Source organism: Pelodiscus sinensis, chromosome 1, assembly GCF_052426305.1.
Source record: "Pelodiscus sinensis isolate ZL-2025 chromosome 1, ASM5242630v1, whole genome shotgun sequence".
Lineage (NCBI taxonomy): Eukaryota > Metazoa > Chordata > Testudines > Trionychidae > Pelodiscus > Pelodiscus sinensis.
This window is the reverse complement of record NC_143052.1, coordinates 143,790,075-144,025,831: the sequence shown is the minus strand read 5'-3', so window position 1 is coordinate 144,025,831 and position 235,757 is coordinate 143,790,075. Positions and strand designations below refer to the sequence as shown.

The 235,757-nt window shown below is 44.7% G+C and overlaps 4 protein-coding genes and 1 non-coding gene across 18 annotated transcripts; 3 read left to right on the top strand and 2 right to left on the bottom strand.

Annotated features, from left to right (window-relative positions):
- Positions 1–10,842: 10,842 nt before the first annotated feature.
- On the bottom strand, positions 10,843–36,801 carry MIX23 (mitochondrial matrix import factor 23). Of its 4 annotated transcripts, XR_012897002.2 has the most exons (6): positions 28,204–28,379; positions 24,736–24,861; positions 21,279–21,425; positions 15,649–15,708; positions 12,196–12,357; positions 10,843–11,137 (listed from the first exon to the last, which is right to left on the bottom strand). XR_012897002.2 is itself a non-coding variant. In XM_075904387.2 (5 exons), exons 1-5 carry the CDS (start codon positions 28,255–28,257, stop codon positions 11,087–11,089), a joined length of 438 nt encoding a protein of 145 aa, XP_075760502.2. In that variant the 5' UTR covers positions 28,258–28,272; the 3' UTR covers positions 10,843–11,086. The 4 variants fall into 4 exon arrangements, 3 of the variants coding, with proteins under 3 accessions (XP_075760502.2, XP_089628163.1, XP_089628162.1); XM_075904387.2 differs by lacking the exon at positions 12,196–12,357 and having other exon boundaries at positions 28,204–28,272; XM_089772037.1 differs by lacking the exons at positions 10,843–11,137; positions 12,196–12,357; positions 28,204–28,379 and adding exons at positions 12,392–15,453; positions 36,645–36,801.
- Positions 36,802–53,705: 16,904 nt separating this feature from the next.
- On the top strand, positions 53,706–64,690 carry FAM162A (family with sequence similarity 162 member A). 2 transcript variants are annotated; one of them, XM_006124178.4, is made up of 5 exons: positions 53,706–53,864; positions 54,541–54,672; positions 57,074–57,182; positions 61,187–61,295; positions 64,444–64,690. In XM_006124178.4, exons 1-5 carry the CDS (start codon positions 53,849–53,851, stop codon positions 64,537–64,539), a joined length of 462 nt encoding a protein of 153 aa, XP_006124240.1. In that variant the 5' UTR covers positions 53,706–53,848; the 3' UTR covers positions 64,540–64,690. The 2 variants fall into 2 exon arrangements, with proteins under 2 accessions (XP_006124240.1, XP_025040997.1); XM_025185212.3 differs by lacking the exon at positions 64,444–64,690 and adding an exon at positions 63,337–63,527.
- Positions 64,691–64,841: 151 nt separating this feature from the next.
- Positions 64,842–177,235, bottom strand: KPNA1 (karyopherin subunit alpha 1). Of its 4 annotated transcripts, none has more exons than XR_012896999.2 (15): positions 176,975–177,102; positions 166,755–166,896; positions 156,385–156,492; positions 153,367–153,466; positions 149,571–149,665; positions 137,655–137,786; positions 128,319–128,407; positions 115,555–115,654; positions 112,496–112,659; positions 106,962–107,040; positions 105,670–105,795; positions 90,134–90,261; positions 88,934–89,112; positions 73,757–78,229; positions 64,842–70,656 (listed from the first exon to the last, which is right to left on the bottom strand). XR_012896999.2 is itself a non-coding variant. In XM_075904376.2 (14 exons), the coding sequence occupies exons 2-14, from the start codon at positions 166,881–166,883 to the stop codon at positions 78,042–78,044; spliced, it is 1,617 nt and encodes a 538-aa protein (XP_075760491.2). In that variant the 5' UTR covers positions 166,884–166,896; positions 176,761–176,957; the 3' UTR covers positions 73,286–78,041. The 4 variants fall into 4 exon arrangements, 2 of the variants coding, with proteins under 2 accessions (XP_075760491.2, XP_075760476.2); XR_012897000.2 differs by lacking the exons at positions 64,842–70,656; positions 73,757–78,229 and adding exons at positions 84,100–84,865; positions 86,675–86,859; XM_075904376.2 differs by lacking the exons at positions 64,842–70,656; positions 176,975–177,102 and adding an exon at positions 176,761–176,957 and having other exon boundaries at positions 73,286–78,229.
- On the top strand, positions 171,049–171,205 carry LOC112545981 (U1 spliceosomal RNA). The gene has a single exon (XR_003089577.1). It is a non-coding gene; the product is annotated as a U1 spliceosomal RNA (small nuclear RNA).
- A 17,773-nt stretch (positions 177,236–195,008) lies between the features above and the next one.
- FBXO40 (F-box protein 40) lies at positions 195,009–227,233 on the top strand. Of its 7 annotated transcripts, XM_075904304.2 has the most exons (6): positions 195,009–195,171; positions 208,245–208,326; positions 208,751–208,780; positions 209,272–209,484; positions 214,209–216,098; positions 220,315–227,233. In XM_075904304.2, the coding sequence occupies exons 4-6, from the start codon at positions 209,431–209,433 to the stop codon at positions 220,510–220,512; spliced, it is 2,142 nt and encodes a 713-aa protein (XP_075760419.2). In that variant the 5' UTR covers positions 195,009–195,171; positions 208,245–208,326; positions 208,751–208,780; positions 209,272–209,430; the 3' UTR covers positions 220,513–227,233. The 7 variants fall into 7 exon arrangements, with proteins under 7 accessions (XP_075760419.2, XP_075760428.2, XP_075760454.1 ...); XM_075904313.2 differs by lacking the exon at positions 208,245–208,326; XM_075904339.2 differs by lacking the exon at positions 209,272–209,484 and having other exon boundaries at positions 214,214–216,098; positions 220,315–221,665.
- Positions 227,234–235,757: the final 8,524 nt, after the last annotated feature.

Sequence of the window (235,757 nt, the reverse complement as noted above, 5' to 3'; positions counted from 1 at the left end):
CGTGGCCGCACACAGCCCCCAGCTACCCTCTCCCTCATCTTAAGTTACCCCCTGACCACACACACAGCCCCAAGCTGCCCCCTCTCATGTGGTAATCACAAACATTATTGAATGTTCTTTTCTACCACATGAAACTTCTGCTGTGCAGTGTGGATTTCTGTATCAAAGGACTGGAAAAGCTTGTTGGGCTTTGTGCAGACAGTGCCAGTACAAATACTTGTGGTGCTAACGGTGCTGGGAAAACAATGTCTGACGAAAACTGCAAGTCAGATTAGGGGAAGAGCTCTATGGTTTTGGTGCTCACATTGTTCATAATAGCTTGCCAACAGCAGCTGACTGTCTTCCACTGGATTTGGAGTCCTTTGCAGTGAAAGCTTATAAATACTGTCACAGTTACACTGTTCCCGTGGAAGAACTGAAAGACTTCTGCCAATGTATCAGCCTTGAGTATCTCACATTGCTAGAGAACGGCAGTACATGATCCCCTTCTCTGGGACCAGCACTAGAGAGAATGTGTTGAAGTCTTCAGTGACCATCACACAAAACAGAGGCTTGTTTTGCCTTGAAGGCAAACAACTACTTTTCCGAAAATGCAATCGAGGAAAACAACTTATCGGTGACAGAAGTTGCACTGCATATTCGTACCTTTCCAAATAATTTAGCATGAGACTCAGTGAAAGATTTGTCACATCACACACATACACCCTCCTGCAGTCTTTGAGGCAAGGGTGGGAAAATGAAGGAATAGGAATTTTACAATGCAATCGAGAATTTTTATTCAACATTCTTGAAGTAGTTGAAACACTGGAAACCTGCCTTTGAGTGCACGGAAATGTTGGAGTGGGCCCTGTTGAGAAGCATGCTGGTCTTTGCCTTTGCAACACAAGAAAAGCAGTCTTGCCTTTGCCACACTTTGCAGAGAGAAAAGGTAAAGGTTTATAAAATATTTATTAATAATGGGTGCCACAGTGGCACATCCAAACAAGCCACATGAACTCAGCACTGGTGCACAACACAATTCATTCTGCTCATGGGAGGAAAGTCTAAGGCTATGTCTACACTGGCGGCTTCTTGCGCAAGAACATCTTGTGCAAGGGTTCTTGTGCAAAAACACGTCCACACTGCCATGTGCGAGCTGTGCTTTTGTGCAAGAGCATCCATGGCAGTGTGGACACTTAGCCATAGGGGTTTTTTGTGCAAGAAATCCCTGCCAAGCATCCACACTGCCCTCTTGTGAAGGAGAGCTTACACCTGTTAGAAAAGAGCGTAGTTTTTGCACAAGATGCCCTCTCTTACCACACTGTACTGTAACTTTACTTGCGCAAGAGCAGGCAGGCAGTGTAGCTGCTCTGTGGGTTCTTGCACAAGAACGGCTGTACTTGCACAAGAAGCTGCGAGTGTAGACATAGCCTTACAGGGAACACTTCCCCCAGCCTCTCTGCCCCCGAGTTAATGTCACACACATTGGGTTAATGCACCTGCAGGATAGTTGCACGAGGGGGGTTTAGTGGGAGCCAAACTAATCCCTGTTGGTAGGAGGATGGTGGGAAAAGTCCTTCGAGAGGGGCAACATGACACTTTATTTCTGGTCATGTGTCCATCTTGCCCCAAGCGTGTTACCTCCAGAGGCCTGGTTGATGGGAGCTAGGGGGCATGGCTAATGGGACACCACCAAAAATTATACAAACCTACCGACCCTGCCTGTCGCTCACGGTGATTAGTGGCCTGTATCATTATCGAACCAGGTGGCGGATGGGAGAACAGATGCTCATGGCCCACCCGAGGGACAAAGTACCAGCTATCTTCCCTTTTGTCCATGGGTGGGATAGATGCTGGCATCTGCCAGAGGGCCTTCATGATTTTGCCCACTGTTTTATTTAGGGTCCGGGCCATGCGAGATGGCACCTCTGCATTGAGAATGTTGACTGTGAGGTCTGAGTCCTCGGAGGTTTGCTTTAGCTGGATCCCAAGGCTTTGGGGTCAGTCTCTGAAGGAGCTCTTGTTGAGCCTGGGAGTCCATGGCTGGTGCTGACAAAGAAGCCAATCCCAGGGCCTCGTCAGGGGAGGATGAAGAATACTCCTGAACTGTCGAGTCCTCCATCTCTTGCGGCTACTCTGATGCTTGAGAGACTGCTCCGATGGCCCAAGACCCCTGCCCTCTTCCAACTTCGGTTCAGGGGACTTCCCCTGTACTGCCAAGACCTGCGGTGCCGGAGCACTGGGCAGTGGAATGGCTGAAGACGGGGCCTGGATCCCCAAATGTGCAGATCCTGCTGTAGAGGGAATGCGCTCCTGGGCCTGGTGGTATGATCGCGTTCTGGCCCAAGACCAGCAGACCTCATGGTCGGTGCGGGTGCACCACGGTGCCCCGGGATTGGGGGGGCACCTCGGGCGCATGACGAGGCGGAGATCTGTCCCGCTCCACTCTCCTCTTCTTGCTTTGCATCGGCAACTGAGAGCAGTGCCACTCCGTAGGGCGCCTTGATGCCGACGAGGCCCCTGAGAACCCAGGCGTCTCCCGCACCGAAAGTGGTGCACTGAGGGATTCCATGCCGAGTCCAAAGAAGGTGCCTCCATCAGGAGTATCTTCAAGTGCAAGTCCCTCTCGTGCTGAGTCCTGGGCTTAAAGCTGCAGCAGATTCTGCAGTTTGCTGGGACGTGGGCCTCGCCCGAGCACTTCAAGCACAAATTGCGCAGGTGAGCACAGGGCATATGCCTGGAACAGTCAGTGCAGGGCTTAAAACTATGACGCCCTGGCATGCCCCGTGGGCCAGGCGGGAAGGGGACTCAACGGGCAAGCCCCAACCCGAACAACTTATCTGACTCTATCTAACAGTGAAAGTAACTTGGAAAGAACAAAAGGGTTTAAATAGGTGCTAGCTACTTAGAATGCTACAAATACTGCTGAGATTGCACTTGCAGGCAAGCGAGAAAGGAGCTCCAACCACCATCACAGGCAGTAAGAAGGAACTGATGGGATGGAGGGCCAGCGGGGTCTATATGCACCGATATAGCGGCGCCATTCCAGGGGGCTCCCCAGCTGGCCAGATGGGTAGCGCTAAGGGAAAGCTCTCCAGCAAACCATGCATGTGGTGCGCACACAGGTAAGTGGAATGGACATGAGCAAGCACTCGAAGAACAGAAAAACTATTTTAGAAATGTTTGCGACAATTAACACTTATATTGTCACTACTTTTCATGATCCTTCTTCTATTAAGTCATGATTTTTAATTTACTCTAATAAAGATTTTCAGAAATGGATGCCTAAAATCAGGTTGCTAAATCCATATGAAGGCACCTAAATTAGTGACTGAAATTCATGTCAAGGTGATCTTTCAAGTGCTTAGCAGTTTTGAAAAATCAGGCTACTTATTCAGGTATCTAATTTTAATTAGATTCAAAATATTAAATGATTGCCTAAATCTGGCTCATGAGTTCAACTGTTGCAACAAGGAGGAGAAAGTTTACAAGTTTTTCAGTTTTTTTAAAGATGGTTTCCACAGATAATTCTTGGTGGAGTGACTGATCTCTTAGCACTCAGTGCTACCTGAAGAGTTTGTAATTTTTTGTGTAAAAGACCATGTTACATAGTCCAGCTTGCCTACATGGCAAGATAGACTGGAAAGTAAAGGGACTGTCTGTGATTTATATCTTCAAGTCAGCGGCACAGCTATGGACACCTTCATGGCCCCACAATATGCTAACACCTTTATGGCTGACCTTGAACGACGTTTCCTCAGCTCTCGTCCCCTAACACTCTTACTCTACTTATATGCATTAATGACATTTTCATCATATGGACTCATGGAAAGGAGACCCTGGAAGAATTCCACAGGGATTTCAACAACTTCCACCCCATCATCAACCTCAGCCTGGATCAGTTCAGACAAGAGATCCACTTCCTTGATGCTACAAAGCAATTACACAACGGACACATTTCCACCACCTTATACCAGAAACCTACTGACCGCTACACTTACCTACATGCCTCTAGCTTCCATCCCAGACACATTTCTCAATCTACTGTTTATAGCCAAGCCCTAAGATACAACAGAATTTGCTCCAATCCCACAGTCAGAGAGAAACACCAACAGGATCTATAGCAATCATTCTTAAAACTAAAATACACACCTGGAGAAATGAAAAAAACAAATTGGCAGAGCCAGACAAGTACCCAGGCATCATCTCCTTCGAGACAGGCCCTACAAAGAAAACAACAGGACACCAATGGTCATCACCTAAAGCCCTCAACTTAAACCCCTCCAGCGCATTATCAGCAATCTACAGCCTATCCTGCAAGATGACCCCTCACTCTCACAGGCCTTGGGGGTCAGGCCAATCCTCGCCTATAGACAACCCCCTAACCTCAACCAAATTATTTCCAGTAACCAGGCAGCATACCTCCATCATACTCATTCAGGAACCCACTCCTGCTATCAGCCCTGGTGCCAACTCTGTCCACACATCTACACAGGCAATAACCTCACAGGAACTAACCATCTAAGCCACCACATCAGAGGCTCACACAGCTGCACATCCACCAATGTGATCTATGCTATCAAGTGCCAGCAATGTCCCTCCGCCATGGATACTGGCCAAACTGGACAGTCTCTATGACAAAAATCACAAATCAGATATTCAAAAAGACAATGTACAGAAACCTGTTGGGGAACATTTTAACTTGCCCAGGCACTCACTAATGGATCTCAAAGTTACTATATTATTACAAGCCAATTTCAAAAACCAGCTTGAAAGGGAAGCTGCAGACTTAATTTCATGTACAAGTTTGATACCTGTGATAGAAGTTTAACAAAGACCTTAACTGGATTACCCATTACATTCCACATTCTAATGACATAAAAACCCAAACATCAGGTATTTAAGGGTAGAACCCACTCTATCAGCCTCTGTTAGCATAGACACTTTGACTATTCTTTTCCAATTTTTTTCTCCTTCCCTTTTCCTCCCCATCCCCTCTCTTTCTCGGCTATTTATTTGGAACTTGGCGCCCTTAAACGCCATTCATCTGAAGAAGTGAGTTGTGCCCAAGAAAGCGCATGATCCCATCTACATGGTTTGTTAGTCTCTAAGGTCATCACCTACAGCCCTCAACTTAAACCCCTATTTGTTGTTTTTTAATATGCAGTTTACCAGAGCTAAAAACCAGTGTCTTCGGTCTTTGTAAATGTGGTGGCAGTGATGCTGGCTGGCCAGACACAAGTTTATGGCAAGGCTCCAGACTTCACTGAATACTTACAAGTGCATTGCTGGAAACCAGTCTTATTTACCAGTGTATTACCATTATCCAAATAAATAATAGATTTTGAGTTGATAAGAATGCATTTAACATTTTATAAAATGCTTGTAAAATACTGCATGTACTGTTCTCACTCAACTGTGCTCCATCTCATAAGGTAACATGGAACATTTGCATTATAAATACCTCTGTAGCTAAATAGCCTACTTAACAAGAAAGAAGCCTGGCAGAATGCAAATGACGGTCTTTTACAAGATGTTAAGTCCTGCTCATTAAACACAAATGAGCCATTGCACAAGATCAAGAATCTAAGACTTCATTCAGTGTTCCCTTCCTCTGCACCATCCCTGAAACAGGGACTTGTGTGGGAACAACTGCTTTAACCTTTGGTTCTGTAAGAAGGAGCTGTGAACATGGATTCAAGGAAGAATTCATCTCTGAACTGTTTAGATTCTAACAAGACAATTTAATTGAGAAGACGGAAATCCCTAAGGGTATGTCTACACTACCCTCCTAGTTCGCACTAGGAGGGTAATGTAGGCATACCGCACTTGCAAATGAAGCCCGGTACTTCGTGTACCGGTAGTTCGGAATAGGAATCCTAGTCCGAACTACCTAGTTCGAGCCCCGTGTAGCCGCGCTGCACGGGGTTCGAACCAGCGGGGTTTTAAAAATGGCAGCTCCCCGCTTATGCAAATGAAGCCCGGGAAATTCAAATCCTGGGCTTCATTTGCAAGTGCGGTATGCCTACATTACCCTCCTAGTGCGAACTAGGAGGGTAGTGTAGACATACCCAAAGTTATTCTGAGCAGCCTTTTTAAGAAATTGGTGGAGGACTTCATCTCTGCACCTTTTGAAATTATAGATTGTTACTCACCTGGATGTATATTTTACCTGCTTTAACCTCTCAGTAACTCATTCCTTTTTGTTAACTGATAAACCTTTAATTTACTATAGAATTGGCTACTAGCATTCTTTGATGTGAAATCCAGAATGCAAATGTGCCTCAGTGAGTGACTGATCTCTTGAGACTCAGTACCACCTGTATACTTTGTAATTTTTTGGTGTAAAAGACCATGTCACATAGTCCGGCTTACATAGGGGGCAAGATAGACTGGAGACTCTAAAGGGACTGTGACTCCATTATCAGATTACTGTAGTACTTTGAGAGTTCATATTGATTACTGGCTTAGTGAAATCCAATACTAGAGCATACCATCAATCTGAGGCAGATGGCTTGAGGTAGGCTCTCATGATTGTAAACAGTGAACTGGAGCCTATGGGAGCCACGAGGCTTCATGGCTATGGATCTTTTAGATAAACAAAGTGACAGGGGCCTGCGGAACACTTGGAGAAACACTGCTGTGTACTGGTAACATCAGATTTGTCCTCCATTTCCAAACCAAGTTGTTTTTTTAGTTCCTGACTATGGCTACGTCCACACTACCTCTTTTCTGCAGAAGAGGCAATGCAAATGAAGAGCCCATTAGCAACTTCTTACACTTCATTTGCATATTCTCTTCCGATGCTTTTTGCAGAAGACATTTTTGCACCAGAAGAAGCAGTGTAGATGCGTCCATTTTGCGCAAAACCCCATTTTGGGCAAGAACCCTTATTCCTCAAAAAATGAGGTTTACAGGTTCTTGGGCAAAAGCGTTTCTTCATGCAAAACAGACGCGTCTACACTGCTTTTTTGGCACAAAAACCTCTTCTGCAAAAAGCATCGGAAGAGAATATGCAAACGAAGCACAAGAAGTAACTAATGAGCGCTTTATTTGCATTGCCTCTTCTGCAAAAAAGAAGCAGTGTAGACGTAGCCTGAGTGTTATTAGGGCTTGCACACTCCAACAACAAACATTTAGCACTATTTTAGTTAAACCTCAATGTTGTCCTCGCTCAGAAATGCATGAATGGGCTCTGTTGCCAAAATACGAGCATGCAAATGCTTTTCTATTACTTTTAATACAATCTTTGCTCTTTCTGTTCTTTTTCCTGTTTGCGAAGTGCAGTTTATCACGTCTACTTCTTCAGATAATAGATATCCCTCTTTCTCTTGTGTGTCACCCTGCCCTTTGTCACATTTATGTTTTAGTGATAGTACTTTCCCTTAATGATCACCTCCTCCTCCACCTATTGCTTTGAATATTTTTTAAGCAGCATTCAGCATCTGTGAATCTTGTTAATAATTCTCCTCTCTGATTCATACATTTTAGCTTTGTACTTTTCATAGGAATGCTCCCGCCCACATTTAGAAACCTTGTTTTTCCTCTACATATATTTGTCATATGTGCAAATTCTAAACTCTCCAAGGGTGTGGAATACAAGTTAGATCAAAACAACTGATATTCTAGCTTTATTGTGCGACATAAAGCCCTTTGCTGCTGTGTTATTTGCAAATGATTTCTCCTCTCTACAAATTAATCACTTATTGAACAACACTGGTGTGGAAGCAGGCTCTTTGCTGGCCAGGCCTCTCGCGCATATTGCCATCCAAGCAAAAGGTCAACTTCCCCTTGATGAAAAATCCTTACACTATGTAACAAAGATCAGCAACGAACAGGAACCAAAACCAGACCCAAAAAGTTCATGTAAAGTTCATGCTGGTTGTGCTGACTGTGCCATGCCCAATAAGGCAGAAAAGGAAAAACAGGAAACCATCTCACCCCCTTACTCCTGTCAGGCTAGCAGACCCTGTCTGTTAAGTATCACAAAAAGCGTGCAAAAGCTCTCCCTATAAAACAGCTACCCCGCCTGTATCAAATTAAAGAATCCCGAATAAACATTGGATGGTGGAATATGAGCCAGGTCTGAGGACTGATCACCCGAGGGCCACCTCCCGCTCACCGAACCAAACGAGTTCCTGTAGAGCGTAACGTATACCAAACATAACGAATACCAAATAAGTTGTTATTGTTGTAGTTTGTGTGACTGTTAAATGCAAGTATTATCTGAAATTGTTTAGAGGTATTGTTAAGCAGTGGTGTTAAAAGTTTTAGATAACTGTTTAGTCTTACAAGACCGATGTAAATGTAACTGTTAATAATCCCTAGTCCCTTGTTAACAACTATTGGGATTTAGAGAAACCTCAGGGAATTTTCTTTACTGTATTGCATTTTGCTTATTGGTCATTCTAATAATTATTTGGTGCCTACGTATGTAAGAAACTGATAAAATCATAATTTATACGTAGAAGCCCTTTAATAAGTTTAAAAGATATTTAGTAATAGTTTGCCTGTTTCAGTGCCTCCCTGGGACTAGCCACATTTCCAAACCTTTTACTTTAAACCACAACTGGGTCCACATCTATAGATTTTTTTTTTATTTCATCTTCAGTCATTTCCAGAGGAACCCTAAATACCCTTCTTCCTCCCATCATACAATTGGGTGGCTGGCAATCTACTTTTATTTTTCTTAGAATTATAATGATCTGCAGTTTTTCAGACTTTACTTTATTGGCACACCACTACATCTCCATACTGTGATTCTCTGGATAGCCCCACTGTTTCTAATCAATACAAAGGTTTTCATAGGATTAACATCACCGGTGTTTCTTTCCTTCCTTTCTCAGCACTTTGGCAATGGCAATACTGTGGCTTTCCACCCTACTCTTTGTTCCTTTTGTGCCTGCTGCTTCTCCAGATGGATCTGGTTTCTTCTAATTTGCATCCATTCTTCATTCCACATCTCCCTCCTTTTCCCATCTCTAGGGCACAGTCACTCTCCGATCAGGCTAAGCCAATGCAAGATAGGTCTGCCTGGAAGAGCCTCAAGGCAGCAACCACTCAACTTCCGGTACTTCCTTTTGTCTTGAATCACCATTTAAGCCCAATCAGAGACTGAACATCTCCCATCAGGATAGTGACAGGGCCCACCTACTCCTGCCTGTGCTGAAGTCCATAAACAGCTCAGAGATCTTCATGCTGGTAAAACATCCAGGGCAGTTTGTTTGCAATATCGGTTCCCACCACCCTTGTACCCTACAGAGTCGTAGGGAGCCCTCAGGCCCTGAGACAAGCAAGGAAGAACAATTCCTCTCCCTCAGTCTGCTTCTCCCCTCCAATTCCTTCCTGTGCCTTTTTTGTAATCTCTGCTTATGGCTTAATTAGCCTTCCAGCTCCCTCCCCGCCCGTTAGGCACGGCTCTTCTTACCAGCCTGATTCTCCAGTCTTTAATTGAAGCAAATGACCAGTCTAGTGGCTCAGCTGGTTATGACAGTGATCTAGGCAAGGACTTTCCTGAGCACTTCCTCTCCTAGGGTCTGCCAGCCCACCCTCCCCGCTGGTCTCAGCGAGCTAGTGGGATGGGGCAGTCTGAGGCTTGCCTGGTGACCCACCTGTGGGCATGGCTTCAACACCCTTCAAGTTTCACCTCATTATGGTGCCCTCCAGGCATCAGTGGGCTGGGTTTTCCCCAGGCACATTCTTCAGGTGCATGGACCTTTCCTACAGGCACCCAGGGACACTCTTCAGCAGAGCCACATCTGCCCCCTCAGCCAGGCAGAACCACAGTGCACTGGGGCTAGTGGCCCTGGGATGCAGCCTCCTAAAGCCCCTTTCATAATCCGGCCCTGCCTGTAGGGCTCAATCTTGAAGGTGTATTCTGAGCACACCACCTAGCCCAGGCCCTGCCCTAAAGACAAGTGGGGGCATTCTGAGGGCTGGCTGGTCTGCATGTCCCAGATCCCCAGTAACTCAGTGGTGAGCATGCTCAGCCTGCATGTAATAGGCCCGACATAATCCTTACTTTGCCAGACTTGTACAGGGATTTGAACCCAAGTCTTTCATAACTCAGGGGAGTGAGAGCACCACTAGGCTATGAAGTCACTCTTTCACGCTCAACCAATATATACTTTTTATAGAGTGGAAAAGATGCCCATCCCAGAATGCCCAATAGCCTCATTTGTGGGAATTCCACCAGGTATGAGTCACTGGCTTTCATTAGGACATTCCCTAATGAAAGGATGTTCATCTTCCAAGCAAAGTTTTGGTACTATACACTATGGCCAATTTGACATTGACCACAAATAAGCACATTTAAAGTCCACAGATGCACTGGCTCCTACTGCACTGTGCTCTCAAACTAGTTTGACATTAATACTTTCATCAGTGATCTCTGTTAAAATGTCCTAGGTGAAAAAGGGTTGGATGTCTCATTCTTGTCCCCACAAGGCCATCGTGCAGTTGATTCCATTTAGCAGTGACTGCTCAAAAGGGGTGCCAGAACTGATCAGGAGCTATTAGAGAAACCGGCTGGGGCACACAGGGTGCTGCAAGGCAGGACTGAAGTGTACTGGTAGTGCTGTGTCTGCGTATAACCTTATGGCACCAGCGTCTATGGTAACTGGTTCCAGACAAAATCTTTAGCCTCCTACTTTCATATCCACTAACCTCACTCAAACTATCACGTGTATATTTTTTGACCACATCAGTTTCACACCCAAGGGCAGATTAGATTAATCCCCTATGGTCAAGATGAAAGCAGTAATACAGGAAGACTTCATGGTGCAAGGACCGACGGAGCAATTCTCTATTGCCACTTCCCTTCTAGGGCTGCTGCAGGAGGAGGAACGCAAGAAAGTGGCAGTGTCCCATTCCATCTGAAATTTTTAATAGCTATCAAATGTATTAGTTTTTCACATTTTGTACAAAATTGAAGTCGGTTTCTCTTAATTAGGAGAATCAGCTGAACATGAGATTTTAAGTAGGTGAGTCTGAAAACAAAAGGAGACTGGCTTCTCCCGCTTCTGGAAAGGTCCCCCGGAGCTCGTCCCATGTCTCTTCAGCTTTGCTCTCATGATTGCAGAACACTGTCAGCGGAAGCACCCCTGCATCACTGGCTCTTTGGAGGTTTGTAGTGAATTCGGCAGCGCTCATTAAAAACCTAAGAGACCAAAATACAAGGGAGTCACTCCTTGTCATAAGCATCCTCAACACAACACAAGCTGGCACCAGCCTGGCAAGTCTCCCATTCGACAGTGCAAGTTTTCAAACTAGGACTGATGGCTGGCCTTGCAGCCCTAATGCTCACTGGCACTCACGGAGCTCCTTGGCCTACTCACACTCCCGGCAGGCAGGTAACCAGCACTTGCAGCCTGGTGCCAAGTGACTGCCTATTACTAGATGGGCTCATTTTTAGATGAAACAAAATTAAGACCCTAGCAATTTGCGGTCACTCCCCTGTGGCACGTTTCACGGGGAGAAAAGCACTGGCCCCAGTGTCTGAGCGTACTACGTTCTATCAGTCTCCATTCACTTGAGTATTTTAGCTGGATACAAATTAGTCTTTACTTTCTGAGCTAATCTGTTGTCTTGCATCACTGCGCTGCTCAACAGATGCTCTGGTGCACACCTGAGGTGGAGCATTATAGTGGAGGATGAAATGCAAATGACATACCAGTCTGTTCAAGCTTTGGAGAGCTACTGTATACAGTTTCCAATCAATGCAATGGTTTGGGATAAAACAATTTCAATTACTTGACAGCAACCTATCCTTCAGGTGCTCATACTAGCACTCCAGGCACCTGCAGCAGCCACCTTCAGCAACATGTTTGGCTAAAATCAGGTAAATCCAACCACTAACCTCAGACGACCTTCCTGTCTCCTAATTGGAGGACTCATACTAAATACAACTGGCTTGTGGATAAATTAACAAATCACAACTCATGGGATTAAGCAACTATAGAAAACAATTTAAATGAACTCGAACTAGAACACTCAATCTGAAATCATTCTTCTGCACCAAAATAACAAAAGAATTTACACTGATTTAGTTATTTTGATTCTAGTTTGTGTTTGGACAAGTATGAATAATGGCAAGAGCATCTCTTAGAATCAAGTCAGAACATCGGCTCAGCAGCAATTCACACTCAATCCCTCTGCCTGCGATAATAAGGTTTATCATGGAGATTTCTCAAGTAATAACCAGACCTTAACACTTACCTTTTAAGCTCTGAAACGGCAAGAGCGGCAATGCAGGCTTCATACCGATTCATAACATCAATTACAAGGTCCGGGGTAGAGGTACTCTATAGAGGTACTTAAGGCTGTTTCAAAGTTTGCCCCTTTCCACAGTCCCATGCTCTTTGGATTGAGCTCCTAGCACTGGAAGGGGAAGGGGGAATCTTTAGAGTCTGTCCCCAACCTCAGTAAGCAATTGCCAGTTTGCAAGGTGCACAGTTCAGATTCTACTTTAAAAGATTTGTTCAAGCCCCCTTCTGCCTGAGAAGAGATTTGAACCTGGGTCTCCTGCCTCAAAGGTGAGTCTCTCCTCCCCTCCCATTTTGCATGAAGTTCAGAGTGCTCTGAGAACACCTACCAGACTGTGCCCTGCAGGCAAGACAGGCAGAGCACTGCCTAGTTTCACTTGGTTTGAGGATCCTGCTGGGGATTCAGCATGAGAGGCGCGCATGGGCACCAAGACTGAGGCAGCAGCGTGCATGCCCAGAGGAAGGAACTTCAAGTCCCTGATGGACCTAATGGCAGAAATGCAGGCTCTGAGTAATTTTTAGTTGACTGCAGGGTTAGGTGGCAGCTTAGCAAACGTTTTGAGTGGCACTTAAATTTAGGACCTAGGCACCTACGTCTCTTTGTGAATCTAGCCGACTGGCTAGATGGGTGATATAAACCAGATTCAGCTCTATTCATAGGCACTCCCCTAAAACAACCCCCTTTTCTGCTAAGTTACATCTACCTTCCAAGTTACCCATTGACACCGTGATGCTTACTGGGCAATGGTTAACCGTTCCCTCAGAACTGCCCCCGGCCTGCTGCACATGGAAGGCTACTCCATCCCATGGGACTGTTGGGTCATAACCAGCATGGACTGGGACCTGGCAGCCTGCCACAGGGCCAGAAGCAGCCAGGCGGGAGCAGCCCCTGCCCACGGTGTGTATGGGTGTGGGGGGGTGTCGGTCCAGCCTGCCTGCCCCTGTTCAATTAGTCAACCAGTCAAACATGATGTTTAACCAGTTAACTAATTAAACGGGATTTTACACCCTTAGCATCTACTAGGGAGGTGTAAGTAAGTGGCTAAGCTTCTCACTGATAAGCCAATGCTTATCGGTGTCCTTCACACTCAGCAAAGCCTCTTCCCCAGGAGCCAAGCAGGCAGGGGCAGGTGGTCTCACAACCAGGGAGGCTTCGCTGTGGGCCCTGCAGTATAAAGCTTAGGTTCACACGCAGAGCCCGCAGCACGGGGAACCGTGAGACCACTGAGAGTTTTGCAGCGGTTACCCTCACACATGATTTTTAACCTCCCTAGTGTCTACTACTGGATTCAGAGTTAACTTCCCATTGATACGAATGGGAACAATTCCTGCCTCCCTCAAAGATACTATTTCAGGCTGATAGACTCAACGTACTGGGTAGAATTGTTCGAAATACTCTGAATGAAGATGACAAATTCAATTTTTTTCTAAATAATAAAGCTGTTGTCAATAAAAAGATGGTATAAAAACGAGCCTGGTTACTTACTATTTACTAAGAGCCTGGTTTGTAGGAAACAAAAATCCAACGACCATTTTGGTCATGTTTTTTAGCCAAAGGCATGAAAATCTTCTGAAAAATATTCTGAAGTGACAACAATTTCACTTCAAACCCTCCACCCCCTTATTTTGCAACCATCTTGCAAAATACTTGTCAGCATTAGTTTGCATTTTTAAGTTTACGTTTCTGTCATAAGGGCTGCGTACTTTTCTACAAAATTTAAAATGACAGTTTCAGTTCTGGTGCACCACTGCTTACAAAATTGGGCAATTAAGCAGCAATTTGTAACACTGCACAACAGCATAATAGACTAACTGTCTCTAATTCAATCAATGGGTTCAAAGCTTTTTACTTTGATGTCCCAGAAAGATAAACATAGAAAGAAATTCTATTTACTCCGTCACACAGCCAGCCACCAGCAGCAGTGGGAATAAAATCCTAGAGTCCTAGTTTCTTATTCTCTACTCTCATCTGAACCAAATATAAGGAAATCCATATCCTTTGTATGTATTTTGTGCTGTGCAGCCCTTTTTTTAACCTCTTCAGAGCATCAGAATTTAAAAATGAGATATAGTTGTTTCTGGCCAGAGCTTACTTAGACAGGGTGTAAGGAACTTGGCTCCAGAGTACCAGAGCAAAGATCATAATTCAGCCTGGCCTGATGTCAGTATTCGCTGCCTTGAGAACATATCCCCTTTCCACAGGGGACACTGGAATGAGGGAGGAGGCTGGATAACTTGACAAAGAAAGCTTTCTGTGCTATTGGAAACTACAAGAGGATTTCAGGGCAAGATGACCAGGAGTTCTATTACTTGCCCATTTTCAAGAGTTCCAAGATTCTCTTTTGGGCTTTAAATTGATCTTTGTGCTAGATTAACAGCCCCGGAAACTGAAGAACGAACTGTTCCCAAACTGGCATAATATAAGCACCAGAACTTCTCTCCTACACAGTGCCTCGCTACACCAGAAAGCCTCCATCCTGATATGCAGAAGCTCCCTCCAGAGGTAGGAGATAGTTCAGTCTTCTTAGCCAACTCATTCGTAGGTGTCTCCAATGAAGATGGTCCACAAGAAGGCCAAATAATGACAAATGTGGTGCTGTTTGTTCCACAAGTGCTCCTCTGCAGTATACCAATTCACATCAGAGACCACCAAACACACAGAGCATTAACTTCTAGGGTGGGTCTACACTGAACCATTTTTGCGGAATAATGGTCATAATTCCAGAAAAACAATACTAGCATCCATACAGCAGTTGTGTTATTTTGAAAGAAAAATTGAAATAATGGAGGGCTTTTTCTGATGTTGGCAAACTTCATTCCATGAAGAACAACACTTCTTCCGAAAAAGCTCTTTCAGAAGAGGGCGTGTGTAGATGCTCCACTGCTGCTGTTTCAAAATAGCTCCTCCCCAGAGCCTCCTGGGGCTCTAAAATGAGGTAGCGCATCCACATTAGGGGAGCCTGCCTCAGACCAAATTTGAGGCTTCCCTGTAGCTTGGAAGCTCTATTTTGAAACAAGCTATCCCAGAAGATCTCTTCCAGAATAGCTTTTTCCGAAATAAGCTTGCAGTGTAGACGTACCTTCAGTCTTACAAATCTGAATGGGACTAGGAAACGTGCAGGTGATGTACTTTGAAGCCCTTCTCTCTCTCACATTCACCTTTAAGCCAGTTTTTATCTTTCCTTGGCAGTTTATTGGAAGGGTTCTTTATCTGTAAGCCAATAACTGCTGAGAGGGGAGGCGAAGGTGTGGGAGTCAAACCAGTTCCCTAGAACTGCCCATCTTATTTTTCCCCAGCATCGCCTATCCATCCCCTCCATTTGTTTCACATCTCTGCATTGTGATTACATGTCAGTTTCCACAGATAACATTATGGACTTTAAAAAACAATGATTTGCTTCTGTACCTTCCAGCTTCTGTCGTTTACTACTTCTTCCACATTCAGTTCAGACTGCATCAGCTTCAGCTGCAAGTAGGGTGAGAGAAGACAGAGACCGTTCAGAGTCAGATATTAACAACAGGCCTACCCAGGCTTGCCAATTCACATAATGTGACCCTAAAAAGGCCTCAATGCCAACTGGCAAAGAGATCACTGTTCTTTAACAGTCACTCCTGACAAACACTGCACCTAGCACACTGCTTTCAAAGTACCTACCTCTAAAACATGCATGTGATGTCTTCGGTATAAAAGCTGGGGTCATATTGGTCTTCAGTATTAGTGTGAGGTGTATGTATGAATACTGTGTATGTGTCTACACACCCCCAAACTACCTATAAACACACACAGAGACATTTTCAGTATGTTCCTAACAATGTCTGAGTCAAGGTCAGGTTGGCAAACAAGGCTGCATATTCAACTATGTGCTTCTCAGTTCATGGGTACAGTGAGCACTGTAAACTAGGGATGTTAGGAAGCGAGTAACTAATCGTGTAAGTCGATATCAATTCTGTCGACTATACAATTAGTCAATAAGGGAGGAAGCCTCAGTCCTGGCTTGCACTGGGTCCAGGAGCTACTCCCCTCCACTGCAGCTCTGCAGCTTAAATGTAAGAGCTGGGCGGGCAAGCGGGCAGCCTGGCTACTACTATATTTAAACTGCAGAGCCACAGCAGGGGGTAGGTCTCAGACCTGGCGCAAGCAACCCCAGGGACCCCCCCCACGGCACTGTGTTTGTGGCCAGTCCTGGCTGCTGCGGACAAGGGCTGCTGCCGCGGGATGTGGAGCAGCCTCTGCCTGCAGCAAGCCTGGGCCCTCTGTCGGCAGAGACTACTTCGTGGCAGCCTCCCCTGCTCCCCCGCAGGGTAGAAGTGCAAGTGGGGGCAGGTGGCAACATGGAGACTGTTCTGGGGGGAACTGGCTTTTAAGCCTAGGCTTTTTCGGTAGTCGACTGCTTGCTTACATCCCCACTGCAAACCAACACAACAGAAGTCCTGTTTTCAGACAGACAATGTGCACATGAGGCTGTAAGTCAATAAGAAATCAGCACACCTAGGAATAAAACCTGGGGGTGGGGGAGTCAACCTGACTCCGGGGACAAAGGATGAATTCTGGGGGATACAAAGAGAAGGCAAAAAGATTGTTCTTTTTCCTGCACCTGAGGAAGTAATTAGTGTGATTACATTCATGAAAATGAAATCCCAACCTGCCCTGATTGGAAGCACTGCAAATGACATTTAGGCAAGATAAGATGGCTTTTAGGCAGATGGTTATACCATTAAAGTTAAGTTTAATCACTAAGGCTAGGTCTACACTACACCTTTTTTTGATTTTTTTTTCAGAAGAGACTTTTCTGAAACTTGGCCCATCTACACTGGGCTAAATTTTGGAAAATCCCCCTCTTTTGGAAGATCCCTTCTTCCTCCTAGAACAGGGAAGACAAGGCTTCTGAAAGAATGTGTTTGCTCTTCCGCAAAAAGAGGAGCAAATGCATTCCCTGGACATGGTGGAGTTTTTCTGGGATACCTCTGATATCCCGAAAAAATCCTGAAGTCTAGACATACCCTAAAACATGTGCACGAATTCTTTTATATGTAACTTTCTCTTTCCATTAGTTCTTAATGCTTTGACAATAAACTTGATTGTTTTCATAATCAATTTCTCAGTACTGTGACCTTATGACTCAAAGAAGTTGGTGTGTACACTGGCCCTTGGGGACAGCAAAGCTGGTATTCCTGTAAGGAGCAAGAAGGGCATATGAATCTTTAGCACATCTGGTACATAAATATATTGTGATGTCAGCTAGCATAGTGCCACGTTGTCACGTGGCTGGATCTTGAGGGGAGCAGCCAGATCACTGATGCACCCATAGGTGGGGGTGTTGGCCCCAAAAATGGTATAGGAGGGGGCCATGTGAGGTATTGAATAGAAGCTGATTATCTGATAATCCTACGTATGCTGTTCTGGTGTTTGTATAATGTCTGTGTGTGCAATTATTAGCATGTACTTGTATGGACACTGAAGATTTCCCTGCATGTGGTTGAGCATTGGGCAGGGCCGAGCCTGTGGACATGCTAATTACCGAGGCCCTGTGGAACAATGGCTCTCAATGGGCTATGGACACACCTAAAGAATGGGGGCTGTCACCTGAGAGCAGCCAGCAGGAAACACAGAGATTGGCCTCTGTCCAGGTGACCTGCTACATACTAGAAAAGGCCAGGAAGGAGGTATAAAGAGGCCATGCGGTCGATGCCATTTTTGTTCTCAGCTCAGCACTTCATCCCAGAGGCAGCATTGCAGGGGTCGAAGAGCCTGGAAGACCTGTGAACCCATCCTGATGCTGGGATGTGCAACAAGAACTTTTAAACCAGCAGCTGTAACATCTCTGCTAGAGCCTGTATCGAGGACTGGGAGATTCGGTGCATGTAACATACTATTCTTTAACAACCTTACTCTCATGCTTTTCTTTCTTGTGATAATAAACCTTTAGATTTAGATTCTAAAGGATTGGCCCAGCGTGATTTGTGGGTAAATTGACCAGGGATCTGTGGCTGGTTTCTTGGAACCAGACAGAATTTGTACGGGGTAGGTGGGATTGGGTGTTAGGACCCCCCACCTGTGTATGAGGCCCGGGGCCATCTGGGGCACAGATATTGCTGGGGTGTCGGAGGGGTTTTGCTCGGGAGGCTTCAGGCAGGCTGCTGAAGCGCTCTGTGGGACTGGTTTGTGGCCGGTTTGGAAAGGTCACCAGTCTGGGGGCTGTAAGGAGCCCCGGATTTGAGCAATTCGCCCTGAGCGGACGCCCTCAGCTGTGCCCAGACACGGCCGGGTCCGTCACACACGTGAACACCTTTTCTCGCTTTAAGGTGATATCAAATAAGAAGTGAGCAGCTTCATCTCCCGTAAATGTAAACAAACTTGTCTGTCTCTACAATTGCCTGAACTAGAAGTAGGACCTAGTGGGCTTGTAGGCACTAAAGTTTTATTTTTGAAGGCAGGGATTTTCTGTACATAATTCTACATTTGTAAAGTTCAACTTTCATGATAAAGAGATTGCACAATGATATCTCTGTTAAGTGCTGAAAAATACAAATATTTGCACTGTAATAAAAAATGAGTAACAAAAATTAAGTGAACAAGGTACACTTTGTATTCTGTTACAACTAAAATCAATATATTTGAACACAGAAAACAGCCAACATATTTAAATAAATGGTATTCTATTATTAGCAGTGATTAAAACTGTGGCTAATCACACGATTAAAAAATTAATCTCAATTAATTGCACAATTAAAATAATTGCTTGGCAGCCCTATTTTAAATCCTTAACTAAACAAGATCACGGAGTTTTTAAGGGAACATTCAGGCTGTGCAGAATTTTTCAGAGGGAAATGAGTGACAAATTTGTTCTTTCATTTGCTTTCAAGCATAAGGCCATAAGTACAAATGTACAACCACAAAAGATGCAGGCTAGAAAATTGCGGGAATTTTCTGATGTATGAATTCATACAGGCAAATCATCTCAAGGAGCTACAGTTAAGACTAGGGATGTAAAGTGTTAACCTGTTACCTGGTAAGCATGCCCAATACCGGCTCTCTCCACCCAGCAGTGCAGTCCTGGAGCTGGGGAGAGTCGTATCTCTCTCCAGCCACTGCAGCCCTGCACATTCAAAATTCCCACACTTCTGCACCTCACTCCATACTTCCTATGCCCGCCAAGGCCACCATCTCTTCTTACATGTGTGTCCTCGCCAGGGTTCAAGCACCTAACTAGACAAGCCACAGCTGCATGGCTCTACTAATTAGGTGTGCAGTCCTTCATTCCCTCATGCCCAGCTGCTCAGGCACACACCCTAGAGGGAACTACAGTGAGGACATTATACAAGAGCTGGTCATACCAAATAATCCTGGATTGAGTGTTCACAAAACGGGTCAGTTTCACGAAAGTGGAAGGATAATCAAAATGAGGATGGCTATTAGGATTTTTTTTTTCCTAAAGAGCCATTAAAGGAATTAATTCAAAAAGTCAGAGGGACTGAAGTGCTCAAGGACCAGTATTCAGGACACTTGGAATTTCTTTTAAGTCAGAGGGGCAAAATAAGTTATTTCAAAATAGATTTGAAAAATTGCTTATCTTGTTTCAAGTTTAGGGTGCTTTGTAGACGCACCCTACGAGTCCTGGCTAAGATAAATCAGTTCTGGGCCAAACAAGGCTCAATGACCTCCTGCTGAGCAGCGCAAGGAACAACAGACCCAGCTTGCCTAAGGAACTCACACGTACACTCGGTGCATGCCACAAGCGCACTGTACAGAAAATGGAGTAGGGAACGGAGAGGGGCATGCTCTGTGCAGGTCACAGGCACATGGCACTGAGATGGGGCAAGTGGGGAAGAGAATGCCCATTGACATCAATAAGGCACTTCTCTCCTCTGCAAGCTTTGTATGCCATACATAGGTATGAAAACCCATTCCCCGACATGCTAGGCTCTGACACGGGGTAGGGACTCGGGAGGTCGCCTTCCCTTCTCCTAGGCTACCTTCAAGCTGGTATACGTGCTCCCTCACAGCTGATAAGTAAACTTTTCTCCACTCTATGGCCCCTCCAATGCTACTGATTGCAAGAGGGGATTGGAGGAAGGCACTGTTGGTACCAGAAGGGCAGTGATGTGTGACCCCAAAGCCCTCCCATCATACCCTGCCACCACCTACCTCTTCTAAAAACAAGGACTATTCATACAAGCTTGATAAAGGGGGAGTTAGAATTGCCTTGCAGTGCCTCAGACCCTGCAAACTGATGTGCGAGTACATTAGAAAATAAATTGCATAGTTAGAGTAATGTTATCCATACCACACAGCACCTCAACTGTGCCCCTAAGGGGATAGCAATAGGAATATAACATTACTTTACCTGGTCTAATAAAAACTGCCACTTTCTCAGTGTTTATACAAAGCCCGATATCAGTACTCCAGTTCAGACCTGTACTCTTGAGCACCATTGACACAGCAACCCAGACATAGGTTGGCCAACCTCACTGGAGACAACAGTTTAAGCTCTCATTCACAAGGGCAAGGGGTTGGTAGGGCCATCTCCCTGAAGCACTCCTTGTGTCAGACATCAGAGAAGGCAGACTTAAGATTCTAGGAAATGTTAACTAAACTGTGCATTGCCCTATATACTAGTGTTTGCATTTTGTTTATTTTCCAAGATGTTACTTTTCAGCAGGCACAAGCTTTGAAAAGGTATGAGGTCCTGCCAGGATACCTTTAACAAAGATTTGCTTCTCTTCTTTTTTTAAACAAGGAACATTCACTGTATGTAAATGGATGTTATTTGGTTAAGACCCTACTCTACGATTTGGTGAGTAAACTGTTTATTTTGTATGTTGTCGCAACAAATTATAGATTAAAAGTGTGGACAGTTTTCATCTCGTGGACTGAAGGCTGTCCTCTTGCCAACCAACTCAACAAGTAGCCAGACTTGAGTTGTATGAGCTAGAATTCAGGACGGGCTGACAGATCTTCACAATGAAAATAGTAAGTTAGCTGAGACACCAACCCTCTTTATCCCTGAATGAATTCCAGGAAGTGTCACCACTCACCTTTGTCTGCTCCTGCCTCAGATGCTTTAATAATACTATGTCATCCTGGGCCTTCTCCCTCTCTTCTCGGAGAGTTTTTACTACATTTGAAGTCTGAGCAATACAGCTTTTGATTATTTTCTCTCTGCTGGCATGAGCCTCCATCAACTAATTGGAGAAGAAGAGAGTCAGATTAACTCATTCAATTGCCTGTTGGAAGAAACAACCTATACATTACAAAAATGTTGTGTCTATATTGGTGTGATCTTGCGCAAAAGCAACCGCTTTTGCACCAAAACTTGCTGCCTGTCTACACTGGCCATGAGTTCTTGTGCAAGTACACTGACGTTCTAATGTATGAAATCAGGGCTTCTTGTGCCACAACTCTGACGCTCCCACTCAGGAATAAACTGATCTTGTGCAAGAGGCCAGTGTAGACAGTCAACATGAATTTCTTGAGCAAGAAAGCCCTATGATTAAAATGGCCATTAGAGCTTTCTTGCGCAAGAGCACGTCTACACTGGCACGAATGCTCTTGCGAAAAAGCACATCTCTTGCGCAAAGGCACATGCCAGTGTAGACACTCTTCTGGAAGAGTTTTTGCACAAGAACTCTTCCGCAAAAGTTCTTGCGCAAAATCATGCCAGTGTAGACATAGCCAAACAGGTTAAAAAACAGGCTGTGTTTAGTTTTGCAGTGCAGCTGCAATAGCAGCTCTCCTTGTTAGTCTAGCAATCTTGCCACAACTGCTCTTCTGTACTTCTGTTTATGGGACAGGTCACCATTTCCCTAGACCACAAGAAGAGAATAACCATTCCCTCTCTCAGAAGTGGAGTTCACTCTCCACAAACTGGCAGCTGCACAGAATTGGAAATAAAATATTGTAAGGAGGGTGGAGAAACTGAATTGCAATAATATAACTACAGGAAGAAACTGAAATCAAGTAAATTGAGGGCAAGACAAGATACAGGTGAGCTACTACACCATTACACTAAGGTGACAGGTCACACCTTTCCCAAAGCTGCTTCTCATCAACACTAGGGATGTTAAATTTGGTTTAATCAACTAATCGATTAGTCAGTAAGCAGGAGAACGGCAGCAGGGTTAGCTCCTGGCCCAGGAGCTAATCCCACTGTGGCTCTGCTTTTAAATGTATAAAGAGCTTGTCAGCTCTTAATACATTTAAAAGGCTAAACTGCAGTAGGAGGGATCCAGTGTGAGCTGGGACAGCTGAATCCCAGCTCATGCTGGGTCACTCCTGCTGCGCTTTAGCCTTTTAAAAGGCTGGTGTGCAGTGGGGAAACCCAGCACAAGCTGGGAATCAGCTGTTCCGGGTCGTGCTGGGTCCCCCCCGCTATGCTTTAAATGTATTAAGAGCTTTTAAATGTATTAAGAGCTGACAGGCTCTTTACGCATTTAAAAGGCAGAGCCGCAGTGGGGTTAGCTCCTGGGCCAGGAGCTAACCCCGCTGCAGCTCCTGCACTTAAAGACTCTTAATCCATTTAAAAGGCTAAAGCACAGTGGGGCAGACCCGGCACAAGCCAGGAATCAGCAGAGGCACAGCGTCTGGGACTGGGCACGAGCTGGGAATCAGCTGATTCCCTGCTCGCACATGGTCCCTGCTACCCCTCTACCTTCCATGGAGATGGTGCTGGGGGGAGAACCAGCTTTTAAACCGGCTCCCCCCAGCTCCAGCTCCCGCCCCTTGCTGCCTCTGATAGGGGCACACCCCACTGCTCTGTTGTTTCCTTAAGTCAGATCTATGCTATAAACTTACATTGGTTATGTCAATCAAGGTGTAAAAAAATCCATGCTTCTGAGCAACACAGTTATACCGACCTAACCCCCAGTACAGACAGCTCTGTATCTAAGGCAGAGCTTCTTTTATTGACCTAGCTACTTCCTCTCAGGGAGGTGGATTAACAACTCTGGCAGCAAAAGCTCTCCCATCAGCATAGTAAAATCTTCTCTGATGTGCTAGTGGTACTGCTTGTATATAGCACAAAGTAAGCACTTGTGTACAAGACTATATTCCCACCCACATCCTACCATTTTATAGGATCAACAGCTCCAGGGAAGAGTTTCTATGACATAAAAGTTTCATGTCTGGTGGCTCCTATTATCTTTAGAATCCACTGTCTATGCTCCCATTAGAATCAGTTTTGACTCTTTAATCTACATCCTGGTAAGCAGTGTTGCTCAGAATACCAAGTAAATTAATTTAGCAAGTAGTATCTGTACCTTAGCTTTATAGATTGTTTTGAAAGTACTGCAGAAATGTATTAGGCTTGGTATTTAGACAGGTCATGGATGAGAACCTGATAAGATCCACAGTATTTCCTGCAGGCATGCTACTGTGCAGCAAGAGGAATTCTGCATATGGCATTTGTTGTAAAATAGCTATACAGGCAGTCCCCGACTTACACGGATCCGACTTATGTCGGATCCGCACTTACGAACGGGGCTCTCTCGACCCGGAGCTCGCAGGCAGCGGTCCCGCCATCTCGACCTCCGGGGCGAGAAAAGCTGCTCCCGGTGCCCCTGGTCTGCTGGGGACCATGTCCAGCAGACCAGGGGCACTGGGAGCAAAGCCGCAGCAGCGGCGGGTTCCTGCGCTTCTGAGGCTTTGCGCTGGCAAAGCCTCAGAGGCGCGGGACCGCGCCATGGCTGCAGCTTTGCTCCCGGTACCCCTGGTATGCTGGGGGGGGGAGGGGGGCGCAGCTAGTGTGCCCCTCCCCCCCCCAAGCAGACCAGGCTTTTGTTGTGGACCCTGGGGCAGAGCAGCTGGGGCGCTGCCGGTTGGTCCCACAGCGCCGCTCTGGGCACTACTGGACCAATCCGGCAGCACCCCAGCTGCTCTGCCCTAGGCGTCCTGATTCAGCCGCTACTGGTCAGTTTCAGCAGCGGCTGAATCAGGACGCCTGGGGCAGAGCAGCTGGGGTGCTGCTGGGTTGGTCCAGTAGCACCGAGGAGCGACGCTACTGGAGCAACCCAGCAGCACCCCAGCTGCTCTGCCCCAGGTGTCCCCAAGTCAGCCGCTGCTGAAACTGACCAGCGCTGACTACAGGAAGCCCAAGGCAGAGTTGCTCTGCCCCGGGCTTCCTGGAATCAGCCGCTGATCAGTTTCAGCAGCAGCTGACTTGGGGTTCTTAAGTTGAATCTGTATGTAAGTCAGAACTGGCGGTCAGTTTCAGCAGCGGCTGAATCTGGACGCCAGTTCCAACTTACATACAGATTCAACTTAAGAACAAACCTACAGTCCCTATCTTGTACGTAACCCGGGGACTGCCTGTATATGCATGAGGAGTGGCTACATAAAGAAAATTAAGGGGGTCAGTTGTGGATGTATATTGGACTATTTACTGTGCCAGCAATTTGTAACCAGCCGAGGAATGGGTGAGATTGTTTTCTGGACACTATATTTAATGAAGCATCAGGTATTGGGAGAAAAAGACCATAAGAGAACAGATAAACTTACAGACTGGTAGAGCTCTTTACAGGTTTGGCTTGCATCAACTTTCCCTACAAAGGAAGCTGTTGGAAGCGTAGTGTTTAATTCATGAACTATTCTGTCATCAATTGTCCGCATCACCCTGAGCAATTCCTGAATATAAAAATAAAAACCCTTGTTTATACCTGAATGAGAGGGAATTTAGAGAAACCGTTCAATTAAGCATTTTTTGTTGTAATAGCTGTATTGTCTGGAGAATATAGAAAAAAACCAACCAACCAAAAACCCGAAATTTGCCATCCATGAAACAGTGTTTGCTGAATTTTTTTGTGGGTGAATATTGTTCCAAATCTGGGCCACAGCCTCTGAGTATTTCCACTTTGTTCTCTAAGCTACTGCGTTCCACTCCCCTGCTCTCCAGGTAGCTTGCATAAGACCCTCTTTCCCTCAGTGAGTACGCCAGGGAGGTGCTTTCAGCTGGTTTCAACAGAGCCTCATCTTTCCAGAATCAACTATTGTGCTATCCCTGGCTATGTCTAGACTGCATCTCTATGTCGGCAGAGGGATGCAGATTAGGCAGGTCGACATTGCAAATGAGGCAGGGATTTAAATATTCCATGCTTAATTTGCATAAAAATGGCCACCGCGTTTTGCAGACTCAGCACTTTGTCGGCAAAAAGCAGCAGTCTAGAGGGGGATCTGTCGAGAAAAAGCCTTTTTCAACAGATCCTCTAAACCTCCTTCCAGGAGGCATAAGGCATAACGTGGCGGCCACTTTTGCAAATTAGGCAAGGGATATTTAAATCCCTGCCTCATTTGCAATGTCAACCTGCCTAATCTGCATCCCTCTGCTGACAGAGGGATGCAGTCTAGACATACCCCCCGAGGCAACTCAAGGTGGCTGGTGTATTTCAGCAATATTAGGGTATGTCTACACTACAACGTTAATTCGAACTAACTTAGTTCGAATTAGTTAATTCGAACTAAGCTAATTTGAACTAACGGATCCAGACTAAAAAACTAGTTCAAATCAGCGTTTTGCTAATTCGAACTAGCATGTCCACATTAAGTGGTCCCTGAACCGGACTTAAGGATGGCTGGAAGCAGTGCCGGCACGGCATCAGAGGAGGACTTAGAGCGTGGAGATGCTGTCTCAGGCTACCCGAGGGCTGCGCTTAAAGGGTCCCGACCCCCACCCCGGACAGACAGTTCTCAGGGGTGCCCCGCTTGCAAAGCAGTCCTGGCTTGGATTGCCCGGACTACCCACACTGGGCACATCACACCACTCAGCCATCAGACCAGCTGCACTTGCCGCAGGCTGCCATCTGGGGAGAGGGGGCAATTGGGGGGCTGCAGGAGAGCTTCCACCCCCAGAAGCCCGCAGAGCCAGCCCAGTCCTCTCCATCGGGGGCTCGTGCCCCATTCTTCCCTCACCTCCTTCCACTTACCCTTCCCTAGCCCCTCTTCTTGATGTACAAAATAAAGATAACGTGTCTTCCAAAATGGAATCTGTCTTTATTGAACAAAACTGGGGGAGACTGGGAAAAGGAGGTGGGAGAGGGGAAGAGAGAGGCTGGGAGAGGGGAGGGCAACTAAAATGATCAGGGGTTGGGAACAGGTCCCATATGAAGAGAGGCTAAAGAGACTGGGACTTTTCAGCGTAGAAAAGAGGAGACGGAGGGGGGACAGGATAGAGGTCTCTAAAAGCAGGAGTGGGGTGGAGCGGGTGCATACAGAAAAGTTCTTCATTAGTTCCCATAAAGAAGACTAGAGGACACCAAAGGAAAGGAATGGGTAGCAGGCTTCAAACTAGTAACAGAAAGTTGTTCTTCACAAAGCAAAGAGTCAACCTGTGGAACTCCTTGCTGCCTGTGAAGGCTAGAACTGGAACAGAGTTTAAAGGGAAGTGAGATCAAGTCATGGAGGTTGGGTCCATGGAGTGGTATTAGCCAGGGGGTAGGAGTGGTGTCCCTGCCCAAGGTTTGTGGAAGGATGGAGAGGGATGGCACGAGACAAATGGCTTGGTCACTGTCTTCGGTCCATCCCCTCCAGGGTCCCTAGGGTTGGCCACTGTCAGCAGACAGGCTACTGGGCTAGATGGACCTTTGGTCTGACCCAGGACGGCCATTGTAAGCTCAGGGTCTCAGTGGACCCCCTTGATTTTCATTCACACCTGCTCCTGGGTGGCCAGGCTGGCAGCTCTCCTGCCCTAGCTGGCCACTTTCCTGTGCATAGTGCGGAGATCGTGGACGAGGTCCACGATGTCTGCACTAGCCCAGGCGGGTGCCCGCCTCTTGCGGTCCCAGGCAAGCTCCCGGGAGCCGCCAGCCTGGTCCCGGGAAGAGGGTGAGGACTGGGGGGCATCGGGTGGGTGGCTCGATCCGTGCCAGGTGCAGGGTCTGCTGGCTGGGTGCTGGCAGGCTTGCACCTGGCATGGGCACCGTAGCCAGCCCGTGCCCCTTTAAGGGGTCCGGGGCCGGGAGGGGGGCAGACGAGTTTCCCTGGTGTTGGCCAGAGTGGCCACCAGGGAAACCTGAGGAGGGCTAGTCTCCCACTAGTTCGAATTAAGGGTGTACACAGCCCTTAATTCGAACTAGCTAGTTCGAACTAGGCTTAATCCTCGTAAAATGAGGTTTTGCTAGTTCGAATTAAGTTCGAACTAGCGGAGCGCTAGTGTAGTGCCTATGAAAGTTAATTCGAACTAACGTCCGTTAGTTCGAATTAACTTTGTAGTGTAGACATACCCTTAGATACAAAGTTGACTTAATTCTTCCCTGTAATACTACTGCATTAGTGCACTTCTATGATACCTGCCATCACATGAAATCTAAAAATTGGGTTACATTTAACTTCTCAAATATCCATTTATATCCATTGACATGGAATGGGGGAATTCTGAATATTTTGCTAAAAACTATAAATAGCCTGCATACAAATTCTAGTTTCAGGCATGCGAACATGAATGCCAAACCACGCATGTTATTTAGCAAGGGATATAAAAACATAAAGCCAGATAAACAACTAACTATCTGTCAATGAACAGCAAGCATCAGAAAGGGAACAATTAATCTCGGCCTTTGGGTGCTATGTCAATTGAACAGGAGTTAAATGAAGCATCACATTAGAGAGACAAGATGGGTGAGTCAGCGACCAAGCAGCTTTGCGAACAAGGGTTGCAAACAGGGAGTTGGGAAGGGGGCGAGGGACACTCGCCATTCTTAAAAACCTTTACATTAAAGTATAATCAATACTTCCTGAGCTCAGGTGATCCTTCAGGAGTTGACTGCATCAGAGGCAAGGCTTTGAGCTGGGCCTAGCCTCAGCCTTATACAAAAGGCAGTCAGAGCGAACGCAGAGAGCAGCGAACAAGGCAGCAGCCAACAAGCAAGTCTGCCTGGGAAATGCCCCAGAGGAGCTCAGGAGGCATTTAAAAACATCTCAAGAATCTCTCAGAAGGAAGGCAGGTATGGATAGCGATAGATCTGCTGTTGTTACCTGCACAGCATGTGCCGTGTTTGTCTTCCTCCCAGAAGATAGAAGGGATTTCATCTGCACTAAGTGCAAGCTGGTCATCATTTTGGAAGAAAAAGTTAGAGGACTTGAGGCCCAAGTATCAACCCTACGTCCCATCAGAGAGGATGAAGACTTTCTTCACAGAAGGCAGCATTTAATCCTGCAGGCACAGCAGGCTGAAGAGCCAGTGAGGGCAGTACAAGACAAGGAAGAGAACTGGCAGCATGTGACCTCTAGGAGAAGGCAGCCAACTCGGGTTCCTGTAGAGGTAAGTAACCGCTTTCAGGCTTTCTCCATGGCACTGTGGTGGAGAATGCTTTGGCAGAGACCTCTCAGGAAGAAATCAGAAGGGAACACCATCCACTGGAAAGCATGGGATGCGTCCTAAGGATGGGGGTTCCACGACCACCACCCCCAAAAGACAAAGATGAGTGGTGGTCAGGGACTCCCTCCTAAGAAGGACTGAGTCATCCATCTGCCATCCAGACCTGGAATCTCGAGCAGTGTGCTGCTTACCGGGAGCTTGAATTCAGGATGTGACCAAGACTCTTCCAAAACTGATCAAACCTTTGGATTGCTACCCCTTCCTGCTTCTTCATGTGGGAACTAACAATACAGCCAAGAATGACCTTGAGCGGGTCACTGCGGATTACGTAGCGCTGGGAAGAAGGATCAAGAAATTTGAAGCGCAAGTGTTCTCATCCACCCTCCCTGTTGAAGGAAAAGGTCTGGGTAGGGGTCGATGAATTGAGGAAGTAAATGAGTGGTTGCGCAGGTGGTGTCGCAGAGAGGGCTTTGGTTTCTTTAACCATGGGACTCTGTTCCGAGCACAAGGCTTGTTAGGAAGAGATGGGATCTACCTAACGAAGAGAGGAAAGAGCATCTTCGTGGGCAGGCTTGCAAACCTAGCGAGGAGGACTTTAAACTAGGTTTGTTGGGGGACGGTGACCAAAGCCCTGATGTAGAGTGAGGAAGTCAGATACCAGGAAGAAACACAAGGAGGAGCGAGCAACGAAGGAGGACCCCTAACTCTAATGGAGAAGGCAGGGTGATCAACTGGTTATCTAAGGTGTTTGTATACCAATGCAAGAAGCCTGGGTAACAAACAAGAAGAATTAGAAGCCCTGGCCCAGTCAAAGAACAATGATTTGATTGGAATCACGGAGACTTGGTGAGATGACTCGCATGACTGGAGCACTGCCGCAGAAGGGAATAAACTGTTCAGCAAGAACAGGCGAGGGAAAAAAGGAGGAGGAGTTGCACTGTATGTAAGAGCGGCGAGGAGTCCTGTGGCACCTTATAGACTAACTGAAGTGTAGGAGCATAAGCATTCGTGGGCAAAGACCCACTTCGTCAGATGCATGTGTGGGATGTTTGTGTAGAGAGCCTCTACATCCATGGTGGCTAGGATGGTGTTTTCTGGAAGATCACCTATGCATTGTAGTTTTCTCAGGAAATCCGTAGTGTCACAGAGGTAACTGGGAGTGCTGGTGGCGTAGGGTCTCAGCAGAGAGTCCACATAGCCAGACAGTCCTTCAGTGAGAGTGCCAATGCCCGAGATGATGGGGCGTCTGGGATTTCCAGGTTTGTGGATCTTGGGTAATAGATAGAACAACCCTGGTCGGGGCTCTAAGGGTGTGTCAATTTGTTCCTGTGCTTGTGTAGGGAGTGTCCTGAGCAGATGGTACAGTTTCTTAGTGTATTCCTTAGTGGGATCTGAGGAAAGAGGACTGTAGAATTTGGTATTGGAGAGTTGTCTGGCAGCCTCCTTTAGGTAGTCAGGCCTGTTCACGATGACAACAGCACCTCCTTTGTCAGCCTCTTTGATAATGACATGCATCTGACGAAGTGGGTCTTTGCCCACGAAAGCTTATGCTCCTACACTTCAGTTAGTCTATAAGGTGCCACAGGACTCCTCACCGCTTTTGCAGATTCAGACTAACACGGCTACCCCTCTGTTACTTGACTGTATGTAAGAGAGCAGTACGACTGCTCGGAGCTCCAGTTTATAGAGGGAGAAAAGCCTGTTGAGAGTCTATGGGTTAAGTTTAGAGATGGAAGCAACAGGGGTGTTATAGAATCATAGGGTATGTCTAGATTGCATGGCTCCGTTGATGGAGCCATATAAAATAGTTTACTTGGCACAGTCAAAGAAGCAGGGATTTAATTAATCCCTGCTTTATTACAATAAAAATGGCTGCCACACTGTGCCGACGATCAGCTGATCCAGCATAGCGCAGCAGTCTAGATATGGCACGGTCGACAAGGGAAGCCTTTGTTGACCGCTCCGGTATGCCGAGGTTTACCGAAGCGGTCAACAAAGGCTTCCCTTGTCGACCACGCCGTACCTAGACTGCTGCGCTGTGCCGGATCAGCTGATCGTCGGCACAGCCCAGCAGCCATTTTTATTAAATGGAGATTATTTAAATCCCCGCTTCTTTGACTATGCTGAGTAAACTATTTTACATGGCTCCATCGACGGAGCCATGTAGTCTAAACGTATCCATAGAGCTGGCAGAGACCTCAGGAGGTCATCAAGTTCAGCCCCCTGCCCAAGGCAGGGCCAATCCCAACTAAATCAAACCAGCCAGGGCTTTGTCAAGCCAAGTCTTAAAAACCTCTAAGGATGGAGATTCCACCACTTCCCTAGTTGGTGTTGTGGTTTGTGTCTGCTATAGTCCATCGGATCAGGTGGATGAAGTAGACGAGGCTTTCTTCAGACAACTGAGAGAAACTTCCAGATCACAGGCCCTGGTTCTGATGGGGGACTTTAATCACCCTGACATCTGTTGGGAGACCAATACAGCAGGACACAGACAATCCAGGACATTTTTGGAGAATGCTGGGGATAACTTCTTGGTAAAAGTGCTGAAGAAACTGATTAGGGGACACAGGCAGCTTGACCTGCTGCTCACAAACAGGGAGGAACTAGTAGGGGAAATAGAGGTGGGTGACAACCTGAGAAGCAGTGATCATGAGATAGTAGATTTCAGGATCCTGATCACAGGAAGAAAGCAGATTAGCAAAATATACACCCTGGACTTCAGAAGAGCAGACTTTGACTCCCTCAGAGTACTGATGGGCAGGATTCCCTAGGATGCTAACATGAAGGGGAAAGAAGTCCAGGAGAGCTGGCAGTATTTTAAAGAAGCTTTATTGAAGGCATAGGAAGAAGCCATCCTGATGCGCAGTAAGAAAAACAAATATGGGAGGCAACCAGATTGGCTTACCGGGGAAATCCTTTGTGAGCTTAAACACAAAAAGGAAGCTTACAAGAAGTGGAAACTTGGACAGATGACTAGGGAAGAGTATAAATATATTGCTCAAGAATGCAGGAGAGTTATCAGGAAGGTGAAAGTGCAATTGGAATTGCAGCTAGCAAGGGATGTGAAGGGTAACAAGAAAGGCATGTTATCAATAAGAGGGTGATCAGAGAGGGTGTGGGGCCCTTACTGGATGAGGGAGGAAACCTAGTGACACATGATGTGGGAAAAGCTGAAGTACTCGACGCTTTCTTTGCCTCTATCTTCACGGACAAGGTCAGCTCCCAGACACATGCACTAGGCAACACAGTAGGGGAAGAAAGTAGGCAGCCCTTGGTGGGGAAAGAAAAAGTTAGGAACTATTTAAAAAAAGCTAAACGTACATAAATCCATGGGTCCAAATTAATGCATCCGAGGGTACTGAGGGAGTTGGCAAATGTCATTGCAGAGCATTTGGCCATTATCTTTGAAAACTCGTGGAGATCAGGAAAGATCCCAGATGATTGGAAAAGGCAAATGTAGTGCCCATCTTTAAGAAAGGGAAGGAGGATGATCCAGGAAACTACAGATGTGTCAGCCTTACCTCAGTCCCTGGAAAAATCATGGAGGGGGATCCTCAAGTGATCCATTCTGAAGCACTTTGAAGAGGGGAAAGTGATCAGGAATAGTTAACATGGATTCACCGAGCGCAAGCTGTGCCTGACCAATCTGATTAGCTTCTATGATGAGGTAACTGACTTTGTGGATATGAGGAAGTCAGTGGATGTGATATACCATAAAGGGGTATTAGCCAGGGGATAGACATGGTGTCCCTGGCCTCTGTTTGTCAGAGAATGGAGAAGGATGGCAGGAGACAAATCGCTTGATCATTGTCTTCGGTCCACCCTTTCTGGGGCACCTGGTATTGGCCACAGTCGGCAGATGGACCTTTGGTCTGACCCAGTACGGCCGTTCTTATGTTCTTATGTTAGCAAAGCTTTTGATACGGTCTACCACAATATTCTTGCCAGCAAGTGAAGGGACTATGGATTGGATAAATGGCCTGTAAGGTGGATAGAAAGCTGGCTAGAATGTCAGGCCCAGCGGGTAGTGATCAATACCGCAATGTCAGGTTGGCGGTCGGTTTCTAGCGGAGTGCCCCAAACATTGATTCTAGGGCCAGTTTTGTTCAATATCTTTATTAATGACCTGGATGAGGGGATGGATTGCACCCTCAGCAAGTTTGCAGAAGACACTAAGCTAGGGGGAGAGGTAGATACGCTGGAGGGCAGGGATAGGGTCCAGAGTGATCTAGACAGATTAGAGGATTGGGACAAAAGAAATCTGATGAGGTTCAACAAGGACAAGTGTAGAGTCCTGCACTTGGGATGGAAGAATCCCAAACATTGGTACAGGCTGGGGACCAAATGGCTAAGTAGCAGTTCTGCAGAAAAGGACCTGGGGGTTACAGTGGATGAGAAGCTGGATATGAGTCAACAATGTGCCCTTGTAGCCAAGAAGGCTAATGGCATATTAGGTTGCATTAGGAGGAGCATTGTCAGCAGATCTAGAGAAGTGATTCCCCTTTATTCAGGTCTGGTGAGGCCACATCTGGAGTATTGTGTCCAGTTTTGGGCCCCCCACTATAGAAAGGATGTGGAGGCATTGGAGAGGGTCCAGCTTAGGGCAACCAAAATGATTAGGGGGCTTGGAGCACATGACCTATGAGGAGAGACTGAGGGACTTGGGTCTGTTTAGTCTGCAGAAGTGAAGAGTGAGGGGGGATTTGAAAGCAGCCTTCAACTTCCTGAAGGAAGGTTCCAAAGAGGATGGAGAAAGGCTGCTCACAGTAGTGACTGATGGCAGAACAAGGAGCAATGGTCTCAAGTTACACTGGGGGTGGTCTAAGTTGGATATTAGGAAAAACTATTTCCCTAGGAGGGTGGTGAAGCACTGGAATGGGTTATCTAGGGAGGTGGAGGAATCTCCATCCCTAGAAGTTTTTAAATCTCAGCTTGACAAAGCCTTGGCTGGGTTGATTTAGTTGGGATTGGTCCTGCCTTGGGCAGAGGGCTGGACTTGATGACCTCCTGAGATCTCTTCCAGCTCTATGATTATGATTACAAAATATATTACTTCCAATATCTTCAGGTCCTAGAGCTGTGTGTGGCTCAAAAGCTTGTCTCTGTTACCAAACAAAAGTTGGACCAATAAAAGACTTCATCTCTCCAATACCTTGGAACCAACAGGGCTTCAACTACAGGGATACATGAAACAATATAGTGTCCATATCTTCTGAGGACTGCTCAACTTTGCTTAGATCCTGTCTACTTATAAGAGTCTACATTTAAGAGTTTTGCTGGATCGTAAAATTGATTAGCTGGCCAAGAGGGGTGAGGTTAGCAACATTTCCAGAGCAGCAAAACCGCTAACAGAGATGCTTTACACCAGAAAAAAATGTTTTAGCCAGCACTGCTTGTTTGCTTAGTGCACTGGCACAGCAGTTCCCAACCACTGGCTGCTGGAGATCAAGCCAGCTGTTCACAGCAGATCTGGGGGCCAGGCTCACCCCAGCCCCCTGAGCTATCACACAGCAGCTGGCTTCACCTTGGCAGCCATGGTGGCTGATTTTGCCTGGCAGCGGTGCTGGAGCTGAGGCGGCAGCAGGAAGAGGTAAAGCAGGAGGTGCCTTCCTCCCTAGTAAGATGGCAGCCCAGCCAGGGCTCTGCACTTCCGCCCCACGCAACTCTGCCCATGAGGGCACAAGACATGCTTGGGGAGGGAGGGGACACATAGGAGGAAGCGTCCGCACCACCAACATCCACTCCCCCTGACTGCACAGGTTGCTTCCCAGGCCACGTTCCCTAGAGGGGGCAGCCTCTCCTTGGGGACAGCGAGGGTGAGATGAGGTTAAAGGGGTGTTTGGTGAGGGCATGGTGGGGTCATGGGGCAAGAGGGTGCTGTAATGGACTGTAGGGGTCAGAGGTTAAAAGGTCAATAGGTACAGGGGTGGTGGGGGGTCAAAGGGTGTTAGGCACTGGGGAGGAAGGGGCTGGGTTGGGGCTAGAGGTTAAGAGGGTAGGGCTGGGGCTGAGGGAGGGCAGGGGTTAGAGGTCAAAGGGCAAGAGGGGGCGGGTTGCAATGGGCCAGTGGTTATGGAGCCAGGAGCGGCACAGTTCATGCTTCTGTCTCAGGAGGCAGCAGATCTGAGGGTGTCTGAGCAGGATCGGGGGCTTATAGAACGGGCAGGGTCAGTGGGGCTGGATCAGGGTTTTGCACAACAGACAGTTGTGGAGTAAGTGGCACTGGAGGTAGTTGGGCAGGATCCTGGAGCACAGGGAATGGATGGCAGGATCTGGGAGTGGTGGGGCAGGAGTCAGGGAAATGGTAGGTTGTCAATTTAAGTTAGGGGTCACCGGGATACAGCGCACCAAGGTTGGTAATGAGATTGGATGCAGGATGGGCTCCAGGTAAGATAGAGCTGGTTGGCAAAAGGAAGTTGGCAGCAGGGGGTGTGAACCGGGGTGACAGGCTTGACAAGACAGACTTGTGAGGTAATGGGGTTAGTGGGATATAGGGGATATCAGATGATGGGTTTGGAAGGTTTACTAATACAGACACGCGGAGTATAGTTGGACATCCCTGGTCCAGCACCCTCGGGACCAGGGCGGGCCTGGATGAGGGAATTTGCCAGACCATGGAAGGTCCCGTCATCTTCCACCTGCCACCCTTCCTCGCTGCCAGCGCCTTCAGCCCTTTTGCCAGCCAGGTGACAAGGCTGTTCCAGACCCTCTGCCAGAGCTGCTGTCTCAGCCCCACTGCCAGCACATGGCACCAGCACTGCTGCTGGGTGGCACATGGCCCTGACTGAGCTGCCCTGGTCCAAGCTGGGTTGCTGCTGGCCCTCCTGCCCCGGGGCTTTCTTGTTCAGGAACAGCTGTGGTTCTGCCGAACCATGGGTGTTGCCAGATGAGAGAGTCCCGGTTTTGGGAGGCGCAACCTGTACCAGTGCTGGCTTGCTGGCGTCAGAAGGTCCTGGGATTGGAGATAGAGGGATGCGCAGTGACAAGACGGGGTCAATGGGTGAGTGGGTTTGTGGACATGTAACAATATTTGCATATTCACTATTTGCATTATAAATATGCAAATAAAATATTATCAGTCCACCAAAAGTGTGTGAATGGGTTTGCTGGTCACAATATTAAGAAGTTGGGAACCACTAGACTCATATAAGCTACACTAGCAAAGCAACCTTTTTGCAGGCATAAATTGCAACTACACTAGGAGAAGTAAGCGCGGACAATGCCCCACGCATGACTTCAACTGAGACTCTGCTGCCTCATGCTCTTTCCTTAGCGCCTCCCACTCCCAGTGCAACTGTCACTACCCGGGAATCCCCTGACACACACACACACAGGAAGACTCCTAGACAGGGCCGGATTAAGGCATGGGCTAGCCGGGCAGCTGCCGAGGACACCAACCTATGGGGGGGGTGTCTGATGGCAGCTGTAAGGGTCACGCTGCAGCAACTGCCAGCAGCCACCCTGCAGTGGCCACCTGGGGCGGAGGCCGCGTTAACCCCCGCAGCACCAGCCAGCAGCGCCCTTCCCCCTGCGGCTGCGGGGCCATGCATGGCCAGGCTCAGCCTGCCCCAGGTGGCGCGCCAGCGGTGGTAGCTGGGCCGGGCACGTGCGTCCTGCCGCCGCCAGCTGCGCATGACCTCCCCATGCACCAGCGCAGGTGCGGGGCCGCGCATGTGCCCTCCCCCAACCCGGGGTGCAATTAAACTGCCCGGTGCGCCGGAATGGCTCCGTCTGGCCCTGCTCCTAGACCCCCCCGCCGCCCGGACACTCGTCTCCCCCGAGAAACGCGCCCTGCTCCTGTCTGGCTGTAGGCGGGGGCTGGGGGGCACCTTGGCGCCCACGCTCCGGGTTGGGGAGAGGGGCGCTCGCCTGCCTTGTCCCCCCCTGCGCGGGGGAGGGAACTCGCGCCCCGCTGTCAGTCAGGGCCCCCTGGGGCCCGCGCCGGGGCGAGGCCCTTTGACCCCGGCTCCGCGTGGGGCACAGCCGGCCGCTCCCGCCCGCTCCCGTGACCCCCCGGCTGGGGCAGGTTCGCTCCCGCCGCCCCCGGCCCTGCTGCCCGCGGGCGCAGCGCCCGGCGCCAGAGGGGCCCCGCCGGTACCTGGAACTCGGCAAAGTCCTCGCAAGTGCGGGCTGCGCTGGGCGCCGCCATATTGGAGAGGCCGCGGAGCCCGACGCCGGCCAATCCGCGGGCAGCGGGGGGAGGAGCCGCCGGCAGCGTCCGAGGGGATTGGCTGGAGCGCCCCGGGCCGGGCTTCGCTGGGCGCTCAGCGGGAGCGGCCCCCGCCTGGGCATTCAGCTCCGCGGCCGTAGCCGCGCCAGGGGCCGGGAGCAGCGCTTCGCTGGGGGCTGCGCGAGCCGCCGCACCCGTGGGAAACTTCAGCCAGTTAGTCCCAGGGGGCGCGCCTGGAAACTGCTCCGCTCCGACGAGAGCCCTGCCTGACAGCGGCTATTGCTGAGAGCAGCGGAGCCCTCGCGCCTCACCCGTGCGTGCGCTCCCCTGCTCAGTCTAAGGCCCCTGGCCCTGCCAACCCTGGCACCCAAGGTCCTGCCCTCACCCCGCCTTTTCCTGTCCCAGTCTGCTGCTTTTCCAAGGCTCTGTCCCCTCTCCAGGTTTCCAGATCCACCCTTGCTCTGCCTGCCTTCATCCCCAAGCACCTCCTCCCCAGCCAGCCCCGAACAGCTGCTCAGCTACAGCCTATGGCTGGTGGGTACTGAGCACCCATTGTAGTTTTTCCTATGGGTGCTTGAGCTTCTGAGCACCAAAGAACTGGCACGTATGCTTCACACAGCCTTTCAGTAGTACCTTGTTCCATGTGTCTGCCATTCCAACACAACACAAGAATTGAGTGCATTGGAGAAAAGGGTGGGAGGTTGGGGAGAATGCAAACTTCTACCCCACCCCTGAGGTCTTGACACAGCTCTTCATGCTTTTCTACAGACTGATATATATATAAGCTTAAACCTCTTTGATGCTTCAGTGGGTCCCGTCTACACTCCTGATCCTTCAAGTAGGTTGGTGCAGATGGTTACTCTTCTTGAAGCCTTTTGTCTTTGTAGGGGGCATGATATAAAATGCAGTGCAACTCAGCAGAGAAACCTTACACAGCACAAAGGGAATTTGCACAGACCAGGGCAAGCAGTGCTTGGAGAGGTAGGAAAGGGTGAGTTTTGGAAAAAATAAAATGTGTGAAAGAAAGTCTCTCCTGAGCTGGCAGGGGGTGGAGGGAGAATTGGTTTCTCTGTCAGTTTGGTGCCAGCAGCTGGACTGCAGCAGGTTTGTTTAGTGCAGTAGTTTTCAACCTTTTTTCATTTGTGAACCCCTGAAAATTGTAAAATCCTTTGGAAATCTTAGCCATGGTCTGTATATCCTGAGGGTCCTTGGACTACAAATGAAAAATTAGAGGTTTAGGCTATGTCTACACTACAGGTTATGTCAGTATATCTTACATTGCGCAGGGACATACGGTTGGGGGAGAAAGGTGACTGGGTTATAGCAGGGAGGGGAGGTGTTTGGCTCTGGGAAAGAGAAGGGAAGGACAGGGGAGGAGGCTTGCAGCCGGGTTTTCCCAGCTGGCCAGTCACCAGCAGCTGCGCGGGGCTTACCCTGCCTCCAGAGGTTCACCACTCGCGCACCATTCCCCGGTGACCCCCGCTGTCTGGATGCCTCACTCCCTCTCCTCTGCCCCCCGCTTGCAGCTGACGGCTGGGTTTCCCCAGCTCGCCAGTCACTGGCAGCTGCGCGGGGCTTCGTCTGCCTCCTTGCAAAGTGGTGGAGGTTCTCCGCTCACCACGCAGTTCCCTGGTGATCCCCTGTGGCCGGACACAAAGCATCCGGCCAGAGGGGGTCACCAGGGAACTGTGCAGCGAGCAGCAAACCTCTGCTGCTTTGTAAGGAGGCAGACAAAGACCTGCGCAGCTGCCCGGGGCTTCCTCTGCCTCCCCTCCTTACAAAGCGGCAGAGGTTTGGCCGCTTACCGCGCAGTTCCCTGGTGACCCCCCTCTGGCCGGACACAAGGCATCCCTTATGCCTCAAAAAAGGAGGTCTACAGGATCCTGTGCAAAAGGGGTTTTTTTGCACCAAATGGCCCCATCCACACTGCTTTTTTTTTGCGCAAAAACCTCTTCTGCAAAATGGATTGGAAGAGATTATGCAAATGAAAGTGTGAGAAATGCTAATTAGTGTTTCATTTGCATTGACTTTGCTGACAAATCATGGATGTAGCCTCACTGTGTTTTTTAATTTAGGGTATACATTTAAGTTGGGCCTCTATTATGGTGTCTTTGAAAAGTCACCATGCATCTTGCAGGGATTTTATTTTTGTCACTGTATCTTTTAATTTATGTTTAAGTAACCTCTTCATTTTTATGTAGTTCCCCTTTGTGAAATTAAATGCCACAATGTTGGGCTTCATACAATGTTCCCTTCTTTTAAAAGCAATGAACATTGTTATGAACACACTAACCCATTCTGACTGATTAACTTAAAATAATGCCTTTGTTAAATATGTAGTAGTTTGGAATGATAACTTCATGAAGATGTAAGAGTACATTTAAAATATAAAATAAACTTAGAAATACAGATTAAGAAAAAGTTAACAAAGATGAGCTGCATCATGTATCCTATAATATTTACTGTTATGGTCAGCAGGACATCTGACTTGCAAATAAATATCTCATATATCAACTTCAAGGTATATTAAAAAACCATGTGACTGACGTATTTTTATTCCCAAATTTAGTGCTTTTAATTGGGTACTGAACGTATCCAGTCTTCACAATCTGACATTCAGCCAAAACATACTCCATTGTCTTCAGAAACAAATTGTAGAAGAGGGTTTTTTTCAAATGTCATTTGCTACATTTGGATTCAGGCATTTGTCTGGAAAGGGGTGAGCAGAGATGAGGAGGGAAGAGAGGAGGGAGACTGTGTGGAGGGGGCGGGGCCTGGATATAGTGGGGATGGTGGATATAGAGTGGAATATGGGTGGGGCCAAAGGTTGGGAAGATTATCTCCTTAAACAGCAGTTTCACCCAATGCCCATGTTCAAAACACAACTCAGTGTTGACAGCCAGGCCCACCAATGGTGGGATGGGGCAAAGGAGCCAACTACTCTGAGGCCTGGTGATACAAAAGGGCATGCGGATCCTGTCCATGGCTGGAGCCCCGGGTCCTTTAAATCGCAGTAGAAGACCCATGTAGTGTGCTTTGGGTAGCACTGAAGGGCTGGCAGGGGAAAGCTAGCCCTAGCTCTACCCCCTCTACCTCAGGTCCTGCCCCTTCTGGGAATGCAGAGCCAGCCCCCTCACCAGCAGACATGTGCATGCTTTTGCATGATATCACAGGGCTGTCCTAAGCAGATATATTGATATTAGCAGGGCTCGACAAACTGCGATGAGATCTACTCGCCAGCCCTGCACCGCGCATGCGCCAGACTTGTTGCATAAATTGCTGGTTTCGTCCCCTTGGAGGCTAGTCTGATTTACCCCAAGAAGAGAGTCACACTTTCAGGCTGGGTCCAACTCAAGTTTATTGGTTGCAACCAAGGTACGGCTAAGGAACTCAATGTTCAAATCAGAGCCGACGACCAACATCTCATAGGCAGGGGTTTTTATAGGGTTCACATCTTTCCTGGTTTAGGTGCCTTAACATGATAGGTTACTTCATCTTTGACATTTAGCATTCCTATAGGTCAGGTTAATTTTCCAAATGAGGTTAAATACAGTGCCTACTTGCTGAACAATGGGCAAGCCATACTTCCCTTTTTCCTTTCCTGCTTGAGCCGGTCACAAGTTTAAAGGATGTGGAATCTATCCATATCTCTACTTAACAGAAGACTGGTTTCACTTCCCCTCGTCTCCTTATTATAAGTTATTACCTGTGACAGGCCTTGACCTTTGTCATGTCTTACTCCTATACAAATAGCAAATATATCTAAGCATTAGCAATGTATGTATATTGTACGTGCCCCTCATAGGGGAATCAATGGCTCCGGGGGATTTGACTTCCCTTTTACACATCAATTCCCCCCTCAAGAGGCTTTCTCTTTCTTATACCTCATCAGTTTCTTCTTTGGCTAATCTTTGGTAATGTACAAGCATTTCACGGTTGACAGTAGTCAATACAGTGCGACATATAGAGGCAATTATACAAGGTATAAAACAGGGCATTAAGCATAATATAAGCACAACAAAACAAAACTAAACAGGAATGTGTACCAACATAGCACAACAAGAGTTTTCCTCTTTTTCTTTGAAACAGTCGTAGTTCAGCATCATGCAGGGGAGAGGTTACTAGCACATCACCCTGTAATATTTCGATTCTTCTGGTGTCCAACAGGTGGGAAAGCAGGACCAGAAGAGAGAGGCTTATCAGCAGTCGGGGTAGGATCATTTTGCAATGGGAAACATTGGCTAACAGTCAGTTCTTGGCACTTCACAGCGCTGATGGACATAAGAGTCTTTATTCTCTGAGCCAAAAGCCAGCTAGCTCTTTTGGAACCAAGGTTATTTCCTAGGAATAAAGCAAACCATAAAAACAATCCCACGCGGTTGCTTGATACCGGCCTTATCAAAGTGAGGCCTTTTTGGCATGTGGTTGCCAGGGGAACCAGGGTCGCAGTTACTGCTGTAGCATACGCTTCTCAGGCTGACTTAATTATTTGAGTTTGTCAGTCCTTAGCAAGATACCATGGACTGCCTCAGTTTACTCCTATAGTTCTTTTCTCTTGACTTTGGGGTTCTTCTTAATCTACTAGGTTAAATACAACAATTTAAGGGATTTTAATTTACTCTGGAAGTGCTGGTACAGCACTATCATTATTATAAATGTTAACATTTAAACTCTCTACATAGTTTGGCAAACACTATTCAAATCCATCCCCAAGATATTTCGTCGCCTTACTGGCACTGCCCATGATTATAGGTTTGACCTCTACTGCCTGGTTGAGTGCTGCAGAGATAGGTGTTTGGCATGGTCCACGGTGTTTCCCTATCTGTGTGTACCTCAGACGGCTAGCCCCAATATATCTTTGGGCATTGGCCACCAACTTCTTGATCTTTGCCTGCAGGGCCAGTAAACCCTCCTCTTGGTACTTACTTCCGCCATGCCACTCAGCATCTCATGTGTAGTTATCTCCACTACCAAAGTGCGATATGTCCACATTCTATTGACGGTTAGGCCGCTTGATGAGGGACCGTTATGCACACAGACGGATATACAGAGGGGCAGGATGGAGTGATCTGTCTGGGTAGTCAAACACCAGTAGGTACCGTTCATTTGGACCAGCTCGATATTCATTTGTTTTTCTATGACAGCCACATCAAACCTAGGCAGATTCGTCATGATGTTAAATGGGCAGGTACATAAAATTTCCTTATCAAAGTGGGTGCAACAATCCCTGGGTATAGGGAGGCTCCCACACCTTCAGAATAAGCAATGCCTTCTATTCTATCTATATGCCCTTGCTTTGGTACAAGCAGGGAGGTTACCATTCTGATCTGATCTGAGTGAGGAATCCTCAGAGGGACCAAAAACAAATGGTTGTACTATGCCCTGTCCAGGTGGGCCTTTGGGTCCTCATGGATTCTCTCTTTCCCTACTCCCATGGGTAGGCACAGGGGAGATTGGGGACTCACCACCATAAGAACTAAGTGGTAGTGGCTAAAGCTTACCTTATTCTTCAATACTGGCCTTCTAATTTCTTTATTTTACTTCCAATCCAATTAGCTTCTGGTCCAAACATCAGGTTAGATCTACAGAGCTGGACAGATCCTTCAAACTATTTAGGATCAATTGATTAGCTTGGCTGGTGTGTAGGCCTTTACGGGCACTGGATATTACTGCATTTACAAGTCTGGATTCTCATACAATTTCTGGGCTATGACATAAGTGTTGCTGATAGGGTTACCTGGCTCAAACCAATCTGCGATGGTATCTGCTAAGCCTTGTCATTGCCTAATCAGGCATTTGCCAATTTGATTAACCAGTCTAGCACACAGCTGGTCTGTACCAGTGTGGAACATCATCAAGGTAAGGATCAGTGACAGTTGTCCTTGTTCTGGAACAGGGGCCTGTTCAGGGCATGATGCACAACTGGGAGGCTCCATTTTGTCCTTAAAGTCCTTGTTGATGATATCCAAATGAGGGCAAGTTAGCAATGGCCATTAAAACAAAACTAGTCTGGTGGGAAGGAGCTAGTACTGTCTCCCATCCTTCTGTTCACGTGATGTACTCCTTGCTTCCTTCCAGTTCTTTTTGTTCACCTGTGGAGACATTGTTAACATTCTCCTAGCCTAAACAATTTTCTATTCACAACATTTGCAATACGTATTACAATTAAGACACACAAGACAAACTTGGACAGAACACAAACACATGTCATGACAGAACCATGGCATTTTGTTGTTGTTTTTCTTCAACTGGCGCCAGCGCTTTCTGATGATCTGAAAGACAAGAAAACATTTCTCCCCCACCATCGGGGTGGCCTATTATAACTTAAAATACTGCCTAAGATCTGCTAGGGGAACAGGTTACAGCTAGTTCCTTACCATTTTCATGTGCGAGTGAGCTGCAACTTTCTGAGAACAAGAGCGCTTCATCGGTACTCGTGACCTTCCACTCCCTTGAATTACCTTAGAGTTGCTAGCCCTCCCCAACAGTGGCATGGTTCAGTTTCCCTCTCGTATTGCAGACCGGGCTCTTTTTTTTTCCTCTTATGATCTGTCTTGATCCTGCTAATTTACTTTTCTTAATTACACAGATTTGTCTAGCATTAATTTGGTAAGGAGAGTGGGCTTTCTAATTAGCCCCCACACTTCCTAATTCTTTTCAGTATATGATTTTCATAACATCCAGGCTGCAGCAGTTGTTATGCTGCTGGCTCTGGGGTGAATCACTTGCTCATGTTCTGTAAGGAGATTTATGTTGCAGAATGTGTCCCCTTGTTAGGGCAGATTTAGTTTTTAGTGATTACATCTTCACATTCAATTTCTACTGGTTGACATTTGGGTGGCTTTTAAGTTACCTTCCCCCACGCCCTCAAGCCAATTATAACGGCGTGTGAGGGAAAGGTTTTAACTGTTTGTTATGTTTTTTCCTCTGGATGGCCCCCACTCATATGTTGTGAAACATCTTTGGGTTGCCTGCGTTTCTAGCCGTAGAGGCTGTCATTTTCTATTTGCTAAGAAGGGCTTGAGAATTTCCTGAAGTTGCTTGGATTCGATCCTTGCTCAAAGCCCGCATTCCCTTTTCAATCTCATAGCTTAGGAAGGTGCATATTTGGGCCTTCTCTTGTGAAACTTTATATCCCTTCTTCCCTAAGGCATTCAACAGGGGCTCCGTTGCCCTTTTTCCCTTTTGCATATCAGGACTGGTAATCAACAAATCATCAATATACTGGAGGAGAGCTACCTCAGGGTGCTGCCCCCTCCAGTCTTCTAAGTCTTTTTGCAATGTCGTCCCAAAAATATGGGGGGATGACACAAAACCCTGGGGCAACACAGTCCACAACAGCTGGGTTTTGTGATGGGTGTCCGGGTCTTCCCATTCAAAAACAAATAATTTCCAACTATTTTTGTGTAAAGGTATAGAAAAGAAAGCATCTTTCAAGTCTAATACCATAAACACTGTTGTGTCTGCTGGAATTTGTGTTAAGATAGTGTGTGGGTTGGGGACCATAGGATGGTCTACAAGAACTTTCTTATTTATTGCCCGTAAGTCTTGCACGAGTCTATAAGAGACGCTATCCGGTTTTGGCATCCCTAAAATAGGGGTGTTGAAGGGAGAGGAACTTTCTACTACCTAGCCATATCTTTTGAATTGTTCGATTAATGGCTTTAAGCCTATCCAGGTGGCTCTTTTTTCTCTCTCAGGGGATATTGCTTTACACCCACAGAGCCTTCTCCTTCAATGAGAGGAATTCTTACTGGAGTCACAAACTTTGCTCGGGCAGGGGTCTCATCTGCCCATACACATGGATTGACTCCTTCTAAGACCTCAGTCCCTTTTGTCTCTAACAGCATCTCAGCTGCACAGAGAGCCATCTGGTAATTTGAGCCCTGTTTCACCGGCAGCTGCACTACATTCTGATCACTACGGAAGAAAATTTCAGCTTGCAGCTTAATTAGCATATCTTGCCCTAGCAGGGCAACTGGGCATGCAGATGAAACAACAAAGGCATGCTCTAACATAATTTTTTTCTAATCTTCGTGAGGAGGGGTCTACATACGGGTAGCCTGCTTCTCTTTCCCTCAATTCCTTCTATCGTCACATGCTTTCCACTTTCTTTAGCTGAAGGGGGTTTTATGGGGATCATAGAGAACGTAGCTCCAATATCCACCAGAGCCTCATAGTCCCTGCCACCCACCCTTATTTTTACCATGGGATCCTTTCGAGCTTTAGCTCGTAGGGTGGTGGCCTTAGATCCCGGTCCCTTTCAACTAGATTCTTCTCCGGAGGATTCTGCCCGCATCTGGCGGTTCTCCGGTTGTCTTTTCTTCCCCTTTGCCTTCTATTTTTGGGCAGTCTCTCTTCCAATGTCCTTTTTCCCGTCAGTGCACACATCCATCAACTGCTACCTGTCCCTTTCCTTTCTGAGGGGGCCCCTTATGGTCCGGCCTCTGGTTGCTGGAGAGTGCTGCAGCCAGCACTGCCATCTGCTTCTGCGCTCTCTTATCTTCCCTCCTCTATTACTTCTCTAAGGGGGTACTGATGGTATGATGATCCCGGATCTGATGGGCCTTTTCGCAAGAAGTATTTTTTTTGCCCGAATTGAGTAGTCCACCCTGTTGGCTCAGCCCCCCTCACTTCAGCCTTTGCAAGGGGGGGCTGAAGTGAATCCAGGACCAGCAGGAGTCTGATAAGGGGGGGTAACTTTTCAGATGTAAGTTCACTTATGATTTCAGAGTTACTGTTTCCTCCTGAAGTGGCAGGAGAGGAACAATTCTCATTCTCTCTAATAGGGCTAGACCCTCCTGAAGAAGAAGGGGGTTTCCTCTTCTTTCCATAGGACTCAAATTCCTCATCACTAGAGGGAGCCAGTATTTCAGGGCTTTTACCTCCCAAGGTCTTTGCCTTTGCAGCCATGACCTTACACACACCCATACTACATTTTAATATCCATTTTGGTCGATCTGGACGTGGAATAACCAACAATCAATATATGGGAAGTGATCCCACTGTCCGTCCCGCGTCACAACGCTATGTGTTAGGGATACCAGGTTTACATCAAAGGAGCCCGTATCTGGCCATCCGACACCAAAAGTAGGCCACTCAAGTTGACAAAATTTAATTAACTCATCTTTTGCCATTTTTACTCTATAGTCACTTTTAAAATTACTAAAATTCTGTAACATGCATCCCAATGGGGTTGCGGAGTTTTCTATCCGGGAACTTCCCGAACCCATAGCTATCTATTTATATATATTGCGCGCGCACACACACACACAGTCAACAAGCTTTTATCACGGCTCCGTGTGTCGATGGAATGACACCACACCAGCTTTTAGCGTCCGAACTCAGAGAGGGGTCCAGCGCTTGGCTGCCTCACTAGAGACACCGGTGTGCCCTTATGGAGCCGTGACACTTAAGATGGGCCTATCAAACAGTAACAAATATAGACAAACAGGGGGCTTAGAGACTCGCTGGGTCACGAGGTTCGGCTGACCCCCCTTGCAATCAAGAAATCCTGGTCATCGGGTTTCCCCTTGCAGGATTCTTGGGGCGGCTGGAGTCAGCTTAAGTCTCAGACCTGGTCAGCGACAGTCATGCTTACACACAAACCTGTGGTTTCACAATTTAGGTTTCCAACAAATCATTAAAACAAAGAACAAGAGTACTCCTACTAAAAACAAAAGCAATCCACTGGAGTTTTCCTAACTCCTCATAACTTCCCCACGCAACCCACGGGTTCATGGTGTTCCTTCTGGGGCTTACAGAGGTTTCTACCATTTGGGAGCGACCCAATTCCACAATATTGTGTTCTTTCCAATGTTCAGACCTATGTGCTGAACGCAATGCCCCCGGGGGACAAACAAATACTCAGACCTATATGCTGAGTGCAAACTTACAGATCAATATCTGCTAGAATACAGGAATAGGTATACTCACTCCGTCTATACCCCGGCGCCTTCCTCTTTTCTTCGGACCTGACAGCCTCGTGTGACTCATTCAATAGAGACTCCTTTAACTTTCCGGATGTCCCGACTCACGCTTTCGGTGCCGTGACGGACTCAAACAGTCCGGTGCGCACTTCACGGTCACCTACGGCGAATCTTGTCGTCCGACTCCGGAGTAGTCCAAGGGATGTCCCATCTGGGGTGCCAATTTGTTGCATAAATTGCTGGTTTCGTCCCCTTGGAGGCTAGTCTGATTTACCCCAAGAAGAGAGTCACACTTTCAGGCTGGGTCCAACTCAAGTTTATTGGTTGCAACCAAGGTACGGCTAAGGAACTCAATGTTCAAATCAGAGCCGACGACCAACATCTCATAGGCAGGGGTTTTTATAGGGTTCACATCTTTCCTGGTTTAGGTGCCTTAACATGATAGGTTACTTCATCTTTGACATTTAGCATTCCTATAGGTCAGGTTAATTTTCCAAATGAGGTTAAATACAGTGCCTACTTGCTGAACAATGGGCAAGCCATACTTCCCTTTTTCCTTTCCTGCTTGAGCCGGTCACAAGTTTAAAGGATGTGGAATCTATCCATATCTCTACTTAACAGAAGACTGGTTTCACTTCCCCTCGTCTCCTTATTATAAGTTATTACCTGTGACAGGCCTTGACCTTTGTCATGTCTTACTCCTATACAAATAGCAAATATATCTAAGCATTAGCAATGTATGTATATTGTACGTGCCCCTCATAGGGGAATCAATGGCTCCGGGGGATTTGACTTCCCTTTTACACATCAGACTGGGGTGAATGGAGCGATCAGCTGAAATCTACTCGCCATGGGCGAGTAGAAACAGCGATTTGTCGAGCCCTGGATATTAGGATTACCAGGTGGCTTCAAAAAAAATACCGGACACACTTGGTCTCAGATTGCAGAGGGAGGTGGCAGGCTGGCCAGGAGGAGGTGGGGAGAGGAACTGGCCGGCGGGAAGCAGGGCTGGCAGAGGGGACGGTCAGGAGCAGGAGAGCTGGCCAGGGAAGATTGGGAGGAGGAGCGGGGGGGAGAACCAGTCGGCGGAAAGGAGGGCTGGCTGGGAGGGGACTGGGGGGAGAGAATTGGCTCGCGGGAAGCGGGACTGACCCGGGCGCATGCAGATCCCAAGGCACTGCCAGTCCTGCGCACGGTCCTGATGAAGCACGAGCGAGTCCAGCCCCCGGGATTCCCTCCTCCCCCCTCCCCGGGTATAATTGCATATTGCCTGGCTGGTAGAGCGTGAGCGTGTCTACCCGCCAGGCAGTTCGCAACTAGGTACTGATACTCCAAATAATAATAAAACTAGGTATTAGAAAATACCAGACATTTCATATGTCTGGTATTTTCTCAATTTATTTCCCGGACAGAAACCTAAAATACCGGACTTTTCGGTTCAAAACCAGACACCTCAGAGCCCTAATTGATATTTTCCTCCCCTTAAGGCCTAACTGAGCTATCAATAAACAGGATATGACTGTCTGGCTTTGTCTAGACTGGCAAGTTTTTCCGCAAAAGCAAAAGAAAAACTTGCCAGCTGTCTACACTGGCTGCATGAATTTCCACAAGAACACTGACTTCCTACTGTCTGAAATCAGTGCTTCTTGCGGAAATGCTATGCTGCTCCCGTTCGGGCAAAAGTCCTTTTGCGCAAAAGGGCCAGTGTAGACAGCTCAGATTTGTTTTGTGCAAAAAAGCCCCGATAGCGAAAATGGCGATCGGGGCTTTTTTGCGCAAAAGCGCGTCTAGATTGGCACGGACGCTTTTCCGCAAAAACTGCTTTTGCGGAAAAGCGTCCGTGCCAATCTAGACGCTCTTTTCTGCAAATGCTTTTAACAGAAACCTTTTCCGTTAAAAACATTTGCAGAAAATCATGCCAGTCTGGACTTAGCCACCATGTGGCTTGTCTGCATTGAAAAGTTTCAGAAGTAAATACAGAACAAGTCTAAAGCAAAATGCAGGACAATGTAGCACTTTAAAGACTAACAAGATGGTTTATTAGATGATGAGCTTTCGTGGGCCAGACCCACTTCCTCAGATCAAAGATGATTTGATCTGAGGAAGTGGGTCTGGCCCACGAAAGCTCATCATCTAATAAACCATCTTGTTAGTCTTTAAAGTGCTACATTGTCCTGCATTTTGCTTCAGCTACCCCAGACTAACACGGCTACATTTCTATCACTATTCTAAGAACAAGTCTAGTATCTGTTACACCCTATTTCTGGATGTTTCTGGGTCAGGTGATTAGCTACACACTTTGCACATGTGCTCAGACTCACCATCTCAGTATTTTAAGTTAGCTGAAAATACTTTTGTTACAGTCTATTAGGCTGTGTCCTCACACCTTTCTGTATAATGCAATCATGGAGTTATGCATATTTCCATCATAATGTTGTAAGGTGTAAGAGACAATGCTGTGCTTCTAAATTAAATTTTCCTGCAAATACACAGTAAACTATCTGGTTTATGTCACATGTGGTCAACAAGCAGGTAGCAGTTGAGATTAGAGGAATCTTTACAGTTTAAAGCATCAAAATGGGGATCAGTTGGTTAATTCTAACAGGACAAGAGTGCCACTACTCTATGTACATTGTTCATAGGGAGAATCACTGTACAGGAAGCCAACACCTTGCATGGGTCCAGCAGGATCTACCAAAATACTTATCAGGCCTTCACTCTCTTAATCATGAAAAATGCCTTAACCAGTGCAGGCCTGAGAAAAGGAGTAAGATTACCTTAAATTTGTGACTGAAATAAACCAACCATCTGGGGTTTGCAGCTGACCAAAAGCAAAATGGAAAACCCCAATTTGAAAAGTCCTTACAGTGCTACCTGCTGCAGGTTAGTTACGAGATGAGAATGGACTTTATTAAAAATTGTGAAACTATTATAAATAAGATATACTGCCCTCAGAAATAAAATCATTAATAAGGAATGTAAATACTTTTATGCTAACTAATAGAAAATAAATATATTCCGCTCACAAGCAAAATGTGCTAATCAAATAATAAATGTGTTTTAAAAGGAGATGTTCTGTAACCAGAACCAGAATGTACTAGTAATGGATAAGTACAGTACATTGTATTTAGAATTCTTTACATTCATGCTGAAGCTATTCTAATTAAGTGCTGTACTTTTGCATGACTCTTGCTCTGCATACCTCAGGAGAGTACAGTGCTTGAGAAATACACACAACCTTTCAGTCTTTAAGTATGCTACTGTGTTTGGCTGCTCTAGACCTTTTATCTTGCAAATATGTGTGGAGTCAGATAAAGTCTATAAGCTTTAGAGTGTTAGCCAGAATAATATACAATATCACAAGTTTTTTGTATACCTCCTAATTTTATTAATGTTAAGCCCTTCTAATATGCTCTTTTTTTGCTTACATTAAACTGTGTAACCATGAGAATATGTGAAGAATTGTCCTCTAAGAGTTAGTTATAAAAACATTCCAAAGGACAATACAATGTTGCTGATGCTTAGCTACCATATCTGTACCAAGCTATCATCGATGAAGCATGTCTCGTGTTTTGCTAACTTCTGGAGTGTGATCAAAAACAGGATAATAATTTAGATACAAACTGTCCTGTCTACTGCGGGGGATGTGAAAACCTAGCAAAAAGTCTTCAAAATATGTCAAAAGTAATAGATAAGAAGGATAAGAAATAATGCAAAGGAAGGGTGAAAAACTCAGCACTAGTATACATGAACTAAGATTGAATCAGATGGCCAGCCACACAACTGTCTCCCAGATTAGTGGTAACATATTGTTCTTTCTTTCTCCATGCATTTTTAATCTTTCACTAATTATCTTTTATTGATAAAGTTGATTAGGCCTAGATATTTGACAACTCTTGTTATCAAATTAACTCAGTGCATTAACAAATTTTAACCTTATACCATGTATTGAAAAACTATTTCCGTAGGAGGGTGGTGAAGCACTGGAATGGGTTACCTAGGGAGGGGGTGGAATCTCCATCCCTAGAAGTGTTTAAGTCTTGGCTTGACAAAGCCCTGGTTGGGTCAGTTTAGTTGGGATTGGTCCTGCCTTGCGCAGGGGGCTGGACTTGATTACCTCCTGAGGTCTCTTCCAGCTCTATGATTCTATGAAATAATGAGTAGTCCTGTGGCACCTTAGACACTAACAAAAAAAATAGTATCATGAGCTTCAGATGAGATGATCTTGAGAGAAGATCTAGATGTTCTCATCTCTAGGAGTGATAGGACTACTCATTTTTAATGTTGTCATTTCAAAATTGATGCCTGGGAAATGTTGCAAAGGGTTTTTTGCTCAGGGCAACGTTCAGGAAAGTTGAGTACTCCACTTTCTTCCCTCTCTTTGGATCTAAATAAATCAAATGTAAGTTACTATTGGAAGGTACAAAAATGTTCAAAACAGGTCATAAGCTGTTTTGGGATAGGATTCCTGCATTCTTCTGTGATTGCCCTCACTGCCATTATTAAAAGGAAGCCATGTATTTCTGAATGAGAGCATCCATATGGGCTTTAGGAGTTGTAATTTATGTGCAATAGCTTCACACATATGCCTATCCAGGCAGCCCTTAGCAAAGAAAGGGAAAGGAATCAGGGAAACTGGGGGAGGAGGAAAACCTCTATTAGTAACTAAAACATTTTCCAGGTCACCCACACAAATGGGGGGCTGTAGAGCCTCAGATGCAAATAACTCTGATGGCAAGGGGGAGCAGTGTTACTACTGACACAATTAGTGATCATGAATAAATACGTTGCATTTAGCTTCTGTATCATTACAGTCTGTGTCCTCAACGCTGAGAGTATGTGTGGTGTTGTTACTATGGGGTAACTAAGGCCTAATCTACACTAGGGATATTAGAGTTTAACCAACTAATCATTTAACTGATAAACCATCTTGTTAGTCTTTAAAGTGCTACATAGTTCTGTATTTTGTTTTAACTGATAAGGTGAGGCTTACTGGTTAATGACATCAGTTAAACTCAGCCCACTCCTAGGGAGGTGGCTTTGCTGCACAGGGCAGCAAATTCTCCTCCCCGGAGCCCAGGCAGAGTAGGGGCTGATGGCCGCACTCCTGGGAAGACTTCACAGCAGGCTATGCAATATAAAGTTAGTTTTATACTGCAGAGCCCACAGCACATGTAACTGCTAAGACCTCCCTTGGTTATCTAAGATACATAACTTAAGCAACATGAGCTTCAGCGGGTAGCTGAGTTAGTCTGTTACAGAAAAAAAACAGCAAGCAGATGGTCTGGTAGCACTTTATAGACTAGCTCTAAAACTTGTAGATGGTATCATGAGGTTTCATGGGCACAGCCCACTTCTTCAGATGACCGGAGTTATGATTAGAGGATAATGAAACTCGAAATAAATAGGAGAAGGGGGGAGAAGGGAAAGATGTTCTATTGCCCACCCCCCTACCTCTATGCATAAAGTATCAGGAGAAAGGGTGCTAAACTTTAGTAGATAAAGATCAAAATCAGTGGATGGATAAGGCAGGAAGGTTACCATTCAGAAGGTAGTTAGCACCTTCATTGATAAAGGTTCCACCACCCCATATCTTGATTAAGTCCATAATTAATTGAATTTAATGTGCATATGTATTGTGATTCCAAACTTTCAGCGTAGCTGAAGTTGACATACTTACTGCAATGTCTTCTATGTGGTATGGTTTGTAGCTGATGGTCTTCCTTCAACTCCACCTTCTCTTCTGTCCAGGTGGATGGAGTACCAAGACAGGAGAGCCCTGCAGTGTGGATCCACCATATAGTGGAAACAAGCCCTAACAGGCATTACCTCTCCCACTGTAAAACCACAGTGGGGATAAAATCAGGTACTTTAGTTTACTTAAAAGGCAAAGGAGGTGAGGTCAGTACTATGTCTGCCCCCTCCCTGATCAATGCAAAGGACTAACAGAATAATTTGTTTAAAAAAAATCTGTGATTTTGCCCATGTAAAACAATAAGCTTGTCCAAATGTGAATAACATGGTTCATCATCATCATCATCAACAACCATGGGCTCAATGCCTGTTGGTGTCCGATGCCTCCCTCACGATTTCCTTCCATCTTTCCCTGTCCAGTGCGGAGTGACTTAGTTTCTGTAGACTAGCTCCGCACCAAACTACTATATCATCTACCCATTCGCTGGGGGGGGTCTGCCTCTCCTATTGGACCATCCATTATGCCAAATATCAGGGGCTTAACTTTTTGCTTGTCATTCATTCTGCAGATATGCCGGAATGGCTGTAACTTCTGTTGTATAACCTTCTGCAGTAGGTTCTCTTTCGCCTATATCTTACTATGTAATTCCTCATTGGTGACCTTCTGCATCCATCCTATTCTCAGGATCTTTCTATAACAACTCCTCTGGAACGCCAATATCCTTCTCTTCACATGGCTGAACTGTATTATATCAAAACAGGTATCATACAAAAAACCCTCTAAAAGTAAAATATGGAAAGAGGCGCTAAACTATTCAGTAGGAAAACCAACCAAACCCCCAGAAGTGGAGGAACAGGAAGGTAAACTGGGCTTCAGTCTTTGCAGGCAGCAGATTAGAGAAACGAGGCTTTTGAATACAACTGGCATTAAAAGGCGGCTCTGCCAAGCCCCGCCAGCCCATGGCAACGAGATGCTGGTTGCCAGCGGTGCCCGCAGAGCCCGTCTCTATTGCCAGCCCACGGAGAAGCGAAGCGGGGTGCGGGGGCTTTTGCCACCCAGCGCTGGGAAGCGGGCGCTAAGATGCACCCTCGGGACGGGGATCCCCTCTGCCGCCCGCAGCCCGGCGCAGCAACAGCGCCCGCCATGGCCACAGGGGCAGAAGCCGCGGCGCGCGGGCAGCGGTTCCCAACGGACACAGGGCTACAGTTGGGCTCAGCTGCTCTCAACCCACCGTTGTACCCGCTCCTCCCACCCCCCTGATTGGGCCCCACTCCAGCCCCTGCCTCCAATCAGTGGCCTGACTCCCCTGTCACTCGGCGCCCCCCATACCAGCCCCGACCCGCCCCGCGAGGCAGTGACGGGCGTGCTACTGCGCATGCTCGAGCTCGGTGGGCGCAGCTAGTCCTGGGACTCGGCGCAGATTGACCCTTTCCCCGACCCGTCGCGGCTGGCGGTGACATTGCCCCGGCTCCGCTCGAGACTCGGCCCCGCAGGGAGGCTGCTTGGACATGTGGGCCGCCGCCGGTGAGTTTGCGCGGGGGAGGGGCTGGTCTCAGGCCGGGCAGCAGGAGGGTACAGCTCTACCCCCCCTCCGGGCACGGGCCAGGAACCCGCCCGATCGGCCCCTGTGGCTTCTCCGCTGCTGCGCAGCCCGGCAGCCGGCTCCTTGCCCGGCTCCCCGCTCGCCCTGGCGCTGCGCGCAGCGGGAGGCGCAGGCCGGTGCGCGGGACCTGCTTCCCTGTGGCGTGAGCGCGCGGGCAGGCTCCGCTCCAACCGTGCCGTGATGTCACAATCGCTCCTCCGTCACTCTCTGCTGTCCCTCGAGTTCTCCCCCCGGCGGTGACGGGAACTCACGTGTCTGTCTCGCAGGCGCTGCCCTGCCAGCTCTTCCTACAGCTCCCTGCTGCCCTTCGCCGCTGCTCAGCCAGCTCCTGTCACCCCCGCTCCCACCTTACACACTAGAGTTTCATTTATTTAGTTTTCGAATTTCCTCATATAAATACGCACTTGCATGTGTGTTCATACATTTCAAAAAACCTCAGTGTGAGCATAACCAGGTCTGTTGTAATTAAAGTTTAGAACAATTTTCTGTTTAAGGCACAACTTTTCTAAGAGCGCTACATTCTGCACAGTCACTCAGATTGCTTTGAAATGTTTGGTGTTACTTTTGAATTCCGTTATCGCCCCTTCTGTTTTTTAGGCAGAGCTATTGGGATATTGGAAAGAAATGTCCCCTCATTTCTGAGGCCAACTAAACAAATAAATCTGAAGGCCCAGAGAAGTTTTTGCAGTAAATCACAGGAGGGGAGCAAACATAAACATGAAGGTGGAGGTAAGCTTTTTGCTCTGAGATTCAAAAGTATCAGTGTTACTGTTCGTGCAAGCACCAGAGTGAGGAATAGGTATGAAGAACTGCTAAACAATTGTAAAATCAAGAGCAGGAGCAGGGAGCCTTTTTGGATCAGGGGCTCTGGCCCACAGAAAAATCAGTGAAAAACAAAAGAGAGTGAGAGAGAGAAATCTGAACCCTCACTGATGTGACCCCTGACTTGAGAAGGTGAAAGACACATGCCTTTAGTGGCAAAGTATTTTAGTCTCTGGTGGGCCCCCATCTTCTGCACTCAAAATGCCAGAGTGGGGAACAGCTTTGATAGCTGGTAACCTTTAAAACATATTCATTTGTGACCAGATTTGCACTAGATTTGATGCTGCTTTTTGTTAGTCAGGAAGATGCATTAGATTTATACACATTTAAACAATTAGCTTAACATCTAGTTATTCAGTTATTCATTTTTACTTTTTTAGGTTGCATTTCTTAAAAATTAAGCATCTCCTACTAAATATCTGTGATTTTGTGTCAAGCTCTATTTGGATGGAAATTCAAATTCAGTTAAATGCACAAAACAGCATTTTACCCTCACCTTTCATTTAATAATTTTAAAAAATACTATCTTAAATATTATCTCTTCCCCCATTAGGTATCCAGCATACTGATATGGTATACTTTTTGTTTTAAATTAAATGTTTAATAAGTAGTTCAGTTTACTAACCAGAGATAAAATTAATTTTTTTTCTGGTTACTATGTCCTTTGAGATTTTAGAAGTAGTAGACAAGTATCAGAGTTCTTGCGCAAGAAGCTGCCAGTATAGACGTAGCTATACTGTTTTTTTTAGTAGCTATTGCAAAATATTTACAGTAAGTTTAAAACTTATATATAATTGATAAGTTGTTAATTTTAAATAGCTTTACTTTTTTTTTTTGTTTTTACAATTAACGCTTATTTAAATTATTAAAAATTCAATTTAAATAATCATTTAAAAAAACCCTGTTAATTCACCTTGGGTCGTTTGTAGCTGTGGGATTTTTCCATCCCTCTAATGTTCATGTTACCAGCAATTTCACTGCTAATTGTGAGATAATAATAGTTAGCAACTCATTGCGATAAATGTGGGCAGCTCTCATGTCTGAGATAATAGTCTGTGGCTGATTGAGGATGACAGAATGCATTAGTTATTCCTGGTTCATGTTTCCAAGGTTTTCTTCACAAATATGAGGCTAGAAACACAAGATTTGATTCTCTACTTTTTCACATTCTTTCATAGTAATTTCTAGCTGTGCAAAGTAGATGTAAAATGCTCCCAGGTTACAGTGTGTAACTCTTAGCTGGTATGTTACAGTAGTGCAGTATTTCTTAGACTCTTGAAAGCTGAGCCTGCCTTCAGGAAAATAAAACCAATCTCATCCTCTTCACTCCCACCATATGTTGCTAAAATTGAAAACATTGGTAGGTCATTAACAATATACTTTCTCTCCTTCCATGTTTGGAAAAAACTCTAAATAGTTAACCAACAGTTGGCATCTAAGTTGTCATTAGCATGTGAGCACCTGTTGAATTGACTAAAGCGGATTGCATATTATAGGGATGTAAGCGACTATCTGATAAACATATGCTTATTGGATAGTCCACTCGACCAGTTGCTTCCTTCCCCCCACTTGCTGCCTCTCTCAAAGAGAGGCATCAATGAGGGGAGTAGGAGCTGGTGCCATCTCCGTGAGAGGGGCTGGAGGTACAGCTGTTCTTGCTACATTTGAAAGGCGGAGGTGCCCTTACCGACTAATTGAATAGTCGATGCAGTTTGCATTGACTATTGGATTAGTTGATTAATCTAAATTTAACATCCTTAGCATATTGTGTTTTCTACAAACTCAGGTAGATGTTTCTGCAGTGGTTACATTTGAATTACATTTTAAAAGGTTTTCTTCTCAACCGTAGCAATTGGAGACTTATTTTAAATGAAAGCTGAATCTCTGTAGCCCTGTTGCCCTAGCTAGTCCTTTGTACCCAGCATAATGAGAAATGCTACCCTAGTGTAAAGGTAGCTAATGCTATGTACAGGTGTAAATTTTGATACAAAGTGCAAGGAAGTGGAGAACCAGCACCACAATATTTTTAAATGAATACTTTGATTCTGGAGAATGAAAGGTCTGGGTTCTGAGGCACATTCTCTGCCTTGAGAATTGCAGAATACATGGGGTCATAGCCCATGGGTAAAGTACTCTCACCTGAAGCTCAGTTCAGTTCCACATGCCCTTACTGCTGCTCAAAGACTGCTCCTCTGATATTTCTGCTCCCCTTTTGGTTACAACAGCAGATTTGTGTTGCTCACCCTGACAGTTTCATTAAGCTGTGATTATTCTCCATATTGTATCTTTTCTTCCATATTTACTATAGGGCAATCCATCTTCAGAGTGCCAGGACACAAGCCCACAGACTGGGAAAAGAAGGTTCTGATGTGGTCAGGCCGTTTCAAAAAAGTAGATGATATACCAGAGACGGTCTCGTAAGTATCAGTCCTGAATTTGGAAGTACACTACTGTACGCTTTCCAAGGAATAAATTAATGGTTGAAAGTATACAGGACTGAGTATCCGTTCTGCAGAAGGGTGATGTCAGATAATCTAGGCAACAGGATATGGAAATTACAGCAGTTAACTCCCTCATACTTCTCCCAAAGTAAAAGAGAGAAAGTAGCAGTCATTTCAATAAAGGAGACCTTGAACCAACTAGTTTTCATCCTAGCTTTTTTGAAGAAGTTTTGCAAACCGTAATATGGATAGAAATGTTTTCTTGGTTGTTTTTTTAATTTCCATGAAAAGTGTATTATTTATTTCATGAAAAGTACATTATTCAATGGAGGTTGAACCTTTTTAGTCTGGCACTCTCTGGTCCAGCAACATCCATGGTTCAGCATAATTTTACTTGGCCACGCCCATGATAAGTAGACATTTGGCTAAGTTTCCTGCAGTCCCATTAAATTTCTTTACAGCTGCCAGTCCTGGCTCTCAGTGTTCTGTGCTGTAGATTTACCCCCAGATGTCTTTGAAGAGTCTAGCAAGCAGTGAAAGTGTTGGTAATGCTGCTAAGTGTAAGCCTGTTTTTTTATTCTTTATCTACTTATTTCCTTGTGCCAATACTGTAAAAATTGTGTAACAGCATTAACCCTTTGATATGAAGAGAACTGATAAAGCTTTGTCTAGGCATAGGCTCCTATAGAATATATCAGTACAGTCACACTTTACTAAGCAGCATTGTTCTGTTTATTCACCTTGATGAAATAAAAGTAGACACCCCCTCTCACTACAATATTGACCTGTAGTTCAGCACTCATTAGATCCAGAGTGTGCCACACTAGAGAGGTTCAACCTGTAATTATTGAAATGACACTCAATATAAACCATGTGATAATAAATAATATTTAACATAGGCCTTGAGAAAGAGAGAAAGAGAACTCAATCTCCCTTGGGATTTAAACAAAGCAAATAGTAGACTAGGCCTCTAATGAAAATAGTGTGTCAAAATTTCGCTGCAGCAATCCGAGCCCCAGTGAGAATACTGTGCTAGTCTGTGAGAACCAAAAAAAAAATAATTAAAAAACTGACAATTTTACACTGTCCAAGCAAGATGAAATGTAAATCATACTTAAACAATTCTCTTTGAATAATTACACATGACATTAATAATGTAGATAAGGCCTTCTCTTTTTAAATGAATTATGTTGATAGTGTCTGTTTAAAAACTTTTTGTTAAAGTGACTCCTATATGAATTAAACTTTTCACCATTTCAGGAAGATAAACGCATCTGAGGGTTCCCTCTAAAACAGGGAATCTATCCTGTGTAAATACATGATGCAGAGTCAGAACACCCTCTAATTCTTACTGTTTTAAGGTGCAGATCTGCATGGTCTCTGTGTGGTAAATGGTTTTATTGGGCCTCACGTGTATGTCCAATAAAGAGCGGAACAGAAAAGCTTAGCTGATTGGAGGGCTTCACTACTCTCCTGTTTTAAGCCAGCTGAAGAACTGAACAGCCTTATGCCCAGGAATATGTAGCCAAGAAGTGGAATGCTTAACTGACACTCCGCCAGTTTCATTTTATATTTATTACCTGATGAGTGACTGAAGTCATAGTGGAAATTCTGCCACATGGAGGCTCTAGTATGGCATACCTGATGAGTTTCTGCAATCTCCAATCCAAAGGGTTTTACAAGAGCAGTTGGTAACATAAAATCATACTATAGATGGAATGTTAACTATTGTATATAATCTCTCTGGAACTAAGGCAGCATTAAGGCTACCAATATAAGATAGACTTTGCTACTTTTAAACCAATCAACCTGAAATTCTAAAGGCATGAACTTATACCAGGGATAGAATTTGTGAGGCAACATTAGTCAAATTGGAGAAAACAATTGACACTCAAAAATGTGGTGACTTCATTTTTCTAATTTTGTAAAGTTTTTGAAACACAACAATGTAGCACAAAATAGGTTGGCCCAGAACTTTGATATGAATTATTGTGTTGTTCTATGGCAGAATGGATCCATCAATAAATTCTGGACAGTAGGATGTAGGCATTATTATTTTGAGTAGCGTTCTTACAAATTATGAACATTACAATTTTCCTAACACACAGTGGCTTATAAGCAGTTTTCTATACATGTACCTCCTAAACAATGCACAAGTGTCATGTGCTGTCTAACAGACATAGAGGTGGTATGCTATTTATAATTAAGTACACTATATCAACCTGATCACCTTTGTGCAGGTACTTATTGACACCTTCAGAGAATTCTAATAGAGTTCCTCATATTTCTCAGTAGGGATGTAAGCAACTAATTGACTACCTCATAAGCAAATGCTTATGGGGTAGTGGAGTAAAAACTCGACTACTCGATTCCCCCGCCCACCCTTAATGCCTCTATTAGAGGCAGCAAGGCGGGTGGAGCAGGAGCTGGCTTAAAAGCTGGTTCTTCCTCCAGCACTGTCTCTGCAGGAGGTAGTGGGGAAACAGTGCGAGCAGGGATTGAAACAGTCCCACTCACACTGGTCCTACTGTTGCTCCTCTCCCTTTGGAATGTACAAGAGCCACCTGCAACTCTTGTACATTTCCAAGGAAATGGCACAGAGGAGAACCCGTGCAGGCAGGGACTGCTTTGGTCCCCACTGGCATGGGTTCCCGCTGCCTCTCTACCTTTGAAATGGGTGGCTTTTGTATATTTCAAAGAGAGAGGTGCAGTGGGATAGCAAGTGCCCCCCTTATCAACTAATCTAGTAGTTGATGGAAATTCCATTGACTACTCAATTAGCTGATTAATCAAAATTTAACATCCCTATTTCTCAGTGCAAAACAAATTCTCCACCTTCAGTTCCTGTTATTAGTTGAAGTATTTACAACCCAAATCATTTAATTCTTTACTCTGCCCTTCATGGAGGGCATTTGGAAGATCAAGATTACTGAAGCTGACCTTGTAGGGGACTTGTCTTCCCAGGAGTTAAATGCTGCAAATATCTAGAAGCAAGTGATATAGCTGCAAATGTTGGGAGTATTTAGATAATAAGAGGTACTAAAATTTGCAAGAGTCTCTCCAGGGCAAAACTTACATGGCATAGCCATAAACAGTCCTCCATCTTTAATTAAACTCTCGTGAGAACTGTTCCAGGAAAAAAATCAGAAGCTAAATTTTAAACTTCTACAAAGAGCTACAAAAATTTTCGTAGGGATATAAATTGCTAGAGCACATACTGGAAACAGCTGATATGAAGGCTGTACTGTAAAACTGTTTCTATTTGCAGCTAGCATTTCCAAATCCAGTGTTGGAGGAAGCCAGCTTGCTGAAAAGTTTAATTTATGGTGCATAGCATTATTACCCAATAGGAAAAAAACCATGAACCAGTTTTGATTTCCCCCCCCCCCCCAAAAAAAAAAACCCTCTATTCTTCCACAGATTAATCTTTCTTTATACCCTGCAAACTTTCAGGATGTGCCAAAACTAGAAAAAAATGTAGTCTTACCATGTGTTAACATGATAAAATCCTAACATGAAGAAGGCAGCTTGTTGTTTGTATGCAGTTTAACAAGTTGAGGTAAGCACTGGGGGGGGGCGGGAAACTAGTGGTAAGAAAACACTATGGTAAGAGCTCACTACTTTTCTGCCTATTCTCTCCTTACTGAAGACAAGACTGTAGGCAGAGCAAAAAGGGGTACACGGTTCCAGTGATCTGAAATGGAAGCACTGACTTGTGATTAGAGCAATGGGCTGAGTGTTAGGAGACCTGGGTTCTGTTCTCAGTTTTGCTAATGACTCATTCTGTGGTCTTGGGCAAGCTGCCTCCTCATCTGTAGAGTGGGGATAGTGCTTTTGGAGGCACTGTTGAAAGGCCGTTTACAGATGATAGTTTCTTGACAGTAGATTGTATGGATTCTTGTTTATCAGCACAACAAGACATATCAATAGATACAGCTATGGTCTCTGATAATGATTGTGGTTTCCCTTTGCTTCATGAGGTTTGAGATGATCGATGCTGCACGAAATAAATTGCGTGTGAAGATCAGCTATCTGATGATTGCCCTGACCATACTGGGCTGCATTGTGATGGTCATTGAAGGAAAGCGGGTGAGTACAATATTGGATAGTTGACTGGAGCTGGACCTTGACTCTCAATCTTCAAATCTCTCAAGATCAGGAACGAAGGAACAACAAATACTAACTAAGGCAATAAACAAAAATTGAAACGAAGACTCTGCCACTCCCTTAAAACTTACCCAACCCTAAAATGTACCTTTCTGGGCAAGAGAGAGCTGTACTTCTTAATACAGCGTGGGGTCTTCCTGGGAATGTGTACACTCCTTCATTCCTTCACTTGTGCTTGTACCGTGCTGAGGTAGTGCTCCTGGAAGTGCACACGTAGGAGGTGAGATGCTGTGCAACTTCTGTTATTTCAACATAGCTGGGATTGGGGAATGCCTGTTGCTTCCTGGTAGTGGATTCATAATAAGAGGCACTGCAGTGTGCTCTCAGGTACCTCCAAGAAGTCATCTTGAGAGAAGTTTTGGGATGAGAACCCTCCCAGTAAATAAGTGGGACTGGAGGCAGTGGTGTTTCCTCTCGCAGTCATTTAGATGCTGCAGTGATTAGGCAGGTTCTTTATAATGCATCTAAGAAGGGTGGGGTATCTCCGGCATGCCAGCGGCATGTGGGTCATCAGGGTTAGCTGCTGGCGAGCCATTAGATGCTTTGTTTACCTGAATGTCTTCAGGCACAGGGCCCCTCTAGGAATCATATATATATAGTAGCCCAATGTCTGTGACTCTAACGTTGAAATGCTGGCTGTTCCCTCTGGACGGCACTGTTGTCTCCTGCCGTGGCGCTCAGCTGACTTCTGTGCGGGAGGCAACAGCGCCGCCCAGAGGGAACAGCCAGGGAGCGTGGGGCTCAAATGGCTGCTTGCACTGCTTGCTCCCACGCAGCGGCCCGGCTGAGTGGCACAGAAGTCAGCTAAGCGCCACAGCGGGAGGCAAAGGGGGTGGGACTGTGACGTACATGCCCAAGAGGTGTGGCCTGGGCATGCATGCATATATATATATATATGAAGAGAGAGAGAGAGAGCACTAAACACTTCAGCAGCTAGCAGAATGTTGATGGAATGACAAACTTGAGCAAGCACAACTCAAAGAAGGACAAGGGGTGCACCACAGAGGGACTTAGGGACAGCCACTTGGGGCAATAAGTTGATTACCAAAGCAAACTAGTCAGTGATAAATGTATGTTCCAAGATACTTGTCTTATGCAAGCTGGACTGACAAAATGTGTTGAACAAAAGGACTAGAAAAATCCAGCTCCAGTTGCAAGAACTCAAAAGTTGGTGTCTTGGACCCTGATAGGATGGAGAGAGAGGAGTCTCATTTTAATTGGATATATTCAGTGCTTATTTTGTGACGGTACTGCCCGGTACACAGTACCAGCACCTCCAGTCAGAGCTCACCAACTTTCCCCTGGAGTACTGGCACCTTTTTTTTTTTTTTTTAACAAAAAAAAAAAAAAAGCTCTAGATATATTGAATCTTTGGAAGAAGTATTGATCACCATCTGACTGGTCCATGCCAGGACCTCCAAGAAGGTAAATTAAGTTGGGCTACCCAGTAGAAATAGGATAAAACTGTCTGTTTTCTTCAGTGTAACACTTTCTAAAAAGCCATAGTGACAAAGAAAGGAGAAGACTGAGGTCTTTGGCTGGCCAGCTGAGAGTCCTCCCAATGACATCAACCATTTCAGAGAGGCATCTTGAAATGTCTCTTTCCCAGAAATTTGGAATTTGGGCTACCTGCTAGGGCACCAGAAAACACTAGGGTTGTTGCCATACTTCACTCAGCTTGTGATTGCTCAGCCAAGAGCTTAGTTACTAATCTCAGCAGAGTTCTGATAATAAGTTAATTTACCACTGCTTGAACCTGGGTACCTAATTACTGAGGCGGTATATGTGTTTTTGTATGTGACTTAAAGATTGCCATAGTGTATATCCTTGTTTTGTAACAGGTTCCAATCAAGGTTGTTATAAAATAGATTTGATACTGAATAAGTTATTGTTAACTAAGATTGTAGTACACTATACACATGTCTATCGTATTTAATGGTTTCATACTACCTTTCACCTTTAGGTGCATACAGACATAAAACAGACCAGCGTACAAGCTTCTTAAACTGCACTAAATCTATACAGTCTTCACAAATTTAGTGTGTTATGTATTTAGGAGTGTTAGTCAGATCCTGGGACTAATCACTGGTAAGTAGGCTAAAAGGGCTGGCTACCAATAGATCTATTGGGAAGGAGACCTTGGAGAATTGGCATGGAAGTAAATAACCAAATTACCTTTCCCTTTAGCTTTAGATTGTATTTTCTCCATCCCCCCACCATGTTTGCAACAGTGGAGTTGACAACCTTTTGGCATACGTGAGGCCCTATTCTGAGGGGTTCTTTTTCAAAAATCTAACCAAAGTCACCTTCCCATGAGAGAACATAACACGTACACTCACTATTGTGGTTGTGTGATTTTAATTTTGGAATCCTAAATGGTTATTTTCACCAGTTTTCTAGCTTTATTAGCTAATTCATAGTTCAATATTTTTGTTATCTCTTATTCTATCCTATTGGTTGCTTTTGTTAACAATACTCAAGTAAAATTCTCAAATTAAAATTCAGCTCAAGCCAGCTTCTTCAGTTAAGTAACTGAAATTGAAGGACCCTTTAGATGGGTGGCACACATCTGCTTATGCCAACCAAATGGAGATTTAACCTTAAAGGCCAATGTTTTGTAGAGTTCTGAGTGGGTGGGGATGGGGATTAGAATGGAAGCAGTTCTTAATTATAGCAGCATTGGCTACTGGAGTATGGTACATCTGCCTACACTTTTCTTTTCAAATTCTCCTGGTTTTTGAGGAAGAGAAAAATATTATCACTGACTAGAAGGTGGGAGAGCATCTGTAGAAGCCGCCAGTATATTGGCTTAATTCAGCCCTAAGCAAAGAATGACCTGAAAGCATTCCAGGATTTTGTGCCTCTGGAATGTATTTTAACCTCTATGTCTTCCTAGCATTAAAGCAGGCATGTTACAAAAGTGCAACTAAGCATGGGAGCGGTTTCTCAGTAAGGGAACATTCTTGAGATGTATAGGTCAGACCCCCTGATGGTTTGTTCACTGCTACTTCAAACTTCATTTCTACAGTATGGTAAGGAACATGTTGGCTCTCTTATCATATAATTGCAGGCTGTCAGAAGGCATGAATCCCTTACAACCCAAAACTTGGAAAGAAAAGCTCGCTGGAGAGAGGAGATTGCTCAGAGTGCATCTGCCAAACCCTAGGAGAGGCGAGACCTGGGAAGGAGGATACAAAGCTGATGCTTTCTTTGTTGTTGAGTGTGGTAGATCTTTGTGTATTACACTTGTATGTTATGTTCCTCTGCTCTTACACTTTAGAAAAGAGAAATAAATTATTTTGTAGTAATACTGAAAATGTCTTGACTCCTCTGTATTGGGCTATCATCAAAATGCCTTTTTTGAAGAGTTTAGAAGAGCGAGGAGAGTGCAAGGGAAGGGCCTCTTACTGGATCAGTAACTGGTTAAAAGATAGGAAATAAAGTGTTAGGAATAAATGGTCAATTTTCAGAATGGAGAGAGGTGAATAGTAATGTCCCCCAAGAATCTGTACTGGGACCAATCCTATTCAACATTCATAAATAGTCTGGAAAAGGGGTAAACTGTGGCAATTTGCAAATGATAAACTACTTGAGCATTAAGTCCAAAGCAGACCGAGAAGAGTTATAAGGCGATCTTGCAAAAGTGGATGAGTAGGTAACAAAATGGCAGATGAAATACAGTGTTGATAAATGCAAAGTAATGCACCTTGGAAAACAATCCCAAATGTACATACAAAATGATGGGATCTAAATTAGCTGTTACCACTCAAGGGGGCAATCTTGGAATCACTATGTATAGTGACAGAGCTTACAGCTGGGCTTAGAGGCCACTAGATTTTGTTTTTTCTTCTGATTTTTCTATTCATCGCAAAAGGGGAAAGGACTGAGATGAGACCTGATTGTAGGATTAGGCCATGGAAATGATGAACCATATTCCGGAATGTGGATGGACAAGAGAGCAGTAGTGAGAGAAGTCCTGCACTGCTATGTTTGTGACATGGGGGGGGGGCTCAGTAGGATGCATGCCGTAACAGAGGCCTTTCAGAATAGGGCCTGGTCTGTACAATTACTGATGGCATGGTCTTTCTCCTATTCCCAGCTGCCTTGGAGTGTTGGGGGGCACAGCAGGGAAGCATCCTCCACCAAGACAGTCAGCAATTCCAATACCTTTAAACACAACATTTATCTAGCATACGAATTAAGAAGGAAAAAAGCAGTATTTAAAGAGTACATCTACACTGCACAGCTACATTGAGATACTGGAGGTATCCCAAAATAGCTACCCTGAGTCTACACAAGCCAATCGGTATTTCAAAGTATTTTTCAAAACAACAGGTGCACTATTTCAGCAACCCGGTAAACTTCATTGCATGAAGGATAAGGGATAGCTTGAAATAGCATGTTATTTTGAAATTTGGTGCTGTGTAGACGTGTCAAATTTCAAAATAAGCTATTTCAAAATAGATTTGAAATAAGATATGCACTTTGCGTAGTGCAAATTCGAGTTTAGGGTGCTGTGTAGACACACCCAAAGATGACATAACAGAGGATGTTGGGGGGAAAGGACACTGAAAGAGGAAAGGCTTTTGTGGCAGAACTCTCAGTGGTCCCTCTAAGATTTTCCATCTACGAGCAGAGGGAACCCTGCTCTCAAACCCTATGTCTGTCCCAGCCTATTTCTCCAGAGTTCTCCTTCATAACAGCCATGGTCAAACCAAAGGTCCATCCAGCCCAGTGTCCTGTCTGCCAACAGTGGCCAATGCCAGGTGCCCAGAGGGACTGAACAGAACTAGGAATCAAGTGATCCCTCCCCTGTCATCTGTTCCCAGCCTCAGATACTGCATGCATACATTCCACTGTAGGTATCCACATGCCTAATGCACTGGAGTTGGCAACTGTTGCCAGCAGTACCAGTAGGTGGCACATGAACCCTTGCTATGCTTGTGCTCTCAGGTGAGGGCGTAAAAAGAGTGTATCTGCTGCCTCCCTCTCTGGTCCCTTTCTCTACCATATAGCCTTCGCCTCATTCAACCCACTTTAGTTGTTGCAGTTCTGTGTCATGTTGTATAGTTACACAGATAGAGCTTTCTAGTAGCTGGAGGATTTATTATAAAATCCCTATGTTTTAAACAATGTGCCACCTGCACAGTCATTATCCCCCTTAAAGATGGACACAAGAATTGTCTCGTTAGTTTGTGTTGAGGGATAAATGCCCTGTTTGTGCATCCTTTCCCACGCAAAGTGAGGGCATTTTTTCAGTGAAGATACTACTATGCTGATGGGAAGACCTCTGCCATGGGTGTAGTTAATCTGCCTTGGTGAGAGGCAGTAATGATGCCGATAGGAGAAGCCTTCCCATGGCCATAGCACCATCTGCAGCAGGGATTAAGGCGTGTAGATTTTTCACATCCCATGGTTCTTGATGTCTGTGTAGAATCTGGTGTTGGTCATCTTCCTTTCCAAGTGCAAGCTAATGGTTCTTATCAGCTTCTTGTAACTATTTAGTCTTTAAGGTGCTACTGGACTGTTGTTTTTTAAGTCTTTCCTGTTACAGACTATCTACTTACTGTCTTTTTTTCTTCCTCCCCTCCATTTTTTTCCTTCTCCCTCTCTCTCCTCCCCTTACTTATTCTTGGATCTGGATTTCTAACTCTCTACTCATCTGAAGAAGTGGGGTGTGCCTATGAAAGCTCATACCACAGTCTACATATTTTGTTAGTCTTTAAGGTGCTACTAGACTATTGGTTCTTTTTTACATTTTTCCTGTTACAGACTAACTTGGCTACCCCTCTGAAGCTTTTGAATGATACTGATGTAAGTTCCTACTGTAGATCACACATCTCTCCACCTTAGTGCATGAATGATTGCTAGTTGAACACTCGTGAGAAAATATGTTCCCAAGAGGTCCAAGTCATCTCTGAGAGTGGCAGGAGTTCACAAATACCATGTCCAAATAAAAATGGAAGAGATTTTTCTCTTTGGGCATATACCCATAAATTAGTACTCTGTCACACTGAAGTTACACATGCATTGGACTATCTCCCTCTGAAGTTATCTGGGATCTCATAGTTCTTTGAGTTCACCTGGTTTCTATTTTAGTATTTAATTTGCCAAGCAATGGATTTTCCATTTTCTCTTATCTGCTTGTTTCTAGATTTTTGAAATGTCTGGTTAACAATCTCCTGTGTCTGCTTTGGTGCTAGTATAGAATTTAACTTTTGTTCTGTGTTGATTCATAGGTCTCCCTTTTGAGCCTATGTCAACAGCTTCACTGTCTAATCTATGAAGAGGGCATGTTAGTTACAAACACTTCCGTGAGGAAGGTTTCATAATTTCAAGCTGTTCTTGCTGATCCTCCTTTTGTGGCTTTCACAAGGACATGCTGTTCCTTAGGCCACATCCTTAGTTTATGCCTAAAATAGTGTCAGGCCTGCTTTTGAAACCAAACCTATAACTTTCTGACATTTTTCATGAAACCCCATTTGTTTAAGACTAAGGAAGCACTTCTAGAGATTTCATATTTTATTGAGACCACTCAAGTTTTAGAGCAGTGGTGAGCAACTTGCAGCCCACAGGGGTTCTATGTGTGGTCCACGAGACATTTTGTTTATGGTTGCCCATGCACAGGGCTGTCAGATTCTGCTGGTTTTCAGCTGTGTATTTCTCCCGCCCTCTTCCCATGGTATTAAAGTGACACACACAAAGCAAGAGCCCGTGAAGTGAGGTGCATGGTGATGGCACACAATATTGGCTGTAAGAGCCGTGTGCTCCCAATCACAGTGCTGCTACGGTTCAATCAGCACAGCCTGCACATTCTAGATGCGCAAGTGCAGTTAGCAAAACTACCCTATCCCAGGAAATCATCTTGGTTACAATGATCTTGTGGCCCACTGCGATGAAGGGCCAGTCATGCAGCCCACTCACTAGCCAATGCTACTCCTCACTGCTTTAGAGCGTTCCCAAGAGTCTTTGTAGCCTTTGCTCCAAGAGCTAAGTATCAACTTGTGCCATCTCTCACTGGAATCCTGCCTGTGTTGTTTAGATGATACAAAGTCCCTTTATCCCATCACTCTGGAATCTTCCACTAGTTCCCATTGGTAACTTCATCAAATCATCATTATAAATATGTCCCTTCATCCTTACATTCCTTTGCTGAACTTCATATGGCTCCCTGCACACACTGCTCCACAGGTGTTGCCTTGTGCTCCCTCTTGTTTTTCAGCATCTTGAACAATCTCCTCCATGGCGCTCTCTATACTGCTCAAACTCATACAGAGTCCACGAGGAGTGAGTTGGTGGGGGATATCTACTTTTTCACAAAGAAACAGCTTGAGGTTCCCATCCACATGGACTTTTTCTCTGTCCTGAGCCTCAGTTGAGATGCCTCTTGAAGAGGAGAAAGGAGAACAGATTCCTCAAATTCTCTCTCCCTTTCTCCCTATCCACAGCACCTGAAGAACGAAGGAAGCAGTACTAGACAGAAGGGATCCTGGTTGGGTGAGAGCAGACCAGGTATGCTTGCCGTCACAGTGAAGCAATGGAAAAGGCACCCCAAGACTGAATCACCAACACCCTCCACTAAAGGATGGAGCAGCGCCATCCACCTCTGCAGCTGGTCAAAATATCCCAGCCCCGGATCAATCCAACTGTCCCACAGGAAGGATTTGCTGGCAGAAAAATACTCAAGATTGCCACGAGCATGGATAGGAGGGAGGCCACTTGCCATCCATCCCCATCAGGCTAGAGCTTTTGACCCAGTTGACTTGAGAAGCCTCCACTCACACCAGGACTCCCAGGTCCTGAGTCACAAGGAGCAGATCGCTGGCAAATGCCAACAGGAGCACCTGCACATATGGTTCTCGAAGCACCAAGCGTCTCCTCTTCTGGGGGAGATGAAGGAAGGGCTCAGCGGCAGTGGCATACAGCTTGCCACACAGTGAGCAGCCCACACGCTCTTCTTAACTGAGGGCAACAAGTTTGGTCATGGCCCAGGTAAGCTCATGCAGAAACCTCAAAGGCTGCACTGAAGCTGAACACTTGCACACTGCCCAGGAGAGATGCCTGCGATCCATTCTGTCAAATGCTTCTCCTCATCTTGGGGCAGGATGGCAAATGACAGACCATCTTACCATGCTATCTGGAGAAGACCTGGGACTGATAAGCAGATTGTCCCATTATAGTCCATGCTTGAGGGATGATACTGGGTGCTAATCCCTTCGGCTGCAGCAGCCCCCCTTTTTGAGCAGTAACGTAAGCACAGCCAGCCTGCATAACAGGGGAAGCACTCTGTTCCCCCCAGACACAGCCTCAGTGATGGTGAGAGTAAGGCTAAGAAGATCCTAGAACGTGGCAGAATATCACACTCAGAGACTTCTTGGTGGCCTTCAGGAGCGCTTCTGAGAACTTGGCCAGAGTAAGATGATTCTTGTAGCTAGCCTTGGGTGCCCATGCTGAATATAGGGAACTCATCTCACAGAACCCCAGTGTCAGTCAGGTCCAGGGTTAAGTAGCTGGTGTAGAAAGCCTTGGCCCTTCCTTACTTCTCTGCTGGATTCCTAAGACGGGTGCTGGTCTTTGCCAGGAGGCATGGAACAAGTAGGAATTGCGATCTGTCTCTTAAAGGAACTGGATGTAGGAACAAACAAAAATGCCCAGAGCATGAACATTATTGATGCTCATCCCACTTCTCCTGCTAGTCTCTAAAGGATGACAGATCCCTGGAGTGAGTGGCCAAGTACCTCTCCCTCTCCCAAAACTCGTATTCCCATTGCTCCATAACTTCATTCATCTATTGAGTGTCCCGTGTGCAATCACAGCAGGAGAGTTGGACACATGATTTCCCCGCAACCCACCACCTCCGCCCCCAAGGGCATGTCTCTGCCCCCTACTGTGCCAGCCAGAAATCATAGAAGGATGCCATGAAGCCCACATCCAACAGGCTGTTACTGAAATGCCTCTCAAGTACCAATGAGACCATGGTCACCAGGTGGTCTGAGCATAGTGCAGGCCTGATGCTGAAGGAGTGGGCCTGTAAGATGTTAAACTTGGAAACATAAAAGCAGTTCAGCTGGGAATGGCACAACCAAGTGTACTCCACGTGGACAGAGGTAAAGGTAATAGAGTTGTCTGGATGCTGTTCCTGGCAGACGTCCACCAGAGAGTGACGGTCAATGGCCTGACACTTCTCTTTCCCAAGGCAGTCCCCATGTCTAGGGCAGGGCTAAAATTTTCCACCCAGGACAATACACTTGTGAGGATCCAAGATGCTGAGGAAGATGGAGATCTGCAGATAGAACCATAGAACAGTGGACCTGGTATCATGGCACAGATGTAAACAAAGATGAGGGTCAGCCTCTTCTCACAGAGTTGGAGGTTTCTAAATGAGGGACTCTGACAGCGTCTCTTCAACAGGGACTTTGATTGTTTGCTTTGCATAATTAGTTTAACATTTAAACTGATTTATAGCTTGTGTTCACTTCTTTTTGTTCATGTATCTTAAGTTTGTTAGTTTCATGGCAAATTTGTAACTAAGTCTCTATATAACATGCCAAACGTTCTTTAAAATGATTTAATGTTGGACAGTTTCAGAGTCATGTTAATACCTTTAACTCTTCGGGCTAACATTTCATGTATATTAATACATTTTGGTGTCCCTGGGGCGGGGGAGGGGGGGAAGCTTAAAGACTTAAAGTATACTCAACGGTCAGTTTACTGGGCAAACAGAATAGGTGGATGATATCAGATTTGGCTTGAAGAAATAAGAGTTAAAAATTATTAGGATTTCAGAGTGACATTATTTCCTGCCAGTATTACAGGAATGTACCGTATTTTCCGGCGTATAGGGCGACTGGGTGTATAAGACGACCCCCTATCTTTTTAATTAAAAGATAGGGTTTCATCTTATACCCCAGCGCCCCTCCACCTCCTTTGCTCCCGGTGTCCCTGGTCTGCTGGAGATGGTCCCCAGCAGACCAGAGGCACCGGGAGCAAAGCCGCCAGGAGCGCCTGGGCTGCCCCCCCCCCCCCCCGCCGGAGCCCCTCCGCAGCTTTGAAAGCCTCGGGGGAAGCCGGCGGCGGGGCATCCCAGGCGCGCATGGGCTGCCCCCCCTCCGGAGCCCCTCCGCGGTGGCGGGGCATCCGGCGTACAAGACGACCCCCGATTTTGGGGGGATGTTTTTTAACATCAGAGGTCGTCTTGTACGCCGGAATATACGGTACTTGGATTTTGTTTGATACTCTGAGATTTTCTTATTTAAATGGTTTGATTCCCTCTTCCCCTTTTTATTTATAATCTATGGATTTTTTTTCTATTTGTGTTTTGACTTTGTTGTTGTGCCCTGTTTGATTTCTTGAAATTTGTAATATTTGCAATCCAGTGTCTTTTCCAGAAAGACCTCTCAAAAGAGACAAGTTAATGCTGGAATTCTTCCTGTTGCTCAGAAGTCCAGGGAGATATGATTTCTTTACCATCAAGTGTAACTCCCTTTAAACAGTTTGAGGGGTCACCATGTTAGTCTGTAACTGAAAAAGACAATGAATAGTCCTGCCATACTTTAGAGACTAAAAAAAGTAAGATGATGATCTCATGAGCTTTTGTGGGTACAACCCACTTTTGTGTTTGCTCATGGAGTTTTAGTTCTGAGACGTTCACCTGAATTAGCTACTATATGGATGATGAAAAAATAGGGATTTCTTGGAGGAGTAGTTGGAAATGTTTGTCTTGGGTATATATGAGAGTGTATTCAAAGGTGCAGATTCAGTTAAAGTCTGGCTTGCAGATAAATAAGTTGGGTTTGTTTGGGCGTGATTTTGCACATTTTGAAAAGTACTGGTTGTGTAAAAAAGAAAGTTGATAGCTGTGCAAGGTTTGGCAGCTAATACCTGTTTATCAACCTGTTGCATAGAGGTCAGTTAGGGTATGTCTACACTACAAAGTTAGTTTGAACTAACAGACGTTAGTTCGAACTAACTTTCATAGGCGCTACACTAGCGCTCCGCTAGTTCGAATTTAATTCGAACTAATGGAGCGCTTAGTTCGAACTAGGTAATCCTCATTCCACGAGGATTAAGCCTAGTTCGAACTAGCTAGTTCGAATTAAGGGGTGTGTAGCCCCTTAATTTGAACTAGTGGGAGGCTAGCCCTCCCCAGGTTTCCCTGGTGGCCACTCTGGCCAACACCAGGGAAACTCGTCTACCCCCCTCCTGGCCCCAGACCCCTTAAAGGGGCACGGGCTGGCTATGGTGCCCGTGCCAGGTGCAAGCCTGCCAGCACCCAGCCAGCAGACCCTGCACCTGGCACGGCTCGAGCCACCCACCCAATGCCCCCCAGTCCTCCCCCTCTTCCCAGGACCAGGCTGGCGGCTCCCGGGAACTTGCCCGGGACCGCAAGAGGCGGGCACCCACCTGGGCTAGTGCAGACATCGTGGACCTCGTCCACGACCTCCGCACTAGGCACAGGAAAGTGGCCAGCTAGGGCAGGAGAGCTGCCAGCCTGGCCACCCAGGAGCAGGTGTGCATGAAAATCAAGGTGGTCCACTGAGACCCCAGCCCTGAGCTTACAATGGCCATACTGGGTCAGACCAAAGGTCCATCTAGCCCAGTAGCCTGTCTGCCAACAGCGGCCAACCCTAGGGACCCTGGAGGGGATGGACCGAAGACAGTGACCAAGCCATTTGTCTCGTGCCATCCCTCTCCATCCTTCCACAAACCTTGGGCAGGGACACCACTCCTACCCCCTGGATAATACCACTCCATGGACCCAACCTCCATGACTTGAACTCACTTCCCTTTAAACTCTGATCTAGTTCTAGCCTTCACAGCCTCCTGCAGCAAGGAGTTCCACAGGTTGACTCTTTGCTTTGTGAAGAACAACTTTCTCTTACTAGTTTGAAGCCTGCTACCCATTCCTTTCCTTTGGTGTCCTCTAGTCCTTCTTTATGGGAACTAATGAAGAACTTTTCTGTATGCACCGTCTCCACCCAACTCCTGCTTTTTAGGGGCTGGTTAATCACCTATGAAGCTGGGCTGCTGCAAAGCTCAGAGGGAACACTGCAATGCCTGCCCAGACCCCTACAGGCTGCAGCCATGTGCTCTGAAGCCCCTTGTGCTTTGTGTCTGCCTGTCATTGAAATAGGCAGCTCCCACTGGCTGGCTTCTGGCCAGAAACCGGCCAATGGGATTGTGCTGGGGATGGGAGCAGCTCCTAAAACTTTCTCTACTCCAGACTCAATTTTTAAACAAAAACTGCCCTGCAGGTGCATTTCTGAGCAGCGTGTGGGTGGGGCTCCCTGCACATCCACAAGTTGGATCCAGTGGCTTTGCAAGCTGGATTCGGCCTGCAGACCATATTTTGCCCAGGCCTGGGTTATGGAGTTCCCACTCACCGCTAGTGCGCTTTCTTGTGTCTTGGTCTGGGAGGTAGCTCTCATTGCATCAAATACCCCCTTGGTGCTCGTTGCTTGCTCTGTGAATAGTTGTTCTTCTGGCAAGGTCATTAGTTATTCCACCCTTGCTGGGGTTACAAAGTCAAATACAACAAATGTCCACGTGCTGTCTCCAGACCATGTTCTGTCCCAGTTAGGAAGTCTGTGCCCCAACACACCAGACTCCAAGCCCAGGGATCCCACAATCAGCAATCCAGGTCGGCTCAATTCCAGTCATGTTGCTGTTTCCCAGGACTTCTTCCTATTCAGCCTCTAGCCTCTCTCTCATCTTGTTTCTGATTCACCACTGGAGCTTACTCTGCTCCCTATGACTACTTCAATCTTTCTAGCTTCTTGCCAAACTCCTATGAAAGGGCAGGATCCCAAGGCTTACTTTCCCCCTGGACCTCCTATCCCTTCCTGGTGGTCTCCCTTTAGGGAGTGACTGTAGCCTCCTCCAACTTCAGCTGCAGCTGCTTTCAACCTCCTGACTTTACAGTACTGTCCCATCCCATTTCCAGCTGGGCTTCACTTTCAGTTAATTCAGCCCTCCCTCTTTCAGGTGACAGCAGGCAATGTCCCCTTGGCCTTGCGTGCTTTTGTTAACTCTGATTGTCAGCATTTCTTTTTATCGGCTGCAAACAGATTTGTCAAAGGCCTTTTCAATCAAAGTCCAGTTTTATTTGTGTTTCATTACAAAAACAACTGGCCTGAAGAAGAGTATTGTGCAGCTCAAAATCTCAGCTCATTCACCAGCAGAAGCTGGTCCACTGAAAGCTATTAGCTCATTCATCTTGTTTCCATTACGAAAAATGTAATTAAAATGTGTGTCATGTTTTGAAGGATGCCTCAATTTTAGGGCTTTAATATTCAATTGTTTTTAAATGTATCCCACAAGGTGGATTGGATTGGACCCATGCCAACATTCAACCAGGAAAACAAAGAGCAGTGGTGATTTGTCTTTTTACAAAATGGGTGGAGTGCTTTGCAGTCCCCTAATGAAACTATTGTCATCTCAGCATTTCTTTGGGAGAATAACATTTTTACCAAGTGGCGATTGCCCTTGACATAGGTGCCTACACTATGGGTGCTGTGCACCTACAGAAAAAAAATAAGGTGGGTGCTCAGCACCCCCCCAGTAGCCCACCTGATCAGCTCCTCCCCCAGTGCCTCCCACCCATCAGCAGTGCCTACATGCCAGTGATGAGCTGTTCACCAGCATTTAGGAAGTGCTGTGGGGGGGAGAATGAGGGTGGAGTGTGTCAGGGGGAGGAAAGGGGTGGGAAGGAAGAGGTGGGGTGGATTGGGAGTAGGAAGATGCAAGGCAGGGGTGCAGCCTTGGGGGAAGGAGTGGGGACTGGGGCAGAGCTAGGGGAAGCACCCCCAGCATATTAGAAAAGTTGGTGCCTCTGGCCCTTGGGAATGGAATCTGACAGTGGTTCCAGTTTCACCTCAGAGATGAACTTGCAGATGTACAAAATACTTGGAACTGAAAGGAAATTGCATATTTCTTATAATCTGAGTCCTCAGGAGTGGGTGAGTGAGAATAAAAGGATTATTGCCATGCTACATAAAAGTTTGCAAGATGATCCAAGAAAGATTAAATTACTCTGGATTTTATGAGCTATCCACTAAATACCTATCTGACCTAAGCACATCCCAATGAATGGATGGTACTAGCAACTCACTTTTTGCATCAGGATTTAGCACAAAATTATTCATTTCCAGCCTTACAAGTGGCTGAGTGCATAAAAAAATTAACATACCTGCAAAAGACTTTTTTCATTTGTACAAATTAAACAGCTAATAGCAGCCACAGGAGGAAATGTGCATGACTGAGCTACAGGCAGAAGCTGTGTTCCAGGATAAGCTTTGGGGAGGGTGACAGAGTTACCAGCTGTGACATCTGAAAGCCCCGTGTTCTTCCATCTGTGAAGTGGGGCTCCGCACAGACTGTTAGAAGGTAAGCTACAGTGGCGAGGCCAAAGAGTGAGGCCAAGCTGAAATAAGACCATACGCTAATGAAGGTACTCAGATGAGGATCTCAAACGCGAGTTATTACCTCCATTTCTAGATGGATAAAGAAACATGCAAACAGATCAAGTATTGCGAACAGAACCCAAGAGAACTGACTCAGTCCCAGCCTCCCTGCATGGGACTATACTGCCACCCAATTAAAAATAGATCCCTTTCTGCTCTGAATTCACATACCCACCTGCATAAGTAACACAAACACTAGCCAGGTTCTTTACACAGAAAGACAAGCCACTCTGTTTAAATTGACTTTTGTTTAATTCACTTATTTAAAGGAAACTGTCATTTCCTTAGGGAGGGTATACAACAATGCACCACATTGTTTTTACTAGCCTGGGGGAGAAAACACACACTGTGTGTGTGTATGTGTGTGTGTGTATATATACAGAATAATACATCTATATATACACAATATGTATACACACACACTTTTCCTAGATTTGTTTACAAAATATGTAGCATTTTCATACCATCCAAGAAAAGGTACATGATTTTAAACAAATTCTATAGAGATGACATGTTATTGTTAATTTACACTTAAAATCTAGCACATGAAGTCCAAATAACAAAAGATTTTGCTACTAATCAGTGCTTCTAGAAAGAGAAACAGTTCAAGTTACTCTTCAAGAAAGAGAAACAGTTATTATTTATCAGATGATGTAAAGGCAACATTGAGGGTTTTTGTTTTGTTTTTAAATTAATCACCTAATTTAATCTCTGAAGTTACAAAGAATTAAAGTCAATTTACAGGTCAAGTTCAGTAAACTAAATGTTCTTTGAGCACACAGCAGCACTAGAGAAAGTAACACAGAAGATGGAGGTTGAGTGGATTAGAAAGGGAGGCAAGAGGCAGCTTTCTTCCATGCCCACATAGGGTCAGTTCCATCCAAAAGCATAGGCTCAAATGAAGACTGTGTGTAAAGAAAGGGTCTCACAAAGCTGATGCTTAGGCCCTTTAGCAGTTTGATAAACACTTTTTTAAGCCTATGTCCTGTGACTAGTTGAAGCTCTTGCAGTGATTTGTCAGTGAATGAAGCTATAAGATCTTGTCGATAGTTCTGCCAATAGGAATTACCATAGATAGATGACACTGTAGTAGGGACAACTTTTGAAATATTTACTTTGGGGTAAATATGTATTCCAAAGGTCCGAGATGGCTTGAGAGCATGTAGCCCAACGCAGGAGGGAGCAGATAGCCCGAAGAATCCATTACATTCAGAAACTGAATTTGTGTCAGATGCATCGTGGTCCAAGCAGGTTGTGGAGCAGCTGTCTCACTCTCAGCAATGCTTTACAAACGTGGCCTGCAGGAACCATTTATTCCATGCTAATTCATCTGGGGTCATTAGACCAGTGAGGGGGAAATGGAAGGCTGGAATGGAATATCACAGTATATTTGTTAACCAGACCTTGATCAGGAGGGCTCTATTTTGCAAGGTGGGCCGACAGGAAGCTCTCTTTCATGTGGTTGAAAGTAGTCAGGAGAGCTAACACTACAGAGTCCTCCTCGTGCTCACAGTTTAGCACACTCAAGTTTTACATCAAAAAGTGATTTACAGAACAGAAACCAGTTCAAGTTAAGCTGCATAGAAAAATGTAAAAGTGTGTGTGTGTGTATGTGGGAGCAGGGATAGATCACCTGTGACTAAGCTAGTGAGGACCAGACTCAGGCGTATGAAGTCAGGAAGGGTTCGACTTCATTTCAATGAAGAGGCCACATTGTGAAAGGGATGGGGCAGCGTGGTAGTTTTTTTCATTCTAGAAGCCAGATACAAAAGTGGCTTTTGGAGAGGTGACCTGCTCAGGTCCTTTTTGGGTGGAGAGTTCAAATCTCTGAAGTGGTTTGTGGAGTCCAGTTTGGGAGCTCAGTTTTTTAATGGACAGGTTCAGTTGCATTCAGTGTACCTAGTAACTAGAAAGCTTGTCCTTTAGAAGCTGTAGATGCAGGGGACAGAGTTTACTCCAATATCTGTGATGTGTTCCATATGCCAATGGCCCAGGCTGGCGCATAAAGCAAAATAATCAGATATATTATGTGTTAGGACTGAACACAGCTCACAAAGGCATCCAAGGAGGCACCCAGGGAAGCATGTGGGAAGGGAAGGTAGACAGGATCAGTCGTGGCTATGGAAAACATTGAAATCACTCCACGGGTGACTGAAGGCTTTACATGAGGACTGTCTGGGTAGAGAAATAGGTAGCATGGGGCACCTCAGAGCTGGAAGCCTTCCATGGGAGCCTCACGCTGCTGGAAGATGTATTGTTGCTGGCTGAGATCCACTTGTGGGACAATACTGCTGTCTTCATCCTCTGACCCAAAGTAGTGCTCAATCAAATCAAAGGCCTTCTGATAGATATCCTGGTTCTCGTGACTCTGCAAGAATTCAATCTTATCCAGGCCTACAGAGGAAAGAAACAAACAAAAAGCACGGCTAAGTCCTGGGCAGGCAGACATGCTCTCCTCATGCCACCCACTACACAGAACAAGTTTCCCCACCCCGAGAATGACTTGGCTCCATTGAAAAAGTGCTTCTCTCTCCCACCACAACCAAAGTGATCATATTCTGTTACATAGGTTATTTGTCTCCCAATGCACCACCAGATCACAAGGTGACACTCTGAAGGCCTGAATAGCAAGGCTTTGAAACGTTCTGATTAGACTGTGTCCGAGTATGTTTGCTGTATAGATTGAATCTCTCTAGGTTGACACCCTCAGGACCTGATAGGTGCCAAACTAGAGAATTTGCTGGACCACAGGTCGTCAATAATGTGTATTTTTATTTTGCTGAGACAAAAAAAATGGAACAAGGCTTCTTAATAATGCATAACTGTACTAATACACCCTACATAAGCCTATGGCTAGATCATGGGTTCCCAAACTGGGGGGGCGTGAAGAAATTCCAGGGGGGGCATGAGGCATCTCAGCCACACACACACACACGCACACACACACACCCATCAATCCCACCCCAAGTTTTGCTGCTTTTTTTTGGGAGGGGAGGCATGAGGATTTCTCAAGAATCAAAAAGGGGGGCGTGATGCCACGATAAGGTGGGTGCATAATTGGCTGGATAACCGTAGTCAGAGAGTTGTTGTTAACGGTTCTAAATCCTGCTGGAAAGGGATAACAAGTGGAGTTCCTCAAGGGTCTGTTTTGGGACCCGTACTGTTCAATATCTTCATCAATGATGTAGATATTGGGATAGAGAGTACGCTTATTAAGTTTGCAGATGATACCAAACTGGGTGGAGTTGCAACTTCTTTGGAGGATAGGGACATAATTCAAAATGACCTTAGCAAGTTAGAGAAATGGTCAGAGGTAAACAGGATGAGGTTTAATAAAGAGAAATGCAAAGTGCTCCACTTAGGAAGGAACAATCAGTTCCATACATACAAGATGGGAAGCGACTGTCTAGGAAGGAGCATGGCGGAAAGGGATCTAGGGGTCATAGTGGACCACAAGTTGAATATGAGTCAACAGTGTGATGCTGTTGCAAAAAAAGCAAATATGATTCTAGGTTGTATCAACAGGTGTGTTGTAAGCAAAACTCGTGAAGTCATTCTGCCGCTCTACTCTGCACTAGTTAGGCCTCAGCTGGAGTACTGTGTCCAGTTCTGGGTGCCACATTTCAAGAAAGATGTGGAGAAATTGGAAAGGGTACAGAGAAGAGCGACAAGAATGATTAAAGGTTTAGAGAACATGACCTATGAAGCCAGGCTTCATGAACTGGGCTTGTTTAGTTTGGAAAAAAGAAGATTAAGGGGGGACATGATAGCGGTTTTCAAATATCTAAAAGGGTGTCACAAGGAAGAAGGCAAAAATTTGTTCCTCTTGGTTTCTGAGGACAGGACAAGGAGTAATGGGCTTAAAGTGCAGCAGGGGAGGTTTAGATTGGACATTAGGAAAAAATTCCTAACTGTCAGGGTGGTCAAATATTGGAATAAATTGCCAAGGGAGGTGGTGGAATCTCCCTCTCTGGAGATATTTAAGAACAGGTTAGATAGACATCTGTCAGGGATGGTGTAGGTGGAGCTTGGTCCTGCCTTGAGGGTGGGGGGCTGGACTCGATGACCTCTTGAGGTCCCTTCCAGTCCTATTATTCTATGATTCTAAGTCCCACTGACTCAGAGCTGCATGCGGGCGTGCCAGATTTGAAATGTACAAGAGTCTCCAGCAGGGGCTCTTGTGCATTTCAAAGCGGAAGCGCACTCATAGAGCCCGGGGTCGGTGGGGGATTCAGAGTCCCCCGCTGGTCCTGGACTCCATGTTGCACTGCCGATTTGAAATGCCACATGGAGCCCAGGGTCATTTGGGGACTCCCCAGCTGATCCCGGGCTCCAGGTGGTGCTGCCGCTTTGAAATGCTGCCTCCGCATTTCAAAGGGGCAATACCGCACAGCTGAGCCGGACTGAGGTGACATTCAACGTGGCAGTGCTGCACAGCTGAGCCAGGCTCAGCTGTAGGGTGCTGCCCTTTGAAGTGCCCTCTCTTCCCCCCACTTGCTGCTTCTATTGATAGAGCCAGCAATGGGGGTGGGGGAATAATCAACTAGTCAACTGACTATCCGATAAGCATTTGCTTATCAGATAGTTGACTAGTCTTTAATATCCTTAGCCTAGACAAAGCTTATCAGCTCTTTTCATAACAAAGAGTTAGTGTTGTTACCCAGTTTTACTGTACTGGCACAAGGAAGTAAGTAGATAAAGTATAAAAACCAGGCTTCCTTGGAGCGGCATTACCAACACATGCACTGCTTGCTGGGCTGTTACACATTTAAGGGTAAATTAGTGTTAAACAACAGCACAGAACACAGAGGAGGACAAACATAATGGGAAAGTGGAATACTTGGCCACAGCCATGATCAAATGACATCCAGTTAATAACTCATGCCAGATATTGGGTGTTGCCAAACCAGAATGTGCTGGACTAGAAAGGTTCAACCTGTAGTAGCTTTCATTATGCTTCTGTGTGCTGGACATGTACAATGCATCTGAACTACTATAAACAGTGTTTAAAACAAGTGATCTGAAAATGAGTGTGTGAGAGACTCTCATCTGCCTGTCTCCCAATTAATTCTGCTAACCAACCCCCAAAGCTATGCTGTTCTCACATCAATTCTGCTCCTCCATTCCCCCAATCCAACAATTCTACCTCCAACAGCCCCTGAAGTACTTAATTTCCCTCTCCCAGCCATGGGACAATGGCAGCCATGTGCCCTTCTCTCACTTTCAGAGCAGGACAAGAACAAAGGAAGTGTCCCATCATTCACAGGAGGGGAGAAGAGAGGAGGGAGCAGAGTTGCTGGGCTTTGTCTGGGCTCAGCCTCTCCTGTGAGAACAGCACTGGTTCCAGAGGAACATTCTGGCTGCTTTCTGTGGTAGATCAGATTAGCTGTTCTTCTCCAGGAATTGGGCAGATGGGGTAAAGCAGAAGCACAGCTCTCTGAGCAGAATTAAAAATGTGCATCCCTTAGCCACCCAGCTAATTTTTTCAAAATTTGTATTTCCTGGATCTGGGGCATTTTAAACAATGAAAACAGGCTTTGCACATGACAAGATCAGGTCTTGGGAGTCTGGAAGCCACTATAGCATTTTCAGAAGCGCTGTCTGCATCTTATCTGTAAAGTCAAGTGAGCAGAAGAGAATACTAAATATGAAAGTCTGGGACCAGTGCCGCATAGTTAGTGTAGGGGTTATCTTTGCACACTGAGAAGATTGCTTTCATGAAGGTGCATGCTAGTACATTCTGTGGATGTTTTTGAAGCACTCAAACTTTTCATTATTGGGTGAGGAGAAACTGATCTATTTTTGTTCTTGGTCAACTTGAGCTGGTTACTCTGCATTTCTGTGCAATATCACTCAGCACTTAAATGAGTTGATGAAAGGCAAGAATAAGACCATGGACACCACTATCAACATTCTGTCAAACTGCAGTTACTACATAAGGCAAAATCTGATGCTGCCTCTGAGCCAAAAGCAGTTCTGTGATGTACAGGGTAAGCTGGGTGAGAATTTTGATGTCAGATTCAGTGGTTTGAAGAATTACAACTAACTTTTGCTTCCAGTGGACAATGCATTTCTCACGGACTTGGGTGAAATGGAAGAAATCTCACAGCTCGGAGATGTGGCTCTGGTGATGGAGTTTGTGGAACTGAAGAGCTCTGGTGAACTGGCACATCAATTCCATCAAAATACAGATGTACCATTTTGTACTGACACATTTACCTCCACTACTGGCATTTTCCATTACAGCCGCTCCCCAAGTTTCGACCACCTCCAATCACTACCATTCGCACTTACGACCACAGCAGTCGTAAACGCAGATCCGAGTTACGAATGGTGATCCACGCTTACAAACAGCGCAGTCGCCATGTAACTCTGTGGGATCCGAGATACGAACACTTCGAGTTACGGATCAACTCTTGGTCCGTAACTTGTTTGTAACTCGGGGAGCGGCTGTACTACATTTTCAAATACATTGATTTGAATTACAACACAACAAAAAGTGTATAGTGCTTACTTCATATCTATATTTGATTACAAACACTTGCACTTTAAAACAAAAACAGTCTTTCAATTCACCTAATACCAGGAATGCAGTACACAGTCTCACCATGGAAGCTGAACTTACAAATGTAGAATTTGTACAAATAATAACCGTTCAAAAATAAAACAATGTAAAACTTTAAAGTATTATCTCCTATAAATTTAAATAAACTTGTTTATCTTAGTGATTGGCTGTGCGAGAAGGACTAAATGGACTTATAAACAAACCAGTGTAAAACTTTAGGGCCTATTAAGTACAGTTATGTATCAAAAACATTTGTAAGTTACATTTTCACAATCAAGAGTACTTGTATGAGGTGAACTGAAAAATGTTTTTTTTTTACAGTGCAAATATTTGTAATAAAATATAAAGTGAGCACATATACTCTAACTGAAATCAATGTATTTAAAAATGTAGGAAAATATACAAAATATGTAATACATTTCAGTTGGTATTCTATTAACAGTCCGATTAATTTTTTAAGTCATGATTCATTTGAATAAACTGTGTCAGTTAACTGCAATTGACAGCCCTAATACTATCATATTCCAGGGATCACAGTGCCCATCTCAATCTAAGCAAATCTATGGTTCTGTCCAGAATGGGTCCTATCATGCAGACCTGAGATGACAAGTAATGGATCCAGAACTTTTGCATGCAGAATTAGTCATTCCTGGAGGTATGTGATCAGCTTTCCCTAGATTTTCAGGGTCAGGAAACCCACACCAGTCCAGAAGCAGGTCACTACAGCCCTCTGGAAGCTGGCTATAGGCCTGAGGTTAACCAGTATGGAGTTGGCAAATCAACCATGAGGACTGTTCAGAGTCAATCAGAGGTGTATTTTACCCAAAGGCAGAGAACATAAGAAATGTTCTTGAAATAATTGCTGGTTTTCAGAGAATAGCATTTCCAAATTGCAGGGGCTACTGATGGGATTCACGTGCCTAGTTTGCAAACTGCAAAGAGCACTACTCCACAAAGGATATTTCACCACCATTATGCAGGTTGACCACAGAGGCAGATTCATGGCCGCTAATGGGATGCACCAATAGGGTGTATCATGCTAGGTGTTCCAGAGATTAGAACTTTACCTTAATGGAGAAACATTATTCCCACCAAATAACATGGTGGTAAACAAAATGACCATCCCCACTGTTACAGTAGGGAACCTTATTTGCCCTTGGTGTGATGGATTATAAAATCAGGCCCTGACTTCAGAGGACGTAGCAAAAGGTTTGATTACACACATTATTGCTGTAAAATGTGCATTTGACAGACAAATCCCACTGGCAATGCCTTCAAAATTGTTTGGGTACCAGTGTCATTAACATAATTCATGTCATTGTGGCTTGCTGTGCCCTACACTGTTGGAAGGTGGGATATTGGGCTAAATGGCACAGTGGCCTGACCCCAGTATGGCTGTTCTTATATTTGTGGGGAGAAGGGGGAATCTTTTTGCTTGGAGTGGACTCAGGATATTATTGGGTATCTGAACTATTACATACAGCCAGACAATGCACCTACCATGAACATTTGTGCACCCACATAATGCATGAGGGGGAATGAAATGGTATGTGAATTTGTCATCTGTGCAATATTTTTGTAAATATGTGTCTGTGCATCGTGAATTCTGTAAACACTTGCATGAAGTGTATGAAGGTATGTTATGTTTTTTAATCAAACTGACAATGTACTGCCATACACAGTTTATGAATTACTGTAATGACAATTTATACATTTTTATTATAAAACTTTGACACGGGGTCTAAGAATACATTCATTAATGTTTATGCTCCAGTTGTTACATTTAATAAAACTTGTCCTGGTCAGCTTGCATGCAAATCCAACATTTTATTTTACACAGGTATTCACATGTTGCAACAATCATTAATGTCAACCTGCTGTCATGGTGTGCAGCACAACAGTATAACCTAACTTTGACCCAAAAAACCCTATCAAAAGGTCCATGTTCTCCTTGGCCTTTCTGGCATGTTTTGGGTATGCAGGATGTTCCTGGACAGGAAAGGATGAGTGCATAGGATGCATCTGTCTCTTCCATGTGCCAGTGTTTGCTTTTGAACATGGTCCAGTCGCCCCTGAACTGTCCAAAGGATGGGTGCTTTGCAGGGCTCAATAGCGGTAAGGAGACTCATGTTGTGGGTCTGGAGCAGACTACACTGGTTGTACTGAAGCCTGATAGCCAACAGCTGCAGCAAGTACTTGAACAGCTCCTTCCGCTGAGCTCTATCTTCGTTCCACAACTGGCTAACGTGCTCCATGAGAATCTGTCTGCCATTCTCTCCTGGTATGGTGCAGCGCCTCTCTCATCCTACAAGCATCCTCCTCTTTTTGGTAGCTGAGCTGGATTTCCAGACCTGGATCTTTTGATTCTTTTTGTATTGGGCAGCTCTCTTATCAGCTCATCTTAGGCTCTTTTCCTCTGGAGTACATGGTCTGCAGACCCAGGCTCCTGGTTCCATGTGTTATTCCTGTGAAAGAGACAGAGAACATTTTCTGAACATGGTAAAAAAAATACATTTCACTGTTTATTAAAGGGATTATTACTTTCATTCATGGTCAAAAGATGCATGATTTTTAATCAATGGGCTGTATTCTATTTTATTCACACAAAACATCATCCATTCCAGACCATGCATTTCACTGAAACTGCAATGAAAACCAAAAGACATGTCATGAGAAACATTACTCAAAACTCAACTGCAAGAAGCATAAAACTCAATTTTAATAGATTCTGCATCCTCTTTTTCTTGGGTGGAGGTAGGAAGAGACATATGAGTGATCTAATTACAAGCAATGATTGCTCAACCCTGTCAGGCAGGGCAAGCTCTGGACAAAACTGACAACCATCTGTACTAAGAAGCTATTTCAGCATCTAGTGATGAATACTACATTTAACAAGAAACTGAATGTGAGTGGAGATGCAGTAGAACAGTGGTCACCAACCAGTAGTTTGGGATCTACTGGTGGATCTTGGAGCCTCTGACAGGTGATCCTGACTGGTTTGGCCAAGAGGCGATCAAGTGCCAGCACTTCAACTGCCCCTCTCCCTACTGCTACACATTTCTTGCCCTTTGCCTTGGAGCTGCCTCCCTCCACTTCTGGGAGCCTCCTGCTTGTTAGGCAGGGCAGGGCAGGGCAGGGAGAAGAGAAGCACTGATATCAAGGTGCCCCCTCTCCTACCCTGTATCCTATGTCCACAGAACAGAGAGGGGGCACAACAGGGCTTGGGATGAAGGGGGTTTGCTGGCTGCTTTTGAGAGTGGTGCAGGGGGGCCAGGGCAGGGGTGAGCCTGCCTTAGCCCCACTGCACCACCACCCAGGAACAGCCTGAGGTAAGCAGTGGCCAGCTGGAGCTCACATCCTGAAACCCTACCCCAGTCATGAACCCCCCCTGCACCCCAAGCCCCTGCTCTAGCTCTGAGCACCCCTGCATCCAAGCACCATCCCAGAGCCTGCACCTAGAACCCCCTCTGGCACTCCAACTGCCTGTCCCAGGCTCAGCTCAGAGCCCCTCTCGCACTCAAAATCCCTTAGCCCAACACCAGAACCTGCACCCCAACCCTCTGCCCCAACATGCTGAAAGAGAGGGAGGATGGAGGGAAGATGGAGTGAGCAGGGGCAAGGCCTCGGAAAAGGGGCACAAATGAGGCAGGACAAGGGTGTTTGGGTTGAGGTAGATCTTGGATTGCACTTAAATTAAAAAAGCAATCTTGTGCTTAAAAAGGTTGGAGACCACTGCAGTAGAGCTTCCCTGTTAGCACCTTTCATCCATGCAAACACACCTGACTCATTGCCACTCATTGGGAGTCACAAGACTGACTCATTTTGCTGCATTTTGGACTCTCATGTTAAAGCCAGCAATGGACCAAACACACACACTGCCTAAGATTTTGTTTGGACTCTCAGTAGCCAAGTTGTTTGGGAATTGACTCAAAGGCATTAGGGAACAGTTTGTGTACAGCTCATCTGTAAGATGCACTGTATTACATGTGAGGCTGTCAATTGTTGAGCACCATCCCAATACATATACCAGTCAGTGAGTAAAAATGTAATAACTGGTTAATAATTTTTCCTCATTTGACTGTGTCCATTTTGAATCCAATGTGGCAATGTGAATAAGGCAGGATGTGGGAGGAGGGCCCTGAGTAGAATGGTTTAGGTCTCTCCCTAAATGAAACACATAGAAATCTTGGGTTGCATTAATTTAATAGGCTCATAAGCTGGAAATCCTTTCCATCCATATGCAAATAAAAACAAACATGGCAGCAGAAACTTACCAGGCTTTGGTGCTTGTTCTGATGCCAGTTCTGCAGAAGACTGCTCCCACAGGGCTGTCCCTGAAGAAGTCCTCCGAGTACACAATGTGCTGTAGCTGCTGCACCATGGCCTCTTCAGTTATTGGCCTCACTGCCAGTGTGACTTCTTGCCCTTTATCTGGCAGCTGGCTCTCCTCCGCTGGTGCCTGTAACAGGAGTTATAAGGTCGCCATTGTCACTCAGCAGTGTCATGCACCACTGGGGCTCAGTGTAATTCCTAGTACATAGCCACAGTCCTTGTAAAGGAGACAGGAAGACAGGAGAGTTCCCAGAGGTGCAATTAGCATTCTTGACTTTCTGGTAGTTTGTCTCAGCCTCTTGATCCACCCTCTGCATTGATCTGCCATCCAGTTGATCTCCAAGGCTGCCAGTAGCTCATATATTGTTTTATACCCATGATTATTTCTTATGCTTTTACTGAAGTCAAATGTCTTGCTTGCCTCACGTCAGAGGTTAATTAGAATATGTCTGTGTTCCTCTGGCCGGCTAGTCATGCAGGACTTCATCTTGCTGCTGGCCACAGCAAATATACACGAGTTCTGACTGTGTGTTGTTTCCAGGTGAGCAGTTGAGATGGAAATGAAAGTTTAATCATCACACAGCTATTTTTAAACAAGGAGGTTGTTTCCAGTTCCTGGGAAGCAAGTTTGAAAGTGGCAGGCTGGGAAGCACAGCACCTGGGGATTCAGGGTTACTGTGGCAGACTTTCCAGACACAAGTCTGATGACCCAGACTTGAGCTATGTCCATACTGCAAAATATTTGGGCTCTGAATCATATCACAGAAGGATACAGGCTTTGACCAACCCCAGCTGCAAAGTCCGCTGGTCTGAGTAAGAGAGTTGGCTCAAGCCGAACTAACTTTTGCATAAGTGAAAGTGGGATTTGATGTCAAATCTAAATCTGAGACAAAGCTTAGCATGCTATGTAGACATACCGATAACAGACCGCACAGAATAAAAATACATTTGCATATACTAGCATGATAGACTATACCCATGTCCATACCCTATACAACACTGTATTAATATTTACATAAGATAGGTCTTGTAAGGTATCATTTGAAAATTGAAATTTGCTGACCAATATTGTCCTGATAAAATGTGTGGCAACAGTCTATGTGAAGTTTTTCCTGTACAATATTATCAACACATATGCCAAAGTAAGGCTGGCAAACAGGTCTGCCTCAAACAAAAGAACATGTGTTCTGCTTAATTTGTATTTAAGCAGTAAAGATTCATCAAGCAGGAAGGGAGTTCAAACACGTGGGAAAATTGGCAGGGAATATCTTTACACACAGTTTTCTGAATCTCAGCTGAAAATGGTTTTTCAAAAGGGGGGAATGACACTATAACAAGAAGGAATAAACACCCCAACAGCCCTCTCTTCCCTTTCTATCCATCAGTTCATCACATGAGAAGGGTCAAAGAAAGCAGCCATTAAACAGAAGACAAGGTCCTGCTCTATGAAGTTTGGCCTGTAAGACTGCCAAGAAAAACTTTGCTTTAAATTTAATAGCTAGGCACTACCTTTATTATGCTTGTGACTATTTCCAAATTTTGCCTCATTATTTATATTCCATTCAAATCTCTCTTGTAGTTAATAAAACTTATTTTACTGTTTTATATGATCCAGTGTGCTTAAACTGAAGTGTCAGATGAACTATTTGAAATAATAAATTGGCACATTATCTTAAAGTAGTAACAAATGTAACATACTTGTATTGCCTAGGTCATAGGAGAAGGCTGGGCAATGTAAGACAGATTTCTGGGAGAAAATCTAAGATTGGGAGCGAGTTGAGGTCACCCTACGCTATACCCAAATCTGGTAAGAGCTATCATGTGGCTTGCTGGATGCAGCTCACACACAAACAGAGCTGGAAGTGACTTACATGCTGGATACTGTGTACATCACTCCACATTGGAAGCTGCAGCAACAAAGCAATGTAAAGAGCACTCTGGGCAAGAAGGCCAGAGCTACTCATTAGTATAGATTGTACTACAGCTCCAGCTGCCGCCAAACTGTAAATGGGTAGAGTTAAACCAGGAGAGGGAGCACACTGATGGATGGACACTTGTCTAGGAACAGTTCTTTTTCACCTACTTATGATGGGTGACAATAAAAAAGTACTCAAGAGCACAGCTCCTGGGCTCCTGAATACCCAAAGACCTTCTGATCACTGCCGGCTAATACTTGTCCTCTACTGAGATTTTGCTCTTACCGTATGCTTCTTCAATAAGAGCACAGTAGGGGTTAATGCCAGTGCCACTGCGCTTGGCTTCCTGCTCTCCAAGCCTCAGGATGTTCTCCAGTCCATTCAATGCCACTTGTACAATCTTTGAGTCCATCACTGTAAGGAGGTCACACAGCGGTTTGATACATCCTAGGTCTACCAAATATCTGAAAAACACCACACACAAATATGGTCAAACATTTGGATTAAGAATGAGTAGTCCTGTGGCACCTTAGGGTACATCTACACAGCAATGTTATTTCAGAACAACATAGTCTGCGTCTACACTACAAGCAGTTATTTCAACAATGTCAAAATAATGTTGAGCTGGAGGACTTCTTACTCCGATTCCTGTAACCCTCATTTTACGAAGAGCAAGGGAAGTTGGAGGAAGAGTGCTCTTCCTTCAACGTCCTGGTGTGTAGACAGCACCAAATGCAGCTATTTTAACTTCAGCTATGCAACTAACATAGCTCAAGTTGTGTAGCTGATTTCAGCTTTTGCCTGCTGCTTAGACATGACCTTAGAAATTAACATATATATATATATATATATATATATATATATATATATATATATATATATATAAGGTTACCACTGGACTATTCATTTTTAAAATTATAGATTAACACAGCTACTCCTCTGAGACAAATTACACAGGTTACCTTATCCATACAAGTGCAGAGGATTGAACAAAAACAGCTAGGTAGGACACTAACTCGGGTATAGTCTATTCTATGTGTGCCTCCACCGACTCAGCTTTAAAAACAGACTGTATTTGAATGAGGTTTTAAGCCAGTAATGTACCAAGACTGTATACTGTACAATGTACTGGCTGACATGGAGGATTGGAAATGAGCCTTAAAACCATTCTCCCCCAGTTGGCCTCTGTGTAATGAGTTGGAAGGAGAAAGTGAAAACACCAGCCTCACATCTGGTTTGACGGTGGACACTCAGCCAAGGCCAAGGATTGAATGGATTATTCATAACTGAACTCAACTCTAAAAGTGGCCTCAAACCACTCCAGAGACGTGAGATGCAAGAAAAGAGACAGCATAGGGAAACTGGGCACTTCAGCTGCCTGCTCTCAAGAAAGTCGTGTTCCAGCCTCTAGGCTCAGTGTGTACCACCTTTCACATAAGCATTACATTCATTCAAACTCGTACAGCAGTTTTCATTGCTACTTACTTGATCTGTTCAGCAGACCCTCCAGATGTTGCATTTGTTATTGCCCAAGCAGCTTCTTTCCTTGTCCGAAATTCAGCTGTTTGCAAAATATTTATGAGGGCTGGGAAAATGTGGGCATCTATGACAGTCTGCAAAAGGAAATGTTCAGAGTATCAACTACAAATAGAAATACAGTTTCTTGCCATGATTTGTTTACTTCCAAACCTCAGTACAATGTAGTAAAGTAAGATGCCTCCTTAGGGTGTCCATCAGCAATCTTTAGCTTTATAGTCATAACCCGCTTTATTGTTCCAATAGATGTTCATTCTATCAGCTTTTCAAAACCAATGCAACTGAAAATAACTATATTAGCTTCTCTCAATGAATCAGGCCTTATTAGCGATGGGATTTTGTATTTTACATTATTTTTCAAGGTGGCAAGCCATTCAATTTTAACATCACTATACCAAAAACATACAGCAGAAAGATTAATCAATCTCTGAGTCACACAAAACTCAGCCTTAGCTGTGACTTTTCTGTCTGGAACCCTTCATATCAGAAAGGCTTTCCAGTGGAAATATTTCCCATCCCTACTGCAGCTGGAGGCAGACCAGATTTTTAGCTCTGACCATGGGCTTAGGAGTGTCCCTCAGGAAGAACTCTCTGGAAGGATCTCTTTCAAAGAAGAAAATAGTAACCACATACAAGTTATAAAATCCTGTTCAACTGAAGCCATTTGTTGTATGGCCTTGACAATATATTTAAGTATTTCCCTCTAGAAATACATATTTCCCTTTCAAAACTATTTAACAAGTGAGCAATAATCAGATAAACAGAAGACATAATGCAGTCCTGCAAGGGAGGCTGAGAAAAGATTCCAGAAAGAAAATTCACAAAGAAAGACTAATATTTTTCATTCTCCGTCCCTGTCACATCAGACAATCTTCATAGTAGATGTCAGAAACCAGTAACATCATACTTTTGGGATAAGCAGGAGAGATTTAACGTAACCATGCAGAAAAAGAAAAGGAACTTAAAGGCACCACATTCCACAACACCCTACTACCAATCCCTGCATCTGTAAAGGAGATTTTGAGCATTTTGGGGAAATGGGGATCTCCTTGTAAGATCTCTATGCCCATGGTCTTCTCATGGAAAGAGTGACAACATTATTGAAAATGTTTTGAATTAATATTGATGCAAAAATGGTTAGGAATAATAACATTTCATACATTATAAATTTGCCTTCACTGAATTTTATGATACTTTCAATTCACTTCAATCTTGTCGGAGACCACAGTATTGTATTCTCTGTGGCTATGCTTACTTTTAGTGCAGTAGCTCAATCAGGACTAGTGTGAGTATGTCTACTTGTGCTGAGAATTACAACAAATTTGAAGGGTAGACAAATCCAGACTAGGGATGTTAAATAGTGGTTAATTGAAAAGTCGAGTAACCTCATGAATTCTTATTGGTTAGTCGACTATTCTATAGTCCCCAGGGGCGGGGCTGGCAGCAGCATGAGGTGTCAAGCAGGAGCTAGTCCGCAAGGGGAGCCAGTTTAAAAACCAGCTCCCCTTGCAGACCAGTTGCTTGTCGCCCTTTGCTGCTGCCTCTGATAAAGAGGCCGCAATGCAGGGTGGCAGCAGTCCCTGTCTAGTGGAGGTCTGGGCTCCTGGATCTGGTGCCAACTGGAACTGAGCCAGGTTGCCTGCCCACCCGACTCCTAATACATTTTAAATGCAGAGCCACAGCGGGGGTAGGTCCCCAACCCAGTGAGAGCCAGAACTGTGACCTCCAAATGCAGTTCTACAACTTCAGTGTTGCTTCTAACATATATTATATTTTAAAAACCCATATATATAAATAATGGTAATTTGTACCTGGCACAGAATATTTGATAGAAGTCTTTAATTGCAAACTTTAAAGTTAATTACTACAAATAGTATGGTGTACATAAGAACAAGTGGGTAAAAAAAGATCTAAAAAGCAGGACACATATTCTCTACTTAAAGACTTTCAGGTTACCAGGTACACAATCTCTACTTCAAGAAAATACTCTAAAATATTTATGCTTTAGAGATCTGAATGTGAAAATTAGGCAAAGATTTTTTGTATTTTATTTTAAGGTATCCCAGAAGGGACTGGTGTGTTGGATACATTACTAAAGCCATAAAACAAATTCTAAGGGCCTCTATTGCCTCAAACTCTCCATCCCCTTCCTTCCTCTCTACAAAGAAAAAAAACTTAGTTTTGTTATAACAGCTCACTAACAAATACCCCTAGGAATCCTTATTAAAATTAACTTTTTATAAATAGTCAATAATTAAAAGAATAAAGACTTTAAGGAGAACAATTCTAGTTGGGAAATGTTTAACAGAAGTTATTACTTAACTCATGATTCCATTTAAAGGTGAAAACATCTCTTTATTCTCCAAATGTTTAACACAGAGTAAGCTTTTAAGTTATTTGCAAATATCCTGTATTTAGATGCAAGCATTTTATATGATAGTTCCCTAATATCACTGCTAAGTGAACAGTGAAATGTAAAAATATAGAATCAAATGACCTTGTTGTAACTACTTACTTATATAAAATACCATTTGAATATGACTCATATTAAATAGGAAATAAGTTATGGAGAATCCTTAAGTTAATTTCTTTCCAAAACTCAGAAACCACTACTCCCTCTTCAAGGAACATTTCTTCTTCAAGACTACTAACCATGTAAGTTTAAAGACTGTGGCTTTTCTATACTTAACTGCACTGTTACAGTTGAGCCACAATAGTGCTTCAAGGACCACGCTACCTAGAGTGACAAAAAAAACCCTTCCATCTGCGAAGGTTCTCCATCTCATTCTCCCACCAATCTAGTGCTGTTTATACAAGAGGTTAGGCTGGTTTTCCAAGTAGCTAACTCCCAGATTAAGGGACTGCCCTGAAACTCACCTCTTAAAAAAAGGTCTCTTCAGAACTTTGTGAAAACCACACACTAACAGGATGTAATTCTGTATAATGCCTATTTGGTACTGGGGGGAAAAAAATCTTTATTTAATGTTGTCAAAACAAAGGGAACTTATTACTTCAGAGATCTTGTCCAATTTGGAGATAGTGATGTAAAAGCTGCAATTTCTGCAGCATAGAAGTTGGTAGAATTGCATAGTGTTGCCAACTACATATCATTGATATTGTTGAAATCAGCACAATAAGCATGTTTCTATAGAGCATTCTATATGCTTTTAGAAAAAAAGGGAAAATGTGCACAAAGTCAAACCCATCACATATAAACACATCTGCCACAGTGCAAATCATCTGCCATCACTGAGAAATAGAGGTTCAAGACAGAAGCTTAGCTTTTCTTGGGCTGGGATAGGAAAAAAGAGTTCATATCTCAGTTTTTCTAATTGCTATTTATCTGTCATTTACAAACCTGCCACCCAGTGACCTGACATAGGATGGACCTCCCAGGTCCAGCACCCTTGGGGCCTGACTGGTCCCGAAAGAGGGAATTTGACAGAACTGGAGAGGTCAGCCCCTTTGCTGACAGGGGCCCCTCTGCTCAGGGCTCTCCCAGGATCCATCAGCAAATCGCCAGGCTCCCTAGCCCTGCTGGTGCCCCACTGCCCCAAGGCTGCCAGACTCTGCAGCACCAGGGCCACTGAGGCTCTGCTGCCCATTGGCCACCAGCACTCAGTTGCTCCAGGGCCACTAGAGCTCCATGGCCAGCTGCAGGGCCACCTGGGCTCTTCTTCCCTGGGCCACGGGAGCTTTGCGGCAAGCCCCAGGACCACCAGCATTCCACAGACCCAAGGCTGCCCAGGGGTGGGGCTCTCTGGTCCAGCAACATCCATGGTCCTGCCACACCATGGATGCTGCTGGACCAGAAAGGTTCAACCTGCAATTTTCATTAGAATGGGAGATAGATTCCAACAGAGTATCCCAGCCTTACAATACAGTTGGCAAAATGTGGGCGGTGTTTATTGGTTCACAGCTTCTACACAAACCATGCAGGACACAAAGATGCCCATATAACTTGGTCTCTGCTTCAGACTGCATCCTCACTGATACCTTGGCCTATTTCTTGCTGCTGATTTTCTTGGTAACCTGACCCTGCCTTATCTTCCTAACACAGAATGACTTGGGTTTGCCCTTTGGCCTGTCTCGGGCTCTGATCTCTTGGTAACCTGGCTCTTTTCCTCACAGGCCCCAGACACCTTTTCCATCAGTACTAGTAAAAGGCCATGAGAAATGCATGATTCACCAAATCCTGGACTCTAAACATAAATATGATAGGCTCTTGTACCTTGTTGACATGGAGGTACATGGTCCCGAGGAGCAAAACTTCAGAAATGACCTTATACTCATACAAATAGCCCATAGGAAGCACTCCAAAAAAACAGGCCCAGAGAGTGCCTCTTGAGGAAGGGATAATGTTAAGGACTGAAAGTCTTGAACCCTGGTCGATAGGACTCTTTGGAACTAGTAAGTTCCAAACTGCCACCCAGTAACCTGCTAACTGTTGTTCCCATTCCTGGAATCCAACAGGCGGAATACTGGAGGTCCTGATTGGTTCATAGCTACTATATAAACCCAATACAGAAACACAGTTGTTCACACAGCTGGGTTCTCCCTGCTTCAGACTGCATCCCTTATATTATTTGCTCCTAATGTCTGCTGCTGATCTTCTGGTAACCTGATCTTGCCTGCCTCTCTGACCTCCTGATATAGGACTCAGTCTGATCCAGCTCCGACGGCTAGGTCGGACCGCCCACATCCCTGTCATGACCCCTTATTATTTATTAAGCCTATAAATCCCATTTTAAGAGGTAAATTACTAGAGAACATATGCAAGATCACTACAAGTGGCCAGGAATAGAACCAGACTTGTAATCAGAACAAACAGCATCATTGCACTATACTTCTTTCAGACTGAATGAACCAGTTTTTAGTTATCACATGTCAAGCCACATGAAATCATACTCCTGTTCAGGAGCAAGGGATAGTATCCAGGATTCCTGATCATCAGTATCCCACCACTATTAGAAAAAAAGTTGTGTAACCCACTGAGAAGGTACATATCAAATGCTCCAATGACGGTCTACAAAGGGCAAGCTAGTTCAAGTAGTAAGTCTGTGCAATACAAGTTAGTTCAAGTAGTAAGTCTGTGCTAGGGAACTGAAATAAGTTACTCACCTTGTATAGTAACAATCGTTCGAGATGTGTGTTCCTGTAGATGCTCCACTTCAGGTGCGAGGACACACTGGCGATTTACTTCAGGTGCTGGTGTGTCCTCCCACCTGAAGTGGAGCACCGACAGGGACAGCGCTTGAAGTAGCAGTAAATGGATTCAGACCCTGAAACTCACTTTTATGGGGTTTTATGGTTCCATGTGATTCACACAGTGAGAAGGCCTCACACAGGTTTTGTACGCGGCTTTGCTGCTCACATGTGATTTCATATTAAGCATGACTGAGGGTTGGCAAGTGTTTGTGCATTGTACTGGGTGATGTGTGTTGTGTCTGGTGGTGGCAGTAGGGTTGTGTTGGGAAATTTATACTGAATTGCATGGGTGAATTGCATAAAGGATATGCCGCTCTGGGAGGCTAAATGTATTTGGAATTATTGTGTCTGCTTGTTGCATGGGTGGTTGTGCTGATTTGTTTCCATCGGGGCGGGGAGGAGTAAGGTTCTCTGATTCTTGTTTTGTTTTGTGTGGGCAACCATTGTAGGTGTGTCAGTTGGGTTATCTATCATCAGTGAAAACTTTTGGCATAGCACAGATTTATGCCTTACTGTAACTGCACACTTCGTAAGTGTAATCTGTCAAGTCAAAATGGTGGAAAACTTAAAATTAGAATGGTAATAAAGCACAAAACCCATTGACAATTCAACCTAGTGAGATCCTTAACAGAAAGAGCCCTCAAACATTTTTGTCCTTGTTTCCATGCTGAACACTGACTCGATAAGCATAACTGTGTTCAGTAAGACTCAGACTTACATTCCTGGAATCTTCCTGTACAGTATTATCTGTAAATTATGGTGAAAGAAACCCCTAAATACCCACTTTTTCAGTCATTCGTTACACATTTTGCTTGTGTAACCCACTGGTCAATGTATATGGTGTGTTGCTCATCCCCATGCCCAATTCAGAAAATGAGACTCCTGGATTGATAGTCTTGTTCTTTAGCACAACTGAAAACATCATCCTTTCACATTCTGGTAGTCCTTGGTCCAAGGCCCAAGACTGAACAAGGTGACACTTGACTCACTTACACATATCACATCACACACTGAAGGCTAACAGGCAAGCTTTCCTGGTGACAGGGATGGAGCACCTAGAAGAAGGGGGAACAGAGTAGGTAGACCTGCTGGCCGAATGCAGGTACTCTGCTGCTGCAGCCTCACCTAGCTATGTCCAGTTTGCATAAGTCCAGAGAGAAGCTATAGTGTGTTTCGGGTGTGTTTGATGACAGAGTGACAAATTATGTCATCACTGCTAAATATGGATGGTTGCTCTTGGTATACTTACTTTCAGTAATTTTTAAATGGGAAGAAAGGTTTATAGAAACAAGATTTATTCGCGACATGTTACAGCCTCTCATACCCTTCAGAAGGGTCGACAGTCAGGATTGGCTTCAGCAGCGCAGTTTCTCCTTCTGATTCCCAGGCAGGTCCTGCTCCCCTCCTCCCTGACTCTGGGGAGCTATCCACTGAGGTATACCTAAAGCTGCATAAAAATTAAGAAATTAACAAACAAAAACTATGTTTAATGACAGATAATGTTGCATCTGGACACACCGCATACGCTGAAAACTTAAAAGCATAGATATAAAAAGGGGAAAGATCCTTGCATTCTTTTCCATCTTCATACTGTCAAGAACACATCTGAACACTCCAAAAGGCATTTACTTCCCATCTCAACATAAGACTTAACTGTGACCTCATATGCTGTTATATCATTTATACAGATAGGTACACATGATTGTCAAGATTGGAAGTTTAACTCTGCTGAAGTCACTGTTAAGTTTTTTGACAAGAGTGTTAGTTGCATCAGTTTAGGATAGGTATTGGTTTTTAGTATTTTTTTCAAGTTGGGAAGTGAATCCTTTGGAGTGTTATTGACAGTATTGAAGGCAACATCAAAGTGGACATGAATGCATAAGTCCTTTCCTCTTCATATTTTCATGCTTTAAAGAGTTTTGGTTAATGGGCTGTGTCCTGATGTCATCTTAACTGTCAGTAAATTTTGGTTTTGTTTGTTAATTAATATGGTTGAGACAAAGCTGCTGGCTGATGGGTTTACTGATAGATTTAATTCTCTAACCCGGTGTGCAACAGCAAAAATATTGCTAAAATATCCTGTTTTGCACTGACAGGGTTTTACTCTGAGTGCGCTAGCAAAAGTTTAATTAAGGGGTGCCTAAATGTTTCTAAGGCCTTGTCCATACTTGAGCTATTAGCCATTAGTTAAATCACATATAAATGTGTGCCAGTGCAACTTAACCTGGCACACTGGAAACAAAGAATTCCAGCATGACAAACATGCATTGAGATACTCAACTTTATGAAAAATAAGAATGTTTAGCCTAAAAACTTCTATGTCTGGTTTCTGTCCAAGGATAAATTTTAGCAAAGTTTCCCCAACACTCAATTCCCATTCAGAGCAAAGAAAATGAACAGGAACACAGTTACAATCTTTTCTTTAAAAATCATGCCAGCAGTGTTTATCTGAAACCCCCCATCTGTCTCAGCAAATATTCTTGATGAAAAAGAGTTATAAGAGTTTTGTTAAATGGTGTAGATGGCTCAGGGTATAAACAGAGGTTGGAATAGCTGTAGGATGGACCCACTTCGTAGGCTGAGCAACTGTGTGAAAGGAAGCATTTGAATAGGAAAACTTGGAGGGCAATAAAGGAGGAGGTCTAGATAGGATTTTGTGTTTCACTGTGTTCTTTTCGTGAATAAAACCAAATCCCAGGAAAGGAATAGTTTTAACTCACCACAAGTTATAAGAGCTATTTAAATTAGGGATGTAAAATTCTGAATATCTGGCTAATCGAATAGTCGATGCAATTTGCATCTATTCAATTAGTTGATAAGGGTACTTTTGCCTTTGAAGTGTAGCAACAGCCCAGGGCTGTTGTTACACTTCAAAGGTGAAAGTGCTGTGGGGAGCACAGGGCCAGCAGGGGCCCCGGCCTGCATGCAGCGTTTCAAAGCAGCAGCGCTGCATGGAGCTCACAGTCTGGCCCCAGGCTCCATGCAGTGCTGCTACTTCAAAGCACACACACTTTTCCCCTCCCTTGCTGCCTCCTTCTAATAGTGGGGGTGGGGAGAAGTGACTAGTCAACTAGCCTGTCAACTAGTCATTCAAATCCCTAATTTAAATTAAGCTGGAAAAGGGACAATTCTGTCTTATCTTTGAATTTTTATTTTAGGACTCTGTCAGACACAGCCTTCACAATAGGATATTTCCTGGCTCCATGGCAACCCAGAGACAGCCCAGATCTTTGCCTGGAGCCTGGTCTATGGCTGCCCCTCAGTAAGACCTCTCCAGAACGACAGCCTCCAAAGCTAAAAAATATTTACTACAATAAAAATGATACTCAACTGAAACCATTTGCAGCAAAGCCTTGAGATGAAAATTAGGGATTTAGTAAGGGAAAAAAAACCCCACAACCACCACACTTGTCCTTTTCAAACTAACAAGTGAGCAATAGCCAAAAAAAACCCAAAACCAATCAACCAACCAAAAAACCCTTCTCACTCTGGACTTAATGCTGTTTCCCGAGGAAGGCTTAGACTGACAGAAGGTCTTAGAATGAGTCAAGAAAAACAGAATTTTTGCTCTCTCGGTCCCCTCCATATAAGACAGTCTTCACAGTGGGATATAAAAAGCAGCAAGTCTTTGTGGAAGGATTAAATGTACACCTATAGAACTGAAAAGCAATTTAAGGGTTATTGGGGTCTCTGTGCCCTAACATCCTTCTACCAAATAATGGGTGACGATGTAGAAGAGTGAGTTTGAATATGGAAGACCTGGAAGTAGCCCTCCTAATAAAATGTGTGCAAGCACTCCACACCACTCCTTCCCCCCAAACCTGCTGCTTTTTGCATAACACATAATACAGTAAAACCTGTGTTATCCAGCACGCTCAGGGATTAGGGCATTCCAGTTATCTAAAAATTCTGGTTATCTGAGGGTCCCATCAACCTCAGAAAAACCAATGGACAATAATAGTAAAACTCAAATTTTTAACATTGGTAGTTTTGTAGTGTGGGGCCATTTGTCTCCTTTTGAGTTAAAGATGATTAGTACTTCTTAAATAAAAAAGTGTTAAGCCAATCATGGTAAACCAAGCCAGGCTTGTGTGCCTGTAGATGTGACAGTATTGTGGCTGGGGGCAATGCCAGTTAAAGTTTTCTGGTTAACAGAGTGTTGGATAACAAAGGTTCCACGGTAATGTGAATGAGACTCTGAATACCTCTGCTATATACACCTTTATTCCTCTGCAGACTCTGTTCACATCTATGCATTTCTACTTCCTTCGGATGTTTGACTTCAAGCAGACGGGCAGCATCACACTTCCTATTATAGGAGGAAGACTATGGCAAAGGAGGCCTAGCTAGTTCAGAGAACTATCATGTTCAATAGAATACGTAGCTGAAGATTCAATGAGAGCATGTGGGACAAAGATGTCAACTAGGCACGATGCCTTCACTGAGAAGAGGAGATTTGCCAACTGTGAAGCTGAAAGGTGGATATTAGAAGATGTAGATCAAAATCATGTAAAAAATCTGCACATTGCCCAAGGACCAATGTGTGTGACAAAACTCATGATTCTGTTATGTGACAGTTATGAGTCTCATGGGTTTCTTACAATGCAGTATGCCTGCAGTCACTGACTTGTCTTTCCAAAACGTACTGAGCATCATGCTCAAACCATCCTGTAAAAATAACAGAATGTCCTTTTTCCTGATGTGCATTCCCTATAACATCGAAACTCAAGTGATACACGGACATTATTTGTGAATGTCCTCAAAGATGCTAGGAAAGTGTTTATCATCTTAAAGTAAGTGACCGTGGTTCCTTACTCTTAGCTTCCCTGATCGCGGATTGTACAACAGTGGATATTGGCTTAGGATATGCCCCTGTGGTTTTTGGTTATGTGTTGAGAGTTTGAGAAGGAGGTTCCAAGTTACACTTAGTTCAGATTGAGCACATCAATAGGTTTTCAGTCTGGTCTGGGAGTCACCTAAAGGATAGATGATCTACCATGCATTCCCTTATGTCTTGCTGAGCCAGGTGAACTTGTCCTTTCTTCTTGATGTAAAACCCTATCTAATCAATGATGAGCTTTCCGCCAAGACATGAACAAGGCAGTGCAGAAGGTTTTTGACTTTAACAGCAACATACACACCAGCATTCTGAAGAATCATCTGGAAATGGAGACATGAACTTGATGGTCCACATTATGAGACAAATTATACTCAAACTTGAGTACAGTAATTCCTCATTTAACACGGTAGATACGTTTCAGAAAATGATCGTGCTAAGTGAAAACGTGTTATGCGGAGTCAATTTTCCCACTGAAAATAATGGAAAAGGTGGGGGTTGCGTTTCAAGCGCACATGCGCTCGCAGCTCCAGCCTGCACTTGTTAGCAGCTGGGATCAGGACATAAGGTTGGGGGAGAAAGGGGACTGGGTTATAGCAGGGAGGGGAGGTGTTTGGCTCTGGAGGAGGGAAGGGAAGGTCAGGGGAGGGGCTTGCAGTCAGCGCCTGGGTTTCCCCAGCTGGCCAGTCACCAACAGCTGCGCGGGGCTTCCTCTGCCTCCTTACGAAGAAGCAGAGGTTTGCCGCTCGCCACGCAGTTCCCCAGTGACCCCCTCTGGCCAGATGCCTTGCGTCTGGCCAGAGGGGGTCACTGGGGAACAGCACTGCGAGCGGCAAACCTCTGCCGCTTTTCAGGGAGGCAGGGGAAGCCTCGCGCAGCTGCCGACCACCAGCCAGCCCTAGGGGAAATCGTGTTATTGCAGGGACGGGGTATTGTTGTTTGAAAAATGTTCCCTAAAAAAAAAAAAATTGTGCTATCGTGAAAACGTGTTAAGCGGGCACGTGTTAAGTGAAGAATTACTGTACATGTCTAATCTGCACTGTAATTGGCCCTTCCACTTACTCAAAGCCATATATATCTCTGAAGATTTTTAAATAATGCCTGCTGGACCCAGCATAACATGAGAAGGTTGCCCAAACAAGGGAAGATATGTATCCATTTCATTTGAAGGGAGGAACAAAAGGGCAATATGTGAATATTCATGTAGAAGTGGAGTACCTCCTTTTTGAGCTTGGATCAAAAATGCTTCTTGTAACATGTAACAAAAGCTTAAGTATCTATGATGACTCCCTGATCAGATGCTTAGTTGCTCTCCAGGTGGCGTATTTTCATATTCTTATTGCTGTAATAATGGATTTAAATATCTCCATCTACAATATTGATTTCTTTAAGAACATGTTGAAATCTGAGATCTAAAGTTGACTGCATTGCCAGTTTCTCTCTGTCCCACAGAAAATCTTGTGCATTGTCCAAAATACCTGTCTCTGCACGTAACTGGTTGTTTCAATGTGTAGGAGATGGATTACTGCACCCTTCATCCTGTGGTAATATGAACAGTTTTGTTAATGTGCTGGTTTATTTTAAACTTACTTTGGGAAAAAGGTAAACTTGTCCCTGGAACAGTAAGCCAGCTTTACTGAATATATTTCCTGATTATCCTAAGTAGCTGGGGTGGTTTCTACCAGATGAGGGCCTACCCCACAGTGCCCTTCATGAGGCACAGGGACAGGAAACATGCACATCCTGGGAAACCTGAAACAAAAAAAGCTTTTGGGGTTGGACGGTTTTCCAGAGAATCAGACACTTGCTCTTACTACCAGGAAAGGCAGCAATGGCATCCTTCTATCATGTAATCTCTGTGTTATACCTTGGAGGAGCAGTGGCTTCAAATACCTGCTGAAATAGAGAGAACTTTCTGGGTGTCTGGCTGATGAGTCTTGCCCACATGCTCAGGGTTTAGCTGATCGCCATATTTGGGGTCGGGAAGGAATTTTCCTCCAGGGTAGATTGGCAGAGGCCCTGGAGGTTTTTCGCCTTCCTCTGCAGCATGGGATACAGATCACAGCTGGAGGATTCTCTGCATCTTGGGGTTTTCAAAGTATTTGAAGGCTTCAATATCTGAGATATAGGTGAGAGGATTATTCTAGGAGGGGTGGGTGAGATTTTGTGGCCTGCACTGTGCAGGGGGTCAGACTACATGATCATAATGGTCCCTTCTGACCTTAAAGTCTATGAGTCTATGAAATAAGTCAGTCTGAAGATTCTCTCATTGGAAGGACACACAGATTTTATTCCCTTGTCTCAAGCCTCAGTGTCTGCATTGTCTCTCTTGTCTTCTCAAAGAGCTCACCAAGAAAACACTGATTTTAGTTTGCTATTCTAGTTTCTTCAGGTGGAACCAAGGGTCCCTAAGAGGTATCTTTCGTAATTTTGAATGTATAGCAAACTGGAGTAAGGTAAAATGTTGCTAGGAAAATCCATCCTAAAACTGATTTTATGTAAGGTGGGTGTGTGGGTTTTGGTTTTGGTTTTTTTTGTTGATGCACAATGGGCTCCCTGTTGAATACAGACCTGCTCAATAGGAAAAATGTAACCAAAAATCTCAGGACTCAAACTATAGCATAATCTTATTCTCCTCTACAGGTTGGCAGGAATGTTCCTTCAACTGATCTGACTATGGAGGCAATAGCAGGTTTCTGGCCTGGTTTCAGTGGAGGGAGCTTCCACACAGCCTGCTCAACTGTCTCAGCATGACCTCATCCGCATGCCACCTATGATCTGGTGTCACCACTTCCTGCTGTCAGTCCCCCCCCCCCCCCCCCATGGCAAAGTATTGTCTTTCAAATCATCCTCAAAAAGAAAGATTGTTCCCAGGGCAACTGCACCTGTATTTCCCCTTACTGATTCAAGCAAGGACACCCATTCTCAGGATCCCCTGGCTGCCACCTGTCATAGGTGGAGATTCACATTTCTCCCTTCTGGCCAGAGTATTCCCAGGCTTAATAGTTTCCTGCTTTTTCTTTATAAAAAAAAGAACAAAGAGTCCAGTGGCACCTTAAAGACTAACAATTTTATCATGGCATAAGCTTTTGAGAGTTGCAACTCACTTCATCAGATGCATGAAGTGAAAGAAAAATAAATAGTAGGATACAGAGATAGGCATGTTACATCAGAGCTAATTCAATCAAACTGGTTTGTGTCTATTTATTCTGTTGCATAGAGACAGTCTGGTCTGTCCAACGTCCATGGCAGAGGGGCACTGTTGGTATATATCACATTAGTAGAGGTGCAAGTGAATGAGCCTTTCTACACAACAAAATAAATGGACACAAATCAGACATCAAGAACAGTAACATACAAAAACCAGTGGGAGAATGTTTTAACCTCCCTGGACACACAGTTACAGATATGAAAGTTGCCATTCTCAAGCAAAAAAACCTTCAAAAATAGGCTGAAATTGCTGAGCTGGAATTTATATGCAAATTTGACACCATCAGAAATGGGTCTGAAAAAAGCATGGGAACTGCTATCATTACAATAAGCAATTTTTCACACTGATTGAATTAGCTCTAACGTAACACTCCCACCTCTGTATCCATATTGTTTTTTTTCCTTTCACTTCATGCATCTGACGAAGTGAATTGCAACTCACAAAAGTTTATGCCATGATAAAATTGTTAGTCTTTAAGGTGCCACTGGACTCCTTGTTGTTTTTGCCAAAACAGATTAACGTGGTTGCTTCTGAAACCTGCCTTCTCTTGGTTATTCCCCAGCAAAAGATAGTCTGCCTAAACAGTCCTGCTTGCTTCTCCCCTCAGAGATGATATACAGTTATAAATTACCACCCAGCACTTCCTATGCAAGCCTATTTCATTAAAGTAAAAACCATTAAATAGAGGAAAAACATTAAAATAATAAAAACCTACATGCATACTAATAAAAAAATCACTAATTGCTACCAAAATAGGCTATGCCAGGTGAGTTTTTCAAACCCATGAAAGGAGATAGCTTTTGTGGTCAACAAGTCCAGAACAGACTCAGCTTAAAACTAGCACACCCTTGAAATATTTAGTCCACCCTTTATCCAGTTCAGAAATCTCTAATCTGGAGTTTCCAGGAACAGGTTGTATACAATGGGTTTTTCTCCTTAGGGTATAGCTTCAAAAGGCCTCTCAAGTCCCCACTTCACAAATATTGATCCAAACGGTCTTCTGAAACATGTGCCTAAAAGGTTGCATACAAACCCATAACACAAACAATTGTATTTAATACAATGGATCCCAGTGGTATTAAACCTAATTCAATAGGTGTAATTTAATTCAAAAAAGTTTATGCAGGATATTGCAGGAAATTGCCACCTGTCGCAGGCAACTTTAAGACAAAAACCTCAAAACCAATTATGAGACTTAAGGTGTTTAGTTTAAAGTATTTTTAAAATCCTGTGAAAACACTGCCACAAAGCAAGACCAGCAGTCGGTCACATGTGCAGATTGGAGGCAGACAATTCTAGAGAGTTATTCCTGAGGTATATTCCTAACCCCATGCTCAAAATCACCAGCATAGACATAATTATGCAGACAAGAGAGAGCATGTATCACCATAGCTGATGTAATGTGAGGAGGTAGTACTATTGTGCCAACAGAACTTACCCTCCTATTGGTATATGCTGCAATTATAGGGGAGGGGCTATACCAGCATAGCTATGCTGATATTGCTTTGCCAGCACAGGCTCTGTAGTATAGACATGGCCTTCAAATTACATTTGTTCCTACACTGTAGTACTGAAGACAGCATGGTAATACAAACAGAGGGATGGGATATCTTCAGCTTGAGGATCCGTGCTTTTTAATATACCTGTAAAAACTGTTTTATCTTGTCTGAACTGGATAGGCTAAAATGAGGTATAATGGCCAATGGTATACATTTTGAGGGAATATTGACAAGAAGAATATAAGGAAGTATTTGACAGAGGAGACTTCCAGCTAAGATGGTAAAGTCAAGAAGTGTTTATGTGTTTTCCTAACATGTGACTGTTTACCTCAGATTGATTATATTAATTTGCTTAGGAGTACTTAACAACACTATATGTTGAAGGGATGAGAGCATGAGGAATTGGTGCTTTTGATTTTGATTGTTTGCTGGGCTTTTCCCCAGACCGCTTTTAGCAATGTTGTTTTCTTGCATTTAATTGCATTTTGATTTCTTCTGGCATAACTTCTCCTTCCCTCTCGAGTATCTGAATTAAAAAAAAGTTTAAAAAAGCTTAAGCTAGCAAATTCTATAGCAGAAATGGCAGTGTTCTTAAAGCTTTCCATAAACATAGGATGCCTATGACCCTGCTTCAACACATGTGTAAACTAGAAGTGCAATGCCCCCTGATGAACAGTCCTCTTAGAGTGAAGAACAAAGATCACTAACGGAACGTAGTTAGGTCGGTTACCTGGATCTGGGCTCTGTTTCCAGCTGTAATGTTGGATATTGTCCAGCATGACTCCTTTTTGATAGATTCCTTAGGGCTGCTCAGCAAGTGTAATAAACTCTGCAGAGCTGAGCAATTCAGAATTACCTGAAAGTGGGGATGGGGATGGGGATGGGGAGGGGGAGGGGGAGGGAGAGAGAGACCTTAAGACTGTGTCTAGAATAGACAGCCATTTGAAACACAGGTAACCCTTAAAAGGAAAAGATCACCACCAACACTTATCTAGTACTTTTCACCAGATGCTCCCAAAATGTTTCACAAAATAGTAATTAATCCCCTTAAGTGAGTGAACATTGTCTTTATTTTATGGACAAGGAAACTGACGCACAGAGAAATTAAGTGATTCAGTACAGGAACCACGTGTTCATTATGTGAGGTTCTGGATTCAAATGTGGTCCTAATGAACATGAAGGAAATTTTGGTTTTCTTTACAGACTGAGGTGCCTTAGACAGGTTCTGCATTCTTTGGCTTTTTAGTTTCCTGCCTTGCCGTCATAGCCTATGAAGCCTGGTACCACACTATAAACAGACTCCTGGATTCCAGTTGTGAAAACCAAGATTTATCCCAATATGCATTTCAGTGCTTAGTTATATACCAAAGAAGTTGGTTGTTCAATACAGAAAAGTTAACATAACCCTCAGATATAGGGTATAAACAATGCACTATAACAATCAGAAAAATTACAACTGTCTATAGCACAACTTATGCTAAACTGAAGCAGAGTGTTTCTGGTTGCTATTAAGTCATCTTCCTATCTGAATTCAGGGTTATGAGATTGAAGAAAACGTATCAAAATGTGAACTAATCTTTGGGTTAGGAACCTGGGTTTTAGCTTTGGCACAGCCCATAACGAAAGGGAAATTTCGTTCTCTCAACCTAGAATTTGGAGGACATTAGACCACATCATGGAACCACCACAAAATTCAGTATGTTTTTGCTTGGGACACACCCAAAGAAGGAATACTCAGAGGGCACTGCAGGTCAAGACTGACCAGCAGCTGTATACCTGTATGGGAACCCAAGATTCAGTCTTGACCATGCTGTTTGAATGCAACGATGGAGGTTTGCATGAAAGCTTGAAAAAAACACATGTTCCACTGCAATCAGTACCAACCAGTTCCCTTTCTGAGCTCCAAAAATGACAGTTTTTAATAAATGGAAATCTTAGGAGACTCGTGACTATATCAATTACCCATGCTAACTAAGAGAAAAGAAAATGGTTTTTATAAGACAGTAGCAGCAGAAACCATACCTGGGTCTGGATATCATCCCCTGTTACAATGTTCCCAACTGCTCGTAAGGCAGGAGATACCACTTTGTAGTCACTGTGCCTATAATTCAAAGCAGACTTAGATGAATCAGTCCAAAAGCATTTCCACTTCCACCCTTTAATCAGGACCCTCTGTCACCTTGCTAGTCATGAAGAATTTTCATGCCAAGTTTGACTGAAATTACTGATTTAGTTTTAGAGTTAGAGGCAACCTAACCATGCATTTTCATTTGAAAACTAGTAACTTTTAAATGTTTGACACTTAACTAAAGCTCAGGCTTAAAAAAAAAATAAGGAAAAAACACCACAACCAACACATAAGATATGATTTTACAAAGTAAGTGCCACAACTTAGACTCTTAATTCTAAATAATAAAGGCACCTGAGTAAGTGGCCAGGTTTTCAAAGAGCAGCAAGCACAGAGATTCCCAGGTCAATAACAGGAGCCTAACTTTAGGTGCCTGGAAACTACTGTCTAATCCATTGAAATCCAGGAATATGATGATTAAACATAGGTCTCACAGGTCATAATCAATTATCTAGAAGTTTGATGAAAAATAATTTGCTATGATGGGGTACCACTATTTTTCCTTGACAATTTTATCAAAACTAAAAGGAAACTTCAGGATAAACTGTTAAGGAATATTAACATGAAATCAAATATACACATATATATGTGTATGTATGTATGTATGTATGTCTCAAAAATTGTTAGCTTGTGAACTGATTTTCAGAAGTGCTGCACATCCACAGTTTTATTGGATAGGAGTTGCTCGGAAGTGCTGAAAAATCAGTCATCTTAAATCTAGTTAATTTTAAAAATTTAATTGAAGTGGTTATCAATGTTCCCTCTAATCTTTTCCATCCATGCATGGAATAAGTTTGTATGTGCAATGAAGCACATATGAATGTGCACCACCAGGAAAACATAAACCTAGCTCTGGGCACTATGCTAATTAGATGGGCAGTATTTGACTTTCTCATGAGCAGCCACACTAGCGCACAGCTTACAGGGAATGTAATATAAGTCAATAGGGTAACATGTTTGCTTTTTTTGCAACCATCATTCTGAGATGTATTACGAGTATTGAAGCAAGCCCCAACTGGAGTATTGTGTCCATTTTTAGATGCCACATATAAGGAAAGATGTGGACAAACTGGAGAAAATCTAGAGAAGAGCAACAAAAATAAGTAAAGCTCTAGAAAGCATGACCTATGAGGGAAGACTGGAAAAACTGGCTTTGTTCAGGCTGGAGAAAAGAAAACAAAGGGGAAATGCTAAATGTTTTCAATACATAAAAGTCTGTTTAAAGGAGGAGGGAGAAAAATTAGTCTCCTTAACCTCCGAGGATAGGATAAAACACTACGAGTTTATATTGAAGAAAGCGCGATTTTGGCTGGACATTAGAAAAAAATGCCTAACCATCCAGGAGGTTAAGCACTGGTATAAATTGCTCAGACAGTTTGTAGATTCTCCATTAGGGACATTAGATAGCAGGTAATAGAACAGTCGACTAACCTAATGAATTCTTAGCGGTTAGTCAACTATTCTATAGTCTGTGGGGGCAGGGCAGACAGCCACTGTGCTCCAGCCCCACTCCCGGGGAGCCCCCTGCTACTCTATGCTGCTACCTTTGTGCCAGAGGCAGCAGCGTGGGGTGTCAGGTGGGAGCCAGTCTGCAAGGGGAGCCAGTTTAAAAACCAGTGCACCCCTTCCAGACCGGCTGCCTGTCGCCCCACGCTGCTACCTCTGATACAGAGGCAACAGCATGGGGTGGAAGCAACTCCTGTGTGCAGGGGTCTGAGCTCCCTTCAGGGGAGAGAATGAGGGAACCTGGGGAGAGGACGAGGGAGGCTGCCACAAAGCAGTCTCTGTTCATGGTGGCCAGGGCTGGCTGCAGCCCTTGTCCGAGGTGGGTCCAAGCTCCCTGCTGACAGCGGCTGCTACTGAAAGAGAGGCAGCAGTGCAGGGAAGAAACACAGGCGGCACTGTGGAGCCAGTGCTGGGGGGAACTGGCTTTTAAGCCGACTTTCGCTTCCCCCATGACCCTGCTTACTGTCTCTGATACAGAGGCAGCAAGGAGGGGGAGGGGGCCGGAATGTGAGTAGATGACTAAATTAGCCAATAAGCCTAGGTGTAGTGGGCTCTGCCTGGCTCAGCTGGAACAGCTCCCTGCCGATGATGCTCTGAGATGGACCCTAACTGGCCCAGCTAGTCCACCATGCCATAGGCTACTTCAGCCAAGCCACTGTACCTCAAGTGGGAGGGCTGCTCCAGTCCAGCCAGGCAGGGCCTGCTGCTCTACGCCACAGACAGGGAGCTGCTCAAGCCAAGCTGGGCCACCATTTAAATGATTACCTCGGTAAGCATGCCAGTAAGGCAAATACTTACTGGGTAATGGGTTAATTGGTTAATCCTTTACATTACTACCAAAAGCACAAAAACTAATTACAAAAAAGAAAAATCTAATCTCTAAGGACAACTTTAGTACACAGAATTATTTTGATCATTAGTTCCTTAGTTCTATTTTAATTGTTAGGATTTTATTTCTGCTTTTATTAGTCACTAAGGGTGTCTACACAGTACCCTAAACTCGAAATAAGATACTCAATTTGCACTATGCAAATTGCATATCTTATTTCAAATCTATTCTGAAATAACTTACTTTGAAATCTGGCACGTCTACACAGTGCCAAATTTCGCAATAATGCGCTATTTCAGGCCATCCCTTATCCCTCATGCAACGAGGTTTACCGGGATTGCAAAATAGCATGCCTGTTTGTGTAAACCAGGCAGCTTGTGTAGACGCGAGGTAACTATTTCGGGGTTCCTCTGGTATCCTAAAATAGTCGTGCAGTGTAGAAATACCCTGAGTGTAAATTAGAATTTCTTTTTAATAGGAAACTGAATATCTCTCCTCAACACCAGACAAAAATTCCTCAGAATAGACAAAAAATAAATGACTTGTGACTATATCTTTGAGTGGATGGCATTCTGGCAAGCAAAATGTCCTCTTATGAATAACATCTCTATTGGAGTAACAACGGCCTTACACAATTATCTACATGTAAATCACCAGAACCTGTCACTTCTGATAAAGTTTAATTAATTCTGAAATTGCCGTATCTTTTCTCATTCTTAGTGATTCCATCATTACAGGATGGCAATATGATCCTTAACAGGATTGAGAAAATTCTAGGAAATGTACAATAAGATGCTGATATTCAAAATTGGTATCCTTTCTGTGAGATAAAGTAACTAGTATATATTACACATTCACAGGCTGCGCTACCTGCTGTTATTCCTGGCCATTGTATGTGTCTGCTCAATATAAAAAGGTCAGGAAAATAATTTGGAGTACAGCTTGGGCCTCCATGGTACAGCACCCTCAGGACCTGACCAGTCCCGAATGAGGGAATTTGCCAGATCAGAGGAGGTCCCTTGCCACCAACCTCCCAGGACTCTGCCCCTTCCTCCTGCTGGCTCCACTCCAGCCCCGCTGCTACAGGGCTTGGGGTTTCGTTCTGGCCCACTTCTACCAGCTGGCTGGAGCTCTCTGGGGATGGAGCTCCCCAGCTGCTGTGATACCACTTCTGCCCCACCTGGCTGGAATTTCCCAAGGACAGGGCTCCATGGCTGTCCCGCTTCTGTACTGCATGGCTAGGGCTTCCCGGGGACTGGGCTCCATGGCTGCTTTGCTAGGTTGGAGCTCCATGGCTGTCAGGCTGCTGTCACACCAAGTCAGGGCTCCGCAGTTGCCACGGCCAGCTGGGGCTCTCTGGGATGGGGCTCTCTGGGATGGGGCTCTCCAGTCCCAATGGTAGGGCTCTCCCATTGCTGGACTCCCGACCGGCTCACACTCCCGAATGCTGGGGTTCTCTGGTCCAGCAACATCCATGAGATCCTGCCAGACCACGGATATTCCCAGACCAAAGAGTCCCTGATTTAGGAAGTTCAACCTGTATTTAAATCTGTGTATTATCAGCTGCTATATATTTATTTGTAGAGAAGTGAGTTGAAAATACTTAAGTATTTGAGAAAATTTTAGAAATAGATGAGAACTGCAATAAAAACATTTTAAAAGTGGTTTAAAATTAGTTATTCTTTACCATAAATTTAATGCATCTATTGCTTCCCAAAGGAGATTTTGCTTTTGTTTCTTTTCTTGAACCACATGTTCCTTTTCAAAGACACACTATTGTCATATACCATGACTGGATAATCAGTTTACCAGGTCAACATTTAGATCAGCCTTAAGGAACAAGATAAATGTATGGAAAAATAAGCATCTCAGACTATTTCTTCTATTTATGATTGATCAATGGTATCATTTTACTGAACTCCAAACGGAGAAAAAAAATAAAAGTGGTACTGTTTCCTGTTATGACAGACATCAGAAAGAAATGTAGTAGCATCTTTTTCATTATTTTCTCTCATGATGCACTTTTAATAAGTGATCATTAGGTTTTATTTATTTATGGTTACCCTCTAACCGTTTTAGCTAGATAATTATACATTTTATTTAATTTCTTTGCTGCTCTTTCTTCACACATTTGGTAAGTATTTGTATTTACACAGGCATGTCTTGAAAGTTACAGAGAAGTCTAAGATGTGTACAGACTGAACTGGTTTAAGTCCCATTTTTGTAACATCAATAAAAGATAATCTGCTACAGTTTAGTTTTATGGGGACCTTAAAAAGCTATTTTGAAAAAGAACTTGATTTTGAAAGTATTGTTTTATACTCTAGAATAATAATTCTAGACAAGCATTTTTTCTAAAACTGTCAGCATAAATTTTAAAATTGTGCACCTATCATCAGGTTACTAAGCTGATATTTAGGTATAAAAAAAATAAAAGGTCAAAATGATTAGAAGTGCTGATCACGTGCACCTCCCAAAGCCAAAGGTAGTGGCAGAGAGTCTGCATTTCAGAATCTATCAGTCCACGTTTTCTTAGGGGTCTAAACATGTTTTAGATGTCTAACTTTGGGCACCAACGATTGAAAATATTGTCCCCAAATTTTAACCCCTTTGTTCTGAAGCTGATTTCAAATCCCAGTCCCTCCAATTCTCCCATGTCCAGTGTTTCCCTCTAAGATGTGCAGCAGCACAGGTCCACAGGTGATTAATCAGCCCCACCCATTCAGTCAGTCCTGAGCTGCTGACTGGGTGAAGAGGATTAATCACCTGTGAAGCTGAGATGCCCCGCAGCTCAGGGGTAACACTACCTATGCCCCTACTTTCTTGCACAGGAAAAGTAGCAACCAAGTCTGAGAATTGCTCTTGGTCTATAGTCCTCATTCACCTACTTGCTATTGACGGCTCTTCTACAGCAGCCTTGGAGAAAATCAAGGACTGTACAAGAGGTGAATAAGCTGGCTTTAAGCCAGGAAATAAAGGGTTTAACCCTACTATTGAAGAAATTCTACCTAATATTACTACTGCAGGAAGTTGGGTTGAGAGAAAGATGCGAAGAGGTAACAGTAATACATTTGTTTAAAGTGAAGTTCTTACATCAGCAGCTCCACAAGTCTTCTGCACACTCCTGCATCAATCACAGCTTGGATTTTATCATTAGGCCCATCAGACAAATACGACAGGGCCCAGCAGGCATCAGCTAGTACATCTGTGTCATTGACAAATAGCAGCCAGGACAGCACACTCAGACAGGGTGCAACCTATACCAAGTAGAAAAAGCAGATGTCTGAATAGTGGAATTCAAAGGGCCAAGAATATCAGCTAACCCTGCTTTTGACTGATCAGTAAAATATACAGGTACTCACGCTAGAATGCTTAAAGAACCTAAACAATACTTCTGTGTTCAATTTACATGGGGAAACAGAAATGAATCCTGCTTCAACCTCAGAAGTGTAGACATGGTCAGACATATAGCAGTACATATCACCACATGAGGAAATGGAACCATCAGTGTGACATTCAAAATAAATCTGTTATCCAGCAACACATTTTCAGACTTGTGCCAGTTTGAGTGACCATAAGTAAAATGGCAGCAGCTCAAGGTGGTGTGGTATTAGTGAGAAGTCTTAATACATCTATGCAGAGCCCCACAATTTCCTGCTGCTACAGACCCTGTCCCCGTGGGAGTGACTATTTCTTGGCCATTCATTGTTACTGAACAACATTAGACTATGTAACTCAGCAACCGTCCTGCCTGTGTCACTTGTGGCAGTGCCCTATGAAGACTTGCCAATACTGATTATTCCTCCTGGTTCCAACTAGATCAGGGTGGACAATAATTTTTAATGGGGGGAGGGGGCACTCCAAGATTTTGGTAAGTGGTCAAGGGCTGCACGTCTGTGGAGGCGGGGTGGGATCTGGGACAGCTGGTGGGGTGTTAAAGGGAGCTTGAGAGACACAACTAGGGTGCAGAAGGGAGTACAGTGTCTGAGAGGGAGTTTAGGTGAAGGAAGGGGTTATAATCTGGGGCACAGGCTTGAGGTGCAGGGTCCAGGAGGGGTTATTATGGGGGCAAGAGAGGATTCTGGCCTGGGGGAGGGATGTATGAGGAGGTCCAGTGTCTGGGAGGGAGTTGTGACCTGGGGGGGAAGGGGATATAGCAGGTTTGGGTGGTGGCCTGGGGCAGGTAGTTGGGGGGAAGAGGTGGGTGGAGTCCCAGAGGCAGGCGCTGTCTGGAAGGTGTTTACCTAAGCAGTTCCCAGCCAGAAGCTCTGCAGACTCTGTAGCTATCTGCTGGGTTGGCTGTCCCACACGGCTCTGCTCCAGCACAGGAACAGAGGGAGGGGAGGGAGAAGACTTCATTCGTTGCCCGGCTTCAGCACAATTTCTTAGCTCCTATTGGCCAGAAACTAGCCAAAGGGAACTTGGGGATTTTGCTAGGGGATGGGAACAGCACACAACGCTTTCTCCTCCCTGCCCAGATTGCAGACCAATTAGCAGCCTGCTGTTTAAAGCAGGTGCTCCTGCTCTTGCTCTCTAGTAAGGGTGTCGGTGAGGTGACCACGGGCTGGATTCATTTCTCTAGCCACCTCCCGCCCACCCCTGAACTAGATGCATGCTGTGTACACATCACTTTGTACTATGAATCAGTGCCAGAATGCATAATAAAGGCCAGGCTTTGCTCAGCGCAAATAGGTATGACACAGCATTGAAGACATAATGGATAAGATTGCTGGCAGTTTGATTCATACTTCCCAAGTCCTTCCCCACGCCACATGTATCAGATATTTATTGGGGCTCTGCCTGAGAAATGAGACTCAAGTTTAAGGAATTCGTGGGTTGCTTCCAGACTCCACAGGGTTGACTGTCACAGGGTTCTGTGAGGAGAATTCACAAAGTGTATGGAAGGACGAACATTCTTCCACTCCAATTCTTCTGATGAAGTAGGTTTTACCCATGAAAGCTCATGACCTAATAAATGTGTTAGTCTTTAAGGTGCCACAGGACTGTTCATTGTTTTTAATCATTCTTTCTGCACGTTAAGTCTTCATTCCACATACAAGGTCAGCAAGACTAGTTTGGAAACTGAGTTTTTCATCAAATATCTTTCTCCAAAAAATACTAGCCATTCAAAAACCCCATTTCTACCAGTTGCCCATGAGGTAGAGTTAGAGATCTCATTTTAGTTCCTTGTGGAGAGCTGTCTACATCAGTGTTTAACAACTTTTTTTTTTTTAAATAAAGTATCCCTTTTAAAGAAAGAAATTATAAGTACCCCCAGTGCCTATAGTTTTCAGACACACAAACTTTTTTTCTACCACTTCAACACATTTGTTTAAACAACTCAATTGTAGCCAGGCGGGTGATGAAATTTTTGGGTGTAAAAAGTGCAAAAATAATAAAGCGCTGTAAAACAAAAATTCAGTTTTCTCCAAATTTCAGTTGTGTCGACGTATCCCCCAGACTTCTCTCAAGTACCCTTGAGGGTACTCGTACCACTGGTTGAGAAACATTGGTCTATAACATAAAAACACCATCTCAGCTGGTGCTAAGACACTCCCCTCCTTGTTGGTCTCAATAGATGGGGCAAAGAGTAACTGGATCACGAAAAGTGAACTCACTCATTTCTAGAGGTGGTGTCCATGGTAGAGGTAAGACATATTGGCAAAGGCAGTACATAGGAGAAACTTGCACTGCAGCTGACTATATCCTATTCTTGATTCATAGAATCAGGTACTTTACTTCCCAAACTAACAGATTTATTGGAGCATAAGCTTTCGAGGGCAAAACCCACTTCGTCAGATGCATATCACAGTATCTGACAAAGTGGGTCTTTGCCCATGAAAGCTTATGCTCCAGTAAAGAACTGTTAGTCTATAAGGTGCCATTGGACTTCTCGTTGTTTATGCAGATTCAGACTAACACGGATACCCCTCTGATACTTCCCAAGCTGTTAATCTATACACCTTTCAACAACACTATGCACACTCACAAACAAGCCTGATTTGTAAGAAGTCTGTTCAAATGGAAATTTTGTAAGTCCCAAACATTTCTGCTGCTTCGTACTAAATATCACAATCACTCTCTTTCTTCCTTAGTCACAGCCATCATCTCACTACCTCTCCAATCCCTGAATTCTTGAACACATTTCCTACCTTGGCAAACTCTGGAGGAGGATTCTTCCCTCTGCAGAGGTTCGACAAAGCCCACACAGCATTTCGGGTCATGGTGAGACGGTTCTGTTTTGAAAGTAATCTGAACATGAAAAACAAAACAAACAAAAAAACACCAGTCTTTACTTCTAAACTCAGTCTAAGAACACTTTTGTGCTATTATTCCAGGTGCATGAAGTATTTAAAGTGGCCCAAAGTGCAGCTTAGAAAGTTTACATTAAACCTGTGTCATTTATGAAATAAAAATCAATCATACATGCTCTCAGCCTGCAGACCCAACCCCTGTGGATCATGCTAGTCCAGTAGCATTTGTGATGTCCCAGAAATAATGTTTGAGCTGGGGAAGGGTTCAGATTTGACTGGAGGCTCAGCTGGGGGGAGTTTCAGTGGGTGCTGGGCAGCTGCCCGGCTCTCAGGAGCTCTGGAGGCAGCTGGGGCCTTGCTGTCCACCTGGCTCTTGGACACTCGGGCAAACTTGAGCTCCAGGGCTGAGAAGCAAGGGCTTGAGGCCACAATGAGGTAAAGGGGGGGCTGAGGCCTGAGGGTGCAGAAAAGGTGGGGCTCTGGGCAGAAGGGGCAGGGCTGAGGGACTAGCCATAACCTGCCTCCCCAAGCTAGGGGTTCTTTTATTCAAGGGCTACTTTTATTCAAGATTCCCCTGTTTATGCATTCCAGGGTCACATTAGCTCTATTGGCCACAGTATCACACTGGAAGTTTAACCATCCTGACCCTAAGGCTTTTCAGAGAGTGTTCCCCATGCTGTAAATACAGCCTACCTTCATTACTCCTAAATGTGTACATCTGCACGTAGCTGTATTTAAACACATATTGCTTGTGCCTAGTTTACCAAGTTATCCAGATTGCTCTGAACCACTGATCTGTCCTCTTCATTATTTTCCACTTTCCGGGTTTTGGGTCATCTGCAAACTTTCTTAATTAAAATGTTATGTCCAGGTAATTGATAAAACATATTAAACAACACTGGAACTCCACTGGAAACTTCAGCTTGATGACAAATCCCCACTGATAATTACATTTTGAGACTTGGACAATGAGTTAATATCTTTTATTGGACCAACCTGCCTACAACACTATCAGCCAGTTTTTAATCCATGTAATGTGTAATATGTTAATTTTATATTGTTCTAGATTTATAGTCAAAATGTAGTATGGTACCAGTCAAAAGCCTTACAGAAGTTTAAGTCTTTTACATGAACAATCATCTTTATCAACCAATTTTGCAATCACATAAAAATAAATCAAGTTAGTTCAACAAAACCAACTTTCCATACACCCATGTTTGACTTTCACTACGTCATTTGCTATTAATTGGTCCCTAATTGGCTGCTCCATTATCTTGCACAGGATCAATGTCACACTAACAGGCCTTTAATTTACTATTTCTGGAACTTCTCCAGAACACTATGACTTACTTAAAATCAATAATGATCCAGCAAGCACTGCAGCCACCTCTTTCAAAGCATCTCAGGGAAACAATTACTGCAAGGTAAATAAATTCTGGGTTTTTTTTTTTTTATTGATTGTTCAAATATTCTGTTCCTGGTGACTAAAATAGAGTATCCCTAACAAGTAGTATGAAAGTGACAGGAAGGTTACATGAAGAGTAAGAGGAGGAATGCTCTGCAAAAAAAGTGTCCAACCTGCATGCTTGTACCAGGGAACAATAAGTGTCGAAGATGCGGATCTGTCCTACACAACTCTGATGTGGGGATGTTATCTAAGCAGGCCATAAAGACTGCCTGAGCCTACAGAAGGAACTTCAACATGTTCGGGTGGATCTCTCAAACAAAACACTGACAGGTCAGACACCAGAAGTTATTCCTTAACCCTTTCAACAATGGCCACAAAGAATCTAGGTGTACATCTGAATAACTTAGTCCTAGACAAGTAAAATGACTATGCTTTCATAAAATCCTACATGTGAAGTTTAGCCTGGGGGCGGAATACAGTTTGGAGGGGGGGAAAGGAATGAATCAACTGATTGATGCAGAAGTGGGAAACCACATTAGTATTAGGCAGAAACTGCAGGTGAGATCTGAGAATATGACTTTGTCCTCATGAAAGACAGCATATAGAGGTCCCATCATGAGGTCCTGAATATCTTGCTAGCTGATGTGACAGCCACCAAAAAGGCCATCAACAGATGTTAAATAGAACATGTAATCAGTGACTCAAAGGGAGGACCTTCAGTAAATGCCAGACTGATATTCCAGGACAGAGGGTGAGTGGCTGCTGGGTAAGCAGAAAAACACATGAACCCCTAAAGGAAGCACTGCAGTCTGCAAGACAACAACATAAGTTTGTACAGAAGAATGATTTACAGATATAGATCATTTTGGAGAAATTAAATAGTCTAGAATAGCAGAAACCAGGACCAATGTCCCCTCTAATTTTTTGCATTCATGTGCAAAATAGATTTTTAGTGTGCACCACCAATAAAAACACAAAATCAAGCTGGGGGAGCTCTGCTAATCATCTGGGCAGCATTTTAATTTCTCCTGAGTGGCCAAGTGCACAGCTTACTGGGAACACTGACCAGGCCTGCTATAAGCAGTGCAATGCCTAGACTGAAAATCTCTCCACTTGATTCTAAATGTCAGTCTGGTTGAGAACTTCTTGCTTAGGACAAAGAGGTCTTGAATCTTAGCAGCTTCTTTCTGTAGACATCAGTCAGCTAGAATTCAGACTGTCATGTGCAAAGAACATGAGATCTGGTTGCAAAATCTGGCTGTTATTCTGCAAGATCACATCTGGTTGGACCATCAAAGTGATGAATCATTGTACTGACAGGTTCACAATGGACTAGTACAGTGTTTCTCAACCCTTTTTTATAAAGTGCCCCCTTTAAAAAAATATATAAGAACCCTCAGTACCTATAGTTTTCAGACACACAAACTTTTTTTCTACCATTGCAATACATTTGTTTAAACAACTTAATCGTAGCCGGGCAGGCGATTAAATTTTTGGGTGTAAAAAGTACAAAAATAATACAACGCTGTAAAACTTAAAACAAAAATTCAGTTTTCTCCAAATTTCTGTTATGTTGACCCCCCAGACTTCTCTCAAGTACCCTTACGGATATTCGTACCACTGGTTGAGAAACACTGGACTAGTCCACCAAAACTATCTGGCCCATACTGGGTCTATCCTAATTCACCCCAATTTCCTGCGTCAGTTTCCTCAAAACCCAGTGTACCATGGAACCCTTGAAAATGTGTGCACAGCACGAGTCCATGGATAATTAAGGTGTCTGAGAAGGAGCTCACGCTCATGCAACCACTGGAGCAGAATCTCAGGCCACAAACAGGTCCTCATGTGGGAAAGCGAAGTTACTCACCTTCGGTGCAGTAACTGTCGTTCCTCGAGGTGGTGTCCCTGCGGGTGCTTCACTATGGGTGCTGGGCTTGCCCCAGCGCTGCATACGGAAGCTTGTGATGAGCAGAGTTCGGCCGGACTGCGCATGTGCCACAGGCTCGCGGCTTTTGCGCTCTTTTCTCTCGCGCGCAGTCCAGCCCCCCGCCAGTTCCTCGAGACTGCCTCGAAGTCTGTAAGAGACAAGAGCAGAGGGGGGGGGGGGGGGACGACTCTGAAGCGGGGAGGAAGGTGGGTAGTGGCGCACCCATGGGGATACCACCTCGAAGAACGACAGTTACTGCACCAAAGGTGAGTAACTTCGCTTTCTTCTTCGGAGATGTCCCCGTGGGTGCTCCACTATGGGTGACTGCGTAGCAGTAGTCACCAGAATGGAAGGAGAGCAAGGAGTCCCTATTTATCCGCTGTGGAGAGCACCGCAGTCGCCACTGCCCCATCTAAACGAGTGCCTAGAGAAATAGAATAGTGTTTGGTGAAGGTCTCATGTGAGGACCAAGTCACCGTCCTGCAGATGTCCTTCAGGGATACCCCTCTATGAAACACTGTAGCTGTGGCCATGGCTCTAGTGGAGTGGGCACGTGGTTGGGATGGGAGGGGTAAACATTTCGCTGCGTAAGATTGCGTTATGCATGAGGTTACGAGATCGGAAATCCTCTGGGAAGATAGGTGTTGACCTTTCAACCTCCGTGCCAAGGAGACAAATAAGTGGTCCATACGCCTGAAAGGTTTAGTGCGATCTATGTAGAATGTTAAGGCCCTCCGAGTGTCCAAGGAGTGTAGGGCCGCTTCTCATAGTGAGGTATGGGGCTTCGGGAAAAAGGTTGGCAGAATCACTAGTTCATTGACATGGAAATGGGAGACGATTTTGGATATGAATCTTGGGTGTAGTCTCAAGACTACTCCATCCTTACGGAAAATTGTATATGGTGGTGTGGCCATCATGGCAGAAAGCTCACTCACTCTGCGTGCCAATGTTATGGCAAGCAGGAAAACAGTTTTTAAAGTGAGGAAATGCAAGGATACAGTCGCCAGAGGCTCGAATGGCAGCCTCATTAGGGCATCGAGGACTACATCCAGGCTCCACACCGGTGGGACTGGGTCGTGCGGTGGGACCATGTTGGTAAGGCCCTTGAGAAATCTCTTAGTAGTAGGATGGGCGAAGACAGAAACACCATCTATCGGTGATGTGAATGCTGATATTGCTGTGAGGTGCACACTGATGGAGACAAATACGAGGCCTTTGTCCTTTAGGTGCAACGTGTAGTCCAGTACGGAGGGGATCGATGGACGTCTTGGATCATGGTGGTTCAAGGTACACCAGGAAGAGAATCTGCGCCACTTGTGAAGGTAAGTTTTTCTCGTGGTTTGTCGTCTGCTGTGTACTAGGATGTGTTGGACTGGAACGGAGCAGAGGAATTCAAATTGAGTCAGCCAGTTAGGAACCATGCTGTTAGGTTCAGGGCTTGTATCTGGGGTGTTTCAGGCGTCCTCAGTCTTATGTAAGGAGATTGTGGAGAGGCGGAAGGAGGATCGGTGTCCGCACGGAGAGACGGTGGAGGAAGGGAAACCAGTGCTAGCGAGACCAGTCCGGGGTTATGAGGATTAGCGTTGCCCTGTCCGCCTTCAGCTTCTGGAGGACTTTGGGGATCAGAGGTATGGGGGGGGGGGAGTGCATGGAGGAGGGGTCCACATCAAGTCGTAAGGAAGGCGTCCCCCAGGGATGCGCAGCCTAGGCCCGCCCTGGTGCAGTACTTGTGGCATTTTGTATTGGTGGCAGTTGCAAAGAGGTCCACTCGGGGAGTACCCCAACGTTGGAAGATCTCGCGTAGGACGCCATCGTGCATTTCCCATTCATGTTTCACATGGAAGGGTCTGCTCAGGAAATCTGCCGTCACATTTGTGGTGCCAGGTAAGTAGGATGCCGAAGGTGTTATTCTGTGGCGAACGCATCAGTTTCAAAAGCAGATGGCGTCCGTGCATAGGGAACGGGACCGAGCGACGTCCTGGCGATTCACGTAATACATGGCTGTGATGTTGTCCATGAGTATCCTCACCATGGTGTTTCAAATGTAGGTGAGGAGGGATTTGCATGTGTTGAAAATGGCGCGTAGCTCTAGAAGGTTTACGTGCAGGCATGCTTCTTGTGGGGACCATTGGCCTTGGACTGAGAAGGAGCCCATGTGAATCCCCCAACTTAGTAGGGAGGCTTCCGTTGTGATTTGGTGGAGTGGCTCCTGCCAATGGAAAGATATACCTGACAGCAGGTTTCTGTGGCTGGTCCACCATAGGAGTGATTGGAGAACGCCAGGTGGCGGCATTACCGGCCTGTGGAGATCGTATCTGGTGTGGTCGTATACGAGAATCAGCCAGTACTGAAGGGCGCGCAGATGTAATCTGGCGTATTTCACCACGTATGTTTTGGCGGCCATATGGCCCATCAGTCTGAGGTATGTGATGAGTGGAACAGTAGGGCTGACGGTGATGGTGTGAATGAGGTCTTGGATGGCTTGAAACCTCTGTATGGGTAGGAATGCTCTGTCGGCAAGTAAGTCCAGGCAGGCCCCAATGAACTCGATGTTCTGAGTGGGGTGCAAAACGGACTTTTGCTCGTTGAGGAGTTGTCCAAGTGATTGAAAGACTTGCCTCGTGAGGTGAACCATCTGGGAGACCTCGTGTGCAGAAGGGCCCTTGAGTAAGCAATCATCCAAGTAAGGGAAGATGAGTACCCCCTTGGTGCCAGAGGAAGGCCGTGACCACGGATAGAACCTTTGAAAACACCCTGGGGGATGACGATAGCCCGAAGGGGAGGACCTTGTACTGGAAGTGGTCCTTTGCCATGACGAAGCGTAAGAACCTCCTGTGGGCTAGATGGATAGGGACGTGGAAATAGGCATCCTGGAGGTCGAGGGCGGCAAACCAGTCCTGTGGATCTAACGCAGGGATTATGGCAGCTAAAGGCGTCATTTTGAATCATTGTTTCTTGAGATATTTGTTCAAAAGACGGAGATTTAGGATGGAGCGCCAACCTCCGGACCTCTTCTGGGTGAGGAAACAACGTGAGTAAAAGCCCCTGTTCCTGAAATCCTTTGGGACTGGCTCTATGGCATCCAGAGAGAAAAGACGGTTGACTTCTAGTCAGAGGAGGGTCTTGTGAAAGGGGTCCCTGAAGAGGGATGGGATGGGAGGGGTGGTTGGTGGGATGGCTATGAAAGGGATAGGGTAGCCAGTTTGAACAATCTTGAAGACCCATCTGTCCATAGTGATTTTTGCCCATTGATGTAGAAAGGGCCTCAACCGGTGGTGAAAGAGCTGGGTTGTACGATTCGTGGTGCTGCCTGTGACGGTCTGCTCGCTCCCGACCAATGCATCAAACCTGTTGCTTCTTGTTTGGAGGCATGTTCGTCCTGCCGTTTGGGTTTGGCATCGCTGAGGCCTCTGGCAAGAGCGTTGGTTGTTGAAGGGCCTCTGTTGCTGGTGTTGCTGCTGTCACTGATGTCTGATGTTGGAGTAGTCATATCTGCGCTGGTATGGTGAGTACCGGCGTCTCTTAAAGGGGGGAGTGTACATCCCCAGAGTTCGCAAGGTTGTTTGGGAATCTTTAGAGGAGTGTAAGATTGAGTCCATGGTCTCTGCAAAGAGCTTATCCTTGTCAAAGGGAAAGTCCTCGACTTTTGCCTATAGTTCCTTCAGAATTCCCGCCACTTGAAGGAAAGAAGTTCTGTGCATAAGGATGGCAGTAGCAGTGGAGCGAGCAGCTGTGTCAGTGACGTCCATGGCTATTTGGAGGGACATTCTTGCTGATGTGTAGCCCTCTTGGATTACTGACCTCAGGATCGATTTCTTAGAATCAGGGATATGATCCATGAGGGGGGTGAGGCGTGAAAAGGTGTCAAAGGTGTGGTTGGAGAGATGCTCCGAGTAATTGGCGATTCTGAGTAGTAGCATTGCTGAAGTGTAGACCTTCCTGCCCAAGAGGTCAAGTCTCTTTACGTCCTTATCGGAGCCCTGTTGTTTGAGATGTGGGGCTCTAGCCCGCTGTTGAGCTTCATCGACTACTAGGGAGTTAGGTTGTGGATGGGCAAAGAGGAATTCCATGCCCTTCGGTGGTACGAAATATTTCCTGTCGGCCTGTTTGTTGGTTGGAAGAGCCGACGCTGGAGCATGCCACACTTCATCAGCCAGTTCCAGGATGCCTTCATCAAGAGGAATGGCCAAGCGTGACCTATGCTGCAGTTGGAGGTTCCTGAAAAGCTTGTTTTGCTCGTCCTTGAGTTCCTGCAGTGGGATCTCTCGTGTGATAGCTACTCACTTAAACAACTCTTGGAACTGACGGAGGTCATCTGGTGGCGGTCGCCACGATTATATTTGTTGTGTCGCAGTGAGCGGTCGTCGTGATAGTTGGAATGGGTGTAATATCGGTAACGGTACGGAGAGCAGGGCTAACAGGAGCGGAAGTCTGATACCCTGGAAGAAGCAGAAGATGCAGAGAGCTGCCTGTAGTGGTGTCTGAGGTGGGAAGGTGCAGCAACCAGGAATGGTGAAGGCAGCCTGGAGGAGGCATGGGGGGGGGGGACCCATGCCAATGGGTATAGCGGTGTGGAGAACGAGGCACCGGGAGAGGCGAGGACGGTGCCGACAAGAGAAAGCGGGAGCGGGAGCAGCCCCGGCACGGGAAGATCAAAGGAGCAGGATTCAGAGCTCTTGATCTGCCGGCATGTGCTGAAGAGACAGCTGGCGCGGTGTTAATCAGCGCCAGAGGCTCAGAGGCAGAAGCAGCAGCCGGTGCCATGCTGGCAGGGAGGTGGATCGGCACCACATAGTGCCAGTGCCATGATGGTCAGCTCCGGGTCCGATCTTGGAGCCGGCTCAGCACTCTGCAAGGGAGGCAGAGGCGGCAGCTGAGGCAATGCTTCCTAGGAAGCCTGCATATACAAAGGCTCTTGCAGTCGCTTCGGCTTTGGAGCCGCTGAGATGGGGGACCTGGCTTAGCTGAGCCAGAAGTCCCCAGTCTTTCAGGCTGGCTTTCCCTGGTGTTCAGGGCAGCTGATAGGGATCTTGTGGGACAGATCCTGGGCTTTTTCTGAAGCCCCGTAGTCGGGGAGGAAGCCCGGCACTTGTGGAGCTGTTGGTCCGCATCTGTTTGCTGGGGCTGCAGAGCTCTGTCAAAGAAGCATCCGAAGACGCCTCTCTCTGTCCTTCCTGACCCTGGAGGTAAGTCTGGTGCAGTGGTAATAGAAATGTAGCCGTGTTAGTCTGGTGTAGGTACATTTCTGGGGGACATGTGATTCCCCCAGACACTGGATACATTCAGAATGGCCATCGGAGGCTGGCATTGCCTTCTGGCAAGAGCCGCATTTTTTGAAGCCGGCAGCTGACATTTTGCCGGTTGTTTGTAGTTGAGTCTTATCTCTAGGTAGAGGTAATGTGGTGATAATGTCTCTATTATGTTGTCTTTATCACCTGTTTTTTTTGTTTGTTTGTTTGTTTTTTATGCAACTATGTACAAAGGAGAGGAAGGGAGAACAGCTAAGAGGCGGGAGATAAGAACAAGGGGCTTTTATTCTTAATCCTGTTCAACTCTTGTTATTCTGTGGTGGTGGTGGTGGGTTGTGGTGTTGTGTGGGTTTTTTTTTTGTTTTTGTTTTTTTAAAGAAATGAGAGAAATAAAGGAGAAAGAGAAATAAAGGTGTATGTACAAGGGGGAAAACTAGAAATAGTCTAGTTTAGGGAGGAAGTGAAGAGTGCAGTTCCAAGCGTCTACAGCCTGAGGCGGTGAAGAGGAACTGGCGGGGGTCCGGACCGCGTGATACAGAAAAGAGCACGAAAGCCGTGAGCCCGCGGCACATGCGCGGTCCGGCCGAACACTGCTCATCACAAGCTTCCATCTGCGGCACCGAGGCAAGCCCAGCACTCATAGTGGAGCACCAGCAGGGACATCCCTGAAGAACTGCCATTTGTTACTAACTCTTAGAAGATGAAATCTAAAGGGACCACTCAACGTTTTTAGTAAGTCTCTACAGCATTTCTGGAGTAATGGTGAGCAACCTGAGGTCACAGGGCTACATGTGGCCTGCCAACGTTCTGTGTATGGCCCATGAGGCATTTTGTTTACCATTGCTCATGTGCTGAATTGCCAAATACTGCTGGTTTCTATCTTTTTTCCCCCTACCAGTATTACTGAAATGACACGCACAAAGAGGAAGAGAATGTGAAGTGAGAGGTGTGCTGATTGCACAACACTGACTGTAAAGAGCCGTGTGTTCTCTCTGCAGCCAATCAGTGCACACTGCAGATTCTAGGTATGCAAGCACAGTTAGTAAAACTACCTTTTCCTGGGAGACCATCTTGGTTACAACAGTCTTGCAGTCCACTGAGATGAAGAAGGGCCACTTATGTAGCTTGTTCACTAGCCTAGGTTGCCCATCGCTGTTCTGGAGGCTGGAAAGGTGTATATCCAGCAAAGTGACATGATGATGGATGCACTAATCCCAAAAAAGCACAGCTCTCTGACTGAGGAGAGAGAAATCTGGTTCCCCCTTGCCTGTTGATGCAATGCACTGCTGTGGAGTTGTCAGTAAACTCTCACATAATCACATCCTGGAGGAGGAGGAAAGTTCTGCATGCTGATTATACAGCCTTAAGTTCCCGAACGTTTAAGTGTAGAGTAGCCTCCTAGGGAGACCACTTCTCTTGAATCTTCAGGTGGTTGAAATGCACTCCATACCCCTAGGTAGATACATCCATAACTAGTCTTTGTTGGTAGAAGCTCTAAAAAAAGATCCTCTGCTGTGCACCTGGGATGGACCTATACAGTAGGTCTGCTGGTTAATCGCCTTCAGTGGAATACAGTAGGGACTACCCCTGGAAGAAGAGGTTACTTACCTGTAACTGGAGGTTTTTGAGCTGTGATTCTTACCTGTATTCTACTTCCCACCCTCTTTCCCCTCTGTTATGGATCTGTTCAATTTGTGGTGAAAAGGGAACTGGAGATGAGGTACTATCCAGTCATCTAAGTAGGTATTCATCTGGGTTCCTTGTCTTCTCAGAGAAGGCCACCATAATTATGACACTGGTGAACACCTGCGGGAGCCATGGAGAAACCAAAGAGCATAACCCTGGTGGTAGTCTGATGTTCTTGTGAGGAACTTCAGATACTTTCTGGGGCTGGATGTGTTGAGATGTAAAACTAGGTGGAGTCTGAAGATGAAGAGCCAGGGAACCAGACAACAGAATCCAGAGAGAGGATCCTATTTAGAAGCAAGGATATCCACAGGGAATATGAAGAACTGAAAAAGGGAGTGAAGACAACTGAGACAGAAGATGGATCTCCACCCTACTTTCTCTTTTTGGATTGAGAAGGTTACTTACCTATAACTGAAGGTTCTTTGAAATGTGTGGTCCCTATCTGTATTTTACTTAGAGTTATGCATGCATGCCATGTGTGTGGAGCCAGAGAATTTAAAAGAAGTAGTGTTCATTGGTCTACGCATGTATCCCTGCTGTGTCTGATGGTTTTGCCTCTCCAGTTCCCCTTTCACTGCAAATTGAACAGATCCATAATAGAGGGGAAGGAGAGTAGGAAGTAGAATACAGGTAAGAATCACATCTTGAAAACTTCGTTAGGTTTAACCTCTTCTTTCAGGGATAGTCCTACTGTATTGCACTGAAGGCAATTACCCAGTAGTACCTAATTTGGAGGAAAGTGCAAGGAAGTGAAATGATTGAGTAGAGGATCTCCACACTGAATGAAGCACGTGGTAGAGTCCTGTGCAGTGAAGGTATGAATTGAACCTTGACCTACACACCCAGAAGTGGCAGATTGTGGAGAGCGGCCACAACTGACATCTGGGCTCTTATAGGATGGGCTCTCACCCCAAGAGGTGGAGGCAGTCCCAAAAAGTCATAGCATAGAATCATAGGGGTGAAAGAGACCTCACCAGGCCATTGAATCCAACCCCTTGCCCAAAGCAGAACCAACCCCAACTAAATCATCCCAGCCAGGGCTTTGTCAAGCTGGGACTTTAAAACCTCTAGGGATGGAGATTCCACCACATCCCCAGGTAACCCATCCCAGTGCTTCACCACTGCCCTAGTGAAATAGTTTTTCCTAATATCCAACCTAGACCTCCCCCACTGCAACTTGAGACCATTGCTCCTTGTTCTGCCATCTGTTACTATTGAGAACAGCCTGTCTCCAACCTCTTTGGAACCTCCCTTCAGGTAGTTGAAAGCTGCTAACAAATCCCCCCTCACTCTTCTCTTCTGCAGACTAAAGAAGCCCAAATCGTCAGCCTCGCCTCACAAGTCATGTGCTCCAGCCCCTTAAGCATTTTAGTTGCCTTCCTTTGGACTCTCTCCAATGCATCCACATCCTTTCTGTAGTGGAGGGCCCAGAACTGGATGCAATACTCCATATGTGGCCTCATTACTCCTGAATAAAAGGGAATAAACACTAGATCTGCTCCTACCATTGCATCCTAATATGTCATTAGCCTTCTTAGGCACACCACTGACTCACTACCAGCTTCTCTTCCATTGTAATCCCCAAGCCATTTTCTGCAGAAAATCTGCTGCTTTGCCAGTTGGTCCCCAGCCTATAACAGTGCTTGGGACTCTTCCATCCCAAATGCAGAACTCTGCACTTGTCCTTGTTGAACCCCCATCAGATTTCTTTTGGCCCACTCCTCCAATTTGTCTAGGTCACTCTGGACCCTATTTCTACTCTACAGCGTATCTACATCCCCCTCAGCTTAAGGTCACACGCGAATGTGCTGAGGGTGCAATCCATCCCTGCATCCAGGTCATTAATAAGACTCCACCTTAATTAGACTCTACCATACGACTTTGAGAGGAGTGAGTTTAGTACAGTCACTCTGTCCCCTTTCTGGAGAAGAAGCACCAAATGGTAGAAAATACAGCAGCATGTGTTAAGCAAAACAGATCAGCTCTTGCTGTGGCCTCTGAATTGGCTGTCCACCAAATACAATTCAATTCATTTTAAATCTCATTCCTGCAATCCAGTGTAAAAAGAACTGCTCAAACAAGCCAGTCACATGAGAACATTTACAGAAGCTAAACCTACCATCTGGTACCAAGAAGGATAAAAAAATAAAAATGAAAATCTAATTTTTTACTGAAAGAAGATGTTTTTAAATGGCTTATTTAAAAAAGTTACATAAATAATTTAACTTGAAATTATGTCTACCTATGCCAAGGCCTAAGCTACTTATGTGTAGCTGCAAGGTTACACATACTATATACAATTGTTGTCCTGTAACGTCTGGCCAACTTAAGTCTTCAGTACTATTGTCAGTATCATGAGCAGGAATCGATGAAAACAAAACAGACTTACTGCAACAGAGTGGGTAGGATGTTGCAGTCCAACACATAGTCTCTGCACATGGTACTGTCTCCAGCAATATTGCCAAGCGCCCAGACTGCCTGTGAAGAAAAAACAAACAAAATACTTGTAACTCAAGAAGTTTTCCTTTATAGTGCATGTCAGAATGAGAGCGATACCATGCTAATGAAGACATCTTAAGCTGACTTATAGGAGTGAAATATAGTTCACTTGTGAATTATGGTTATACAACCAGGCTCACTAGCTGGCTCTTCGGAAATACCAACAAAGGGAAATTCTCACTAGCAAGAGCCAGAACAATATTAGCATTTCCTAAAAGTAGCGGAGTGAGTAGGAAAAAAGAATCAAGATGAAAATACACAAAATCCAAATGGAAAGCCAAACTAATATTTAGAGTCCAAGCCTCAAGAAATGTATAGCTCCCCTGCAATATACTCTTGAAAAGAAAGCCACGGGAGGCAGAACCCAAATATTGTCTACAAGCTGAACAATGGACATATATGGTAGGAAAGTCAGGACAAACTGTCTAGCAAGTCCTTAGTGGGACAACTTTTTGTATTCGAAGCAAGAGGATGTAACAATAGGGTGGCTATTTTAGATTGGATTCTGACTAATGGGGTGGTAACTGTTGAGAGTCTGAAGGCAACTTGGGTAAAAGTGAAAATGAATTAGAGTTCCTGATTCAGAAAAGCAGATGTGAGAGCAGCAAAATAGAGATTTCAAAATAGCAGACTTCAACAAGCTTAAGGAACTCATAATTATAGCTCCAAAGGAAGGAAATCTTAGTGAAATCGAAGTTCAGGAGAGCTGACAGTTTATAAAAATACAATATTAAAGGCACAACAACAGAGTAACCTGATCTGGAGGAAAGATGGCAAGAGTAGCAAGAGCCCAATATGGCTGCATAAGGCACTCTTTAAAGAACTAAACCAGTGGTTCCCAAACTTTTTGGCATCACACCCCCTTTTTGATTTTTGAGAAACCCTCACATGCCACTCCCCCCACCCCATAGCAGCAAAACTTGGGGGGGGGGGGAAGAACTGACCGGGGCCAAAAAACAAAAATAGCAGCAAAACTTGGGAGGGATTGACCGGGGTGGGGGGGGAGGAGTGTCACCTTACCTCCCCCTCCCCCCGGAATTTCTTCACACCTCCCCGGGGGGCATACACCCCAGTTTGAGAACCCATGAACTAAACATTCAACAAGGAATCATGCAAAAAGTAGAAACAAGCAAATTGCTAAGGATGAGTATAAAAGAATAGACAAAAACAGAAAGGCAGAAGCACAAAATAAATTATAACTATCAAGGGACGTAAAATCCAGTAACAACAGGTTCTATCAATGTGTTAGAAGCAAAAGAGAAATACAGAACTTTGTAAGTTCATTACTTAGAGAAGAAGAGCAAATAATGGATGACAGAGAAGGCTGAAGTGTTAACTTTTTAAGCTGAAGTTTTAAAGTAACAGACACCAGATGATTAAAACAATATTAACAATGGGGAACAACAGGTTAAAGAATATGCTTAGATAACTTAAATGTATTCAAGTCAGCAGGACCCGATGAAAATAATGTAGTACTTAAATTAGCCAAACCAATCTTTGAATCATTAGATATCATCTTTGAAAGTCATGGAGAATGAGAGATCCCAGAGGACTGAAAAGAGAACATAATATTTAACAAAAAAGAGGGGAAAGAGGAACTGTAGATCAGTCAGTCTTACTTAATACCTGAAAAGATACTTGAACAAATTATTAAACAATCAATTTGTTCAGTCCTGAAGTAATAGCTAATATAGATTTGTCAAGAACAAATCATACTGAACTAATCTCATCTCCTTTAACAGGGTAACCAGCATAGTGGTTGTGGAGAGGAAGAAGCAGACATGATATATCTGGAATTTAGTGAGTCTTTTGCAACTGCCATTTGATATCTTTATAAGCAAACTAGGAAATATTACCTAGACAATTTCCTGGAAGGATTTAAAATCATCTCACACTGTGGGTGGGGAGGGCATAATGGTATCATCTGGTGAGGATCATGATAAATGGGCGGGTGCAGGCAAATCTATATTCCTCCAAAACATTTGCCTCCTCTTTGGGTCCACAATGATCTGTGGAGCTGAAGGAGCTGCAATGGAGCTGTCTGTTGGGCACGTGGAGGTTTCTGGGATCTATACATAGTCCAGCGTTCCCAGTAAGGCCAGCTGGGTGGCATGGGCATTGGTAGAGTTAGCCATTGGGTGAGCTGCCACTGCGGTGGTTGCTAGGTTGGACTGGGCTAGAAGTGTCACAGTACGTAGACCAGAGAATGTATCTTCCTCCTCATAACTAGACAGTGGAGGGAATGAAGCAGTTGGAGTAGCTGGCAGACTAAATCTAGACATTGTTGGGGTGCCATCAGTACCAAAGAGTAGAGTCCCTAGTTGAAGTAACTGACAAATCTGCTTGGCAAGAGAAATGTTGTAGTGCCAAGATGATCAGTACATACCAGTATTGGTGCCAGAGAAGCAACAGGCGGCTGCTTCTGTACCGTCGGTCAAGGTTTCCTCTAAGCTGTGTGGCAGCATGGCCCTGCAGCAGCTTAATGAGGCCTCCCAGCCAGGGGCTCGGGGATCCACAAACGGAGCTGCCTGGCTGAGGGAGGGGCACTTCTCCCTCAGCTACAGCAGTAGCTCTCTGCTGAGGACAGAGCAGTGAGTCTCTCCCAGCCAGCAGGGACATGTCCCTCAGTGCTCAGTATCTGACGCCGGACGGACTGATTTCTCCATGAGTAATCACCTTTAGTTGAAGCTCTCTGGCCTTCCTGATTCTGGCTGTGAGTTTCTTGCTGGTATTATGGTCCTCACCCAAGCAGTAAACACAATGGGAGTGTCCAGGGCTTGACAAATAATACAATCTATTCGCCCGAGGCGAGTGGATTGCAACCCGGAAGAGCTGGGTTTGGGCAATCTGTGCATGCGCAGAACGATCTGCGCGTGCGCAGATTGCCGGACAGAGCGGCTGGCGAACGGGGCTCGCCACAGTTCGGCGAGCCCTGAGAATGTCTGCCAAACAGGAATATACAGTCTGCAAGTAATGCAGCATTTGAAACCCGGGGAGCCAGGCATATCCCTTTGTGGGGAGACAAGTCACGAAAGTAGCAACTAAAAGCATTTTTTTTTTTTTTTAAAGAAAAGAAAAACTAGTTGGAAAACCGGAAGAAAGAAAAGAACAAAAACCAAAAAGGAATGGATTTCAACAGCAGGTATGAGGACGACTGCTAAGTTCCAACCAAGGCCAACGGCGGTCGAGAAGGAACTGAAGGGTCAGTTGGCTGCGCATGCAGATTAGTGGTTTCACTGAGCACAAGCCAGGTTCCCACATGCGCAGCCACCAAGGACACTGCTACCACAGTTCTCAGACTTGGGGCTCAGGGACATGCAGACATCTAAAGTGGAGTATCCACAGGGACACACCTCAAAGAAGGGGAGAGTGGTAGGGGGCTTCAAGAGTTGACACCCCTCAGTTCTGCTAGTGCATCCCAACCCCACCCTCCTTAAACTGTCAGTGCACCCCAGTCCCTTGAATTTCTTAGCTCTTCCAATGCACCCAAACAACCTGCACCCCATCTCTCTGCCAGTCCATCCAAAATCCCCAGCAGCTCAATTGCTACCAGTGCATCCTAATCCATACACAAACCCTGCACACATGCATCAACTGACAGAGTCTGTGAACTCTCTGGGGCTGAAACTGACTCTTATTATTACGGTGTTACAGCAGCACCACTATAGTGAAGGTTCTATCACAATTTCTATCTCTGTGTCAACCCTTTTACAGTCCTAGATGCTGAGTCAGATTCTTTTGAATGTGGTGTGTCTCAGGAGAGTGCAGGAAGAATAGATTTTGGCACATTTGAGATAGGATCTGCAGAGATAGAAGACATGCTACATATATAGTGATAGATAAAACTCAGGTTGCTTGCTACAGGTTGTCTCTGTTACAAATCTCTCCTCCCCCCTGCCCTTGCCTTTTTGTCCTTTGATAGTGATAGACGGAATCTTGTAGATAAGAGTAAATGGGTTGTAAAAGGAGGTCAGGAGCTTATACATTTCAGCAACTATGGGGTTGGCAGAGTAAAGGCATATATGTTATGGGAATTTATTGTGGAATTGCTGAAGTTTGAGTTTTGCTCAATTCAATGCTCTGCATGGAGATGACATACCACCAAGCAACTTTAATTCCGTGCTAACCGTTTATTAGTAATAATTAATTCCAGCCAACAGGGGTTTATGGAATTAACTTGATATATTTTCTGATAAGATTACTAATCAGACTGATAAAGAGAATACAGAATTCTGTTGCACAAACAGTAAGACAGCTGACTTGGTAACAAATAAAACATGTAGATGGTATCACGAGCTTTCGTGGATGCAACCCACTTCTTCAGATGGCTGGAGTATTATACTCCAGCCATCTGAAGAACTGGGTTGTGTCCATGAAAGCTGATGATACCATCTACATGTTCTGTTAGTCTACTATATAGGTATAGCACTCCGGTACTACTGGACTATTCGTTTAAGTTTTTCTAGTTACAGACTAACTCAGCTACCCTTCTGAAGCTTTTGGTAACAAATAGTCTGATTTAAAAAATAGAAATAAAATCAGTGCAGATGAAAACTACCTAACCGATAAGTTTCACAGTGAAACTGTAATTGGGGAATAATCTGCAAGCATGTGTGTTTATTAGTGGGGTCCCTCAGATTGGCTCTTCATTCCACATGGTTTAAGACAATGATTAGGAAGGGTAGTACTGTAGCCAAAATGCAAATATGATGCCTGGATGTATAAACAGGTGAATCTTGAGTTAAAAGATTGTGTTACTTCTTGTTTGGTGCTAGTGCAGCTGTTATTGGAACACACTGTCCAGGTTTTGGTTGGCAGTTTTCTTATTATGTGGTAGGCTGGGGTGGGAGAAGGGTTTGTTCGGGATTTTCGGTGTGTTTTTCAGTAATCTGAATCCCACAACCAAAAGTTCAACTATGAGGACATTGTGGATAATTCTCTGAAAACATCTGTTCAATATGCAATGGCAGTCAAAAAAAAAAACCCCTAATAGAATGTTAGAAAGGGAGAGATCATAAGACAGGAAATATTATGACACTATATACATCCATGGTACACCCACTTCTGGAATATTGTGTATAGTTCTGGTTACCTCATCTCAAAAAAGATACTAGAATTGTAAAAATTATAGAGAAGGGCAACAAAATGGTTAAGGATATGGAACAGATTCTATGAGGAGAGATTAAATAAACATGTATATCTTGGAGAAGAGATGACTAAAGGGGGGATACTGTAGAGACCTATAAAATTACGAATGGTATAGGAAAAATGAATAGGGAATAGGAAAGTGTTATTTATCCCTTTATGTAATGCAAAGTAGGGGCCACTCAATGAAATTAATAGGTGGCAGGTTTAAAACAAAACAGAAGGAAGTGCTTCTTTACATATCACACAGTCAACATATGAAACTTGTTGACAGGAGATGTTAGGGTGGTGAAAACTATAACTGAGTTAAAAAAAATGAGCTAAGTTATTGATGGGCCTGTCCTCCACTGTCTATTAGCCAACATGGTCAGGAATACAACCCCACGTTCGGAGTATCTCTAAGCTTCTGACAAACATTCCTTGTAAGCTGTGCGCCTATGCAGCTGCTCAGGAAAGATTCAAATGCTTCCCAGCTGATTAGCAGAGCAGCTACCCTAGTTTTTTTTGTTCATTCATTTATTCAGTCACACATGCCTGGAGCACATAAAAATGTATTCCATATATGGATGGAAAAAATCTGTACATGAATGGAAAAGACTAGATGGAACACTGCCTCTGACTGACAGATGCTTGGACTGGAGGACAGAGGATGGATCATTCAATCACTACCCTGCTCTGTTCATTCACTCTGAAACACAGGCCACTGTCAGAATAATAGAAACAGAGCTGGAAGGGACCTTAGAAGACCATCAAGTCCAGCCCCTGCCCAAGGCAAGACCAATCCCAATTAAATCAACCCAGCCAGGGCTTTGTCAAGCCAAGACTTAAACACCTCTAGGAATGGAGATTCCACCCCCTCCCTAGGTAACTCATTCCAGTGCTTCACCACCCTCTCAGTGAAATAGTTTTTCCTAATATTCAACGTGGACCTCTCTCACTGCAACTTGAGACCATTGCTCCTTGTTCTGCCATCCCTCACTACTGTGAACAGCCTCTCTCCAGCCTCTTTGGAACCTCCCTTCAGGAAGTTGAAGGCTGCTATCAGATCCCCCCACTCTTCTCTTCTGCAGACTAAATAGACCCAACTCCCTCAGCCTCTCCTCATAGGTCATATGCTCCAGCCCCCTAATCATTTTGGTTGCTCTCCACTGGACCCTCTCCAATGCATCCACATCCTTTCTGTAATTGGGAGCCAATTACACTTGACACAATACTCCAGATATGGCCTCATCAGAGCCGAGTAAAAAAAAAAAATCATATCTCTAGATCAACTGGCAATGCTCCTCTTAATGCACCCTAATATGCCATTAGCCTTCTTGGCTACAAGGGCACACTGTTGACTCATAGCCAGCTTTTCATCCACTGTAATCCGCAGGTCCTTTTCTACAGAACTGCTACTTAGCCAGTTGGTCCCCAGCCTGTAACAATGCTAGGGATTCTTCCTTCCCAAGTGCAGGACTCTACACTTCTCCTTGTTGAAGCTCATTAGATTTCTTGTGGCCCAATCCTCCAATTTGTCTAAGTCACTCTGGACTCTATCCCTGCCCTCCCCTTAGCTTAGCCCTCCCCTTAGCGCATCTACCTCTCCCCTTAGCTTAGTCCAGTCAGGATACTGGACTGGATGAACCATTAGTCTGATCCAATATGGCCGCTCTTACATTCTCGTGTTCAGAGAAATGCAGAAATTCAAAATTCCTGGGTTGAACTCCAAGTTCTGGGTGGGTGTTTTCTCTAGTGGCTATAAACCATATTGTCCCATACAGTACTTCTCTGCTCTAATACCACTTCCCCAACAGCTTCTGTCACACACACTGCTCCCTACAGTCCTCTAGTTCATGCCCATAAGCCTCCCATCCCCGCTCATGCATTATCCCCACTTGCTCATCTCTTTGCATGTGAATCAGCCTAATTCCTTTCCCTTCGTGTTGCCTGACTGCCAGAAGGGGTGGCACTGAAAGAACAGAAGGTAATCTCCCTAGTCTGAATTTCAGTGTTCAATATCAAAGAACAATTGCAGGGAAGATTCTGCTCAGCTGATAGGTCTGGGATGCTGTATGCTAAACTGCTCTCTGGGGGTGGTGCAGGGTAGTGAAGATGGAATTTTGGAGAAGCCTATAAGCAGCCACTGAGCATGTGAAAACTTATTTTGAAAGGCTTACAACTTAGCCAAATGTGGGTAGATTTTCACAGGGACAGCAGAAAGCACAGGCCTGATATTAGGGCCAACTCCCTAGTATTTCCAGTTATTTGAAGTATTTCAAATTTCCAGTCCCTCTCAAAAAACAGCTAGCACTGAAGTTTTCTAATGAAATGGTTATAAGGATTTTTAACATAACATTTTCTTTAATCTTGTTATCTGAATCAGCTACATTGTTTTATCTGAAATTTTGAAGAATTCAGCTGGAGTTAGACTTTAGCATGTTTTTAAAGCACAAACAGCTTAAGTCTCGTAAAGCTGTAAGCAACTGGAAACAGGGTCTTCTAATGGAAAATGTAAGGCAACCTTAAATATAGGCAATGCTAGTCACACCATCTAGAACAACAACAAAAATCATAAAGTGATCTAGTATCATTGGACAAAATGGGTTCATTACAACATATACCTTAATACAGTCAAATGTAATGTCACTCATCTATGAACATAGAAAGTAGGTATCACAGAATGGAGAACTGTCTCATGGAAAAATGTCATTTTGAAAAGAACAATGGGTCATGGTGGATAAACAGCTAAAAATCAGAGTTTCCCATAAGATACTGCAACTGACAGGCTTAATTCAATTCTTGGCTATAATAAGCAGACATATATCAAGTATAAAAAGGAAGGTGACATCACCTATGTATACAGAATTGGTGAGGGACCATTACTTCAATTGTGCCCAAGTCTTATGATCTCAAATCACAAAGTATGTTGAAAAATTAGAACAGGTTCAGAAGAGGGACTAATAATTTGAGAATGAGAATACATATTGTACAGTGAAAGAGTTCTGAAAGTTTGATCTACATAGTTTATCCAAGAGACAGTTTAGAGGTTATTTGATTGCTATCTATAAGTAGCTACATGAGAAGATAAAAGACTCTTTAATTGTATAGTCAAAGAAACAACATCCTGTGTCTGGAAGCTGAAGTTTGATAAACTCAGACGCGAGATAAGATGCACATTTTAAAAACAGAATAACTATTGGCACAACCTATCAAGAGATGTGGTGGATTCACTGGGCTTCACAGTGCTGCCGCTTTGAAAAGCTAGGAGGAGTCTGATGCCAGGCTCCTGTGGCAGCATTTCAAAGAGGCAGCCCAGCGTGGAACTCTTTGAAGTACCACTTTCTTTCCTGCCCCCTTGCTGCCTCATTCTGATAGAGGGAGCAAAGGAGGTGGGAGCGACTATCCGATAAGCATTTGTCGACTATCCGACAAGCTTGTTGACTATCCGATAAGCATTTGCTCATCAGATAGTTGACTAATCGACTAGCCCTTCACATCCCTAATCAAAACTGGATGTCTAAGATATAAGGTCTGGCTCAAATACAAGTTATGGGATTGATGCAGAAGTTACTGAGTGAAATTTTTGGATAATGTTATGCATGAAGTCAAGCTAGATTATCGTAACGGCTAATTATATCTTTAAAATACATTAATTTAACCTGCAGAATACTTAACTGCACACAATAAAGATTGAATGCAATATTTTTACATTTTAGTCTCATCCGACCATGAGCACTCTTTGCTCCTTAAAGTTGTATTCTGTTTCAGAATGTTTCTCCTAAGACATAATAAACAGTAAACATTTCTTTAATGTTAACGTGCTTTCCTATTCAAGAGAACAAGCAATAATTCTCATTCATGCTTTACCTCATTCAATAACCGTCATTTCTGAAGTACCTTTTTAAAAACAAATAAAGTAATACAACCTCCTTGGAACATAGAAAAGTGTTATTAATTGCTATAGATGACATTGACAATGGGTATATCACTATCAAATATACCATTCTGAAAAGCACTGGAAGACATTGGATTCTCTTGCTAGGTTAACTCCTGTGCCCTTGCCTAGGAAGAATCAAAAGATATCACTCTTGATTTTTACCTGCTCTTGTACATCTTCAAATTCTGAGCTGAGAAGCTCTATAAAGATAGGAACAGCTCCTGCTTGAATCACAATTTGAGTTTGAAGGGAATTTCCCGAGGCAATGTTTGTCAGCACCCAAGCAGCTTCAAACTAGAACATGAAATACAGAAGTGATATTCATTAGATGCATTCAGTAGCATACACAAGTAAAAGGAAGTTTAAACATCTTCTATAAAAAGACAGCATTACAGAAAATAATGGTGTAGCTAAATGAATTAACTAGGGGGGAAATTGCCAACATTTTCAAAAACAAGAATGTACATTTAAAAGATGATTTATAGAAATAATATCAAATTTTCTAGAGCATCTCAGCCACCATTTATTTTTATGAAACTTCACAGAAACTTTTACTTTTTTCTATCCCATTACCTCTTTGACAAAGGGACTAGTATGCACAAATGAAATCCTAATATATGAGTTTTCACACAGGTATAATTCTGAGGCTAGGTCTACGCTGCAATGTTAAATTGGAAAAAGAAATGCAATTTGAGGTTTGCAAATTGTGTATCTTTTTTCCCCGATTTTCTTTCGAAAGAGGCTTTTCCAAAATTTGATGCGTCTACACAGTACCAAATTTCAGAAAAAAAGTGCTCTTTTGACACATCCCTTATTCCTCATAAAACAAGGTTTACAGGGATGGCAAAAGAATCATCCACTTTTCCGAAAAAAATTCAAAACAACAGACGCATTCCTTGGCATGGCATTCCGGAAAAACAATGCAGTCTAGACGTAGCCTGAGACTCTTAATCAACCTGTTCAATGCACTGCTCAGCTATCTACGTGAATATGCATTAAGGGCCGGAGATGGATGAATAGTTTGAGTGACACAAGCGACTGATACATCGAAAAAAGAGGTGTCATTTTAGAATAAATAGGAATGAAGACTGAGGTTTTCCTAACCTTTTTACAAGAAGTTTCCTTCTAATTATGACCTAATATTATTCTACAATAAAGAGTACTATATTTCTTCAGTTACCCCTACGTTCTATATCACTGTTAGGATTTATTAGCGCATGATGTATATTTACACACACACACACACACACACACACACACACACACACACACACACTTTAGTTAAATTAAGATCTTGAATTAACAATCAATCCACATAATCATTTAAAAATTACAAATATTTTAAACAAAAAACAATGTCATTATTAGTCAAATTTATGGGTTTTTTTTAAACATATCAGACATTTTTACCGTGAGTATCAATCATTTACACACTCTAATTTGATTGGATTGCCCAAGGCATATGGAAAGCCAAATATTCCTATAATGTGTTGGCAGAGGAGTCAGAATAAGATTATCTAGAAATCAATTTATAGTACAATGAATTAAATCTGAAATGCAAAAACAAAAAACAAAACAAAACAAAAAAAAGAAATAGCACCAATAGATGGAAAGTAAACTAGATATTATAAATTGTTCCAAACTTAATATCAGTAATGAATTTTTAAATATATAAATTATTCTTTATCCAACTATATCCCTTTAAAAGATTAAATTTACTTTAATTTACTCTCCTGGAAGAGTCACTAACTTCTAAAGTGCAGTAGGGAACTACACATAGGAATTAATGATTAAATCAAATATAATAAAAGTCATACACAGATCCTTAAGGGGATGAAAATCAGGACTCAACAGGTATGAGGGAGGTGTTTTCAAACTCCAAGTTTAAATTTTATTAATAATATGCATTTAAAACTTGTCCCCCATCCCTGGAAATAAATCTTCTTGGAACTTGCTGGTTTCACTGACATATATCAGAATGCATTGTTCTGTGACAAGACAAACAGGATATGCTGCAATGAGATTTCTGGTATTTGTGATGTCAGACTGCAATAGGTATCTTCAGTGAACAAGGAAGTAATCAGCAATGTTTCACAGAACAGAGGGAAAACTCTTTAAAAAGACAATTAAGACTGAAATTTACTATCTTCCTGTAATTTTTCTTCTCTGAAGCAAGCACCTGGTGCTCCATGACCTACTAAAACTGGGTTATTTTTCCTCATCTTCCAAACGCACATTCCTCTTTTAAAATAAAATAAAACAAAACAAAAAACAAAACATTGCACACATCCCACTCTCTAGTTTTACAATGTATAAAAGCTTCAGAGGGATAGCCGAGTTAATTTGTAACAGGAAAAACTCAAAAAAAAACAACAAATAGTCTAGAATCATAGAACTGGAAGAGTATCAGAGGGGTAGCCGTGTTAGTCTGAATCTGCAAAAGCGACGAGGAGTCCTGTGGCACCTTATAGACTAACTGAAGTGTAGGAGCATAAGCTTTCGTGGGCAAAGACCCACTTCGTCAGATGCATCTGACGAAGTGGGTCTTTGCCCACGAAAGCTTATGCTCCTACACTTCAGTTAGTCTATAAGGTGCCACAGGACTCCTCGTCGCTTTTGCAGAACTGGAAGAGACTTCAGGAGGTCATCTAGTCCAGCCCCTACCCAAAGCAGGACCAAGCCCAACTAAATCAACCCAGCCAGGCCTTTGTCAAGCCAAGTCTTAAAAACCTCTAGGGATGAAGATTCTACCTCCGTAGGTAACCCATTCCAGTGCTTCACCACCCTGCTACTGAAATAGTTTTACCTAATATCCAACCTAGACCTCTCCCATTGTAACTGGAGACCACTGCGCCTTGTTCTGCCAGCCATCACTACTGTGAGCAGCCTTTCTCCATCCTTTTTGGAACCTCCCTTCAGGAAGTTGAAGGCTGCTTTCAAATCCCCCCTGACTCTTCACTTCTGCACACTAAACAAACCCAAATCCCTCAGTCTCTCCTCATAGGTCATGTGCTCCAGCCCCCTATTCATTTTGGTCGCCCTTCGCTCCAATCCTTTCTATAGTGGGGGGCCCCAGAATTGGACACAATATTTAGGGTTGACAGAGAATTTAACCAAAAATACCACCCCACCCCCCCAAAAGGACCCTGACAGTTATTAAGCAAAAAACAAAACAAAAAAAATTACAAAAAAAACAGCATGGCCCCTTTAAGGTCTTTGTGGCTTTTTTTGGGCCGGTGGCCATCTTTTTTTCTTACTCTGTGCCAGAAGAGAGCTCCCCTGCAGAACCAGGTAAGCAGGGGAAAGGAGAGGCTGGGGGGACCCCCAGGGGCTGGGCCCAGTTGCTGAGTGTGGTAGAGTTGCCAGGCGTCTGGTATTTTTGCCTCCTGGCTGGGCGGGGGGGAAGGGGAGGAGAAAATACCGGACATTTTAGGTGTCCAGCATTTTCTAATTTTTTTTTTTTAAACCAGACAGGAGGCGAAAATACTGGACACCAGGCAACCCTAATAATATTCCAGATGTGGCCTCACCAGACCTGAATAAAGGGGAATAATCATATCTCTGGATCTGCTGGCAATGCTCCTCCTAACGCACCCTAATATGCCATTAGCCTTCTTGGCTACAAGGGCACACTGCTGATTCATATCCAGCTTCTCATCCATTGTAATCCCCAGGTCCCTGTCTGCTGAACTGCTAATTAAACAGTCGATCCCCAGCCTATATCAATGCTTGGGATTCTTCCATCCCAAGTGCAGGACTCTACACTTGTCCTTGTTGAACCTCATCAGATTTCTTTTGGCCCGATTCTCCAATCTGTCCAGGTCTAGTAGCACCTTCAAGACTAACAAAACATGTAGATAGTATCATGAGCTTTTTTTTTTGTGAGCACGAAAGCTCATGATTCTATGTGTTTTGTTAGTTTTTAATGTGCTTACTAAACCAGTGGTCTCCAACCTTTTTAACCTCAAGATCACTTTTTCAAAGTAAGTGCAACGTAAGATCTACCTCAACCCAAATATCTTTGCCCCACTTCCTTCCCCCCATTCTCTGAGGCTCTGCCCCTGCTCTACCCCTTCTCCGAGGCCTCATCCTGCTCACTCCAACCCCTTTCCTCCCCGAATCTCATTCACTTTCACCAGGCTGGGGTAGCGGGCAGGGGTCCAGGCTCTAGTCTTGGGCCAAGGGTTAAAGAATGTGGGAGGGGAAGTCCTGAAGGTAGGGAGGTCGGGTGGGTTCTGGAATGGCCTAGAGCAGTGTTTCTCAAACTGTGCTCTGCGGAGCCCCAGGGCTCTGCAAGACATCTCCAGGTGCTCCGTGAGGTTGACAAACTGGAAATATCGATAGGTACAATTAGTGGACCGCTGGGCCTCCGCATACATTTTTATGCATGTGAAGGGCTCCGGAGCCCAAAAAGTTTGAGAAATGCTGGCCTAGAGGATTACCCTGGGGAGTGCAGGGTGGTGGGTTTGAGTCTCGCTAGGGTTACTAGATAGTTTAAAAAAATACCAGACACTTGATCTCAGATCCAAGGGGGGAGCAGGGCACGGGGTTGGCCTGGTGGGGGGAGCGGAGCTGGCCACGAGGGAGTTGGGGGAGCGGGGCTGGCCAGGGGGGAACCGGCCACCGAGGAGTGGGGTTGGCGGGGGAGGGGGCGCAACCAGCCATCAGGGAGCAGGGCTGGCTGTGAGGGGATTATGGAGTGCGGGGCTGGCTGGGGGTGGGGAGTGGGGAACTGGCCGGCAGGGAGCAGGACTGGCTTTATGAAAACTGGTAGTAGTGACAGGTAGTGTGTACAAAGGGCAGAGGCAAGGACTTAAAAGCCAGCTCCCAGCATGTACTGGCTCCAGCTTACCCACCTCACCCTCCATGCTGCTGCCTCTCTGTCGGAGGCAACAACAGTGGGGGAGGGAAAGTATGTAATTGACAAGATTAACTAATAAACTTGGGTTTATCGGTTAATCGTGCACTCATCTACACAATGACACCCTTAAATTGGTGCATGCATCATTCTTGTATGAAGTTAGAAATATGAAGTACAAGACTGTTTATAGTTTTAAATGTGCTAATGAGAGCCATTACTGGTTCCCTTCCCACAAAGCCTTAACTTATGAACAGCCTTTTTTCTGTAAATCTAAGTAGTGGTTGGTGACCATACCACCTGGTTCTGGGATTCCATTTTTCCATAAAGAAGGGGGGAATATAGAACGAGGGGTTCACGCCCTGTGGAAAGATCTATTTAAGCAATGGAAAACTATCAGCCCTTTATCTTTGGCTGGCCTGGAAAACCCTGAAAGGATACAAAAAGAGCTGGAGACCCAGTCAGGGTAAAGAATTAGTCTCTGATTTGAAGATTATGCCTGAAATAAGATCAGCTCTTTAGGGTAAGAATCTGGATAAAATAAGTTTTATTTAGTGAATTAGAACTAGCTAGGAGTTTTCTTTTGATTTAGTAACTTACTTTGATATGTTTTGGCTTGCAACCACTTAAAAATCCTACTCTTTTCATTTAATAAAAATACTTATTTTTTAATCAGACCCAGGGTAAATAATTGTTACCTAGCTGGGTAGGTGGAGGGATGACCAGTTTGCCTATCTCTCTCTAATGAAGAAGGAAAACATACTCATGAACTTTCCCTGTCTAAAACTTTTACAGAGAAAGAATTATTTAATTTGAGGGTTGAATTCCTGGATGTTGTGCCCTAGAATTACATCCTCCCAAAGCTGACAAGTTTCAGTGTCTGCACTGCTCTTAAGGGAGACGGTAACTCCAACTCTGTGACTTGTCTGGGAGAGCCCAGAGAATCTGGTCCAGCAGGACAAGGTGGTAGGAAGCCCTAGAAAACAAGGCAGCGGATATCCTTGGCATGATCAGCAAACCGGAGAACAATCAATCCCAAGGGGATTTCTGTGCCCATCACAGGCACTTGATCCAAAAAAGCTCCAATAGCTGCTTGAGCTTTGGTATAGTAGGCACTACCATGTCAGTTGCAAGGATATATCAGCAATGTCAAAGCACAGATGTAATGCAGGATGAAATCCTCTGCACTGAGACTGTAAAGCCTTTCATCTGGTCTGCCACTGACACAAACAGCAGTGATGAAGACCTGAAAGACCTCATTCCAGGTGTAAAGCCAAAGCCCTTATAACATTCAAGGAATGCAGTCTCTCCTCATCTTTATGAAAATAGGTCTTAGGAAAGAAAGTTCATAAGTATACGGCTTGAATGAGGTGGAATTACAATATTACTTTAGGCAGGAATTATGAAGTAGATGAAGGTATAACTCTTCCTTATTAAAAAAACTGTGCTAAGAACTTCCAAAGCTTTTAACTCTGCCATTCTTTCCACAGCAGCAACAGCTGCCAAAAAACCTACTTTCATGGCCAGATGCAGCAAATAGCAAGTAACCCTGGTTTCAAAGGGAGGACACTAACTGACTTAGCACCACTCTAAGTGACAGGAAGAAATGGGATCTATGATGTAGAGATGTAACCTGTCCAGATCCTATCTGAATCAAATTGGTACAGGATTAGAAGATACCGAATAGGCTACAGTTGGACATAAAGTAAAAATAAGCTGCCAGGTGAATGCTGTTTAAACTAATCAATAGGCCTTCTTGTTTTAGGTGGAACAAACAGTCAAAAACATGTTCATTAGAGGCCAGGACAGACAAAATACTCTTCTGTTTTGACCATAAGGAGATTCATTTCCACATCAACCTCTAAGCTTCTCTAGTGGATGGCTTTCTGCTAGGTAGGAGAATGCTTTGCACAGTCACTGAACACTCTGCCTACCAAAGCATTACCTCTCGATCATCGAGATGAAGAGCAAGTACTCCTGCAGGTCCTATCACTGCATGACAAGCCCAAAGTAACTTAAACCTGCCCGGAAACTCTGAGATGAAGTCTGGCATGTTGAACCACATATCCCAGTGTTTCTTAAACTTTTTAAGACCGAGGAATACCAAATAATTTTTTTTATGGGGAACACCAAGAATTTTTTGTTGAGAAAAAAAGTGGGGGAGGAAAAAGGGCTAGGGGGAAAGTTATTGAGCCAAAAAAAATTGCCTGTCCCTTTAAAGGGCAGCCATTTTGAATTCTGTTCTTCGTGGCACACCTCTGACTGCCTCACGCCGGTGTACCACGGAACACAGTTTAAGAAACATTTACATTCGTAAGAGGCCATGTGTCCCAGTAGTCCAAGACTTTCTTTTACTACTGTAAGCAGATGAGCGTTTATATCTATGGCCGTGGTTTCCAACACACTAGCCACATGTGGCTATTTGGCCGGTTGACTGTGTCTAGTTGGCTTGAACAATGTGGATACAGGGCATTCCCACTATAAGTCGCCCTTGTATGCATCCATTCCGCACTGAAGTCATTGACGCTTGTAGGAACTGATGCGTTATAAAGCCTCCCATTCCCCACTCAAGTTGCACAAAAAAAAAAAAAAAAAAAAAAAAAAAAAAATTTGCACAAATGGAAGTCAGTCATGGGGAAAAAAATTCCCCGCTTTAAGTTGTTTTGCTATAAGTCCAAGGTTTTTGGAACGTGTCTTGGACTTACATCAAAGACAGCCTGTATTTGGCTGGTTGAGTGGGGCTAGCTCGCTATAGCAGTAGCCACTATCGTGACTACTGCTTCAGAACTGGTTGGACACCATGAATCTATGGAAATGTTTAATGCCAGAAATCTGGCTTGAGGTTAAGAATGCCCTAGCTACTGCAGAATCCAGGATTGCTCCTATACATTCTGTTCTCCGAACTAGGAAGAAGATTGACTTGTCCTCATTAATCAACAAATTCAGCAGTCCAAAGAGGGAACAGATCCTGGATAGATCTCATAACAGCCAGTCATCTAGGTGACGAAATATTTGCCCACCTTGTTTCCTTAGGAATCCTGCAACCAAGGTTGTGCATTTTGTAAATACTAGCAGAGCAATAGACAGGTCAAAGTGGAAGACTGTAAACTGATGCTGGATATTGTTGAGCAGAAGTCTTAAGAATTTCTGGAGGCTTGGATGGATTGCCAAATAGAAACAGGAATCCTTCAAGTCAAGGGCAGCATACCAATCATGAGGACCCAGAAAGTGATCCAGACAAAAACTTATTTACTTAATATTTTTGTTCATACTTCCCATGGAGGATGGCCTGAGACTCTTTTTGCCTTTGGAACCAGGAATAGGACTAAAAACCTTTCCTTTAATGGAGGTTGGGGAAACCACTGCTGGAGCTCCCAGCAGAGAAGAGACTGCATTTTTCAGAGAAGGTCTTTAGGGACAATAGTCCCTAAAGAGAGCAGGGAGAGAAAGAGATGGAAATAAACTGCTAGGTATATCCCCATTCCACAGTTCTTAGGAGCCAGCAATCTGTGGTAATAAGACCACACAGACAGGAAGCAGGATTCCCTGTTTTTTCCAACAGGTTAAGGAGAAACTAGACTGATGTGATCTGGCACTTTGTGCTTGACAAGACCATCCAACAAATGGGGTCTGCTGACTGCCTAGAAGAACTTGCTAAAGAATAAAACTAATAAGGAATTGGTCTTCTCCCATGGTTCTTTCCTTGTTTTCTAGATTGGTTAGGTTGCTTGGTGGAAAAGGCAGGTCTGCATTATTTTAAGGAATGGTGTGTAAATTCCCTATAATTCCAAAATGGCCCTCAAACATTAAGACTGTGGAGCATTTCCTGCTGCATTTACAAGAACATAGGACCATCAGGAGAGAGATTCTGTGTCCTCTGCTGGACCTCCTGTGAAACACCCAAGGATTGAAGCCATAAACATCTGTGCAGAGATACAGCAGATGCCATGTCTTTAGCCATTGAATATGCCCCACTTAAAGCCTGAGGCCTGAGCCACTATCTTGCTCTTATTTTAACAGAGTCTGGAATTCCTGTTTCACATCCTTTGGCAACTTATCTGAGAACTTCTACATATTATCCCAGATGGAGAAGTCATTATCTGGCCAACAATGCTTGTTGGTTAGCAATGTGAAATTGTAGACCAGATGTGGAATAATTTTTCCTACCAAAAATGTCAAATTCCTTTGCGTCATTGTCTTTTGGGGACAAAGAACTAACCTGACACACACTCATTTACTGCCAAGAAACTAAGGAACCTGACCAGGGATGTGCATAAACATGATCCTGGTCTTGAGAAAGAATGGGATGGCTTCTTTCTGTTCTCTTGGCTGTTGGAGGCAGTGAGGATGGCATATGACAAGGATTATGTAGGCTCTACAATGGCTTCATTGATAGGGAGAGCCTCTCTAGAATGTCCTGCTAACTTCAGAATGTCCACAAGCTTATGAGGACTCTCCTGGACTACCTTAACAGGGGTATCAAGAAAAGTCTCTTTAAAAGGTCTTGGTAAGCTTTGTAGTCATCTCAGACTAGTGACATATCTCCAAGAGCAATAATCTCATCAGGCAATGAGAAAGACAAATGCAAATCCTGCTGAACTGCAGTGAATGGATGTTCCATAGCTCAGAGGCTTTGGGGGCTTAGCTCAATAGCAAAGACATATACCTGGACCTCATTACATGAGTCAGCACATTGCCTGGCAGGAGATCTAAAAAGGGAGGCTCTGGATGAAGATGACTTGCCCCAAGGGGTTCTAATAAGGCCAAGTGCTCCAAGGTTCCCTTAACTTGGACCATATTGGGACAGAGTGGGCATTAGTAACAAAACTCCTTCAATGAAGAAGGGAATGTCATTATCTGTGAACCAGTTGAGAAAATGCTGGATATTCAGTATACTGCGATACCGCAGACTGACCTCAAGCCTGAGGTAAGTCTGTCCCTAAGGCCTGAGGTTAGCTCACCTGGAACCAAAGTATCTCCTGTACAACAGGGGATTCTGGTATTGAAAGGCAACGTAGATCTTGTACTGCTGTGTAGACATCCAGCATCATCAGTACTAAGACACTTTCTTATTGCTGCTGATGTTACACAGAAGTAGTCAAAATGCTAGTACTAGAGAACATCTCTTGCCAAAGGACATACTTCCCCATCCACCTGATTACTTACCAGAGATTTCAATCATCTAGTGCAGCTAATTCTCAGCACCATGAGGCTACGTCTACACTGCAAGCTATTTTGGGATAAGTCTTAAAGCAGCCTATTATTTTGAAATAATGGACGCGCTATTCCGGCACCCCTGTAACGCTCATTCCATGAGGGTTAAGGAATGTTTTGGATAGCACAAATTGCGTAGCTAATTTCAAGGTAAGGGTGCAGTGTAGACGCAGCCTGGGTGATTTAACCTCTTAGGCTTCTTCCGTCTCACCAGAACAGGGGGTTGCGTGCAGGCATTCTGAAGCAATATCTACCTGATGCTAAAGTTCATGATGCATGCTAGGGATATGAAGGACTAGTCGACTAGTCACTCCCCACCCCCCCCACCCCGCTTCCTGCCTCTATCAGAGAGAGGAAGCAAGGGTGGGGGAGAAAAGAGGGAACTTCAAAGAGGCAGAGCCGCTTGAAGCCTGGGGCCAGGCTCTGGGCTCCATGCAGCGATGCTGCTTTGAAACACCTCATGAAGTCTGAGGCCTGCTGGGGTGTCCCCAGGCTGCACGCGGCGTTTCTAAGCAGCAGCGCTGCATGGAGCCCAAAATCAGCTGGGGACTCCCCCGCTGGCCCCAACCTCCATACACTGCTGGCACTTTGAAACACTGCAGGGAGACCAGCATCAGGCTTCTTGTGGTGTTTCAAAGTGGCAGCATGGCATGGAGGCCAGGGTCAGCAGGGAAGTCTCTGGCTGACCCTGAGCTCCATGCAGAGCTTTCACCTTTGAAGTGTAACAACAGCCCTAGAATGCATTGACTATTTCAGCCATGGCCAACCTGCAGCTCGTGAGCCGCATGCAGCTGGCTCTCTCCCCTGCCCCCCCCCCACCCCGGTGCATCTCGTATCTCGTGAAGCTACCCCTGTGGCTTGTGAAACAGCCCCTGCCTCCCGGCAACCTGTGCTCTCTGGGGTAGGGGAGCCATCAGGTGCAGCCATTAAAAATGGTGTCTTCAAGATGGTGTCAGCTGGGTGGAAGCCTGATGTGGCCAAAAAGCCTCTAAACATGTTGCTTAAAGCGGCAGGCTTTTTTTTTTTTTTTTTTTTTGCTAGACAACTTCCCCCCTCACCTCCCAACCCTTTGTGCTATATTCACAACTATTTTGGCTCTTTTCCTGTAATGGGTTGGCCATCCCTGGAGTATTCGATTAGTCAATTAGTCGATATTTAACATCATTAGTGCATGCCCTAAGAAGGTGGGCTCAGAAGGTTGATGCATAGTGGCCTTCATAATGATGTGGTGTATTCTTGCCTCTGTCTGTTTGTACGGTGCTTAAAGCCTCTGCAAATCTGTCAGTAGTCTCTGAATGAGGATTGCTCACCAGCATCAATTTTTTGCAACCAGCTCAAAGTTTAAACATTGGAAACAAAGGCATATCTTGGCACAGTGCACCAGCACCCCATAACAATAGTGAAGCAATGCAAAAGAAAATAAAGAAAAACAACAAATGAATTTTAAATTAACTATCTAAGTAGTACCATTAAACTTGAAGAAGCAAGCTGACATGCTCCATCTAGTTATCAAAGGTGGTAAGAAGGAACTCAGGGGACCTAAGGAGGACCTCTGTCTTGTATAGGATTGTGCAGAAACACAAGACAACAGAAGTTGCATGCGCCCCCTTAACAGGGCATGCCAAAGGGAAAACATTCAACTCTGGAACTTGGGCATGCATATACCTGAAGCGGAACTGATATGTGCAATCACACAAAGAAAAACAAAACAGGGTGGGACAATTCACTGATATTTCACCTGACCAAACCTGCATTCAAATCTTGCTTCTGATACATCAGAAAGCCAATGTGGTGGTCCTATCCTAGCCTCTGCCACACACAGCCTCTTTCCAGGAGGCTAAAATTCAAATCACAGGAATCTTTTTGAGTTAAGATTTTGTTTCATTTTCATAACCTTGGAGGAGGGTAGTTTGCTTAATGTGTACCTGCTTTAGATATTAACATCCTGACATTAACTTTCATGATCACCAAATCCATTCATAAAATAAAGGGAAAAAATTGTGCACCTGTAATGTACAATTTTCTTTTCGTTTGAGGAACTCCACAAACCTGGCCACCACTCCTGGTGTGCTGATCACTTCATCTATTGGGGGATTAGGTTCTGTTTAAAATAGAATGTGGAATTAGATTCAAGACTCTCTTTGCAGAATTCCCTACACCAAAATTCCATTATGATAATTACTTTTTTGTCAAACAAAATTACATTTTACACCAACATTACTTTGCCCTTTTCAGGGACAAGGATTTATATCAGTGATAAAAAATAGATTCCAACATCATGATTCCAGAGATATGTATGTGTGGGTACACACGCACACATGAAAAGAAGCTGGCTAATTAAACCAAGAAGTTAATTTATGAAAAAGAAAGACTACTACCTATTAACAGCATTTTCATGATACTGCCTCTGTAGATTCATACTTTGAAACGGGTGCACATGTGGACCAGCTGTCTTAGAACTGTCCAGGAAGCACCATGTTTGGGCCACACAAGCATCACCTAGGTCCAAAAATTTGTTGTTTCCTATTGTGAGGACACGAAAGCCAAAACCATCTCCTTGTCATTTAACAGTAAGAAATTAAATGTCACAAGGGACTATTACAATAACTAAGTCTGACTTCCTGCCTAAAATGGACCATAAAACCTCCCATAGGAATTTCTGCATCAAACCCGTAACTTCTTTGCCATTTAATTTAGATTTTATAAAAGATCTGCTCTTTTGATTTAAACACTTCAAGTGACAGCATCCACCACATCCATAAGAAAGTTGTTCCAATGGCTGTTTACCCTTATTTTTAAACAAGGTGCAAAATTTCAAAGTCAATTTCTCTCACTTTACTATTTCTTCTAGATAAATGAGATCAAATAGTTGAAAGCTAGAGGGCTCTTTATGCCATCAGAAATCATTTATTTATGTTACCAAGCACAAAGCACTTCCAGCCCATAGTCAAGTCACTTTCTCTTGGTAAACTAAAATAGACTGAGTTTCTTAGATCTCTCACAATAAGGCAGATATTCCACATCTCAAATCATTCTTATAGCATCGTCTGAATTTTTTCCAAATTTTCAACATCCATTAAAAGTGCTGCTACCAGTAGTGATCAGACTATTCTATGGCAGTAGTCCAATGCCACATACAGAGATAATATCACTTTCCTGCTTCTACTTGACATTCCAAGACTTACATATCCAAGAAAGTTTGCCCTTGTAGATACACCATGATATCAGTAGCTCATGTTCCGCTGGTAATCTACCATTATCCTCAAGTCCTTTTCAGTGCCACTGTCTTCCAGGATGCTGTCTTCCACCTTCTAAGTGTGACCTATATTCTTTGCTCCTAAATTCCTTTGGCAGCTTTTAAATGCACGTTGTTCAAATGAGTCCGCTTTACCAAGTGATCTAAATTGGTCTATATAACTTATTTATCCCTATCATTGACCATTCCACCACTTTTTGTATTTACAAATCTTACCAACAATGCTTTTATTTTCTCTCAAATCATTCATAAAGATATTGAATAGCACTGGACAAAAATATATTCCTACAGCAACCCTCAAGAGACAGCCACATTATTCCCCTTCTATGGTTTTTTTGATTAGTTAACACTTTTTAATCTACTTACTATAGCCTACACTGATATTTCATCTTTTTTTTTTTTAATTAAAATATCACGAGATGTCAAATGCCACTTCAAATGTCAGTTCCTTTTGTCAACCAGATTTATAATCTAATTTTAAAATCTTGTTTGATAAAACCTACCAATCAATGTAGTTTTAATCATGTTACCATACACGCTCCTCCCTCCCCCCAATATGGAATGCCCTGACCAAATTCCAAATCAGCCATTACAAGATGTTGCCCCAGATCAGTTACTCGGATCATTCTTCTCCCTCTCTTGAAATATTGCACAACGTTAACTTTTTCAAGTCCTTTGGAACTCTCTCAATATTCCAAAATGTGTTTAACAATAACACTAGGAGCTCAGTGAGCTTCTTGGCCAAATATTTTTTCTGCGAGTTATCCAGTTCTGTTGAATCAGATATTTGATTTTTGGCAGTTGCTGTTCAGCATCCTCCTTAGTTACTGATGGAATAGAAAGTATTTCCTTATTCCTAGATATGAATACACCACCTTTACAAATGCAGATGGAAAAGCTTGATGAAACTTGTGCCTTTCCTATCAATGATTTCCACCTACTTGAAGCTCCAAAATAAGATTCCAAGGAAGGCAGATTCTGTGGCTATCGAATGGCTACCAGCTCCAATGTAAGTAATCCTTCTGTGTCCTTTAATAACTGCCTGTTATAGAACAGACAATGACAACAGTTCCTCCTGGTCTTAAAAACCTATGATTCTAGGATACTCTTATGGGCCCTCCTGACCACCACAGCTAAGATCCAAACGTTAATTACAATTGTGACTGTTATTGTTTCACTTTTTACCTTGCCTCTCCAACTCCCTCCATTTCTTTATTTTAGTCACCTGTTCTCTATCTTAGATTATAAACTCTTTGGGTCAGGCATTATTCTGTCACATGTGCCTAGCCTAATGGAGCCTTGATCAGGGCTTTTATCGGGGGTGTCCCACCAGTTCTGAAGCAGTAGCCACTATAATGGCTGCTGCTATAGAGAACTAGTTACACTCAACCGACCAAATAGCTACATTGTTTAAGCCAACTAGCAACATGTGGCTAGTGTATTGGGCACCACAGTTCTAGTTGCTACCACAATAATAAATGAATGATTTACCCCCACAGAACCTTGTAAAATAAGGAAGTATTATTCCTATTTTACAGATGGGGAGTCAAGATCCAGATTGAAGAGTTCACCCACATATTATACAAGAAAGCCAATGGCACATCCACAAGTTGAACTATAAGACTATCCATTCTTGACAATACTCCCTCTGCTTCAGACAGGGCACCAGAAGCCCCAGAACATGGAAAACCCATATCTAAACTATTTGGATCTGAGGACTGAGAGTATACTACAGAGTACTTGGACGTGAACATCTCTTTCTTCTGGCTCAAAGAATAAAGTTGGTACAGGTGGATTTCTATCTCAAAGAACGACCTGTTCCAAGAACAAAAGGCATACCAGTTGATAACCAACATTTTAGCCTTATAAAAGAGGTAAAAAATTTAAACTCCAACTTCCTATGGGACTCTGAGTCCCAGAGGTCAGAAGCCCCTTAGGTGTCGGTACGAAGCTGACCATGACACTGAAATAGGCTCGTGCCTGAAAAGCACAAAACACTGGTTACTGTGAAGATCTGCACCAGTAATACAATGAAACAGAACAAGCCACACAGTAAGGAGGAACTAGAAATAAAAAACCCTTTCTTTTAAAGTAATAAATAACTAGCACAACAAATGAAAATAAAAAGAAGGAAGAGTACAACAGATTCCAAATAGGATGAGACTGCGGCAAGACAGAAACAGTCAGAGCCACAGATACTTTTAACCCATCACACTGAAAATTTGGTTCTAAGCTGAGAGATTCAATTAGTCTTAATAATCAGTTAAGAGTGTTTTCCAAAAGGCTTTGACCCAGCACTTCCTGATGGGCATGATGAAATGGGAATCTGCACAGGCAATTGCTCAAGATATAGCAAATTTGATTTTGAATAAACATGGTCAGGAAAGTTCCTAAAGTGTCTTGATGCTAGAATATGTAGTTAGAATGGCAAGGGTTTAAAGAGTGTGATGCTAAGAAACATCATATCACAAAGACAATTCACCACCTTGTTAATATCTCAATTATAAAATGTATACTCCACCTCAGTATTATGTTTCAGTGCTCACCTTTTGAAAGTAACTTCCGGAATTTCTGAGTGGCTGAGAGCTGCTGTTCTGGGCTATTGGAGAAAATCATCTCAATCATATCAGAGGTGATGACGGCACTCTGGGATGACAGAAAGCAAACTAGTAAATTTGGGACTGAATTCAGAGGGAAAATATTAGAATAACATTTGACAAACCGTGCTATTGAGTTTATTACTGTGTAAGAAGCCAGACAATAAAAAGTGATATTGACTGCTAGTGTTATCATTCAAAGGGCTTTAAATGGTAGTGTGCTAATTTCATTTCCAGAACCCCAATTTTGTTTCATAAGCTATATGAGCAAAATTAACAGACATTTTCCACATCACAAAACCGCCATATAATTAGCAGTCTTATCAGCAGAATGAAGTGGAGGATCAAAATAGAAAAAGTTGTTGATTTATGGGTGTTTGTGGGTATAAGGGATCAGTTTCTCTTGGCTAGGATAAGTTATTGTCTAGACTTGGCCACTATGTTTGCTTCAAGCCATTTTTGAAGCATCACAATTCACACAACCTATTTTTCCTTAATAAAGTATAAATGATTGTAGTTCTGGTGAAAGACAACCTTGAAGACTAAATTCCTGAGCACAATCATCAAAACAGAACTTCTAGCATTGGTTAACAATAGGTGTACCCCTGTCCTGAAGCCCTTTTGAAGGGTTCCCTGCAGTATCCAGCTCCGTATCCACTGCATATTCACAGAAAAAAACAGATCAGTCATTTCTAAGAGAGCAGTGAACACACCAGCTTGGAGAAAGCAACTCAGGATCAGCCCCTAGTTTAATATCACTTACATATTATTACAGTGAAAACAACACGTGAGGATAATGAAAACAAAAGGTTACATATACAATAAAATCATAACATGATTTCTAGAGTCTAAACAGACTAACCTTCTGTCTAAAGTTTATCTAACCCCAAACATCCTTTGTATATTTTAACCAAGTTTTCATTTATGTAAACTGCATTGCCCAATTACTTCTAAATGCAAAATGATGGAGGGTCTTTTTTGCCTTGTCCATAAATCCCTCAAGCTTTATAATTTATGCCTAGAATCAAGATAATGCTACGTGTGGCTTATCTTCTAGTATGCTGCATCCCTGCTGATTTCACAACCCCATGATGGCTTCATATGCAAATAACTCTCCATTGTGTTAGCTTGCAATGATTAATTAACAGACAGGTGAATAAATATGCTTTGTCTAACAAGACACTGTTTGTCAACTCTGCCTTGATACAGAGATTAAAAGTGTATTTTCAGTAGACATACATAACTCCTTACGCAGTATCTGTACACATTTCACAATATTAGCAACCAGTATGATCCTGGCTTTCATGTACAATCTCAGGTGACACTCTTTGGTGAACTAGGGCATACATACCAGGATCAGGATATTTCTGTAACTTTTTTGCCTGCTGGCAGAAGCAGCCCGAGGCAGGCTGCGGCAGCTGGAACCCCAGGAGAATGCACGATCGGCGCTCCCGCCTGCACGGCCATCAATAGAGTGACGTCATCATCGGGCACCGTGACATCATCATCAGGCGCCATGGGCGCCCTGTTAAAGGCGGCACTATAGGCAACGGCTGAGTCAGCCTATAGTCACAGGCCACCCACCACTTCTGCCTGCTGGCATTGAGGAGTTCATGAGTCACAACTAGCAAAACCTAATTTTCACTAAAATCACTGTTTGGTCACTCAGTACACAAGAGTATGGCAGTAATTTTAGTGGTAGGCTTTAGGAGAGAGTGAGGTTAGGATTAATGTACCTCTGACCGAATTCTAGACAGACCTTCCTAGAGTGACGTGCAAGGGATGCTGATGGACTAGAAGTCAAAGACAGGCTAGCTATAAAGCTCAGCCTACACAAACAACTAAGTATGCAACACACTGTTTTAAAGAGATGATGCCACTTGAAAATGTGCCCAAGGTACAGTTTTCTTACAGTTCCCTCTCCTGGTATTAATATTAAACTCAGCAATCTGTTTCTGAATCATGTTCTTGTTTTAAGCAGTCTTAACTTCAATGCTGCCACATTATGTGCTATTCTAGATATCTCCAAAAATGACATTATAAAGTTCATATAAGTGTGAGGTCAACCTAATACCTTAATTATTTAAAGACATACTAGTGTATAGATGTCAAGTCTTCTCTCTGCTCCTCAAATGCTATCATTTATTACAAGGTATCCATACTATAAATCACCCTGGTATACATGCGCTCTGTACTAAAATTGTTGACACTTGTAGAAACTGATGCATTGTCAGTCCGCCCATTCCCTGCTCTTAACTTGCATAAAAAAACCTACAATCTACGCAAATGGAAGTCAGCCGTGGGGGAAAAATTCCCTACTTTAAGTTGTTTTGCTCTAAGTCCAAGTTTTTGGAATGTGTCTTGGACTGATAGAGACGATGGCCTGAAATGCTAACTCTCAGTGGCAGAAAAGCAAACTGGTAACTACAAGTATTAAAGTAAGGGTTGCAACCCTTGGACAAATATAAAAATACTCTGTTATTTACAGTTAAATCTGGTCTCAGTTCAGTACGCTGTACCACCAGCTTCTCCCAGTCTTTACACTGCAATTAAATCCAACTTGATTTATGCCAGTAAATTTCCAGGCAAGAAGGTAACTAGTGGGTTCTGTACCAAACAAAACAAACTGCAATTTTTAACCACATATTGGCAAGTTTCTCTGCATCACTCAGCCTCAAGAACAAAGTCCACGAGGAGCTGTTTCAGGTAGCATGTTTTACACCCAGAGTTTTCTTGGAAAACAAACCACCAACCCATCTTCCACAATGTTGGAGCAATTTGACATTACCATATAAGTTGTATACCATATAAGTTGTATTTCAGAATATTAGCTCTTTATAAATTGATGGACAGTTCCCAAAGTGCCATATTTGCCTATGGCATTATTTACCACTATATACCTACCTAATATCCATTTTATTGACACACAAAGAATGTAGAGATTCTCAAAGCATCACGCTTACTTACAGAAGACATCTCCATGTTGTTCAGTTGAGATTCATGAAAAACTCCATCTGACATCACTTCTTCCTCTGCTTCTTCTTCAGCTGTAGCAACATTTCTGCGCTTAAATAACTAAAGAGGAAAAGACACAACGTTAGTAGCAATAGTACAGAATCCCAGGTTAACTTATGTTCAGAACAGCACATTAGGCTATTAAACGGAGATGTGACAGATGCTATGGAACCCTAGAACATTCAAAGACACTGTGTTAGTGAATTTATTGGCTTGCCACTAATTGTATTCCTGGTTCAATATGTGAGCTCAAGGATGCTTTTTGTAGCAACTAAAAGCTCTAATGAATAATTAATGCAAAATCTTAATGCTGAATCAATGCAGGTAATAAACCTTTGGAAGAGTGACCTGGTGCAAAACAAACACACAGATTAATGTGTCTTGGCCTTAACAGACAACACAGCTGAACCTTCATAAATTATCAGCCCTGACCAAAAGACTTGTTCACTCATGAGACTGTGACCAAGAATGGCAGGCCCTATGGAAAAAAGCTGCAGCACTTTAAATCTACCAGAATGTCCAGGTGGAAAGATGAACTGTCATTTAGTAAACAAAGCATGCATATAGTCTGTTTTTCAAGATGCTCTCTCTAAAATGCTTACGTTCTGAATAAATAATAACTTAATTTATGAGAGCTGGTTGTCAGAGAATAATTCTGTCATTGTCCCTGGGAGAACATAACTGCAAGTCAAATTGGCTGAGGTAATCACAGTGAATTACAGGAGTTTTCAGCCTAAACTGAAAGGAAAGGATCATGGGATTCTGGTCCAAGAATGATAATAACTATAGATCTAAGACTAAAAGGGATGCCCTCCAGAGATCAAAAGGAGACAGAGGTGCACAGTTAACTCAGGAATGACAATAAATAATTGCTAAAAGTTTGTGTTTCCAGAAGAACACTGAATCAAGTCAATGGATGTCTAGGTAGTTGGAGGAAACAGTCAAACTCAATTTAAGACCAAAGTTTCATAGTAGATTAAAATATAATTTAAGAATACATAATAATTCTAAACACACTTTCATTTAAATTAAAATAAAACCTCTTCACCTGAGGTGCTAGAAATGCAAACCCAACAGGATGATTGTAACAGGAAATACATCCAAATTGTTCTAATCAGAAAACTGATCAGAAACAAAGTCAAACACAAAAGAAAATAAGCACATTATGATGAACAAATTATATTCTAAACTGTTATTTATATGAACCATCTAAGGTCTTGTTTAGGCTACAAACTTATATCAACTCACATCATGTCAGCACACAGCTGCCAGATATCACTTGGGCCAAGTGTACATGTGCAACTTGTATCAGTGGTGCTTACTCTCACCAGGAGCACTTGTATTGATACAATGTGGTGCGTCATGGAAAGGTAGCCCATCATGCAATTCACCAGCATCCAGAGCACACTCTTTTGGGAAGTTTTGGCAATGCATGATGGGGCTGAAATGAGTCGTGCAGGGATGACTGGGAGCATATGATCAGCCTCCCAGTTTGCAATGGTCTCCAATGTCATCTGTATTCCATAATTTTTGTAATGTCTTTTAATCCCACCATCCCACAATACCCTCCTCTCTGTCTTCCATCTCCGACAGAAGCATGGAGCCTGCACAGCTCTGCACCAATTTTATGAGTGTTGCAAACATACAGTGCGCGATGCTGTAGTATCTGTAGAACCTCAGGAAGAGCCACAGGAAACTTGACAATTCCCTGGAGGACAGATCATTGTAGGTCATGACGAGAAACAATTCAAAGCTGTTGGTGGAATTCATAGAGCAGCTGCAGATGGTGCACCACTTGTGGGTTCAAGAAACATATAGTGGCTGATGTGAATGCATCTTATTGCAGGTTTGAGATGACAAGCACTGGTGGCAATTCACATTCCTGGATTTCTGTGCCAAGCTTGCCCTTGCCCTCCAGAGCAGGCAAACCAAAATGAGAACTGCACTGAAAGAAGAGGATAATGATAGCACCGTGGAAAGTTGCAATGCCAGATTACTACCAGTCATTTGAGAATAAATTTGGAGTCAGGAAATCCACTGTGGGAGGGTCTTTTTCATGCAAGCGTGCAGGGCAATTAATCATCTCTTACTATGCGGGAGTGTGACTCTCAACAACATATAACGGATGTGCAATAATGGGATTCTCAAAATGAGGTGACGCAATAAATGACATGCACATCTCTATTTTAGCACTAGCCCATCTTGCCAAAGTACATCAGTAGTAAAGATCACTCTTCTATGATTATCAAAGTGCTGGTGAATCCCCAGGGATGCCTCACTGACATCAACATGGGCTGTTCAGGGAAAACACACATCTTTAAGAACACAGCAGTGTTCAAAAATCTGCAAGCTGGGACTTTCCTTCCTAACTAGGGGGTTATCATCGGCAAGCCTCAAGTGATCCTGTGTGACCTAACCTACCCCCTGCTCCCATGGTCCATAAAGCTATAGACTGGCCACATCAGCAACATGAGGGAAAGTTTTAACTACTGGCTCAGTAACAGCTACCGGCTCAGTAACAGCAAAATTACAGTTAAATTTGCCTTTGGTCATCTGAAGGAATGTTGATGCTTACTCACAAGATTGGACCTTAGTGAGAAAAATATCCTACAGGTTATAGCTGTCTGCCGTGTTAGACATATCATCTGTAAAGCAAAGAAGGAAATTGTCCACCTGCGTAGAGGTAAAGCAGCTGCTCAATGTGCTCAATTTTAACAGCCAGACACAAGGGCTACTAGAAAAGCTCAATGTGGAGCCATATGGCTTGAAAGACTGTGAAAAACTATTTTAATAGTGAGCCAAGATTAGCAGGTGGTGGTATGTGCTCTACCTGGCCCTGCTCTGTCTTGCTTCTTGGTATGAACTGTGTACTGTCTGCTGTACCTGTAGGCATATAAGATTGTCAACACGCTATTCAATTTTTTTTTTTTAAATTGTGACACTGTAGAAACTAATGTTGTAAAAACTTGGTTAAATAAATAACCCTGTAACTGATGCAAATATCAGCAGTTACACAGTTATATGCACTGCAGGCTCTGCAATATAGAACTTAAGGTTTATACTGTAGAACCCGCAGAGAAGCCTCCCCAGGAGCAGGGCCACCAGCCCCTGCTATCTACACTCCTGGGGAGGCAGCTTTGCTGCCGTCGTAAAGCCACTTCCCCAGGAGTGGAGTCAGCAAGAGCTGCCAACCCCGCTCTCACAGTGAAACCTCTTCCCCAGGAACGGAGCCGGCAAGAGCCACTGGCACCACTCTCGAGGGAGGAGGTTTTGCTACAGGCTCTGCAGCGGACTTCCTGGAAGCAAGCCTAGCAGCCCCTGCTAGCTCTGCTCCTGGGGAGCCAACCTGTAGCAGGGGGGCCAGGCTGGGCCTGTCATGTACAGCGTTTGCTCCAGCTAGCCGGAGCAGCTCCTGCCTGCGGTGGGCCCCATGGGACTGGAGCAATCCCCAGCCTGGAGCAAGCAGGGAGCTGCTCCAGCTCCAGCTGTTAACCAAAACTGGTAAGCATTACCCATTTAGGGTGATGCTTACCGGTTAGCCGGTTAAACTTTCACATCCCTAGCTGAAACAGTTCGTTTTCAGGACAACTGAGTACCAGCAAGAATATGTTGTAAACTAATAAAGATGAATTATATTCCAAATAAGAATTTTATTTTGTAACAAAAATCTGTGAAACCAAAACCAAAACCAAACCTCTGGGTAGGTAGTTTAAAAACAAATACATTAAAAATGAATAAAAGCTTAATAAATTAAAAACCAGAACTAATGAAGGCAAAAGAACATTCATGTGCATCTCAGCTAAACCGGCAGTAATTGTGACTTTCACCGGCCTGCGTATGCGATGCTGTGATTTTCTTTAGTGTCCTCTGGAGTGGGGTGACAGCAATGATACCATGGTCCCAAATGTTATATGGAATGTTGGGAAGGGATGGAAAAGGGGAGGTTCTGATATTGAGTCCTCAGTGGGCTGAAGAGGGAGGCAAGCATGGGATTGTTGAGAACCTGCATGTTCAAAGTCTGCAGTATCTCTATTGGCTGTCTGAGAAACCCTATGGTGCAGCTCACTCTCCTTTTCCTGTACTTTTCACCTCTCTTCTCTTCCCTTCTTTAGGTTGTCCCCAGTGTTCATCCTGCAGGCTCCTTGCTCATTGTTTGTAGCAGCACTGGTTTGCAGGATCTCCTGGAACATGTCATCCTGAGTCCTCTTCTTTCTCCTCCGTATCTGGTTCAGACAGTGAGGCTATGAAGACTGCAATGGCAGCACCTGCAAATAAAACACAGAAGTACTACTGTCAATGTACTCACCACGGAAAATGTAACTCCCCTTAAGTTTTAAGTACTAACTACATTCTCATGTCTGCTTGGATTTGCCTGTGCACAGTGCCAACCACAGCATCAGTTACAATACGGCCAGTTAGGAATTGGAGAAATGGGGAGGAAATTGTTCAGCTGTATAATTCTAGAAATACAAGTAGGAGCCTTCATTTTCAGTTTTTAATCCCCCCCCCCCCACCATGAATTATCAGTATGTATTACCACAACAAAAACAGGTGAAAATAAGTGAAAAACTCAATTTTTCTGGGTAAACATTGGGTTTTATTTTAGTGGATGGAAAGACAGGGGAAAATAGCATTTAACAGAGTAATGCTTTGAATTCCTTTTAGCAATGTGGTTTTGTTGCAGAACTAAAACAGAATTCAATATGCAATGCCATCTCTGAGTTTAAGGAAACAATACATCTTTAATCTCAAAATAAAATTTTTCATGTGAATAACTTACTATTGTAGACGTAGAGGTATAGTGTATACATATTTACATTTAATATTTGGGTCACACCACTTGCAGCACATACACTCAACTTCATTCTTTTTTTCCTGTTTCTGTTTAAACTTTTGAATATTTTGTTGTGTTCTGTAATGTATTTTGAAACAGATGTTATGTTTTTCTTCCCATTTTAGGATGTCCAATTATTAATCAGTTATTTTCTCTCAGCTTGAAATGCGTACATGTAAGCATGAGATTCATCAGTATGTTCAGATGTGCACACATTTCAGAACTTCCATGTATGACTGATTTTTTATTGTGAGTAGCTTCTAGACTAATACAGTCTTATTTCAATAGGCAGCTTTGCATATATACACACGCACACAGCAATGTATTGCCAAAATACATATAACTCATGCAATGTATTATATTTTCCTAATAACAAATATTTGTATACATTTGAATGATACAAAAGTAGGGTGAAAAAAATAGAAAAAAGTAAACTTCTTCTAAAATAAACATGGGAAATGTTTGGTAAAAGTCAGTTTAAACAGAAAAGGAAGGGGCTTAAGTATATGGCAATGCCAAAAAAAAAAAAAAAATACTGGCACTGTTTTCAACAGGTAGTGGTGATTTTTAACTCGTGCCTCACTACTGAGCATAAACGCAGTGAGAGAACAGCTCCTGTGGGTATCACAAAGAACATGTCCAGGACTACATGCTGCTAGTCTGTGTACAGCAAAAGTGCCTGATGAAATTATTGCTGACTGTCATGGGAAAGAGGAAGAAATACAGCTGCCATCACTAGAAACCTTCAGGAAAGGATTCCATAAAAGTTTCACTGACATCTTTCAAGAGGATTCATCAGACATATTCAAGACAAAATGCTCTACAGCCCTCCAAACCCCGCATTCCAACCTAATTCTAGAGGGGAATGAAAAGAAGATTGCTCTGCCTCTCTTGGTTGTAATACTACCTCTTCTACGAGTAAATTAATGGTAACTCAACAATGTCCTGCTATTTTGGGAGTACCACCCTTCCAATTAAAAATTAAATTATAAACTTACCTGAGGTTTCTTCCTCTGCAGCAGGCTCACCCATGCTCATCCGACAGGACTGGCTAGACTGCTGTAGAATAAAAACAGGTCCTGGCTCAGTGCACAGCTGGATCCTTCAGTCACCTGTCCAACATAATCCTCTTCTTCCTCATTCACAACTTCCTCTGTGCTGTTCACAGCGGAGGCCTGTGACTCTTTGCTCCTCACAGCTATCCATGGTGCTGTGGTAGGCAGTGGTGTGAGGAGTATGGTATAAGGCTCTGTGTAAAAGCAGTAGGTCTGAAGCTCAGTACTGGATCAATTCATGGCCTCCCTGGCCACGTGCTGCATGCAGGTCTTCAACTTTCATGCAGGGTTATTGCTGATCCCTGTCATGCCCCTTCTTCAGCATCCCCCAAGCAAGTTTCTTCGGCTGGTTCTAAACAATACTTGCACAGCATCTTCTACCCACAGTATCTCCTGTCTACTCCATAGTCAGCTGGGCAGTTGCCTTCAACAATGGAGAGCTGGTAGGTGTGCCCGTGATGCCAAGCAGTCAGGAAAATTAGTTTAAAAAAATGGCACTTACATGTTGATAAGTGCCAAATTGAAATGTAGACTTATGCTCAACTATGTCAACATGAGTTACCCTGCATTTATCTGTATCTTTGTCGTGTAGACCAAGCCTAAAATGTTAGCATACTTTTTAACATACGGAATTTTAATTACTGTAGGGAAAACCTACCACACTGGATTTTAATAAATAGGAAAATTATAGGAGAACAAAAATGTCTCAAATTAATAAAGATTTTTATTTTTGTTTACTAATATATCTCTGGGTCAAAAAATGTGGGGGACCTGAATAGTTTAAAAATGTACACTACCACCTGCTCTTCAGCTACTACACTGCTGGCTTCTTGTGCAAGAAGCCTGTGCAAGGTTTTTTGCGCAAAAACTTCTTGCACAAGAGCACGTCCACACCTCAAAGCGCATCGCAAAAGTGATGTGCTTTTGCGCAAGAGTGTCCACACCGCATGGATGCTCTTGCACAAGAAAGTTCTGAGCACCTGTGCTTTTTCCCATAGGGAAACCTCTGGAGCGTCCACACTTGCCTTTTTGCGCAATAGCTACAGCGCAAAAGAGTTATGCCTCATAGAAGGAGGTTTACCTACACCAGCAAAAGCCCTCTATTCTGCCATTTTACTGCTGATTTACTTGCGCAAAAGCACTTTTGAGGTGTGGACGTTCCACAGGTTTTTGCACAAAAACGGCCATTTTTGCACAAAAACTTTGCGGTGTAGACATAGCCTCAAGGAATAATTCTATGCTGATTTATGCTGGGTAAGACATTTCTTGAGTGAAAGCTCTGAGATGAGTATTGGTCTAGCAGAAATGTTTACATTTTAATTATGAACCCTTCAGAAATGGAATTTGCTAGCAGAACCTGAAAAACATTGAATTGAACTTCTCTAATCTGGCACACACTGATCTGGCAACATCCACTGTCCAGCATGATTTCAGTTAGCCAGATGCCCACTTTTGGGTGTGGCCAAGTTTCCCATGGTCACAAAGTTTGTTTACAGCCACCAGTCCTGACTCTCAGTGTTCTGTGCTGTTCTTTAGCTCTAAGTTACCCCTCAATGTCTTCTAAGAGCCCAGTAAGCAGTGGAAATGTTGGCAATGCTTCTGGACAATACCTGTAATTTTAGCAATATGTGCCACTAGCACTGCACTATTGTGTTACACAATATTCATTAATAGTAGAACAAGTGGTCACAAAGTGAATCCAGTCAGTCCATTTAAAATCAAAAGGAAATTGTACTACATAGTGTCTGACTGCCACAGGTTGACTAATCCCTAAAGAGATTAAAACTTAGCCCACACTTTTCACTCTAAAGATAAATTCATTTGTTTTCTGATTCAGTATCTTTAGTAGTATGTCCTATGATCTAGGAATGAGATAGTCATTGTCAAGTGGTAGAGATCAGGAAAGACTTTCTCTTCCCAATCTCTCGTGAACAGAAAACAAGTAAGTACATTTACATGAATTCCCATCCCCAGCCTCTGCTCCGTGACCCTCAATTTCCTTTGAAGCATCTAATAGAGGCACTTCCAGTATTCTTTCTCTGGTCTTAATGGATTGATTTTGTACTACTGGATCAGGTCATCAATGTGCTACTTTCAGCCCTTAATCTAGCTCCAAAAGTTTCAATCACCTGAAGTGCAGTTTCATTTGGCTTTAATCCATCTCAAAGTGTCCAGTTTCTCCAACAGGTGCAAAGAAGGACTACTAAGAAAGTCATAGGAATGGAGAGCCTATCTTACAAGAGACTTAAGGAGCTTGGATTGTTTAGCTTAACTAAACAAAGGCTGAAGGGAGATATTACTCTCTATGAATATATCAGAGGGATAAACACCAGGAAGCAAGAGGAGCAGTGTTCCCTGTAAGCTGTGCACTTGTGTGGCCAGTCAGGAGAAATTCAAATGCTGGCCAGCTAATTAGCAGAGTGTCCACAGCTAGGTTTTGTGTTTCTATTGGTGGTGCACAGTCACACATGCCCTGGTGCACATACAAATTATTCTGCATGTGGCTGGGAAAAAATCTGCACATGGATGGAAAAGATTAGAGGGAACACTGGAGAGGAGTTATTTTGGCTTAGGAACACATGGACATAAATTGGCAATCAAAAAATTTAGGTTTGAAATTAGATGAAGATTTCTAACCATCATAGTGATGTTCTGAAACAGTCTTCCTAGCCAAGCAGTGGAGACAAAAACATAACTAATATCTATATGGTGAAATTGCCTACAATGGAATGTGGCCCATCTGGGACTGCTAATAGCAAATACCTCCAATGTCTGGAGATGGATTCCAGATGTGGAAGGCTCTGAGTTACTATAGTGAATTCTTTCCTAGGTGTCTGGCAGATGAGTCTCACAGCACGCTCAGGCTCTAACTGACCACCATATTTGGGGTCAGAAAGGAATTTTCCCCTAGGTTATATTGAAACCATTCCCTCCCTCTCCCCCCCTCCCTCCCACACACAGAGAGTCTCTGCCATCTCTTCTGCAGGTTTGACAGCTAGAACTAGAATAAATGGTAAAGTCTCTGTAACTTGGAATCTGTAAAATATGATTTGAGGACTACAGTGACACAGCTAGAGATTATAGATCCATTACTGGAGTCAGCTGTTGAGATTCTATGTTCTGTGACATGCAGGACCATAGACCAAATGATTACAATGATCTCTTTTAGCTTTTCGACTATTAGTTTATAATAGGGGACACCCCCCATCTTACAGGTGGAAAGACTAAAACATTCCTGTAAGCAAGCACTGCCATTTACGTGCACAAGTGGAATATACTTTACCTGAAGAAATGCAATTTAAAAGAAAGATTGGCCACAGAAAGGAGAGGGAGTTTTCCCTAAAGGCGTGAGGCTGCCAGGGACTGCTAATGAGCACCACTGCCAAGGGGGGCTCAGCCCGGGGTAGGGATGTAAGCAACTAGTCGCTAGAAGAAGCCGGCTTAAAAGCACCATCTCTGCATGGGGACAGAGGAGGCAGAAGCACAGTGGGGTTCCGTGCTGTGCCTCTGGCCTTTTAAATTTAATAAGAGCTAGGTGGCTCTTACTACATTTAGAAGGTGGAGATGCAGTGGGGCTAGCTCATGAGACCGGGCGCTAATTCCCACTTCAGCTCTGCAGTTTCCCTCCATCGATTAATTTCCATCGACTACTCAAGTAGCTGTTTTAAATGCAATTTAACATCCTTAGCCTGAGGCAGTTGCTAACTTCTTCCTTCCCCACTGATTTGGGGCAGACAAACTAGAAACTTGATATAAGCCAAGTTCCTAAAAGGCTGTTTCCAGCCAGCAACCTGCAATGGAATCAAGAGCTGGGAGGTCATTAGGGGTAAAATGATTGTAAGCTGGGTTCTGAGAAGACCCCAAAAGCAGAATTCCTGCTGAGGACAGTAAGATTACACAGGAATTGGAGCTCTTATAGAGGATCCAGAGGCAAGAGACTTAAAGACACTGTGGTTGAGCCAAAGCTGAGGGTTGGCAAACTACACCAAGCAACATCCCAAGGGTAAAAACCTCTACTTCTACTCAAGACACTGCTCCTGGTAAGAAAATTCTCTCAGCACTGTCCCTATTTGCAGGCTCCCTTCTTCTGAGGTAACAGGAAACCAATAATCCAATGGTTGTTTTCAGCAAATTGTAGGCACAAAAAAAATGTTCAATTCCCTGTTCAACATATCAGTCTCAAAAGCAGGACTGGTATATGAACGTATCCCATAGTCATGGCAGAACCAAGGCTCTATCTCGTGTGATTTCAATATATCAAAGAGCAACCAGGCAACAGTATAACTGGCTCCCACTATCAAGGAAATCTTCTCTTTAATCACCAGAATTCTAGCATGCACAAACTTATGACAGGGATAACCAGTGGAGCAGACTTTTTCAAGAAAAGTCTTTTAAGGACTAGCTATAGTTACAAGAGAAGAGTTCTGCAGTACCTGTTCTTCCCGTTTCTGCTTCCGCAGCTGAAGGCCCTCTTCCTCCCGTCTACGACGCATCTCATCAGGATTTAGAGACTTGTTCTTGTAGCTCTTCAATCGAAAGTTCTCTTTTCCTGAGGTTGTCATGATTTCTAGAATACTGCAATTAAAAAGGTTTGTCATATGAAGAATTTCTCTTCAGGAACACACTGCTTCCAGTTCTATCTTTATTATTGCTATTGCTAGCTATACCTCCAAGCACTGTTCCCATCCTGACTAGTGTTTCTCAGAGGAGAGACTATTAAGAGAAGATAGAGTTTACAGTACTGATACACAGTTCACGTGTCAGATTCCAACAGCATGAAAGTACTAGTACAGGAGATGCTGGAGATATTCCAGGCTAGCAGTTCCCAACCCCTGGTCTGAGGACCAGTGCCAGATCGCAAACCACTGGCTGCCAGGTCACAGCAGGTCTGGGAGCTGAGGCTGCAGTACACCACCCAACACATCCCCTCCTGCTGTGGCTGTTGGGAGAGGTGTGTCCTGCCCCACCTCTCAGCCAACCAGTACCAAGCAGGGGTGGGTTCTCCTCCTGGACATAGAAAAGTAGTTCACTGCACAGTGGGAGGGCTGCGCAGAGCCTGGGAGGCAGCGCAGGGCTAGGTAAGGGGGGCAGGGCAGGCACTAGGGGCTTCGGGGGCAGAGCTACTGCTAGAGGGCTCTGGGGGTGAGGTGCTCTGAGAAGCAGAGCTGGCTCTGTGGGCAAAACAAATACTGGGGGCAGGGCTAGTACATTCTAAGGGGTGGGGGAGTTGACACTGGCATCTGGAGTAGGGAGCTGGCACTGGATTGTCTTACTTTTGGGTGCAGGTTAAAATGGATCCTTATTGGATATTGGGGCTTATTTGTTTAATTGCTCACAGGTAAGTAAAAGATGGCCAACCTCAATAATGACTGCAGGACAGCTCTATCAAAATTAGCAATAGGGAAGAGCAAGCACTAATTGTGATTCTCTAGTTCCGTGTAGCTGTTCTACAGCAGGGATATTAGCAAACTATTTTTGTAAATGTGTAATGGAGACCAGATCCCGCAGAGCAGCCTGCCCCCCACACTGCTGCCTCTGATAACACCGTCCTTTTGACAGTATGTGAAATCTGCCATGAGAGCTTGAAAAAGCTAGTCTCCTCCCTGGGCAAAGGAGATAAGCACTACAAGTCTGAGGCTACATTTAGACTGCAGCACTCCCGTATCCCGAAAAGCAATGCTGTGTCCAAGGAATGCGTCCGCTTTTCCAAAAAAAATTTTGGACAAGCGGGCATGTTCTTTCGCCATCCCTGTAAACCTCATTGTACGAGAAAGAAGGGATGGCTTGAAAGAGCAGGCTTTTCCAAAAGGCATAGCAAAACCATTACTTCTATTAATATGGACTTGATTTTAACCACATCTACTCCACGCTAAACTAAAGGCTCTCTCATGCTATATTCCAGATGACTAATCACTATTACCTGCTTTGAAAAGGCTGCCCTGTGGCATTGCAAATACTTACTGGGTGGCATTCCTCCCTAAGAAGGAAAAGGTGATTCCATAGGCAACTGTAATAAGGCAGACACGATATAAGACCTCACTGTGGGAAAATGGCAGGGCTGGCTTAAGCGGGTGGGGAGCTAGCCAGCCATCTGCCCAGGGCACCAACCTATGGGGGGGTGCCTGATTGTAAATTGGAGGGGCATCATGCATCCAGGGACGGAGGCCGCGCATGTGCCACAAGCCCAGGGGCAGGGCCGCACATGCGCCACACGCCCGCGGCACAAGAATGGCTCAGGTCGGCACTGGAAAATAGGGAGTACTGGAGCCCCAATCTCCAGTCTCAGAGTTGTTGAGACCATATACAAGCCACTTTCAGACATGCAGACCATTGGGATCCAGCACATTAAAGACTAAGTCAGGCAAACCTGCAGCCAATCCAGAATGCTCACACAGGCACCCCTCCAACAGAGCTGCAGTGAATCATCACTCAAACATGCATCAACAACCCAGCTACACTGATTTACCTTACCAACAGAGCCTGGAAGCAAGTGGCAGCAGCCTAGCCCTGAGATGGACATGGGTCAGATACCTAAGCTTGGGGGTTATCTCCCCAATCTGCTAATCAGTCTGTGCAACAGCACTACCCAGCCAAACCTTCCTGTTGTCTTGAAACATATCGGACTCTTGAGACTCACAGCCTGTTTTTTATTCAATTCCTGTCCCAGCCTTGCTTGAGCCCGGATCCAGTCTCATTCTTGCCCTACTCTAATTAGGGATGTGAATGGTTAACAGATGGGGGCTAGAGCAGTCCCTGTCCACAGAGGGTGAGCTGCTCCAGCCCCCTCCCCTGCTTACTTCCACTTTAATCTGTTTACTGGTTAAACATTTAACCAGTTAACCAATTAAATGGGATTTTACATCCCTCCCTCTAATCTCACTTCACTCTGTTTACTGACCAACTTCAGCCTTGCTTCCACTTCCTGACCCTCCCTGGACCATTGGACTACTCAGTTTGCATATTTGGCTATATCTGGATTTTGTTCCAGGGCCACCTATGGTGGCCCAACCCTGACTCTACATCTAACGTCTATCTCCACGCCAACCGCTAGGCTGACTGCCAGGACACAGTGCCTCTCCAAATCCATTACTTTCTTGTAGTTGATCTAAAGGCCAACAAAAACAAAACCTTTGTTCATTGGTAAGTGGTAAAGGGAGCAAGGTAAAGTGTAAAAAGTTTCCATCAATCCAATTAGAATTATATCAGGGTCCCAGAAAAGTGGGGGCTCCATATTTGAGGATGATGGGAGGAGGGAGAACACACCAATCCCTTTGAATTTTGCCCCTGTAAGGTTATAAAATATAGTTTGGCCCTACATAAGGAAGTAATTTGCAGATACTGCTGCCAGGCTAACACTTACTGAACAGCTAGAAAATCCCCAGTGCTTCAGAGCTAGAAGAGATCAGCTAACACTGCTCAGGCTGGTGCTGCCAGTGGAGAAAACAGGCTAAAATGTCCAGACAGCAGACCTCTTCTCCATTTAGCTCTTTAGATAACCTTTAACAGATGCACTATGTTTTCTTTCATGCCTGAAGACAGAAAGGATTTTACGTATATGATGTGCAAGGTGGTGGATGTGCTGGAAAACAAGACTCTTGGATTGGCGGGGAAAGTTGAGAAGCTACTGATAATCAACCTGAGGGAGTTCCTACACAGTCAGACTGAGGAAAAAAATCAGTACCATAAGTTCAAGGGAAAAAAAAGTAGCTGACCAGTAGAAATCATAGAGAAAATAATTTGACAGAAGCCTGGTGGTTTGTAACCACCAGAGGCAGGAAGACACAGTAGCTTTTTACACAGTTGGAGACAGAAAAGGATGGAGAGGCTGTGGCCACCAAAGAGAAGAGTAGAAAGAATTCCACACTGCTAGAAGTTTCAAATCAATTTCAGATATTCAACCTGGGAACTCTGGAAGATACCCCTCAAAATCCAACAGCTCCAAAGGAATAGAGGAATGCACAGGATACATACATGGATGGCAGTTCAGCCCATTTGTAAGGAAATCAAGCTTGCACACAGAGTTCTCCAGGTATTCATGGAAGACAGACAATCCTTGATGAAGATTCAATACTCAGAAGAACTGAGAGAACATTCTGCAAGGGAAAGGTGAACACACAGATGACAGTAAAGAATGATAGAACCCAATCCAGTGCTGGGAGTTGAAGAAATTCAGAAATGGACTGGAAGTAAGAGAAAATATATATTTTCCCAAGGACCGACCTTAACGCACACTAGGAACCTTTTAGTTAGTATCTACAGCATCCACACAAAGAAGTCACAGAGCAGCACTTTTCACACTGCTTATTCACATCCCAAATAGTCTGAACAGTGGACCAGTGTAGACAATCCTTCAGTTATCTGAGGCCTGGTCTACTCTAGGAGGTTAGGATGATATTAATCATGTTAGGCCGATTTTCTAAACAATCTACATCACAAAGCCCATTCTGACAACTTTAAGGGCGGTTAAACTTGATTTCTATACTCCTCCTTGATGAGAGGAGTAGTGCTAAATTTAATCTTGCATGGTTGACTTTGCGATTGTAGTCTGCACTAACATAAAAAAAACATAGAAAAACATGAACCATCTAACCCGTTGGTTACACAGTTAAATGTTTTAGGAGATACAGTGGTAGGGAGAGAAGGGTTTTGCCCTGGTCCAGCTGTTGGCCCTACTCTTTGGGGGAGCCATGAAAGCTGGCTCCAGTGCCAGCTGGCTCTGGGCTGCTGATAGGGTCCCAGTGAGTTTAACCATTTAAGGTGGTTTTCCCAGGGTAAAGTTCACCCATTGCACTGCGAGTGTGCTGACTTCTGCGATTTCCCCAAATTTGGGAAACTAGACTGCATAATTTGTGGCAGTGGGGGACTGTGTTTGTGCTTTCCCCTAGGGGGAAAAAAGTAACTAATAAGTATCAGTTATCTGTTAAATGGTTGAGCTTTAACATCCCTAGTGCAGACACAACACAGTTAAAAGTCAATGTTCTTGGACTCCAGGAAGTGTCCCACCAAGCTCCAATGTGACCAATCTGGCCAGCACTTTCAACTCCGCTGCTCTCCCAGGTACACAAAGAAAAGCCCCAAGAAACTTTGAATTCTACTTCCTGTTTGGCCGGCGTAGAAAGCCCAGCAGCACATCTTAGCAGTACACCTGACCATGAATGCTCAAGGCCCCAAACAAGCTCCAGCATGAAGTATGCAGGAGATCTTTTACCATCCTAACTGATGTGTAGGGAGAGGATTCTATGCAGGAAGAACTCCAAAGCAACAGAAGAAATGCTGATATCTATGCCAAAAATTGCACAAAGCATGGTGGAAAAAGTTTCCACCAGGGACACCCAGCAGTCCCATATCAAAATAAAGGTGCTCAGGCAGGCATACCAGAAGACAAAGGAAACAAAAGGTAAGTCTGAGTCAGATCCACAGACATGCCGCTTCGATATCACCGAGTATCTTCATCACACATCTAGAGAGAGCGATGGACAAGATCAAGGAAGAGGTAGAAGGGATATCGGTACTCGGTATGAGAATTAACAACTTGAGGTTCGCAGATGATATAGTTATCATTGTGGAAGATGAAGAGAAGTTAGCGAGAATGGTGCAGGTGCTAAATGAGGAAGGGGAGCAGTATGGGCTGATTATGAATATCAATAAAACGAAGACAATGGTATTTGGAGATACGGAAATAGGAAGGAAGATCAGCATAGCTGGGATTAACTAGAGAACGTAGAGAAATCACGTATTTGGGGAGCAACACAATGTATGATCTAGATTGTAAGGAGGAAATAGTGACTAGAATAGCAAAAGCAAGAGCGAGTTTGAAGGCGATAGATAAGATTTGGAAAAGTAAAGCAATTAGCTTAGGAACAAAGCTGAGTGTCTTGAAAATGTGTGTATTTAGCAGCATGTTGTACGGATGCGAAGATTAGAAGGGAAGGATATTGGTGTTCCAGAGGAGTTGTTATAGAAAGATCTTGAGAATAAGATGGATGCAGAAGGTTACCAATGAGGAATTATATAGGAAGATACAGCCGAAAGAGAACCTACTGCAGAAGGTTATACAACGAAAGTTTCAGTTATTCGGGCATATCCACAGAATGAATGAAGAGCGAAAAGTTAAGACCCTGGTATTCAGCATAATAGATGGTCTGAATAGGAGAGGCAGACCCCACAGAGAATAGGTAGATGATATAGTTAATAGTAGACTGGTGCGCAGCTAGTCTACAGAAACTAAGTCATTCCGCACTGGACAGGGAAAGATGGAAAGAAATAGTGAGGGAGGCATCAGACACCAACGGGCACTGGGTCCATGGTTGTTTATGATAATGATATGATGGGATTCTAGGGGGGCACGCAGTGTCCCAAAGCTGTCCGTGATACCTCCCAAGCTACTCTTCAGATAGCCTCAGGTAACAACAGGGAGGACACTGCAGATGAGGAAGGTAGATGAGGAGGAGAAGAATGCTCACCAGGCAGGCAGAGCATTTGACCCTACAGACAGCCAGAAGCATTTTTTTAAAACTTTGGAACCAATCCCCTCCACCCAAGATGTATTGCTACTGGACTCTGAAGGAAGGGAGAGCACTTCTAGTGAGTTCACATTTGTATTCCTACTACAAGTGGGTGAAGGGAATTTGGTTTTATCTGTGGTGGCCATTCTGTCTACACAGAGGGGGCTCTCTGGAACAGTTTAACAACATGTCTGGAGATGGAATGGGAATCCTACCTACACATCTGTACAAAGCTCTCAGAGATACTAGATTTCTGGGAAGGCCTGCCTTATTCCGTTCTCCCCGGAAGGATGGCATCATTGCAGCACAAAGAACCACAGCATACCTCCCAGATATCTGGGCACAATCAGTGAGTCCAGAATGCAATTTTGTGATTAGGACAAAACTGTCATCATGCATAGCAACCTGGATGAAGAAGGGGAACTTCTGTAACTGATATCACTGGCAATCCACCTCTGTTTGCTCATCCCCAACAAATCAAGATTCCTGGTTTGCTAGCTCCTCCTTCCCAGTTCCCCCCCCCCTCTTGGCAGGCCCACATGGGAAGGGAGAGTTATACTCTGCAGGTGCACAGCGGGTGGGGGTGGCAAACACACACTGATCACATGAGCCCATGCAAATCCCACCCCCTCTTGCAGGGTCCCTCACAAATGCGGGCCCCCCTTTTGCAAATGCAATGGACACCTGGTAGGTATGGAAGCGGGTAGTGGAGTCACTTCTCGACTAGTCACTCCCTCCACTTGCTGCTTCTTGTACATTTCAAAAGGAAAGGCACAGTTGTCAGGACCCTGTGCAAATGGATTTCCCCACTGCGCCTCTTCCTTTGAAATGTAGCAAAGCCGCAGGTGGCTCTTGTACATTTCAAAGGCAGAGGTGCAGTGGGATAGCGAGCACCCCCCTTACTGACTAATCGAGTAGTCGATGAAAATTCCATTGACTACTCAATTAGCTGATAAATTGAAATTTAACATCCCTAATGCCTGGCCAAGAGAGCTGCACTTTGCAGCCACTTTGTCACATGTTTTCAAAGCCAAATACCAAGAATCCCAAATTGCTGATTACCAAGTCTGTGGCCAAACAGATATAACTGCAACGTGCAGGGCTTGTGTGTCTTGTACCTGCCTAGTAGGCACTTAAAAACATCTCTTTGGCCTTGTACAAAACACATGCCTTTGTATACCCCAGAGCTTCATTCAAGGTAAAAGACTAGCTTCTGCATTCTACAAGGTATTGTCTCTAAAGCCTGTCCTTCATTTTTTCCCCTCGATGCAGCTGCAACAGTGAGTCTGTTACCCACTTCCCCTAAGTCCTGCAGCACTTCAGCTATCATAGATCAGACAGCTAAAAAACATGACATAGGATAACATGTTTCATGAGCAAATGCTATTCACCCACATCAACGGGGCACAACTAAATATAAGAAGACAAACAGGTTGCTACACAGGGGGATTGTAATAAACCACTTGCCATTGTGCCCTCCACCTCCTCCCTGCAAGACTCACACACTGACCTCCTTTTCTTTCTCTTTTGCCTGGGTTTCATAAATAGAAACTAATGATTTTTGAACAGGAGCTTTATTGCTTGTGTCAACTGCATGTGGGTGTGAGTGAGGGGAGGGTTAACAGACCTGCACATGTAATGCAGGGGGTACCTGGTTAAAAACAATACATAACTGTCACATCACTGTCTGGTCATTCACGAAACCAAAGAATGGTATTGGAGAAATGAGTAGGAAAGTTTTTATCCCTTCAAACAACAAAAACCAGAAGTCAGATAATGAAATTATTAGACAACAGGTTTAAAAAAAACATAAGGGATATTACTTCAACACAGTCAATCTGTGCATCTCATTGCCAGGTGATGTTGTGAAGGTCAAAACTATACTGGGTTGAAAAAACAATCAGATAAATTCCTGTAGAATATGTCAGTCAATGGCTATTAGCCCAGAATGTCAGGGACTCAACCCTATGCCCTGTATGTCCCTCAACCTCTGACTGCCAGAAGCTGGGACTAGACAACAAGGATGGATCAGACAATAATTACTCTTTTCTGTTCTTTCCCTCTGAATCATCTGGTATCATTCACTGTCTAAAGACAGGATACTTGGCTATATGGGCCACTGTTTTAATCCAGTATTGCCACTGTTAAGTTACTGTGAAAAAAATTACCATCAACACTTCAGCAAGCTCCTCAGCCAGTTCTTTTAAAATTTTATCTGAAGCCTTCGATTTATAAATATCTAATTTAACATCCTCCAGAGTAGGGATGTAAAATCCTGTTTAACTGGTTAACCAGTTAACTGATTAAATGTAATGTTTAATAATGTTTACCTGATTAAGGGGGGGTGGTTAGACTGGCAGGGGTACTGGAGCACCCCCTCCTTTCTCTCCTCCATCCGCTCCCCACAGAGGCTGCCACAGCCAGCCAGAAAGCCCTTGTGTACAATGCGCATGTGCTGGGCCCACCACAGATAGGCATTGCTCTGGTCGGTCTGGAGTGCTCCAGCCCACAGAAGCCCCCACTAGTAAACCAAAACTGATAAAACTCACACATTAAACCTTATCAGTTAACTGATTAACCATTCACATCCCTTCTCCAGAGATACCAATGGAAGGGAAAAAAATGTTATCACTGTCCAACTACATTTGGGGTAAAACAGAAGATAGAACAGAAATATTTATTGAGCACTTATACTTTTTCCACATTACTATTCTACCTCTTCCATCTAGTAATGGACCAACACCATTGTCATGATTATTTTTGTTCCTAATATATTTTAAGTACTTACTTAACTCTGCAGGCCAAAGGATTCTCCTTGCATTCCTTGGCATTTTCTACAATTCCTCTCAGCTTCTCATACCTTCCATTTGTTATATATAATTTTTGTATCATAGCCTTCACTTCCATTCTATTGTATTTTTAACCAAAACAACCTTCTCTCTCAATTGTGGGACTGTGGGTTTTGGGAATCTCAACTCAAGACTACTTCTACTGTATTATGGCTCCAGCTAAGACTAACTTCCTAAAGTGTTTTGCATGATTAACAACGACAAAAGCAAAAGAAGTGATGTTCACTATGAAAGTTGCCAGGAAACTGAAGTCTGAGCAAAGAAACTATCAGCTGTGAAGGCTGAAGAATATTGCTCCAAATATTTATGTTCTGTGTCATATTTTTATCTTTCTATTCATTTAATGCACTCTCACTGTTGTGCTTAAAATCCTCAATGCAACCTTGTTTCTCTCTATGGTGAGTTCTGAAACCAACATGCAAACCTAACTCTGAAGGGTGAATTATCAAGGTGAGAGGTGTGTGATTCTCAAAACCATCTTAACGTGAGCCACATATGGTGGCTATTTTTCCTTAACAATCCAGAAAGAGTTTGAACATGTCAACAAATATATGGACAAAAAACGTTATACACATATTGCATTTTTTTAAAAAGCTGCACCACTTCATTCTGTAAAAGCAGATTTCCTTCACTTTCACCAAAATAATTCATCTTTTCAAAGTTAAACTATTTGAAAGTAAAAAACCTAGAGTTTTTGGCATTAAATGGCAGCAGGGAATTGAGACCTATCCTTCAGTGCCCAAGCTAACAGCCTGTAACTCAAAAGAAGCTAAAGGAAACTTCTTCACATTTAGGAAAACTGCTTCTCTTGAAGCAGAAGTGTAAATCTGGAAATGTTACATCCTTAACAGTCTGCCAAGCCAATGCCGTGCGGGAGCTAAACACAAACTTTACCACAGGATACTGCTGAAACCCCAACGACTGCCCCCCCCTCCCCCCAACAATGCCAGGTCTCGTTTATCACGGCTCCACCCACACACGGCACGGGGCACGCGAGGCCGAACCGCGACTGCTGCACGCGGTACCTGACAGCGGCACGAGCACCCGCCCCAGGGCCCGCTCAGCAGGGCACTGCCCCTACTCACGCGCGCGCCGCCGGGAACGGTCCCGCCACGGGCAGGGTGACAGCGCGTGCAACGGCTCTCGAACTGCTCCAGCAGCGCCCGGCCCAGGCCCCGCTCCCCAGCGGCTGCCGCACCAGCCCCGAGACCCCCACACGCCCGTCGCTCGGCTCTTCCGGGCCACTACAGCCCTGCCGGGCAGTGGCAGCTGCGGCGCCCGGTCCCTCCGCTCTGGTACCTTAGGCCCGGCCTGCGGCTTCTCCTCTCGGGCCCGAGGCGCGCGGGCGCCCCTCCCCTCTCGCCCGCCTGCCCAGATCTGGCCGCTGCAGCACTCACTGCGGCTGCGCGCGCGCGCGCGTGTGTGTGTGTGTGTGTGTGTGTCCTCTCGAAGCGTCGTTTCCGGCCCCGCCGCACAGGCCCCTGGGAGATAGAGTCCCCGCAAGCCGCCAAGCGTGGGGCTCGGATACTCTCCGATCGTTCCACGCGACAGGCAACGTCCGGGCCGAGAGGACTAGCTTCCCAGAATGCAACGCGTCGCCTCTGTGCGGCCACGCGCTAGCGGCTAGTGGATGAACGGCAGTGGAAGGCGCTGTGGCCGGGGGCGGGGGCCGGCCGGGCGCGAGGACTGGGCTGCGTCATTGTGCCGCGCCTCGTCTCGCCGCTGGTGGCGCGCGCCGCCTGCTATCCCAGAATCACAGGGGGGGGGGGCGGCGCCGAGCTGCTCCTAGGAAGCCTGCGCGAGTCGCCGGCCCGGGCTGCGCCTGGTGCCAGAACCTGCACCCCTCCCCCGCGCAAGGAGAACTGGAGCCTACGCGCGTTTCCTGGCCCCGCAGCCGGCAGAGCTTGGGAACTAGCTGCAGCGGGTTGGGAAAGAGGCTCCAGCCCTGCGGTGTTGTGACAATAACCACACCCGACCCGCAGCGCACACAGCTGGAGGAAGAGGCTGAGGCTGTAGTGCAGTGAATAGGCTGAACCGTTTATTTATAGGAGGCCTGTGTTGTCTGAAATTGACCATTAACTGCTATCATATTCCAGAATGCAATCCAGGGCAGTGAGTGATTGTGTCGTTGCCTGTCCTGCAACCTAAGGTGCCTCCTAGGGCTTTGCTGTTGTAGCTCACAACCTGGATCACTCGTGAACAGCCTGCAAGCATGTCTCTGTATCTGCTGCCTGCCCCCAACCCTCTTACACTCTGGCTTCCACTATCCTTGGTTATTACTTGCAGTGTAACCCCAACACACTCCTTGCCTTGGATTTTCCCAAAAATGTAAGCTATGCAGTGTCCAACCTTCTCCAGACAGTCCAGATAGTAGAGGTCTGTTCTTAGTATTCAAATCTGCTACTTTAAGTGGAGTTACCACACTGTTTAGTTTGACATAGCACTGGATTTGTTTAGATTAAAATAGATTTTATGTAACTACAAGTACAAGGTGAGTACAAGTATGTGACATTAAAGACAGAAACGTTTACAAGAGAAATAAAGATGAAATGCTTTCTAGTAACTAAAACTTAAACTAGACTTAGTTCAAGGTAAGATCCTTATCACATGTTGCCAGTAATATGTGTGATCAAATTCTCTAGTCTGGATCCTTCCTCTCACACGTGCACCTCCATTAAGTCCCAGGTATGGTTCTTTTGTCTTCTAAAGCAAAAGAGAGGGACAAATGTACTGGGGGACTTTTTGCCTCTCACTTTTATAGTCCAGTTGCCCTTTGAAATGGGATTCTTCTGAGAATTAACCCTGAAAGCAAAGTTTATGCAAAAGGTAAAGAACGAAACCTGGAGTCTGGGGATTCCATGAAGGAAGTTTCATGCTGTTTCTCCTCTTTATATAATGAAATATAGATTTGCCTTGTCTGCTGCTATTTCCCCTTCAAGCAGTCTCAATAACCATGTTTACTACATATATACAAATTGAGGTAAACACATTCTTTTGTTTAGTTTAGACCGGTTAAACAACTTTTGTGGTAATATCATACAGGGTTAGGGTTAGGGTTAGGGTTAGGGAAATTCATAATGCTACATATAATGTTGCTACATACATTTCACCATAATATTGACCAGCAAGTTATTAATTTTCAAATGATACTTCACAAGGCATATCTTTCATAACAGTTGTTGCAGTAGGATGCTGAGTGTGTCAACAAGAGTGCATTCAGTCATAATCACTTACTGCCATTGCCAAAAGAAGCCTGGCAAACACCCCAGCCTCCAAGAGTACACAGATTCTTTTTGCAACTACACATGTATAATTTACAAATTATATACAAAGCTGGGAGAGATTTGGTGCCTGCAGAAATTAACTAAAGCATTTGACTAAAAGGGGTGCAAAATACAAAGCTAGATTTTTGAACTACTCAACCCTATTTCTTTAAAAAACTGCCCCGTCTCAGACAAAATGTAGACTGTGATTGCCAGAGCTGCTGTTCAGGATGAGACCCTGCAGAAAGTAAATAATATCCCAGGTTGCTAGGGCAGCATATTATTAATTATTAATTTTAGCAAGCAGCATTCAAGAATACAAGGAATTTTGTTTAAAGTTGCGAGGATGGTACAAAATATGTTTTTCTTTTTATATTAACTAACCACTGGCCAGTTTTTCTTCCACTATTTGATCTGAGGAAGTGGGTCTGGCCCACGAAAGCTCATCACCTAATAAACCACCTTGTTAGTCTTTAAAGTGCTACATAGTCCTATTTTTTGTTTCAGCTACACCAGACTAACACGGCTACATTTCTATCACTATTCTATTATGACCCAGGAATCCTTTGGTGCCAACTGGCAAAGGGCAACAGGAGACACACAGGCTATGTCTACACTGGCAGCTTCTTGCACAAGAACAGCCCTTCTTGCACAAAAACTTGCCTGCTGTCTACACTGTAAATTTACAGTACAGTGTCAGAAAACAGGACTTCTTCTAGAAGAGTTATTCCTCTCCCCAAGAGGAATAAGCCCTCTTGTGCAAGAGCTCTTCCACAAGAGGGCAGTGTAGACAGTCAACATAAATTTCTTGATCAAGAAACCCCTATGGCAGTGGTCCCCAAGCATTTGAAGCTGCCGGGTGCCAGGGGGCGTGGCCATTCGCCTGCCAGGTGCCAGAGGGCAGGGACACTTGCACACCCGGGGGCGGGGCCGTGCATATGCCACACCCCCATGAGCCACGTGCCTGGGGCCAGCAACCCTATGCGCCGTGTGGCCACAGGCTCTGTCCTTCCCCCCTTGGGTATTCATTATCAGACCTGTGATTCTCGCGACACGCTGCAAAGTCATAAGGTGAGCTGTATTTATTACGTGAGGGTGTCTTTGTAATCGATTTCTAAGTTCTAGAATGTGCATTATGATTTAATTTACTCATTTGTTTCCAGTACTTTCACTTGCTACAATTTGAATCCTTTGTTAAATAAGCTTCTTGTTTTCATTCTACATATATCTGAGCACTATATGCTAAGCAGAGCATTGATCTGATGTGAAAGTGGTAAATTGAGGAGTTCTGTTCCTTTGGAAACAGTGAATCTGAATGTCATCAGTGTCCAGCGGCTCTAGAGCTGGACTCTCCAATCCAAGGGGATGCTTAGAGGATTTGAAGATTGGAGTGTACCTATCACTAACCTGTAAAGGGACAGTGGGGCCTGTGAGGCCTAGAAGAGAGTATATGTGTTGTCCATAACAGGATTTGGGGAGCTGATTCCTGGCAGGCTCAGTCAAAACTTTCTCACACAAATGACAGGTGATAGTGAGGTGCTTCACAATTCTGAGTACCCTTAGGGTGCATCACACCTGCACTAGAGCAACACTGGTGTTCAGAGCATTCCCTGGGATCAGTGCACATGAACATGCCTTGGTGCACATAAACATGTATTTTGCACCTGGATGGAACAAAATCTGCACATCAATGGAAAAGATTAGGGAGAACATTGCCTGGATTAAAGTCCCTGCTCCAGATCAGGGATCTGAATTTGGAATTTCAGTAATGCATATGTGAGTCCTATTGAAGCAATACATACCCAGATTTCTTGTCCTCACCCATATTTTATGCAGAGCCCCAATCCTGTAAACTGACTCTGAGTATACTTACAGGATTGAGCTCCACTGGTGAAACAGACAAGGGAATTAGGATTGCCAGGTGTCCGGTATTGCCCCAGACAGTCCGGTATTTTCACCTTCTGTCCAGTAAAAAAATTTCGGAAAATACCGGACGCCTAAAATGTCCGGTATTTTCTGATTTTTTTCCTGGCCAGGAGGCAAAAATACCGAGTGCACCTGGTTCCGCAGGGGAGCTGTCTGGCCCGGAGAAGGAAGACAAGATGGTAGATGGCTGTTGGCAGCCTGCTAGAGCCAAAAAGCCTTAAATGCGTTTCTTAAAGGGGCCATGCTTTTTTTTTTTTTTTTTTTTTTTATAATTAACAACTCTCGGGGTCCTTTTTTTTTCTCAACAACTTTGGTCTCTCCCTTTTTTTTCCTCAACAGAATTTTTTCCCCGGTTTTTTTTTTGGGTGGGGGATGTTTCAGTATTTTTGGTTAAGCCATCTGGCAACCCTAAAGGGAATGTCTTGGCTTTGGCTTCAGCTAGAGCTCTGAATAGCTCATTTAACTCTGGCAGGGCGGATTAATGTTTTGAAGGACTTAAGGCTAATGGGAAGGAAGGGCCTAAGTATGTTGCAAAAAATTATGAAGTCATCAAACATTTATCTATATACATATTTACATAAACTTAACACATGTATTCTACCCTCACTACACTTAAACATTTTTTCCACCTGTAACTATGGCAAAGTCATGAATGATTTCATCTTAATTCAAAGACTTGACAATTTCATTCTCAGTGCTCAAGAAGGACAAAGCACTGAGATGCTCTTGCATTGTGGTGGATCAGAGGACATTTTTTACCCTGGTGAGAAGAGAAATGGAACATTCTCCAGAACAGTTAGTGATTATTGGTGACAAATACAGCTATAATGCAGTTACAACAATTAGGAAACATTCTGTCAAACTGGATTCTGTGATAAGCTTTCATCATCTTTTCTTTCTATATCTGAGGCTATGTCTAAACTACACTTCTTTTTTCGAAAAAGGTACACAAAGTGTGCTCCGATTCTTTTTTCAGAAGAGGCTTTTCCGAAATTTGGCCCGTCTACACTGGGCCAAATTTCAGAAAAACCTTCTCTTTTGGAGGAGCCCTTCTTCCTCGTGAAATGAGGTTTACAGGGCTTTCGAAAGAGCGCATCTGCTCTTCCGAAAAAAATTTCAGAAGAGCAGGTGCATTCCCTGGATGTAATGGAGTTTTCTGGGATACCTGAGAGCTGTAGCTTGAGAGTTATAAGAATCCAACAAATTGAGGAAATTCTTTACGCCGATTACTTTTCAGGAATAAGGGCATTGCACAAGAGGTTTTTTCTTGCGCAGGAAGGGGCAGTGTAGACAGCTCCTTCTGGCACAAGAGCCTCATCTGCAAAAATGGCAGCTCATTAGGTATGCAAATGAGGCTCAGCGATATTCCATGCTTAGCCTCATTTGCATATTTCTGGCGCAAGAAGCCGCAAGTGTAGACATAGCCCTGGAGCGCTCCTGCAGGCCGCTGTACTAAGCAGCAGGCCAATGAAAGGGGTTGGCTGGGGGTGCGTCCCACACCAGTCCAGGGAATGCGTTTGCTCTTCCGTTTTTTTTGTGTTTTTTTTTTGCAGAAGAGCAAATGCACTCTTTCGGAAGCCCCCGCATTTCTCGTTCCACGAGAAAGAAGAGGGCTTTCGACAGAGGTGGGGGTTTCTGAAATGTGGTCCAATCTATATGGGCCAAATTTCAGAAAAGCCCCTTCCAACAAAAGTAACGGAAAAAGATACGCAAAATGTGGAGCGCATTTTGCGTATTTTTTTTTCAATAGATCCTCGCAGTCTAGACATACTCCTAGAGTCCCCAGCTGACCCTGGGCTCCATGCAGCGCTGCCCCTTTGAAGCATCACGGTGGCGCATCAAAGGGGCAGTGCAACACAGGGCCCAGGATCAGCTGGAGTGCCCAGCTGATCCCAGGTTCCGTGTTGCACTGCCCTTTGGAAACGCCGCGCCAGCACCTCAAAGGGGCAGCACGTTCGGAGCAGCGCAACATGGAGCTGGGGATCTGCTGGGCACTCCAGCTGATCCCCGGTAGGGAAGTTAAAGACTAGTGGACTAGTCAACTATCCGATAAGCAAATGCTTATCGGCTAGTCAGTCGACTAGTCGATTCCCACCTCTCTTTGCTGCCTCTATCAGATAAAGGTAGCAAAGGGGCGGGGAGAGAAGGGGTACTTCAAAGTGGCAGCACCACGTGGCATTTCCCCAGAACCGGGGGTCAGTTCTGGGGAAATGCCACACAGAGCTTGGGATCAGCTGAGGAGTCCCCAGCTGACCCCAGGCTCCACTGCCCCTTTGAAACACATGGAGGCAGCATTTCTAAGGGGTAGCCACCACACAGCTGATCCCCAGCTCAACTGTGAGGCTGCTGCCCCTTTGAAACGCCGCCTTTGAACATTTCAAAGGGGCAGTAGAGCCCGCGGTCAGCTGAGTGATCCCGGGCTCCGCGCTGTGCTGCACTTCGAAGGGGCAGCTCAGCATTAATGCATGTGATTAACGAGTTAAAAAACGTAACGTGTTAATCCTGGACTGCATTAATCGCAAGCATTAATGCATGTCAATTGACAGTCCTAGATACTATATATATATATTTGTTTGTTAGTCTCTAAGGGTATGTCTGTACAGTGCCATGTAGCTTGAAATAAGCTACACAATTAGAGCTACACAAATTGCCTAGCTTATTTCAAGATAGTCTATTTCGAAATTTGGCGCTATCTAACAATGCCAAATTTCGAAATAGACCACTATTCCAACAAGTCACTTTATCCTTGTGGAACGAGGTTTACTGGGATGTTGGAATAGCAAGCCTATTATTTCAAATATATTTCAAAATAACAGGCTTGTTGCTAAGACACGGAAAATGCTATTTTGGGATACCGGACGTATCCCGATATAGTGCCACTGTCTAGACCCTAAGATGCCACAGGACTACGTGTTGTTTTTAAAGTTACAAACGTACACAGCTATCCCTCTGAGAGAGTTTTGCTTACTCTAGAAAAACATCCTGCTTATGAGAGGTATTTTAAAGCTTTTTAATGAAAGACAAAATACTGATTTGAACATTCTAAAGGTCAGATGTGTGAATTTGGTGAGTTACGTAGCTCCCTGAGACAGGATAGTCTGTGACATTTTTTGAATTAACCCAGATATCCAAGATAAATTGCTGCCACATGCTTACAGGATGAGGAAGTGTTGTCTGTAACACATAAGGGCTACGTCTACACTGGCCCCTTTTCCAGAAGGGGCTTGTTAATTTCAGAGATCGCAATAGGGAAATGCGCGGGGGATTTAAATATCCCCCGCGGCATTTAAATAAAAATGTCCGCCACTTTTTATTTAAAGAGCGTCTACACTGGCCCCGATCCTCCAGAAAAAGCGTCCTTTTCCGGAGGATCTTATTCCTACTTCAAAGTAGGAATAAGATCCTCCGGAAAAGGGCGCTTTTTCCGGAGGATCGGGGCCAGTGTAGACGCTCTTTTCCGGCTTTTCTAAAAGCCGGAAAAAAGCGGCGGACATTTTTATTTAAATGCCGCGGGGGATATTTAAATCCCCCGCGCATTTCCCTATTGCGATCTCTGAAATTAACAAGCCCCTTCCGGAAAAGGGGCCAATGTAGACGAGCCCAAGGAGTTCTCCCAAAGTTACTGTCTGCAGGCAACATAAGCAGTGTACTCCAGGCTACTGCGAACTCACTCTTTCCCTTTGTAGGCTATCAATTTATATTCCTTGCTTTGTCACACTCAACTGCTTAGCTCCTTGTCTTCTGATCAGCCACTACGTACACCAGTCCACTGCCTTTGGGGAAGCAGTACACCCTCATTCATTAATTTTGCTTCAGTTCAATATTCTTCTTAGCACAAGGTTCTTAGATAGAGATATCGTAAAATCAAGTAAAAAGTTTATTTAACAGAGTCTGAGATAAAAATTCAGATAAAATAAGTGTAAGACTTTGGAAATGAGATTACAGGTAAAAGAAATACAAACTCTAGCTATAGCCTGTATTTACTAACAAGTTATTTTCCTGTCTAATAAGGTATTTCTTGCCCAATGGTCAGTCCATGTAGTGCTTATCCATGATACCTCTGGAGTGCCGGCACCTACTCCCCACTGTTGGGGGTGAGCCCTCTCCCACCCTGGTCCCCCATCCCAGCTCACTTCTTTACCTCCCTTCTGCCCAAACCCTACACCCTGTGTCCTCCTGCACCCTCCCTCCTAAACTCTGTACCCCCAGTCTGCTCCTGTGCCCTACCCACACACCCTACCTCCAATCTGCTCCTGCACCCTACCCCCAGACTGCACCCTTTCTCCTGTGCATACCACCCACTCCCATCCCAATCTACTCCCTGCTAGACCCCTCTCACACACTGAACCCCTCATTGTTGGCCCCACCCCAGAGCCCAGGGGGAACCCACACAATCTACTAGCCCGGCCCCCTGAAGACTTAATCTGGAAGCCCTGAGTCTTGGTGTCTCCTAACGCCCCCACAGGGCTGCATTGTGTGGGGAACATGGTGCCCTAAGTTGCATGAGTGAGATGAGTGTCTCTCTTTTTTTTCTACTTATCAGTTGGGGGCCACATCCATGAAGTGGGGGGAGTTGCTTCTTACTTGCATGTGGCCCCCAACTGATTTTTCTGGGGGTCAGTGGCTCCCAAGCCTAAAAAGGTTCCTGTGATGCATAGGAGGAGTGCTGGTCAGCACCTAGTGGCTAAAGGGTTAAACTCAGGTTGCTAAGAGTGTTGGCAAGGGACCAGAAGAACCAATGGGATAGAGTGCTGAAATCTGAATTGTATATGGATACCTTGCCTGCTCTCTTTTTGTGAGAGTTTAAGCCAGGAGTTGGGAGGCAGAGAATGATTTAAACCCAGGCAGGACTACCATGCCTCCAAGGAATTTGGGGCATGGAAGTGGACTGAGCCATGAAGGGATTGTGAGTAAATAAGGGGACAATGTGTATCTAATCATGATCAGGATATTTTTCTTTGTTTGGTTGTTTGGGTAAACTTCTCTGTGTGAATCTATGCCTTCCCTCCCACACTCACCATATTCAAGCTACAGCCCAAAGTGCTATGATTCTTTGTCTGTGTCTAGACTACATCCCTTTTTCGGTAAAGGGATGTAAATTAGGCATGTCGATATTGAAAATGAAGCCGGGATTTGAATTTCCCGCACTTCATTTGCATAATGGCAGCCACCGCTTTTTTTTGAAACAGGGCTTTTTCAGGGAAAAAAGGCAGTTTAGACAAGGTATTTTCGACAGAAATGTCCCGTTTCAAAAGATCCTGTACGCCTCAAAAAATGAGAGGTATAGTTGAGACACACCCTTTGTGTTTTGATCTGTTCTTTTCTTAGTTGCTCTGTAATACTTAGCAACAGAGTATGCTTTATCAAGTGTATCTTTTTGTTTTATTAATAAAATTGCCTTTTTAAGGCAATGACTTGATTCTTGTGTCATGGAAGATAATAGAAGGTCAGTGTGTGTGTCTGCTTAGCCTGAAAGGTCAGCTATGAGAGAGACAATTTATTTTCTGTGCTTTTTGGTTCATTTTTCAAGCTCTCTTGTGGCAAAAGAGCTTCGGGTAGCCCTGGGCAAGAAATTAAAGTGTTTCTTCCTATTTTTTCAAGGTTAAAATCACTTGATGGGGGCAGCCTATTTTCCAGAGTCAGTGCATCTGTGACTCTGGGATGGTTTTTTTTTTTAGTAGAACCTATAGAGGCAAGGCATTTCAGGTCTTTTGCGGGGCTCCACCTGCCGCACTCTGACAATTCCCTGCCTCTGTTGTAAATGCTGGAACAGCATGCATCTGATCCAGACTGTAAACATAGGACTGGGTTTGGCCTACATATGTCAATTGTTCTCAGGGTTGATTGAATCAGCTAATGTTCACTAAGGATGTTAAAATGAGGCTATTTTACTAATTGAACAGTTGTTAGAATTTTTATCAACTATTAGATTAGTCAGTAGGGGAAGGCAGCTGCATCAGTCCCGGCTCATGCCAGGTCCAACCCCACTGCAGTTCTGCAATTTAAAAGGCAATAGGAGCCAAGCAGCTGAGCTGGAATGCCATTGAGAAGCAAAATTGGAAAAGTAACAGGAATACTTCTGATTGTATCTACTGAGGAACAACCTATCCTGAATGCTCAATTACAGAGGGACAATCTACTCTCATTGCTATTTGTTTTCCATAACTAACTCTTAGAATAAACTTTTATATATGATAGAATTCAACTATTTGGAAGGTTTTTTTAAAACAAGACTTTATACTTTGGGATAATTTAAGCACTGAATCCAGATGTGCAGACACTCTTTCCTTAACCTATATATGATATAATTTCAACTTTAGCTTTAATAAAAAATCTTTATACCTGCCTAAGCGTGTCAATATCACACTTGTGTGTGTAGAATGAGAAAGCCCCAGCCCTCCAAAAACACATCTGAGCAGTCTCCTTGAATTTAATAGGACTAGACCTGTAGTGTTGCTGTGTCTCATGAATTTTTTTCGTACAGAACCAGTTCCTGAACTACAGGAAAATCTTAGCTTTCATCTTTAAAAAAGTTTCTAGCCTTCAAAATCTAAAATACATTAACTTTGCAGGGTCTAAAAGGAGAAGTTAAATGAAAACTCCACATTTTTAGAAGTTCTTAGGTTTTATAAATGAATGGCTGGAATGCCATTGAGAGGCGAAGTTGGAGAAGCATTTGGAATACTTTTGAGCATATTTTGAGGTCTAACTGGTTCTGTGGCTGAGGGAAGTTGGGTGAAAGATGAGGGAACATGAGTTTGCAAGGATATCAGGGGAGTAGCTGAGGAAGCTAGGTTTTGGGGGGGTGTCATGGCTCCTTCCCCACTCTGGCATGATAAATGCAGGAGTGGGGGCAAGCAAAAGTACCCCAAAACCTTATCTACCAGGCTTTGGTATAAAACTTCCCCCTCAAAATTGTAACAACCTAGATTTTGGGGATAAAATTTCTGCTGCCACAACCCAAATATTAATAAAGCAACCAGGGAGTGACTACTTGGGAAATCTCACCCCTAAAGTACAAAGTAGGACACAAAAATTAACCAATACCAGGTTAATAAAAAGAAAAGAGAAAGAACTTTTATTATCACCACAATATTCCTGTTGCAAGCATAATGACTAGATGGAACAGTAACAAAATAATATACTTATGGAGTAGAAATTTATCATGGGCCAGGAACTTAGTTATAAAGGAGAGCAAAACCCATTTTTAAATGCACAGACACTAGATCCTATTTTCCAAACCATAAAACAATAAAACCTAATGGATTTTTCTAAACTTTATCTTACTTACAGACTGTGAAGACTATTTTCTTGTAGGGAGACATCCTGTCCCCTTCAATAGCTGGAGAGTAACTACCCCCAGGACCAAGGAGGGAAAAAATAAAAAAATTCCTTTGTCCCAGTTTGAAATTCCTACCTATGTTTCCATTGGCCACTCCACCTGGCTAGGTGTAGTTAACCCCTTAGTTTCCAGGCTGCTGGCCATCTCTCATGATCATGACAGGGTGTGTGTGTGGAAATTGGAAGTAACTGAGCTATCAGAGAGGCTGAGTGTATGGATGTCTGTGGGGATGGCTGGGGGAAAGCTACATTTGTGGGATGCCCATGAGGTAGTCAGGGGAGGAACAAGATTTGTGGGGGTGTCTAAGGGAGAAGGGGCCATGGTTAGATGCTGGCTTTGCACACAAGTCCAGTGGGGCAGCTGGAGGATGCCTACATGACTAAGTGTGTGGATATGTCCAAGTATAGCTGGGTGGCTTTGGGGACAAGCTAGGACAGCTGAGTTTGGAGATTGTCCAGGAGAAGATGCACATAGGGACAAATCTATGATAGCAGCTAGATGGAAGTTCCTTGGCAGCTGAGACTGTGGTGGTGCTGGGATTGTTGGACAGGCGGGAGTGTCTTGGGGATGAGCTAGTCACTGGCGGGGGGAGCCAGGATCATGAAGGGGGTAAAAAATGGTTTTCCTATCTCAGGAAAATGTTTGATACTGTGAAAAATTGTTCCTGTCTGCACTGACACTAAAGTAAAAATCTTGAAAAATTTCACAACCAATCTAAAAAAAGTTAGATTCAAGTTCATTGAAACATTTGTTTAGATTTTGACTTTTTATATCTTTTTATTTACTATATTAGCTGCTTACATATCTAAAAAAAAGTCATTTCAAACCAAAAATGGGTGATTTGAAGACTAGTGGACTGCCTGGACTGTTGGAAACACAGCGGTCTCTGGTGGCTGTGAACTACAATTGCAGATCATTTCTGCAGTGCCAATGATCACCTGACATTACAGTCTGCAGAGAATCATGAGGAGTGGCTTGTGTGCATGAGTATGCCATATAGCAAACCTATGTGCTTGAAAATCATGAGTCAAACCCTCACATTAAGTTGTTTTAAAATTAGATTTAAAATTAAATATTGATATTTGTATTTGCTTTCTAATGTTCGCATGCTTGAAATTCACATTTTCTCTCCAATCATAAGGGCTAAAAACTTTTGATTTTTAAACTAAAGCTGAAACTCTCAGGGAGTAACATATGTCCAATGGTGCTCAGTTACCACACAGTGCATTTAAAGTACTTGCAAAGACACTCCTTTATTCTGAGTCAGACTGCAGCTAGCTGTGTGTAACAACAAGAGCTTCACAGCATCCGCTCAGGCTCCCTGACTGAAAAGCTCAGCCTTTAAAGCAACGGTCCCCAATATCACATCTCTTGCCATACAAAATTTAACAACCATAAAACTTTTAAAAATCAATATAACATACACAAATACTTAGTGCCAACTTAATAGCTAAGCTTATTAACATATTCAAGTGGTCCTTGAAGGCGCACTGTCATTTCGCTCTGTAGGGCTCCTCAAGAGCATCAGCACTACTGCTGTCAGGATGTGGCAAATCTCTTTGTGGTAGTTATTCCATGATCCAGGACTGGTTTTTCAGAGTGGTGCAATTGTTAACTTGTCTGAGACTGTCTCAGACAAAACAGCTGACTCATTGCCCCTTAGCTTCCTTCCATTCTGGGATTTGTCACCTGTTCTTCCTTTGCATATGTCAGTCTAGGGATGATAACCTCATACGACCACATGGCTATCTTTTCTAACATTACTGCTGTTTGTTTCCCCTCAGAGATACACAGCATCGTATTCTTGAAGTAGTGGCAGCCCTGAGGACACCAAATTATTATTATTGTTTGCCTTGTCTGTCTCTTTATACATCTGTAAGTCCCACACATCATTGGTGCCATTTCATAATTCCACTGAGCTAAATATAGATCAGAGTCTAGCTCTGCAGTCTTTTGTAGCAGATACTTCATTGTCACACTGGTTTTCACCAGCTGCTTGGATTGGGGATAATGGAGACTGACAAATTACCTGCTTAAACCCGTACTCCACTGCAAAATGCTTAGATTCATGCCCACTAAATTGTGGCCTATGAGTACGCATTGTTATGTCAGATACGTTATGTGTAGCAACAACTGATTACCTGTAGCTATTGCTGTGTGTAGCTATAGCTGTAAATAAGGCTATTTTAAGCAAGTGAGAATAATAATATAGGATAAATACATAAACCTATCTATGCCTACTTTGCTACACAGCTTATTTTTTCTGTCACCAACATGAGCTATTTTGCTCAATTCGGCCTGCATGTTTGGCACATGCAACAAGCCTTTCCAGCTTCCTGAATGTCACTGTTCATTTGAGGCCAGTGTGAAATGTCTTTGGCCCATCTGAGATTTTCCAGTCCCCAAATAACCTTTGTACGTCCTCACCATACTTTTCTATAACCCTTTTGGGGCTTTCTGCAACTGCATTTTTTCTTTCTATTTTCTGTATTTTAGTTACAATACCTTTGTGAATATCGCTCTCCCCTTCCAGCCAAGGCCTCACCCCTTCTGGAAGCAGAGAGCCAGGCTCCCGCACACACATTGCTCAGCGGCTCAGAGAGCCTGTCGGCTCCTGCTTGTACTTGTGCTATGCTCAAACACTGAGGTTTAGTCTGCACACAAAAGTTAGGCTGGCACAGCTATGCCCGTCAGGTGTCTTTTTTCACTAACCTTACCCCATTCCTCCATGAAGCAATCCACATTTCAAGGCCAGTTGAATAACAGTATGGATTTTACAGCATTTAGAGATGTCCTTTAAACAGAAAGGGCTTTTCAACCTTACCTACAGGGGAGTGTCCAAGACAACGTTTCTTTCAAAGACTGTACACTACCTCCAATCTAAGAAAAAGATTCAGGGGTAGCCGAGTTAGTCTGTACAGGATAAACATAAAAAACAACAAATGGTCTGGTAGCACTTTAGAGACTAACAAAACATGTAGATGAGATCATGAGCTTTCGTGGGCACAGCTCACTTCTTCACATGACATTCCTCGATGTGCAGTTAAATAAACCTCTGATTTGGTTCATTTCAGAGGTTCATTTAACTGCACATCCAGGAATGTAATCCATGCCCTCAAATGCCAGCAATGCCCCACTGAAATATATAGGACAAACTGGACAGTCCCTACGGGAAAGAATTAATGGACACAAATCAGATATCCGTAAAGGGAACATACAAAAACCTGTTTGTTGGGGGACACTTCAGTCTACCAGCGCATTCATTAACAGATCTTCAAGTGGCTGTTTTGTTACAGACCAATTCCACAAGCCAAATACACAGGGAAGGACTGGAACTCCAATTCATTCACAAGTTGGATACTCATGTAATGGATTAAATAAAGATACCAGATGGCTGGGACATTATCAATCCACCAAACAATAAAGGTGCCAATGATTCTTTGGCTGTATAGTATCTGGTGTTAGTACTCTTCCTCTCTATTGCCTACTAATGGTTCTTATCTGCCTCTTTTGACTATCCAGTCTTTAAGTGTTTATAGACTATTTGTTTTCCTGTTACATTCCAGCTCAGCTTTCCCCTTGATATTTTTTATACCCACTACCTCTTCTTGTTTCCCAGCCTCCCTCCCCTGTTTATTTTAGTTCTGGACATCCAACAATCTGGTCATCTGAAGGAGTGGGTTGTGCCCATGAAAGCTCATGATCCCATCTACATGTTTTGTTAGTCTCTAAAGTGCTACCAGACCATTTATTGTTTTTTATGTTTATCCTTAGAAAAAGAATTTGTTCATAAAAGTGTCACCTGGTGGCTCCCAGCATAACAATACTGGAAATCAATCTACAGTTGTAACTCTCTTAGCCACTGAGAGACTGGCCCAATGTCACTCATCTCGGGTGACATTCATGCACGCCAGCCATACATCGTGCCTTCCAGCAGACCCCACTGACTGCATTCAGCGGGGCTGAGAAATAACTTGCAGTTGCAGTTCATGGCCACCAGAAGCCACCATGGAGCTTGCTGAGCTGATGGACAGGTGGTCTCTGTTTCCCCTTCAACTTTGCATCCTTGCTTACTCACTGAAGTGAGCTATCATTGACACCCCTCCCCCCCCCGAGGAAAATGGTGGCAGAATGTACAGTATTGTCCCTAGTCACCGTACAGATCCCCTTAAAAAGCCACCTAGATGCCTTGACCCTTCTTGAGCATCCAACCCTCCTTCCCCAGGCCGAACTCACCATGTTTAGAGTGTTTCACCCAGGAGCACGCTTGCCAAAGGACAGTGAGAAAGCGATTTGCAGATGTTAAAAGGTATATTTTACTGTAATGATTCAATGTGTGTGTGGACTAACAAAACCATGCTTCTGTTTCTTGTACTTCTGCAGATGCGGCCTTCAGGGGATCCCCCTACACATGGCTGCAGCATCTCTAGCAGATAAGGAAGTGTTAGAGCAAGGAGTGCATGTTCTGAGAGGTGTTCCAGTTCTCAGAGGCTGAAAAAAGAGAATGCCTGGAGCGCAGAAAGACCCCGAAGGAAAGGGTTTAAAATAGGCAGTTCAGAAAGAGAGCGAGGAGAGCGTTGTAAAGGGCCAGGAGCAGATGATAAAAGTGATGGAGGAACAAACAGTGATGTTGAAGTCCCTAATCAAGCTCAAGGCAGAACACTTGCATGCTCACTCCCAGCCCCTACGCAATACAAAACTGCTTTCCATGTCTTCCCCAAACTCCTCCCGCACATTCCTTGCAGCTCTCCGGAATGTCTTGGTACCCACTCACTCCAACCCTCCAGCCAGCTTCCAAAACGATAGCTTGACTTATGGAAGTTTACACTTCCCTGCACTCTTACCTCCCTTCCCACTAAGCCTTCTCGCTGTGTTAATATTAGAACTTAAAAAAGAGCTCTCTGAAAGATAACCAGACTTTGTCTCCCACACATGGTGATTGCTGCTGACAGTAGTACATAGTAGCGATCTGATCGTTTGCTGGCTACAAATCCCAGTCAGGAATAATTTTTTCATGCTGCGCTGGGCAAACTCCTCACAAAGTTTCAGAAAGACATTTTTCCACCGTGGCACAGGAACTAATTTTGGGGTCAGAGTGATGATGTGCACCTCCTCTTTAGACCTATTGAGATCAGGTTGCCAACTCTCCCAGACTGGACGGCTCAGACTCCATTGATGTAAATGGTGTTTGGTCCATCCAGTCTGGAAGAGTTGGCAACCCTCACCGCTCCAGGCTGGGGCCACAGAGACATCAGACAGGGGGACCCCAAGGACCGGCAGCGTTCACAAGGCTGGTGGCTGACAGGATCCCAGGGGCTGTCAAGGCTGGCAGGACCCTGGGGGCCCAGCAAAGCTCATGGCAGAAGGAACCCAGGGAGCCAGCAAAGCGCATGGGGGGCTGGCAGGATCCTGCAGGGCAATCCAGAGGCCAGGAACCAGAGCTGGTGAAGCCAGAAGTGGAGATGGCCCCCAGGCATGGGGACACCAGGTAAAAAAACTGGAGGTGTTGCAGCAGCTCCCACATCTTTCCTGTGCCTATGGCTTTCCACAGGTCAGAGTTCTGCAGCCACTGCTCATCATCCCAGACCTCATGTGATCACACCACTCAGTGTTTGTTTCCTGAAACAAGCCTAAATCCGAGGAGCCACCATGTTCAACTGCTCTCTGGATGCCAAAAGTAATCCAGTGGTGTTCCCTTCCATGATATACTGCACGGCCCTCCACAATGTGTCATGACAACGACCATAACAGCAGTGAGCAGCACGGGATCCATCCTTTCAAACAGAGACGGTGGGCACACAGTAAGCAAGGGCCATTGAAAAAAAGCTGCTAAATGCAGTCAGAAGCCCATGGAATGATGGGACGGAAAACTGCATTATGGGACATTGATGGTGTGCTGCAATATGCTCCCCCTTTCCCCAATTCCTAGCTGCTGATGGTGGTGAGTAGCACAGTGGGAAAACTACTCACGGTGCAGCATTCTCACTGACCATGCTGGAGCACCTACCAAGTGTGCATGTGCTCTGCCAACAGAAGCACTATGTGAATGTGAACATGCACAGAAAATATAATTATACAGGTTTTTTAATCAATTATGTAATTTGCATCAACAAAAAATTGCATAGTGTAGATAAGCCCATAGGGCACATCTACACAGCAGCATTATTTTGGAATAACTGACGTTATTTCAAAATAACAAAACATGCATCTACACTGCAAGCCATTATTTCAAAATAATGTCGAGCTGGAGGACTTCTTACTCGGACTCTGAATAACCCTCATTTCACAAGGAGTAAGGGAAGTGAAATGTGTGTTCTTCCTTTAGCTTCCTGCAGTGTAGACAGTGCCAAAAGCCGAGTTAAGCTATTTTGACTTCAGCTATGCAACTGATGTAGCTGAAGTTGTGCAGCTCAATTCAACTTTAGCCCTGCTATGTAGACGTGCCCTTAGTGTCTATTACTGGAGTTAACAGCTACAGGATCAGTGGATACAGTGATAAGTGGGCCACTAAAAGACACCATCTGATATGGACAATAAGAAGAGTCAAGTTCTAAAGGTGCAGGAATAAGGAGTTTTACTGGAGGATTCCAAGGAAGCTTGAAACAGTTACAATACAGAACGCTAGGAAACTCAGAAAATGTAATTGTGCATTTCTCTAATCACCCATTGCTGAAGAAATGAGTCAGCTCTATTGTTTTCTTTATTAACTATCACCCCAGCAGTGACACTGTTAATAAATGCAGTGGACGGACGTCTCTGTAAGCTGAGCCGTGTGGTCACATTGCTCAGTGTGCTGGTTTTATTTTTAACATCCAAAAGCACTGGATAGATCTTCCTACTTGGGCTTGCTCTTTCTCCCTGCATTCTCGTCTCCTGCTTAGCCCTAATCACCTCACCTCAGCCCCACTCAGCAAAACCAGGAGAACCAGTGTCTTGGACACAATCACAGCGACTGCATGATCAAGGTAAGGCTTTGCAAACAAGAAACAGTCTTTTTTGTTAATCAAAACTTATGCTACTCCTACACAGCCAAGCCTATATCAAGGCTGAAATCCACAAGACAGTCTCAGGGTCTGAGTACAAAAACAAACAAAAAACCCTCACAGCCACATGTTACAAAAGGGTTCACTAACACCAGGTGGCCCACTTTGGGCATGCTTTCCTTTGAGGCACTTTGGGCTAGATCCACAAAGTCTAGGCACTGCAAAGCTCAGTGGTGCTAAGACTTTTGGATAACCTGCCGGCCAGTGAACTCCACACCCTGCATTAAGGGCACAGCCCCCCTACACGAGGGAGTGTTTAACAGTTAGGTTCACAGAAATCAGCAAACTGAGTGGGGAGCTACATCAGGCAGACAGTAGGAAATGCTGAGGAGAGGGGTTAGGTCTAACCAGTCTTTAGGTGCCTATCTCTGCTCAGGATTCACAACCATGAACCCTCTCCTGAAGCTAGGCGTCTTAGCCAGTACATCCCTGTCTCAAGAGTAACTAGACCCCTGTGCTACCACCACCAGAAGCCCAGTGCTTAATGCACTCACACCCTAGTTTCAAATATTTGCTTTACTTGATTTGGAGCAGAGAGTTGAACTTAGGTTTCTGATACCTTCAGTGAGTGCCCAGCCCACCCGACGTTCTGAGGTGCTAGACTCTCACTATCTCCTGTTCAAGCTGTTCCACTTTGCATAAATAATTTAATATTAATTGGAGCTTAAGTCTCCTATGTCCTATGTGAGCACCTTAAGCCTGAGCTTTTGGGTAGTGTAGGACACACACATGCTCACCATATTTCTGATCTAGCTACCTCAAGATATCTTTGGTGTGGGGCTTAAACCAGTAAGAATGTTCTGAGACCCACCTGTGGAAATGTAGGCACTCAGGGAACTTTACTGTAGCTAAGGTAGCACGTAGGGAATTTAGATGCCTCCCAGATGAAATGTAGGTGCCTCCAAATGTAGGTGGCAGCTGAGCAGGACGATGGGGATCTCAGAGTGCCTAAATGTTAGATGTAGGCATCCCTTTGTGGATCTAGCCCTTTGTGCCTGATTTCTTATCATCTCTGCATAGTCAGGTATGAGATGTTTTAAGATGGATACCACATAACAGTGGCAGTATGAGTGAACATTTCTGAAAACGATGGTCCTGTGCGTGATTGGTTTCTTCTCATAAGCTGTAGAAATGTTGACTACTTTTTGTTGCAAGGGGATGTGGATTGCAACTGCTTTAAACACTAAGGAGACGGGATCACCACATAGGAGTGTAAAGGGTTTGTTTATTCAACTAAAACTGGGAAGGGAGGGGAATCTCACTCATACACTCAATCACACTTACAATCCCAGGCAGGATGATAAGGCGAGCAGAAGGCAGTTCATATTGTTTGATCTTCCCAAGTTGACTCCTACGCTGGTCCACTGGCCGGGCGATCCGAGCAGAGGGCGTTCTGGGAGGCTCCACTTGATGGTCAACCACTACTGTGTGTCTGTCCCTCTCTCCTTTAAGGATCAGCCACATGCAGCCTCTGAGTCTGGGCCTCTTGGGGCCATATGCACTCCCTGCTGGGGCCGTGTGCATTGTTGTTTACTCCTGCTGTTTACCTCAGACATTATTCTGCACTCACTCAGGGAAGGGATAGGGGGTTAACAGACAACACTCCAACAGTTTAGGGAACCAAATAACATTAACAGGAGAGAAAGAACAACCACCATTTTAACTCTCCCCTTGCTCCTCCTTTGCCTCCAACACTTTTAAGGGATCAGAACAATTGCACCATTTCTTGAGATGTGCTAGGTAAGTGATGCGTGTGAGACAGAACACTCTCCTTTTTAAAGGGTCAGATTCTGAATTCAGCTTCCTTGGTGTACATTGAGATTACCTCAGTTTAAATCAGTAGAGTCACAACATTGATTGAGATTTTTGTAAAAGCCAAGTTTTCTGTATGCTGGCATCTTCATCACGAGCTTGCAGGAGAAGAGTAAGGTAGACATTTCAAACACTGTAATTTTCAAATGGTTTTTAAAAGGAATTTTAGAAAACATCCAGATATACGAGGCACTGGGGAAGCATCAGGAATATTATTTATGTTGTGTATTAGTGCAGTGCTTAGGAGTGGCCCAGGACCCCACTGTGCTGTGCTCTGTACACCCAGAACAGAATGATGGACCAAAGCACTCGCAGTCCAAGTGTGCTGACTGATGGTGTAGTGCAAAGAAAGTGAGATGATAGTTTTTAAATAGACCAGATAGACACAGGATGAGAGAAGGGTCTAAACCACAAGTAGAGTGAGCAATGTGATGGCAGCAAAGAGCATGCCTGTTCCATGATTTTGGGGGGATGGGGCAGTATTATTTAGGAAGGGCTCAGCTAAATAGGGAGGGAAAGGTGTGGAGTGAAACCTATCTTTTTCTTTGCTTTTGACAGACATTGTTAGAGGATTAAGTGGACAAAGAGAAGCAGCCTTTGACAGAATAAATTCACATGCTGGTTTTGCATGAAGCAAGTATTTGGAAAAAAAGATGGTGAAAAGGAAGGAGTCTGGCCAACAGACTGTTAAAGATGACATTACAGTTGCTATTATTATGGCTGTTGTAGTAAAACCATTTCCCACTGCTTGAAGGGTCAGCTCTTTGATAACTGTGAAGCCTGTGTGATAGATGAACCCAGTCAACACCACCATGATTGTATGTGGTAAAGGCATGCAGAAATGTGCAACCGGATGAGATGCATTTCCTCTCACTTGCATGGAGCACGGATCCTAAATATATTTGTGGCCTCAGGCTATAAACTGCAGGGTTTTGACAACTGAAACTGTAACTGAGATTGTCAATATGATCTGAGAGGCAGAAGCTTCTGTAAATCTGTTGTCTTTGCTGGGAGATATTCGGAACAAGGTGCCCCAGAAAATTGGCCAGATGGTATATTGGAGGGTTTGTTAAATATGTTAACACTTTTTACATGCAAGAACCTCACACTAAGGGGCCAAAAAGAATAAAACTCAATATTGATAGCATGCAAACAGCCTACATTTCATAAACAAGAAAATAAATGTGTATAGTTGCTTCATATATTACTCTGCTTTTAAGAATATAATGTGAAATATGCTGGTTTGCTCTATATTATATAGAGCAGCAACAAAACCCAAGTCTGCTTTTTTACATATACTTAAGTCTTAGAGTAAGAAAATGTATTACTGTCCTGGGGAGGTTGAGGTTGAGGTTGGGGATGCATCCACTTTATTTCAGGCTAAAAATGTGGTAAAATGGAATATGGCTGAAGCGGTGCTGGTGAAGCATGTTGAAAGCAGTTTAATAAGGACTGTTTTAAAATATAATGGCCACAAGCTTTTTTGAAGATAGATACCCTCACATGATCTAATCACAAGGAGCTTTTGTTAAGGGATATCAGGAAATCTTTGCAGATGAAATATTTATTGTGTCTGAGGTTTCACCAGGATGGTGTACACACTAACTAAAAGATAACAGAGAAGAGGAAATCATAGGGCCTTTTGTCTCTGAAAAATTACAAAAAGTAAACCCTAAACAGGACCATGTGTATAGAGTAGAAAAGATTCAAGCAAAAAGAGGATGGGTGAGAAACAAGTATTTTCTAGTGAAACAGAGGATGGACTGAAAAATTTAACAGTTGAGTTGAAGCATTTCCAGTTCAAAACTTCTGAAAAGGGGAAAAGTGGTTGAATAGGGTTTTATGTCACCGTACCTAGCAATGCATCTGTGGCAGCTTTTCCTCAAAATTCTAGTTCAAAATTTACAAAACAGCAGTCTAAAGTAATCCCAATCTCCTCATAATTGGGATGTTGCTTTATCTAAAATTCATTATGGTCACTCATAGAACACAATCTCTCATGATTTACAAGTCACGATAGCACCAAAAATAGAGAAAGTACTGCCATGTAGAAGCAGGTTACTACTCAAACATTCAGCATTTGGTAGATAACATTAACAAAATCATCAGCAATGATCCGAAGAGACCAGACGTCAGAATCATTTAGGATGCATGACCAGAATGGTTCACGTAAAACCAAAAACAAACAAATGTGTGTGCGGAAGGGGAAGCGGGAGGGAATTGGAAACAGTGGATGTAATCCAGAATCAGAGTTGCAAGGTAGTCCTGTAATTTGCGGACATTACATGGTTTAATTCTTTATACATACAGATGTAGTGGAACACCAGTTACGCTATGTCTACACTACAAGGTTATTTCATTTCAAAATAGGTTTATTCTTCTTCACAAGCAGGAGTTATTATTTTAAAATAATAGGCTTCATAATGTACATGCTCACCTCATTATTTCAAAATAAGGGGAATTATTTTGAAATAATTCCGCAGTGTAGACATGCCCCTAGTGAGAGACTATTATGTGCCACTGTAGCTATAACTACTCAAGAGAGAGATCATGGAGTCATTGTGGAAAACATTCTCTGACTGTGCACCAGCAGTCAAAAAAGCAAATATAACCACCACCAAGGTGGATTTGAACCTGGGTAGACTACGTCTAGACTGGGATGATTTTCCACAAATGCTTTTAATGGAAAAGTTTTTCCGTTAAAAGCATTTGCAGAAAAGAGCGTCTAGATTGGCAGGGACGCTTTTCTGCAAAAGTGCTTTTTGCAGAAAAGCGTCCCTGCCAATCTAGACCGCTTTTGCACAAGAAAGCCTCAATCACCATTTTCGCCATCAGGGCTTTTTTGTACAAAACAGTTTTTAGCTGTCTACACTGGCCCTCTTCCGCAAAAACATTTCCAAAAAAGGGCTTTTGCCCGAATGGGAACGTCAAAGCATTTGCACAAGAAGCACTGATTTCAGACAGTAGAACGTCAGTGCTTTTGCGCAAAATCAAGCAGCCAGGGTAGACAGCTGGCAAGTTTTTGCTCAAAATCGGCTGCTTTTGTGGAAAAACTTGCCAGTCTAGATGCAGCAAGGTGTGTGGGTTACACAAACAGAATGGAAACAATTTAAAAAGGGATAGAGAATAAGACAGAGAATATCTTAGGGTATGTCTACACTACAAAGTTAATTCGAACTAACGGAGTGCTTAGTTCGAACTAGGTAAACCTCATTCTACGAGGACTAAGCCTAGTTTGAACTTACTAGTTCGAATTAAGGGGTGTGTAGCCCCTTAATTCGAACTAGTGGGAGGCTAGCCCTCCCCAGCTTTCCCTGGTGGCCACTCTACTGCCCCCCCTCCCAGGGAAACTCTACAGGGAAACTCTACTGCCCCCCCTCCCAGCCCCGGACCCCTTAAAGGGGCACGGGCTGGCTACGGTGCCCGTGCCAGATGCAAGCCTGCCAGCACCCAGCCAGCAGACCCTGCACCTGGCACGGCTCGAGCCAGCCACCCGATGCCCCCCAACCCTCCCCCTCTTCCCGGGACCAGGCTGGCGGCTCCCGGGAGCTTGCCCGGGACCGCAAGAGGCGGGCACCCGCCTGGTCTAGTGCAGACATCATGGACCTTGTCCACGACCTCCGCACTAGGCACAGGAAAGTGGCCGTCTAGGGCAGGAGAGCTGCCAGCCTGGCCACCCAGGAACAGGTGTGCATGAAAATCAAGGTGGTCCACTGAGACCCCCGACCCTGAGCCCTGAGCTTAGAATGGCCGTCCTGGGTCAGACCAAAGGTCCATCTAGTCCAGCAGCGTGTCTGCTAACAGTGGCCAACCCTAGGGACCCTGGAGGGGATGGACCGAAGACAGTGACCAAGCCATTTGTCTCGTGCCATCCCTCTCCAGCCTTCCACAAACCTTGGCCAGGGACACCACTCCTACCCCCTGGCTAATAGCACTCCGTGGACCCAACCTCCATCACTTTATCTCACTTCTCTTTAAATTCTGTTCTAGTTGTAGCCTTCACAGCCTCCTGCAGCAAGGAGTTCCATAGGTTGACTCTTTGCTTTGTGAAGAACAACTTTCTGTTACTAGTTTGAAGCCTGCTACCCATTCCTTTACTTTGGTGTCCTCTAGTCCTTCTATTATGGGAACTAATGAAGAACTTTTCTTGATGCACCCTCTCCACCCCAGTCATGCTTTTATAGACCTCTATCCTATCCCCCCTCAATCTCCTCTTTTTTAAACTGAAAAGTCCCAGTCTCTTTAGCCTCTCTTCATATGGGACCTGTTCCAAACCTCTGATCATTTTAGTTGCCCTCCCCTCTCCCACCCTCTCTCTTCCCCTCTCCCACCTCCTTTTCCCAGTCTCCCCGAGTTTTGTTCAATAAAGAGAGATTCTATTTTTGACCACACATTTTCTTTATTTTGTACATCAGGAAGGGGGGCTAGGGAAGGGTAAGTGGAAGGAGGTGAGGGAGGAATGGGGTATGAGCCCCCGATGGGGAGGACTGGGCTGGCTCTGCGGGCTTCTGGGGGTGGAAGCTCTCCTGCAGCCCCCCAATTACCCCCTCTCCCCAGATGGCAGCCTGAGGCAAGTGCAGCCGGTCTGATGGCCGAGTGCTGTGATGTGCCCAGTGTGGGTAGTCCGGGCAATCCAAGCCAGGACTGCTTTGCAAGTGGGGCACCCCTGAGAACTGTCTGTCCGGGGTGGGGGTCGGGTCCCTTTAAGCACAGCCCTCGGCTAGCCTGAGGCAGCAGTTCCATGCTCTAAGTCCTATTCTGATGCCCTGCCGGCACTGCTTCCGGCCATCCTTAACCCCGGTTCAGGGTCCACTTAATGTGGACATGCTAGTTTGAATTAGCAAAACGCTAATTCGAACTAGTTTTTTAGTCTGGATCCGTTAGTTCGAATTAGCTTAGTTTGAATTAACTAATTCGAACTAAGTTAGTTCGAATTAGCGCTGTAGTGTAGACATACCTTTATTGCCTCTATATAAAACCATAGTATGCCCACATCTTGAATACAGTGTACAAATGTGGAAAAACAAGTAACAAACTAGATGTGATTCTGCATAATAAATACTCTTACAACAAGGTTGTAAAACCGGCCTCCGGTTTTTCTATCATAAATGACTTTGTTTTTGTTTTGGTTTGAAAATAGTTCTTGTCTGTGGCTATGTCTACACTGCAAGTTATTTTTGGAAAAAGGTACTGTACATTTAAAATGCAGAGCTGCAGTGGTGGTAGCCAGCACGCTCCCCCTCTCCCCGACGGAGTAATCAAGTAGTCGATGGAATTTCCATCAACTTCTTGATTAGCTAATTAACTGTTACTTAACATGCCTAATCAACCCCCTAGCAGAGACAGATACAGACCAAGCGACAAAGCTGAGTGATTAGAGACGGAGGATGCAGAGGCCAGGGTGGAGCAAGGTCAGAGTAGGGCAAGAAACTAGGTGAGGGCCAGGGTGGAGCAAGGTCAGAGTAGGGCAAGAAACTAGGTGAGGGTCAAGAGCCGACATAGTTGTGACCGTGGGGATACACTGAGAGGCAGCAGGAGGTTCCTGGCCAGGCAAGTGCACAGCCTGATCTGTGGCTCTGGCTGGGTTGGAGCCTGGGACTCCTCAGGCATAGGCTGCTGCCACATGCCTGCCAGCTGAGTCACTGCTGTAGGGGAAGGGTTTGTTAGCACAGCTGAGCAAGCAGCTCTATCTGCCTCACAGCTGTGGGACAATCCACAGAATAATAAGGCTCAACAACAATTCTGACTAGTTACTGTTCAGGGAGCACTGTCCATGCTGTGCATAGGGTTGCCAGGTATCTGGTATTCACCCGGACAGTCCAGTATTTTGGGCTCCTGTCAGGTAAAGAAATTCAGAGAATACCGGACACCTAAAATGTCCAGTATTTTCTGAATTTTTCCCCGGCCAGGAGGCAAAAATGCCGGGTGCCTGGCAACCATAAAAACACTCAGCACCCGGCCTCCTCCCGCACCCTCCTCTTGGTGGGGTGTAAACCTGCTCTCTTTTCTCTCAGCTTGTATGGTAACAAGGCCAATCATTGTGCCCTGGCTGGGGCTGCAGACCTGACTCTGGGCTCAGTTCTCCACTCCTTCTGGGCTGGCTTTAAGTCCTTCCTTACCCTGGAATGGAACAGGGCCCCTCAGGGCTTTCGCCATGGAGACGCTTTGCCCTATCAGTTCCCCCCCCCCCCCAGCACTCCAGCCACATTACTCCTCCTCCTCCTTCAGCCCCCCTTTCAGGGTAACAAAACTCCAACAAATTGTTGACCCTCTGCAGGGTCTTCAGCCCCATCCCTGAGTCCTTCAAACTCCAGCCCTGTGCTTGGGCTTCTAAATGAAACCAGCCCCCTTCTCAGAGCTTTGGCCACTCTGCCAGTGGGGAGAGCCAGGCTTACCCACTTCTCTGGGTACCAGACCTGGGCCCGACAAATAGCATCCCTAAGCTGTTTCCCCTTCCTACTTGGCTGCTCCCTGTCACCCTTACCTAAACATCTCTCCCATACCACTTTCCCTGCAGCATTTCAGCACCTTCTTCCCACCTCAGGTGCTAGGCAGCAACTGATCTGCATCCACTCAGGCCCAGCAGCCCCTTTTAACTCAGCCTGATATGCTCTGATTGGTTGCTTCCCTGGAAGGCCCACCTCCGCTGCTTCTTTTCTGGGGTGGGGTGTGGTTGAACCAAGAGGCTTACAGCACAGGGCCTCAAAGCACTTGGTACACCCTGTCACACAATCTTTCTTGTGACTTCAGAATTGATGATCATGCATAGGAAAAAGGTTCCTCACCTAGACCTATCAGGAGCCAGTGACCCACAGAAAAAAAACCTCACAGGCCACATACAGCCCCACTACTAAGGGGCAGTGCCTTGGGCCAAAAATGAGGGGTTCAGGATTCAGAAGAGAACTCCAGGCTGGGACAGAGGATTAGGGTGCAGCAGGAGAGGGTTCTAATTGGGGGTGCAGACTCTGGAGTGGGGGTGTGGATGAGAGGTTTGGGATGGTTGAGGGGGCTCTGGGGTATGGATGCAGGCCCTGTGAGGGAGTTTGGGTTCAGGAGGAGGCTCTAGGCTAGGGTAGAAGGCTGGGGTGCAGGAGGGAGTAAAGGGCACTTGGGCAGCTCCCATTTGGTGGCACACAAGGGCTAAGGCAGGTAGCTGCAGCTGGCATGCCCCTGTAGCCCTTGAGGTCAGGAGAGCAGGTAGCTCCGCAAGCTGCCCTCACCTGCAGGCATCGCCCACACAGTTCCCATTGGTTGCAGTCCCCAGCCAATGGGAGCTGTGGAAGTGGTGCCTACAAGCAGAATGTTGAGCTTCTCTGATCATGACTAGCTGGCAGCTCTAGACTAGTGAGGCAGGAACCAAGGCTCAGAGCTTCTGGCCCACGGTGCAGAGACTTGCCATGGGCCGGGTGATATTAAGCAGGGGGCCAGATCTGGCCCATGGGCCAGAAGTTCCCCACCACTGCTGCTATAGATTTTTGGAAGGATCATTTTCTCTTAATTTGCAAACAAATTTCAGATGATAGTGCTACCCAGTTATTCTAGAGAGAATTTTCATGAGACTTTACAGTAATATTTTGGATTTGACATATGAGCTCAATGTCTTCAGTTATCAGCTATCCGCACATATCTACCATAGCAAACAAATGTACCGCTTTTGGTGCATTAACTAAAGATGATTTAATTCAGGATAAACTCAGTGAAAAATAAATTATAATTAATTTACAAATTATGAGTTATAGACACCAAATAGACCTGTCCCAGAGACTGGCAGCCTGGCTGCTAAAAGAAGAGCTGTATATTTTTAAACCCTTCTTGGTTTGCTGTCATGACAATCTAGAAATAGACATTATTTACCAAAGTGGACAGAACACGGCCACATCCTCTCACTCGATTTTAGTTGGAGCACAGTTCAAGTAAACGTTTCACTTTTTATTCAGTTCTTCTGTAACTCTTTGCCAGTTGGAGGGAACCTGAGAAATAAAGTTCATTTTACATTTTAAGTATGGTTAGGGTTCATATGTTTGTTTTTATTAGTGTATATCAACACCAGCCCTCAGGTGACCTTGTGCAAGTCATGGCTGAGACTATTTGTAGAAATTACAGTTGCAGCAAAATACGACAAGAATCAGGGCAGCAGTGCTGCTGCCAGTGCGAAATAAATGGGTTGGTGACTGGCTCCTCTGAGCACTTCAAATGCAGATCAAACTAAATTCCAAGAGAGGCAGATCTTATCCTCTATAGTATGTGAATATAGGAACAGCACACTGGATCAGATCAGCAGTCCACTTACTCCAGTACAAGATGCTTCCCAGGAAGGTGGAGGAAACTCCATAATGGAAAATTAGGCCATGTCTACACTAGGAAACTATTTCAAAATTACTAAATTCAACTTAATTACTCCATATTTAACAAATTTGAACTATTGTATTCTCACAACGGGGAAGCCTCGAAATTAGTCAGAGACAGGCTCTGTTAATGTGGATGTGCTATGTTGAACTTAGATGCCTGGGAAACACTGGGAGTAATTTGTTCGAATTACCCTGGGAAGTAATTGCTTCAAAATAGCGGCACCGAAGCGTGCACGCTGCTGTTATTTCAAAATAAGTATTTTGGAATTAGTGTTACTCCTGATGAAAAGCAGGAATGCAGATTTCGAATTCCACAGCCCCTTATTTTGAAATAACAGGCTTGGTAGTGTGAACGCTCCGCTTATAAATTTGACCTTCGGGGAGGTTATTTTGAAATAAAGTCCTAGTATAGACCAGAGCTCACAGAATATTCTTTTGTAAAGTGGTCTACACAGTACCTGTAGCACTCCCTTGTGTCAGGATGCGATGTTACAAGGGGTTCTTGTCTCTAGTATCCTAGAGGCCATCTCTCTCTCACCAGGTGTTTTGGGACTCAGCCCTCCAGCCAAGTCACATAAAGTTCAGTCTCCTTCCAGGTTAATAGAGATGTCCTAACAAATACAATGATTTTTCAGCCCCTCTCTGGCCAGTCCCCGGGTTACGTACAAGATAGGGACTGTAGGTTTGTTCTTAAGTTGAATTTGTATGTAAGTCGGAACTGGTACATATTGTAGGGGAAACTCTAGCCAAACATTTCTCCAGAGCTCAGTTTTATTCTCCCACACCTCACTTCCCTCACTCCTTTATTCTCAAGCTGAGGTGTCTGCTGAGAAAAGCCGCTCTGCATCTCCCTGGTCTGCTGGGGGGGGGGGGGAGGCGCTAGCTTCGCGTCTCCCTGGTCTGCTGGGGGGAAGCAGCTAGTGCGGGGTTGCCTCATCCTGTTTGTAAGTAGGGATCCGATGTAAGTCAGATCCATGTAACCCGGGGACTGCCTGTAATTGCTAGTTCTTTCCCAGCAGGATTCTCCACTCTGCTTCCCTGCTCCAGGCATTCTGGCAGTTTGGTCTAGGAGGATCTGCCTGTTCCCACTTGCACACATTTTCCCAAGACGTCTCTCTGCAGGAAATTAACATGGTCCCTGTGGGTTTCTTCTATCCATCATGGGTCCTCATTCAAGGTTTCCTCCAGAGTTTACTCCTGGGGTATGTCTAAACTACATGGCTCCGTCGACAGAGCCATGTAGATTAGGCAGGACGGCAAAGGGAAATGAAGTGGTGATTTAAATAATCGCCGCTTCATTTCAATCCAAATGGCTGCCATGCTGTGCCGATCAGCTGATTGTCGGCACTGCGCGGCAGTCTAGACGGAGATCTGCTGACCCCAGAACCCTTCGTTGGCAGATCCTTTATGTCACGACGCTTACAGGATCTGCCGACAAAGGGCTCTGGGGTCGGCAGATCCCTGTCTAGACTGCCGCGCTGTGCCAACAATCAGCTGATCGGCACAGCGCAGCGGCCATTTTGATTTAAATGAAGCAGCGATTATTTAATCGCCGCTTCATTTCCCTTTGTGGAGTAAACTAATCTACGTGGCTCCCTCGATGGAGCCATGTAGTTTAGACGTACCCCTGGGAGTTACTTTCTCAGATTTTTCTTTATCCTTCTTGCTCCCTTCAAGCAGGATTGTGAACCATTAATAACTACTCTCTGAGAACAGTTATCCAGCCAGTTATACACCCAGGGAGCAGGTCAGTGCTGGGAGAACTGCAGCTACCAGAGCCAGAGGGGCCAGAAGTAGGCCAGAGAGCTGGAGGCAGAACAGCAGCAGTGCTGAGGCAGGAGCTAGGTCCAGAAAAGTGCAGAGCCACATGTGGAGAGCATCTGGGGAAAGTGAGGGGAGTTCTGGGTAGCAGGCCCAACACATGAAGACACCCCAAACCAATATGCCCTTGCAGACCAGACTTGGAGGGGAATAGTAACCCTGATAAGGGGATGATGCTGGGAAGAAGACTCCTGCCCCTAAACCCTGAGAGTGTATGGCCACCACCAAGTTTCTGACCTACAGCAGCGCCAGGGCCTGGGAGAGAGGCCTGGCACCTAGAAGGAGCAGACTCTGACCTGCCCCGCTGCCCGGACGTTCCAGAGAGGCTGTGTGTGATGCCGTCTGCGACAAAGTGGGATGATGTGTTTTCCTTTCACCTTGTTTCCTTATTCTTTCTTTAAATGGATTTCTGTTTAATACAATGTACTCACTGTGAGCTACATGCAGTGATCAGTGACTCGAGAAAGTGTCCTGTGCAGTGTCCCGTGCCCTGGAGGAGGGTCCCCTCCTATGTGACCACAACACTTAGGAGATTAGGGGTCAAGCCCCTCAGGAATCCTGGGGCCAGCCTTGTTGGGGTACGAGGACTCTGCCACACAGGAAGGTGGATGGGGAGCCCTCGAGGTCAGGGAAGGCTCTGGGTAAAGGACATGGTAGCAGGGACTCAGATCCTTTCACTGGCTCATTTCACTAGGGTAATTTATAAGCAAAAAAAGTTCCCCACAGTAGTGGGGCCATCCCCCCATGTACATAATGGTTCCTTTCTACCCGCACTGCAGTGCTCCTCTCAACAGAGCTCCTTTCTCTCCCCCTTTCCTTTCCTCAGCCTCTGCCCCTGCTGCTAGCTCAGTTGCTCCATTACTACTCCTAGGGGGGCACCTCTTGGAGCATCTCATGGCTTCCACTAGCAGCCCACAGGGTTGTCAATGGCCACTTAGGCCCTAATTCTCCTGATGGGCCAGTGGCCCCATGACAGCTGCCAACGAGAGGAATATTTTGTCTTCTCTTTTGTAGGACGGAAAAGATATCAATAATCTACACCTACATTTATAAATCTGCTAAACTGGCTCTGTCCCCATGCGCAGACACAGTCTGGGTAAGCAAGCCTAATGATTCAGCGTGTGAGCAGAGCAGAAAGTAGAGGGTCAGGAAGGAAATTTACCCCTAGCATGTAGGGATGTGAATGTTTAACTGGTTACCCAGTAAGCCCCACTCTTAACGGGCGAGGCTCACAGGTTAAGGTTAACCAGTGGGGTTGGAGCAGCTTCCCTCCTGCTGCAAGCAGGGGCTACTCTGGTGTCCCAGCTAGAGAAGCCTCTGTCTGCGGTGGGCCCGGATGACTGCAGGCAAAGACTGCCCCAGGGGTGGGGAGTGGGGGGGTCTCCTAAAACATTTTCCACCCAGGACAGCCAAATAGCTAGCGCTGCTCCTGAGGGGCTCTGGCATCAATGTATTTGTTTAGTTTACTGAAATCCAGAAGTCTTGATTATTTGCCTAATTATTTGCTTTTTTTTCCTCAGAGACAAACAAGACAGTCTGCTGGAATTATGGTAGGTGCTTTTGGGAAGGAAGTGTGATTTCCTTGTAAAATCCCACCCGTAAAATTGTCCATCTCCTTTTCTTCATCTTGATAGCTTAAAAGGTCCCCTACCTTTGTACCTTTTTGTCGTGTATTCAATGAAAAGGAGAAGGGAATTGCTTAGAGATTTAACTACAGTCCTTCATCAAGTGCTTGTTCATGTGCACAGGTGGTGAGTTGTATGGGCCCTGATGCTCCAGCACCAGGAATATTCCTGGCCCAGGGCCAGGTTGGGAGCCAGGTCTTTCCCTGCCTCTACCTGCTGCTCTCAAGTGCGCCCCCTGCTTGTGTGTCTGCCAACCCCCCATGCTGCCCTTGGGCGATTTAAAATGCCCCAGGGGCTCCTGCTGCCATCACCAGCAATACAGCAGCGCTAACGTAGCATCCTGCCACTCACTCCCCATGGCCGCTGTGCTTCCCTGTGGCCCCTGGGCATGGCGGAGTGCCTGTGTCTCTGTGCAGTTGTCCCAGCAGCTGGAGTAGCGCACGGACACCCTCCAAACCTCCCCAGCCACAGGGATGCATGTGCCAGAGGCCACCCTAGCCTCACTGAGCTGCTGGTGTTGAGCAGGAGATGGGCTGGGGGATGCACAGGAAGCACTGTGTGGCAGGCGGGCAGCAATGTTTGGAGACCCTCGCCCCATGGGAGCTGTTGCCAGAGAGGGGATGCATCAGGTAAGCATGGCACTCCCCACCAGTCTCTCCACAGCCTACACCCTTCTCCCCCAGCCCCATATCCTGTCCCCAAACTCCTGCACCCCCTGCAGACCACAAATTTCTTCCAAGAGCCTGCCCCCAGAACCCTTCCTGCACCCCACCCCCTCTGGCCCAGGCTGGAAACTGTACCCAGACTCTATCCCGGAGTCTGCACCCCTCACCCCTTCTGCATCCACATTCCTGCCAGAGCTTGCAGCCTGTACCCCAGTTCCATTCCTAAGCCTGCATCCTGCACCCAAACTCCCTTCCAGAGTCTTAGGGTGCTGCTGCACTGCACCTGCAGCTCAAAATAAGAGGAGCAATTTAAGCTATGCAAATTGGGTAGCTTATTTCAAGTGTATTTTGAAATAGCTAATTTTGAAAGTTGGCTCTGCCTAAATGGTCCCAAATTTTGAAACAGAGTGCTATTCTGAACTGTCCCTTAGTCCTTGTGGAATGAGGTTTACAGGGACACTGGAATAGTGCATCCGTTATTTTGAAAGCTATTTGAAAGCAATTTCAAAATAACAGGCATGCTGTCAAGACACAGAATATGCTATTTTGGGATACCGGAAATATCCTGAAATAGCGCCGCCCGCAGCGTAGACATACCTTTACACGCGGTGCAGGCTCTGGGCATTCTGGGCACCCCCAAAATATCTGCAAACCTGCTACCCCTGTTCATGTGCATTGCAATCAGGTGTGTGTGCATGCACATGCACAGTAGCCAGGAGAATTTTCTCTGAGCAGCTAGCTTCAGGGTCAGCCTGGGTGCCCCCTGGAGTCACACTTCCATGGCACACAGGATAGAGCCCTGCTGACATGCCCCCTCCTCACTGCCAGTGACTGTTTGCTGGAACTTCCCTGGGCTCTAGCTTGACCAGCACAGCAGCCATTCATTGACACAATTCTATTAGTTCTTCAATAGTTAGTAGTTAATAGGGGAGGTTTCCCTCCTGTGCTCCTCTGGCACCAGAGCATGCTGGGTCTCCCAACTTCAAAGTCTGCAAGCGCAGGCCCAGAAGCAACCCTCACCACACATCTAGTTTGAAGTGCTCAGGCGAGCACCATCCAAAGGATCGTGGTGCCATCTTCGAGAACTTTCAGCCCCAGACGGAACGATAGGGATCAGCGCCTCCAGGGCTTGCTAGCGGAAACTGTGCTTCGTCCCCAGCCAGATCCTGCACTGAGGGACCCGGCATCGAGTCTTTCATTGGTGCACAGTGCTCAGGCTCCAGCATTGTGAGTGCTGGTGCCAAGACTAAGGATTTACGACACCACATGGGCTCCACTCGCAGCTCACATGCTGCCCTCAGGCACCAGCCATAAGCACCAGTGCCACAGAGAAAGAAGAGGCCAGGCAGGATGCTCTCCTGCTACTAGGCCTAAGGACAGGGCCGCTGTGAGCACCAAGCTGGGCTGCACTGATGTGGTTCTACCACTGGTGCTGGTTGAGTCAGCTCCTGCCCATGGGGAAGGGCAGTGGAATCCAGACCCGCCCCCTTACTCGCCAGCACCCGACTGAGCTCCGCCGTCACGTTTAACCAGTTAACGGATTAAACGGAGGGAGCATGGGGGCTGCTCCAGCCTGGCTGCGTCCAGCCCAGTGTTGGGCTGGGACTCAGCAGCTACACGCAGGGCCACAAACTCTGCCTCCCCACAGCCACTCCCTGCAGTGTCACTCCCAGCTGAATACATGAGTGCTACTCATCCAGCCAGCCATGACTCAATGATAGAATGACTCCCACATAGTCCAAGCCACATACTTTGCATCCTAAAAACGGTGCCCCCTACGTTGTTTGGCACACGAGTGAACAACATAAGCGCCTAGCTAGTCTGCCAGTCCAACAAAGGGTAACATTTATGCACCAGCCTTGTTGTTTCAGATGGAAGTTTCCCGAACACTTCAATCAAGCACACTGGTTTAGATGAAACAGTAAGACGAGTTTATCACAAGAGAGAGAGATTGCAAGTGATCAGGCATAACCATCAGAACTTTTAACAAAGGAAATAAAAAGATAAAACTGCAATCTTTTACCAAGGCTAATAGTTCTAAAAGCAAAATAGGTTGTCTTACCATTAGCTGCAACACACTTCATGGGCTCAAAGCACTTCCCCACTTAGTTCAGAGTTCTTCAGGTATTCACTGATGTCAGGGGAGGTGGAGAGGCAAGGGGGCCAGAGGCCTTTTTCCCTTTCTACTCTGACCCTTTGTATTGGAAAAGGCTTCTCTTGGTCACGGGGTCAGGAAGTTCCACTGCATACTTCAGCTACCAAATCCTTCAGGCTATGTCTACACTATGGGGCTTTATCAGAAAAAGGTATGCAAATTTATGTATCTTTTTGTGATAGTTTTTTTGGAAAAGGCTTTCTGGAAATTGCCTGTCTACACAGGCCAAATTTTGGAAAAACCTCCTCTTTCAGAAGAGCCCTTCTTCCTCATGGGAGGAGAAAGACGGGGCTTCCAAAAGAGCACATCTGCTCTTCCACACAAAAAAGCAGAAGAGCAGACGCATTCCCTGTGGGCCTCATCCTCCCTGACTGAATTAACCTCATTATTTCTAGCCTTACTCTTGATTGGAACTTTTTTCTTATGCCTGTATATTTATACCTGCCTCTGGAATTTCCACTACATGCATCTGATAAAGTGGGTCTTTGCCCATGAAAGCTTATGCTCCAATAAATCTGTTAGTCTATAAAATGCCACAGGACTTCTCGTTATTCCCTGGATGCAGCGGAGTTTTTCCAGGATATTTCTTGTATCGCCGAAAAACCCCATAGTCTAGACATAGCCTCAGATGACATACTTCATTTATACATTCTCTCTGCTGAGGACATCCAATTAAACCAGGTAATGGCGCTTTAGCACTTTGCTGGAGAGTTCCTGTGCCTTTGTTTCTGAGCAATTGACTTGTGGGTGTTACCCAGAATTATAACATATGTCAGGAACATTGATACAGCAAAATCTCATAATTTTACATGCAGTGTTGTTACACACATCTTAATAGAATAATAATATTCAGCAGAGTCTGAGGACAGATCATTGATACAGAACAATTTGGATTGCAAAGTAAATTGAGCACAACCAAACAATATGTATTTTAATAAGACTAAACGTATACATCTAGGGAAAAAAGGATGTAAACCATATTTACAGGGTGGGGGGGCTCTATCTTGGGAAGCAGTGACCCTGAAACTAATTTGGGGGTCATGAATAATCATCTGGATATGAACTCCCAGTGCAAACCTTCCAAAGTTCAATTTAGAGGGTCTAGTATAGACCCACTAAATCGAACTCAGAGAGTGCCCCCATTAGCGCCGATACACCTGGTCCTCATGAGGAGTAAAGGAAGCTGATAGGAGCATTTGCTCCCATCGGCCTCTTGCTGTGTGGATGGCACAGAAACATGGTGTAAGATACATCGACTCCAGCTACATAATTTACGTATCTGGAATTGAGTATCTGACTTCGTCCTTCTGCTGTAGTGTAAGAACAGAAATCTAATAATGGATTCTTCAGTTTAGCATAGAAAAGTATAAGATAAACCAATGGCTGGAAGTTGGAGTTAGACAAATTCAAACTGGAAATAAAATGTAAATTGTGAACAGTGAAAGGGTAATCAGGAGACCAGGTTAAATTAATGATGGCTGAATAAACCTTAACTTAAACAGTTTTACACACTAAGGACAACAAAGAAGCCCATGTGAGCATGCTATGCATCTGGAGAAAGAAGCAGGTTTAGCTGTGCAGCATCCGTATAGCTGTAAGGGAGCAACAAGCTCTGTTGGTTAAACCATTTGTTGGAATTTCCTTCTCCTCCCCAGGAAAAGCTATGCCACCTGACAGAACAATATGTAGTAAACTTTGTGAATATCAATTCCTGTTCTTGTTATGGGAACAATCTACATAGGTGACCAAAAGACTGTTGTGTGCTCAGTTACATCCTTGCAGTCACATTTCCTCTAGTTAGTTAGAATTTAGCAAACAACTCTGTAAGGGTATGTCTACACTACCCTCCTAGTTCGAAATAGGAGGGTAATGTAGGCATACCGCACTTGCAAATGAAGCCTGGGATTTGAATTTCCCGGGCTTCCTTTGCATAAGCGGGGCACCGCCATTTTTAAATCCCCGCTGGTTCGAACCCCGTGCAGCTGGAGGAGTAACATTCCACGAGGAGTAACGGTAGTTCGAACTAGGAACGCTAGTTCGAACTACCTAGTTCGTGCCCTGTGTAGCCGCGCTGCACGGGGTTTGAACCAGCGGGTATTTTAAAATGGCGGCGCCCCGCTTATGCAAATGAAGCCCGGGCTATTCAAATCCCAGGCTTCATTTGCAACCGCGGTATGCCTACATTACCCCGCTAGTTAGAACTAGCGGGGTAGTGTAGACATACCCTAACGGATGCACCAGGAAAACTAAAATCCAGTTTTCCGAGCTGTGTTGTTCTGCTGGACTAGCAAGAGCAAAGAGCAGTAATGTCTTATTTAAATCACCATTATTAACAGGTATGATTCTGATACCCACAGGAACCTGATCTGATATGTAAGTGGGGTGTTATTTTTATGTAATTACTTTTCAGACTAGAACAACGTCTTAAGATTTGGCCTGTAGGAGTCAAGCAACTTCTGTCTTTGGCCAGTCCTGCTTCTCTAGCTAATAACTGTGCTTTCTTTTTGTCTTCTCCTATCTGTGATGTTCGTAGGGCAGAGCTCAGAAAACTGCTCCAGGGCAGCACAGACACTGTGAGAAATGTTTCAACCGACAATGCCAAGTCCCAGTTGAGCTCACTGTCTCCTGCTTAGTGATCAATTGCCATTCTCGCTGTGGGGCTGCCTTTCACATGTGTAAACAGGAAGAACACCAACTCCTATGTCCCCTAGAGCAGGTCCCATGCCTCAACTCAGCTTATGGCTGCCCTTCCTCCATGGCCCGCTTTAAGCTGGCAAAGCATCTTCAGGTTTGTCCAGCCAGTGTGGTCCACTGCTCTATGGAATGGAATCGGTGGCCAAATGTAGACTCAGAAACCATTCTACATAAGAACATTATGAAGCATCCACATAATGAGCAGAGTCTAGATACTGCTCTGGCCCTCAGAGATCAGAAGATTCTTTTTAGGACTCTGAAAATGGCTGAGCTGTTTCCAGAATGGAGAGAAGATGATGAAATGGAAGAACCTGGAGCTGCAGGTTTGGATGAAGGAGCTGTTGGAGGAATAACAGGTGATTCTAGAGAAGCTGATGGCCAAGTGGCTGAGCTTACCCAGCAGGAGCGTGAGAACTTGGCAAAGGATAAGGAGGGGATGGATCTAGCAAGTTACAAAACCTGGGAGAACATGTTTAGCAAAGAGCTTTCAGCATTGAAGGCAACAGGATTGTCAGCAAATTCAGAAAAAAAGGAGGGTGATAGCTACAAGAAAACAGGACAGACTCTTTGTGGTGGCAACCCCACAGAGAAGACAAAGGAAGCAGCTATTGTGGAAGACCCAAAAGAAAGCAAAAATAATCAAGTGATGGCTGGTGCAGAAAAGACAGGCCTAGCTCCTTGGCAAGACGGGATCCTGGAGAGGTTGAAAAAAGAAGTTAACATAGGGGATTATAACATGTACCTGGTGCATCATGGGAGAATGCTCATTCATTTTGGTCAGCTAGCTGCTTGCACACCAAGAGAGAAAGACTTTGTGTATGGGAACCTGGAGGCTCATGAGGTGAAGACTGTCTGCACCTTCAAAGTGCCAGTTAGCTATCATGGCAAAAGAGCACGACTTGCAGACACCCAGGCATACAAGGTAGTAACCATGGATAAGTCAGTGGATACCTCAGACTTGCAGATGAGCCTGGAGGAATGTCCTCAGCTAGATATAGCCAGAACTACACTGCTGTGTGCATTGGAAAAGGAACTGAAAGGTCATGAGATCTCAGAAGCAAAGAATATTGATGGACTGTTCATGGATTTTGGGACACAGACATACAACTTTCAGGTGGAACCCTTCTCCTCTAGAGATGTCCTAGCAGATGTTCTGGATATAAAAAGCTCACCGGGACTCCATGTAGAGCTGCACACTGAGTGTGTGACTAGAAGACATAACAAAAGCTGCTCAGCCTTCACATTCACTTGCAATCACTTCTTCAGAAGGGATGAGTTTCCTTCACATTTCAAGAACGTCCATACTGATATCCAGTCCTGCTTAAACGGATGGTTCCAACAACGCTGTCCACTTGCCTACTTAGGATGTACCTTTGTTCAAAACCGCTTCTATCCTGCCACTCAGAAAGCAACGTTTATCTACAGCCAGCATCTTGATACGTTAGCTATTCAACCAGAAGTTGACGATGCACTCTCTAAAATACAGAAATGCAATTTTACTGCAAGTAATGAAGGAAAAAATAAAGACTCCCTGAGCAGCCTTCCACTGGAACTTTTACAGTATATTGCTGGCTTCTTGGACAACTTCAGCTTGTCTCAGCTGTCCCAAGTGTCTGTACTGATGAGGGATATCTGTGCCACTCTCCTTCAAGAGAGAGGGATGGTCTTCCTGCTGTGGGAAAAAAAAAGATATTCCCATGGAGGCACATCATGGAGAGCTCGCAAAAAGGCAAGTGTTTGGGACACAAAAGGTGTTTACAGGAAAGGCTCATCAAAAATATAACACAACACACTCTTTTTTTGGTGTGAACTGAGTTTTCCTGACACTTAAAGGTCACACAGAACTTTTTAGAAATTGGGCTTCTGCCTCCTTTGGGTTCTGTGCAGTGTTTACAGATAGCCTGAAACTACCACAGCCTATTGGTAAGGCAAAAGTGAAATATTTGCAAGGAACTGTGATTGTGAAGGGAACCTAGATTTTCATATCAACGCCTACTGTTTTCACTGATTGGTAATTTATAGGGTTTTCATGAAATTGTGCTTTGTTGGGACTTGGCCACTAAGGTATCAGGCATGGGACAGGACGCCCTTTATCTTTAAGTTTAAAACGAGCCCAGCTTGATAATGATTGAAAATTAATACCACCTGCTGGCCACTTGGTGGTCTAAGTGAAAGGTGTTGGCACATCTTACTTCATCCCTCAGTCAGTGTCAGCATCACACATTCAACATCCCAGCTGACACTTGTGAGAGTAACAGCAAAATGAGAGGTCAAGGACTGAACAGTTCTGGAGACTTTGGGCTTTTCTACATGGTATGTGAGTGCATTGGGATGTCAATTATAACGTGCACCAGCTGGTGTGCGCTAAAGGTTCCCTCGTGTGTGTTAACATATTACTGTTTGAAACAGGACTACATCAGTGCACCCTAGGGAACTTTTGTGTGTGTCCCAGAAGGGTCCACATAAGCCAGTTAGTGTGCAAACATGTGGGTGCACATTAGAATTTATGCTCCTCTGGCAGTGTTCTCTCTAGCTGTGGGGCAGCACAGCCCCACAGCTGGTTACTGAGCCCAGCCCAGCCAGGGGCTCAGGGCTCCATGCATGGAACTGCCTGGCTGGGGGAGGGGCACTTCTCCCTCAGCTTTAGCAGCAGCTCCCTGCTCAGGACAGAGCAGTGAGACTCTCCCAGCCAGCAGAGAGGGGACGTGTCCCTACCGCTTGGGAGAGATTCATTGCTTGGTCCTCAGCAGGGATTTGCTGCTGTGGCTGAGGGAGAAGTGCCCCTCCCCCAGCCAGACAGCTCCATGCACAGAGCCTTGAGCCCCTGTCTGAGCTGGGCTCAGTAAGCAGCTGCAGGGCCATGCTGCTGCACAGCTGAGAGGGAACACTGCCCTCTGGTGCACGCTAACCTTGTATTATGTAGACAAGCTCTTCATTACGACTACATGTACCAGATCATACCTGTAGAGACAAAGACTTTGAGTCACACAAAATGGAGAACTGTATCTTGAATAGCAGTGACTCTGAAAAGGACTTAGGATAAGAGTAGATAATCAAATGAACATGAGCTCTCAGTTTAAAGCTCTGGCCAGAATGCTAATGTGAATCTTGAATGTGTAAAAAAACAAGTCTATCTATTGAGTAGGAATAGGGATGTTATATTACCTATGTATATGACAGGGGACTATCATCACCTCACCTGCTACTGGCTCACCTCATCCATCTTCACTCCCCCACCAGCTACAAGACCCCACTCCCTACCCACCTTTTCACCCCTTCTGCCTGCCTGTTACTTACCTCCTCACACACCCCCTCCTCCCCAACCCTTCCTATCCACCACCAGACACCACCCCTGCCTGCTGGCTTGCCACTTGCCTCCTCACTTTCCTGCCAGACCCCCTTGCTTGCCACTGGCTCGCTATGCCCCTCCTCGCTCCCCTGCCCCCACAGGGATAGAGGGTAAGGAGCAATGCAGTGAGTGGCAGGGATGAGGGGTGGAGTGGAGGAGAGGAGAGGTATAAGATTCATTAGGCGGCAGCAGGCAGTGGGGGCCTCACAGAGACGGGACAGAACAGGGAAGAGGCAGGGCCACGTGACCCAGGTATCCAGCAGCAAGTCAGTAGCAGCTGTGCCAGGGGAGACTTCCCTCCCTGTTATACCTGCTGCCCATGGGGCATGGGTCACTTGCTGGTTAGAACTAGAGTAAATGGCGGATTCCCTGTAAATTGAAGTCTTTAACTCATGCTTTGAAGATGTTCGTAATTCAGCCAAAGGTTGTGGGCCTGTTATAGGAGTGGGGCAGGAGATGAGGTTCTGAGGCCTACAACATGCAGGTCATCAGACTAGATGCTCATGATGGTCCCTTTTGGCCTTAGAATCTGGGTCTATAAACTCCAGAACACCGAAATGGATGCCCTAGGACAGAGCAATGGACTGCTCCATCTAGTATCCCATCTCCTTGCCTCAGGGAACAGAACTGATTCAATAGGATAATAGTTTGGTGTTTACTCTTCTCCATTCATTTCAAAAGTTTCTGCTGCCATCATATCTAGGGATTTATACAGTGAGAAATGCCCAAAAAGACAAAATCATTTTTCAACACTCCTCTCGATATAATCCTGGGCTGCTGACTTTTAGTCCAGTGTAAGTTCACTGTCCTACTTTTGGATTTACTTTCACGAGAGCGATGTCAGTCTTCCCTTGTTGTGGTTCTTTAGGAAATGCTGTGGCAAAAAGATGTTTTACAGTATGAGCTGACGGTGATAAGAGTTAGGCTCTTCATGTCCTCTTTTGAGAGCATTTCTCAGAGCCCTCTCCTGCTCTCTCAAGTCTCTCTCTGGACTTCAATGTATATAACGTGCTAGGTCAATGCTGCTCTTGTAGATCGTCCTGGGAGAGAAAACATTTCTGGCTTATCCACTGGGAATGTTGTGCCAAAATTGATCTGCACCGAATGCAAAAAATAAGAGCAGTGTGTCTCCGATACTGTATCTCACATTTAAACATATCAACCAGCTACTTAGTGTGCAATTCCATTTTGCACTTAAAGCATGAGTGTGTTTGGTATGAAGGATACAGTTTTCCCAAATGTAGAGCACTGACTCTTTGAATAACAAAATTTGCATTGGCTGGTGAAAATGGACTAAGCAGATGGGAGAGCTCTGCAAAGCATTGTGAGGTATTTGGCATGGGTTAAAAGAATTGTGGAAAGGTGTTAGCTGGTGGCCGGGGCAGTGAGTGGTCTGTGAACCCTATCACACACCCGAGTCTTCAACTGCTAGGAAGTTCCTAGAGTCCCTTCGCAGCGGGCAGCCAGGGAGACTGACGGGTGCCTCAAAGAGTCTGCCCCGTGGAGGTGGCTCGACTCAACACTCAGCTCTTACTGCGTTTACCCCTGACCAGCTATGGTTCTTTTTTATTGTGTTTGGTTCTGTTATAGCAACAGGAGGAGTCAGGTTAAAAGCTTAAACAGTTACTATTTTATTGTTACAAGGCAAGCTTAGCTGTCAAATGTTACTGCTGTGTTACAGATGACACAGCCACTACAAAAGGACAAGACAGAAAATTACAATAAAAAGTCACTTACAGGTACCATGAAACCCTTTTGGTTCTCTGAGCTCCTATTAAATCCGTGCAAAAACAGACACCTAGCAGATATATTCTCACCCCTGTGATCTTTACTCCAGCGAAGCCAGCGTTTCTCTCAATCCCAATGGGAAGCAGTCAGTACAAGAGTGTGTAGGTGTATCAATACTGGTACCAGCCATAGGTAGCCCAAGGCCCCCGACCGCCTGCTGGCCCAATTGTCACTGTTATCTGGTTCCTGTCTAGCATCCAGGGCCATGGTTATTCCAGCACCTCTGGAGGCCCTGGAGCCTTTGAAGACAGAGTTTCTCTCTCAAGGATTCCCTCTCCCAAGGATGTCGGAGGGAGGGAGGGGGGCGGCTACAGAAGGGTATGACATATTCAGTTAGCATAATTTCCCAATGCCTCTGTGTATGTGTGTGTGTGTGTGTGTGTGTGTGTGTGTACTATTACTATCATGTGAGTATTGGTTAATACATATTAGGACTTACACCTAACTAACTGTGAAGATACTGTACTAGATTTATAATGCTTTGTTTTGGAATAATTGTAAGTCTAATGTTTTTTCCCTCTAAGTTCCTCATGCACACTCTTAACTTTGCTTCCATGTTAATGTACTTTTTGTTTAAGATAAATACGTATGTATTTACACAAAGGGAGATGTTATGACAGTGCACATAAAGAAACGGAACCTGATTTTCTACTGTTATACCAATCCTGTGCTATCATGACTCCACTAGTCAGGCCAGTTAATTAAGAGTAATGAAAGTCCATTGTAATATCTGAACATAAATGTATTTGTAAAGCCTCTGCATTTTCATTAACATTCCTATCTTCTCTCCTTTATTCCCACATATTAGATCTGGCAGTTTAGCAGCCTGTTCGCCCCTGTTAACAACTGGCAGTTCAGTGACATTCCCTCCATGTCAGAACACCTGAAGATCTGTCCGTTCTATGATGTGGAGCATAAGAAGGACCCATTCTTGCTGGTCAGCATGAGTGGACCCCAAAAGCAGGCTCAAAATCGCTTGGTCTCAACCTTCAAGCATAGATCCTGAATACATCTCCCAGGTCACTCAGGGAGTATTGGGATCTGGGTTGGAGAGATTATTATGTAGGCACTCCACAAGACAATTCCCTTTGGAAACTCAAAAATCAACCTTTTGCTGATCTGTTTGGAATATGGTGAATCATTTTCTTTCAGTATTTTAGCAATGCTAAAAATGAATTACTTCATTCAGCTGAGGGCTAATATCACAAGTTTTCTATTTTTGTGTTTCATGCCTGCTCATTAGTAGAGCCACCTGGAAAAAGCAATGAGAGGAATACTGGGTTATAGCACCCAGCTTGGCAGTCTAGAAGTCAGAGAACAGCTATCGTCCCCGTGCTTTTTCCCTAAGGGAGGAAAGAGCAGGTTTAGTGCCTAGTTTGGGTAGATCTAATCCTCGTAGAATCATCAAAAACTACTAGCACACGGAGAAATTGCTGGAGTGTGAGCATGCTAGATCACTTCAGTACTGACAGATGTAGAGACAGCAAGGAGAGCTGAGTGCATAAGCACAGGAGAGCAAGTTCAAACTGGTGGATGAGTTACAGCAGTTAGATGGGAGTTGAGCCCACGAAAGCTCATGATACTCTCTATATGTTTTAAACTTAAAAACAACAAATGGTCTGGTAGCACTTTATAGACTAACAAAACATGTAGATGGTATCATGAGCTTTCGTGGGCACAGCTCACTTCTTCAGATGACCAGAGTTTAATATGTTTTGTGAGTCTCGAAGGGTAATGTAGGCATACCGCACTTGCAAATGAAGCCCGGAATTTGAATTTCCTGGGCTTCATTTGCATGAAGCCGGCCGGCGCCATTTTTAAATGCCGGCAGTTCGAACCCCGGGCCGCGCGGCTACACGCGGCACGGAGTAGCTAGTTCGGATTAGGCTTCCTAATCCGAACTAGCTGTACTCCTCGTGGAATGAGGTTCGAACTGCCGGCATGCGGTATGCCTACATTACCCTCCTAGTGCGAATTAGGTGGGTAGTGTAGACATACCCGAAGGTGCTACAGGACTGCTTGTTTTTTATGTTTTTTAGTTACAGACTAACACTGCTCTCCCTCTGAAGCTGTTTGATGTTTTGTCAAGGGGTATATCTAGACTACACACCTCTGCCAGCAGAGGCATGTAAATTAGACTACCCGACATAGTCAATGAAGCAGAGATTTAAATATCCCCCACTTCATTAAAATAAATATGGCCGCCGCATTGTGCTGGCTCAGCTGATCGTCGGCACAATGCGGCCGTCACGATGCAGATTGGTCGGCAAGGAAAGCCTTTGCTGACTGATCCCTTATGTCTCCTGAAACGAGGTTTACAGGATCGGTGGTGGCCATTTTTATTTTAATGAAGCGGGGGATATTTAAATCCCCACTTCATTGACTATGTTGGGTAGTCTATTTTACATGCCTCTGCTGGCAGAGGCATGTAGTCTAGACATACCCAAGGAGACAGGAATTCATCAATCAGTAATAAGCAGCAGTTTGAGGAAGAAAGATTTTAGGCTTTGTGTCAGGACAGCGTCCCGATTCTGGACTGCATTTTAAGTGCGTGCTTAAAGTAAAAAAATTGTCAAAAATGAGAGTCAAAATTAAAGACTTGATACATAAATTCCAGGCTTCTGTGCTCAAACTTCTAAACAATTCTCATTTGGCCAGCTGATCCAAAGTGATATAGGACTATGAAAATCAGTGTATACCTTTTGAGGATCTGACCAAATTTACTATTAGTATCGGTCCCAATGGTGTTGATATTATTCCAGCTTTGGTCTGCTTGCGTCAAGTCTAGAGAACATTGCTCCTGTAACTCCCTTCATACAGAAAGAATCTGACATAAGTGTCACCCTCCCGCCCCAAACCTGTGATCTTGACTCTTCCTTTATTCTGCCCATGAAAGCCAATCCTGGAGTCAGACTGGGGAGAAAAGGCAACATTTGCAATTTTGGCAACTCAGGATATGAGTTAGAGAAGAAAACATCTTTCCCTTCTCTTTCCCTTCCTTTCATTTGATACTGCAGGATGGTGCCCCCATTCACTGGTGGCCAGGCACTAGCTGGGATTGAATTAATCAGAAGAGGTATGCTGGGTTGTTCTAACCTGGAAGCCTCCTTGGTTTGGTTGATCTGATACGAACTTTTACCCAAGAGTACATCTACACAGCAGTAACACAATAACATCTTCACAATAACTTTGTCCACATCTACACTGGAAGCCGTTATTTCGATATAATGTCAAAAAAACATCGAGCTGGAGGACTCCTTACTCTGACTCCTGTGACCCTCATTGTGCAAGGAGTAAGGGAAGTCGGAGGAAGAGTGCTCTATTTCCAAATAAGTGCTGTGTAGGCGTGCCCAAATTCAAAAGAAGCTATTTTGACGGAAGCTATGCAATTAGAGTCACTCAACTTACGGAGCTTATTTTGAGTTTAGCCCTGCTGTGTAGACGCACCCTTAGTGAGCACAACATGGACACATTTTAAAGATGGATACTTAGCAGGGTTGGCTATGAGAAGCTGGGCACCTGTTGCTTTTGTAAACAACTTGTCTGCAATAGAGAGGTTCAAACTGGGAGACTGAATCCAAATCTTGGATTTCGTGGCCTAGGCCCATTTTAGTCGCCTGCATTATTTCCAAAGAGTAAAAGTCACAGTCCACTCTGGGTCTTGACTGAGACTGTGTGTCAGTCCCAGTGCCCTACACTGAAGCTATGGCAGAGGTGAGACCTGGGAAGAATAAGGAATGCATTTAAATGCATGAGACAAGCATGGGCTTTTGGTACAATAAGTGCTAAGTGGGTTTCCTGAGAAATCCCTGGAGAGTGGTTAATGTAAATTCCACTATGGAAAACCCTAGTCTTCTCAAGCAATGCCCTGAGGAGTGGCCAATCAACTTGCCTGTCACAAATGGGCTCATTTAGATTACACGGAAAATTTGAAAGACGATATGCAAATTCCGCAGGAATTTGAATATCTTCTTCCAATCTCACTTTTGAAAGCGGAGCTTTTGAAAGTGAAATTAGTCTAGACGTGGGTTTTTTTACAACCCCCCCCTTTTCAAAAAGCTGCTTAAACCTCATTTTTTTGAGGAAAAGCGGCTTTTCAAAAAAGGGGGGGTTGCCAAAAAACGGGTCGAGACTACTTTCACTTTCGAAGTGAGATCTTCTTTCGAATCTTCCGCGTAGTCTAGACCTACATAGCCTCTGTTCTCAGAGACTGGAGAGCAAAGGCTGAAAATTCCAGTTGGGGCTCTGGTGCCTGATCTAAAAAATGACATGAACATGTAACCCATGGGGCAAATCCAGCTGCGAGGTTTGAGTAACTGACCCCCACACCAGAACCCTAAATTGGAATTAGGATGACCACTAATAGGCTATTTGTATGCACGTAGGTACTTTTATTTTGTATAGGTTTTCTCTGTAATGCCTTTTACTTTAACAATAAATGTGCTTGCTTAGAAAGAGCTGTGTGGTGACTTGCAATCACTGCAATGCAGATTCAGGCACTAAAACAGCACAGGTGCTACATCTGTGCTACTGTAGTGTCTGGTATAGATATTCACTACAGCCATAAAAAAAATTTTTTTCCATTGTTACAACAAACTTACCTCTCCGAGAGGTGTCAACTAGAAGTGGTTAATGTAAATTCAAGTATGGCAGTTATGCACAAATCCAGCCATGCCCTGAGGAGAGGGCCATCAACTGATAATTACCTATTCTCCCAGACTAGCAATCAAAGGCCCAGATCTGTATAAAGAATCAGCTGAATTGTGCAATTAGGGTTCTGGTGCTTGATCTAAAAATTGACATGAACTTGTAACCCAGAGGGCAAATCCAATTGTGAAGTCTGAAGGAATGACTTTTACCAGAGTCCTGGGGATGACCTCTGATACACTTTTAGGGTACGTCTACACTGCATCCCTAGTTCGAACTAGGGATGCAAATGGAGACGACCGAAGTAGTTAATGAAGCGGGGATTTAAATATCATTTTTTGAGGAGTAACATTAGTTCGGACTAAGGGCTTTAGTCCGAACTAGCGCGTCCCAGTGCACACTTCCTGGTTCGAATCAGCCGTGATTCGAACTAGCGCACCGGCGAGATCATGTTAATGGAGCACGGGATATTTAAATCCCCGCTTCATTAACTACTTCGGTCGTCTCCATTTGCATCCCTAGTTCGAACTAGGGATGCAGTGTAGACGTACCCTTAGTATGTATATACACTCTTTTACTGTTTTATGTAAGTGCTGGAAATACCGCAGTGGTTCTCAAACATTTTCCCTACATGATCCCATCTTCACATGTGTTGCTTTTCCTGGTCCAAGATAGCATGGAGGATGCCATTTAAAAATGCTTTACAAAATGGAGTCTTCTGCACAGCATGCACTTGTACATGTATGGTGTAGGTCAGGTCACACTGTGTGGATGGCACCATTTTGTGGAACAAAGTAGCATCCTGTATGTGGCTTGACTTCACACATCTGATGTGTGCACGCACTATTTTGTTGTGCGGAGCATGCCTTTTTGTAAAATGGCGTCCTCTGCACACTCAGGACCGTCACAATCCCATCTGTTAATGGTGCTACTCCCCTTTGGGAACCACTGCAATACAGGCTATATCTTCACTACAAATGCTATTGCTACAGTGCTGCAGCTATGTCATGGTAACATCTAGTGTAAACACTCACTGCAGCAATGGATGGGTTTTTCCATTGCAATAGTCATGGGTGGCGGGTGAAGGCCCAGCTGGGGAAGGTAAGCTCCAGTGCTGCCCCTTCCATCTGAGGATCCACGCTTTCCACCAGAGACCTCGTCTCTTCTGCAACCTCACTCTGTAGAGCCAAGCTCCCCCCAGCCCTGAGGCCCAGTCCTTTCTGTCCAGCCAGAAGGCCAGGCTGCCACATCACGGTCCCAGCCCTCCCGGGCAGCCAGTGGACCAGGCTGTCATACGGTAGCCCCTGCCTTCCTGGGTGGCTGGGGATTGTTGGCAATTTTGGGAAGGCAATGCCCTCCCTTGCATGCATTACCCATCGCCCATGGCAACATTAGATCCACTAAGATATAGAGGGGTAGCTATGTCAATAGGGCTTAGGTAAGCTTAACAACATCTCTGAGGGGTGTGAATTTCTCACACTGCTGAGTGATGTAGTACAGTCTACTTAAGTATTAGGTACAGCCCAGGTCACACTCAGACATAGCTCTGAGAGAGAAAGCAAAGCACAAGCACTGACCTTTAGACAAACTGGCTTGCTGGAGATATCACAGGGCAAGGCAGGGAACCATGCAGCCTTAAAAACAGGGTTCGCAGAGTGTGGGACAAGGGTCTCTCCCCAGAAACGGGTAATGACAGGAGACTTGGGAACTGACTGGGAACTCCTGGTGTTTATCATGGAGAGATGGGAAGATGGATGTAGTTGTCCTGAAAATGTGACAGAAGTTTCTTCTCCCTGGGAAATGGGACTTAGTAGGTGTGAAATAATGGAACCGAGGAAAGGTGGAAGGATAGAAGTCGGGGTGGGGAGCAGGAAAGGTGGAGGGGACTGGAATCAGGAAAGGTAAGTGTGTACACCAAAGCAGAAAGTATGGACTGGAGAGAGGCAAGTGGGGACTGAGGTTAGGAAAGAGGTGTGAGAATGAGGGTTTGGGAGAGGTAATTTGAATGGAGATGAGGTCAGGAGAAAAAAAGTAGGTGGGGTGAGTGAGTAGTAAATGCTTGACCCTTCCATAACCATATCATTCTGGCAAGTTTCAACCCCTCTCTCCATACCGCATAGTCAGAGAGAACCCATGTGAGTCCTTCTCCTTTGGTCCTTCTTCTTATTTTCTCCATTGAGTAGTCTACATCCCTTAGGAAGCTCCCTCTCCCCTTTGCTCTGTTTCCAGGGCTGTTAGAGAACATTTTTGACCACAAGCACACTTATGGTGCTGGCGCTCTTCGGCTTTTACTCCAGTCCCTTCAACATTCTTGCATACAACTTCCCTGGGACAAGTCTTCGTGTGACCCTCCAGTTAAATCACTCAGGGTCTCTTGGTCAGGGTCCAGAGTGGCAAACAAATCCTGAGTCCGTAGTCTGTTCTCAGGCTTCTCCTGTGCACTGGGCTTGTGACCTCACCCAGCAGCAGTTATCCCCATGGCTTTGTTCCTACTGTCTCGACTGCCAGCTGCCAGGGATATCTTTATTTCCTCGGTTCCCAAAATGGGACCCATGGAATGAGGTTTAACTGTTAATTCGAACTAAGGGGTTTATCTCAGAATCGCGCTTCTCTGCCACGTGTAGATGCAGGCAGTTACTTTGGGTTAGTCAGTTTCCAAAATGGCGACCAGCCAGGAATATGCTAATCAGGTGTGGGATATTTAAATCCTGCGCTTCATTAGCAATTTCGGTCACCCTCATTAGCCTCCCTAGTTCAAATGAGGGGGCTAGTGTAGACATACCCCCAAGCACTTCCATCTTTAACTAACAGTCCGGTTCATCTTTTATACAGTGGCTGCACAATTCTTTCTTAATCAATAGTGTAGGGACAACACTTAAAAAACGTGTTGGTCTCCCACTCTAGATAAAGAAGACAGCTTGTTTGGGGCATAGTAGGAAAGGCATGGTTGACAAAATGAAAGGCGGTATTATGAAGACATTTCTGCACTCAGTTTGGTATTATTTTTATAGCTAGTACTCAGAATGTTATAGTTTGTGAACAATAAAACTGCTCCTCTGACAACGGCCCCATATTCTTTCGTGTGTGTGTGTGTGTGTGTGTGTGTGTGTGTGTGTGTGTGTGTTAGGAATAGGGATGCAAGGTATCTGAAGCATCACAAAGTATCCCTTAACCCTTCAACTCTCCCATTTCCTCAAATCTCCTCTTAAACCACAAATTCTTCCACCCACACATGTGAAAGCTAATGGCACTGCAGGTGCTGCCATCTCCTCTGGCAGTAACAACCCAAATACATGCTTTCCGCCGTCAGCATCCCCACTAAAAAAATTGTTTCAGCACCACTGCTTCCACTTACTCTATGCCTTTTAATTTCCCCCAGGTTCCTGTGCACTGGGGCTTTAGTCATCACAATGCCTATACTTTCACTAATTTGTCAGGTCTCTCATCTGCTGACTTCTGCTATTTAATAAGGTGATGTATCTAGAACAGTGATTCCCAACCTGTGGTCCGCAGACTGCTGATGATCCGCAACGGTACTACAGAGAATCTGTGGAAAGTTTTCTTTTCTTTTTCTTTTCCAGGGAAGGGGGTCTATGAAATTTTAATAGATTGAAAAGAGGTCTGTATGCTCAAAAAGGTTGGGAACCACTAATCTAGGGTTATACGAATTCTTTCCCCATGAGGGATAATTTGTTTATCTATTTATTTTTACAGGAGATAATGTTTATTTATTTATAGTTACTTTTTTAAAGAAGGGGAAACGTATATTTCTTTTACATTAGAGAAAAATAATTTTATTTTTACAGGGGATATTTCTTTAACACACAGGAAAATATTTTTATACAACATATTCTTTTTCATTATAAATAAATTATTTTTACACAATAAAAAAATTACACAATGGAAATTGACAAAGAGAATTTTGTTAACAATATTTTTACATGATACAAAATTTTGTTTTCATGATTTTTTTGTTGTGTTTGTTTTTGAACACAAGGAAAAATTGTTTTGTTTTCACATGAGGGGAAAATAAATTTATTCTTGATGTGGAAAAAAATTTGTTATACATTAGAATTTTTTTACAAAAGAGGAAAAATATATACATAGGAAGGAAAAATATATTTTATACCAAGGAAAAAAAAGTTTTTTTAAATGGGAGGAAAAATATTTTTTATATAATGGGAAAAAAATTCTTTTACAAGAAAAAACTACTTTTAAACCAAGTAGAACTTCTTTTAAGTGACAGATTTTTTAAAAAATTAATTGTTTTACATAATGTAATTTTGTTTGGATGGACATTTATTTTATAACTTGAGAAACAAAAACATATTTATAAATATGAAATAATATTTTATTTACTTTGTACATGAGGGGAAAATATTTTTGCACGAGGGATAATTTTTTTCAGAATAAGAGAAAAAATATTTTTTCCTTTACATGAGGAGAAACTATTATGTAAAATAAAATATTGAGAAAATATTGTTCAACTACAGAAGTTTTTTTAACGTGAATTTTATTTTTAACACAAACAGGAAACTTTTTTTAAACACAAAGGGTAATTTTTTTAATATGCCAAAAATTGTTTTCTTTGCTGGAATTTTTTTTAACTGATTGAATTTTTATAAGATGGTAGCATCTTATAAATTTTTTTTTCTTTTACGTGAGTAAAAAAACTTTTTCAAAATAAGGGACAAAGTATTTTAATATAAATAGGAAAAACATTTTTAGATGGAAAGATTTTTCTATGAGAGCATTTTTTTTTCCTTTTAAATGAGAGGATTTTTATTTTTACACACATTTGATTTTTCCCATATTTGTAACTTATTTGTTCAGTGTTTTTTAAATAAAATTGATAATGCAGAAATTGTTTCAATTTTTTTAAATTTGTCAATTTTATGAAGAATCTCTTATTTCAAAAATACTTCTTTCTTATGGCTTCTAACAGAAATCCGTTTTATATCAAAATATATGTATTTATTTTATTCTAAAAGTTTTGTTTTAAATAGTTCTCTCAAAAGTCCCAATTTCTCTATCTTTTTCGCACAAAAAAATCTTTTTCTTTTTAAATTTTTGATTGTATACACTGTAAATTGTTAAAAAAAAGTCCTTTTTTATGTAGAAATTGATTTCCTTTGGGGCTTTTTACTAAGAACAGCTGATCTATTCAGGGAAAGGGGGACTTACGGATTTAGTCTCTTGACAAACACATCCAGGGAGTAAAGAGATAGTTTTTCTTTCTATACCATACGGTGCCATATCTGACTTCCCTCCTTGGATTGAGACTCCAACTTCATATCCTGAGCTTCCTTCAGCAAGTCCATCGGAGGTGGGCCTCTGAGAGAGACCTGTACCCCCAAAGGGAGCAATGCACACACATCCGGACCTTCTCAGTCTGCAGCGGCTTTCAGCCAGTGTTGGTTAGAACACAGAGAACAGAAGATTGCCAGGGAGTGAGGAGCTTAGTGATCCCAAGTTTCTCCACATCTATGTCTACACTGCAGGCTTCTTGTGCAAGAACTTTTTGAGTTATTCTGCAAAAAGTTCTTGCGCAAGAGCGCATCCACACTGCCATGTGCTTTTGTGCAAGAGCGTCCATGGCAGTGTGGACGTTCTCTTGCGCAAGAAATCCCTGTCATCGATCCACACATGCCTTTATGCGCAAGAGCGCTTATTCCTCATAGAAAGAGGAATAACTCTTGTGCAAAAAGCCCTCTGTTCTTATGATTCACTGCACTTTTTCTTGTGCAAAAATGCACTTGTAGTGTGGATGCTTCACAAGTTTTTGCACAAAAACTCTGCAGTGTAGACATAGCCCATGTGTCATCCTTCTTGGCTGTCACTGGGGGTGTCCTTCCCCCTAGGATGGAACAGGGAGTGATCCTGTGGACACCGGCAAGTCACATCCCGGGGGCTCTGGTTCCTAGAATCTGGCAAGGGATGCAGGATCTGACAGGCCCCCTCTGGAGTTGGGTCCCACCCCAATGCTGTACACAAGCAAGAAGCCTATCTCCCAGCCAGGGGTCAACCTGTTGCCCTCACCCGCAGGGCAGAGTCACCTCCCAGCCCGCTCTCCTAGAGGGCTGCGCCAGAGGGGTGGTGATAAAGCGCAGTCCCCACTCTGAGCCGGTGTGTCTGTTACAATCAGTGACCTTCCAGCTGCTTCACCCTGCCCTGGGCCTCTGTCACTGTCGGACAAGACAAGCATGTTTGGCAGCTTTCCTCAGGGATGGATTAAGAAAGAGGCTTTAGGGATGCAGCCCAGGGCCCCAGGCAGAGGGGGCCCCACAAAAATATCTCTGGGCCTCCAAAACTGCAGCTCTTTTTGTGGGGCCCCCTTAGCCCTGGGCCCTACACTGCAGCCACTGCAGCTATTGAAGCCCATCAATTCTGGCCCTGCCCGGAGTGTGGGAGGGAATATGACTCCACTTGCTGCCATTCCACCCTCCACCCCCTCATCAAGCGCTAGACAGCTCTAGGGATGCACTTACCCCACCTGCCTGCTCTGCCCCTGCAGCTCCCAGGAACTGCAGCCAATGACCCACACTCCTACCCAGCTCTGAGCCCCTTCCTGTACCCTAACTCCCACCCAGACCCTGCACCCTACCCAGCCTCTTTCCCTGCGTTCTCCCCACACCATAACTCCCTTACAGATCCCACATCACAGCCCCTGCTCTGAGCCCCCTCCCACACCATGCCTCAACCCATAGCCCTTGCCCACTCTGAGCCAATATTCCCTTTAATTTTTTCCATGCATGGGTGGAATGCATTGTGTTATGTGCACTCAAGCATGTGCGGATGTGCACCACCAGTGGAAACACATGTTTACGGTGGTGTGGGGGCTATGTTAATCAGCTGGATGGCATTTGAATCTCCTGGCTGACCACCCAAGAGCTCGACTTACAGAGAACACAACAAGCCCCTAATTTTTGGCCCCATCCTGAAGCCCAGTAGGGTTACCAGATGATTTGAAAAAAATACCGGACACACTTGATCTCAGATGGGGGAGCAGGACTAGCTGGGAGGGGAGCGGGGCTGGCCGGGAGGGGGTTGGGAGGATCGGGGCTGGCAGGGGAGAACGGGGCTAGCCAGGCAGGACCAGTTGCCAGGGAAGCAGGGCTGACCAGGAGCGGGTTGGGGGGAGCAAGGCTGGCAGGGGGTAGCAGGGCTCGCTGGGGGGAACTGGCTGTCGGGGAGTGGGGCTGGCTGGGGGTGGGCCCATCTACCAGCCAGGCAGTACGCAACTACATACCGATACTCACGATAATAATAAAAACTTCATTAGAAAATACCGGACATTTATATTTTCTCAATTTGTTTCCCAGACAGAAACCTCAAATACCAGAGTGTTTGGTTCAAAACCGGACACCTGGCAACTCTAAGCCTAGCATGCCCCCACATCATCTACTAGCTCCAGGCCACCAGAAGAGTTAATCCAGCTCTGGTTGTCCTGTCTTTCCTGGGTTTCCCCAACTCAGCTCCCTGAGCACTGTGCTCAGATTTGCTTTTGCTTTCCCAGTGAGCACTTGCTGCCTTGATCACAGCATCAAAGCCCGTGTGAGTCATCTTGTGTGTGGATATGGGTGGGGACCATCCCTCTGTCCCCTTTGGCTACAGGTGTGTTTACAGACAGATGTCCTAGGCTCACCAGCCAGCCTATTTGCATAATCACTGAGGCTGTCATGCTAAGCCTTCTGGTTTCCTGGATTCAAACAGGAGCAGGGCGAGGGTCCTGTCCTAACATGACAAATGCAGGGTAGTTGTTGCCCTGTCAGTCCCAGGATATTAGAGAGACGAGGTGGGTGAGTTTTTACTGGATCAGCTTCTGTTGGCAAAAGAGACACTGCCAGGACAATAGATTCAAAGTCTGTCTTTGTCTCACTATAGGCCACTCACCACGGCCCGGGGGAAAAGCATCCAATTTTTCACACTCGCTCTCTGTTTATTCTACTTTCAAGGCCCATGAACCCTACACATGCCCTATTTCACACCATACAGTGTGTCTCATCCAGTGCATTAAATACCTTCATACCAATCACTGCAGTCTCAAATGAAACTTGCACAATGAGTTCAAAACACAATGGTGCTCAAAATCATAATGGCTAGAAATTAACAATCAGGGATTTCACGTTTTCTTGTCCTTGGCCAATACAAATAAATAATCATATTAGAGAGTGGTTTCTGGCCGGGGTGGGCAATAATTTTTAATGGGGGCCACTCCAAGATTTTAGGAAGTAGTCTAGGAGGTCAAGAACTTTTGTGGAGGGGATATGGGGTCCGGGATGGTGGGTGGGGTGTAGAAGGGATAGAGGGGTACAGGAGAGAGTGTGGGGTCTGAGAGGGAGTTTGGGTGCAGGAGGGGGTTATGATCTGGGCCAGGAGCTTAGGGAGCAGGATCCAGGTGGGGTTATGAGTGCAGGAGAGGATTCTGGCCTGGGGGAGGGGTGCAGGAGAGGGTACAGAGTCTGGGAGGGAGTTGTAGCCTGGAGGAGGTAGGGAGAGGAAATACAGAGGGTTTGGGTAGTAGCCTGGAGTGGCCTGCAGCTGGCAGCTGTCTTATTTTGTAACCCATTAACACCCAGATTAGCAGGGGGGGGGGGAATAGGATGACTGCAGAGGTGTTAACAGGCCACGCTACCTTGAATTATCCCTTACAAAACGTGCTAACTACTTATGCTAAAGAGTCTGTTCCACTTGGCATTTTGCTATGATGCTGGGGAGTACCTTTCCCTGGCTTGAAAAAGAACTTGGTGTGGCTTGAAAGCTTGTCTGGTTTACCAAACAGTAACTGGAAAAACTTAAAAAAACAACACATAGTCTTGCAGCACCTTAGACACTAACACAACATGTCAATGGGATCATGAGTTTTCGTGTTCCAGTCATCTGAAGAAGTGGGCTGTGCTCATGATCCCATTGATGTTTTGTTAGTCTCTAAAGTGCTACCAGACTATCTGTTGTTTTTTAAGTTTTTCTTACAGTGATAATCATTTCCCCAAAGCATTTCAAAGCAGATGTTCTGGAGAACCCTCAGCCACCCTGTTCCTTGCAGAGGCAGCACAGGGATCTGAGCCAGAGGTAGGCCAATTGTCTTCATATTTGGCACTTTCACCCATGTTACATCCCCCTTCAGCATTTGATTGGGGGGGAGGGGGAGGTTGTACCACACACAAGGGTTCTGTCTCTCAGATCTCTCCCACTGCTTGGATGTCCTCCTTTGAGCCTTCTGCTCCACGGGGGATCAGCTACATCTGAGCCCAGCAGAGTTTACAGGATATGTGCACTAATACCTGGGGTGGGAGTCCCTCTGGCTACACCTACACAGCACCTAGACACCCCTGGCTTGTCTGTGCCAGCTGACTCGGGCCCACGGGGCTCAGGCTGTCCACTTACGTTCTGGCCACCTACAGATATTATAGCTTAGGTCTCCAAGTCCCCTGCAAAGAGGCCTTCCCCCTCAGCCACGCCCCCAGCTTTGGTGTCCCTAAGTTCCACTTCTGTGATACTGCCATGGAGTGGCCTCTTTCCTGGGCTGCATGCTTAGGCCCATCCCCTTTGGGGCTCTGCAAACCAGCACCTGCTGGCTACAAACTCATCCACCAACGAGCCTGTACTGGGCAGTTCTATGGGCTTCCTATCCACCAACAATGTTTTAAGATCCTTAGGACAGACCTCATAAAGTTGCTCCAACCCAACCCAGTTATACAAATCCAACAGGGTAGTGACCCTTGCTCCTTTATACCATCTGCGGAAGTATTTATTTGTTGCCATGGTGATGTCCATGTAGATCACACCCCACGTCTTTTGCACCTCCCCAAACCTTCACCCATATGCCAGGACTGGGAGTCAGCTCAACTGTAGGCAGCAATGCCTTTCTGAGTAGCTCATAGCCTCCACTAGACTTCCACTCACCTTCCTGTAAGCCCCTGACTTGGAGACCATATGAAACAAAGGAACTGGCATGCTGGGCCTTTCCCTACTTACCCCTCAGTAGGTCCTCTTGCTTCTCCATCTTCAGTTCATGGTGTGCAAATTGCGTATTTTATTTCGATCTGCTTTCGAAATAGCTTATACACAGTGCCAAATTTTGAAATAAAGTGCGATTCTGAAACACCCCTTAACCCTCGTGGAACGAGGCTTACAGGGAAGCTAGAATAGTACGCCCGTTATTTCGAAATAACGAGCGCATTTAAAGATGGTGTGGAATAGCTATTTCAGGATACTTCTGGTTTCCCAAAATAACATTGCTGTCTAGATGTAGCCTGGCTGCTCTTCTATGTGTGTTTCCTGCTTTTCATAGCCCTCCAGTTCCTTCATCCTGGTCACATTGCTTCAGACCTGTCAGTGGGGAGCCATCCTACAAAGACCTCCTGCTGGACAGGGAGCAGAGGTTTGTGGTCTCCCTGCTGCTGCCTGTCCTGCTTTTGGGCCTTCTTGACGTCCCATTTGGGGGTTACAACCTGCTTCTCGGAGGAGTCAGTTGGCTTATCAGCTGCTCTTTGCTGGGCTTTACAACGCTTCGTTTTTTCTCTGCATAGGCTTGCAATGTGCTTTATGGGAAACTGGTTGCATGCCAGGTTCTGGGTGCTTCCTGTAACCACCCTAATTCTACTGCTGCTAATCATGTTTTGAGAAACGCTCGTGCGTTCAGCATCCGACCAATCCTCCTCTTGGTGCATTTGGGACCCCTCCACAGCTACCACCTGCCCTGGATCCACAGGTCAGATGCTTGAGCAGCTTTAGACCAGTCTTTGGAAGGATCCCTTCAGCCTGCCACGCCCTTTAAGGTCCCCCCACTTCACTAGGGTAAGCCCCTCAGCTTCTCAGCTCCTGGCACTGAACATCTCAGCTTCTAGCAGTGCAGAGTCCACCCGAGATGGGCACCTAAGGGAACAACGCACACTCTTCCCTCAACCTTCACTAATGGCAGTGACTCTTAGCCAGCATGCTGTAGCAGCAGGGTTTATTAGACGTCTGGAACACAGCCTAGAACGGGGGTGGACAATTATTTTCACCAGCAGTGGGGGGGGGGAGGCGGAGACACTTCATGAATTTTGCTATGTGGTCATGGGCTGGCTCCACCCCTGGAAGGGGCAGGGGCTGGGATAGAAGGGGCAGAGCTAGGGACTAGCCTTCCCCCAGAGTTGTCTGGGCCTGGAGGCTTTTAAAAACACAGCAGCTTGTGACTCCTGATCCCACTGCCGCAGTGTTGCCTGGCAGCCTCCCTGGGTTGCTGCAGCTATTTAAAAGTTTTACAGCTCCAGTCTTTCCTGGGTAGTGCCGCAACCATGAGCCATTTAAATAGGATTCTGTTGCCTGAGCCACCACCTGGAAATTCGGGTAGCAGGATATAAATAGAAAGCAGCCAGATGCAATCCGTGGGCTGGATCAAACTGTTAGACGGGCTGGATTCAGCCCCTGGGCCGTATTTTGCCCAGTTCTGGCGTAGAAAGTCATTGGTTAGCATAGTGACAGCAGAATCCATTCTGGCCAGTTCAGAACTCCAGCCAAGTGGTGCCTCCCTTGGCTCCTTCCTCTGTCTCTCTGTGCCCCTCAGGTTTGCCAGGTATCTGGTATTCACCCAGACAGTCCAGTATTTGTGGGCTCCGT

Bases quoted from the DNA above. Each gene is read 5' to 3' on its own strand.
- KPNA1 (XM_075904361.2), bottom strand. From the start codon at position 166,883: ATGACAACCTCAGGAAAAGAGAACTTTCGATTGAAGAGCTACAAGAAC. The intron at 137,787-149,570 runs GTGCACAATTTT...TTCATGTTCTAG, and splicing joins AAGAAAATTGTACATTACAG to TTTGAAGCTGCTTGGGTGCT. The intron at 112,660-115,554 runs GTAGGAAATGTG...TACTTGGTATAG, and splicing joins CTCCTCCAGAGTTTGCCAAG to GTTGCACCCTGTCTGAGTGT.
- FBXO40 (XM_075904313.2), top strand. From the start codon at position 209,431: ATGTTTGGAGACCCTCGCCCCATGGGAGCTGTTGCCAGAGAGGGGATG. The intron at 209,485-214,208 runs GTAAGCATGGCA...TGATGTTCGTAG, and splicing joins CCAGAGAGGGGATGCATCAG to GGCAGAGCTCAGAAAACTGC. The intron at 216,099-220,314 runs GCAAGTGTTTGG...CCCACATATTAG, and splicing joins CATGGAGAGCTCGCAAAAAG to ATCTGGCAGTTTAGCAGCCT.
- FAM162A (XM_006124178.4), top strand. The intron at 57,183-61,186 runs GTAAGTATCAGT...TTGCTTCATGAG, and splicing joins GATATACCAGAGACGGTCTC to GTTTGAGATGATCGATGCTG. The intron at 61,296-64,443 runs GTGAGTACAATA...ATATAATTGCAG, and splicing joins TGGTCATTGAAGGAAAGCGG to GCTGTCAGAAGGCATGAATC.
- MIX23 (XM_089772036.1), bottom strand. From the start codon at position 28,338: ATGGGACGTAGGGTTGATACTTGGGCCTCAAGTCCTCTAACTTTTTCT. The intron at 24,862-28,203 runs GTAACAACAGCA...TTTTATATTCAG, and splicing joins ACACGGCACATGCTGTGCAG to GAATTGCTCAGGGTGATGCG. The intron at 21,426-24,735 runs GTAAGTTTATCT...TTCTCCAATTAG, and splicing joins GTAAAGAGCTCTACCAGTCT to TTGATGGAGGCTCATGCCAG.